We start from the raw sequence: 206265 nt of genomic DNA on the forward strand, positions 1-206265 counted from the left end.
GAGGGCCAAGCTCGACAGAGTGGACACTTGGGTTTGCTGAAGAAATGTTATGATGGACCTGGTCACACTCTGATGGACACCTTGTGATTTAGAAGTCTGACCTGTGGCTTGCTGGGGGACTGATGTGGAAAGAGGACTCTGCCTAGTGCCCTCCCCCCGTCCCCCCGTCCCCCCCCGTCCCCCCTCCCCCACAAGCCCTGACACCTGCACCACTGTCTATGGCCACCAGAGGGTGACAAGTAACTAGTTACAGCCCTGGGTGTGTGAAGGGTGGGAGAGCTCTTCCCCCACCCACGTCACCAGTATCTCTGGAAACCGGAGGCTGCCGATTCAGTGGCCTTAGCTGAGAGTCAGAACTTTCCTCATCCCCTGTTTCCTATCCCAGGCTCCTCTCTGCCACCAGCCCTCACAGGAACCTGAATAAATTACGTCTTTGCTCTTGGTTTATCTGTGACATCCGTGACCTGGAGCAATGCTGACATGCAGCAATTACTCAATAAATGCCTACTTGAAACCGGATATGGCACATGCTTGTAAATCCCAGCCCTCAGGAGGCTGAGGCAGGAGGATTGCTACAAGTTTGGAGTCATTCTGGGGCTACATAGTGAATTCAAGGCCAGCTTGGAATGCATAGTATAACTCTGTTGCAAAACACCAAACAACAAACTAACTAGAAAGATAAATAAATAAATGCCCCTATTTGCATTAGAAACCAAGTTTGAGAGTCGGGAAGTAATAGTAACCATGTAGCAACTCGGTGGCAGCTGAAACCTTCTGGGCTGGCCCCATGTGTTCCACCCACTCCTTTCTCCTCTACCTTTAAAAGTATTTTTGCCTTTGCTGGATAGAGCTGGTAGCTGTGCACCCTGGGCACAAAGTTTCTTTTGATGATAATGAAAATGTGGTGCAAGTTGTACAACTCTGCATTCACCAGAGACTACTGAGCTGTGATGCACACCCTGTGTGTGAAGATGCACACGCCCTAAACACATTAGTGCAGAGGCCCAAGGAGAATGGCGGCACTTGCTTGCAAAGCCTGATGGCCCAGGTTTGATTCCCCAGTACTCACGCAAAGCCAGATGTACAAAGTGGCATATGTGTCTCTCATTAGTTTGCAGAGGCAGGAGGTCCTGGTATACCTGTATTCTTTCTCAAAAAAATATTTTTAAAATATTTAAAAATAAGAATAGAAAAACACAAAGGGACTGGAGAGATAGCTCAACAGTTAAAGGTACTTACTTGTAAAACCTGCCAGGCTGGATTCAATTCCTCATAAATCCAGATGCACAAAGTGGAAAAATGCATTTGGAGTTCATTGCAGCATCAAGATGCCCTGGAATGCCCATGCATACACTCTCTCAGATAAAGAGAAAAATAAATTCTTAAAAATCACAGTGCTCAAGCTGGGTGTGGTGGCACATGCCTTTAATCCCAGCACTTGGGAGGCAGAGGTAGGAGGATGGCTGTGAGTTCAAGGCCACCCTGAGACTACATAGTGAATTCCAGGTCAGCCTGGGCTAGAGAGAGACTCTACCTCAAAAAACAAAAACAACAACAACAAAAATTACAGTGCTGAGCATAGCATAGTAACTCACGCCTGACATCCCAGCACTTGGGAGGTGGAGGACTGCCAAGTTTGAGGCCAACCTGGTTTATATAGGGAGGTCCAAGCTAGCTAGGGCTACATGACGAGGCTGTCTCAAATAAACAAGACTAATAGCCAATGATGGGCTCGAGAGATGGCTTAGTGGTTAAGGTGCTTACCTGCAAAGCCTGGAGACTCAGGTTCGATTCCCCAGTACTCCCATAAACCAGATGCACAAGGTGGCACATGCTTCTGGAGTTTGTTTGTGGTGGTTAGAGCCCTCTCCTTAAATAAATAAATAAGTAAAATATTTAAAAAAAAAAAACCAGTGAGAAGACATTGCAAATGGCAAAACAGTTAAAGGACAAAGCAAGAAGCAACAGTGAAAACTCCTGTGTGATATGATTGCAACTAAGTGTAACTTCTCATGGACTGTGGTGGATATTGCTGGTGATTGCCCCAGCCTATGCTGGTACTGCTCCTCTCCTTTACCCATGAAATGTTAACTTTTCCCAGACCCCCTTGAAGTTGGAGGCAGTCATATTACCACTGAAAGGTAAACGACAGCTTCTTGAGGGAAATTGGGGAAGTATTTTGCTTTCCAGATAAAAGGGATTACCATTGCTTTTGCCACCTTTACATTTTTTTTTTGTTTATTTTTATTTATTTATTTGAGAGCAACAGACAGAGAGAGAGAGAAAGAGGCAGAGAGAGAATGGGCACACCAGGGCCTCCACCCACTGCAAATGAACTCCAGATGCATGTGTCACCTTGTGCATCTGGCTTACGCTGGTCTTGGAGAACTGAGCCTTGAACCAGGGTCTTAGGCTTTACAGGCAAGCATTTAACCACTAAGCCATCTCTCTAGCCCCCACCTCCTTTAAAAAATATTTTATTTACTTATTTATTTGAGAGAGAAAGAGGGGAAGAGAGAGAGTGAGTGAGAGAGAGAGAGAGAGAGAGAGAGAGAGAGAGAATGGGTGCACCAGGGTCTCCAGCCACTCCAGGCATGTGTGCCCCCTTGTGCATCTGGCTAATGTGGGTGTTGGGGAATTGAACCTGGGTCCTTTGGCTTTGCAGGCAAACTCCTTAATTGCTAAGCCATCCCTCTAGACCTTGCCTCCATTTTTTTTCCCCTCTGCCTTGAAAGCAGATGAGATGCCTAGAGTTGCAGTAGCCCTCCTGTGACCATGAAGCACAAGCATGTTTAAAGATATCAAGGATGGTAGAGCAACAAAATTGATAGGCCACTGGTTCATGACCTCATCGACTCCCTCAACTTGAAGACCAGCTACCAAGAGGGGGATGGCACACAAGATTTGGAACCAGGCAAACTGCAGTTCAAATCTCCTTTCCTCTACTTTAGGATTGTGTGGCTTTAGGAGAGCCTCTTGTGCTTGATCAATGACATTGTTTCCCCTTGATAAATGTGGAAGTGCTTTGTTAAATGTAAAGTGATGCTCAGGGTTAGCTGCTGTATGGTGACAAAAACAACAGAGGAATTAACTAGTGTGGCCCAGGCTTGTGATTCCAGCACTCAGGAGATCAAGGAAGGAAGTGTGGAAAGTCCAGGGCCACGCTGGGCTACATACAAGTCCCTGTCTCAAGAAAAGAAGGAAAGGGGCTGGAGAGATGGCTCAGTGGTTAAGGCGCTTGCCTGCAAAGCCTAAGGACCCATGTAAGCCAGATGCACAACAGGGGCCATGAATCTGGAGTTCATTTGCAGTGGCTGAAGGCCTTGGCACTCCCATTCTCTCTGCCAGTGTCTCTTTCTCCTTGTCTCTCTCCTAAATAAGTAAATAAAATATTTTTAAGGCTGGAGAGATGGCTTAGCGGTTAAGCGCTTGCCTGTCAGGCCTAAGGACCCTGGTTCGAGGCTCGATTCCCCAGGGCCCACGTTAGCCAGATGCATAAGGGGCGCACGCGTCTGGAGTTCCTTTGCAGTGGCTAGAGGCCCTAGTGTGCCCATTCTCTATCTATCTATCTGCCTCTTTCTCTCTCTGACTGTCACTCTCAAATAAATAAATAAGTAAATGAATAACAAAAAACTCTAAAAAATATATATTTTAAAAAAGAAAAGAAGGAAAGGGGCTGACGGGTGAGGCACATGCCTTCAAAGTCAAAGGACCCAGGTTCAATTCCCCAGGACCTACGTAAGCCACATGCACAAGATGGTGCATGCATCCAGAGCTCCTTGGCAGTGGCTGAAATCCTTGGTGGGCCCATTCTCTCCCTCCCTCTCTCAAATAAATAAAATAAATTAGAAAAAAAAATTGAAAAAGAAAGAAAAGAAGGAGAGAGAGAGGAAGGGAGGGAGTGAAGGAAAAGGAAGACAGAGCAGAGGACAGGGAGCCCGGGAACCGGCTGGTGCGCGAAGGCCGCGGTGCTCCTCTCCCGGGCTGCAGGAGGCGGCAGGTGGCGCTGGTGGCTCGTGGCTGAGCCCCGTGCGCAGCTCGCGGGTCCTGGCCGCGACGGGCGCTGGGGGAGGCTCCGCCGCCGCCTCTGTGACTGGAGGTAAAAAAATAATCAGGGAAAGACAGCTGCTTCCTTGTCAGCGACCAAGAGGGAAATAAAGCTCACGTCCCCTCCAGCGAAAACCTGCTCTCCGGGTCCCCTGGCTCCTGCCACCAACTGCTCGACGGCCGCGTGCCAATCCGATGTGGACGCCTGCGAGCCGCCGGGAGAGGCCTGGTTCCAACTTCATCCCGCCGCTCGCAAAGCGCGCGGGCGGGGACGCGGGGGAGGGGCCGCCGCAGCCGCCAGCCAAGGCTGGGAAGACCCCGACCGACCGGTGTCCGGCCCAGTGTCTCCACTCTCCCCCCAGCCCCTCCTCTTAGTTGTGCCCTCTCTCAGGGTGTCCCCTGACCTGTCTTTTTTCTCCAAGCCTAGGCCTCCTCCGACTACCACTTCTCCTTCTGAGTGGAGGACCTGAGGTTCTAGAGAGTTCCTGTCCATGTTTCTAGACTCAACCCGACTCCCTGATAGATACTCTTCCATGCACGGAGACTGATCTCCGTGGGGTCGGGTAGCGTAGCACTGGGACCTCCTGCCTCCATCCTCTTTCCCACCCTTTCCAATACATACACACTTTCTCTCTCTCTTGCACACCATGTCTTGTACTGGTTCCCCAGGGGGCCCTGGGAGTCCCAGCTGGTCCCTGTTCTCCGGACACACCACGAGGCAGTGTCATCATGACAACAGACCATTCTATGTAGCGCCGAGAAGTAGACACATCCAATGACAAGGTGAGAAATGGTACTGGGTTGCAGCATGGGAGGTACCTCCAATACTCCACTCCGGGGTTGGGGACCCTGGTGTTCAGCCCACACAGTTCTGCAGTGTTGGAACATTTTGAGCAAGATTCACAGGCGTACATCAAGGCAATTTGCCCAATGATGGACTGACTGCCTGTGCCATCTTGGTCTGGCAGGATGATTCAGCTGATTAGGAAATGTGCCTATCGCCAAGGAATATGATGGCCCTGCTGTGTTCAGATCACTAAGTCCAATTGTGTCACAATTGCCCACACCATCTAGCATGCTCACATGCTATTTGATCTGTCACTTGGAACAGTTGGCTATACCACAGAGCTGAGGGGTGTAGGCTAGCCATCCAGGCTTGTGTGTATGCACTGTGATGTTCACCCAATGGCAAAATGGCCATATGACACACTTCTCAGAATGTACTGTATTTCCCTTGTTAAGTGATGCTAGGCTGCACTTGAATAGTGTAAGTAAGATTTAAACAATAAAGCTGGGCATGGTGGCACAGGTCTGTAATCCCAACAACTCCAGAGGCTTTGGTGGGAGGATCACCGATTCAAGGCTTGCCTGGACTACAGAATGAGTTCAAGGCTAGCCTGGACAACTGAGTGAGACCTTGTCTCAAAATAAAAAATAAAAAGTGGGCTGGAGAGATGGTTTAGTGGTTAAGGCATTTGCCTGCAAAGCCAAAGGACCTCGGTTCAATTCCCCATGATCCACATAAGCCAGATGCACAAGGGGGCACATGCATCTGGAGTTATTTTGCAGTGGCTGGAGGCCCTGGAGTGCCCATTCTCTCTCTCTCTCTCCCTTTTTCTCCCTCTCAAATAAATTTTAAAAAATGTATTTTAAAAAATAAAAAATAAAAAGAAGGCTGGGGGAGTATAGCTTAGTGGTAAAGTAATCGCCTAGCATGTGTGAGGCCTTGTGTTCAACCCCCAGCACTGAAAACACACACATACTTTTAAACAATAAATATTAAAGAAATAGAAATTAGGGCTGGAGAGATTGTTTAGTGGTTAATGCCCTTGCCTGTGAAGCCGAAGGACCCAGGTTTTATTCCCTAGTACTCATGTAAGCCACATGCATAATGTGATGCATGCATCTAGAGTTTGTTTGCAGTGGCTGGAGGCCCTGGTGTGCCCATTCTCTCTATCTCCCTCTTTCTCTCTCAAATAAATATAAATAAATAAAGCTGTTTGTTATTTTAAAAAATAAATAAAAAGTAAAGTCTTCTTTCCTTCTTGCCTGGCTTATACTCTCAAAGACTCCAGATCATGTCATTTGTTTTGGTCACACAGTTGTGAGACAGCTGTATCCTGGGCAGCTTTGAGCTGGGACCCAGGACATGACTATGCTTCATCTGGGAGGGAGAAGGCAGGTCTGGGGACATAGTTCCAGCGCGTAGCAAGGGACTTATTTAGCCCCCTGGTGTGACTGTGCAAGGCGGGGCTTTGCATGTTCAGTGCGGTTGAAAATCTGCAAGTTTGTCTTAGGATACATTGCCCAGGGAGAGTATCTGTAAGATCCAGGGGATGAGGTATCAGTAGGTCAAGTTCCTGTCTGGGCATGCCCTTTTGGAGCTAGGTCAATGGAGAGGACATGAGGGATTCCAAGCTGGGTAGGTGGGTGGAAGGAGAGTTGAGGCAGAAGTAAGAGAACCGAAGTGTCAGCACACAGAGAGAAAGCAACTGGCTGAAGTCTGAGCAGCTGGAGTGGTGGAGGTGGCCTTTGACTTTGGGTCTGGTTCTGAGAGTGGCTGGTGGCACTGGCTTGAGGTGTGCTCCCTGGAGTTGGCCTCAGAATATTTCACCTTTGTCCAAGTGACACACACCTGTGAACCCAGGTGGTCTTCTCTGGAAGAGGCCAGACCTCTGCCAGCAGGCCCCTGAGAGATGGCTGGGAAGCCTTTGTCCCAGATAGAGTTCCTGTCAAGTGAGCAGTTTGCTGTCCCAAATAAAACCAGGTTTCTGTTTCTGCCCCAGGCTATGTTTCTATCATATCCATGTGCAGTAGCGGGTATAACAGTTAAGAGGAGAAAACTTGGGCTGGGGAGACATGGTTAGAGGCAAATCCTGCTGACCCAGTTTCAATTCCCCAGTACTCGCATAAAGCCAAAGTGGCGCATGCATCTGAAGTTCAGTTGCAGTGGCAAGAGGTCCTGGTGCACCCATTCTGTCTGTCTGACTGTCTCCCTCTCTCCTCTCTCTTGTCTTTCTCTCTCTCAAATAAATAATTTTTTTAAAAAATTTTTATTTTTTATTTATTTGAGAGCAACAGACACAGACAGAAAGACAGATAGAGGGAGAGAGAGAGATGGGCGCGCCAGGGCTTCCAGCCTCTGCAAACGAACTCCAGACGCGTGCGCCCCCTTGTGCATCTGGCTAACGTGGGACCTGGGGAACCGAGCCTCGAACTGGGGTCCTTAGGCTTCACAGGCGAGCACTTAACCGCTAAGCCATCTCTCCAGCCCAATAATTTTTTTTTTAAAGAAGAGGGTACTCATGTGGTGGGAGACAGAGGCAGAAGAAAAACTGGAGAGGAAGGCCAAGGCAGAAATGGAAAGGAGTCACGGGCTTCCCCAGGTACCTGCACCAGGGTACTTGAACCCTGAGCCGGCTCACTCCATCTCCAGGATGCATGACCACATATCCTTTGTCCTTAAGTCATGTTGTATTTGATCTCCATCATTTGTATGTAATATGAAGAATGTGCAGCCCTCAGGCAAAGTTTTGACTTTTCCTTTTGAGAAATGGGGGTTCCACTGCTCACCAGGAGGAGCTGTGACAGGAACTGAATATGGGACAGGGACAGGTACCATCAAGGAGACCTTCCTGGCGCAGATGTGCCGAGCTAAATAGCCTATTCCTGGGGTCACTGCTGACATTTCCACTCCCTGATCGCTGCGGGCTCAAGTAGACCCTGCACCAACTGTGCCAGAGGCAGGTAGCTGGCCGGGCTGGGGAGTTTCTGAACACCTGAGTAGTGGGATGAAAAAATGAGTAAGATGAAGTAAGAGAGCAGGGTGAGGGCAGCTGGAGTGTCTCTGAATGTGGGAACCAGCTACCCTGGTGCTGCTAGCCTGGACCATGCAGCAGGAGGAAGTGGCTCAGATGGATGCTGGGACTGACAGCCTGGCATATGGGGGCTGAGCCCTGGGGATCCACTTGTAGCTAGGTCCGTAGGGAAACTACCAGCTCCCTTCCTGCTCATGGGCTCCCTGGGGTGCTGGGATGGGTTGATATCACCTGCTTATCAGAGGTGCTGTGTTGGTTTCCATTAATACTACAGAGAGTAACCACACACAGGGATGGTCTCCAGGTTTGGTAGTTTGAAGCCCAGTGTGGCTGTGCTGTGTAACCTGGGCAAACTCTGCTTTTCCTAAGGCCCCAGGGAATCTGCACACTGGCACATGTTCAGGCTGTTGGCCAGGTTGGATCGCTGGGGTAGTTGGACCAAGGTCCCTTTCTAATAGCTGGCTGTCAGCCAGAGGCTGGACCTCATCTTAGAGAAGGTATGATCTCTTCTCATGCTTTTTGTGGGAGCCTCCTGCCAATGAGCAGGCCAAGCCACTCAGACTTCCATCTTGCCAATGTCCCTTCTGGCACATCTCTACCTTTTCTTCTTGTCTCTCCAGTCACACATCCTATTTCCTGCTTCCCCTATCTTCCTTCCCTGTTTCTAGGGCCTCATGTGATTACATTAGGGCCACCTTGGTATTCCAGATAAATTTCATTTTCAAGCCAACTAGTTATTAGCTTTAATGATACCTGCAGAGTTTATAGCAGCACACACAAACAAGTCAGGGGTTCCTAGGAAGCAAAACCAACAGGGCTTATGTATGCACACATAGGTGGGTAGATGGAGACATAGATAAAGATTTCTGCTTAGATATTAGCCTAGCTGACTGGAGAAGTCTGGCAATCCAAAGTCTTCAGAGGAAGCCAGGAAAACCCAGGGAAGTCAGATGCACAAAGTGGTGCCTGTGTCTGGAGTTTGTTTGCAGTGACAGTAGGTCCTGGTATGGCCATTCCCTCTCTCTCAAATAAGTTATATATATATATACATAGACATATATATTTGAGGTAGGGTTTCACTCTAGCTCAGGCTGACCTGGAATTCATTATGTAGTCTCAGGTTGGCCTCGAACTCATGGCGATCCTCCTACCTCTATCTCCCAAGTGCTGAGATTAAAGTCATACGCCACCATGCCCAGCAAGTAAAAATATTTTTAAAAATCACAGTCATGGAAATATCTAGAATAATGCCCAACCAAATGGGCATTGTGATCAAGCTCAGTTGACACATAACATTAACGATCACATGCCAGTTTCTAGTTTGAATGAGCAACAGTGGAAGTGCTGGGGGAGGTAGAAATATGACCCAGGCTTATCCAGTGTTCCCTGTCCTGCTCTATGGAGATTCATTCTAGGATGGGCTTATGGCTTCAGCAGTTCATTGGATCATCTGCTAACATTATTGAGGAGCAATGCTTTTCAGACCTGGGTAGCCATGCTGGAGAATAGGGCCAAATCTGACATGATTTAGGGGAAAACTAAGAGGGAAAGGAACTAGGGATGGAACTCAGGCAGGAAAATGCCTGCCTAGTGTGACCTAAGCCTTGGGCTCGATCCTTAGTGCTACATGAATGGGATATGACGATGGATGCCTGAAATCCCAGCACTTGGCAGGAGGAGGCCAAAGGTCCAGAAGTTCATGGTTAGCCTTGGTTATATAGTAAGGTCAAGGCCAGCCTAGGGTCTGGGATATATGAGAAATACTGTCTCAAAACATCATCATCAACAACAAAATAGCTGAGAGGAAGAATAAATTTCTGAGGCTGCTTTGGATGCCCTGAGTGTAGTCATCTCTGAAGCCAAAGAAACCACTGATCAATTTTGCTCAAAAGTGGAGACTGAAGAGATGGCACAGTGGTTAAAGGTGCTTGCTTGAAAAGTCTGCTGGCCCAAATGCAGTTCCCCAGTGTCATGTGAAGCCAGATGCCAAAGAGGTGCAAGCATCTGGTATTTATTTGTAGTTGCAAACGACCTTGGTGCACACTCATATGCACACACACAAATAAAATGTAATTTTGGAAAAAGAAATGGCTAGGGAAACGTGGAGAAAGTAAAAATTCCTTGAAAAATATTAAAGAAGCAGGTGAACATAACTTTTTAATATTTTATTTATTTATTTATGAGACATTGAAAGAAAGAGGGAGGGAGGGAGAGAGAATGTGTGTGCCAGGGCCTCATGCCACCACAAATGAACTTCAGATGCATGTGCCAATTTGTGCATCTGGCTTTACATGAGTACTGGGGAATTGAACGCATGCCGTCAGGCTTTGCAGGCAAGCACCTTAACTGCAGAGCCATCTCTCCAGTCCCATAACTTGTTAATGTGGAAAAATGTCTAAAAACCTTTTTTGCTAAGAAAGAATTCTCCAAAAGCCAGCTCACCAAAAATCTGTGAGCAAATGATGATGTCTCTTTGGAAAATGGCAATTTTCCAAGTGGGTTAACTGTGTGTATTCAGCAAAAAGGATCTAATGTCTCATGATGTCTGTAGCCATTTGTATTGGCTAGATGGTCACAGGTGATTTCTTGCAGAATTTTAGCTTACTGGTTCTACCTCTGTAGCAGTATCTTCAGAAATGTCCAGTTTGGTATAAGCTAGGGTCTAGGGTGATCCAGTGTTATAATACATTCTCTATGAGAACCATATTGCCATGTATATCTTCATACATTTCCTGGAATCAGTCAGATCATGCTGAGTTGTGCTGCAGTAACAAGGAACCCCAAAATCTCAGTTGTGTTGAAACAAGTTGGCAAGTTGGTTTTGTGGTCTGGAGTGGTTTGCTCATGCTTCCTGCCCTTCACGGTTGGGCAGAAGTTCTTCTGTGTCACAACTGTTCTCACTAGCAAGTTTCATGGGACTATGTGGTGGCTCCGGTACTTGAACAATGTGATGCATTGATAATTACATGTGACGTGGATTTGACTGGTTTTTGTGAATTGTCTCAGAAACCTTGAGGTCAGGGTCAGGTGATACAAGGTGTATTAATTCCCTTTCTCGTTGCTGGAGCAAAACACCTGATAAAAGTCCATTTAAGGGAGGAAGGGTTTGTTCTAGCTTACAACCTGAGGTTACATATAGTCCATCATGGTGGGGAAGGCATGGAGCAGAGCTGGTCACATGGCATTCTTCGTCAGGAGGCAGAACCATGACCACTCCTGCTCAGCTAGCTCTCTCCTTCTTATTCAGTCCAGAATCCCAGCCCATGGGGATGATGCCTCTCACAGTTAAGTTGGATCTTCCAGCCTCCATTCACATAAAGACAACCCCTCACAGAAAGGTCCAGAGGCTCATTTCATAAATGATTCTAGGTTCTGTCAAGTTGAAAGTCAGTATACACCATTTCACAGGCTATCCTGTGAAAGTCAGTGTGCCTCATGGCAGTGTTTGGGAGAAATCTGTTTTCTTTGGGGACAGACGGTCAGATCAGGATGGGGCTGTAAGGATAGTTTGGCTTCCTGGGAGATGACATATGCAGCCTCAACAGGTGTGCTAGGCTAGAGTCAGGGTTCTGGCAGGACCAACCTAGGATACTGATGTGTGGTGGATGCACCTGAAAATCTTAGGCGCTGGAGACAGGGCTGGTTTTTCTGGAGATTTGAAGTGGAGAACTGGTTCTTAGAGTTGTGATGGTTAATCTGGTTTGTCAACTTGACAGGATTTAGAGTCACCATGGAAACAAGTCTCTGGGTATGTCTGTGAAGGACTTTCTAGACTTGGGTTACTTGAAGTGGGGAGACTTACCCTAACTGAGGACAGCAGCACCTCCTGGCCTGGGGTCCTGGACTGAATACAAAGGAGAAAGCAAACGGAACCTGGCACGCATTGCTCTCTGCTTCCTCACTGTGGATGAAATGTGACCAGACGCTTCTTGCTCCTGCTGCCATGCCTTCCCCACCACGATGGACTCTACCCCCTTGAACTGTGAGCCAAAACAAATCGTTTCCTGTGTAAGTTGCTTTTGTCAGGTATAGCAACAGGAAAAGTAATGGATACAAGTGTCTAGAGGTCACCTGTGTTCCCTGGCTTACGACCCCCTCCATCTTCAAAGACCTTATGCCATCTCATCTCTTCTATTCTGAACGTATGTCTTCCTGTGCTTTCCACCAGTAGGGACGCTTGCGATGGCATTCGGTGCTGGCCTTGGTCATCCAGGCTAACCTCCCTATGTCACTATTCTTTTTTTTTTTTTAACAGATTTGAAAAAAAAAAATTTTGCTTTAATTTGTGAAAGAGAGAGGGAGAAAATGGGCACTCCTGGGCATCTAGCCATTGCAAATAAACGAAAGACACATGTGCCACCATTTGTATCTGGCATTACGTGGATGCTGGGAAATCAAACCCAGGTCCTAAGATTTTGCAGGCAAGTGCCTTAACTATGCTAAGCCATATCTCCAGCCCCCCTTGTCAAGATTCTTTTTAAAAATATTTATTTATTTATTAGAGACAGAGAGAGAGGGAGAGAGAAAGAGAGAGAGAGAGAGAGAGAGAGAGAGAGAGCGGGAGAAAGTGAGCATGAGTGCGCCAGGGCATCTAGCCACTGCAAACAAACTCCAGATGCATGTGCCACCATGTGCATATGGTTTACGTGGGACCTGGAGAATTGAACCTGGGTCCTTAGGCTTTGCTGTGCCTTAATCGCTAAGCCATCACTCCAGCCCCATGTCAAGATTCTTAATCAAACCTGTGAAGTCTATTCCATCAAGACAGGTTTCATAGGTTCTTGGAATAGGAGATCATCATCCCTGGAGAGCCATTTTTCATTTGTCCGTATCTAGCAATGATGGGGACATCCATCCTTGAAATTGCTCATTCATTCACCCTATGGTGTGAAGCTTAGCCAGAGCTTGGCCGGAAGATGGTAGGAAACTGGAAGCTATGGTGGCTTGCCCCAGCCCCCACTCCTCCAGCTACAGCTTTACTCCATGCAAACTCAGGCTTGGCCACTGCCTCATTCTGGATGAGAGCACACACACAAGTCATGGTGGCTTACTCATTCCCTGCCAGAAAAGGAAATAAGTACAGTTGTACTTCTGACCTAGCCCCACCGTAGAGCATCCACCATGCATCTGACCCTTCACACGAACTTGTCAAGGGCTGAGGCTTCTTATGCCCTTGAGAAGCATCTGAACTCTAAGAGGCCAAATGACTCACCTCATACAGAGTAGGGTAGCAGATGGAAGCCAGGTCTGGGGGGTTCAGGTCCTGTGTTCTTTCTCTTCATGAAACCACAGACCGGCCCCAAGGATGATAGCCTGTGCTCTGCTCTGAGTTATTTTTTTCTAGGCCTCAAAAGTTAGAGACTTGGCTCAGTGCCCTCCGAGCCAGTAAGCTCAGCAGGAGATGGCTCATGGCCTTTAGGGACAGAAGACATTAGACTTCTCGTGCTGGGCCCCCCCTGGCCACCTGCCCCTAACTGCTGTCACCTTTTAATAGATTGCTCAGGGAATGTGTAATTTGTTCCTAGTGTGGGCTTGGCACTGGGCAGAAAGTCCCTGTAGGCCTTGAAGGTCAGTATGAAGCCATTCAAAGGCTACTGCTGGAGGAGGATGGTGGGTCAGCACTGGCCACTTAGCACGGCCATGCCGCCAATTACCACCTGGCCTGTTTCTTGCCGCAGACATGCCCAGGGCCAGGCTTTGAACCCTTGTAGGGAAGCCAGCTTCCAGTAAACAACCCAGGGCAGTGGGCAGATTGACAGCGAGGCATGGAGTAAGGGCTGGTGCTGCTATACTCTGGTTGGGAGGTGGACAGTACTGTAGCCCCCAGGGTTCCCCCTCAGCCAGGAGATGCCAGAGTGGCAGGCAGAGGCTCACTCTGGGTAGACAGCTCTTGCCATGGCCAGGGGGTGTTTCTGAGACCTGGAAGATCATTTCTGCAGGTAGTGGATGAACCTGGGCTGGGTCCCTTTCTCAGCCAGAAGCCTGGGAATGAGGTATGGGGAAGGAGGCCACAAAGGGATATCAGGGTCTGGCCACCTTCTCTGCCTACAGGAAGACATAGTCAGGTGCGCACACTGAGAGGCTGTCTATGGACTTCTGCAGAAGTCCATGTATTAGAGGTCTGGGACTTCTAGCTACCAGAAAGTTTGTTCTGGTTTACAACTAACTGCCCTATGGGGATTGACTGGGAGGGGCCCAAGATCGCCTTCTGGGGGAGGTCAGAAGGTTCTAGATCTCAGCTGGGGTGCCAAACACACATCTGCAGTTTTGTTTGCAGTGTGTGGGCCTTTCATCTGTTCATCTTCCTCATGAGTACTGCACCTGCCTCTCGATTTAAAGAGTCAGGGAAAGAGGAAAGGGACACAGAAACCCTGAGAACCTGGGCAGACAAACATACGCATGCTTCACACACAGGTGTACGTAGACATTCACATGCTGCTATGCTGTCTCATCCCCTCCCATACCCCACACTCACAAACACAACACTGACATAGCACTCATACATGCCCTTTTCATGTATGCACGCATACACACACACACACACACACACACACACTCACTCCATAATCTTTCAGGCAAGCATATATTCTTCTAAAATCAGGGCTTTCTCTCAACATTTTTCTTTCCTCAGAAAAACTGCAAAAGAATGCCATGTCTCTTCATCTTTGTACTAGAATTAATATCCTCCCGATCACAAGAAATTATTAGTGAAATGTGAAAGGAAGGTGCCCAGATAAACTGAGTTCCTGGACCTAAGCAGCTAGCTCTCGCAACTGGCTCCGTCCTTGGGATGAGGCCCTTAGCTAATGTGAGGCTGAGCAAGTCCTGCGAACACACCCTGTGTCTCCCATCTCTGCTGCTACGGTCTGCATGCATGCCTCCTCCTAGCCCCAATGGGGCCTGAGATGGGTGTCATTTCTGTGGTCCATGTGGTAATAGGATCCCAGAAATTATTCTCCTCTAATATAGGGGACAGCTGCCTGGGATAGACTGGTGAGGAGCTTTTTGAAGGGGTTCTTACTGGCCAAATCTTGGACAATTGGAGATAAAATAGTAATAAACCAATAGTGGATTAAAATATATAGGGTAGGAAAGTTAGTGTGATCTCCCTTCAGCTCCAGAAACAGAGAGAATGGTGAGCCTGGGTAGAGAGTCTGTGTGTATTTGATGAACTACTCTGAAGAAGTGGAACTGAAAACTCAGGGGAAAACAATAAGTATGCACACAATTTGAAAAAAAAATTCTAAAGGCACAAAGAGAAAAATAAGAATGACCTGAGGAATTGACATTACTCATAGGCCATTTTCAACATATCAAGGGGACAGCCACACCTACACACCCATATGCATAGTACCCATCATATATCCTTCCTCCTGCCATTAACTAGGCACTGAAAATGCAAATTTTGGGGCTGGAGAGATGGCTTAGCAGTTAAGGCACTTACTTGCAAAGCCTAAGGACCCAGGTTCCACTCCCCAGTACCCACGTATGCCAGATGCACAAGGTGGCACATGCTTCTGGAGTTTGTTTGCAGTGGCTGCAGGCCCTGGCATGCCCATTCTCTCTCTCTTTCTCTCTCTATATATACATATATCTGCCTCTCTCTCTTAAATAAATAAATAAAATATTAAAATAAAAATAAGAAGATGCAAGTTTATTTTTAAATTATGAGTGTGCATATAACTGTATAATGTTTGCTGTGATTGGGCATGTGTATGCCAAGGTACATAAGGTCTGAGGACAACCTTGGTGGTGTTTGTCCTTTTCCTCCACCCTGCTTGAGACTGCCTCTCCCTTGTTGTTATTTTGGTTGTTGCCTTGCTTCTTTGCATGTGCTGAGCTTCCTAATTCTCCTTGCTCTGCCTCCATTTCCATAGATGAGCTTTGGGCTCATGGACTCAGGTGTCACTGTGTGTCTAACTTTATGTGAGTGCTGTGTGTATAGGCCAGCAGGCTCACAAGCAAGCACCTTTAGCCACTAAGCAATCTCTCCATGCCTGAAAAAATACAAATTTTAAGTATATTTTATTTATTTATTTGAGAGAGAGAGAGAGAGAGAAGGAAAGAGGTAGACAGAGAGTGAGAGAGATAATGGGTGCACCAGGGCCTTCAGTCACTGAAAATGAACTACAGATGCATGTGCCCCCTCATGCATCTGGTTTATGTGGGTCCTGGGGAATGCAACCGGGGCCCTTTGGCTTTGCAGGCAAGCGCCTTAACTGCTAAGCAATCTTCTCCAGCCCTCCAAATTTTTAAAAAATATGTTTTATTTATTTGAGACAGAGAAAGAGGGAGAGAGAGAGAGAATGGGCATGCAGGGCCTCCATCTACTACAAAGGAACTCCAGATGCATGTGCCACTTTGTGCATCTGATTTATGTGGGCCTTGGAGAAGTGAACCAGGGTCCTTTGGCTTTGCAGGCAACTGCCTTAACTGCTATGCCATCTTCTCCAGCCCCCAGCCCTACAAATTTTAATAGTATTCTATCATAAGTTATATGGTCATTCTCCTATCATTTGATATTAAGGTCATTTCTAGATTATCATCATAATATAGCTCTATTTTACCTATAATCCATTCTAATGCCAAATATTTGATACATTATCCAACATATATTCTCAGTGTACAATCCATGACAAATTCCAACATTTTCTATTATAAATAATGCTCCAATGAACATCTTTACAAACTCACCTCTGTTTGAGACTGGATCCCTTGAAGGGGAGTTTGGAGGCCAAGTGTTCATAATTTTCCAAGGCTCTTGAGCTGTTTTGGCCAACAGCTTTCCAGAAGGCGTGCATGGCTTTGCATGCCCACTGGCAGCTAGGACAGTTCTTGCCTTGGTGCATCATTGTGAACATTGAGTATTATCATTGAAGGACAAGACTACTAGCTCTTATCATGGAACCAGGAGAGGCGAGAGGGCACCAAATCTCACAAATGAGCGTCATATCTCACGGTGTCATCTCTCTGCACTGCTGGTCTCCACCCTCTCTCTCTGCATTTCCAGGCTCCTGATCTTGGCATTGGGCCATCATTGTCTCTACTTTCCAGTCTCCTTCCAGATCTGCTCAGACTTTGGCCTTTCTGTCCATTTACCACTGCTGAGTCCAGTTACCACTGGCCTCTGTCTCTGGCCCTGAGCTCTCCTTGGTCACTTTCTGGGGCAGCTCCTTCCCACTCAGGAATCACACATCCTCCTGGCAGTTGCTGAAGAGTCCCTGTGTCTGCCTCCTGGCTTCAGGCCAGACTGGCTTTCAGTTTCAGTGTGACGTGACCCAAAGGTACTCACAGCTGGCCCCATTCAGAGGACAATGGGAACCTCTTCTCTGTCCTCATAGCCAACCTTCAACTTTGTTTTCCTTTAAAAAAAAAAAAAACTTTAAAATTTTCTTTTAATTATTTAATTAGTTGAGAGAGGGAGGGAGGAAGGGAGAAAAAGAGAGGGGGGGGCATACCAGGGACGCTAGCCATGGTAAACAAACTTCAGGTGCATGCACCACCTTGTGTATCATAGGTACTGGGAAATTGAACCTAGTTCCTTTGGCTTTGCTGGCAAGCACCTTAACCACTAAGTCATCTCTCCAGCCCTTAAAAAAAAAAAACAAAACAAAAAAACCCAAAAACCATTGGATTTATGTGTGATTCCTGGATAGATGGCTTAGCAGTTAAGGCTGCCCCGATTTTGTTTTCATTATCTGGCATTCTGCACTTGATCTTAGCCAAAAGGCCGAGAAGCGATTATCTGGCATTCTGTACAGCCTCTACAGACTGTTCCCTCCTGCTGTCCTCCCTGCCTTCACCCTGATATAGGCTTCTTTCTTCTCCTTCCTGCCTTTCCACAGCCTGTTTGTCCAGCCTTCCTTCCCACTGATACCAGAGCACACGTACTCCATGCCACTAGAATGGCCTCATCCTCAGCTTCCCATCCTGCCATGGGCAACCTGTCCCTGTGACCTTGGTCCTGCCTAAGTTCCTGGCTGCCCCTGCTCTGGAAGTCCTCCCAGTTTCTGCTCCCACCATGCTCAGCTGTCCCATGGCTCCACGGATGTCTGCTCAGACCATCCCCTTCTGCTGTGCCCTCTCTATCCTCCCTGCGGTCCAGCTAGCCACACCCTGCTCATCAACACTGCAGCTCTGTCTAAGATCCTATTCTCCTTGGAGGACTTGCTGAGGGTTTTCCTTCCCCTAGGAAATGGAATTCTTTGTGAAGCCCTTATCAGAATCTTCTGGGCTTTCCTCTTTCTCATTTATTTTTATTTTTTATTTTTTTAGGTAGTGTCTCGCTCTAGCCCAGGCTGACCTGGAATTCACTATGTAGTCTCAGGGTGGCCTTGAACTCACAATGATCCTCCTACCTCTGCTTCCAGAGTGCTGGGATTAAAGGCGTGTGACACCATGCCCGGCTTGTTTGTTTGTTTTGAGGTGAGGGTCTCCCTCTAGTCCAGACTGACCTGGAAATCACTTGGTAGCTCCAAGCTGGCCTTGAACTCCTACCTTAGCCTCCCAAGTGCTGAGGTTAAAGGTGCACCATCATGACCACCTAGAAAGGTTTTTATAGACTCCACTCAGGAGGACAAAATCAGATTGGCAAGCCCTAGGGTGCTGCAGAAGCAGGGAGGAGTGTGCTAACGACTTCATGTGGCTTTCACAAGCTGGGTTGGGAGGAAGGAAGGATGTCCATTTTTGTTCACCATCAGCTTGTGCTGGAAAACTCAGGGCCCACTTAGCCCAGGCCTTGCTCCTAGTACCTAGAATTCTGTGAGTCTCAGGTATACCCCAGGAGAGACTCAGGAGCAGGTGGAGGGAATCCACATTTGAAGGCACTATGCCCCTCCCTCAGGAACTGGGCTTCTGCTTGCCACACAGGGCTGCTTGGCACTTGGGTACTGGGCCAGGGACCCTGAAGTCTGGAGCAGCTGCACTGATTCATGCAAAGGAAGGCACACAGGTTACCCTGTCTATTTATAGCTTATTTATGAAGGAGGAAAAACAAGGGCCCAGTTGCTGTGGAAACCAGGAGCGCATCATAGACTGCTCTCCCTGCAACGGGAAGATGGCCAAGTCTGCTTGAGCCAGGCGCCCCCCCACTGTGTGTATTCTGACGGAGGCCAGAGTGGGCCTTCTCCACCTGTCCCACACAGGGTCCCCCGGGGAACTTTGTAGCTTGGATGGGGTGGGGGCTGCTGCTGGCTTAACCCTTGAACATGCTTATCCTGTATGTGTCCCTTAGGTCACTTAGCACAGTGATCTGGAACAGTACAGTGTGCAGAGCAATGCCCCTCAAGGCTGTGACTCTGTGTGGAGCTAGCATAGAGCCTGGCGTTATCAAGAGTTGAATGAACGAATGAATGAAGCACTTTACTCTTGATGGTGCACACTTTCATGCTGGGGAGGAAGTAAGGTAATACCCTCTCATTTCATAGATGAGGAAGTGGAGATTCATAGAGGTGAAGATGTGCCTAAGGTCTCAGAGCTAGTAAGCAGCTGAGCCAGGATTCAAGACCAGGAGAATGGCATCTTACTTTTTGTTCTGTCAAAGCCCAGGGGACTCAGGAGGATGGGTTCTAGTTCAGTTGCAGTTGTCAGCAGTAGAGTGAGGGTGATAAGTCTGGTCTGGGACCAGGAGAGGGCATGGTTTAATCATGACTCTTGCTATTTCTCGGTGGTATGACCTTGAGCCAATGACCTTACCTTTCTGGGCCTCAGTGACCAGTTGTTAGGAACTGTCAGCTCCTTGCAAGAAGGCATGGTGTCTGTTTCTTTTAATAAAAAATATCTTTATGGGGCTGGAGAGATGGCTTAGTGGCTAAGGCACTTGCCTGTGAAGCCTAAGAGCTCATGTTTGAATCTCCAGGTCCCATGTAAGCCAGATGCACAGTGACACAAGTGCACACTGTCACACATGCACACAAGGGGGTGCATGCATCTGGAGTTCATTTGCAGTGGCTGAAGACCCTGGCATGCCCATTCTCTCTCTGTCAAATACATAAAGCTTTTTTATGTATTTGAGAGATAGATGATAGATAGTGAGTATGGGCATGCCATTGCCTCTTGTGAACTCCCACGTGCCACTTTATGCATGTAGACATGTGTACTCGGGAATCACACTCAGGAAGACAGGCTTTGCAAGCAAGCACCTTCAACCACTGACCATCTCTCCAACCCTCTATCTGTCTCTTGATTGTCCCTCCCCTCCCCACAGTCTGGTACATTCTTGGTGCCTGGGATGATCCTGATAACCCATCTATAGGGAGATTAGGACAGAGCCTAGGACCCTGTGTGCTCACAGGATCTGCTGATTGTTACTATGTTATGTAGGTATTGAGGCACAGAGAACCTCATGATTCCTCTGTGGTCACACAGCCACACAGAACAAAAGCAGTGGCTTCACTGGTCAGTCAGGCTTGGGAACCAAGGAATAAACTGGACAGTGTCTAGGCCAAAGGAAAGGCATTCTGGACCGGGCTGAAGTTCCAGAGGGTAGAAGTTATGCTAGATAAGGAAACTGAGCAGTGCCCTCAGTGCTGGGTCTGCTGGAGGTACAGAGGATATTGCCTGACCCTGTCTGGGGGGCTGCCTCCACTTGGCTGGCCCTGGGGCTCATCACCACTCACAGAATAGTCCTAGGCCTCCTGGAGGCTCTTGGTTGCCCTCTTCTGGGCTCTGACTGCCTCTGCTAGACCAGAGGCCATTTGAGGAGGAAACTTTACATCCTCAGCTCTGCCAGGGATAAAAATGATACCAAAAACTGGGTGTGGTGGTGTACACCTTTAATCCCAGCACTCCAGAGGCAGAGGTAGAAGGATCGCCGTGAGTTCGAGGACACCCTGAGACTACTTAGTGAATTCCAGGTCAGCCTGGGCTAGAGTGAGACCCTACCTCAAAAAAAAAAAAAAAAAACCAAAAAAAAAAAAAAAGGGCTGGGGAGATGGCTTACTGGTTAAGTGCTTGCCTGTGAAGCCCAAGGACTTTGGTTTGAGGCTTGATTCCCTAGGACCCACGTAAGCCAGATGCACAAGGGGGCGCATGCGTCTGGAGTTTGTTTGCAGTGGCTGGAGGTTCTGGTGCACCCATTCTCTCTCAATCTGCCTCTCTCTCTCTCTTTCTGTCTTGCTCTGAAATAAATAAATATAAACAAACAAATAAAACAAAAGATACCAAAGGAATGAAGGTCACAAACCATATGTATACCTTCCCTGACCCTATAGCTCCCATCATAGGCATCCTGCAGCCACTGCTGTTTCTCCCTGCTGAAGTTGCAGAGGATTTTTCCCTATTTCCCAAAACTGTATCCAGAATTTGGGGTTTGGTTTTGTCTTTTCTGAGCCTATTCCTTTTGCTTTCTTACTCCATGAGCTCACACTCCTCAGAGTCCCCAAGCTTCTGTAGAAGCCCATCTCCTCCTGGGATCCCTTACCTGAGAAACCGATTCTGGGAACATTCTCTCCTCTGAGTTATGAACTCATGAGGTGTCTTGCTTTGCTAGGCTGCCGCAGTGAAGTGCTCCAAACTGGTAGGTGTACGCAAAAGAAATGTGTTGTCTCACAGTTGAGGAAGTTGGAAGTCTAAGAGCAAGGTGTTGACAGAGTGAACTTCTTCTGAGGTCTTGCAGTGAGGGAGAGTCTAGTCTAAACCTCTGGGCTTTTTTTTTTCCTTTAAAAAAATATTTTATTTATTCATTTACTTATTTTGGATTTTCAAGATAGGATCTCACTCTTGCTCAGGCTGACCTGGAATTCACTATGTAGACTCAGGGTGGCCTCGAACTCATGGTCTGTCTCCCAAGTGCTGGGATTAAAGGTGTGCACCACCATGCCTGGCTTTACTTTATTATTTTTTTAAATTTTTATTTATTTATTTGAGAGTGACAGAGAGAGAGAGAGAGAAAGAGGCAGATAGAGAGAGACAGACAATGGGTGTGCCAGGGCTTCCAGCCACTGCAAACGAACTCCAGACACGTGCGCCTCCTTGTGCATCTGGCTAACGTGGGTCCTGGGGAATTGAGCCTCAATCCAGGGTCCTTAGGCATCACATGCAAGCGCTTAACCACTAAGCCATCTCTCCAGCCCTTATTTTATTATTTTTAAGTATATAGTTTTAAACATTTTATTTATTTATTTATTTATCTATTTATTTATTTATTTATTTAAGAGACAGAGAGAGCGAGAGCGAGCAAGTGAACGCACACCAGGGCCTCCAGCCACTGCAAACAAACTCCAGAAGCATGCTCCACCTTGTGCATCTGGCTTACGTGAGTCCTGGAGAATTTAACCTGGGTCCTTTGCTTTTCAGGCAAGCACCTTAACTACTAAGCCATCCATCCAGCTTGCCTCTGGGCTTTTGATGGTGACCTTTGTGTTTACTGGCTGTGGAAACATCACAAGCCAAGGAACTGACTTTATTGTCTGTCTACAAACTTCTCTGTTTCCAAGGACTTAAGTAGGTCAGCCTGGTTAGGACCTACAGTAGTTACCTTTTTGTTGCTGTGACAAAACACCTAACCAGAAGTAGCTTTTGGAAGGAAAGAGTTTATTTCTGGCATATAGTTTCAAGAAGAAGTTTCATCATGATGGGGAAAGCATGGCAGAACAGACAGCAGACAGCCAGGTGTCACATCTTGCCACATCAGCTGGGAGGAAGAAGCAAGAGTGAGCTACTCCTCACTGGTAGTATGGCTGATTATAAAATCCCAAGGTCCACCCTCAGTGACATACCTCCTCCAGCAAAACTCCACATGCTCCAGGGATCCTCCAGCATTTGCCTGCAAAGCCAAAGGACTCAGGTTCGATTCCCTAGGAACCACATTAGCCAGATGCACAAGGGGGCACATGTGTCTAGGGTTCACTTGCAGTGGCTAGAGGCCCTGCTGCGCCCATTTTCTCTCCATCTCTATCTCTGCTTGCAAATAAATAAATAAAAATATTTTAAAAAAACCAAACTGAAAGCTGAGTGTGGTGATGCACACCTTTAATCCCAGGACTTGGGAGGAGGCAGAGATAGGAGGATCACTGTGAGTTTAAGGCCAGCCTGAGATTACATGGTGAATTCTAGGTCAGCCTAGACTAGAGTGAGACCCTACCTCAAAAAACCAAACCAACCAAACAAGCAAAAAACCCAAATTGAGTTGTAGAACAACCTCCTAGCATTGTTGACAGGATGAAATGAATGTAGAAACAATTACAGTTAATGAAAGGCTGCTGCCTGCCATGAAAAGCCATGAAGACCCATGAAGGATGTTTGCCATATGTAATGTTCAATAAAATAGCTCTTTAAAGATTGAGAGAAAATTTACACAACATAAAATTCACCATGAAAACCAATTTTAATTGTTTTTTGAAGCATATTTATACTGCTGTGGGACAGTATCACTCTCTGATCCCAGAACATTTTCGTTGCTCCTCAAAAGAATTCTGTATCCATCAAATAGTCATCCCCTCATCCATCCTCTCCAGCCTCTAGAAGCTACCATTTCGCTTTGTTTGTACAGATATATCTATTAAGGACACCTCATATAAATATAGCATGTGGCCTTTATGTGCCTGGCCTGTTACAATATTAGCATAATGCTTTCAAAGTTCATCCATCCCCTTTTTTGGCTGAACAATATTCCACTGTATGGATATACCACACTTTCTTTTATCCATTCATCAGCTGATGAACATTTGGGTTATATTTGACTATTCTGAATAACTTTACTACTCACATTTGTGTAGATGTTTTTGTGAACCTAGATTTTCAGTTTTCCTGGATATGTATCTAAGAGAGCGTTATTTTATTTTGTTTTATTTTTTTTTGAGGTAGGGTCTCGCTTTATCCCAGTCTGGCCTGGACTTCACTATGTAGTTTCAGGATGGCCTTAAACTCACAGCGATCCTCCTACTTCTGCCTCCGGAGTGCTGGGATTAAAGGTGTGTGCCACCACGACCACAAACTGGTTTTTCTAGGCAACCACCAATTGTTTGCTGGAGCAGCTGACCATTTTACATTCCCACCTACCACCTATGAAAGAAAACTTCTCTGTGACTTTTGTTTTTCTGCTTCTAGCTATCCTTGTGGGTGCATAACAGACCTCATGGAGGTTATGGACTGCATATTCCAGTTCCCAGATGGCTCATGAGCATCTTCTCAATTTTAAAATTTTTGTTGATTTATTTGAGAGAGTATGGCATGCCATGGCCTCTTGCTGCTGCATACTCCAGGCATACATGCCACTTTGTGTGTCTGTCTGAGTAATGAGGACTGGTTTTCCGCAAGCAAGCATTTTTTAACCTGTAAGCCATCTCCTATTTATTTATTTACTTGCAAACAGATAAAGATAGTGAGGGAGACAGAGGGAGAATGGGCACCCCAGGGCCTCCAGCCACTGCATACGAATTCCAGATGCATGCGCCACTTTGCGCATCTGGCTTTACTCAGGCCCTGGGGAACTGTTAGACTTTGCAGGCAAGCGCCTTAACCGCTGATCCATCTCTTCACACCGTTTATCGGCTTTTTAAGGAAGGTGTGTGTTCTAATTGACAGTGGAGAAAAACGAAAAAGGGACTGGCTCGGTGGCAGGAAGTAATGACTGGACGTGCCTATGACTTACTTGGGTGTGATTGTTTCCAAAGCGTGGCGAAGGCAATAGGAACAGGTGTGCTCTGAACAGGTGGTTGGTATAATCCATTGACCACTGCGCGTAGGTTCCTCCGCGCCACTTGAGGCGCTACACTCCAGAAGCCTCTCTAGGAACACGTACCTCCATGCTCAGTGGCTCCCGTTCCGAGTTGGCTCCGCCCTCTCCACCCAGGTTCGCCCACGGCGCCGGAAGTACTCGTCTCTTTTTGTTTGCCCCGCCCCCGGCCCGGAAATACTAAACTTGGGAAGATGGCGGCCGTGTCTGTGTTAGAGGCGCCCGTTGGAGGCTTTTCTTTTGATAACTGCCGCAGGTGTGTGCATGCGCGGCGGCGGCTGCTAAGCGAAAGTGGGGAGTGCGGTGCCGGGGTCGGAGCTGGGCTGCGGCCTGGCCGGGAAAAGGGTGAGCGGGAGGTCCATGACGGTGTCTTGCCGCCCGTGTGACTCAGGGGAATCTGGGCCGGAGCGTGGGCTTCTCCCGTGGCCGCCTCGGCCCTCCGGTTGCTGGCGCACGTGGACACCTGTTGCTCTCCGTGGCTTTCGGCGAGTTGCAGTCTCTCTCTGAGACTCCGAAAGAAATGGAGCGGTGGTGCTGACGGTGGTAGCGATTAAACATACCGGAGATCCTTGCTGGGCACAATTGTGGTCTTTGTCCTTCAACACTTTATTTCTGCACTTTGCCCTCAGGAATGCCGTTTTGGAAGCTGATTTTGCAAAGAAGGGGCTGAAGCTTCCAAAAGCCAGGAAAACGGGCACGACCATCGCGGGGGTGGTGTATAAGGTAAGCAGACACAGGCCACGAGCCGCGACCAGACTTGGACTTCATGAGCTCTCAGCTGGGTCTGGTAGGGCAGAGTGCAGCATGAAAAGGCCTTTAGAAGAAGCCGCTTTTTAAAAATGTGTTTAACCGTTTATAGGTAGTCACTTTGCAGGGTTTTTTTTTGTTGTTGTTGTTTGTTTTTGTTTTTCTGAGGTAGGGTCTCACTCTAGCTCGGTCTGACGTGGAATATGTAGTCTCAGGGTGGCCTCAAACTCACGGTGATCCTCCTACCTCCGCCTCCCAAGTGCTGGGATTAAAGGCGTGTGTGTGTCACCAAGCCCGACACTTGGCAGTTTTTGACAGGAGGACAATTTGCTTTTTCTTAAAAAAAAATTTGTTTGAAAGGCATCTCTTGATTTTATTCGTTTATTTGCAAGGAGAGAGAGAGGGAGGGAGGGAGGGAAGAAGGGAGGAAGGAAGCAGAGAAAAAAGTATGGGTACGCCAGGGTTTATTGCCATTGCAAGCGAACTCCAGACATATGCAACACTTTGTGCATCTGGCTTTACTTGGGTACTGGGAAATCAACCCTCGGCTGTCAGGTTTTGCAAGCAAGTGTCTTTAACCCCTGAGCCATCTCTCTAGCCTCCAATTTTATGTTTTTCTTAAGATACTTTAGGAAGCAGATGATGTAGTGGGAGAGTACAGAATTTATTATCTGTTACTTACTACTTTGATGTTGTATCCAGCTTTGAGCAACTTATACCTTCACAGAACTGTACCTTCTTTATCCACCAAATAGAGGGAACTTCTACCTTAAGAAGTTGCAAGGGATAATGGTTGACAGAAGTACTCGTTTTATTACAGAAGTGGTATTTTAATGGAAAGAATCTGCATCTTAGTCCATTTTCTTCTCCAAGATTAGCTCTGTGATTTGTAAGGAATTCACTGAAATTCTGGGTCTCATTTGAAATGGGAATAAATTTTAATTACCTTCTTAGAATCCAGCTATTAAGTGTTTTTGATTCTGAAAGTGTAGAACTTCTTGGTAGGAATGTTGGCTGGATTTATGGGATTGTGGAATTGTTTTCCTAACATAATGGTTGTGAGATGTATGTGCATATATAATAATAAAAATTTTGTTTTTGAAAAAAATAGGATGGCATAGTTCTTGGAGCAGATACAAGAGCAACTGAAGGGATGGTTGTGGCTGACAAGAACTGTTCAAAAATTCACTTCATCTCCCCTAATATTTAGTAAGTACTGATGAGTTTGAATAACTTAGATTTTTAAACGTCAGGACTAAAATTGGACTTCACTACACTCCACTGTTCAGCCTGTAGTTTCTGTCTTTTTTTTTTTTTTTTTTTTTTTTTTGAGGTAAGGTCTCACTCTAGCCCCAGGCTGACCCAGAATTCACTATGGAGTCTCAGGGTGGCCTCGAACTCATGGTGATCCTCCTACCTCTGCCTCCCGAGTGCTGGGATTAAAGGTGTGCGCCACCACTCCTGGCTTTTCTGTCTTTTTTAAAAGGCATTTCTGAGAGACAGAGAGAGAGAAACATGCACACATCTGGCTTTACGTGGGTACTGGGGAATCCAACCTTGGATATTAGGATTTGCAGGCAAGTACCTTAACTGCTGAGCCATCTCTCCAATCCTGTGTGCTTCTTGAATCCTTTCCTTACTATTCCTTCTGCTGAGACGTTTTCCCTCAGCTAGTCTGTTGCAGTGATTTAACTGGCATGTCTGTCTCTGGTTTCTTCACTTTACTATTGTTAATTCTTCTGCCATGTCTTTGTAAAACACTATTAATTATGTTCCTTTCCTCTTTGCAAACTTTTCAAGGGTGGAGAGGTGGCTTAGTGTAATATAAGGATAAAATTGAGACTCTGAAGCATATCACACCTTCCAAAAATCCAGCTCCTAAGAATCCTTTCCTTAATGGTCAGAGTCAATTGCTCTCTCCATTGTTTCCCATAGCATGTGTGTGTACCTATGTTATTGTCGTATGGTGTATTAGAATTTCTGTCTACCGTGTCTTCTCAATTCTAAAGTGAAGAACCAAGCCTGTGCCATATTTTCTGTACTCCCTGGTGCTTCATGGAATGAACCTGGTAGTATATATTGGTAGATATGAAATCATAAGGCTTTAGCACACTTTACTTTTTTTGTACAACTTGGATATAGTTTTAGAATTAGTAAGACATGCTAGGGGCACAGAAACTAGTGACTTAATGTTTTGAATAGAGAATATATTTACATGTAATTAGATGTGCATCTTCAATTTTATATTTACTTAAGATTGGTTAGGTAGAGCAGTTGTATTACAGATCTACTTAGATCATCTCTGTGTATTGGAGTTCTGTGGATGTTATCCAGGAGACTCCACTTGTAATTGAGCCCCCTGGTAATTGCATGTCAGCTAGATTTCTCATCATGTTTTTCAGTTGTTGTGGTGCTGGGACAGCTGCAGACACAGACATGACAACCCAGCTCATTTCTTCCAACTTGGAGCTCCATTCCCTTTCCACTGGTCGCCTTCCCAGAGTTGTGACGGCCAATCGGATGTTGAAGCAGATGCTTTTCAGGTAAGGTTCCAGGATAGGGGTTTGTTTAGAATCTTTTCTCAGATCTTAAATTTTGAGCCAAGGGGAGCCTGGAAGTGAGGGCAAAAGCATTCTGAAGTACATATTTTATTTGGGAAATCAGTTTTTAATTTTTAATTTTTGTAAAGCATCTGATAAGTCATATGAATTTTTGGAGGTTGCTTCCCTTTGAATAAATCACTTGGGGCCAGTAGAGTAATTTCTTAAAGCATAGAGTTGTTACTGGAAAAGAGAAACTTTTGCTCATATGAGAAAGTAAGAGCTTGGGAACCTTTGAGTTTGTTTTCTGAGTCCTACTCCCCCAAACACACGGGGTTCATTTTTTTTCTTTTAGGCACAAAGTAATGATGCCATGAGAAGTGCTGCTTGTAGTTGTCTGTGAGTGGGTATAATAATATTAATATACCTTTATCTCTTCATGTATTCCAGACCCTTGCAAAGTGCTTTATTCACAATCCCATCATCCTTTTGACCCTGATGAGTTAAGGGTATTACTGAAACTGACTTATAAGTGAACAAGTGAGGCTTAAAGAGGTATAGTAAGTTGCCTGATCTGACCTTCACTGTCTGCTAATTCCACACACAGTTCATACAAGGAAATTGATTTTTATTTATTTTATTTATTAGAGACAGAAGGACGGAGGGGGAGAGAGAATGGCTGTACCAAGGCCTCTAGCCACTGCAAACAAGCTTCAGATGCATGTGCCATGAGTACATCTGGCTAACATGGGATCTGGAGAATAGAACCTGGGTCTTTAAGGCAGGCAAGTGCCTTAACTGCCAACCCATCTTCTCCAGCCCATGTTTCTTTTTTCCTGTAATAATCATATCATTGTGTTTCAAATGGCAATTGTCAATTCTTGACAATTTTACAGTCTTTAGTTTCTCATTTGCTCTATGTAAGTGGGAAGCAGTATATTACAGTGAAATAGCCCAGATACCTAGTCTGATATTACTGGAGTGCTGTCTTCTCTTTTAGGGACCTGACTCATCTTTAGCAGATTCTTTCCTTTTCCTTGTATGTGATGTATATAGCATAGTACCTGTCCCTAAAGATTATTGGAAGGCCACTAACTAGTCTATAGAAGGTTATTTAGGTCACATGTCATTTCTTTAAAAATTTTTTTCCTCCCCTGAGGTAAGGTCTTGCACTAGCCCATGCTGACTTGGAATTCACTATGAGGTCTCATGGTGGCCTCGAAATCATGGTGATCCTCCTACCTCTGCCTCCTGAGTGCTGGGATTAAAGGCATGTGCTATCATGCCTGGCTAAAAATAAATTAAAAAAAATATTTTATTTGAAAGAGAGAGAGAGAGACAGACAGACAGAGAATGGGCACGTTGGGGCCTCTAGCCACTGCAAACAAACTCCAGATGTGTGTGCCATCTTCTGCATCTGGCTTATGTGGGTACTGGGGAATTGAATCTGGGGATTTAGGCTTCTCAGGCAAGTACCTTAACTGCTAAGCCATCTGTCCAGTGTCGTTGTTCTTTTTCTTTTTTTTTCTTTTGGTTTTTGGTTTTTTTGAGGTAGGATCTTAGCCCAGGCTGACCTGGAATTCACTAGGTAGTCTCAGGGTGTCCTTGAACTCATGGTGATCCTCCTACCTCTGCCTCCTGAGTGCTGGGATTAAAGGCATGTGCTACCATGCCTGGCCAGATGTTTTTTTTTTAAGTGTGAGGTGCGGGTCAGGTTGTGGCCAGGCGTGCGGGAGTGCGGGAGTGGGGCCCTCAGTGGGGCAAGCGGCTTGGCTCCCATCCAAGCAGTCTGTGCTGTCACTCTTTGGTCCCCGAGGGAGGCCCAGACCCAGGCCATGAGACACATTCTTGACATCATGAATCCTGTTTATAGCCCTGGGTCTTCTGGGGTTCCCTATGCAAATGCCCAAGGAATTGGTTATCCAGCTGGTTTCCCTGTGGGCTATGCAGCAGCAGCTCCTGCCTATTGTAACATGTACCCTAGAGCAAATCCTACCTTCCAAACAGGCACCCTGCTGACTGCTCATTCTCCAGCTCCTGTTGCCTCTCACCCAGTCACTGTGCCCACATACTGGACCCCAGGACCACCTGCCTACAGCTACGTGCCTCTTCAGCAGTGATCACCCTACAAGTTAATGTTTGAGGATGGAGCTGTGTAGACATCACTGAGTTCCACAGCTGGTGCTACAGGCCTTGTGCCTCCACCCAGGACCTCCTTTTTTTTTTTCTTTCGAGGTGGGGTCTCACTCTAGCTCAGGCTGACCTGGAATTCACTATGTAGTCCCAGGGTAGCCTTTGAACTCTCCATGATCCTCCTACATCTGCCTCCTGAGTGCTGGGATTAAAGGTGTGTGCCACCATGTCTGGCTCAGGACTTTTCTTAATGCTGCTGACACTTAGCTAAACACGATTGTGCCCTGGTCCAGCAGGTTCCAGCGCCACTAGTCTCCAACTAACTGTGGTCTTAAAGCAAGTCCTGTTTTGTGGACTGCCTGGCAATAATTTTTTCTCGGGGGGGGGGTGGGGGTTCGAGGAAAGGTCTCACTGTAGCCCAGGCTGTCCTGGATCTTACTGTGTAGTCTCAGGGTGGCCTCGAACTCTTGGTGATCCTTTTACCTCTGCCTCCCAAGTATTGGGATTGAAGGCATGTGTCACCATACCCGGCTTCTGCCTGGCAATTTTTTTAGCTAACTGTAAAGATGAAAAGGGAGTGTTAAATCTATTCTGGATCATATATAGTTGAATGCATGTTTAAAAATAAAACACAAAAACCAAGCTTGCTCAGTCTACCTGCAGTGACTGATGTAAATCCACAGGAATGGAACTGTGTTTTACAACTTATATCACTAATGCACTGTTGTATATGCAGAGTCTTAAAGTCAGTGTTCAAGTACAAAACAAAACAAAACATTAGTTATGCAGCCAGGCGTGGTGGCGCAGGCTTTTAATCCCAACAGGCCTTTAATCCCAGCACTCCAGCGGCAGAGGTAGGAAGATCACTGAGTTCAGGGCCACCATGAGACTACATAGTGAATTCCAGGTCAGCCTGGGCTAGAGTGAGACCCTATTTCAAAGAACCAAAACAGACAAACAAAAAAAACCCAAACCACTAGTTATACAAGTGTGATGACCAAAATTCAGACTCTCAGAACCCATGTGAAGCTGGGTGCAGTAGTGCATTCATATATAGTCCCTGATCACCTGTTGGCAAGAAGGGAAATGGAGGGCTGGGATTCAAGTGGTTAAGGATGTTTGATACAAAAAGTGGTGCATGTGTCTAGTGTTTGTTTCAGAGGCAAGAAACCTTAGTATACCCATGGTATTACACACACAAATACAAATAAATATTTTTTCAAAAGAAGGGAAATGGAACCAGGAGAACTCCAGAAGTGTGTAGACCATCTAGCCTGGTGAATGCAGTGATGAATAGCAAAGAGACCCTATCTAAAACCAAGTAGGAGGTAGCAGCAGACTCTCGGAAGTTTCCCTTTCCCTTGATCTCCATGTGTGTGGTGGCACATGTGTCCTGTATACAAACACATACACTATATATACAAACACATGCATGCATATGTGGTGGCCGATAATTACAAATAGGGAGATTTGAATTTAAAAACTGAATTTGTCTCCTTTTGCAAAAGTTAAGAAAGGTGGTGGAATAATACATGGCAGTAATTTTCTGGAATTGAGTGATAGATGTCACCTTAGGAGTGTACTCCCATCTGTTGCAGTCCCTGCCCAAGTCTGTATTCTGTTGTCCATGTGGCCATTGCCTTCCTGAGAATTTACAGATCACCTATAAGTGCACTGGGTTCTCAGTATATGTAGCAAGACTAATGATATAGTTCCCATTTTACAGATGAGAAAACCAAGGCTTAGAGCCAAGTGAGCAGGAAAACTAGCCTACCCAGTTCCTCCTCTGGATTTATTAAGCCCTTTGTGTATAAAATGCAGTGCAATTACTGCCACCAAAAACATTCTTCCAGTACAGTGTGAGATGATCTCATTATTAAGATATACTTAATAGAGATTTTTGAAGACATTTGTGGAAATTAATTGTAAATACAAAGCTCCCTCTGGTGGCTTATGTGGTGTATTACATATAAAGCTATTTTTACACTTAAATTACCACAAATAAGATACAGTATTTCAGAATTCTTTTTTTTTTCCCCCAAGGTAGGGTCTCACTATAGCCCATGTTGACCTGGAATCCACTATGTTGTCTCAAGGTGGCCTCAAACTCACAGTGATCCTTCTACCTGTGCCTTCCAAGTGCTGGGTTTAAAGTCTTGTGCCATCATGCCCGGTCAAAATTCTTTTTTTTTTTTAATTTTATGAGAGAAATGGCATACCAGGTTTTCCAGCCACTGCATTTGAAGTCCAGACACGTGCACCATCTTGTGTGCATGTGGGACCTTGCATGCTTGTATCACCTTGTGCATCTGTTTTATGTGGTTGTGTAGGCTATATTCTAGAATAAATTAAACTGCAACAAACCTAATTCATGCTGGCATATTGAACATTTGGCTATGTAGTACTCTCTAGAACCAGGAGTTGATACTAAGTTGCGCTTCATATCAGTTGACATGAGAAAAAGTAACATGATTTCTAGAGTTTGTGCAGTGTTCTCTTACATAGCTGTATCAGCTTGTTTAACCATTTTTTTCAAGTGTTTTTCAAACCATTATGAATAGTTTCTGTAAACACATTTCTTTGTACTTGTCTGATGTGTCCTTACCTAGAGTCCTAAAAGTAGAATTCCTGCACCATGCTTTTTGGTTGTTGCATTACTGGTGGTCAAACCCAGGCCCTTGAACATGCAGTGCAAGTGCTTTGCCACAGAGCTATAGTACATCTATACTGGACTGGTTTTAAGGAATTGAACCATTTGACAAAACATCTTAGGTTCTCCAGCAGCATCAGGCAGTTTGTATTTTAGCTTTGAATTGACTTTATTTAATAAATGACCTTTAGGCATTGGAGGAGGCCCAGCACTGGTGAGGGCAGTGGACTTGGCCTTCTCTGCACAGTGTCCTCTAGGTTTCACCCTGCTGCTAACACATGGCTTTGGATTAGATGTTTCTATCATGTGGGCTTCTGGTCCTCTATGGGCTGCTTCTAAAGTCCTTTCCTAATATTTCCTGTAGTCTCAGGGTGTCCTTGAACTCACAGTGGTCCTCCTACCTCTGCTTCCCAAGTGCTGGGACTAAAGGTGTGCACCACCATGCCCTTCAGGGAGATTGTGAAATAACAGTTTGGTAATCAAGTGTCAGGGGAAGTACTGGACTTGTTTTCTGAGAGTTTCTTTTTTTTTTTTTTTTTTTTGGTTTTTCAAAGTAGTGTTTCACTCTAGCCCAGGCTGACCTGGAATTCATTCTGTAGTCTCAGGGTGGTCTTAAACTCACGGTGATCCTCCTACCTCTGCCTCCCAAGTGCTGGGATTAAAAGCGTGTGCCACCATGCCCAGTTTACTGAGAGTGCTTCTTGATATGTTTTTCAGTCTAAAATTATGACTTTGGCTTTTGTGTTTTATGTTTTTGTATTTCAATGCTTATATAGCTAGTTCAATGTGTGTTGGTTCATTTTTCTTCTAAAGGTTGAGTTGGGAGATGGATCTATGGATAAAGTACTTGGTGCTCAAACCAAGTACTGAGTTCCATCTACAGTTGCTATGGAGGAAAGCTATGGCAGGTTTCTGTGGTCTCACTGAAATAGGAGGCAGAGATAAGAGAATTTCCCAAAAGCTCAGAAGCTTGTGACATGTGCAGCAGTCAGCATGACAAGAGAGTGATTAAGAGTAGAAAATTTTAAATCCAGTATGCTAGCATAGTAGTCCTACTGGTGAAAAATTGAGTCAAATATAGGGAAAGCAGTCTGTAGAACTGGTAAACCAATCAGGTAGGCCAACAATTGGGCAACAACTGTACACAATTATATAGAAGTGGGGTGGGTGGCAAATGTATTCTTGTTGATGTTCCTGATGAGGAATAGCTTTATCATGTGGATGGAGGTAGGGTGGCATAAGTCACAGAAGAGTTAATATACACGTCTCTGTGTGATATGTTCCCATCTCACTTAATATCTGATTATCATTTTGGTGGATATATGCAATTGGAAGAGGTATTTTGACATGAGTCAGTTTTCTGTTGAGGCTGATTATTAGAATAGCTTCTTGCTGTTAATGCTCGTGAAGGTAGCTTATCTACTCATCACAGAGAGCTGTAATAGGGACAATGCAGGTAGTCTTTGGAATAAGCCAGACTTGTCTCAGGGGTACCTAGCAATGTCTGTGGGTTAGTCTTTCCTCTAAAATGAGAATGATTCCTCTTTTGGAGGAAGTCGTGAGGCTGAGGTGTACCTTACGTGGTGTACCTCACATGATTTATGGGTTTTAGTGGATGATTATAGATGTTCATTTGATGTTAGTTCCTTTCCCCTTTTGTTTCTTACTAAAATGATAACTTCTTAATGAAACCATGTAAGAAAAACATTTTTTTGTTGTCTGACTTCTCATGCAGCTTTTGGTTAAGCTTGCAGTGATGCTATGTAGACTTATTTTTTCTTGTGCATACTCTGATCACCAGGTATCAAGGCTACATTGGTGCGGCCCTAGTTTTAGGGGGAGTAGATGTTACTGGACCTCATCTCTACAGCATCTATCCTCATGGATCAACTGATAAATTGCCTTATGTCACCATGGGTGAGTGTCATGTTTTCTCAATGTTTCAGACTTCTTTTGAAGGGCTGCTCCCTTCTCTACAGTGCTTTGATTCACTCTGCAAGTGTTTATTGAATGCCTTCCATGGATTGCACTTAGCATATAGCAATGAACAAATTTTAGCTAGAGCTTTTTGCTTGTAAGTTTTTTTAGTAGATAGACAGGTAGTAAACAACCATAAACCCATGTCAATATAATATGTTAGACGAAAGTGATAAATACTCAAAAGACAGTACAGGTGGCACTGTACTAAAGTTACACAAGGTGTTAATCTTGGCCAGATTTGAGTCAAGACTATGTAGGGATTCTGCTATTTCTTATGTCTGTATGAGAATTTGCAGTAATGTTCAAAGAGAAAGTTAAGAATATCCATGTAGGCTAAACGGACTTGGGAGTGGTGGGCAGGCAGGAACTAATGAGAGTTAAGAAGAATGGTTGGGTAGGCCTCAGGATAAGCTGAGGTTTAAAGTGAAGAGCCCTCCAGGCAGATTCCTGGTGTCTGCAGAGAAATTCTTGTTTTGAAGCTGAGTGATTTGGAGTCCTCTTTAACACCTAACTTGTAAAGAATAACAGTTTCCTACCTGAGGTTTTGTCAGTAGCACCTGGGCACAAAGTTGTGATTAGTTGCAGCAGGGAGTCTCTGTTCCAGTGTCTGCTATGTAAACAGTAGCTGATCTTTCCCAGTAGATTTTTGTGTTTATGGTTTGGCATTAACTGCTAGATAAGATTTAAAAGAACCCTAAACACCATTTTCCTTTTGAAAGTGACAAAATTGTATTTGGAAGAATTGAGATGTTTCTGATTCTAAAGTTGATGTTATATATATATATATAAAATATATTTCAATTTTCTGAGGTAGGGTCTCAATTCTAGCTCAGGCTGACCTGGAATTCACTATATAGTCTCGGGGTGGCCATGAACTCCTACCTCTTGCCTCCTGAGTGCTGGGATTAAAGGCATGCGCCACCACAGTTGGCTTGGTTTCAAAATTTTTTATTTGTAATATTTCAAATTTGGGGCTGGAGAGAAGGCTTAGCGGTTAAGCACTTGCCTGTGAAGCCTGAGGACCCCGGTTCGAGGCTCGGTTCCCCAGGTCCCACGTTAGCCAGATGCACAAGGGGGCGCACGCGTCTGGAGTTCGTTTGCAGAGGCTGGAAGCCCTGGCGCGCCCATTCTCTCTCTCTCCCTCTATCTGTCTTTCTCTCTGTGTCTGTTGCTTTCAAATAAATAAATAACAAAAAATATTTAAAAAAAAATTTCAAATTTGTAGAAAAGTAACTGTACAAAGCAGTAGTGTTCTTTGCTCAGCTTTGTCAGTTGACATTTGCTGTGTCTCTCATGTATGTTATTGTTATTACCATTATATGTGCATGTGGTACCATCTGAAAATAGACATCACAGTCCCTCACTAGTCTTTCATGCTGCTTTCTTTATTTCCTATCACTGCAATAAAGTCATTAAGTTCAGGAAATTTAACATTGATACAAAGCAGTTTCATGTCTAAAATGGGAAAATAAGGGGTTGGGAAGATGGCTTAGTGGGTAAAGTGCTTACCACACAAGCATGAGGACCAGAGTTTGACAACCCAGCACTGGTAAAAAGCTGGGTATGGCAGAATGTTTCTGTTTTCAGCACGGGGGAGGTAGAGGCAGGAGGACCCCTGTGGTATGCTGGCTAGCTGGTCTAGCTGAATCTTTGAGCTGTAGGTTCATTGTGTAAGACCCTCTTTCAAAAAATAAGGTGGAAAGGTTGAGGAGATTGCACAGGGGTTAGAAGTGGTTGCTTACAAACCCTACTGCCCTGGGTTTAATTCTCCAGACATCGACATAAAGCCAGATGGGTGTTCATTTGCAGCAGCAAGAACTTTTGGCACACACATGTGCATATGCACCCAAATATATGTACTTATGTGTAAATAAATGCATATTTAAAAAATCCCATGACGAGTGAATGAGGATGACACACAGTGTCAACCTCTGGCCTACCTATATGTATCACACATAAAAATGCATGAAAAAAAAGTAAAATAAAATGGGATAGTTGATAGGTCTATAGCTCTGAGTTTATAGAATGCTTCTCTCTTTTTTTTTTTTTTTTTTTTCCCTCTGAGGTAGGGTCTTGCTGTAGCCCAGATTGAACTGGAGTTCACTATGTAGTTTCTGGGTGGCCTTGAACTCACAGCAATCCTCCTACTTCTGCCTCCCGAGTACTAGGATTAAAGGTGTGCGCCACTATGCCTAGCTCAAATGCTTTTTTTTTCTTTCTTTCCCTGAGGTAGGGTTTCTGTCTAGTCCAGGCTGACCTCGAACTCACAGTGATCCTTCTACCTCTGCCTCCCAAGTGCTGGGATTAAAGGCGTGAGCCACCATGCCTGGCTCTCAAATGCTTTTTTTTTTTTAAATTTTTTAAAATTATTTATTTATTTATTTGAGAGCAACAGATACAGAGAGAAAGACAGATAGAGGGAGAGAGAGAGAATGGGCGCGCCAGGGCTTCCAGCCTCTACAAACGAACTCCAGACGCGTGTGCCCCCTTGTGCATCTGGCTAACGTGGGACCTGGGGAACCGAGCCTCGAACTGCAGTCCTTAGGTTTCACAGGCAAGCGCTTAACCGCTAAGCCATCTCTCCAGCCCTCAAATGCTTTTTTAAACTACTTATTCACGCAGTCTGCACATGCTGTCCTAGAAGACCAAATTAAGAATGAGCCATTAGTAACATCTGATGTAATGTGCAAATAAGTTGTTGCTTTGAGATTGTGTTTGTTCATCTGTTCATTTGTTTACCAACTATTTATTGAGTACCTTCTGTGTGAAGACACTGGAGCAGAGGGAGCACAGAGATGCATGGGAGAGTTTTGCCCCTCAAAATAGGCAGTCTTAGCTGGGAAACAGGGATGTCAACAAAGTACAAAAAGGTCATGGGAGCATCTGGGAGAAAGGGTCACATCTAAGCTAGGGAAGGCCAGCAAAAACTTAGAAGAGAAAAATATTTACAACTCTGAGAGAACACACGTGCTAAGTTGAGAATAGTAATAAAGAGTAGTAGGAAGGAGTATGTGGATGATGGTGTTTGGGAAGTCCTTTCTGAGTATGTGACATTAAAAAACATTGTGTCATGAAAGTCATTTATAAACATGACATCACTCAAGAGGGCCAAACTACTACATGAAAAGTAAGTCCAGTCTCTCCTTAAAAAAATAAAAAGTTTATTTATTTATTTACAAGGAGAATGGGGAGGGAGAAAGAGAAAGAAGGGCTGGAGAGATAGCTTATTAGTTAAGGCACCTGCCTGTGAAGCCTAAGGACCCAGGTTCAATTTCCCAGTATCCACATAAGCCAGATGCACAAGGTGGTGCATGCACCTGGAGTTCGTTTGCAGTGGCTGGAGGCCCTGGTACGCCATTGTCTCTCTCAAATAATAAATGAATAAAATAAAAATATTAAAAAAAATAGGGAGGGAGAGAGAGCAAGCAAGCGAGCGAGCTAAAGAGAATGGGTGTGCCAGGGCTTCTAGCTGCTGCAAATGAGCTCCAGATGCATGTGCCACTTTGTGCATCCAGCTTTACGTAGGTGCTGGGTAATCAAACTCAGGATGTTTGCCTTTGTAGGCAAGCACCTTAACCACTGAGCCATCTCTCCAACCCCTATTTGTCGTTTTTTTTTAAAGGTTCTAAGTAACTTTTTATTTATTTATTTATTTATTTGAGAGAGAGACAGAGAGAGAGGGAGAGACAACGGAGAGAAAGAGAATGGGGTGCACCAGGGCCTTTAGCTACTGTAAATGAACTCCAGACACATGTGTCCCCCTTGTGCATCTGGCTTACATGGGTTCTGAGGAATTGAACCCTAGTCCTTAGGCTTAGAAGGCCTTAACTGCTGAGCCATTTCCCCAGCCCCTATTTGTCATTTTTAAAAACCATATAATGGTGGCACACACCTTTAATCTCAGCACTTGGGAGGCAGAGGTAGGAGGATCACTGAGTTTGAGGCACCCTGAGGCCTACATAGTGAATTCCAGGTCAGCCTGAGCTAGAATGAGACCTTGAAAAACAAAAACAAAAAAACTAAAACCAAAACAAAACAAAACCCTACATGTAATGAAGTTGTGTTATTGCATGATACTTCTCCCTTACTGTCATTTTTCCCTTCCCTCCCTCCCTTCTTCCCTGTGCTGGAGAACAAACCCAGGCCCTTGTGCATATTAGACAAGTGCTCCATCACTGAGCCATATCTTCAGCTCTCTTACTTTGTTTTGAATAGGTTTTGTATCAGTGTATCTGTATCATTTCAGAATTAGTTGTGTATAATTGCTTTATATGGCTATACTATGACCAAGTCTTATTAAATGATTTCCAATTTTGCAACAAATCTGTTTTTATCTATGTGTATAAATACATAAACTAGATATATTTCTAGTGAGGAAATTTCTGGATTAAGATACTCAAATTTGTCAGAATTCTGTCACAAGCAGTAGAATGATTTATGATTTAAGGAAAGAAGGGCTCTTTTTTTTTTTTTTTTTTTTAATAGTAGGTGGTTCTCAACTAGGAGGGCAGGAACAGAGTTTGGGGTCAAGAACAGTGTAAAAATACTACACTAAAGAATAGACTGTGGCAGGCAAATGCAAGATGTGTCTGCCTGGCTACCACATCTGTGGCCCTGATGGCCTCTGATTTGATTCTGCAGTCCTGTTCACCAGAGAGACCCATTCAGTAAAGGGTAGGCACTTCTGAAGGGTGATGCACAGCCTCTGTGAGTGTGGAGGTGGAGTTCCTCAGATAGAGGAAGGAAGTACAGCTGCTGGGCATGCAGCCCCCAGAAGTGACAGATGGCAAGCCATACAGTGTATTTTACCTTTTGAGAGCTATTGCCAAATTGCCTTCCAAAAAGATGGCACTATTTTACTTTCCCACTATGAACGTGAAGTGTGCCTTTCTCATGCTGCCTTTCCAACACAGGGTGCATTTGTCAGTGATAAGGGCAAAAGTTGGAAGAAGTAACTCTTTGGCTGATCCCTGATAGATGAGTAGGAATTAGCTGTGGCACTCTATGCCCAAGGGAAAGACTCTTCAGGCTTTGAGTGATTTGTGGGAACATGAACGACAGCTTCCCTGAAGTACAGGAGTAGTGGCTGGGGTTGGGGGAAGGATTATACCTAGGGGGCATAGCAGAAGCAAAAATGGGCAGGAATGAAAATGAATGGATGTTGGGTGGATGGGGTAGAAGCAAGGCTGAAAGCAGGCCTGACAAGGTCCAGATGCTGGAGGCTGAGCTGTTTTGATTTGTCCTGGAGGTTCCCAGCTGATGTTTCCTGGCCAGGCAGTGATAGGATTAGATTTGCTTTGGGGGTGGGAGCCAGTTTTACAGCTTAAGGGAACATTGGCATGAGGGAGGCTGTGGCAGGAAAGGCCAGACATGTGGATGCTATAGAGACAGTAGAGATGGCCCTGCCATTGTGAAGATCACTCAGAGACCAGCCAACCCACCGGCTGGATTTTGGGCACCTGGTGTGGTTCTATTTTTTCTTTCTTGGTGCCAGCACATGCTAACTGTTGGCTGAAATGTGGCAATAACTCTTCCACCTAGACCAGCTCCCATTCTTGTTCCACTTCCATGTGGCAAAAGTCCCCTTGTCCTGAATAATTGGCTCCCCTCTTCCTTTGCCACCAAGCTGCTTTGGCAGGGTGGCTTTGTGCCCAGAGTATCCTTCTCATCACCAGAGTCCAGCCTGAAGCCATTCCCATTTCCTCCTGGCAGCCAGGCTGAAGTGGCAAGTCCTACTTCCAGTACTGTAGTCTTGGCCAAATTCCCCTTTCCCTGATTTTGTCCCTCTTGTGCTTGTCCCTCCTGCCCCTGCCAAACTGATTTGTAAGAGTGGAATCTGTCTTTTTCCCAGATCCTCCTAGAGTCTTGGGAATTTTTGATGATGAATTTATTTCTTGCTTCTCTAACTTATGTGCCAATGAATGTCTGAAACTTAGTAAATTTAGCTGCTATTCATTGGTATTCACTGTGAGCCAACAGTTCATAGTACTGGGGTAGAGTTAGTATTTATATTATGTTGTTTGTGTGGGTCTAGTTTAGCTTAGAATAGCACAAAGCATTGGGTAGGTAGGCCCTTTTTGGTTGTTGTTGAAGGTGATAGTATTTAAATTTAAAGCTTATTTATGCTGTGTCTCTATGCCAGAGTCTACTGGGTGCTATCACATTATTTTCAGTTAAAATTCCATGCAAATGATTCTGTTGTTGCTATTGTATTGATGAGAAACCTGAAGCTTAGTGAGGTTTAGCAATTTAGCTATTACCATTCAGCCTGTAAGTGGCAAAGCTGGGATTTGAACTTTTGTCTTCCATCTCAAGCAGTCCCCAGTATGTTGTAGCTGCTGTGATCTCTCCCCCTCCCCCAGGTAGGGTCTCTCTCTAGCCCTGGAATTCACTATGTAGTTTAGGTTGGCCTCAAACTCACTGCAAGCTTCCCACCCCAGCCTCCCGCATGCTGGGATTTAAGGCTAGCTACTGTGATTTTAATTATCTCACAGATGTTGTTTCATTAAGTTATTAAGCCTTTCCTCTGAGTATTAAAAATATTGGTCAAAATTCCCAAGGGCATGTATTTGTTCTTTGTGGTCCCCCTTCCCCCTCCTCCCCCCTCCCCCCAACCCCTGGGTTTCACTCTAGTCCAATCTGACCTAGAATTCACTATGTAGTCTCAGGGTAGCCTCTAACTCACTGCCATCCTCCTCCTACTGTCTCCCAAGTGCTCGGATTAAAGACATGCGCCACCACACCTGGCCTTGTGTTTTTGAATGCTCTATGTAGATTTTTTTAATTTGATTTTTTGAGGTAGGGTCTTGTTATAGCCCACACTGACCTGGAATTCACTATGTAATGTCAAGGTGGCCTTGAACTCACAGTGATACTCTTACCTTTGCCTCCCGTGCACTGGGATTAATGGCATGTGCTACCATGCCCAGCTAGATTTTTTTTTTTTAAATTATATTTGAGACAGAGAGATAGTGAATATTGGTGTGCTGCAAACAAACTCCAGTCACGTTACTTCTGGCTTTATGCAGGTACTGTGGAATCAAACCCAGATCATCAGGCTTTGCAAATGTCTTTAACCACTGAACAATCTCTCCAGCCCCCTGTGTAGTTTTTCTGTCCTGAATGTTAAAAAAAAAAAAAAGACAAAACAGTATTTATTGAAACAGGTCTGTAGTATCAAGGAAAATTCAAGTGTCCATAATTCTATAACCCTAAGACAACATGATTTTTCTTTCCTGTCCCAGTGCATTGTGATGAGGAAGGATTTGCAGAGAATGTAGAAATGTATATTTAAGTGTCCTGGGCATTGTTTCTGTTGCTCTTTAGGTTTTTTTAGCCATTGTTCTTTGATAGGAGCTGTGCAGGGTTGCCTTCCTTCCTAATTTGGCTTAGATTTATGTGGCTTTGTCTTGTCTTTTCCTTCTGTTGCGTCCCTTTCCTCCTCTTTCCGTCCTTATGAGGGCATGGGAACTGGCTGTTGAGAAAGAACTCCAATATTGCCAGTTTGGTGAGTTTCACTTCAATTCATGTTATTTATTTTGGGTGAGCTATAAACCACGCCTCAAATTACAGAATCAAACAAAACAAAACACTGTTATACTCCATAAAGCCTCAGGGTCCACCGTGGAGTTGAGGTGTTGTGCAAGGATAGCTTAAGGGAAAAAATGAATATTTCATCTGAATTCTCATGATTCACTTGAATTATAAGTTTTTTTAAATTATGTGAGTTAAAAGCAAAATTTTGTAATTAATTTTTAATTTTTTTATTTTTTGGTTTTAATGATTTAACAGTAAGGGCTAGCAGTTAGAAATTACTCATAAGGGCTGGAGAGATGGCTTAGCTGTTAAGGCTCTTGCCTGCAAAGCCCAAGAACCCTGGTACTATTCCCTAGTACCTGCATAAGCCAGATGCATAAGGTGGCACATACATCTAGAGTTTGTTTGAAGTAGCTGGAGGCCCTGGAGCACCCATTTTCGCTATCTTCCTCTCTCTTTCCTTTCTTCAATAAATAAGTAAATTATTTAAAAAAATAGAAATTACCCCGAAGAAAGGTTGTCTTGAATTTATTTACCCATGGGCCTGTGTGGGCAACTAGCTAGATAATCTGAAGGCTTCTCTTCAGATGTTACTGGTTTTGTTTCATGCTCATTTTGACCTTTGACACAAGTGATCTTGCTTCAAACATCTGGTCTGAGAGTCTCCTCTCTGAGGACTGGCCTTCCAGAGGACCTACTGAGAAGATGAGGCAACTTGTGACCAGGCCCTATCCTGATGCCTGTTTCATGGACAGAAAGTTGACCAATGACAGTAGCATTTTCCTGCTGCAGCACCAGCAATGTTGGCAGGTGCTTTATTGCTCCTTTCTTTGCCCTATAGATGAAGAAACTGAGGCTCCTAGAAGTTTCTTGCCAAGGTCACTCAGAAAAGAAGTACACAAGTAGTTATAGGAACCCTAAGGTTTCAATTATTTCCCTTTTAGGAGAATTTGGAAGAGATTGCTGATATGATTGTTGGAAGCTGGGCAAGATTCTCTGACTTTTCTTTATTAAGACAGGTCTTAGTCATTTTTTACTAGACAAAAAACGTGGGTTCTTTTAATTCTCAGATTAATTAGCTTATTCATTGAACTTGCCAGCTTTTCCCTATTAGGCAAACTGAAGTAGTGTCAGAAGAAGCTTGGGGACCATCTCTTGCTATTAGTTTGGCAGTGTTCCTTGTAGTAGCATTGGCAAGGTATATAAAAGTTTCATTTTTGCTTGCTTATCCACACAGAGAATTAACATGAATAAAATTTCAAGCATGACATTCTTGGAAATGAGGCCCTTGGACAATTTAGGAATACTAACTTGAGGAATAAATATTGGTATGCACCATTAGGGAAGACTTGGGGTCACTTCCAGGGCCCTCTAGGTAAGAGTCTATCTGCAGATAAGCTGGATATACACTTTCCTAATTACTGGAATGCAGTTCTTAGTCCCAGTTTACAGGGCTTTTTTTGTTTTGTTTTGTTTTGTTTATTCAAGGTAGGGTCTCACTCTAGGCCAGGCTGACGTGGAATTCACTATGTAGTCTCAGGGTGGCCTTGAACTCATGGCAACCCTCCTACCTCTGCCTGCAGAGTGCTGGGATTAAAGGCGTGCACCACCACACCCAGCTTTTACAGGGCTTTTGACAGAGGTGGAAACGAACCAGGGTGCCTCACCTTGTGGCCAGAAGAATACTAGAATTAAGTTGGAACATAGATAGGAAGTTCATGCCTATCATTTTCTCTATGTTTTATAGAAAACATCCTTTATGTACACATTTCTCTTTTTAAAAAAAATATTTATTTATTTGAGAGAGGAGAGAAAAAAAAGGAAGAGAAGGAGGTGGGGGGGGGGAGAGAGAGAGAGAGAGAGAGGGAGGGAGGGAGAGAGAGAGAATGGGCATGCCAGAGCCTTTAGCTTTTGCAAACAAACTCCATATGCATGTACCACCTTGTACATATGACTTATGTGGGTTCTGGAGAATTGAACCTGGGTTCTTTGGATTTGTAGGCAAGTGCCTTAAACTGCTAGACCATCATCTCTCTAGCCCCTTTTCTTTCTGTTTTTTTAAAGAGGGTCATCATATGTAACCCAAGCTGGCTGATTTCGTGCTTTAGCCTCCTGAGTGTTGGTATGACAGACAAGTGTCACCACACCCACTGTGCACACTTGATATTTCCATATAAACTTGATTATTACTATTATTTGTGGTTTAGGTTTTCGAGGTAGGGTCTCACTCTTGCCCAGGCTGACCTGGAATTCACTATGTATTCTCAGGCTGGCCTTGAACTCACAGCTATCATCCTACCTCTGCCTCCAGAGTGTTGGGATTAAAGGCGTGCACCACCACGACTGGCCATAAACTTGATTTTGACAGTTACCGGTGTTGGATTAAATTAGCATGCCTGAGGATGGCAAAATAATTTTTTCTGTTCTGTTACATGAAGTTAGATGGAACTGTGGTTAGTTCATCACCTTCATACATACCTTTTCATGGTACAGGTATATGGTCTTTTTTTTTTTTTTTCCTGTTTTGGTTTGTCGAGGTAGGGTCTCACTCTAGCCCAGGCTGACCTGGAATTCACTATGTAATCTCAGGGTGGCCTTGAAACTCATGGAGGTCCACATACCTCTGCCTCCCAAGTGCTGGGATTAAAGGCATGCGCCACCACGCCCAGCCTAGGTGTATTGGTTTTATAGCTGAAAACCTCTGGAAGTTCTTTTTCCTGAACTGGGGCTCCCAGAAGTATTTTGCCATAGATGCTAGATTGTGTCTGGGCCCTGTACCCTGCCAGGGAGGATCTGTGCTGGCCCAGGAAATCTCATTCTTAGAGGCCAGTGGCCACTTTGAAGGGCCTCTTCTATGCCCAAGGTATAACTTAGAACCTGAAAGAACCATGGAAATCTTTGCTTTCATATCTCTGCTTGGAAGTAACCTCTTGGAACTGCTGGTTCATTATTTAGAAAACGAAGTTGATATAGTTTTTGTGGTAGTAGTGGTAGTGATAGCAGTGGTGTCATTTTAATTTTTGTCAGGGCTGGGAATCTTGGAATGGTCAAGGTTACCAGGGTGCTGAGATGTCATGTGCATGTGAACATACTCTGGAAAGCTTTGTTTACTTCTACATGTATGTGTTGCACTTGGTGCCATTTTTTGAGGTAGTGTGGTTTAGGAAAAGTTGATCTTTGGAATCATGTTGCTTCAGTGCATGGATTTTTTTTTTTTTTTTGAGGTAGGGTCTCACTTGGTCCAGCAATAATGGATTTTTAAAAATATAATTTATTTATTTATCTATTTTAAAAGGGAGTAGAAGAGAGAGAGAAGAGAGAGGGAAAGAGGCAGATAGAGAATGGGCACGCCAGGGCCTTCAGCCACTGCAAATGAACTGCAGACGCCTGTGCTCCCTTGGGCATCTGGCTTACGTGGGTACTGGGGAACCGAACCTGGGTCCTTAGGCTTTGCTGGCAAATGCCTTTTATAGCTCAGAATGGAGTATAGCTCCATTTTATAGCTCCAATGAAGTACCAGAAAGAAAACCACTGGGAACCAGAAGTTCATGAAGGTATGTGTCTTGGTTTCTAGTTGCTGCAAAGGTGGTATTAAGTCCATAGGTGGTACCAGTATGTTAGAAGTGAGAAAACATTTTCAAATTCAGGATATTGTTACCGAGAATGTAATTTAGTCAGCCCTTGCCAGTTATTAATTTATTCTAGTCAGAGTGGACTTAATCCTTGGTTCTGTGAGGGAAAAAAATAAAAGAAGAGAAAAAGGCTGGGCATAGTGACACACACCCTTAGTTCCAGCACTTGGGAGACACAGGTAGGAGGACTGCTGTGAGTTTGAGACCAGCCTGAGATGTCATAGTGAGTTCCAGGTTGGCCTGGGCTAGAACGCAACCCTTCCCCCCCCCCCAAGTCCCTTTCCCAGAAGTACTTTTAAATCAGCTAAATGAAATGCTCACAGGTTTCAGGTCTTTGTTTTAAACCCTATTTCAGAGAGAGAAGCTTACTAATCCTTCTTTACCTTTTTTTCTCAGAATATGAGTCTTTATATTCACAACCTAGCATTTGCTGGTCTTTTTTAGGTCAAACTAAGTGGAAAGTCACTTTATGCTTCACTAGGCAGTTCATAGAATGAGGGCTATGCTACCACCAAGATCTGGGGTCAGGTACCCATTCTACCATTTGCTAGCTGTGTGACTTGTAGGTTACTTTACCTCTCTGAATTTAGGCTGCTTCCATCTTTGAAAAGGAGATAGTACTATATCTTACACATGAGTTAAATAAAAAATATGCATAACTGTCCATTTTTTTTTTAGTAAGAAGTGTTTCTTATTTGCACATATGCTTACTATTAAAACTAAGCATGCCTTATGAATTACTAAAACCTCTGTTCCCTTTGTTCTCGAGGGTTTTGAGAGACATGAAAAACTGGATAAGGCTTGTGAAGCAGACTAACCTGCAGTTTGCAAGGTATTTGGAAATGTGGTCCAGAGTGAAGGGTGCCTTTGAGAGACTTGTCCTCTGAGCTAGCTCCCTGCATTTTTCTCCTGCTGCAGGGGAGTGCAGTGTGTGGCCCATTCAGTTTGTAGTGTGAGACTTCCTGTTCTGGTGCTTGCCTATAGATGACCAAGTGGACAAGCACATCTCTAGGTGATTGTCACTTCTGTCTTCGCCTATAAACATGGGGTTAGATCATGCCTCTGTTTTAAAAGAATAGCTTCCTCTATACCTTGTGGCATTTCAACAAAACGCATGAACAAAACCTCTACATTTGAGGTCTAGATACCCTTGATTGTTAAAGTTTTGTCTTAGGAATAGTACTTATAGCCTTTCATGTCCAAGAGGCCTTAATGGTTGTAATTATAAGGAAAATCCTGCTCCATTCAAGAGGTGTATTAAATTATTTACTTATAGTGAAATTGTTAGACTATATTTATTACATTTAAAGAAGGAACCACATTATTTGAGAAATTAGTTTTTCAGTAAAAAATGTTGGATGATTAAGGATATATGAATTTTAAGCATATTAAATGGAATATGTTTTTAAAAAATTCATTGAGAATTAAAGGTAGACTGATGTTGAAGTACATTTGCTGATAAAAAGGAAGCATTTTTCCTCTCACGAGGGTTTAAATGTAATACTCAGTGCTTACTCAGGAGTGAAAACATCAAATTAAACTGTTTATGCTGACAAAGGACAAATCTGGATTTCAGCAAGCCATGCAAGATTGTCTGATTGCTTGGCCTGCGAGCCTCATCGGAAGCTTTTGGCCAAGGTTTATAATGAAATGCATGCATACAATTAAAGCTTTTAAAGTCTGGTTCAGTCTTCTGAGCTTGGAGAAGTGCTCCACTGCTCTCTAGTGGCTGAGTGCCGTCCCCCGGCACCAGCATTGTTTTTTATTCATAAATCAGTTCTTCACACGCTGACATTGTTGGCATCTACAGTAAGCACCAGTACCAGAAGACGAGGCCTTGTAGGCAGGAATGGAGTGAAAAATGACCCCCATCCATAGGTCTATGGAAAGCACCAAATTTTCCTCAGAAAAAGTGGCCAGTTGACTAACAATGAGCAAGTGTGAGTAAGCACTCTGTCAAGGGAGTCGACACTGATGGATTAGAAGTGCTGCGGGGACTCCTTTATCGCTGCATACATCTTCCACCTTGGCAGGCACAGTGGCAAACAGGTCCTTGGGTGCTTAAAGTGGACTGCTCCTTAGCAGAAGGAGCTTTTTTTTTTTTTTTTTTTTTTTTCCCCTGTGAAGATCTGATTAAATTGATTTGGGGAAAAGAGTGAGAATCCATTTCCTGTTACCTCTCAGAACTTTATGACTTTGAGAAAAGAAATTTTCAACACCTTAGTTCCCATTAAAGCTGCCATTCCAAGGTCTTGTTGAGAATGAATGCATCAGGTCACTTTTGGAGGATGGGGAGCTTGTCCTAGAGTCATTACAATAACTATCTGTATTCAGCACTGACTATGGTCCCCAGTCTTCAGCTTTGCGTGTAGCATCTTGTTCTGTCCTTACGCAGTTACTGATTGAAGAAGATACAAGCTGTTGTCACCCTGTTTGTTTGGGGACAAGAAGCCAGGGCAGTTGCTGCACTGAACACCTCAGTTGGTGAGGCAGTGGTACCTTCTGCTGGAAGAGAGGTTGCCTTCTGGAGCATCATGACAGCCTGTGGTGTCAAGAGCTATGTGCCCAGAGAAACTAGCAAGGAACCCACAGCTGTACCCCTTCAGGCAGCTGTGTGTTCCCAGAGCCTGGCCAGTTTGGCATGTCCCAAGTTGCTTCTGAGTAGTGCTTGGGCTTCCCAGTCTCTGGACTTCGGTTTGTTCCTCCTCTCCTCCCCTCCCCTTTCTTTTTTTTTTTTTTGAGGTAGGGTTTCATTCTGGTCCAGACTGTCCTAAAATATGTATTCTCAGGGTAGCCTCAAACTCAGGGTGATCCTCCTACCTCTGCCTCTCAAGTGCTGGGATTAAAGGCATGTGCCACCACGCTTGGCCATTTCTTTTTCTTTTAATTAGCTAATTAATTAATTTATTAGAGAGAATGTATGGGCACACCAGAGCCTCTTGCTGCTTCACACTCCAGGTGGATGGGACACTTTGTGCATCTAGCTTTAGGTATTACTGGGAAATTGAACTGTGGCCCTACAGGCTTTGCTAACTGCTAAGCCATTTCCAGCCCAATCTTCCCACCATTTCTTACCACTTGTTTTCAAGGTAGAGTCTTACTCTTGCCCAGGCTGGAATTCACTCTGTAGTCTCAGGCTGGCCTTGAACTCAAAGTGATCCTCCTGCCTCTACCTACTGAGTGCTGGGATCAAAAGGCATATGCCACCATGCCCAGCCAAGCTTCAGTTTTTCTAGTGTGTAAAGCGAGGAACTGTCTCCATCATTTGATTTTAGGATCTGGGACCTCAGTAAGTATTTCCCCCTTCCCCAGTGTGAAAGTTTATGAGCAGAGGTCTTATTAGAAGAAGAAATTTTCATTTTCTAGAGTTTTTAATATCCTTCCTGGAGTTTGGGCAGTAGGTTTTAGAAGAGTATTTCAAAAGTATTTAGCATATCTGATAACAGATTGTAGCATTGCTGTTTGATTTACTATTTCAGTGAAAATTGATATTTAGAAAGAATGCGTTTAAACAAACAACCTGGACCATATTAATGTACATGTTTATAAACAAATAGAGCAAGTTAAAACAATATCTTGATTATTTTCATGTTGCATTTTAAATATTGTCCTGGATTGTTCCTTCAGAAAATGTTGGTTCAAATTGAACTATGAGCATCCCTAGTCTGAAATCTGAAATGCTCTGTATTCTGAAACTTGTGCTTTAGCATGACTCTGCAGCTAGGCATTTCCACACCTGACCTCATGTGACAGGTCGTAGTCAGAACTCAGGCACACTGAAAATGCTGTATAAAATTACCTTCAGGCTATGTGTATGGAGCGCATATGAAACAAATGAATTTCATGTTTAGGCTTGGGCCCCATCCCAAGATATCTCATTATGGCTATATATATGCATATATTCCCACATCCGAAATTCAAAATACTTATGGTACCAAGCATTCTGGATAAAGAATATTCAACCTGTTCTAATGCTGGTAAGTCCTTTCTGACATTTTAGAAAATGAAGATTAATTTTGCTTTTTTAAAAAAGTGGATATATTATTATAAATGCTGTTATAATGGATACTTGAGTGGCATTGTTAAACAATGCATGGCAAATGTTTAATCATTTAAAACATTTAACTAAAGTTCAAGTCTCATTTTAATTTCCAAGCAAAACCACAGATTATATCCATGTGTGTAGTAATTTTATTGCTGAAATCTGGGAAAAAAGAAAAAAGTAAGCTTGGAAGCATGATTCTTGGGTGGTAGGAAGTTGTTGGAGTCAGGTTCACATTGCTTGCAGAAATCACCTGACCAACAGTAGCTGTTGGGAATAAAAGGGGTTTATTTTGGTTTACAGACTGGAGGGGAAGCTCCATGATGGCAGGGAAAATGATGGCATGAGCAGAGGGTGGATATCACCTCCTTGCCAACATTAGGTGGACAAAAGTAGCAGGAGAATGTGCCAAACACTGGCAAGGGGAAACTGGCTATAATACCCATAAGCCTGCCCCCAACAGTATACTGCCTCCAGGAGGCGTTAATTCCCAAATCTCTATTATCTGGGAACCTCACATTCAGAACACCTAAGTTTAAGGGGCCACTGGAGTCAAACCACCACAGAAGTTAAGCTTTTTCCAGGCTTTTCTGACCTTGACTTCAAGTATTTGGTGGAAGGGAAAGAACATCACACACTTAGGCCCTGGGTGCCACCCCAGTACCATGAATTTGATAAAAAGCGTGATAGGAGGAGCAAGGAAGCATGCATAGGGAAAAAGCCTGATATAGTAGCATACACTTGGAATCTCAGCATTTGGGAGGTTGATGTAGGAGGATCTCAGTGGGTTTCACACCACCTAGGGCTACATAGGAAGACCTTGTTACAAACAAACCCAAAAAAGAAAAAGATTAAAAGAAAGATCTGGTTTTGAAATCTTTGATTTATATCCATGGGATCAGGTAAGTTCCTTCCCTCTGAGCTTCAATCTTCTCTTCACTATAGAGTCTCAGGGTGGCCTTGTACTCATGGTGATTCTCCTACCTCTGCCTCCCAAGTGCTGGGATTAAAGGCATGCACTAGCATGCCAGCTTTTTTTTTGGTTTTCTGTAAATTTAAATCTTAAAATTGCTCGTGGCCAGGCTTTGTGGCACATACCTTTAATCCTAGCACTTGGGAAGCTGAGGTAGAAAGATCACCATGAGTTTGAGGCCAGACTATGCTACAGAGTGAATTCCAGGTCAGCCTGGGCTAAAGTGAGACCCTGCTTCAAAAAAAAAAAAAAATTGTAAGTTATGCATGCTCTTTGGATAAAAATTTAAAAATACAAGTGCAAAAGGAAAATAACACTACTCGGAAATAAGCATAATATTTGATTCATATTCTTCCAGGTGTATCATGTGTATTACATAAGCACATCTGTTGATATTATTTGTAGAATGCTTTTATCCCACTAAAGACTTCGTTATGGACACCTTTTAATTTAATTAATGCAGATAAAAATGCTTTGTCATGTTTAATTGACTTGTATACATAGTGTCTTGCTTTTTAAAAGAAACTATCTACAAAGAGGAGGAAAGAAAGAGCGAGAATGGGTGTGCCAGGGCCTCTAGCCACTGTACACAAACTTCAGATGAGTGCACCTCCTTATGCATCTGGCTAACGTGGGTCCTAGGGAATCGAACCTGGGTCTTTTGGCTTTGCAGGCAAATACTTTAACCACTAAGCCATCCCTCCAGCCCATGTCTTGCTTTTTTATTTTCTCTCTTGATTATTGGACCTTTGAATCTGTGGTGGTACTTTGCTAACCTAAGCAGTTACCTTTTTTGGGGGGGGGGTTTCGAGGTAGGTCCTCACTCTAGCCCAGGCTGACCTGGAATTCACTGTGAAGTCTCAGGGTGGCCTTGAACTCACTGCAGTCCTCCTACCTCTGCCTTCTTAGTGCTGGGATTAAAGGTGTGCACTGCCATGCCCGGCTCAGTTACCTTTTTTGAAATGCATGACTTGGGTATTTGTCAATTCATTTCTTTAGAGTAACTTCCTAGCAGTAGAATGCAGATTGTGGGTATGTGCAGCTTTTGATTTCCTGTTGATGTTTCTAAGTTCCCATCGGAAAAGTTCCTTCTCTTTTACCTCTCCCAGTGTTTTGGTGTCTGTTTATCAGCTTTGTCAGCTCTGGCTATTATTCCTTTTTATTAAAAGAAAAAATATTTATTTATTTAAGAGAGAGGCAGAGAGAGAGGGAGGGAGAGAATGTGTACTCCAGGGCCTCCAGCTGCTACAAACAAACTCCAGATGCATGTGCCACTTTGTCCATCTGACTTACATTGCTAGTGGGCAATCGAACCTGGCTTTGCAGACAAATGCCTTAACCGCTAAGCCATTTCTCCAGCCCCCCTCCTTTTTTTGTTTTTACATTGACTTATGACTCCCAAGAACAGATTCTGCATTTACAAACTTGGCTGGAGGTGTGGCCCTTGGGCATAGGCGCTTGGGCCTCCTCTTTGTCTCCCTCCCCCACCTGAGGTAGGGTTTTACTCTAGCTCAGGCTGACCTAGATTTCACTATGTAGTCTCAAGGTGGCCTTGAACTCATGGTGAACATATCTCTGCCTCCCGAGTGTTGGGATTAAAGGCGTGCGCCACCATGCCCAGCTTGGGCCTCTTCTTTGAACGCCAGTGTCACCTCAAAGGTTGTGGGTGAGTCTGGTTGGGACAGTAGTGGGGGGAGGCCATGGCTTCCTAAGATTCTATAGGGTGTCAGTTACAAGAAGAGTCTTTAGGGAAGCTGAGGTAGGGCGGTATCCACTGAGTGGCTGCCACAGATTTCTGGTGTTGCTGGTGCCTGAACAGTATATTTTCCCCCATCCTGGTCTCTCCAGCTGGGTTCCTCAGTGGGTGAGGAGCCAGCAGAGATGGAATGAGTGTACATGGGGGAGGACAGTGAGTCTGGGAGGCAAGACAGAGAGTGAGTAGGAGTCATTCTGGGGACTTGCAGGAGCATCTTTCTTTTTTAAAAAATGTTTTATTTATTTATTTGAGAGAGAGGGGGCAGATAGAGAGAATGAGTGCAATAGGACCTTTAGCCACTGCAAATGAACTCCAGATGTATGCACCCCCTTGTGCTTTAGCTTACATGGGTTCTGGGGAATCAAACCAGGGTCCTTAGGCTTCACAGGCAAATGTCTTAACCACTAAGCCATTTCACCAGCCTACAGGAGCATCTTTCTAATGATGGTCATTGAAGGACACCTTGTTTTTCTCTTTTAAAGAGCTTTGTTCTGAAAGCAACACTGGTAACTGGGTGGGCTGAAAAAGGCAGGCTTGTGGAGGTTGCTAAGGAGCAATTACAGAATTCCTGATGAGATAGAGTTTTGCTAGTAGATTGCAGAAATTCAAGAAGGGTAGTTCACTCTTCTGATAAGGGAGAACTTTGGGCCAGGCTAGGACAGAGATTAAGGTGATTAGGGAATAGGATATGGTTTTGTTGCTTTAAAGCATCTTTAGTAAATAGAACTTGCTTTACATTTAAGTTTGTCTTTTATTCAGCCTGGTGTGGTGAATAGGGTGTTGGCCCATGAATGTTTTTTGTTTGTATTGGTTTTTCGAGGTAGGATTTCACTTTAGCCCAGGCTAACCTGGAATTCACTATGTAGTCTCAGAGTGGCCTCAAACTCATGGCGATCCTCCTACCTCTGCCTCCTAAGTGCTGGGATTAAAGGCGTGTACCACCATACCTGGCTGTGAATGTTCTTTTATACTTTATAAAGGCATTGATTGCTGTCTTCACTCCTTCAGGGCCATCTCATATCCTCCTGTTCTTCCACTGGACCAACTGTACTCACTCTTCATCCAACACATATCTGCTTGTATTTGTTGAGTGTCAGCTAGGTGTGGGGCTATACTGTACCTATGAGCAGATGGACAGGTCATAAGAATGAGTGGTAAACTCTTGTAGGGTGGGGGGTGATCAAGGATGGGTCCTAAAAAGAAGCCGGAGTTTAAAGATGACTAGGAGTGCTGTGTACTCTCAAGAGGTCAAGGGACTAACCAAGGTGTGAAGGTGAGAAGGCTCAATGGCATGAGCTTTTGGGGCATGGTAATGAGGTACTGGTGGAGGATCAAGTCTCTTTGTGTATTGGGGGGAGGGGCCGGGAGCTGAGGGGACCAGGCCATGCTCATAGGAAGCATTGTATACCCTTTCTGAACTGTCTTGTAGCACATAGAACTTTCTCTATGAGAGAGACACATGTGGTCACAGCTGAGGTGGGAGTTCTGCCCCTGTGCTTGCTATCCTGTAATCTAGATGGTTATCATCGCAGTGGATTGCTATAATGATGACTGCATGACATAAACTATGATGTGGGGCATGATGGAGCTCAGCACTGCCCTGATTGCTTTCTCAGGTGCCCCCTCTTTCCTACTGGGGTGGAAGATGGAGGAGTGCAGGCTGCAAATCCTGTGTTCACAGAGCTCAGCCTTCATGTGTAGAAAGCGTCTGTCTGCATAACTGGACACACATATGGAACTCAGTCCCTAGTACTGGGCATACTGTCCTGATTTTCTATACATTTGTTCCTTAATGGGAAACCAGATAGTTCTAAACTTGAAGATGTGCTTGTTTTTGGATTAGAAAAATCAATAAATGATCTTTCTAAAGAGCTTGTTCTAGTTTTCTGTGTGATAATGTCAGGTTAGGTACATTGAAATACTGGATGGCTCAGGGTATTATAATAGTTTAGAAGGAAAGTGAATTTTTTGGTAGGGCACATGGCCGCTGTATTAATATGGCATATGTCTGATGATTTTTCCTGTATTGATTTGGGCATTGGACAGAAATCTAGAAAACTTGAATAACATATTTGAGAATACCATTCTTTTTGAGTTTGCCTTTAAAAAAGATGACAAGCTCCTTTTTCCTTGTGTCTCCATTGCACCAACTTAAAATTTTGTGAGGATAAATTCTATGAGTATTCTCTTCCTGGTCTCCTGGTTCTGGGCAGTTATCATCCTATGAGAATTCTCAGCCCAATTTGCTACTTAGTGGATGCATTCAGAGTTACCTAGAAACCTGTTGACTAGTGTGTGCCATCTCCTGACACTTCTCTGTACTTCTGAAAAGGGGGCGCCAGAGTCCTCTCCTGAAAAGCTGGGACTAGGAAGTAATTTGGAAGTGATTTAGAAATGATCTTGACTTGAAATTCCCTTTCTTCTTAGCTTTATTTTGGGGCTGCCTTATCTTTGATTTCAGGGGAATTAGGAAACTTTTCAGAACATTTCTCAACACTGTGTGTTGGGTAGATGTATAATCAGAGAAGGCAACAGACTCCTATGTCATTCCTGTGTTCACCTGCCAGCTCTTGAAAACCACCTCTTTACTGTAGAGTGCTCCCCACATTCTGTTGCAAGAAGTTGGGTGTTGTAGTCTGGCACTTCCATTTAGAGAAATTGTGTCCATAGTATTGCTGACAAGCAGAAAAAAAAAATTCTGTTAAAGGAAAAATTATTCTAACATAGTGAATGCAGCTGAGCAGGCGCAAATATATGCCTAGGAGAAAGGAGTAAAAGTGTTACTGTGAACATGCCAAAGACAGGAGGGCCCAGCAGAAAACATGGCCAGGGTTTGTTTTGTTTTTAAATACCTTTAAGGTAAGCTTGTTTTTCTGTTTAACAATAATCCATTAGTATCCTCACAAGATTGTTAGCTTTTAGGTGAATCCCCCTGCCTTCTTGTGTCCTTTTTAAATGTGGGTCTCCAGCCTGTCAGTCCATATACCCTTGGGTTCTTCCCTAGGATAGATAATCTTGGACACAATGGCAAGGCATGCCTGCCTTTGGCCATGATGCAGAATATTTTGTATTTAGAAGTTTTTTTTTTTTTTTTTTTGCTCTGAGAGTTCCTCATTTACAATTTTCGTATTTCTTCCTGACAGCTACCCTTTGTTTTCCACACAAAACCAGCTCATCATTTATTAGGGAGACCGAAGACTGGTTCTCACCTGTGCCTTAAAGCAGAAACTTAGGTTACTTAGGGTGAGCTGGTGATTCACAAAGCCATTGGTAGAATTTGATTCTATTTCCATATTTTTCAAGGACATGTTTATTTTGAAATTCAGAAGTTTGGTTTGGTGAAATTATCCCTCCATGTTATGTTGGGGTTTTGGGGAGTGTGCTGGTTTTATATATGTTTAATTTTTGTCTCCTTTCCTGAGGGCTTTTAGTGTTTAGTTTTTTTTTTTTTTAAGGGAGGAGGAGGCAAGAGGGGAAATGGGGTTGCCTTTTGCTCCCAGAGCCTAAATGAATAGTCATTGCTTGTAATGCTGGTCTACACTTGACGCTTCCCACTGCTTTAGATGTGATGTATCCAGTGCTGTGAAGGTAATGATCCTCAACTGCAGCAATATTCCCTAACAGGAGTATCTGTCATATTCATTGGGATTACCATGTTCATTGATTTGTGTCTATAAATCTGCCGTTTCTACCCTTTAAATTTGATCTATAATTGGACCTCCTTAAATGGTTCAGAGAAGGTAGTCTGTATTTCCTCCGTGCAGCGCTGCTGTCAGCTTCTCCTTTTTCATTATACATTCAGCAGACTTGATAAAATCAGCAGGACACCTCATTTGAAACTGTTTAATCGCTGCCTTTTCCTTTGCTAAACCATTGAGGTGGTCAAGCGATGTACACAAATCATTTTAAATAGAAAATATGGTTTTCTCTGTGACCCAGCTAAATAGATAGTGTTATGCAAAACAAGTTAAAAAGTAATAAATGCCAAAAAATCTTCTAATTGGAGTAAAAAATGTGGGCAACTGTATCCTTTCTCCAAAAGTGGAGTATCCTGAAATATTGCCAGAACTCTGTACAGATAGGATGACAATTTTCTGAAGATTCTCTGGTTTCTGAACAAAGCAAGTTTAAATGTTCACATAGTGCTGAGCTGCCTTTTGCATCCGTTCAAAGGGGCCCAGTCTTGTTGGTAATGCCTTTGCATTCTACTTTGGTCTGGATAAATTTGCTCTCCTAATATCTGCAGCATAACCTTTCAACCATTTGCTATTGTAATAATAAATTTTTGTGTCTTTGTCATTTTGACTATTCAGCTGTTACTTTTCAAAGTACAAACTAAAAATAATAGCTCCAAATAAATGCCATGTAACAAAGTATTTTACAGTTGTAGCTGGGATAACCTGGTGGCCGTGGCTTGCAGTCCTATTACCATTACTGGTATGGTAGTTTCTTCCCTGTGTGTCAAGGTGACTCCACCAGGGCCAGCTCATTAAAGCAATGTATTCTTTTTAACACATTTGGTATTTAGTGCTGTGCCCAGCAGCCGCCAAAGCACAATATGGAGTACAAGCCTTACAGCACAGGACAAATGAAATTATGTAGCATTCACTTTTTGAAAAGAAATCCAAATTCTCCATAACCTCATTTTCATGCTTTAGCATTTCATTGTGAATGGTGTATAATTAAATCTGCCAGCAGTAGAAGCAGGGTCAGTGGCAGATTTACCTGAGCTAATGTATGCATCCAGGCTTTGGGAAGCATTGCCTTTCCCCTTGTTGATTTGGCCTCTAGGATTGATATTTACCTTGTACTTGAATGTGACATTGGGCATATTTGGCTGTTTTTATTGCCTTGAGGTAGACTTGAGATGGAGAAGTTGGGAGGTGGTAAAGTGTACTAAAAGTGCATCTTGTTCTTACAGGTTCCGGTTCCTTGGCAGCTATGGCTGTGTTTGAAGATAAGTTTAGGCCAGATATGGAGGTATGTAAGTTCCTGAAGTTTTCTTCTGTCAGCTCTTTTTCCAGTTGTATGCCAGACATTTACAAATTGATTCCTTCTTCAAAGCTTATACAGTATCATAGTTATTTGGAATGTTCTTTGGCACATATGTTTGCCTAGGAGACTTGCTACTTGAGAAAGCGTCCTTTATGGTAGCCCTGTTGTATTTTCCCTCGGCCTTGAGGAACCAGAATATTTCAGGTTTTTGCTCTGGCTGTGGGCTGTCAAGAACTCTTCTTGGCTATAAATGCTGTTGTAGCATGAGTTATTTTCTTGTATACTAAGATTTCTGTATCAGCAAATATCAGAACAACCTGTTTTTATGTTCACTAAGAATAGAGCAATTATGTATGTCTTAAATGATAAACAGACCTTATTTATAAAAAATGGGATCAATTTTTAAAACTCCCTATAAGATCTTTCAGCATTTAACAAAAGAAGGGACAGTAGTCTTCGCAGGGTGTAATGGATCTAATGTCTCAAATATTTTATATGAGATTCTTTTATTATAATTCTTACACAAAATGTCTTGTGAAAGACATTGTCCCTGTCTGCTTTAATTACAGATATGTCTTCTATAAAGCACCCCTCCCCAAAAAAGAGTCATCCATCCACTGACAAATGTGCTCATCTCCTGTTGCTGTTTCTGAAGCGTGTTAAGCATACTTGGGTGCTTATGGTACCACGTTACTCCTCTACTGCAGTGCATCTGTACCATATTGGCACATAACTCTTCAGGGCAGCCTTCATTGTTTGCGCTTGGGAGTTTCAATGGCTAATTTTTTGATAGGGAATGTCAACTTTTCAGTAATTTGTAGGCAGTTTAGGAGTGTTTTACCTCATTTCTTGATAAATAGGTTTTTGTCCTTTCTGACTTTGCAACATTTTGTTTCAATACTAGAGGATATTGGTGGGAATTATTATTTTTTTTTTACAGTGTCTTATGCCTAATCATCTTTGGAGAGAGAAGAAAAATTAAGTTAAATTTTAACAACAAATGAGTAATTAAACAAAATTAAAGATACTTTATTCTTCCATGATCTCATTGTCATTGGAACATTAAGGGCCCTTGGAGCTCTGAAGGTCTCTGTCCTTTAGGTTTGGGTCAAGTGCTGTAAAAGCCAGATTACCTATGGTTGGGGATTCTGGTCAGCCAGGACAGATTTCTGTCAGAAACTATTGTGATTTTTGGTAATATGGTCAGTAAAATTGGTTTCCTCTCATTTTTAGCTGCAATAATTAAAATGTATAGAATCTAGATAGATATTTTCTACTAAAAATGATAGTGACATTCTCCAATTAAGAATACATATGCCTAATTATAAAAGTATAAATTAAATTAGGATTCTTTTCTCATTTCTCAGTGTAAAAATTTATTCCCATATCAGCATTTTCTGTTTGGGGTTCTTAAATACACAGAGAAAATATAATAGGTACAGGTTACTTAAAAAGAAAAATAAAGCCAAGTTCTCTCATTTCCTAAGTATAGAGGAATTTTAATGTCAAGGTCTTCTTTAAACCACATTAATCTTTTCAAATTTTTGTGAAAGTTTTGTTTATTTCGAATTGATTGGAACCTCCATGTGATAAAGAAAAATGGGAGTTGCAGAAAAAGTTGAAAGTATGAAGCATATTAAAAGTGACTTAATACTGCTAAAGTAATTTTATACTGTTTCAAGTCTGACCCTTGGAATGGTTCAGAGGCTGATAATTTAATCTAGATGTGATTTTGGGGAGAAAAGGGAAATGTCAGCCTCCCTCCAATAAAACTTGTGCTATCAATCTGAAGAATGTGAGTTTTAGATTGATCACATCTGTAACTTGGAGGACTTGATGTTTTGTAACCTATGAAACCTGAAATAGATTCATTCAAGTCCAGTTTAGGTTGATTATGTACATTTATCATGTTAGGATTTTTTTTTACTTATTAAAAAACTTGACACTGATAGTGAAAATCAATATTAAGTGAAGGCAGAATCTTTTTTTTTTAATATAGAATCTGTTTTAACTGTGAATGTGAGGCAAATAATTGTCTAATACCTGTCTGGATAATATTTTAAAAACCTACCTTCTAAATAGATACTTAAAAATATCTTGGCAGCACTCGGGAGGCAGAGGTAGGAGGATCGCTGTGAGTTCGAGGCCACCCTGAGACTACATAGTGAATTCCAGGTCAGCCTGAGCTAGAGTGAAACCCTACCTCGAAAACCAAAAAAAAAAAAAAAAAAAAAAAAAAATCTTGGGAGTTGGGAGTATGCCTCAGTGGTAGAGAACTTGCCTGTCATACATGAGGCCCTGGCTCTGATCATCAGTGCATACACATATACATACAAATTATATGGATCTCATGTTGAAATGGGACTTATAAAAATATTTTACTTATTTATTTGAGGGAGTGAGAGCGTGAGCGAGTGAGCACGAGCATACCAGGGCCTCCAGCCACTGCAAGCCAACTCCAGATGCATGCATGCCCTTGTGTGTCTGGTTTACTTGGGTCCTGGGGAATCGAACCTGGGTCCTTCGGCTTTCCAGGCAAGTGCCTTCACTGTTAAGCCATCTCTCTAGCCCTGAAATAGGATTTTTAAAAATGTATTTGTTAAATAAAAGCAGTGGTAAAGTTACACAAAAGTGATACATTTTCATTAATAGCACACACCCATTTTCCTTATCTTGGAGAACACTATAATGAGCACCCTAACACTCAGAACTTTGTAGAAAGACTATACTTAAAAAGAGGAAGGAACTGACTGGAAAGAGGTTAAAAGCAAAGAAAACAGAGTTACATTCTTTTTAATAGTCACATTTTAAGTAGAACAAGTGAAATTAACTTTACTACTGCTTTTTGAAATTTGAAAAATGAAGGTGGAGCTTTGATATTGTAAATAGGAAAATATCAAGTCTGTATGTTCTTTTGTTTTGTTTTTATTTATTTATTTGAGAGTGACAGAGAGAGAAAGAGGCAGATAGAAAGAGAGAAAGAATGGGCGTGCCAGGGCCTCCAGCCATTGAAAACAAACTCCAGATGCGTGTGCCCCCTTGTGCATCTGGCTAATGTGAGTCCTGAGAATCGAGCCTCAAACCAGGGTTCTTAGGCTTCACAGGCAAGTGCTTAACCTCTAAGCCACCTCTCCAGCCTTTTTTTTTTGGGGGGGGTGGTTGTTGTAAGGTAGGGTCTCAATCTAGCTGTGGCTGACCTAGAATTCACTATGTAGTCTCAGAGTGGCCTCCAACTCTCGGCGATCCTACCTGTGCCTCGCAAGTGCTCATTTAAACGCCTGTATTATGCATTAAGCAACACTTTTTTGAACTTCTCCAATATGCTAGGTGTGGAGATAGGTGCTGAATCTTTAAAACAGCAGTACACCCCATGAAGTTTCCAGGTGAAAAAAGATGGAGCACAGAGCAGAAGCTTATTGGGGAAGGGTAGACCAGAACAGCATCCCAGTTAGGATTCCTCTGCTGTTTCAGATCATTTGGGCCAGTGACTTGCCTTGAGTGAAATTCTTGTTTGAATGAATTTTTTTTTTTTTTTTGGTTTTTCAAGGTAGGGTCTCACTCTAGCCCAGGCTGGCCTGGAATTCACTGTGGAGTCTCAGGGTGGCCTCGAACTCATTGTGATCCTCCTACCTCTGCCTCCCGAGTGCTGGGACTAAAAGCATGCGCCACCATGCCCTGCAAAATTCTTGTTCATAGTTTCAGAGAAATTGCCAAGTAAATGGTGGGTTTAAGACACAAAACAGTTTTTAAAAATATTGACTTATTTGTTTTTTTTGGGGGGGGAGAAAGAAAGAGAGAGGCACTTAGAGAATGGGTATGCCAGGGCCTCCAGCCACTGCAAACAAACTCCAGACCCATGTGCCACCTTTTGCATCTGGCTTACATGGGTTGTGGGGAATCACAGCTGTGTCCTTTGGCTTTGCAGGCAAGTTCCTTAACTGCTAAGCCATCTCTCCAGCCCACATAAAAATTCTCAGCTAGTTGTGGCCTGAGTATTGACTGCAGTGGTCTCATAATGTTTAGTTTCTTTCTTTTTTCTTTTTAATCCTTGCTACCAAGCTTCCAAGTGTATTTGCATAGTCAACGAGTAACTTGCCTTGTGCTAGTCAAGCTGACCCGTGAGCTTCTGGACTCTCCTTAGTTCTGCCTCCTATTGACTTAGGTATATTGGGGATCATGGGTGTGTGCGCGCCACCTTGTATCTAGCTTTATGTGGATGCTGGGGAATTGAACTTGGGCTGCCAGGCTTATAAGCAAGTGCCTGTAACTGCTGAGCCATCTTCCTAGTACCTAAAAGTTTGTTTGTTTCTTTCTTTCTTCCTCCCTCCCTCCCTCCCTCCCTCCCTCCCTCCCTCCCTCCCTCCCTCCCTCCCTCCCTCCCTCCCTCTCTCTCTCTCTTTCTTTCTTTCTTTCTTTCTTTTTCTTTGTTTCTGAGGTAGGGTTTTGCTCTAGCCCAGGCTGACCTGAAACTCACTATGTAGTCTCAGGGTGGTCTAGAACTTGTGGCATTCCTCCTACCTCTGCCTCCTAAGTTCTAGGATTAAAGGCATGCACCACTGTGTCCAGCTCCTAAAAGTGTATTTCTTATTGGTGAAAAGTCTCATGCTTTATTATTTTTTTAATAAACAAAGGTGCTTATTCAGATTTTGTATTTGAATAGTGGGTTTTAAAATGTGGTGAGTTGACTTAATGACAGGGGTGTTGAGAAATGATTTTGGTGATGGTAAATTATAGTTTTATAGTTTTTTCTTCTTCATTGAGGCTGTTCTAAGAATTAAGTCCTTGGTGGTGGTTACCCATAGGCTAGTTGGATGGTAGTGCTAATGCTTATCACACTGTGGTGGTCTCTTCAGGTAATTTTGAGGAATGTGACCATAGTAATTGGGAATATGGTGTTATTTGTATCTTGAAAATCACAGGAATTGCTAACCAAAAGTACAGTTTTATCTTGGGTGGGAGGGAATTAAGAAATTAAATAGATAACTTAGGTTAGTTTTTCTTCCATTTTATTTTTTTGTAAGAAGGAATAGTTTATTTAGCCTAGTGAGAAATTTAAACTCTTGAAGATTATAATTCATTAAAATAGGTAGAAGATTAATATTTAGTCTGTCAAGATCAATACTGTCCTCTCTTTGCACTAATTGTCAGAATACCATGCAAAGGCTGCCGAAGGGTAGTGGTGTGCGGCAGGACCCTCACATCACAGAGAGATGATTCAAAGGCAAACTGTCTTGCACCCTCTGGTATCGACTTGCAAATTAGCATCTGGAATCTAATTAAACAAGCTTAATGAAAGTAGCAGCTGAATGCTGCTGGAAAAGACAATCAGCTTTTCCCTCTCTGATACATATTCTGTACTATTGAAGTTGCTCACCAAACACATCGTGTGAGTACAGTTAAAAAATTAGCATTTTTTTGAAGAATAGAAACTGTTTTTCATTCTGTTGTGCATTTGGCATGCTCTGGTGTCCCCCGAGAGCCATGCCACAGCAGATAGTGCACAATATTTATAAATCCATGACAGGCAATAATAGCAACTTGAAAAATTCTTTTGCTAGAATCTCAAGTTGAGAGCTGCCAAAAGCTGAGAGGATCAGATCTGCAGTGGCAGCTGCTGTGCCCTACAGTTAGAATTCTAGACTTTGAAGATGCTCAACTTAAAGCAATGAAGACTGCAGGCTTAGCCAATTTTTGCAGGTTTCTAGAGCTCTGGCTCCCTGCCTTTTGAAGATGACTTGCTGAAGCCTCTACCATTGCCTGAGGCATGCTAACACCAGTAGGATTCTCTCCCCCAACCCCCACACACCCCAGTCTTAGTGTGGCTGCAGTTTTAAGTAGCACATGGTTAGTCAGTGCCTACTATGATGGTCCTTTTTCTGGCTGCAGTACCCAGTGATGAGCTCTTACCTTGTGCCCTTCAGAAAGAAGGTATCTTGAAGATAGATGGTGAAGTGTACAAGTGCTACTTCAGCTGTCTGATTTATGGAGTCGTACTTCATTACTTTGCCAGTGCTGTCCTCTAGAGAAGCTCTTGTAGATTGCTAAAGATGTGGGTAGCCATTACACTAAAGGCTTGTGGTTACCTGGCATATGTGATGCCAAACACCTAGGTACCAAGAAAACAGAATCTGTTATTGCAGGCAGCTATAGATATGCTTTAAATAATGAAAGACGTTGTACCAGTATGGTATTCTTACAGAAAAATCTTAGTGATGATATGTTTGTATCATCTAATAACAGGCACTAAAGCTGCAGATGGACAGTAGTGTCAGAAATCTGCATGATTTTGCTTTTTTTTAAAATTTTTTTGTTCATTTTTATTTAGTTGAGAGTGACACAGAGAGAGAGATTGAGAGAGAGAGGGGAAGAAAGAATGGGCACGCCAGGGCTTCCAGCCACTGCAAATGAATTCCAGATGCGTGTGCCCCCTTATACATCTGGCTGACATGGGTCCTGGGGAATCGAGCCTGAACCGGGGTCCTTAGGCTTCACAGGCAAGTGCTTAACTGCTAAGCCATCTCTCCAGCCCTGATTTTGCTTTTTAAGAACTCTTCAGTTTGGCACAAAAGGATGGTCTCAGAAGAGGATAGTATGAGGTCAGTATGGCCAGCAGAAAGGGGTATGCGGCTGCTGGTTTGTTTGCATTATATTCATAGTTTGGTTCTGAGCATGTGGGGGTACTTGTCTGTGGGCTAGCATTCAGATATGTACCTGTTCGGTGCTGAGAGAATTAGATGTGGTCAGTGTAATTCCTATGGTGATGCACACAAAATTGATTAAAATATTGTGGTTGCTTTTTTCTATACTACATAGTAGAATGGAAATGTCACATAGCAACAATTATTGTGATTATTTGGCCATCCAAAAGCTTAATATGAAAGACAGACCCATGTAGTGGGGCCATGATGACAGCAGATAAAGTCTGGAATATATAGTGCAGACCATGAAAGTATTTGCTGCTTTAGTATGGGGTAGAGAGTGAAAACAGCGACCATCATAATGGATGTTTATAATGTGCCAGGCCCCCTTCTGAAAGCATTTTCTTTATTTTCTCATTCACTTTTCAGTAATTTTGCAAGTCAGTACTTTGTTACCCTAATTTTGAAGAAAGGAAAATTGGTATGGGGAGGTCATCCAGTGTGCCTGAGGTTACATAGTTGGTCACTGGTGCAGTTGGGATTTGAACTCTCATGAGTTGTAGTTTAGAGTTGATAAAATTTGTTGCTCTCCTGTTCTGCTTCTTTGTGGGACCTGTAATTCCATAACAAAGTTAAGACAGCATCTTACTCCAGGTCAGTAGAGGTGCCAGTGTTTTGGGCTGCTCCTCTTCTCTGGTGAGGTTTTGTGAAGACAGCAGAAAGCCACGTGTGTCAGAGGAGGAGAATCAGCTTCAGCATCCTTTGTGTAAGCTTGGTAATAGGAGTCCAGAACAGAAATGTGTAAAGAAATGAGAAGCTGTGGGGAAGAGAGGAGGTGGTAATTTGGTTTTGGGTATGCCTTTTCTCTTAAGTTCTAGTTTTTTTTTGTTTGTTTGTTTTGCTTTTTCGGGATAGGGTCTCACTCTAACCCAGGCTGACCTGGAATTCACTAGGTCGTCTCAGGCTGGCCTTGAACTCATAGCAATCCACCTACTTCTGCCTCCTGAGTGCTGGGAATTCAGGCATGCAATCATCACACCTGGTTCCAGTGTTGTTTTTTTTTTTTTCCATCTTTGAGTGTCTTCCACCCTAAATATGTTGTTTTTAATTTTTCCCCAAATCTTTCTAATGTTATTTGTAAAGGAGTTGTTTTGGGCTGGTTTAGTGGTGAAGGTGCTTGCCTGTGAAGCTTAAGGACTGAGGTTGTTTCCTCAAACCCACGTAAGCCAGATGCACAGGCATTTGGAGTATATTTGCAGTGGCTAAAGGCTCTGGCACACATTCTCATTCTCTTTCTTAAATATGCTTTTAAAAAGAGTTGTTTTTCTTTAGCCTATTTACAAATGTGTAGACTTAGTAATAAGACCAAGACATCTTTACTGGTGAATGACATTTGTCCATTGAGGCATGGCATGAATAACTTAAAAAAAATAAGACTATCATTTGAATAATGAGTTCTGCTCCTTTTTTCCAACTGCCAAAAACTTTTTAATCTTTGTCAACAATTGTTCTGTCCTCCATCTTATTTAGGTTGCATCTGTGGACTCAGAGCTTAGGAGCCCTGACAAGTGGCATATGAATTCTGTATTCATTAGTGATCTTGATCCAAGTGTTTCTGTCCCTGCCATGGGGGCTCAGGTGTGGAAGCTGCTGGCTCATCCCACCAGCTGACATTGAGAGGTTTAATGACTCCTTGGGAAGGTGACCACTTGCTGGGAGGTTTGCTGGCAGAAACCACACAGCAGACAATGGAGATCAAGGAAGACTACCAGTGTTTAGCCGAAGCACCTTCCTGTGTAACTTGAGCCCCATTGGCATCAAATACGGTTTTAAGTAAATGCAAAATTTAAAGAAAACTCTGACCTTTGACAAATACAGCAAACAGTGGTTTTCTTACGTGTCTTGGTGGTGCTTAAGACTGTTTTTCTTGTGGCACTTTAATAGATGCTAGCTTAATGAGCTGAACTTGTCTTCGTTTTCCAGATTGTAGATTTTAAGGTTATGTTTGTATAATACTACATCTTTTTAGGGTATCTTGTATGGCTGAGGGAAAAATGTACAGTTCAAATCAGAACTCTCTTTATTTATTGTGGGTTATGCTTTTCAGTTACTAGAATGTGGATTTGTTGATTTGTGACATCTTTTAAATTTTTTAGCTCATTTATTGTAGAAATTTGGGTGTCTGGTTATTATTTAGTAACAGCTTCATTGATATATAATTCACATCCATAGAGTTCACCTAGTTTAAGTATATAGTGATTTTTAGTAGATTGATACCAGCTGTGGCAAGTCTCTCCCCAGTCAATTTTAGGACATTTCCCTTACTCTACCTCTTCCAAAAAAGGTTGCTTGTTTTCTGTCACCCCACTTACTCTAGACATTTTACACCAATGCTGTTATATAATACATGGCCTTATGGCAGACTTTCTGTAATAGTCCATGCATGTGTGGCATGTGTCAGTGCTCAGCTCTGTTTTATGATTGCAATATTATTCCATTGTATGGATGTACTGCATTTTATGTGTCCACCCAGATGTTGGATAAGTTGGATTGTTTCTACTTTTTGGCTGTAATATGCTGTGAATGTTCATTTCTTTGTGGACTTACGTTGTGGTTTCTCTTGGGTATATACCTAGAAGCAGAATTGTTGGGTGGGTCACATGGTAAGTCTGTGGGAACTTTTTGTGACACTGCCAGACCTTTCTATAGTGTCTGTGCATTTAGCTGTGCAGGGAGATTTTGTGTTCCACATCTTCTCCAACACTTAACATCTGCTAAATGGATGTGAATGGTGCTCACTGTGGACCCTTTACTGATTAGTGTAACCTGGAAATGTTTAGATAGAACAAACAGATTAGAGCATTGGACATGCTTTTGTTTTTTAAAATTTATTTATTTATTTTTGTTTTTGAGGTAGGGTCTCAATTTAGCCCAGGCTGACCTGAAATTCACTTTGTAGTCTCCAGGTTTCCTGGAACTCAGTGATCCTCCTACCTCCAGGACTGGGATTAGGGTATGTGCCATCACACCCAGCCTAGACATGTTTCTTATATACACTGGATTTGGGCAGTGTTGATTGCATGTTTGTTTATATATTGAAAGATCCCTTTTGGATAATCTCCCTGAGACTGTTTTCATTTGCTTTTTTTTTTTTATAATTTTTTAATTTATTTATTTGAGAGCGACAGACACAGAAAGACAGATAGAGGGAGAGAGAGAATGGGCGTGCCAGGGCTTCCAGCCTCTGCAAACGAACTCCAGACACGTGCGCCCCCTTGTGCATCTGGCTAACGTGGGACCTGGGGAACCGAGCCTCGAACCGGGGTCCTTAGGCTTCACAGGCAAGCGCTTAACCGCTAAGCCATCTCTCCAGCCCCCCCCCCTTTTCTTTTTGAGGTAGGGTTTCACTCTAGCCCAGTCTGACCTGGAATTCAGTATGTAGTCCCAGGCTGCCCTAGAACTCACAGCTATCCTCCTACCTCCACGACTAAAGGCATGTACCACCATGCCCAGCTTGTTTTCATTTGCCTTTCATAATTTCTCCTCACTGATTGTCCAGAAGCATTATATGTAGTAAAATTGTATCTCTCTTGGTTGGCCAAAGTATTAATTTACCTCAAAAATTTTCTTTCTGGCTTTACTTAACTTAAAGCATTAGGTCTTAGAGGTATTAGAACCTTGAGATGAAGCCCCTATAGAGCTATCTGTAGTAGTGAGTTAAGTGGCATTAATTAATTAATCTTAGCAATGAATAGGCATTTATAGGTACAGGAGTTGATTTGGGAGGGGAATTTTCCCATTAAATCTCTGAATAGATGATAGTGGGAAACACTGTTGATGGGGAAAGCCTCTTTTGCCAGCATCAGATACCTTAAACTATCCCTTCCCCTTTAGATTATAAATCAAAGTTGTAGTTTATTAAGAAAGCTTATTTTTTTTAATATTTTTTGTTCATTATTTATTTATTTATTTGAGAGCGACAGACACAGAGAGAAAGACAGAGGGAGAGAGAGAGAATGGGCGCGCCAGGGCTTCCAGCCACTGCAAACGAACTCCAGACGCGTGCACCCCCTTGTGCATCTGGCTAACGTGGGACCTGGGGAACCGAGCCTTGAACCAGGGTCTTTAGGCTTCACAGGCGAGTGCTTAACCGCTAAGCCATCTCTCCAGCCCAAGAAAGCTTATTTTGATAAAGATTTAAGCATGGGCTTTAAATGAAGGGGAGAAAGATAGGTAAGAGAAAAGGGCTGTAATCTAACCATAAAAAGAGGCATAGGGAGAAAAAGAAAGAGGAAGAGGAAGAGACTGGGACTTGATATGTTGTTTCTCTTCTTTTAAAAAAAGTAAGATTTCTGTATTGAATTACAACTTGCCAGCAATTCACTTTAGAGAGGCAGAAAGGGACTCTTGGGTCTGTCTCCCTGTTAACATTTGAATTTTGTGGGACTTAGAGGACATTTTCTTTGGTTTTCTGCCTGATGATTCAAGAGTAGGACTTCTGCCACAATAGCATTTGGTTTTAAAAGTGATTGTTTTTCTCCCTTTGGTTCTCTGGGATAGTTTTAACTTAGAAGTGGCCACTTTGATGTTCATTTCTCTGACCTAGTTGGTGTCTTTCTTGTCTGTCTCCAGAGCTTCAGTTAATGGTGGGGCTAGTTTTCATTTCACTCTTGCTGCTAGGTTGCAAATAGGATATTTTAGGGAAGTGGTAAAGAAAGTTTTGAAATGACAGTTCTAGATAGGTGGCCAAGAGGAAAGGTAATTTACTTAAATCTTCATGAGGTGGGAATCTATTCCTTTTGGGCCAAATCTCAAATTCAAGATTGAATCTTTGAGGAGTAACAAAAGGATATTTGCAAGTAACATTCTGGCAACTATTGATTCTTAAAAAAAATTCTGCCAAACATATTCCTGTGCTTAGTTTCATATTTTTTCATAACCAGTAGATTCTCATTGTATCTAGGAGTAATTTTGGTAAAGGCTTTTCCGAATGGTGGTGAAAAATTCCTACACAGTTATTACAAAAGCAGATTGAAAAGAAGGGATTATTTTACTATGTAGTATATAGGTAATTATTTATGATGCATTTTTTTGGAGCAGGTGTTCCTTTGGAAACTTTTTTCTTTACATTTATCCTGTAACTGAAATGTGGGGAGAAGTAGACCACCATATAAGAGAAATATTTCACTAAGTATGTTGCTTTCTGCACCTGAGGCAGAAATCCAGGAAGCAATGTGACTTTTTTTATGACCAGGGACTGCTGAGAGGGAGGCAAAGGTAGACTCGGGAATAGTGTTGAATGGGATGTCTAGTATCTTCCAAATGTGGTAGGTAGAGTTAAAGGGAAGAGATCACTGACCAAATGTTAGGCATTGTGTATCAAAAAGAAAATAGACTTCTTCCCTCTTACCTCATTGAGTCACTTTTATCAACTTGGGTCTCAGGTACATAATTGAAGGCACTTAAAATGCTCCTTTTAGTTGGGTTGTCTTTCTGGCACTCAGCCCAAGCCAAGTTTGAATTACCAGGATTCCTTGGAAGAAGAAATAAAAGAAATTGCCCTTCTTGTTTCTTTCTATTCTAGACATCTATTTTATTTAAAAAAAAAAAAAACAAACCCTGCAAATTATAACTGTTCCTGAATAGCAGTTTCCAGAGGGGTAGGGAACCCTGTGAATTTTATTGTCAGGTTGGTGGTTGAGGTTGTCTTACAAATCCAAGATGTTGTCTATGGTTTAAGGCCCACGAGCTCTTGAACAATGGATTTCTACTTTTCTTACATATTGGTTAGAGAAATAACAAGAAATGAAATATAAGACCGAATGTTCCTGGATGGTAGCTTAGAATCTTATAAGTTTTGTCTTGGCAGGTAATTTGGCATAAATTGTTAATGTAAATCTGGGTTAGTGGTGAAGACATTATTTTCGTAAAAAAGATAAACTGCTGATTAATTCAGCATAGAACTCAATTACAAATTGAAAGTGTCTCTGCGGGACTCCCAGGCCCTAAAGACAGCAGATGTTGAATTGATACTCCAGCATATTTCACAGTGGTATGAAATATTAACATGGTTTATTATACTTGTGTGGTGCGTGATATCAGTAAGGGGGAGGTGGTGGGCATGTGAGTGTGCAAGCAGCCCGACATTACATATCCACTAATACACACTGAAGTGTGATTAGGAATTTTAGGAAAGTTTCATTCTTTTAAAAAAATAAAGTGGCTCTGTGGAAAAATTAAGTTTAGATTAACATTTGGCGCTAAATATTTAAATGTGGTTCCTGTTGTAGGTTTACGTTCTACGTGCAAGTTAACATTTAACAAAAAAGGTAAACATCATAGCAGGCATTTATGCATTCAGCGGGGCCACTACCCTCAAGAGTTGGGCCTGGTGGGCTTGAGCTAAGCTTCACTGAATCACTGGGCTGGAAAGCTTTAAATTGCTTCTCTGCTGTTTTTAACCTTCTGATCTGAAACATGGTAATTTTTAAAATACTCCTGTATTTTACACAGTCAGAGATACTTCATTTCTAGCCAAAAGTAGGGAGGAAGGGAAGAAGGAAGGATGGACTAACGGGATGGACGGACGGACAAACCAACTTCACAGTTTTCATATATATAAAATAAATCAACTCAAGGAAGAAAAGTCAGCAAAATTCTTTTATCAAAAAGATCTGGGGGCTGGAGAGATGGCTTAGCGGTTAAGCGCTTGCCTGTGAAGCCTAAGGACCCCGGTTCGAGGCTCGGTTCCCCAGGTCCCACGTTAGCCAGATGCACAAGGGGGCGCACGCATCTGGAGTTCGTTTGCAGAGGCTGGAAGCCCTGACGCGCCCATTCTCTCTCTCCCTCTATCTGTCTTTCTCTCTGTGTCTGTCGCTCTCAAATAAATAAATAAGAAGTTTTAAAAAAATTTTAAAAAACGTTCTGGAAGCCGGGAACAGTGTCGTACGCCTTTAATCCCACCACTCAGGAGGCAGAGGTAGGAGGATCACTGAGTTTGAGGTCACCCTGAGACTACATAGTTAAATTTAGGTCAGTCTGGACTAGAGCGAGAAGATTCTACCTGAAAAAAAAAAAAAAAAAAAAGATCTGAATAAACAAAACTACCAATATTTGAAGGGGCTGGCAATTCTTAAAATGGAGAGGGATGAGAATAAAGTTGATTTAGATGAGATATTTCAAAGCCATTACTATTGTGACAGTTTTTTGTTTCTGTTTTTTTTCTTCAAGGTAGGGTTTCACTCTAGCTCAGGCTGACCTGGAATTCACTATGTAGTCTCAGGGTGACCTTGAACTCACGGTGATCCTCCTACCTGTGCCTCCCAAGTAATGGGATTAAAGGCCTGCACCACCACACCTGGCTTTATTTTATTTATTTGAGAGAGAGAGAAAGAGAATGAGTGCACCAAAGCTCTAGTCTAGCCACTTAAATGGGTACTGGAGAATTGAACTTGAGTCCTTAGGCTTCACAGACAAGTGTCTTAACTGCTAAACCCTTTCCCCTCTTTTTAATTAAATGCACATGACTGCTTATACCAAGTGCTGGTTTTTTGCTAGCTGAAGTAAAAATAGCTTAAAAAAAAACCAACTACCCAAATGATTATGGCAACTGCTGATTATTGCTAGTTGAAGTAAAAGTAATTCCTAAAATAGTCAAATGATTATGTTAAGAGTGGATGTACCCTGGATATCTTCTACTTTTGAGGAAACTTACAGAAGGTGACTCTTCTCTGAAACTCCTTAGGCACTGCAAATGGCACAGGCAGGGCCAGCAGGCTGCTATTCTTTGGTGCCTGTAGCACCTGAAGAATGGCTTAATGGAGTGAGCCTGGTGGCTTATACCTTTAATCCCAGCACTCAGAAGGCTGAGGTAGGAGGATCGTTCAAGACCAGCCTGGAGCGAGTTCCAGGTCATCCTGGGCTAGAGTGAGACCTTACCTCAGAAACAAATAACAAAAACACAATTGAGTAGGTGAGTGGCTTTTGGGGTCACTGTTAAGGTCTCTGAGCTTTTGACAAGGGTTGATCCTTCCAGACATGTACAAGGTAGGCTCATGTTCAGCCAAGGTTTGTTGATGAAGCTCTGTGACTCTTTGTAACAGTTACAACCCATTGGTGTTACAGGCACACAAAGAACTACTCAAAGTATGATTCAAAAAGGATGAGAAAAACCACTTGCAAAGGGGAGGGGGTTGTAGAGAGAAGGCAGAGGGGAACTGAAGAAATCCTCCCAGGAGACTTTCAGGCAGTCTCAAAGGGCATGTGGCTTGTCACTAGAGTTGCTTGTCCTGGTGTCTAAGGAAGGATGGGACTGGAGCCTGAAAAGATCATTTCATACAAAGGCATTTGGTATGGGCCAAGTGTGTAACTCTAGAAGTTTGGACAGCAGAACACATTTGGAAATAGGAAAACAGATCTCAATTGTATCTAAAGTTGTCTGAGGGGTCATTTTTTTGAGGCATTATGGCCTTTTAATTAGCATCGGCTCATCATCCAAGAGTTAGGGCTAGAGCTTAGCAGCCCTGTCCCTATGTGTGAATATTTAGTTTAGAAAGCTGCCACGTTCCATTAGAGGTGGCTGTGCTTCAGCAGTGGGTGCAGAAGCTGTGTAGACTTTTCACATATCCTTTGAGATTATGCAGCATGTAATTGGGAGATGCTGGTACTTAAGTGTGTTGTGCATGGTGGAATGTGAGATTACTGGCTATAATGAGACCCCAGCAGCGTACCTCAGGAAAGTAGTTACAGTTTTAACCTTCATAGATAATGTTATTTGTGGGTTTCCATAAGGCAATTTATACTACTCTCTCCTAACCCTGAAACTGCAGAAACAAATAGCACAAAAAGATATGAAGTTGTTCTAGGCTGGAGAGTTGGCTTAGCAGTTAAGATGCTTGCCTGAAAGCCTAAGGACCCTTGTTTGACTCTCCGGATCCCACATAAACAAGACATACAAGGTGATGCAAGCGCACAAGCACACAAGGTGGTGCATGCATCTGGAGTTCAATTGCAGTGGCTGGAGGTCCTGGTGCACCAATTCATTCTCTTTCTCTCTCTAATTAAAAAAAAGCCTGGCGTGATGATATAGGTCTTTAATCCCAGCGCTTGTGATACAGAGGTAGGCTCACAGTGAGTTCCAGGCCAACTTGAGACTACATAGTGAATTCCAGGTCAGCCTGGGCTAGAGTGAGACCCTACCTTAAAAAAAAAAGATAATGAAGTTGTTCTAAATAGATTATTTATTTATTTTCGAGGTAGAGTCTCACTCTAGCTCAGGCTGACCTGGAATTCATGGTGTAGTCTTAGGGTGGCTTTGAACTCATGGCAATCCTCCTACCTCTGCCTCCCAAGTGTTGGAATTAAAGGCGTGTGCCACCATGCCCAGCCTAAACAGATATTTTTGTTTAATATTACTTCCTAGAATAGGTTTTTGAAAATACTGTGTTTATAGAGTGCAGCTGTTTCTGATAGTCATCACATTGGAATATAGTTCTTCTAAAATTGAAACTGATAACAGAAAATGAAAAGATTAAAAAGTATAAGGGCTGGGTGTGGTGGTGCACACCTTTACTCCTAGCACCTGGGAGGCAGAAGTAAGATCACTGTGAGTTTGAGGCCAAGCCTGGGCTAGAGTGAGACCCTACCTCAGAAACAAGCAGAAAAGGTATAAAGGTCTATTGACTTTGATTCCTTGACAAGTATATTGGTAAAAATCAGATGAAATCCAGGTATGGTGGCACATGCTTATCATTGTAGCACTTAGGAGACTGAGGTAGAAGGATTGCCTCAAATTCAAAGACAGCCTGCAATACAGTAAAACACTTTGAAAAATAATTTTTTTTCTTGAACCTTTATGTTTTCTTTTACCACATCCGTCTCTTTAGTAACTCAAATCTACCTCCTTGCTTGACAGTAAACTTTCTCTTGAGTTTGGGTTTCTTGCATGCATGTATATGTATACACACACACACACACACATGTAATGTAATGTGTGTGTGTGTATGTATATAATGTATATGTATATTAGATCAGCTGAGAAGAGTTGGGGTGAAGATAATTGGAGCTAGCATGAACGGAAGTACTTGGGCTTCAAAGAGGTTTGGCTCTGGCCCTGAGCTTTTGGCTCTTGTGCTATGTGCCCCATGAATAAAGCATCACATTTACTCCTAATGTGGGCTGAAGCTAGTCATGTCAGGTGTATCAAAGTCTCTTCTCTGTCCTCTTGATTGCCTCTCCCTGCAGTAAACTTGTAAAGAAAATGTCAATGCTCTTGGCTTTGTCTTAGTTTTAGTTAAAATTTATAATCAACAAATTGCCTGGTGGGAAAACTAAGTTAAATGGTGGCTTTTCTATTGACATATAGGGTTGTCAGAAGACAATTTGACTCATTTTGTTTTCTGAAGGTGTATCTGTACTTTAGGAAAATGTAAACATTTTGAAGTATTATTGATAGGAATTTCACAGGCTTTCTCTTTGAGATTTGATGAGTATAGAGTCAAAATGATGGAGATATTCTCAGTTTGATCAAATCTAACCTTGAAGGTGTAATGTTAAGAGTGGTACTCTTAAAGCTGCGTGTGTGCAGCTGTGAAATAGTTTTATAGGAAAAGTACCATAAATGATTGAACTAGTTTGCTAGTTTTGGATACTGTTAAGAGGTTCTGTTTTCATGGGTGAAAAACCAACAGAGAGAGAATGTGAATGAATATGGGTGCCTTCAGCCATTGCAAATGAACTTCAGATGCATACGTCACTTTATGCATCTGGTTTTACATGGGTACAAGGGAATTGAACCTGGGTCATTAGACTTTGCAGTCAAGTGCCTTAACTGCTGAACTCTGTCTTCCAGCCCTAAATGGTGGTTTTGAAGAGAAAGTTGGATAACCCGTTGGCCTAGAGCTTGCCTGCAATAGGTATAAATTTTCTTGCCTCCTAGTACTCTACAGAGATGAGTGAAAATGTGCTCCTTAGTCCACTTCCTGTGAAGGGGCCATGCCCTGGAGAGCTAAGCTTTTATGTCTGTTGAATTTCATTTATGATACAATGGTTACTTTGGTAATTGATGTGCTGTGAACTGGGAGTTGAATAGTTGCTTGTCGCATTAGAAATTCTGGAAGAGTGGGGCTTTGCCTTCTAGTTTTTCTGTGAACATTAGGGAAAGGGAGAGTCACGTCAGGGATTCCCTGCATCCAAGACTCTGTATACAGTTTATTTTGTGCTCTAGTATTTTGTCTAGTTAGCATCTGCTCAGGACAGAGAGGAACTGAAAGGCTGCGTGCTAGATTAGGCCTTCTTTTGTAGATGAGGAAATTGGGACCTAAAAATGCTGACTGATGAAACTAGTAAGGTCATGCAGCTAGTCATTAATTGAACTGAATTTTTATCTGGAACTTTATTCTCTTAAATTTTCCCTCCCTCTATTATGCCACAGTTAATACACTGAATATCTCCATCAGACCTAGATTCTGTAAATTGCCTTGTGTACTTTTGTTGAGAGAAGTTCCTGCTTTACGGTCCTGACTGGCTTGACACTTGAGGTAATCCTCCTCCTTCTGCCTCAGGAGTTCTGGGATTACAGGAAAAGACCACCAAAACCCAGCTTCATTGTGCCCTTTTTGGAAGTACACCTGCCTCCCACCCCTTTAAGAAATTGTAAGTTTAGCTGGGCGTGGTGGCACATGCCTTTAATCCCAATAGGAGGCAGAGGTAGGAGGATCACAGTGAGTTGAGGCCATGTAGGAGACTACATAGTGAATGCCAGGTTAGCCTGAGCTAGAGCAAGATCCTACCTCAAAAAACCAAAATAAATAAATAAAAGATAAAATATATTTTAAAAAGAAAATGTTTATCTAAGACTATGGCCTAGGAAAAGTTGATCACCCAGGGCTTGTATGGAAGAGGTCTGAATTACTAGCTCCTTGTGGTTGTCTTGTTCCCCTGCCATACTTTGGACCAGCCACTTCTTATAATTTGACCTTTCCCAGGGCCAGCTTCCTCATGCCTATGATTATCCCTTAGAGTTTCTTTCTACATGTTTATAGCTCTTGCATTCTTAGTTAACTAGTCCCATGTGGTTGTTCTGCTGTATGCTAAAGGCCTGGCAGAGTATGTTAGAAAAAAAAAATATTTTTTTTTTTTTTTGAGCTACGGTCTTGCTCTATCCTGGGCTGACCTGGCATTCACTATGTAGTCTCAGGGTGGCCTTGAACTCACCACAATCTTCCTACCTCTGCCTCCTGAGTGCTGGGATTAAAGGCACGTGTCACCACGTCCGGCAGAAAATATTTTCATTTATTTGCATGCGAGAGGGGAGGATATTACATCAAGGCTTCTTGCTGCTACAAATGAACACCAGATGCTTATATCACTTTTTGCATGTAGCTTTATGTGGGTGCTGGGGAATTGAACCTGGCCCAGTAGGCTTTGCAAGCAAGTGCCTTTAACTGCTGAACCATCTTCTCTGTCCCCAGAGAGATATTTTTGAGTCCTGCCACCCATGAAATGGGAAACAGCATTTATATATTGACTCTTAACATGTTTGTCCCTCTCATCCCAAATAACTTACATAGGCTTACAGTGGCTCTAACTTTATCTTGACCCTTTCCTGTAGGGATATATTATTGTAGTACCATTGTCTAGAAAATACATTAATTCCTATTATTAATTAGAGAGAAAGAGAACCCTGACAGGAATCAGTACCCTCCTGTGATCACTTACGTAGCCCAACCATTGGTAGGGAAGTCCTCTACTACTGAGTTCCTTCCCTACCCATTTTCAAGTGATAAGCCCTTGCCAGCTCTCTTGGAATCTATTACCGCAATCACTGCCATATTGTTTCCCCAGAGGGAGAGGAGAGGAGGGAGGGAGGCAAAAGAGAAAGAAAAAGACAGTAAGATCTTATTCCTGGGCCAGCCTCGTTTTCTTTTTTTTTTTTTTCTTTCTCTTTTTTCTCTCTTTCTCCCTCCTTCCCTCCTCCTTCTCCCATCCTATCCCCTGCCCTCCCTTCCCTTCCCTTCTTCCCTCCTTCCTTGTTATTTTGAGTTATGGTCTTGCCCTAGTCCAGGCTGACCTGGAATTCTCTATGTAGTCTTAGGCTGGCCTCAAACTCACAGTGCTTCTCCTACCTTTGCCTCCCAAGTGCCACCATGCCCAGCTTAATTTTTATTTTATTTTATTTAAATTATTTTATTTGAGACAGGATCTCATATAACCTTGACTATCCTGGAACTTGCTGTGTAGCCGAGGAGGACCTTGAATTCCTCATCCTCCTGCCTCCACCTGCTGAGTGCTGGGATCACAAGTGCCCATTCCCATGGCTGGTTTATGCAGAGATATAGACTGAACCCAGGGCTTTCTGCACACTAGGCTAACATGTACCCGTAAGGCTAAATTCTAAACCCCTCTCACTTAAAAAAACAAAACAAAACAAAACAAAAACCTAGTCTTTCTTGCAATTTTCTTTTTCTTTTTTTTTTTTTCAATTAGTGCAGCCTTGGAAATGTACATTTGTGTATACTTTGCTGTGAACACTGATTTCTTCTCCTTGTGGAGTGCAATATGTTCTTGTCTCTTTTGGTCTTTTTCTCTCTGGAAACTTAGGTATTTTTCCTTCCATTCGCCATTGCAGATTCTAGCAAAACTACTTGCTCGTCACCATTTCTCCTAATGATGAGGTAGGGAACTAGGCTTTGGTGGTGCCAGGCACAGTTGGCACTAGTCCCTGGCACTCACATAGCTGAGTGTCTTTGGGTGCATCAGCCTGCTGTGCCTCACCTGTGTGAGCACATGAGGGTGGGGTAAAGGGGTAGGGATAGGACTCAGAGCTAGGACTGTAGGATGACTCAGTGTTAGCTCTTTCTCATGCTTGTCTTTTTTCTTTTACCCCAGAACTTGCTAACAGATGTGTGAAACCTGTGTGCCCAAGACATTCCTATTTTGTTTTTATCCCCCCTCATAGACCGTGAACAGAAACAGTGTTCCATTCCATTCTTGTAAATTAAGACCTGTGGTTCAGAAAGCTCTTGACAGCTGTTTTCCTGAGTGACCCAGCCCTCCAGAGCTTTTCTCTTGCTGGCCTTTTCTAGACCACCTTAACTGTACAGCCTTTGATTATCTTCATTCCTGGCCTCTAGTTGTACTCAGGCATTTCGTCCTTTGGTGATCTGGGACAGCTGAGTCTCCCTGGCAGCACGCTTGCACCCACAGTATGTGTTTTCTTTATTTCCTGCATTGCCTGCATCCTGGTGGCTGTGTGCACACTGAGCTTGTCCATGGAGAAACTGGCACCACCACCACCACCACCTTGAAGGCACATTCCACTTTTTTTTTTTTTAAAACAGTGTTTTGCTGTGTAGCTCAGGTTAGCCTTGTGGATCTTTCTGCCTCTGCCTCGGCTTCCCAAGTGCTTGGCTTACGGGTGTGCTGATGCACTTGTTCACAGTTGACTTTAAAGGCACAGTGATTCCCAGGCAGAATTACTTACCCAAAGAGATTGGGTCCAGAGTTTGGATGCCTTTGCTTTTATCACACAGCCCAGTTTGGGAACAAACAAACAAACAAACAAACAAATTAGCTTTTCCACTGTAAAAGATGTGGCCACACATGAGACATACAGATTTGTACAGGATGCCTGCTGCTGGGAGCTCTTTAAATTTTATTCAACCGTCATCCATTAATTACTCCTTCAGGCTACATCAGTGGCATAGTTAGAACCTCAACATATCAACAGGCCACTCAAAATGTCATGTGCAGGCTTCTTTTTCCCCACTGCTAATTGTCTTTGATTGACTGATGTAATTTTGGAATTGCCCATTTGGTTTTGATCTGTCTTGTGGCTTTATCTTTGAGTTTGGCAAGGCTGTGCATGCATTGAAATTAAGGTGCTTTGTTCATTGGTTGATACTCAGGTTGTGTACTGTGTTGAGTACCCAGGACACAGGAGAAAATGTGAGGTGCACTGCTGAGCTGCAGACGCTTGGTTCCATTTTTTGGAGTCCAAATTTGTATCACACTTAAACTTACCTACTCTGCTGCAGATCAACAGAACAATAAAACTTGCTAGTGTGCATGCATGCATGCTTGTGCATGTTTGAGGGCATAGTGCTCCATTTGGAAACCAGGGCTTCCATATAATAGGCAAGCACTCTTAACACTGAACCATACTTCAAACTTAGAGCAGTTTCCAATCAAAGTAACATAAGACAAACTTGGACTGCTTCAGGTTTTTTAATTAGCTAAACTTTGATTGACAAAAATACATCCAACATGATGCTTAGAATTTCATGTCTTGGAATGATAAAATCAAGCTGACTGACATGTATTGCCTCACCTATGTATTTTTTAATCTGGTTAAAAACATATAAAACCTACTCTTACTCTCAGTTCTCAAGAGTGCTGTCCATTGTTACCTGTAGTCATTGTGTTACACAGTAGATCTCCTGAACCCATCCCTTCCAAGTGAATTTTTGTATCCTTTCTCCAACATCTTCCTAGCCCTCTCATGCTTGGGTTGGTAAGGAGTTAAATCTATGTTGTCAATAAAGAAGTAAATTGTTATGAAATAAATGAGACTAAATATGGATTCGGTCGCAAATAGGGAAGTGGATAGAATAGCATAGAAGCTTATGAGTTGAGCTACCATGCCATCCACATTCTTGTTCCCCTAGGGGAATAAAAGTAGGTAAGCCAACTGTACCCAGTTCCTGCTGTGGAGGGGATAGAAGGCAAAGGTGCCTCTGTGGTGTGAAAAAAACATTGGAGCCTGAGGAGCCTGTCCTTCATGACAGCAGGCTGACAAACCCCCTTACATCTAGCTGCAGGCCAGAAGACATTCTAGCAAATAACCAATTCTACTTCTTTTCAAGTTCTTTAAAAATTTTTAGTTACAAATGTATTGTTTCAAATGACTGGCCATATGTGTATTTTCACATTCCAAATATATCTAAATGGTATGTTAGGATTTTAGTCAAATACATATTTAATATTTTGCTGGCTCCCAATGTAAGTAAAGCACTGTTCAGTATGCATAGCAAAACTGTCAAATTGTGGAGGCTTTATTTAAAGAGGATTAATTTGAAGCTGAGCTGTGCAGTGTGCCCTTTGGCTGGCATACCTACATTTCACTCTGAGATTGCCAATCTGAAAATTACTTTAGTGAGAAGAAAAATTGAATTGCAGCTATAGACAAGATGTAATGTGGAAAAGTTTCTTTGCAGTACTATTTTGGACCCACACTGTAGTGGATGCCGAGGTAATCTATCAGTTTGTGAGTGTCTACAAAATGCAACTCTCTAGATAACAGGTTTAAAGTAAAGATTTAATACAGTCTCCATCTCCTATGATGTTGCAGTGACAGTTTAAAACTCATTCTCTAAATCTCAGCAGACTTTATAGCTAGCAGTGGGCCAATATAAAGTTTAATAGCATTACAACACATAAATCATCTTTTAAAGATGCTACTAGTAGCTCCAATATTAAATGCAGACAATCGCCTGTGGTATAAATAATTTATCAAACACCATTTCAGATTAGCCTTCCATGCTGAGTTATTTATTTTCGCCTTTTCTGTACGATTCCTAAGGCACTTTTTGAAAGATCCATTACTGGTCAGTTTAATGAACTTGGGGGTCTGTTTTGTCCCCTCAAGCACTTGGGTACAGCTGTGGTGACCATTACGTGGCCGATGTGGCCCTCTTTGTGCCTTTTACAAGTGCTGCCCATTTGTCATGTAGCGGTAAATGGAGCTGCACATTGGAGTCCAGGGACACATTGTGCGATGCGGTGATGGAGACAAACAGATAGCTCTATAAAGTGCTGCTTGTCACAGCTGACTTGTCCTACAGTACATCACTCTTATTGTAATCTCATTTAAGAAGCAGTTGTGGCCCGTGGGACTGATATTCCCAGTTAGTTTGGTCTTTGTAGCCATAAAGCAGGAAGTGTTCCTTTTATATTCTTGGAACTTTTAGGGAGCATGTGTTGCCTGGAGTAATTACACAGGAACTTCTTGGCGGCACCACGTGCAGGTTTGTCAGCAGGTTTGTGTGAACCTTCTCCTAGTTTAGAGTTGGTACAGGCAGCTGCTGCTTAGAGGTAAGCTTCCTCTTTAAGAGCTCATTAACTAACTTATCAGTCATTAGGATCTGCTGTAGAGTAGGTGCTTTTTGTGCTGGATTTCTAGTTTTTGCAGCAACCCTGTGAGGTAGGGTACTATAATGTCTGCAGAAGAGGATGAGCTCGGAGAGGTGAAGTTACTTGTTCAAGTTTGCACAGCATTAAGTAGAAGGCAGTAAAGATGCAGTCCTATCTACTTACCTCTACATTTTCCAGGTGACCTTGAACCTAAGTCCCTCCATTGTCACTGAATCACTAGGGTTGTGGTAGTCTTTTCCTTGAGCACTATTCTTGTCTTGGAGGGCCATTTTTGTATTAGCTTGGATGTGTCCTGCTGGTCCAACACACTGAGTCTCCTGTGTTCCCTTGGAACAAGCCCTGTAAATCCATGAACTGCTGATTGGGGGAGGTATAGTGGCCAGTTAGGAGGACAAGGTAGCACTAGGGCCTAGCTAGCTGGGGGGCACAGGCTCTGCAGGTCCTGGATCAGAGCCCCTCTGTAGCAGCTGTCCCCAGATGGCAGGATCCAGATTGCTGTAGCTTCCAGAAAAGGGTGGTGCAGGTTTCTAGGGAGAAGAGAGCCTAGAGAAAGAGACAGATAAAAGTGTAGTGTTTTACCTATCTTTTGCCTTTAGTTTGTGGTTTCTTGATAGTTTTCTTAAATATTTGGTAGGACAGGTTAAGAACAAAAAAGTTGTTTAATTGTAAAATTTCACTGTAAAGATAATACACCATCAGTATGCCCAGTAGCGTATTTACATGTATGCTTAGAATTCTGTGTATGGGGCTGGAGAGATGGCTTAGCGGTTAAGCGCTTGCCTGTGAAGCCTCAGGACCCTGGTTCAAGGCTCAATTCCCCAGGACCCACATTAGCCAGATGCACAAGGGGGCACATGCGTCTGGAGTTTGCTTGCTGTGGCTGGAAGCCCTCGCGCACCCATTCTCTCTCTCTCTGTCTTCCTCTTTCTCTGTCTGTCACTCTCAAGTAAATAATAAACAAAAAAATTAAAAAAAAGAATTCTGTGTATGAAGTGCCATAGTCAAAGCTCATATTCAACATTAAAGCAGTTCCTGAAATGCAGCAGGTCTCTGGGAATGCTATTGAAGTTACTTTGTAAGGAACAGAATGGGTAGACAATAGAGCATCAGTCATTTTCAACCTTGTGTTTTGGTGATGAGGGGAGGAATGTGAAATAAGACCTTTGATGCTGACATTGATCTCTGATGTGACGTTGTAGGAGTGGTGGAGAGTAGAGAGGCCTTTCGTGGGCCTTTTTTTTTTTTTTTTTTTTTAAAACAGAAGGTTCCTTACTCTGTCCTGGAAGTGACTTTCAGGAGAGCTGCTAGTTGCCCAAAGAGAAATTGGTACCCACTGTTACGTTCTTGGTGATGGAGGATGACACTGGCATGGTACTGTGACTGGTGGCTGTGGAATCTCAGAGGCATGTTTCACTATTTGCTAGTTGTGTGGCCTTGGGCTCCTGCTATGGTTTCTGATTAGTGTCAGCCTCTGAAGTTGAGAAGGGAGAGAAAGAAACAGGATAAGGTCATCAAAATGCTAACTCAGTATTTGACACATTCAAAGGTTTTCAGTAAGTGTGTAAAGTTCATTCCATTTTATAACGTCTCCAGTCCTATGTGTACATGGGCAGGGGGTTATGAGATTTTCTTCTTTAAAAAATTTCCCCCTCCCCTCAAAAGGGATTGTCTTCCCTAGAATTGGTGGTGAGAAAAGAAACTTAAATATTTTTCCAATTTTTAAAAACCTTTACACTTAACAGCACAAATGATTTAAAGTAAACCATTTGGTACAGTAAGCTCTGCAGCAACTAAGTGCTTGCTTGCCTGCAGTAATCACTGTGCCTTGCTCAGGGGAACAGCAGCAGAGATGAGACAACACAAAGGAAGGAAAGGGTTAAATGGCAGAGAAGGGGGAGAGGATTGGAGCAAGCAAGAGGCTCAGAGTGTAAGTATGCATGCATGCATATATATACGTGTGTGTGTGTGTGTGTGTGTGTGTGTGTGTGTGTGTGTGTGTATGCTTGGTCAATAAGCAAAGTGAGTTGGAACAAAGTTGGATTTGTTAAGTGGTGGTTGGCTGGCTGTGTGGGAGTGGCTACCACCTCCTGTACCATCTTCCCTTGTTTCTGCTACAGTTTTTGTGGGAATGTTAATACTCCCAGGAGACAGTTCTTGATGAACTGTTGGGTGAATTCTTATAGAATTGTGCATGTACAGAGAATAACTAGCTTCACTGGCCTTTCCATGGTGCCACTGAGAAAGTGAGAAAACCTGGGGGCTAAATGTTGAAACAACCCTTAGTCTTAATTGCTGGTTTGCTGAAGGTCCCATTTTTGCAGATGCTTCTCTATCCTTCTGAATCTGTAGAGGGCACTCCTGTCACTGGTATGTATTCCAGGTTGGCTTGGGGCAGGCAGAGGAGGACTAGCCCTGAGTGGGTTCAGATTTTCTCACCACTTAAAGCCAGTGAATCTGTCCATTGAGGTCCGTTTCTGGAAAAGTATTAGTGGGATGAGTGCCTTCCTTCAGCTACCCTTTATCTGTGCTCTTGTGCTCTGTTTGGGGAAGTGGCTGCAGCACAGGCTAGATGAAATTGGCACATTTCTATGCTTGTTTTATAAAGGACTGAAGCTCTCTGGTCCCCAGTCTGGTTGCCTGCATTCCACTGGTGTCCTTGGTGCCTTTTCATTGCCTGCCTTCAGTCTTGGACTTTGCTCAGCCAGCCATTGTTCCACAACCCCTACTTGGTCTGTAGCCCTTGTCACACCTTGCTGCAGTTACATGGGTCTGATGCCCTAGTGGACTCTTTTTTTTTTTTTTAATTAAAAAAAAATTATTTGCAAGCAGAGAGAAAGAGACAGAGAGGGAAAAGATGGCTTCTAGCCACTGCAAGTAAACTCCAGTTGCATGTGCCAGCCACTTTGTGCATCAAGATTTACGTGGGTACTGGGGAATCAAACCCAGGTGGTTAGACTTCACAGCAAGTACCTTAACTGCTGAGCCATCTCTCCAGTCCCTCAGCGGAGTCTTAAGTCCCAAGAGGGTAGGGGACTCGGGGGCCTCCATCTCTGCAGCCCTCGCTCCTAGAACAGACCTTAGCACATGATGGCCTTCTTGAATAAGAAGGAATTAATCCACTTGCTTACCAGTAACTGTTGGGAACCCAGATTTGCTGCTTCTGGGCAGAGCAAAGGAGAGTGATTCAAAGAAGTGAGTCACTTCAGTAAACTTGTAGGCTCATTAGTAGGTTGTTAGTCTGTCTCTAGCTTTCAATGCTGTCTTTCTCCATATGTTAACAGGAAGTAGTTTTCAGCCATTGTTGAATGGTTTTTTCCCCCTTCCTTTCTTTCTCCCTCCCTCCCTCCCTCCCTCCCTCCCTTCCTTCCTTTCTTTCTTCCTCCCCTCCCCCCCCTTTCTTTCTTTCTTTCGGTTTTCTGAGGAAGGGTCTCACTCTAGCTCAGGCTGTAGTCTCAGGGTGGCTTCACACTCACAGCAGTCTTCCTACCTCTGCCTCCCAAGTGCTGGTTTGATAAAAGGCATGCACCACCATGCCGGCTTATTGCTGAAAATTTTTAACCATTAAAAAATTTTTGTTTATTTATGTGTATGTATGTATGCATGCTATGGTACACTGTGAAGGTCAGAGGACAACTTGAAATGTCTTTGCTCCAACTTCTTTGAGGTGGTCTCTTGCTACTGTAAACAAACTGCCAGAGTGCAAAAGAATGTCAGATTAGCGGGCCTTCTGGGTTCAGATTCTTTCTGTTCCAGCTCCTATTGTCATAGGCATGTTGGGATCACAGATGCATGCACCACTTTGCATCTGCATTCAGTTTCATGTGGATATTGGGGAATTGAATCTGTGCCAATAGGCTTTGTAAGCAAGTGCCTTTACATCTGTGCCAATAGGCTTTGTAAGCAAGTGCCTTTAACCACTGAGCCATTTCCCCAGCCACTATGAAATATTTTTGGTCTCTTAGCAAATTAGGCCCATGATTCAAGTCCAGCCTAACACCTGGAGTTTGTTTGCAGTGGCTAGAAGCTCTTGCATACCCATTCTCTCTTCGTATCTCTGTCTCATTCTCTCTGCTTGGAAATGAAAAGGTGTTAGGGTTTTTTAAATTTAATTAAATTAATTAATTTATTTATTTGAGAGCGACAGACACAGAGAGAAAGACAGATAGAGGGAGGGAGAGAATGGGCGCACCAGGGCTTCCAGCCTCTGCAAACGAACTCCAGCTGCGTGCGCCCCCCTGTGCATCTGGCTAACATGGGACCTGGGGAACCGAGCCTCGAACCGGGGTCCTTAGGCTTCACAGGCAAGCGCTTAACCGCTAAGCCATCTCTCCAGCCCAGGTGTTAGGTTTTATTGGGACACAATAATTCCTTTTGTTTATGCATTGTCTGAGGTTATATTATGCCACAAGTGGTTGGGTTGAGTAGTTGTGACGAATACTTAGTATGCTCACAAAACCTAAAATATTTACCGTCTGGCCTCATACAAGGAGTTTGCTGATTTCTGCTTTAGATGATATGCCATCAGCCTTGTGATGGGAAATGATGTACTGAAGGAGGGTACATGCATGAACAGTGTGGCCTTCCCACTTATCAGTTGAGGAACTTGAGGCAAGCCATTGAGCTTCTTTAAGAACTTCTTTAAAAGTTGGTATTGAAAACATTGCACAGCTCCTGGGAGATTTTGCACATCACTGTTAAAAGCATCCTGTGGACTTATGAGCAGGCTGTGATTTTCTGTGGACATAGCAAACCATGGCTTGTTGGGCCCTGAAAGGCCCAGGCGTGAGGCCTAGTGGAACTTCCTGAGCCTAGCTGAAGTTTGGCGACCTGTCTCTGGTCCTGTGGACATAGCAAACCATGGCTGTTTCTTGTTTTCTTAGGAGGAAGAGGCTAAGCAGCTGGTGAGTGAAGCCATCTCAGCTGGCATCTTGAATGACCTGGGGTCTGGAAGCAACATTGATTTGTGTGTCATCAGTAAGAGCAAGCTGGACTTTCTTCGCCCGTACTCAGTGCCAAACAAGAAGGGGACCAGGTGAGTGAAAGAGATAACATTTTTCCCATGTTTCATGTCCTTATGGTATCTCCATGGCCTGGATTAGGCTTTCTGGATTCTTTGCCACATAGAGGAAAGCCAGCATTCCCAAAGCAGTCTTAAACAATAGAGGACTTTGAGCCAAGGCTGCTTTGTGACCGCAGGCTGCTATAGGTATGGAGAGGTGACTTAATCTAGCAAGCCTTGGTAGAAGAGGTAGAGCAGCCCATGAGAGCCTTGGGTTGCAAGTTGGGATGGAGAGGCTTCACTCTGTCTTTTTCAGCATCAATAACAGCCCCTGAATTCTAGGAGGAATTTCGTGAGCAGGTGCAGATTTCAAGGCTGCTAGCCCATCGCTTTTTCCCAGGATAGTCCCAGACATCCTAAAGTTCCTAAACCAGTGGCTAGGGGTCTCCAGAGACTGGCTTTGGCAGCCATTGGTGTTTGTCATGCTGGAGGAAGGAGTAGTCATGCTACTGAACCTGTGGTCTGCTACATGGGTGCCTCGTCTCAGTGATACAGGACAGGCCCCAGGCAGTGGGGTGAAGTTGTAATTGAGTTACTCAGTAGACCCTGGTAGTTGGTATCTTCTTGGGTGTCCAGATGCTTGGGCTCTTCTGCTCCTGAGCTCTGCTTCCAGCCATACTCAGCCGAACAAAGTGCAGGAGCATCTGTGACCTTGGTGGTCTCTGTCCTGTCCTGTAGGTAGGCCAGGGTGCTGGCATGTAACACAGACCTCTTGCTTCCATCTCCACTGTGATCCCTACTTCCAATCAGGAATGTTTTTTGAGGAACCACCGGTGGGCCGTCAGTGCCAGCAGGGCTTGACTACAGGTTGCACTCAGTGTTGTGGAAGCCTAGTGTTAGAGAACTGAGGTAGATGGTGGGGAGTATAGCCTCGGGTCTCTCCAAAGAGTGTGGCCAGGTGGGAATGTTTCACAAAAGTAAAGGCTGGCTCTTCTGCTGCAGCTACTCACTTTGATTCAGAACTGGATATGTCCTGTCTGATCTTGTTTTCTCTTGGAGCCCAAGTGCCTATTTGAAAGGACAAATATTCCAGAAGCATGTGGTCATGGCACAGCATGGCACTGGTCCATGCCAGGTTGATAGACATAATTGTCCTAGCTAGAGATAAACCAGAGGAACAGTGGCTTGGGACTGCCATTTGGCAGTCTCTAGATTCTGGGTTATGTGAGAGTTAGGAGTTCTCATACAGGTTAGGTGGAGTGCCTCGTGCTCCAAGAATCTTGTCACATGTGTTCAAGGAGGCTAGTGTTGGGTGTGTCCTGGTGGCAGTCCACCATACCCCCACAGGGTATAGCCATCTTGAGTCTTGAGTGTGATCTAAAGGGATATATCTGGAGTTGGGCCATTAGGACCATATTTATATGATCGTAGAATAGAAGGCTATAGCTGTGTCATCCATGTTGCTGTTCAGAAGTTTCCTAAGAGGGAAGGGTTAGCCTGAAGTCACATAGTAAGTGACATCCAGCCTGTACTGGAGATAATGGGGTGGGGAAGGAAAATTGAATGCCTGCCAAGCATTGGCCTGTTCTCTGTTCTCAAGTCATGTATGTCCCCATCTTTGCAGCACTTGGAAGTGAAGGAAAGGGAGCCTGGGGGAAGTTGATACCCCAAGACCACAAGGGTGTAGTTGACAGAGCCAGGACTGTAGTCCAACCTGTCTCCTGCCTATTCAGAATGCCTGGCTCCCTTCTGGTCTGCCTGGCAGAATCCTAACTGTCCTTTTGTTTTCTCATTAGGTTTGGCCGTTACAGATGTGAGAAAGGGACCACAGCTGTCCTCACTGAGAAAGTCACCACGTTGGAGATTGAGGTGCTTGAGGAGACTGTCCAGACAATGGATACTTCATGAATGGTACTAGGAGTGTCTGCTTACTGTTCTAGAAGACTGGAGGCCCCAGAGGGCCCCCTCCCCCATAAGACATGTATTTGGCTTGTGTTCTCTGAGTGAAAACTCAATAAAAGAACAGAAAAAAAGCATAGTGTGTAGCTCTAGTATGGGGACTGTGGATTTGGGGCTCCACCCACCTGGTTACCCTTCCAAGCAGTGAATACTCCTCCCATGAGTGCCAGTTTGGGTTCCAGAGAGTGTTGGCAGTGTGGCCTTCTGAAGACAGACTAGGCCTCTTTGAAGCCTTACTGGATTACTTGGGTTATTCAAGTGAACATCAATTACCCACCAATTCTGGCTTACTTCCCCTTTGCTGGGGTAGCCCCACCTGTGTGTCCTAACAAGGTATATAGGTACAGCACAGTCTGTGCCCCAGAAGTCACATAGAAAGCAGTGTCAAAGAGTAGATAGGCTGGGGTGGTGCATGGCTTACTTAGTGTGCACGAGATGCTGAGTTCTATCCCAACCACCATACACCCCCTTGGGTTGTGAATGGTGGAAATGATGAGCCTCTAGAAGCTCCTGTTCTATTAGGCACCTGGTTCTCATGGTGTGGAAAATGGATGGAGTATAGCAAGCAGGTTCATTGGTGTGCTGGGGCTGATTGTGCCAAGGGCAGATGCAGCAGGAGCTCTGGGAGCTGAAGCAGTGTTTGCAAAAGAAGAGGTTGGTGCTGGGCAGAAGACAGGGACTTTGATCCTCTCCAGAGAGAACATTGTAGGGCCAGCCACTTGAGGTCAGCTTGTGAAGACTGCTGGAGCAGGCTTAGGAGAGGACAGTAGTTAGTTGAGGGCAGGAGCTTAGCTGATGATTATCAGAATTATGTGAGGAGCTTTCATTTGGATGTCTGGGGCCTGATAACTGTTTCTAAAGGCACCCCAAGAAAACTGTGCTGCAAGCCGACTATGGTGTTGCACACCTCTGATCCCAGCACTCGGGAGGCAGAGGAAGGAGGATCACTGAGTTCGAGGCCAGCCTGACACTACACAGTGAATTCCAGGTCACCCTGGGCTACAGTGAGACCCTACCTTGAAACCGTCCCCCCCCCCACCACCAAAACAAAAATAGATTATGCTGCTGTCAGTTCCAGTTGAGGAAATGCTGATGTTGTGTTACAGCCATCCTTGAACTATTTATTCATCACAGAAGTAGTTCCTCTCCCCATTTTATTTCAAACATGGAGAATACCAACCGAGTAGTGGCCACACGTAGAACACAGGCTCAGCGCAAAGATGGCATTGACCAGTTGGGGCCTTATCCTGGGGAGGTCTGGACATCAGGAGGCATGGGGACAAGATACTAGGGACAGTGACCTGTCACCAAGTCGATACCCTTTGAGAATTGAGTATAGAAACAAAATTCAAACTTATCTCCTACAGAGCTTGAGTTTCCTTAAATTCACATTTATAAATAGTCTTCACAGTTAATCCTATTTGGGAACAAGAAATAAATGAACATATTTCTGCTTTTCCTACACATAGCACAGTTGAATTTTAATTCTTGACTTGCACGGTCCATGGATTTGAATTTTCTGGAAGGTGACTGGACATACTTTTGGATCACCTGCCATGTGCTAGCCAACTTGTACCATGGCTGTTTTATTTTTTTGAGACAGGATTTCATGTAGCTGAGGGTGAACTTCTGATCCTTCCCGCCTCTAGGATTATAGGCATGTGCTACCAAGCCCTTGCATCTTTTATTTCCAATTGCGCCACCCACCTGGGAAGTCAATACTAGATTAGTCCCATTTTGCACAGGAGGAAACTAAGGCTCAGGAAAACTAATAACCTTGCCCAAGGTCATACTAAGAAGTTGCAAAGCCAGAATTTGTAAAGAGTAGCCTCAGGGCAAAGCCCTTAGATCTTTCTTGTGGGCCCCTGCCTCTTAATGGAGGAAAATACTTAACACTGATCACTGAAGGAGCCTCAGCATTACAGCTGGTGACAGTGCCCAGTAGGCAGCAGGGGTTCAGAAAATGGTGAGCAAATAGAGCTCTCTTGGCTTTCCTGAATGCCATTTGCTTCTCAAAGCTTCATGCACAATGCCACGTTCTTGTCACTCATCAAGTTATAAAACAAAACATCAGTGAAATCTCTATAAACAATTATTTCTACTTTATCCCTTTACAACAGATAAAGCACAACCTGGTTGGAAAGATGCTAAGAACTTTGAAGTGAACTGGCTGCTAACCATTTTTCAAAGGCTCACCACATCAGTCACCCTGTTCCTGCAAATCTTCTGTGAGTGTAGACCTGGACAGGCCTTGGAAGGAACTAGCCAGAGATTCACATTGCAGTCAGTACAAGGGGCTTCAGGGACTGCAGAGCCACCTGCCCTCGCCAACAGCCCAGATCAGATTGTCCACAACATTGTGTTCAAAGGAAGTGATCATTGCCCAGCCACTCTGCATTGAGCTCAGTAGCAGGGGGTCCGGCTGCCCTTGGGGGTCTGCTGAACCCCCCTGGCCTTGGCTGTATAGGGCTCCAGGTGCCACTTGGGGAGAGGACTCAAGTAAGGCAAAGTGGTGTTGGCTATGACCAGGCATTGCAAATTGTATTCAGGTGCTGGATGTCCAGACGTGCATCTGTCTGGCAACCTGGTGCACATATCCGATGTCTGGTCTCTGGTCTGGGTCGGGGTAGATGCACATACTGACCAGTTCCCGGAGCTGTGAGGAAAGAATGGTTCCAGTTAGTCTTTAATGAACCATTGAGGGGCTGGAGAGATGGTTCAAGTGGTTAAGGTGCTTGTCTGCAAAGCCTAAGGACCCAAGTTTGATTCCCCAGTATCTATGATGTTATAAAGTAAGGCATTTGTCTGGAGATAGTTTGCAGTGCCTAGAGGCCCTGGAGCATCCATTCTTTCTCTTTCTATCTGCCCTCCCCCTCAAAAAAAAAAAAAAAAAAAAATATATATATATATATATATATATATTTTAAAAAGAACTATTGAGCACTTTTGTCTGTATCAGCACCCTCAGGATGGTACTGTTGTCCCCACTGGAGGTAATGAATGCTTTGTCAGAGGTAAGGTACATGGTCACACAGCTCCCAGAACCATGCCGAGGTCTGTCTGGTTCCAAAGGATATGCTTTGAGAACCTGAGAGAGGTTCCTTCCAAATAACCTTGTACTTTCATGTTTACACACCTTTGTGCAAATAGGTGGGTGTGGGTAGTGTGTGTGTGTGTGTGTGTGTGTGTGTCTGTCTGTCTGTCTGCTGTCAGTCATGCAAAGCCCAAACCAGAGGACGAAACTGGAGGAAAGGGCTTATTGATCATAATAAATGCATTAACATGCAGCAGGGCTGCAGTCTGCACACCCCCTGGCCTCTTCATTGTGTTCATGAAAGACGACGCTTTTAATTATACAGACATTGAAGGCTTTGCCCTCCCAGGGTGGGGGAGGTGCGCCTTGAGCCTATGATCACCTCACATTCTGATAGCCTGAGTGCCAATTATTTTAATGGTAATTAAAATAATGACCTTAAAAAGCTTGTGTCTTAACTTTAGTGTTGCTGGGCTGGCTTCTATGTTTTCCACTTAAACACCTGCTGCTAGAGGGGCTAATGGTCACCAGAAGCAGAAAGATGGGAGGCCTTGGACAAGAGAGCTCTAGTAGTAGTAGCCATTCTGGGGAAGGCTCAAATGATGCTCAAAGACCTGGGGGCTGCTACCCACTCTCCAGGCTGAGAGTCCAGGACCTTCTAGCAGATGGGGGTCCCTCCACACTGGGCGGGCCTAGCTGACCTGTAGAGACATTTTGGGATCCTACTGTTTGATCAACATTGGGAAGCCCTGAGCAGATGACAGGAACCTGTAGCCTGCTTGGACACCCTTGGAATTCAAGGTTACTGACAGATGAGATAGTGATTTTTTTCTGGTACATTACTCAGGACACTTGAGGCTGACCCTGTCAGGCAAAAATAAAACTAGGTCATGGTGAAGTCTGTGACCTGAAGTCATTTATGAGCAGCTCACAGTTATCACTAAGTGCATATTTGAAATTTGAGTAATGAAGTAAAACAAAAAATAATGAGGAGGTAGAGAGATGACTCAGTGGTTAGGTGGGCTTCCTGCATAAGCATGAGGGACTGAGGGGCCCTGGGACTGCCTGAATTCAAATATCCACATAGAAGAGCACAACTTCCCCAACCCCAGCTCTCTGCACTCAGGGGCAGCAGTCGGCATAGGCTGCAGGTAAGGGACAGTGGGCCTGGAGACTGGCTTGGAACCCATGTGGTCTGCCTGCCCAGTCCTCACCCCTACACACGAGGTACTCCTTGTAAAGTCTCAGCATCACTGGACGATGAACTGAATAGAGGACGGCATGGTGCCTATGTCTGAGTCATCTAGGTCAAGATCCTGCCTTCCCACTTACAAGGCAGGTCATTGTGGGTAAGTTCCTTCACCTTAGTGCGAAGATGGTAAAAGAAAACCCCACACAGCAAGTCTAAATATGAGATTATTATTATCATGGGACAATGGTGTGGGTTATGGTAAGGTGGGCCTGAGAAGGCCTTAGACTCCTACCTACAGCTTCAACAGATGACAGCAGTGTTTAGTGTGTATTTACACAGGGCCAGGCCCTATTCACTTCCAGTAGCTACCTTTTAGATGCTGGCCTGGTGTTGGAGTGAGCATGTCACAATCCTTATAATGAGTCAGTGCAGGAGATTGTAGCTTTGTCTCCATTTTACCATTAAGGAACCTAGATGTTCACTCAAGGGCAGTGAATGAAGTATAAGTCTGCCTATACCTTGAGCCTTTACTGGGCTGTGAAACCTGTCAGTTACCCATCACAGTTTACAGATGAAGGAGATATATTTTAGCCCTGTCTACAAAATCATGGGTCTCAAGAGAATGACATTCACATTATAACTGGCATGGCCTGATGCCAGGCATGTCAATCTGTCCAGAGCTGTCCTCATGATAAAATGTGAAAATAAAAATCTAGGGGGTGGTGACTCCTCATTGGTTAAAGGAACTTGTTTGCTAAAGCCTGATAGGCCCAGGTTCAATACTTTGGTAGCCACATAAAGCCAGACGCACAAAGAGGCACATGTGTCTGGAGTTCATTTGCACTAACAAGGCCCTGATGCACTCCCCCCTCCCCCCACATACACACACATAAGTAAAAATAAAAAATCCAAGAGGTGGGGCTGGAGAGGTGGCTTGGCAGTTATGATGCTTGTCTGGGAAACCTAAGGACTCAGGTTCAATTCCCCAGTTCCCATATAAGCCAGATGCACAATGTGCGCATGAATCTGGAGTTTGTTTGCAATGGCTAGAGGTCCCTGTGTGCCCATTCTCCCTCTTTCTCTCCTCAAAATAAAAAACAAAAAAAAAACCCTTGCCAGGCGTGGTGGCGCATGCCTTTAATCCCAGCACTCGGGAGGCAGAGGTAGGAGGATCGCCATGAGTTCGAGGCCACCCTGAGATTCCATTGTGAATTCCAGGTCAGCCTGGACTAGAGTGAGACCCTACCTCGAAAAACAAAACAAAAAAAAACCCCAAAACCCAAAGGGTGACTTAGGTCTATTACAATAAGCAGAAGACAATCCGTCCACTGGCTGCAGTTTCCGGCCTTGGGAGCGGAGCTGCCACCATGGTGGCCTTGGGGAGCCACAGCCCAGTCACCTCTCACCTCTAGATCTGTACCACATGGAGCCTGGCCTTGGGCCTGTGACAAGCCTCACACTTGAACACTGAGATGAGAGCACAGCAGTGTACCTGCTACTGTGTCTGCCCAGCCCCAGCCCAGCCAGGCACTTCAGAAGTGCCACTCCCAGGTGGGCGCCATGCTGGCACCCGGGGCTCATGAGACCCGGCCTCCAGCTTCTACTCTCACCTTCTCAGAGTAGTGCTCCCCTGGGAGAGGAGGGTAGTCACACTGCTCGATCTTCTGGCACAAGGAGAAGAGGTTCATTTTATCTCCATAGAAGGGACTCTGGAGAGCTGCCATCTGCAAGAAGGGACAACAGGGATCAGCCTGAGCCTTGAGGCCCAGGACTCCAAAGGCCAGGGGAGCCATTCTAGGTTGGCCGTCACCATGGCAGCCACTGTTAATGAAGATCTCTTTCTGGAGCCCAAGGAAGCTGCAGTTGTATAAACACACAGGCACGGTGATTTCTGCATTAACAATGAGGAAGGGGCGGCTGATCCCTCAAAGCACATCTCATCTCACTTAGGCTCCACCTCCCAAGCCCGGCTGCTGGGGACTGGATGGAGCTGGATGGAGGCTCTGCTCACCAGGAGCTGCCCTGGGCCTGGCAGGTTCTCTTAAAATGCCATCATACCTGTTCTTTTTTTTTAAGTTAATTTTTTTTTGTTGTTTTTGAGACAGGGTCTCACTCTAGCTTGGGCTGGCTTGGAACTCACTGTCTAGCCCAGACTGGTCTCAAACTTATGGCAATCCTCCTGCCTCCATCTCTGGAGTGTTGGGATAATAGGCGAGTGCCACTACTTTTGGCTTCACCTGATCTAAAAAGCAACCACAAAGCCACCAGTGGAAGCACGTCTGCCTGACTGATGCCTGCAGGGAACATCACAACCTCAGGACTAACACTTCTGGGGTGGAGGAGGAAGTGGAGGCACTGTGGCTATTCTGCGAGCCCACGCAGGGATGCTGTCTGCAAACCGGTCCCTCTGCTTCACTGAAACTCTGGAGTGCAGAAGCCCTGCTCTGCAGCCAGCCACAGCTCTCTCTGTGCTGTCTGGCCTTTGGTTCCTGATCTATAAAGGTGGTGGTCCCAGCCTACAGGGTGTGGTGAGGTTCAAATACCACTAGCTGAGGTCTTCAGCACTCACTGCACCTTGAACACAGGCTGACTGTGAACAGTGGGGAGTGACAGGTCTGTTGGGCTATGGCAACTGGTTCTCACCCCATGGGGGAACTTCCTGGAAGGTGCACAGGTTTCCCCATCCAAGAGTTAAGGCATTTGCCTGCAAAGCCAAAGGACCCAGGTTCAATTCCCCAGGACCCACATAAGCCAGATACACAAGGGGAGTATGTGTCTTGAGTTCGTTTGCAGTGGCTAGAGGCTCTGGCGCACCCATTCTCTCTCTGTCTCTTATCTCTCTCTCTCTGCTTGCAAATAAATAGATAAAATTAGATAATAAAAATATTTTTTTTTTAAAAAAAGGGTCCAGGGAGACAACAGAACCTGGATTTGCATGATTTGGGATGACACATTGGGGGTTTCCTCAGACCCAAGTGCAGAAGTGTACCTAGAACCTGACCAAGCACCTTCAGATGGATATGCAGGGCAGCAGCTAACCAGGGCTTATATTCCTGGGATTCAACTAGCCCATGAACCCCAACCTTTCAGTAAGGCTGGGGTGACCCTGCCCTCAGCAGTGGTGGGGAAGTATGCAGAGGCCTCAAACCACTAGATTCCTCCAACCTGCCCAGGAGCTGGCCTTGCTATAGAGTCCATAAAACAGTGTGACTAGGCGGATGCAGCTCCCAGAGTTAGAATGAACGCCTTGCTGCCGAGGGTTAACTTGGGCAGTTACAAAATGACATGTTATTGCAATGAAGAGCAGCTGAAGCTCCCGGGTGGTCACTGGGAGTGACCTGGTATCCTTCACGTCATCCAGATACATCTCTACAGACCTTTCTGTTCTTGGTAGACAGGTTGTTGAATGTCAGCCTCACTAACACTAGTGCTGGTGTTTCATGTGTGGATCTGGGAGAGGGACTGATTGCCCTTCAACATGCCAATCTGATCTGATTGTCACAAGCCTGGCCCCTTGGGATTCTGAAATGGCCCAGAGATGGGGAGAGGGGATGAACCCTCCTTTCACACTATTCCTCTGTTTTCTCTAGCTTTTCATATATTGTTTCAGATGGCCTTTCAGAATAAGGTCCACAGAGGGCGGCAGGGGCCCCCTTGGCCTTCCCTGCTGATGGAGCTTCTCAAGCCCAGGCTGTAGGTTCTAGTGGAAGCTGCGTCTCTGCCACCCTGCTTCTAGCTGCCAGCCCTGGGCCTTCTACCCAGATCAGGGCAGCAGGCTGTGAAGGAACCTGTGGGGCTGCCAGCAACACTGGGCATAGGATCATCATCAGCTGAGATGGCTGAGCCCCTTGGGCCAATGGCTAGCCAGCTTCTGGCAGGTCTGAGCACAGGACTTGCTATTGGGGAAGAGATACTGGCTGCCTGTCAGGACTACTAGGTCCATGGCTATCTGCCTTTGCCTCTTATGTTGATTTTTCTCTCTCTGGGGTTTTTGGGTGTGACACATGGCCCAGGAAATGGAGATGGGGGAGCTCAGAGAATCGACGATATGATTGGAGATGTCAGAGGGAGAAGGGGACCCAACTTCAGCGAGCAGAGTGACTGGATCGTATTCCAGCCTGTCAGGGCCCTTAGATATCCATGTTATCTGACACCCAGTATCCCCTAAGCACAGAACGAAGTGAAGGGTGACCCAGAGGCGACCTGCTACACAGTCTGTGGCCCTGTTCCCTGAGGGAGGGCTTTCTAAGCCATCCTGCTGTTCAAGCCAGAATGTCAGATTAGCACTCATACTGCTGAACTTCCCCCAAGCCAGCTCTCTTGCTGGCTTGTCCTAAAAGGGCCCCTTGAGGAGGCTGCCACTGAGGGGCCTGGCATTGAGGGAGGCAATTCTTTCAGTCCTGTCCTCTGAGCTGAGCTCCAACGTAAAATTCTGCAAAACCCAAGTAGGCCACTGGGCACCTCTGTGGGACATTCTGGATAATGAAAACAAAGCTCCTGGCTTACTGAGATAGTCAAGTTCAGGCATTCATACCTAGGGCTCTCTCTGCAGACTGAGTGGGGCATGTGGCTACCTGCCCTGCTGCAGGCTTCCCTGCAGTCTAGTGGTGGAGATTCCTACGGCTCCCCCAGTGGCCAGTGCAGCATTGCTGAGCCATTTGACACCTTTCTTGTAAAGCTAGCTTTTTCCAGACAGACTTTACACAGTACACACCCTTGAGGCCACAGGTAGGTATGCAGTGCTGCAGAACCTTACTACTCTGGGACGACATGAGCCTCTGCAAGTGATCTCAGAAGGGGCTTGGTGGTATCTGGATGCAAGGAATATGGCTCAACAGTGGTCTCTTCAAAGGCATCCACAGCCAGATCCCCGGAGCCAGTGAATATCTCTTATGTGGCCGAAGGGATTCCACAGATGGTATGAAACTTCAGATTCTGAAGTGGGGACAATTATTATGAATCACAAGCATCACAATAAGGGGGCAGAGGAAGGTCAAGAAGATGTGCTGGTGGAGGCAAGAGGCTGGAGTGATGAGAGGGCCAAGGCATGTACAATGGCCTTTCCAGACAGATCTGCCCCAGAGCCTCTAGGAGAAGCCAGGCATGGGAAGCCCAGAACTGTGGGGAATAAATTCATGTGTCTTGAAATCATCAGCTTTGTGGTCACTGGGTAAATCCACCATAGGACACTTCATAGGTGCTTCTGAGCTTCAGTCTGTTCCAGGGCTCAGGAAGGGAGGGATATGGACGTAGGGTCTCTGACCGTGTATACTTTGGCCTCCATATACATGATGCACGGTGATCTGGCACGTGCTCTACCAGGACCACTTGAATCCTCAGTAGTGGTCTGAGGCGGGTGTGGTGGTGGGGGGAGGACTTTGGCCCAGCTCCTCCAGCTGACACTCTGAGACGACACCACAGGCAGCTTGGGGGAGGTGGCAGCCGTGACTACGGGATGTCTTCAGACAATTATTACTAGTGCTGGGCCCAGACAGCCCCTCCCTGTCTGCTGGGAAAATATTCACTTATTCCCCTGTTGCACTGCAGGGGTGCAGAGGGGTGCCAGCTTGGGCAGAGCCCGCTTTGTCACCTTTGAGGGCAAGGCCACAAGCAGCCATGACCGACCACCATGCTTGTCTTCTTCTAGGGGACTGGGCTAGGTTTACATTAGCACCCTGTCCTCTCCCCAAGGACACAATTCCCACAGGGCTTGATCAATTTCATCGGTTTCCCACTGCCACTTTTGCCACGTATGGCTGTAAGACGCGGCAGCCCCCGCGTAACCAACGACTAAATCAACCCAGCGGTGCTGAGTGCCGCGGCAGTGTCGGCAGCCACCAAGAAGGAACATCAGACATGTGTTTAGCAAGGTGCCCAAGTCAGGACTTGGAACGGGCCTGCCCGACTGGGAATCCATCAAGGCTGTGGCAGTGGGCCTGGTGTGGACAGGGACCAGGCTGCATCTGCCTCTGAGGAGCTGGGACAAAGGCTCAGGCAGGGAACAGGGCTTGCTCTGCAGCTAAGCAGAAGCCCTGGCAGGAGCAGAGAGAGCCAGCTGTCATCCTGGCCCCTCCTCCCAGCCTGGCTGGCTTATGTTTGTTTACATTTAGAGACCCTCCCGCTCTTAGGGGGCAGGAAGCAGCTTCTGAAAATACACAACACAGAATGGAAAAAGAAAAGGAGAAGCCATCTGGACTGGGGACAATATACATAAGGATAGGAGGACAAAGGGGAGTCCTTTATGAGGACAGAAGCTGAGCCGCTGAAGCTCCCTGTTGGCCAAAGCCAAAAAAGAGAAATGTGGCAAGCCGCAGGGTCTCGCCTTCAGAGACGGGCAGCAAGTGCCAGCTGCTTGGCTCACACCTGGTCAGTGGGCTCTTGGACAGGCCTGGTGCCTGCTCTGAGCTGGGCTCCTCACTCACACCTCCATAACAAGACAGGTGGTGATCTCCTTCCCACACACAGGGGGACTAGAGTTGACGGGACAGGGGCTGTCTTGCTCCTTTAGTGGGCAAGTGCTGGGTGGCACGGAGACTTGGAGTTCATATGACAAACATGAAGTCCAAATCACAGGCCCTCAGTGCCCGCACTAGAAGTTTGTCTGCGCGGCAGGAGTCTCATTCCAGCTGTCCCTCTAGGGATCTGACATGTATGCATGACACCCTTTTGGAGGAGGTTCTGAATCCCTTCCCCCAGAGCCCAGGCACCAGCCAGGTGCTTCTCATTAAAAGAATTCCTGCAACTCATGCCCTATGGTCCTCTGAACAGGATAGGACCTGCTCCATTTGTAGACTGTCCTTCCTTGATTTGCCCACAAACCTAGGAAATGACACTCATCTGCTGAGCCCTAGGAGAAGGGGACCCAGGCAACCCTGGCGATAACAAGGGCCACATCTTTGGCCAAGCTCAAAGTGCATCATCTTGGGCTGGGGTACTGTTTAGTGGCAGTGCCTCCCTAGAATGTATGAGGCCCTATTTCCACCCCCAGTGCCACAGAAAAGTTTATGAGGAAGGAGAGATGGCTCAGTGATTAAGGCGCTTGCCTGCAAAGCCTAACAGGGGTTTGATGCCCCAGTATCCATGTAAAGTCACATGCACAAAGTGGCGCATGCATCTAGAGTTCATTTGCAGTGGCTGGAGGGGAGGCCCTGGCATGCCCATTCTCTCATTTCTCTCTGTTTGCAAATAAATTTTAAAAAATAAGATATACATACACACACACACACACACACACACACACACACACACACACACATATATGTAATTTATTTATTTATTTTGGCTTTTTGAGGTAGGGCCTCACTCTAGCCCAGGCTGACCTGGAATTCACTATGGAGTCTCAGGGTGGCCTTGGACTCCTGGCTATCCTCCTACCTCTGCCTCCCAAGTGCTGGGATGCTGGGATTAAAGGTGTGCACCACCATGCCCGATGTAATTTTTTTTTTTAAAAGAAGCTTATGAATCACAAGCTGGATCAAAAAGAAAGATCCTATAAAGTCTGTACCTTGCAGAGGAGTCAAAGTTTTGACCTCAGGCAGTCCATTTGAAATGCAGAAGTTGGAAATTCTACTGCCAAAGGAACCCAGCCACCAGACCTGCCACAGGCCCCACATGGCCCAGCAGCTGGCATATCCTGTACCTTACACACCTCGACAGAGGGACTGCCCAGGAAGCAAAGGAAAGAGTCCCTTTGGATGCAGCTCTTGGACACTTTTCTGAGCATCCTTGCTACAAAACTGTCCCCAGACCCATCAGCTTAAAAGCAGGAGACAAAGTTCTAATCCTCTTCTGTGCATCACCCCATGTATCAGCTCCATTGAAGCAGGCAGGTGACAACGACCCCACTTCATGAATGGAAAGTCTCACCACGGCTCTGTGGAGGGACTCCTGGAGCATCCAGCAGGAATGGGCTGCCACCAACGTGGAGATATCAGCGGGCCCAGGTTTCACTTTTGCTGGTAGTTCCAGTAGATTCCTGGCCAAGAATGGCTCCCTCAGCCCCTTTCCCAGCACCCTAATGGCTGGCTGAGTTGGGCGAGACTTCTGTTTACTTCTGGTGCCTCATGTGTGAACCCACAAAGACTCAACTGTCCTGTGCATTGGTCCCAGCTGCCTGCCAGTTCTGGAAACAGCCATGGATGGCTAGATTTCACAGCTCAAGGGAAGGACAAAGTGAGTCTAGAAGAATGAGGATACCACTCTGGGAGCCATGGAGAGCTATGAGCTAGGCCAGACTCCTGAGGCTGTATGGGGTCTGATCTATCCATGAGTAATGCACAAATATAGTTACGAAGGGAATGGGGTGGAGCCATGAGTATCTGAGCACCGTGGTCTAGGTGGTTGGATCCTCTGCAAGTACTTCTCATACATATTCCCCTTCTCAAAGCCAAGCAACCCAAGTCTGCCACCTCCCACACTCTCCAGTAACCTCTCACTAGACCACACCAGCTAAGGGGGTAAGGACAGTTACCCAAGGTTCCCCCTGAGTTGGTAGGGTGCACTTGCCCCAACTGTGCCCCCCATTAATGCCCTCACAAGCCAGAGGCTCACCTCATACAGCAGACAGCCCAGGGACCAGATATCCGACTTGAAGTTGTAGCCATTCTCGTGGATCCTCTCAGGTGACATGTAGTAAGGTGTTCCAACTGAAACACAGTGGGGGTAGGGAGGCTCAGGCTGGGCAGGAACAAGGGCTCAGGGTTGGAGGCAGGCCCTGTCTCCTCCTCTGTCAGTTGAGCTAAGTGCCCAGACTGGAGGTGCCCATGTCAGTAGGGTGTGAACTGCACCTGGACCCTGACACCTTTAGTGGCTTTTAGGAACCCTGTAGACTTCAAAATCAGTCCAGGGTGAGCAGCAAGGGTGCAGTGTAACTGCCAGTTGCAGGGATAGGAAACAAGTGACCAAATGTCTTTTGATATGATAGTGTGCATCCAGAAGATTCCAGAGCAGGCATTCAACAGGGAAAATAATGATTGTCAACATTGACCAAGATGTTCACAGGCTCTCATCCATATTCTCACAGCCCCATGAAGAGGCTTCCTCATTTTACAAATGGGGAAACTGAGGCTCAGGCAGGTGAAAAGGCAGCAGAACTATGCCCCAGAAACTGAGCAGTTTGCCACCCTCTATAGCCAGCCCTGGCCCAGACTTGGGGTTGGTGGCTATTTCTTCAACAGGATAGAAATGCTACTAACCAGTAAAGGGCAGAGTCCATTAAAGTAACAGACTTCATTCCAATGAGGGTCAGTTGGAGGCTGGGGAGATTGCTTAGTGGCTAAAGGTGCTTGCCTGCAAAGCATGCTGCTCTGGGTTCAATTCCTCATCACCCACGTAAAGACAGATGCACAAAGTGGGACATGCATCTGGAGTTTGCAAGAGGGCCTGGTGTGCCCATTCTCACTCTCTCTGTACTAGCAAATAAATAAATAAATAAATATTTTTTTAATGCCAAACCCCAATGGCACTTGAATGCTAAAGGGCAGACCGGAGTGTTACTCTGTTTGTGACATGGCTTGATAAGCAGTGTGGGTCTGAAATGTCCCCAAAGGCCACGCGCTCAAGACTTGGTCACCAGCTGAAGGCATCTTTGGAAGCTGGTGAGATCTTTAGGAGGTAGGGCCTACGTAGGGGAAGTAGGTCCTGGAGCATGCCTTGGAAGGAGGTGTCGTCTCTGCCTCTCTGTTTCCTGATAGCTATGAGACGGAGCAGCTCTGCTCACCAGGCATGCCTACCACAATGCTCCTACCATAGATCCAAAGCAATGGGCCCAAGTGACCATAGACCAAAACCTCTGAAACTATGTTTTCCAAAATCATGGGCTTTCTGGAGCCATAAAGCTTTCCCCTTTTATACTGACTTTTCTCATTTTTTTTTAAATCACTGTCAGAAAGCAAGCACATATAGAATTTCTGCAGTTATAGGACAGAACTCAGGGCATCATGCATTGTCAGCACAGAAAAAATACTCCCAGGTCCTAGAATGAATGAATGAATGAATAAATAAATAATAAATATGTATGCCTGTGTTTTTCTTTTCTTTCCCAGATAGTATCTCACTGTATAGCCCAGATTTGGCCTTGAACTCATGATTCCCCCTGCCTTAGCCTTTTTTCCCCCAAATTTTTATTAACTTCCAGGATTATAAAAAATATCCTATGGCAATACCCTCCCTCCCCCCATGCCTTTGCTTTTTTAAAAAAATATTTGGGGCTGGAGAGAGGGCTTAGCGGTTAAGCGCTTGCCTGTGAAGCCTAAGGACCCCGGTTCAAGGCTTGGTTCCCCAGGTCCCACATTAGCCAGATGCACAAGGGGGCGCACGCGTCTGGAGTTCGTTTGCAGAGGCTGGAAGCCCTGGTGCGCCCATTCTCTCTCTTTCCCTCTATCTGTCTTTCTCTCTGTCTGTCACTCTCAAATAAATAAATTTAAAAAAATTTAAAAAAATATTTGTTTTGAGGTAGGGATTCATGCTAGCCCAGGATTACCTGGAATTCTACTCTGTAGTTCTAGGCTGGCCTTGAACTCAGTGATCCTCCTACCTCTGCCTCCTGAATGCTGGGATCAAAGGTAGGTATTTTATATTTATTTATGAGCATGTGTGTGTGTGTGTGTGTGTGTGTGTGTGTGTGTGTATGCACACACACACATGAGGAAGAGAATGAGTGTGAGTTGCCATGGTCTCCTGCCACTGCAAATGAGCTCCAGATGCATGCACCACTTTGAACATCTGGCTTTACATGGATACTGGAGAACTGAACCCCAGGCTGACAAGTACCTTTAGCCATTAGGCTATCTCGCCAGCGTCTGTTTCAGACTTTTGAGTGCTAGGATTACATTTATATGTCACCATGCCCAGCTCCCCAGAGCATGTTTTAATTAATTAATTAATTAATTTTGGTTTTTCGAGGTAGGGTCTCACTCTAGCCCAGGCTGACCTGGAATTCACTCTGTATTCTCAGGGTGGCCTCGAACTCATGGTGATCCTCCTACCTCTGCCTCCCAAGTGCTGGGATTAAGGTGTGCACCACCATGCCTGTCTTTATTTTTGAATTTTTAATATTTCTTTACTTATTTGCAAGGAGAGAGAGAGATGGAGGAGATAGACAGAGAATGGGAATGCCAGGGCCTCTAGACATTGCAAACAAACTTCAGAAGCATGTGCCACTATGTGCATCTAGCTTATGTGGGATCTGTGGCGTTGAACATTGGTCCTTAGGCTTCGCAGGCAAGTGCCTTAACCATTAAGCCATCCCTCCAGCCCCAGAATATATTTTTATATTTCTATCTAGCAGTAAGTAAAAGACAAAGAACAATCCCTCAAGTGAGCAAGAAGACCCACACAGATGGCAGACATGAGAATGATGCCATTTTTTCTCACTGCTCGTGAGGAAAGCACAAGATGGAAACACGGTGAGGCTTGATAAGGGTTCAAGACACAACCACAAAGTGGAACAAGGAAGGCAGGCCGTGTGAAAAACAACCGGGCCTGACAGGGCTGTGTTTCCCAGGATGCAGCATCCTGTGCAGGACAGCTCAGGGTGACTGTTCATGAGTACTCACTCCATGGATCCAGGTGCCATGGGTGCACTGCATCGATGTTGACAATTCTTCCTTGGAGCCCAATCTTCCACTTATTTACCTGGCAGCTGCCCACGAGCCATGGTTTATAGGAACTCACTGCTTAACTGGGCCATTGAGAACCTGCTGACCTGTCTGCATGCCAGTTGGCTGGAATCAGTGACTATTGGCTCCCCATCAGGAAAATGTTCCAGTGAATATGTGCATTTGTGGGTGAGCCTCTTGAGAATGTCAAGTCCAACCTCCAGGAGCAACATCTTGCACATTCTGGTCACAAGGGCATAAAGCTAAACCAATGACCAGGTGTGACATGACTAAAATAACATAGCCAAATCACAGGATGGAAATCAAGCAGATCTTGGTTCGTAGTAGGAAGCTGGGGACAAGTGTTAGTGGATTCTAGCACCTGATGCTGCAGATGGATGGACCTACAGGGACACCACAAAAGGGGGCGGTGATGTGGGCTGATTGGGGAGATGGAGGTCATAGATCATACCCCAGTGCAGCGGCACGATGCCCTACCAACCCCTCTGGCTGACCTTATGGCTCCTCCCACTCACCTGAGGCTGTTTTTACATCAGCTGTGCCTCAGGATGAGAGATCCTGGGGTAAGATGGTAAGAGTTAGCCTGTTTGAGGGTGAGGGTTTCAAGTGTCTGACCCTGGCCCAATTCCTCCTCCCAAACCCAACTCCAGTTGCTGTCAAGTTACCTATGTGCTCTGCCCCACTAGCCTTGTGCCCCAGAGAGCTCCATTCATCAAGACCCCTGTCCTCACTAAGTACCTGCCACCATTCCGTCCCTCTAATGGGCTCTGAGGTAGGTCCTGGCCACAAATTGCAGTGAAAGCCAGGGGAGTATAGGGAGTGGAAAATGAGGGATCACCAGTCCTTCCCCACCTCCTTGCTGTTCTCAGGCCTCACTCGTGTTAATCTGGAACTTTCTGGTTTTATGTCCCCTACCCCCTTTCTCTTTTCTTTTGTTGCAGTGCTGGAGTTGGAAGCAGGCCCTTGTGCATGCCACTCCCATGCTCTTTCATTCCCAGCCTTTGTTGGTGTGTGTGTACATTTGTGTTTGTGAGTGCAGGCGCATGTGTGCCACAGCTTCCACCTTGTTTGAGGCAGGATCTCCTGCTCACTGATGCGTATGTGAGGCCAGCTGGCCCACGAGCTTCTCCTGTCTCCTCTCCCATTTTGCTGCGATCACAGATGCACGCCACCATGTCCAGCTTTATGCAGGTCCTGGGGATCTGAACTCAGGTACTCACACTTGCACAGCAAGTGCTTTATCTACTGAGCCATCTACCCAGCCAGCTCTTGATTTTGTTTTGAAACAGTGTCTTGCTAGGTAGTGCAAGCTGGCCTTGAACTTGTGATGCTCCTACCTCTGCCTCCCCAGTGCTAGGACTGCAGGTGTGTACCACCATGCCCAGTGAGGAACTTTCTTCTAAGTATTGTAAGTTGCCTCCCACTCATCATCCATCCATCTGTCCTTATCAATCCACTCATCACTGCCCACTAGCATATGTTCACCCATCTGTCAGTTCATCCACCTAGCCACCCACCCACCTCCACCCAGTGCCAGTAGAGCCCTGACACTGTGCTGGAGTGTGCCCTTTGGAGGGAAGTGTTGACTATCACAGGTGTCCAGCAGGAACCAGCTGTGAATCAAGACAAGCCTGCACTGAGCAGAGGTCATGACCATGGCTACCAGCAAGGGCTTGTTAAAAGTCTGGCTCTCCAGCCTTGTGTCAGGCCTATGAGGTCAGAATCTCCAAGGATGGAGCTTGGCCACCTACCCTTCTCAAAAGCTCCTGGGAGCATGTCAGGAGTGCTACAGTCTGAAGGGAGCTGCTAAGTCTCATTCACCTGCCTCTTTGGTCTTTCAGATGCTCAGTCAAAGAACAAAACCAAATGAGGGTGGTTTGGCCCATCCTGCGTGGGGCTTTGGGCCCTGTGATACCCCAACCAGAGAAGGGACTGCTTCCCCAGTCTATGCCTCTTAGAGGTGGGGTTCTATGTTCCCCTGGGGGGGTCCATGGTTTGTGCCAGGGGACTGTGAAGCTATGGGAGTGAACCCAGCACCTCTTCTTGGTATGTCAGTTTATCTTGGAGTGTGTCATGCAACACCTGGATTTTTCTATCGACAACAAAAATGGAGGTGTGACAGAATACAATGCACGACTTGCATATTAAGAGAGACTTCAAAGAAACTCAAGCTTACAGTGGGCCACTGAAGAATGTGTCCCCAGACTTCAGGGAGCAATGATCCAGGGTAACATGAGGAAAAGGCAGAAGGAGGTGTTTCTCTGCCAACAGTGGCCCTGTCCCAGGAGACATAGCTCACCTTGTGCCACCTGGTCTCATAGCAAGAGCAGAAGCAATAGCAGAGCTGGCCCTGCCCAGGTCTCAGTACGCTTTGCAGCACCTCTGGGTCCCTACTGCACAGTAGGGGACGGGGCTATGTGTGGAGCCCACCTACCCCTGACTTTCCCAAGTCTTTACCTAGAACTGGGGATTTCAAGCCCCGCAGAAATCAGAGGAGAATGTAGACCTCAAAGGAGGAGGCTGATTAAAGAGCCGGCTTCCCTGAGATGCGCCACTCCTGTCAAAACAAACTTGGCCATGTTTTGAAATGCTCACTGCGTTTGAAACATGTGCTTTAGATATGAAAAAGACAGATCTCACATGAAGGAGAGGCTGCCGTCTGCAAGCTGCCCTCCCCAGGCAGCGCTGCTACAAATGCTTGGGGAAATGAGCTGTTTGAATTATCCCCCTCCTGGGTGCAGCCGAAGCCACCAAGTCTGGATGGCAAAGCTGTGTGCAAACCGCATGGACTTGGAGCTGGATTCACCGTAGCAGCGTGGCCCACTCGCCACTCTCTAGCTGAGGGCCGGAACTCTCCTGCAGCCTCTGTTTCCCCATTGCCAAGAGTGTTCCCCACTCTGCCCTCTGCTCCTTGTTTCCTTCTCTGGGCAACAGAAAGTGTGGCTCAGAACAGCATTTGGCCCATGATGAATTCTTACAGATTGAGCAAATGTCCCCAGGGTTCTCTGATCACCATACAGACCACATATTGCTGTCACCGCCCAGCATGGTCACACACAATGCCACATGACTGTGCTGGCACATGACAAGGAGGGGAGCACTGCACTGCCCTGCCATGTCCTTGTCCATACTTGGTGTTGGGCTCCTCACCCCCTTTCTTGATGCTTTTTCTGGGCACCCACCACTTGAGCTCACCTCCTGCCATGCTGTGGACTGGCACGCCATTGAAGACCATTGGACATGGGATAGCTCTTTGGGGGGCTTACTTGCCAGATGACCGCAGGGATATGGCCTCACTTCTCCTATCCTCAGTTTCTGCTTCCATACAAATGGCGATAAAAGACCTAGGTGTGATGTTTTACCAAAAAAGCAAAATGGGGGCTGGAGAGATGGCTTAGCGGTTAGGTGCTTGCTTGTGAAGCCTAAGGACTCTGGTTCAAGGCTCGATTCCCCAAAACCCATGTTAGCCAGATGTACAAGGGGGCACATGCATCTGGAGTTCGTTTGCAGTGGCTGGAGGAGATCCTGGCACACCCATTTTCTCTCTCTCTCTCTCTCTCTGCCTCTTTCTCTGTCTGTTGCTCTCAAATAAATAAAAAAAAATGAACAAAAAAATTAATTTAAAAAAAGCAAAATGGGGCCGGGCATGGTGGCACACATCTTTAGTCCCAGCACTTGGGAGGCAGAGGTGGGAGGATTGCTGTGAGTTCAAGGCCACCCTGAGACTACATAGAGAATTATGGGTCAGCCTGAGCTAGAGTGAGAGACCTTACTTTGAAAGATCAAAACCAAAACCAAAACAAAAAAAACAGCCAAATGCTGTGAGGTGCATGGATGTATACAAGTGCATGTGTGGATGTGTTCGAGATGTGCAGAGGCTAGAGGAGAAGGCTGGGTGCCATTCCTCTATCGTTCACCCTCATATTCTCTTTAGAGGAAGTCCCTCTCAACTGGTAGCTTCCTTTGGCTTTCACAAACCCCAGTGATTCTCTGGTCTCTGCTCCCTACAGGACTGGGGTTACAGATGTGTGTGGCCATACTCAGCTCTTCACATGGGTGCAGGGAAATTGAACTCAGGCGGTCTCAGGCCCTCTCATATCCTCTTGTTTACAGCAAGTGCTCTTACCTGGTGAGCCATCTCCTCAGCTTCCTGTTTTTTGTTTTTTTTTTAAGCTTCATCTTTGATGACTTGCCTGATCAATAAATTGGGTGATTAAACACTGAAGTACAGGTTGCCTTTGGTGAGGAGGGGTTGAGATGGTTACAGATTCTAGGAGACCCTGAGTGACCCTGGCTCCTCAGTCTAGTTTAGACTCACATAACCCAGCACCTGTCCGCATGCAGTGGGCCTTCTGGGAAGGGCTCCACTTGTTCCCTTAACCAGGCCACCTGGGGCTGACTGTGTCCATCCCTCTGCCAAGCTGGGGCTCCTCTGAAGGCAGAGAAGGCTGAGGAATCACATTTCCCGGCGCCTAGCCCAGGCTGGAGAAATGGCTCAGGGATGGAGAACGGTGTGTAAGCCCGTGGCTAGGCCAGGCCCCAGGAGGGGCAGTGCATATTGACGGCTTGTCCGTGATGGGGTCGTCCACAACTGGCCCTGCTCCTTCAGCACCAGCAAGGCCAGACAGGCCTACACAGGTCCTGGATGTGAGTGGCCTCCGTGCCGGCCCCTTGCGGCCCCAGCCCGCGGCGCCCTGTCACCACGGCCGAGCGGCAGGGCCTCCGCTCCTGCTCTCCAGCCCCACCATTTGTCTTGCAGCTGCTGCCGTGGCTCGGAGCGAGACACTTGCTTGTAGCTTGTGAGCTGTGTATAGGCAAATCTTTCATTTTTCTTTCATTATGCCGGCGTGTACTGTCACTTAATTTTTATGTATGCAATCCTTCCTGACAAATATGATCTGCTGCCTGGTAATTCGTCTGACGCTCATTCTGTTCTGCGCTCTAATTACAGCTCCTATTCCTGACACCGAGGCAGCCACTCTGCCACCGCTGGGTACCGCACCTGTCAGCCCGACCATGGCACTGACTAATGCCCTTTCATGCCAGCCTTGTGTTAGCAAATACAGGCACAGGGAGGGGCCCAGAAGGGGAGGTGGAGGAGATCGGATTTGCATAAGCCTGGCTCCCGGGTCAGCAGCCTCAGGAGATGAGGTAGGTGGTTGCCCGGGTAACGCGGCTGCCGCCACAGCATCCCACATAGTAGGTGTACATTAGACATTGGTGGATGCATAATTCATACCCACACATGGGGTATGAAGGGCCCCTGCGTCCTTTCTATGTCACAGTGTGATGGCAATTAGTTCAATCTCTTGCCCAACTATCTCTCTCTCTTTCTTTGTGTGTGTGTGTGTGTGTGTGTGTGTGTGTAGTTAGCTGTGTGCAGACCCTTGTGCTGGAAGGGTGCTATCTCCTGGTTCTTGGAGACTTTCAGTCCTGGGCTTTAGCTCTGTGCTGTCACCTTCCAGAGTCAGGTGAGGACAGAGGAAGTTCCAGTAGCTACTTCAACAAATAGGGTCTTATAGAACACCCATGCCAGCCTCAATTCAACTGTGACTCTGAGCACACAGCCTGGAGTGGAAACAGGCCCGAGAGGTCTCCTCCACCCATCATGTGCGCAGTCTGTGCTCAGAGGCCTCAGGAGCCATCCAGCTTGTGAGGACAGGCTCTTCTGAGTCCCAATTCTTTCTCATTAATATAATAAGTGCAGCAGTCTGAGTGGATAAAATCACTATGTCGGGGGAGAAGGGTTGCTGCCGTCCCTAACGAGGCGATTCTAACCGGCTCTGACGAGCGCTACGTCTTCTCTGCAGCAGGACAGAGTGAGACTCGGGCCTGACTGACGGGCCCAGGAGGCAGTGCTTTAGCTCTTCTCTGACAGTTGTCTTCTGTGTTCTGGCCTTTTTGAAGCTCTTAAGTCAGACAGGGGTTGGGGTGCAGCTCAGGAGTGGAACACTTGTCTAGCGTGTGGGGAGACTGGGTTCCATCCTAGCACCACAAAGAGAAAGCACTAGGTACAATACAGGCCAAAGAGGACCAGGGGAGAGGTAGGGCTTCCTTCTAGACACAAAAGCTAGCAGCTGCAGTCCCAGTTGGTGGCCACAAACCCTGACCTTCTGGGAGCACGGGCTTCAGCCACAGAGGGACATCACTGTGACCTCAGAGGAGTTACTCAAGTGCCCTGCACTTCAGATTCCGTGATCCTGCAGAACCTGAAAACCACTGGAGGCATGTAGAAGCATTCTTAGCTCCCCAGGATAGTCCCCGCACAGCCCTCCCTTAGGAGCCCAGGGAAACATTGGACGAGGTGTCCCCAGGGTTTGGATGAGGACATATCCCTCTTTACACTCATATTAGTGCTCGTGCAAGTCTCCTGAGTCGCAGCCACCGGAACCTAAATGGATAGCGACAGCTTCCATAGGAAAGTGTCTTCCACAAAGCACCTCAACGGCCACTAGAAGTTGCTGTGGGCATGTGGCTGACTGTGGGCACTAGGGTGTTGGGACCAGGAGACACCTGGGCTTGAGCTGTGTGGAATGGAGTGAAAATGAGTGGAAGCAGACCGTAGCTCCCTCCTGTTATTCCACAGATGTAGCTGCCTAGGGGTTGCTGGCAACTGGCTTCAGGGAGAGAAGTAAGGGGTTTCTAACCCCACAGCCCTCTGGGAACAGCCCCCTGGGCAGATGGGTAAAGGCCCGCTGGGTGTGGCTCGGGCGTACAGGCTCCCTGTCTCTGCGGCAGCTCCGGGCTGTGCTGGATTCCGAGCTCTCAGTAAAGGCATCAGGCTCCATTGCCGTTGCTCAAGCTTCACCCTCACTCACATGGCAGGCATATGGGCTCAAAAGCCGGCCACAGCTCTATTCCATCCAAAGCACATCTGACAGAGCTTCCTACCCCTCAGTGGCCTGGGATCGCTCCAGCCTTCCAGTGGCATTCAGAGCCTGAAGCTATACCCAGCCACCCACTCAGTCTCACAAGAGACCCCCAGTCCCCTCGCCCAGATGTGGCTCTCTTCCTATCTGCCCACCTGTTCCTTCTCCCTTTTGAGGTCCAGCAACCTAGCCCCACACTTTCAAAACTGCATCTTTACAACCTCAAACAGAGACAGTGCACAGGTCCACCCAGGGAACAGGCCATGGGTCCAGCGGGGCACAACAAAGGAACCGCAAAGCAATGCAGCAGGTCACCAGACACAGCCCACCTCACAAAGCAGGCTCTGCCCACCTTCCAGAAAGGGCCTGTAGGAGACATGAGGGTGCAGGGAAGCTTCCAATGGCTCCCCTGAGCCTCAGTTTCCTCTTTCCTTGGTCTGTCCTAAAGCAATGAGTAAACTCTAAGACTCAAAGGCATTTTACCACACTGAGAAAATGCTCCCAGGAGAAAGCCTGCTCCTCCAGCTGGGTCACCCAGGTCTGTTGCACTGGCAAGGGGCACAGGCCTCTTACCTAGTGAGTGGGCTGCGGTGGTCTCAGAGCTGAAGAAGCGGCCCAGGCCGAGGTCACCAAGCTTCACAATGCCTGTGGCTGTGATGAACACATTGGCGGGCTTGATGTCTGCAGGGCAAGAACATGGACATGGGGTTGGTGTGGGGAGAACAGGCCTGGGAGGGACATGTGGGTCAGGCAGGAGGTCTGGAAGAAGCCAGGAAGGGCCTTTTAGTTACGGGCAGCTAACTCTTACTAAGCTATCAAAGCCCATAGGGAAGTTCCCTTTTTCGGGAAGCCTTCTTGCCTCTGCTTACCACTATCTGTGGGTCCTTGGACATTTACTCCCTATGCCTTATTTTCTTCACGTGTAAAATGGGTCTAACCTCACCCACTGCACAGGGTGGCTATGAGCTCGGGGGAAGGATTTCTGTGCTATTGTTTCATTTTGTAAGGCTGTAGCTCCTGCATCTGAACAATGGCCCAGCCCACACGGCAGGCACTTTTGTGACAATCTGTGCAACAACACAGAACTCAGCAAAAGAAGCTGTGCCATACTCCAGCAATTAGAGGTCCACCGATATACAGGGCAATGGCCAGAGACACTAGAGAAGGCAGCTTTGCAGTGGACTCCTTCCTCATAACTTAGGACGTCTGCTGGAAACAGTCCTGTGTAAGTGCCTCACCGCCTTTGCTCTACCAACTCCTAAGATGTCAAAGCCCACAGAAAATTCCCCTGCCCTGCCCTGGACAGAGCTGGCAGCATCACTGGAACTGGCCATACCTGGGATATCTCTGCAGGCTCTGGAATGGTGTTGGGGACACTGGAGACAGTGTGCTGGGGTGGCCCCAGTCCCTGAAACTTATGTAACTATCTGGCACCAGGGGCTCCCCTGCCCCCATGTGCAGCTGCTGGACTCCTCCAGTGTGGGGAACACAAAGTGGCCTAACTTGCACAGAGGAGCCAGGGAAGCTTGGTGCTGGGGTCCCAGGGCCGGCAGGGCGCACCTCGGTGCATCACGCGGCGGGAATGCATGTGCTCCACGGCACTGCACAGCTGCACGAAGTACTTCCACACGGTCCTCTCGGGGATGAGCCGCTTCTGCTTCTTAAAGTACTGTGGGGGAAGCAGACAGACAGGCAACAGGCTGGGTGAGCAACTTCCAGGAGGGGCAGCAGGGTGCTTGCTGCAGGAGGCATGGGGCTGGAGCCGTGGTCAGATACCATGTAGGCTCTGGGTGCTATACCCGGCTGGTGTGCACATCCACAGGCTTCGGCCCAAGTGAGGTCAGCACTGTGTGGGTTCAGCCTGGCTCAGTGTGGTCCTGAGGAAGGTAATGGTCCAGATCTGTGCACAGGGAACTCCAGTGTCCCTGTCCCCAGCCTCCCCTTGTGTGGTAAGGGGGCACCCAACCTGCAGGAAATAGGCTTGATGTTCTCAAATGGACCTTTGGCTTGAGCAGTTACTAATCTGCCCCTTTCCTGGAAAATCACGTTCAGTACTGGAGGGGCAGGGTGGGGAAGCAAAACCAAAACTAGGATATATTGAGAGAGCTTTAAGAAATAGAAAAGTTCTGGAAGGATGATGCAGAAGCATATCCTGAGGCAGTTTGGATATTAGCATGTGGGCCAGGTGTGTGGGGAGGTGCTGGGTGCCAGGTGGCACCTATTACCAGGGCAGCAGGCTGTGTGGCTTATGCCTTGGCCAACAGAGAAGCTGTTTCCCCAAAGCAGCCAGTGGTGGCGCTGTGGCCTACTGCCAGGAAGCTATTGTGATGCAGGAAGTTAACAGGATACTTTCCCTGACTGGGATAGGGGCTCAGGTGGAAAGAAGGACCCATACTGACATTGCCAAGCACATGCCATGTCGGCCATGGCACTGGGCCCACAGAGGGGCAGATGAGGAACTGAAGGCCATTCAGGGGAGATCGGTCTGGCCTGAGTTCTTCAAAGCTTCCAATGGTGCAGGGAAGCCTGTGAGAGGGACTGCTCAAGAGAGACTCTGCCTGTACCCAACACTGACCAGGGGAACTGGGAGCTGGGACCCAGAACTGGGCATGTCCAGAGAAGAGACAGTTGCCGGCTTGGAAATAAAGCCCCCTGAGGCTCTTCCAAGGCTCCTTCTAGGAGACAGACCTCGTGGGCAAGCTGACTTAGGCTCTCAGCAGCCCCCACCCCCCGCCACCGCCCTGAGCCACCCCCAGGCCTCTGTAGTGGGCCAGGTGGGCTGTTATTTACACGGTGATGTTATTTGGTTGTCATTACAGTGTTTATGTGGGGATGTGCGCAGCCGAAAGCAGTGATTTTTCTAAATGTCATGTTCTATAAGCACTGGCTGACATTTAGTAGGAAAGCACAGAGTCTCTGGTGAGTTCTGGGTAGCGGCAGCTATGGGCTTCACCAGTCCATAAATAATACCAGGGAACTCAGGACCTGCTGGCCAGCAACCCCTAAGGGCAGTGGGACAACCATGGTGTGGACCTAGGTTGGGCCTGGAAAGGCCAAGTTCCTCTGGAACCCCAGAGATAGCTAGAAAGTGGGAAGGAAAAGCAATCAAGAATTGGGCCGGGTATGTGGAAACAGACACGGGGTCACTCCTCAGGCAGGTGTCAGAGCAGGCCAGGTCTCTGAAGTACCTGGCATATTCTGCCTCCCCTGCTGGCTGGGGCTACAGCAAGCTGGACCCTGCTGAGTGAAGATCCTTGAGGACAGAGGCAGGTGAAAAGCAGGGCTAGACACTAGCCAGGGGGAATGGACGCCAAGGCAGCAGAAGTTACCCCAGACAGCTCAGCCATGCTGGAAGTCTGAGTCACTCGGAGCCTAAGATGGCCGAGGGAAGTGGCACCGGAGGGAGGATGGCTGTGAAGCAGAGCTACTGGTGACTCCTCCCGCTCCTTTAGCTTGAAGGAGTGGATGCCAGCCTGCAGGCAGGATGGACACTGGGACTCAGGGAGGGGACCATCTGCCTCTAGCCCCACTCCACAGTCTGACAGGCCATGCAAGGGCCTGGTGTCCATGAGCTGCAGGGTGCACACAGGACAAGCGGTTCTCTAGTTCTCTGCTCCTACTCTGTTTCCACCTCCTCCTCCTCTGCTTTGGTAACCAGTTTCCAGAACACAAGGCTGACTATGTTTGTTCACACCAGGTGTCTTAGGAAGCTCCTGTGACCTCAAGGGTAGTCACAAATCCTCAGCTTGGATGAGAGGCCCCATATGACCTTACAGCAGCAGTTCCCATTGCGTCTAGTGTTCTCACTAGACCAAAGTGCATTCTACCCCCTTGGGTACTTGCCTAGCTGTGCCTGTCTCTGCAGTCTTTGTTCCAGGATATTGGCTTAGGGGTTACCTCCTCTAGGAAGCCTCCCCTGATTTCCACAGGCTCTGACCTTGGCTTGCAATGGCAGCACTGAGATCTTAGCAGGGGCTGCACATGGTGGACTGGAGTGTGTGTGTGTGTGTGGGGGGTGTTGTATGTTCAGGGGAGGATACAAGTGAAGGAGAAACTAGTGAAGGGGGGCCTAAGACATGATATAGCACGTCTGTTCCCACCAGGGATCGGCGTTGAGATTAACATCCCTGCAAATGCATTAATATGTCAACGGAAATATAAAAGCAGGTGATAACGGCTCAGTAATGCCGCTTCCCAGCGACACTGTATTCCTAGGGGCCGAATTTCAGAAGAGCAAGTGCTGAACAATTGCTCAGTCCCCGGTGCCTGCTGGGAAGGCAGCTCCATGTCTATCTCATTTCCAAATGTGGTGGTAGCCCAGTGGGGGCTTGAAAATGGCCTGCTCTCACTCAGGGCAGATGGACTGGCTCACAGGAGGGAGGTGCCGGGAGTCCATCCTAAGTGAGAGGACCTCGAGGGAAGAGCAAGGAGCAGGTCCCTCTGTGTGCGTGCTGCGCTACCTTATACAGGAGACTAACCTCTCCAAGCCTTGTTGGTGAGATTGCGGGCTCAGTGGGGTGCATAAGCATGCTGGGCATGCCTGTGGCTCACAATAGCAACCACCAGTGGAGTTGCCACATCCCTGATGCCAAACTCATGGTGGACCTGCTCTTGGGCCTTGGGAGGGGACCATGGTGGCTGGGGAGGTCATCTTGGGGACCATGCTTACTGAACAGTCCCAGGCCATGGTTGACAGAGACCTGGGTGAGTGTCCACATCCTGGGTATGCTCAGGCAAGACAACCTCTCTGGATTCTAGTTTCCCTTTCTGTAGAACAAAGCAGTTGGGGCTGCTCGACATGGCCCTCTATTCCCTGGGCTGGGGTCTGACCTTCAGGGATACGGCCCATCCATGCCTGTTTGTACTGCAGGGAGAAATGCCCATGTGTTCTAGGGCGGGCTGGGGCAGCACAGTTGGCCCTTGTTTATCCACCAGCCTAAGTGTCATTCTGCTTTGCTTTGTGTACCTGAAAGAAGACAAGGGTACCCCAAACAGTGCTGGGGATGGGCTGAGGCTGGAGTGGTGAGGGATGTGTGGGCTGAAGGAAGGCTGTCAGCCTAACCCCAGGTCCCTGACCTTGATCATCTGGGAGAGGTCGCCTGCGTCGGCCAGCTCCAGCACAATGTTCAGCTCGTTGTCCTCAATGAATGAGTCCAAGTACTTGATGATGTTCGGGTGGTTCAGTTGCTGCACCAAAGGGGGAGAGAGAGGGGAGGGTCACACCAGTGATGGGCAGCATAGCCCCTGCGCCTGCTGGGGGGCTTCACGTTTGATAGAGAGGCAGGACGAGAGCAAAGGTCTGTACTTGGGGTCAAGAGAACCAGGGTGATGCAGCATCCCTGAACCTCTGTGTCCTCACCTGCCCATTAGGCAGGATGCTCTGAAGAGGAGCTATGAGGGTGAGGCTAGGATCCTGAAAGCAGCTGCCCAGGGCTAAGTGGGACTCAAGGGGCACCAAGGAAATGATCCCCTGTCCCCAGCCGGTCTTCCTCCAGAGCAGAGCTGTGCCAGCCTCTGTGAAGGGGTGACACAACCTGTGGGGCCCGCATCACTACTACTCTTTCTGCTCTCTCAGGACCTCATCTACCCCAAGGAAACCTTAACCATTCCCAACCTAAGTGCTGCTCACTGATTCTCTTGGGATGGAGAACCCGCTCTGGTCTCCACACTGAAGCCTGCATTTGCTGAGGTATGTGGAGGCCAAGCAAGGAGGTGCCCCGCTGCTGGAAGCCAGCCCCTGCCAAGCAGATAGAACCCTTGGTGGCACTATACCTACAAGTTCTGGGGCAATGGGGAAGCAGAGGGAACTTCAACGTCCTGCCACAGTGTGGCCGACAGCCAGGAGCGATTGACAGCATATTTCCTAAGAGGCCTGGAAGTCTCTGAGCCCAGGTTGCCTAAGGAACAGCTGATCTGTCTGGTCTGTCAGGAAGAGTAAGGTCAATGCCACAGACCCTTCCTGAGAGAGGACACTCACTGTAGGTGGACAATAATGAGTGGGAGGACTGGACCAGGGAAAGGGCTACTGACTCACCCAAGCCCTGTGGCCCACATTGTATGCTAAACTCCCTGCTCTGGTCAGTGAGGGCCAGGCACAGGGAGAAGGAACTATGAAACTTATAATTAGGAGGGGACAGTTGGTTAAGTTTACACAAAACTGGGAGGGCCCATGCTGACAGAATCCACTGAGATGCAAGACAGAGTGGATATCAAGGAAAACCTCCTAGAGGTAAACTTTGAACTGCTCTCTGAAGATCAACAGAATTATTGCATCTAGGAGTTTTGAGGGGATGGTTTGTGCAAAGGCCCTGTGTAGGAGGAAAAGGACATATCTCAGGGGCTAAATAGAGGTCAGCATGCTAGGGGGAGGTTGAAAGCCAAGGGTAGTGCATATGGGACAAGGTAGGGGAATACCATATTGAGTCTTAAAGGTTCCCTGGATACGCCATCTCCTGACAGAACAATGAGGAGCTTTGAAAATTCATAAGGGGTCATACCAGGTATTTTTCTTATTATTTGTAAGAATATATATGCATAGATCTATCAGATACAGTACCACTAGTATTGTTTCCCATTTGTGACTTGAACTTTCAGCTTTGAATGGTGGCTATGATAAGCATGAATGATTCCTTCTGGTAATGTCGAGTCAATACTTCTTTCTTTTATGGCTAGTGCTGTATCCTGAGACACCTCTGTTTATCCTCCAGTTATGAAGAGTCCCCTCATTTTCTTCCACAAGCTTTGAATTATGCCCCTTAGCTGGTACTTACTCTGTAGTCCAGGCTGATTGCAACCTCATGACAATCCCCCTTCCTCAAACTTGCATGCTGGGATCACATGTGTGTGCTGTGTATACGTTAGCCTTGGATTTTATATTTACTCACATACTATAGAAATGATCCCTGAAGACACAGTATGAGCTCTAACATTTCCTTGAATAAATTTTGCATCCACCTATGTGCTGGGAGACAAGGGTTGTAGCCCTCTCCCATCAGCAGGTCCAGTTTCCCCAGCTCTCTGGGTTCAAAGTCTTTCCTTGCTTTGGTGGTTGTGTCAAAAACTACCCGTGCCAGGTTTTGCTTTCAGGAGGTGGTGTGCTAACATGGGCCACTGCATCAGCTTCTTTCAGCAAGCCTCAGTACTGTGCTGTATCTTCCACTGATAAAGGGGATCAAGGCAATTAGCAGCCAGGAGAATGAGCTTTAAAATCTGTACAGGGCAGCCAAATGTGGTGGCACATACCTGTAATCCCAGCACTCAGAAGACTAAGGCAGGAGGATTGCTGTAAGTTAAAGGCCAGCCTGCTCTGCGTAGCAAGACCTTGTCTCAAAACAATCTATATCTAGGAGCTACAGAGATGGTTCAGTGGGTAAAGGCACTTGTTTGAAAAGCCTGATGGCCCAGATTCAATTTCCCAATACCCATGTAAGATGCAAAAAGAAGTCTACTTGTCTGGAGTTTGTTTGCAGTGGCAAGAGGCCCCTGTGTGTCCATTCTTTCTGAGAACTCTGCTTGCAAATAAATAAAATATTTTAAAATCTGTATCTAATATTAATATATCTATCTGTTTATCATCTATCTACCTATCATCTATCTATCTGTATTAACTACTAAGTCTATCAGTGCTAAGGTGAACTGCTATTCCTTGGCTCCTCTTGAACTTGGCCATGTTACTTCTTGGTGCTCCCTCAAATTACCCAGGCATTAATTTCTCAAACAACTTGCAAAGGTTAGGCTTAGAGGATTAAAGCTTTGGTCAAGGAGGTACTGGCTCCTATTCCTGTGAGGGGCAGATCTGAAGCCAGGCTATTTAGCCACCCCCCCCAACACCCTACCAATCCACCAAGGCTCAGGCCAAAAGGGGCCCTCAAGGTCAACTGGGCCAAACCTCTGAAGACCACCAGAGAGGGGAAAAGATTAGCCATAGGTACACAGCAAGCTGGGCCCATGCAAAGTCTAGAACCTTGTCTACAAAGTTCACTTTCTCCTGTAGCCCAGGAGGTAGGTCTTAGGTGAGGGACAAGAAAGTGCTACAAAAATGTGACACAGGTGGGTTTTGTTTGGCTTTGGATGGAGGACGGATGGGAGAGGGGGGAAGGAAGGGTGAGCTGGGGGCGAAAGGGCCATCCACAGAATGCCCCCTCTTCGTTGCTTTCTCAGGGTCATGACCTTCTAGAAGTGATGTGGACTGCTTGGGGCCTGTGTGCCATACTAGGCTGCACCCCCTGTCTGTAGCACTCGATAATGCTCAATCCCCACACTGAACAGAGACTAGTCCCACACAGACGGCTGCTCATCAGCCAGTAAAGTGGAATTTGGAGCTTGGGGTCTCGGCCTGAGTGATAAAAACCATGGCACTGGGGAAAGGGGGGCTCGTGAGCACTGCATTTCCTATTGTTGTATAGCACAGCCTGCTCACTTCCCACGGAAGCCAGGGACTGAAAGATCCAACTAGTACCTGCCTTCTCCGTGACCTGAGACTCCCAAAGGCAGGACCCAGGACTGAGAGCAAGGGGCCATGACTGGCAGATGCACTAAGTGTCTAGGATTCTGCACTGCCTTTGGTGAGTATCGCTTAGAGCTCTGATTTGCTGGGAGCTGCCAAGCTGTTTGTGGGGAGGGGGGATAGGGAGGAGGCTGTCTAGCGCTGCCTGACTTCCAGGCACTCCCCTGGTTTTAGTTATGTAATCCTTGCAATCTCCTGAGGCAGGAGTTCCCTGCCTAGGAGGAGATAGGCTAATGAAGGCTCAGGGAAGTTACGTTGCTTGTTTAAACAGGTCACATGGCTTGGAAATAAAGGTGAAAGTAGGATTGGAACTCAGGCTCCCAGGCTACTGAAGCCAGGGCCTTTGTTCCTCTCTGGGCTGCTTCTGGCCCCCACTGGAGTTCCCCCAAGATTCCAGATTCTTTGAGATCCTCAAGTCTTGGGTAGAGTAGAATCTCCAAGTCTAGTCCACACAGTTCTTCTCTCTGGCTCTGAAAAGACCAATAAAGAAGCCTGCAGAAAAAAGGTGGTAACCCCAAAGCACACTACCCTGAATGGACTCTGGCGCGATACACCCCACACAGCTGGCTCAGTGAGGACCTACCTGGCTCAGGCCACTCACCTTCAAGAGACCAATTTCCTTGACACAATCCTGCCTGGCCTTGGCATCCATCATCTCAAAGATCTTGGGCAAGAGAAAGCAAGAAATGGAGTAGTTAAAACCAACTCCACACAGTATTCAAGTCCCACTCTCCCTCCTCCTTACTGAGAAAAAGCTAGAGTCTATTCACTGAGCATTCACATGAAACAGGTCCCAGGACCACACTGTGGGGCAGGAGTCACTGTGTCCAACTCAGGGCAAGGGCCAAGGCTCAGAGGCTCTGTGGCTTGCTGAGGCCATGCCCTGTTATGTACCCTGTCCTCACACTCCCAGCTCCTCGTCAGAGACCTGCAGAATAGGACTTGCAGGTGCAGACCAAAGGTGACCACTGCTGCTGTCCCAGCACAGCATACAGATGGCAGGCAGGAGAGTGGTGCAGCACTGGGTACAGTGGTAGCACAGCTGCCTTCCATAAGGCAGGAAAGAGAGAGGCAAGCCAGCCCGTAGCAGCCTCTGGGCGGAAGCCGACAGCTTCTTGGTCAAGGGACTTGCCGCCCCAGTGTCTTTGAGTACATGAGGGTCACAGGTCAACATCATTCAGCCAGAGGCTTCTACACCCTTTGGTGCCTTCCTGGATGGGCTGCCCTCTCCCACTGGGACCTATAGGGGGTCACCTGGCCCAGGCTGCCCACCTTGCTCAGCAGGACAAATAGGATTCAATGCTCATGTACTTCCCAGCTTAAGACTTGGAGGGTAGGATAGGCCCTCAGAATCAGGCTCAGTCTGGATCTTTCTCCCTGTGGCCTGGGAATGTCACGTCTTTTTCTGTTTTCCTCATCTGAAAAATGGGACAATAATCCTTGGCCATAGGCTGCTGTCAAGGTTCCATGCTTTCTGAGCATGTCCTTGTATACAGCAGGTACTCAATGCATGCACAGCTTTCTTTTGTTTTATGGTTCATAGTGAGCTTTCCTAAGCTTGAGTTCCCCTGGTTCTGCCAAGGAAGTGGGGTCAAGGGGGCAAGGGGGGGGAGGCTGGGGCCACGACTACTGCGTTCAGGGGCTCAGCAGCTCCTGGGACGCAGTGTGGACTCATGGCATTGGCTCACCTGCACCTTCTTCAGAGCCACTGTCTTCCTGTCCAGCAGGCAGGTGGCTTTGTACACCTCACTGAATTGTCCTCGGCCAATCTTCTTCTCAATCTGGAAGTCGGCCAGTGAGCAGCGAAAAGACAGAGTGTTGGAGTGCCTCTGTGGGGGTGGGGTGGACATAGGGCATCGGTGCCTAGGCAGGCTAGAGTAGGGGGCCTGGGACTAGACAGCTATGGCTTCTAGGACCCCACACCCTAAGAGCTCCTCTTAAGGTGAACAGGGACTATATTTACCATTTCCAATACCAGAGCTTCCCCTGTACTCCCTAGGGGCTTTCTATCCTGGACCCTATCTGCTTCCACAGCAACTCCATGGTGGTGAGGAGCCCAGACCGCTCAAGTTCCCACTGTGTTTCTCACATCCTTCTTGTCATCCCAGAGACTATCTCTGTGGCCCCACCCTACTCATTCCCAAATCTGCACTGCCTAGGTCTGGGCCTGACAAGCAGTGCAAATGTTTGAATAAGAGGTGCATGATAGCCGGTTGTGGTGGCGCACACGGGTAGGAAATTGCTGAAGAGACAGAGGCAGGAGGATCAGGAGTTTGAGGCCAGGCTGGGCTACACATTTGGGCTGGAGATATGGCTTAGCAGTTAAGGTGCTTGCCTGCAAAACCTAAGGACCTAGGTTTGATTCCCCAGTACCCATGTAAGCCAGATGCACATGGTGGCGCAAGTGTCTGGAATGCGTTTGCGGTTGGCTGGAGGCCCCGGCATGCCCATTCTCTCCTTTCTCTCAAATAAATACAATAAAAAATTTTAAACAGAGGTGCATGACCCCTCTCAACTCTTGAAAGTCACTGTCAGCAATGGCAAGTTCACCTGCATCAGAGAGGGGACATCGAGCTTAAAATGTACAGTCTTATAGTATGAGCTCCTTTTTGGGACAAACGGCCCCTTTTAAAGTGTCAAAAAAAAACCAGATGTCATGGTGACTCTTCAGGGCCAAGACTGAAGCCTAAGGTGGAGCTGCAGGGCCTGTCCAGGGCTGGAGCTACCAGGGAGACCACAGTGGTCAGTGGCCATTCCATGGTACAAGTATGTGCTTGGGAGGTAGGCAGAGGTGGGTCCTGGGGAAGAGGGACAGAAATAGCAAGAAGAGCAAGGCTGCTGCCACACCTCTGATCTGCCCCAAGTTGGTCTGCCATGATGACTCTATTGTGTCTCCATCTGACTGATAAAGAAACTGAGGCTCAGAGAGGCCAGCCCTCCCAATAGCCTTCCCAACCACCCTCCTGCCACAGCGCCACCATGAGACATAGGCACTAACATGGAGCTCAGTGGGGACTGAGGGCAGGGACTGGGTCTTAGTGGTGGCTGGCACACAAAAGGGCACAGAAATGCCTACTGAGCTTAGTCCAGGGGTCTGGGTAGAGCTAGAAGCACTGAAAGTCCCTCCTGAGCAGGATGAGCAGCTGGACTTCTAAACTGAAAATGCCTCATCCACATTAGGCTGACCCCATTCAAGAGAGTGAAGAATCCAGACACTGTGTTGTGTGGGTTCTCGAATTCACCCCACCTGGGATACAGACATTGAGACCAATTGCCTGGAGGGAGTCTCTGGTGTGACTAAGCATCAATGGGGCTAGGCGAGCTGGATCCCAGCCCTGGTTCACCCACTCAGTGATCTCAAGCAGTTACACACTCTGTGCCTCAGTTTGCAAGAGGAGACAACAGAAGTGTCCATGTTTTAGAGGCACTGAGAGGATCATCACATGAGGTAGCCATATGTCATTTCTTTGAGCCTAGCACATAGTGGGTGTGCATAACTGTTGTCATGGCTACTGAAAGGTCTCACAGCTATGGATGGGCCAGATGGAAGGAGCTTGAGACCCAGTTGCTACTCTTGTTCCCACTGCCAGACTTTCTGCCACACTATATGACCCAGTCATGCCAGAGGAACTATGGACATCCTACTGGCAGGAGGGTGTGTTGGAAGCCCCAGCCCAGCAGCCCTCCTCATGCAGGAAGGCAAGTTGGGCCAACCTTGACTCTGAAGTCCTGAGGCATGATGACCTCCTGTGGTGGTTGGTTTGGAGACATCTTGCCTGGAAGTGTGGGCAGAGGGAAGACAATGTCTGTTGGGTAAATCCTTCAGGAATGGCAATTACTTGATCAACCTGCTGAACTCCTATCTAAGAGGATAAGCTTTATGGGGAACCTGCCTCTATGCTGCCCTCAGAGTGACCCTGAGTGACCCTGCTCCCCCATTTCAGGAACTGAGTGATGGTGTTCATTCTTCACAAAGGATAGCAGGGCTAGGACTGGACCAGAACCGTGGGCTGCAGAGTGGAGCCCAAGCCATTCGCTCTCTGCAGGGCCACCTCCAAGCTCCCATTCTCCTCTGCTTTTCCTCCAAGGCCCCATGAGGAGCCATGCATGGTACTTTTCTTTTGCCCCCTAAGCCCCTTCCAGTGCCAGATCATGGGCTTCTCCAGGATGGGGTCCCTCTATGTCCCTTAAACTAACACTGAGTGCTCTGGGCACATTCACTGCATGACACAGTGGACTGAGTGCTAAACAACCTGGCACATAGTAGGACTCTGTGACTTTGTCATCTGCAGGAGTGCAACTGAAATCACATACCCTCATAAAGTGCCAAAGACTGCTCCTGAGCCTGTGGAAGGACACGAATTCACAGAAGTGACAATAGGCTGCTACACATTAGGCACCTACTATGTGCAGCTGTCAGCTGCTTTGAGCCATAGCCTCTTTGACAGCCCTGAAGCAAGGGTTCCTTGCCCTACACTCAGGCTGGTCAGTGGAGCTGGACTTGAACTCACAATCTGATCCAGGGCTAGCTATACTACTGGGGGACATGGGTCTCTTCCCCCTAGCATAATGATGGGTATGGATGGGGTGATGCCCAAGGGTCCTTGTTATAGGAACATTGGGATTTTATCCCAGGGAGGTGTGGAAGGTTGGCTGAAGTCCCCAGTGACACTCTGCCCAGCCCAAGAGGCTGCGTTGCCCAATTCTGCAGTAGCCCAAAGCTCCCTGGATGTGAGCTGGATGGGTGAAGACATCCTGGCTAAGGCTGAGGTTCCAGCTGTACATATACATATGGATGACCTAGATTTGCATTTTCTGTCACAACCCCTTCACCCTAATTAGAGCACCAGTTTTCATGGTGTAGCTCAGGCAGCACCATGCATCGGGGGCACGTCCAATGACTCTGTGGTCCATCACTGCCTGCAAAGGGCTAGGCTGGGTCTTGCCCCCAAGGTGACCTCTGCACAGGTGTGGGACACCTTGGGATACAGGGCTCCTGAGCAGCAGAATGCTGACCCTGATTTAATTGCAAGGAAGGAGGGAAGGCTAAAATGCTTTCTAGCCCTAACAACCAGCCCTCAATGCAGTCCCCTCAGAGGCCTGCTTCCCTTCTTGAGTCACCCCCAGAATGTTTCACTGCTGCTCCTGCAGTCCAGTGACTCTGGGCTGGTCATCCACTTATAGGGACAGGAACAGAGCCCCTTAGGTTTCTCGGGGGGGGGGGGGGCGGTCCCAGGAGATGACACAGGTGATAAGAATGCATGGGGCTTTAATTTCCCTGAAAATGATCCAGGTCCCAGAACATTTTCTGCATTGGTGAGATCTAGCTGTAAACTAGTGGCCTCCTGATGGCCTTTCAGGTGGACACCTACTGCTTACTATTCCCTGCCCTGACATGCTAACACTTTGTTGGCTTCCAGGGAAACAATACCCTCCCTCCAGACACAGGATGGCAAAGGGGGAATAACCACCCCCAGGTCCTTGGGTGCTGGGGCCTAGGTTGTGGTTTAAATCTTGACTTGGCCACTCCTTGGCCCCTTCATCTGTATCACTGAGGTAAACTGAGGTGTCCTCTTCACATGAATGCTGAAGGTGAGACAAGGAAACAAACAGAAGCACTTGGAGATGGCCAGGCACACAGGAAATGGAAGAGGTTATCATTACTGGTATTTCTCTGTCTATAGAATAGGCTAATGGCAGCACCTACTTCCCAGGGGCAAATGAGGCAAGGCTGTCTCTGGACCAGTGGACAAGTCCAGGGGACTCTGAGCTGTGGTGATAATCATTATCCAGAACTCAAAGAGAGTTTGCTGACCTCAAGGACCAGTGACCTTGGGGACTTGCAGGTAAGGGACATAGCCTTGAGACTTCATGGTCCCTATCCGAGACTATTGCTGAAAGGACTCTACTATACAATGGCTTTCCCACACTCCCTTCCAGGGCTGCTGAATGGGATGATACCTTGGGGGGCATTCCTGACTTCTCAGGTGCCTGCCCCAAGATGTGGTGCCCTTGGCGCTCCCTCAAAGGTAGAGGAGGACAGAAAGCTGGGCCAAGCATTATAAGGGATCAGGCTGGTGACCCTGCAGCATGTTCCCCCTGCTCTGTGGCCCATCACGTGGGCCCTGAATGAGGGCCCTTGCCACAGGTGAAGGAAGGTCTAGATCCAAGCTTGAGAAGGAGGCTGGAGCAGCCTTTGTGAGCGGCAAACTCAGACAGGAGCCAAGGGGACAGCTGAGGTCCTTGGCAGCTGCCCCCAACAGCATCTCCTCCAGAAATGCCACCAGCTTTCTGAGGTCCAGTGTGTGGGGGGGACACCCAGGACCTCCACCTACCCTAGAAAACTCTGAGAAACCCAGGTTCTCTTTTCTAAGTCAGATCAAATTAGGCCACAAACACCAACCCCCCCCCCCACACCCTTCACTAATTTGAGTTTAAAATGTTTGAACCACAATATGCCTCAGCCATCGACCAATCCTCCCCAGCCCAAAACAGGAACATAAAATTACATGTTAAAAGAATGAAAATGCATTCGCCCAATTAATTTTCTGAAATCTCATTAAAAAATTTAGCCTGACTAAGTCAGACTTCTGACCTGAATTTTAATCATCTTTACACTGGATGGGTCTTTTCTCCCTGATATTTGCAATGGATCATTAATTCTACGGCAACTGTTTCTGTGATTTTAAAAAGCACATTTCATCAGAATGACATTTCCTGTAAACGAACTTCACCTTTAAAGACATCTGACACTGTATATAAGGAACTTCTAGTGGATTCGGTTTCTGTGGGTAAAGCAGTATGTTTTAAGTCTGTGTTGCATAAAAGGGCACAATTTACAAAGAGTCCACATTGTCAGAATCCTTCTGAGGCCAACCCCGCTTGGCTCCTCACAGTGCGGCTAATTTCAAACCAAAAGCCACTCTTTGCTGTCAAAGACCTGACAGTGTAAAGATGCTCTCAGGCCTACAGGGAACCTGGGCTCAATCCTGACTCTGCCCCTTGTGAACAAGACAGCAGGACACTTCCCTGCAACCTGGAGCACTGAATAGAGGTCTTCCTCCTCTGAGCTGGAAGAACTCAGTAAGATGTACCAAGCAACAAACTGTTAGTTCGACTGCTATTGTCATTGTCCCATCTTGGAAGCATATACCGGGCTCTGTGGGCCGTCAGCTTAGCAAATACTGAGCAGCTGCCTGTAGCATGGGCAACATGACGACAGGCCCCAGACCACTCGAACTGCAGCAGCTCCCACACTGGTAACCCAGCTTGAAGACAGCTGAGCTCAAACATGGGTCAGAGAATCTGGGGCTAACTTGGAGTACCACCAGGCAAGGCCACAGCGCAAAGGCAGAGAGATGGGTCCCTGACACAGAGGCTGATCAATCCCCATCCCAATCCCATGTGGTCAGCACTTCCCCGGGGAAAGTCTCTCCTTGGGCAGCACCTCCTCGCTGTCCCATTTCACCCTATTTAAGCCTCAGTCCCCCAGGAATCTCTCTAAAACCCAACTTGCCTTTGTCAACCTAAGACCCACAATGAGCTTAACTTTGGCTATGGGTTCAATTTCAAATGACAGCGCACAGACTTGAGATCTTACCTAAATGCCCAAATGCCACTGTTCTTTACCCTTGTGTAACACACAGGGGTTTGAATGCCTCTCTAACCTGCCTAGCTCATTGCAGGTCTAAAGCCTGTAATATGCTCTTTGGTCTTTCTGGAATATTCCCCTCTGTATCCTGCCCTAACTCTGGCCATCCACTGAGCAGCCCCATCTCTGCACTGCCAAGGCCTCTAGTGCCCTCCTCTTTGTTTACACAAGGACTTTCCAGTAGGCTACAAACCTCCCACCACAGGCCAGATACCAGGTAAGGCCCTTTGGAGAAAGAAAACAAATGCTTCCTGAATTTACAATTGGTAGCCAACACTCTTGGGTTTGAACTATTAATATGTGGTTATTAGACCTTACCTATGCACCATCATTTCTTTGGGAAACTTCACAAATATTTTGGTCTATAAAACTCATACCTAGGGCTGGAGAGGTGGCTTAGTGGTTAAACACTTGCTTGTGAAGCCTAAGGACCCGGTTCGAGGCCCGATTCCCCAGGACCCACATAAGCCAGATGCACAAGGTGGCACATGCATCTGGAGTTCATTTGCAGTGGCTGGAGGCACTGGTGCATCCATCCTCCCTCCCTCCCTCCCTCCCTCTCTCTCTCTCTCTCTCTGCCTCTTTCTCTCTATGTCTGTCTTCGTTCTCAAATAAATAAACAAATAAAATAAAATAAAATAAAATAAAAAACCCCATACCTACAGAGAACTTCCCCAGCTCCCTGTGAAGTATACACATGTCTGTCTCCACATGGAATGGGTGTTTCCCTCCCTGAAAATCCATGTGGTTTGTCATGGGTTGGCCAAGCCTTGTCTGTCAGCCCAGAGGAACATGCTTAGCACAGGGGGTGAGGTGGTCGCAGCATCCTGCGTTCATTCATTAGGAACCTCAGTTAAAGCACACCTGGCCTTCCTAGGTGTATATGGATTGCACAGCTGACTCCATTAGGCTCAGCAAATAGATTTCTGTGCACTGATGGCTCACCTGGTTAAGAAGCTCCTGGAAAGTCACTAGCTTGGCTAGAAAGGTGTCAGAAACTGCAGGTGAACTATTTGTAGTTTCTGATCTATCCTGGGGGTACTAACCCAGTTGTAGGGGCTTTAACTGTGAAAACCTCAATAGTTTTTAAAATATAAAAATAAAGTCCATGGGGCTGGGGAGATTGCTCAGTGGTTAGATTCGTCAGTGGTTAGGCTTGCTTATAAAGCCTGCTGGCCTGGGGTTTGGTTCCCTAGTACCCACATAAAGCCAGATGCCCAAAGTGGCACATGTGTCTGGAGTTCATGTCAGTGGCAAAAGGCCCTAGTCATATCTATTCTCTCTCTAAGATATGAACATATTTAAAGCCCGTGGTACATTGCTTCCTCAATATTCATCAGGTTGGGTGTTTGAAATACATTCTGTGCTTGAGTTTTTACATCTGTCTCATGAGTCATTACTATCAAAGTATCATTACTATCTCCATTTTACAGATGCAGAAACTGAGGACCAGAGAGGTCCCGTAGCCAATGTCACCTAGCTGGCAAGGGATGAAGGTGGCAGGGAACCTAGTCTAGCCCATATTGGAGCAGGTGGGGCCTGGCTCTAAGGGCAGCTTCTGGTAAACAATACTCTGGATGTTGGTTCCACGTGATTCTGTGTGCTGAAACGGGTAACATTCAGCTGTGATGTCTCCCCAGATGGGGCTGAGACCTTACTGGTGCTTCATGAAATGAGACAGAATGTGCCTGGCTGGCCTGCATTCCTGCTCCAGCCTAGGGCTGGTGTGGCACACTCTGCTGTGAGCCCTAGGACTGCAAGGCCAGCCAGGTGCAGGGGGAGCTGGGGCATCCTTGCCTGAATGATCGTATCTGATTACACTTAACTATGTCATTACCCACTCCAACATGTGCGATGAGCTGCTGAGGACATCCCTGCCACTGCGGCCCACTGCCTCTTCGCCTTGTGTGAGAAATAATTACAGGCCTCTCTCCTCTGCCAAATGAGGCTGTAATTAACCCTAATTACTCGAAATGCAACTGGCTAATTCCAGGAGATTAATCAAGGGGGATTCGATTGTTAGTGAATGACTTAATATGACAAATGGCTACATTACCCAAGCAGGCCCCAGTGCCCCAGTCACCAACCAACACCAGGTCCTGTAGGCTCTGGACCAACAGTGTTCTGGGGCTTCTCAGCTCTGGGGCTTTGCCTCCCCAAATTCTACCTGGAAGAAGGTCCTTGCATGCCAGCCAGTAGCGGACACAGAGTACAAGCAACATAGATGTCCAGTGCCCACTAGCTCATTGGGGCTTCTGAGTGAATCTACAGCAGTACCCTCTCTGAGGCTGAGGCCGAACTATACCACAGAACATAACCGTGAGAGCGCAAGCACAGAATATAACTTGTACAACTCAAACGCATAAGTCTTCCAATGGGAACTAGGAAGTTAGAAGCTGTGACAAGACTTCCATGGCTCAGGAATATGGCTGTCTTGAATCTCGCCTTGATCACATCTCACGGGATAAGAAGCCAATCCTGGACAAGAACTCTGCATCATTCCAGGCTGTCCACAGGACCCCTAGGATCCTTGCCCAGTCAAGCTCTTTGCCCTTGAGGCCTTTGCCAGCCTTCTTCTTCTTCTTCTTTTTTTTTTTTTTTTTTGAGGTAGGGTTTCACTTTAGCTCAGGCTGACCTGGAATTCACTATGGAGTCTCAGGATAGCCTCGAACACACGGTGATCCTCCTACCTCTGCCTCCCAAGTGCTAGGATTAAAGGTGTGTACCATCATGCCCAACCAGCCTTCTTCCTTTTTTAAAAAGTATTATTTATTTGCAAGGACAAAGAGAGAGAGAGATAGAGAGAGAGAACAAGACAGAGAGAGAGGAACAGAGACAGTGAGCATGGTGTGCCAGGTCCTTTTACTACTGCAAATGAACTCCAGATGTATGTGTCACTTTGTGCATCTGGCTTTATGTGGGAACTGGAGAATTGAACCTTAGGCAGCAAGTTTTGCATAAGCAAACACCTCTAACCACTGAGCCATCTCCCCTGCTTTCTTCCTTGAAGAATCCTCTCTGCCTAGTTGCATCTGGTGTCCTGCTGAGGCTAGGGTCTCTTGAGTTTCTTCTTTATTTCTTACCTTTTTCTCCCAGGATGCTGTATGCTCACTGAGAGTGGACCAGGGTCTGCCTCACACCGCCACGTTCTGGGTAGTGCAATGCACATTTATGTGCACTGCACTGATTAAGTGGTACAGAGGGCTCCTGGCAAAACCTCACTCTAGAGGGGTCCTCTGTCTAAGGAGGAGGAAGACCTGGGGCTAGCCTTCCTCTTCCCTCTCCACTACAGGAGTGTAGATGGCACAGCCCAGGTGCATGCACACAGGTAACGGTAGAAGCACAGGGATAGGGGCTTACTGCCTCCCCAAAGTAGTGGCCTTTGGACCAAGACTTGGAGGAAGACTAAGGAAGGTATTCCAGGCCAGGGAACAGCACTGGTGTGCAAGGCAGCCAGCATCCAAAGCCACATTCAAAACAGCTCCACGGGCAGCCTGCCCTCCAAGGTGTCTATAGCTAGGGCAAGGTGGATATAAGGAGCCTTTTCCCCAGAGCCTGCTGGTCTAGATCATAGGCTGAAGAGGACCAGACACTGCTCAAACCCAAACATAGACTGATACTGGCTCAGGGTAAGGAAGAACTTATTTGCATGTTCCTGAGTCCCTCTCTCTCTCCTCATGTGCTGAGCCACTGAAATGAAGCTATTCCTCTCATGTGGAAACCCACAGGGCAGGTTCAGGGTGCGGTATCCCACTTCTCAGAGTGCAGCTGAGCTAAATGAAGATGGGTCATTAGTACAGGTACTGAGTGCTCCAACACTTGAAGGATCTAGTGAGATGTTCTGTCTGGGAGTGCTAAGGAGTTTCCTCCAGGGATGAAGGCACCTCAGTGTTCTTAGGAGACAAGGAAAAGGGCTTACCTGTGACTCTGGAGGGTGTGCAGGCCCCGGCGTGTGGCACAGGTTGTTTGGGCTCCCGCCATGGGGCATGTGGCTGGGCTGTCCTGCCATCCTGCATGCCAGCCTCACGAGGTCAAGAGCTGCGACAGGAAATGAGAGCCTGGTCACTTTCCCCTGTGGATGTCACTTGCCCCATGGATACAGCAGTTACCAACTCATTATCACCAAACTCAGAAGTGATAAGGCTAGGACTCAACACCCCAGGAGACACTTTCCCTCCATGATGCTATCCTAGCTCTTTTGCTAGGATCCTTCTATTGGGAGGGGAAACTGAGGTTCTGGCAGGGAAAAATTAACCATTCTGGGCCATCAAGCAGGTTCCAGATTCAATCCTGCATCACCAGATTCCAAGCTTTCTTCTTCCCACAGACTCTATCTATCTATCTATCTATCTATCTATCTATCTATCTATCTATCTATTCATTTATTTCCAAGCACAGCAAAATAGAAGAGAGAGAGAATGGGTGTGCCAGGGCCTCCAGCTGCTGCAAATGGACTCCAGATACATGCACCACTTTGTGCATCTGGCTTCATCTGAGTACTGGGGAATCAAACTCAGGTCATTAGACTTTGCAAGCAAGCACCTTAATCACTTAGCCATCTCTTCAGCCCCCACAAACTTTGGAGGTACAACTTTCTGCCCACCTGAGCCCATCATCACATCCACATAAATTCAAGTTGGAAGACTGGATGGCCAGGAAAGAGGACAGAGCCAGACTTGACGGCATCTGCAAGAAGGACCCCCACCCACAATATTCCTGTTCCTAGTACTCTGGTGCACCAGACCCCACAACACAGAAGGGCCAAGCTCCTGCCTGAACCTCCTGGCAGAGACAGGATCTCTGCTTAGGGGAGCAGCTCTATCTCCAGGGCTGAGGATATCCTGTGTGTTAGGAATGCTGGCCATCAGTGACCACAGTAATCACAGCTAACCTGATCAAACCCACACTATACCCATACCCTGTCTTTCCCAACAGCATTACTCTTGACATCAGCGGCAGAGGCTTCTCTGTCTGCCAAGCCCCTCCAGTGCAGTGAACAGCTGACATGCATGGAAGCTGTCTGGCTGAGGGAGAGCTGGTACCACCCTGTGAAAAGTCCTGCATCTACCCCACAGCATCTTCCATGGGTCAGGCCCAAGCTCACTCTCACAGGGCATGAAGAGGAACCTATGTAGCTCAAGTAAGGAGTGAATCCTTGAAGTTGACTTGGCTACTCTACAGGCCTGCTCTGCATGTCCCAATTCTATTCTGAACATAAAGGGAACTGGCCCAGGCTACTGACCAGTGCCACTATACTCCCTTGAGAACCATTAGTCCCTACAAATGATGACCACCCTCCCCCCCCAGGGGCACCTAAGAGTGGGTAACTTTATATAAAGAAAAGTTTGCTGGGCATGGTGGCACATGCCTTTAATCCCAGCATTTGGGAGGCAGAGGTAGGAGGATTACCATGAGTTTGAGGCCACTCTGAGACTACGTAGTGAATTCCAGGTTAGCTTGGGGTAGAGTGAAACCCTACCTTGAAAAGATAAACAAGAAAGAAAAGAAAAGAAAAGTTTTATCAAGCTCACATTCTGAAAGTTCATGGACATGCATGGTGCCAATGTCAGATCAGCTGCAGTGGGAATCTCTTAATGGATAATATCACAGTGTGGGGACACATATGAGATGGGAGATCACACAGATAGGAAGCAAAAGAGCCATTTGAAGGTGCAACTTGGGCTTTTATAACAACTCATTCTCTTGAAAAGTAATTCAGCTGGGGAGTTGGCTTAGCAGTCAAAGGCGCTTTCTTGTACGATGCCTGCTAGCCAGGGTTCAATTGCGTAGCACCCACAGAAACCACATGCACAAAGTGGCTCATGCATCTGGAGTTTGTTTGCAGCAACAAGAGGCCTATAACTGCTGAGGCGTCTCTTCAGCCCTCTACCAAGTCTTGATTGCCCACCGAGTTTGAACTTCAGCGTCCTTGAGGGTACCCAGAGTCCTACGGTGTGGATGTGCCCTGGCCCCCAGCACCGCTCTTTCTGAGTCTTCTGGCAAGCTCTTCTTCATTGCTCTTGTGGTGGTAAAACTACTCTCTGGCACATAAGAAAGACAGCAGAAAAGAAGGCCCCAAAGTAACAGATGCAGAGTGCAAAAGGCACCCCGTTGGGGGTGGGCCCTCATTGTCTGAGGGTCTCTGCACTGTGAGTGTGAGGGCTATTCCAGGCCAGCACAGTTCACATGGCCTCCTGCCTGCAACACTGTCCACTTTTGATGTGGATCCACAGGCAGACCGCCCCCCTTCATGCACACAGGATTGGCCTCGCCTCACCTCCCACCTCCACTGTAGGTCTCCCCAGAATGTAGAAGGGACCAGGTGCCCCCAGCATCTTCACACCACCTGGTTGAGTTCCCTGCTGAAGCTGTACTCCCCCCCCCCCCAGGGTGACACAGTGGAGGAGCTGGGTACAAAAAGCCCCAGGATAAACAGATAAACACGAGCATCTTCCTCAGGCACCACTGTTACTCAGGGGGAAAAGCAGGCTACAACAGATATGAGAAGGAGTCGGATGTAAAATGCGCATGAATTTGAAGATGAAACCAGAGGCTCCCGCGGGCTCTGCAGCTGCTACGGCAGCACCCCTATACCCCTCAGGGTGACATGTTCACCGTCCTCTGCCCTTAGGGAGACCTCCAGGGAAAAGTTGGAGAAGTATCTTCAGGAGAAGATTCTGTCTTTATCTCAGAAAGCTCTAGAATGGACCCACAGGCTGCCCTGCCCTGGCAATGCACACACATGCTGTCCTACCCACTGCCCCGGCTCCTTGTAGATGGAAAACCAGAAGCCAAACAGTGCCTGCACCTTGTCTTTGGATTTGCCTTCCCTCATCCTGCCTTGCCTGGCCTCAACCCCACAGGCTTTGGGGCCAGAGGCCCTGAGTTTGAATCTTGAACCTGTCACTCACCAGCTAAGACTCTGCGAATCTTACTGGGCAGGCACCTGGCAAGTGTTTGCAAAGGTCTACACCTTGACAAGAGCATCTATCAGCTTTGTGAACCCCACTCAAGACTCCAGAACTATTACCACCACCTCAGCCCCTCAAAAGTAACAATGACAGTGAAGGTGATATTTAGTAATTGCTGGCCCTTCCTATGCTGGACCCTGTTCCATGCCCTTCACCTCATGAAACTGTCGACACAAAAGACACAGGTCTTACTTCAAAGAGAAATAAGAGGTAGTTTATTCTGGAGACAAATATGAGTGACCATGGCCAGGGAGCAGAGATTTAGGTTACCCCAAACTCTACGTTCCAATGTGTTTGCAGTTTCAGGAAGTTTTTATAGTGACAGAACAAAAGAAAGTCATAGACTAAGACACTTTCCAATACACTGGCTGAAGCATCCACAGGTGGGTCTCAGCGAGGCAGGCTACTGGCTTCCACCACAGGCCTTGGATGCTATCTGATGACACTCTTAGCCCTTGGGTTGGTGGAAGCAAGGATCACACCTGATCAACTGATGTTAGGTCAGACACTGAGGTGGGCAATAAATGGCTATTAAGGGGCTAAAGGTAGCCCAAGGTAATTTGGCTCTGATCTGGGAATATTCCATTTCTACAGGTGATCTATCAGTCGACTGGCAATCTACCAGTCTATTGGCAATCTATCATCCATTCAGGCAGATGCAGCACTTTCCCAGACCTTCCTGTTCACAGACCTTAGCACAACTCCACAAGATAGGGTCTCTGTATTATCCCATTTTGCACTTGAGGCATAAGGAGGTTGAAAGGTTAACTGAAGACTTAGACCTATGGTGGCTTTCCAGTGGTATCCCACAGCCCAAGTCCTATTTCCACCTAAGAGCAAGGCAAGGTGACACATGGGGGTGATCATAGGGCTGATGACCTAGGCAGTCCTCCACAGAGGCCTCTGAGAAGGGGACTCCCAGACACCACACCCACCTAACGTCCACATTACCCTTCTGTACGTCCCTCCCTGGTTTGGCAAAGCACTGTCACTTGGAGCAATACAGTGGAACCTCCTACACAGGGTTTCCCAGGGGATGGAGGAAGTCAGCCAGAGGGGGCTCCAATTGAGGAGAGGAGGGAAGGAGGGAAGGAGGGAGGGAGAGAGAGCGAAGAAGGATGAGGCAGAAGAAGAGGAAGAGGAGAAGAAGAAGGAAAGCTTCAACTGAATAGGCTAGGTCTTTCCTGCTAATCGTCAGGGCTATTGAGAAGCCCATTTTACAGGCGGGGAAACTGAGGCACAGAGAGGTAAGGCTCAGCATTGTTTAGCTAGTAAGAAATAGGTATAGATTCAGATGCAGACAAAGCCAAAGCCCCCTCCCCACCTCTCCGGGGAGCCTGCAGGGTGCAAGGAATTTAAGATTCTGTTTGTTACACCCCAGTGGAAACTCAAGCCCACCATGAGCTGCTTCTTTCAGGGTTCAGATGCAGGAGGATCACGACAAAGGGCACCTGGGGAGTAGAGAACAGACCTGAGGCATAAGCTGGGGGGGGGGGATAACATGGGAGTCGCCTGTCCCTGGGATCCCGCAGCCCCTGCCAAGATGCAGAACAATGAGGCAGCAGCTGCCAAACCTAAGTCAAGGGCCAAATATGTGTGGAATGCAACCCAGAGCCACAGGCTGCCCGAGCCACTTCACAGAGGGCCTTTATTCTCCAGCTAGCAAGCACCCCTGCTCCAAGGCACACCATGGTCTTCCATCCAGGCTACTGGCTTCCATGGGAACAGCAACAAAAAGCTCCCATGCTGGGTATCTACCAGGCAGTCAGGGACAGGCCAGGAGTAGCTTTGGGCCTAAGAGGGGCTGGCTTGGAAGCTGGACTGCAGAGTTCAGGTACTGACCAGGTTTACTGCAACCACAGTGTAAATTTCCTCATATGGAATATGGGTAACCGGGAAGGTCAACCTCTGAGGGTGTCTGGGAGGATTACACATTTTAACAGATGTAAACTGAGAACAGAGCCCAACACATGGAAAGCCCCGGAAGCTCCGGCCACTCTAAACCCTGTCAATCCTCACTAGGCAATAGGGAAGTGTCTTCAGGTGACAGCCTTGGGGACTGTGGCTCAAAGAGGAGCAGATAATGGCCTTTGCTCACACAGCAGGAAGTACCACCAAATAGAGGCTACAACTCTAGATGGCAACTCTGCACACTGCCCTGCACACAGTCGTCACTCTTGCAAAGCCTTCTCCACTCTTCCCCTGCCTAGCCTCGGACAAAGCTCTCATGGGGTCAAGGCTGGGCCAGCTTCATCAACAGCTGATATACCATATACCACCTTTTGAGATGTCTTAGAGGACGAGGAAGCTGAGGCTTCAAGGAGAACCACACAAAAGGACGAGAGTGCCATCTGACCTGTTTCTCAGATGGGAAAAAAAAAAAAACCAAAAAACTCAACTGGCCTTCAAGGCCCAACACAAGGCCAGGGGCAGACAGATGGCTACCTCGTGGCCTGGCTGGTGGTGAACTTGATGATAGTATTCATGCTATTGTGTATGATAGGCCACAGCTAGACTCTACAAGGAGAAGAGGAAATGCCAGTTCAGACAAGTTAAATGATAGCCCAAGGTCACACAGCCAGCAATAGGCACAAATGACATTTGAAACCAAGCCTGCTCGGGTCTATCCACACTGCCTTTGAAGAGGGCATGCATGCATGCGTGACACAGCTCTGCCCTTCCCCCACCCAGTGCCCTTTCTTGGCTGCTCTTGGGCTAAGTACAGTTTATCACTTAACAGGAAACAGCCGGAGCGCAGGCCAGAGTTGTGGGGGCCTGTTGAGCTGGAAGGGACGAGTCACAGATGGTGTCTAGCTTCCGGACTGGTCCTATATCACTCACTCACTCTCCCTCCCCACCCCACAAAGCCACACACACAGCTCAGATTCGGTGGCTCCCTGGCCAGCGGAAGCCTGACTTCCTGGAGGTTCCTAACCGGTCCCCAGGCAGTGGGGCCTTCTCAAGGGTGAGCCTTCTCACTCCTTCCTCCACCCTGACACCCTTGACTGTCTGGACCTCCGGCTCAGCTCTCCTCATTCACTATAAACCCATTATCTTTCTTTCAGCCTGGGGTCCCTATGGGGCACTCCAGAGCTCATCCTGAACCACGGGCACGGGCACCGTAGACATGCAGTGCCCAAATCAGAGCAGCAACCTGCCCTTCCTGGGTCTCAGCCTTGGGGATCTTCTCTCTACCCAGTAGCCTAGCAGGAATTAGGCTCCACCCTGTGCCTCACCTTCCCTCAAAGCCCCGTTTTGCTGATTCTATCTCTAAGGTTTCTACCCTCCCAGCCTCAACCCTTCCCAGAGGGATCCCTCTGACCCCATGTCCAGCCCACCCCTGAATGGTTCTCTCAATGCACACATCTGAACTCACTGCATCCCACCCAAAGGCCCCAGGCCACAGTCAGGCGTCCCAAGCTCTGCTCTGGCACTGGCCTGCCAGCTGTGATCACCCAAACCTCCAAGGCCTCTGCTCCGCCTCCCCCTGATGGCACCCTAGTCCTTTTGGACTTCTCCAGACTGAGCCATGACCTCTTAATTGGCAAGGTCACACTCACCCACCAGAGACCTTGGGCCTGCCTCTGGTTTGATACTTGTTGTGGGATGGTGCCATATCCTCCCTGAGTTCAATGTCCTCATCCTTAGAGAGAAGGGACAGCCAGAACTCCCAGAGTGGCTAGGACTCTGATGGCACACAATGGACAATGAGGTGGCACCAAGTCCCCCTTCCTTCTGTCCCATTTGATTGTGTCCACAAGTTTCTACCTAAAGTTGGGTAGACTCTTTGTCATCATACCAGCTTCCAATGCTGGCCTTCAAGAGCCGGGACTAAGTGTAGCTCTTCCCTCTAAGCTGTGAGGGTTTGCTCAGGTCTGACACAAAAAAGGACCACGTAAGAGCTGGTCAGATAAATGCTACCCAGCAGGTATGGGGATCCTCCCAACTTCAGAATCCTCATGGTTATGAAATCGACAAAAGTCACCATGCAGTTAGTCTAAACTATTCCCAATAAACCTCAAGGCACACAGTGGAGTTCCCAGGGCCTTTTAAAATCAAGGAGGCTCCTGGCCACATTTCACTTCCTCCTTCTTGGAGGAACATAGGGGCTATGATGATCTCACGTCTCCCTTGAAGGCGCAGCAAGGCACTGAGGTTCTGCTGAGGAGGCTTGAGGCTTAGGAACCTGGTCAAGATAAAGCTGAGTTCTGCTGAGCACTCCTCTACACATCCCTCTCGTGACCTCTTACAGATTAGGAAACTGAGGCACAGTAAAGTTAAGTGACTTGTCAAGCTGGTGAGCAGGACTCCTACCTTCCCAGGAAATGAATGTGCTCTCCCCTTAAGATCTTACAGGCTCTGTCCTCCACCCCCTTGCCCACTGCCCTGTCTATAGTGAACAGCTTTCTGGCAAACCTCACTCCTCCTTCAGTGCCTAACCAGGCCATCTCTTCTAGGCAGAGTTCCTGAACTCTTCTCCACAGTGGATCACCAGAGGCTCCTCACTCCTGGTCTCTTGTGCATGTCTTCCTTTCCCCTCAGGGCACAGATCAAGCCATTTACCTCCAGAAGGCAGTGTGTACAGAGAAGGGTTGCCAGAGGATGTGAGGGAGAAGCCTGGAACCCCAGGGCTAGTAAAGAGAGCCAGAGGCCTAAGGGAAGGATGTTTCAAGGCAGAAATTCTTGCCAGCAGAAATTCTTCTACTCCTATCTCCTTCCTCATGACTCTACCCCTTCAGCAATGGACAGCTCAACAAAGGTGAAATCAGCTTGCCTGGAGGGCAAACCCCTTCACTGGAGTGGCATAGAGAGAGGACTGGAGGCTTCAGGGGTTTGTCCCAAGCTGGCCTTGATCCCAGATGGGTATTGGTCATCACTCAGTGGCCCCCTGACCACTCCTAGTATATCCTCCTTCTATAGGAAGGAGCCTGGCAGTCAGAACTCACGCCAGCGAGAACTGCTCCTCCTAGCCCCATCTCCACCCCAGGGGTTCTACAGAAGCCTTGGGATCTCTTAACATGAACCCAGCTGGCAGCATCTACTCTGTGCCGGGGTGGTGGCAAAGGTCCCCCAGGCTGACAGTACTGCTAGCCTTGCTGGCAGGTGGTCAAGTGAGCAGCAGGTGGCAGAGGTGCGCCAGGTGTGGGGCCATGGGGAGGGCATAAATCAGATCAGGAGGTCTCTGGAGTCTGGCTCTGGGTCACTTTCTGGGCACATACCCAGGGGCACAGGCAGCAGCAAGAAAGGGCAAGAGATGCCTCGCAGTGGGAGGCTGACAGAACTTTCTACCTTTCCATGTGGCTTCTGAGCAGCTCTGGGAAGGTCTGCTGTGCTCAGGACTGAGGGCCAGTGTGTGATGCCTGGAGACTCCAAGGATCCAAATGGCCTCTCTGTGCCAAGGCAGGTGAGGGACTAGAGCCCCTGCTCTGTGCTTGGGACTTCCCCTTCCCAAGACTCCCATCCCCAGATGTCACCAAAAGGAACTCTCTCATCACGCACTGCTCCAAAAATAGCTCTGGCTGCCACCTCCACAGTAAATGGGACTTGTCACAGCCCCCACAGAGCCTATTGCTCACCAGAGAATACAAGATGATGACAGAGAGTGTTGGGTGGTATGGGAGTTAGCATGGCTTGAAACACCATTAGAGTCCACTCTGAGATGGCCTGGTCCAGTAAGAAACTAATGCAGGAGCGACAAGAGGTCACCTGTGCTATGAGCACTGCAGGGTCAGCGCCTGCCTGGAGACTCAAACACGTTAGCTGATACCACCCCCTGTGCCAGCCCAGTGAAGAGGGTTTGCCCTCTAGGCTGTCATCCCTAACCTCATCACCTGCACCTAGAGAGTGGACTCTAAAAGTCAGAGTCTCTGATTCTTATGAACTGTCCCCACACAGCCCTGCAGGGACTAGTAAATGCTGAGAAGCACAAAAATCTTGCCTTGCTGGGCGTGGTGGTGCACGATGCCGTTAATCCCAGCACTTGGGAGGCTGAGGTAGGAAGAATGGCTGTAAGTTTGAGACCAGTCCGGACTACATAGAGAATTCCAGGTCAGCCTGGCCTAGAGTGAGACCTTACCTCAAAAACCAGAAAAGTAAATAAGTGAAAAATAAATAACAATCTTTACTGTTCTTCGACAGCTTACCCCTTTCTAGCTCCTCCCCTGTTTAGTGGGTCACACTGGCCTGCTTCCTGGGAGAATTTTGCAGACAGCAATCCTTGGTTCAAGTCTCACTCTGCCACATTCCCTCACTATAATCCCTGGTTTTGTCATAAGTTAAATGGAGACGAAGATAGCATCTACTATCCTGGACAGCTGGAGGGTTATATTACATTAAGAAGGTCCACAGGCCTGGCCCTTAACAGATAGATACTCAAATAGTGGGTCCTTGTTTCATTTTCATTCAGTTTTACTCCAGCCTTGAGCTTTGCCTTAGGTTCAGGAATTCAGATTTAAGTGTGTTCCCACCCTTCCTTTTCCTTTTCTCCCTCTGTCCCTCCCTGTCATTTGGGCTGCCTCCACTGTACAGAGCCTGTGTTAATGAGTGCACACTGCTCTTATAGGGTCCTTGGACCAGAAGTCAGTGATGGTGCCTCACGAAGAGGCAGGGTGAGCTGTGTATAGCTTCTCACCTCCCAGGTCTTCGTGCTGGACTGGCCCTAGGGGAAGGGAGTTCCTGGCAGAGGAGGCTATGAGCTCAGAGGCACAGTGATGGGCTGGGTTCAAGTTCCAGCTCTGCCACATCCCCCTCTCTGGGCTCTGTTGTGCTTAGACATCAAACAAGGACATGGGCAGCATCTATCATCCGCAGGCCAGCCCCAGTCCTCAGTGCCTGAGAAGAGTGCTGCTGCGTGGCAGCTCCTGCTGCCTTCTCCTGAACGAGAGCCACCTCCAGCTCCTGCCCCATCTGCAGCTCTACTGCCGCCGGGTCTGACGCATGCATATGGCAGTGGAGGCTCCAGAAGCCACGCTGTGCCAGACTCTGGCACCAGGACTCGGCCACCTGCCAGTACACCTTCCCACTGGCCAGGCCCAACTGTCATACATATGCCAGGTGCCTGCCCCTTCGGCAGCAATGGCTGAGCCCAGACCAGTCAGTCTAGGGCCCACAGAGGCTGGGACTCCCAGCCCAGGCCCTGAGGTGTAAGATTTGCCCCAGGAATAGGAAGACACAGACCTGTGTCTCCCATGGCCCCAGCTTGAATCACAGAGAAGATTCTACACATGTGAATCAAGGGCCTCCTAATCATTAAAGAAAGCCCCCAGCATAGTCTCCATACAGCTGAGCACAGTCTACTGTGTCTGGCAACAATGTCTCCTCCATCCAGTTCTGTCACCCATGCGGTCACATAGTCACAGGTTCTGTGGCCACTTCCCAAGCCTCTCTTTTGACCAAGATACTTATTGGACTTGACTTGGATCAGGGACCATGTGGCCACTTTTAACTCCACACAAGTCACGTTTGCTCAGAGCAGAGATGGCATGGTGAACCCAAAATTCACATAGCTTGGTCCCTCACGGGCTACCTGGTTGTAGGAAAGCCTGTTTCTGGCATTAGTTTCCTTACCTATAATATGGGTGGCAGGGCTCCCCAGTCTGGAATGGCTCGTCTTGTGTAATGTGACAAGGCTGACGGGAGTGGGTAACATACTAGGATGCCCTGACGCTGAGCTGGGGGTGCAGTATCCAACCATGTGCTTGTTTCTTCTGAGTCTTAAAATGCTGAGGGGATGTGTTCTCTGAGAACTTCCTGAGCCTTCTAGCTACATTCATAACCATATAGAACTATAGGTCCCATGCCGATGGGGCACCCAGGTACAGTGATGTGTGTGCACAGGGGGTGTCAAGCATGCACAATGCTCCCCTAAGTGCTCTGAGCCAGACCCCTAGAGGGTAGTGGCAGTAGGTGGGTTCACAAAGCAGCCATGCAGGGCAGACTGTACACCGACTTGACAGATGAGGAGACAGTGTTGCTGGTCATATACAGCTGGAGCCGGAGTATAGCTGGGAACACAGTCTTGCGGGGTTTACCCTTGTGCTTCAGGAAGACGCAGAGTGGGTAGACGGACAAACCAAGGCGATTCACTGTAGTGCTTGGGGTATAACCATGGGCTTCCAGGAGGCAGCTTAATCTAGGCTCTGGAGTCTAACAGTGTTGGGTTCATATCCTGTCCTACCTTTGTTCAGGGACCTAAGCATTAGCCAATCCCACAGCCACCCCTGCAGTTCCTTCCTCTAAAAAGAGGGGTCTTGGCAGTACCCACCCTGTGGAGCTGTGGACAGATTGAGTGAGCACATGCAGGTAAAATGCCTGCCCAGGACTGACAGCGCTTACTTCACACAGGAGCTCAAAGGGTGTGGCTACTGCCACTCTGTGATTATTGCTGTCACACACAAGCAGTGCTCATTCAAGAGCAGATCCCCACAGTACCCCACTCTGCAACCAACTGTTCACAATAAACCATCTCCTATATTGGGGATCTGAGACACACATACCACCAGGGCTTTGGGCCTGTGGAAGTAGCAGGCAGCGCCTGCAGTGGACCTCATCCACAGCATTTCTGGGGGCGGGGAGGGACAGGAAAGGCCACCTAGCTCCTGCTTCATTCTCCTGAAGCTAGGAAGAAAAAGGGATGGCAAAACATTTCACAAGTTATCGGGCTGACTCAGGTCCTCCCCCTGCCGCCTCAATAAGATAAATCTTCGTTGGCAACAGACAAGAGATCCTATATATTTGCGTGACGACTGTGCCTCATGATCACAGGGCTCGTGGCTCTGTCAGGCAGCGTGTGGCAGGGATGACAGTGGTCCTAGGAGAGTCACTATTTTCCAGCGACTTTTATTGCCATTATATCCCAGCGTTTACAGGGCCCGGCTCCAGGCCTGGCAGGAATATGGCACACTGCGGAGCTGGCGGGCCTGCAGATTCCAGTCATGAGATCACAGACCTGTCCTTGAGGCTCATCTCTTCACCCTGGTCTTTGTGTGATATGGAGATGCTGGGAAGCTCCAGGGCCTTGGTGAGGGAGGCCTAGTGCATCTAGAAGCAGGTATCTCTGAGCCAAGGTCTGCTCCTGGCTCTGTGGCCCTCCTAGAACATGAAGGATATGACAAGGGTGGGGCACAGGAGCACTGAGATATCCCCTACCTGCTTGAGGGGGCTGCTTGGGATGTTTTCAGGGACTCTGTGAGGCAGCTGGACTGAACCAAGGGAAATAAGCAAATGCTATAAATTAGGCGTCTGGACAGCGGCATCCCACCAAAAACTCTTGTTAAACATCCTCTGGCATTCTCTAGGCAAAGGGTTCCCCATGGACCATCAGGAGCACTTGGAAGGATGTGTAGTTTGAAAAGTCAAGTGTGACTCCTTGATGTGCAATCTTGAGTATGTGATTTCCCTTTCTGAGCCCCAACTTCCTTATCTGTAAAATGGTCACACACTTAAAACTTCTGGGTTATTTAAGAGAATCAGAGTACCTTATAGAAAATTCCCTGGTGATTCTTGGCATGTGATAGGTGCTAAATAAGCAGTCACTCGGTGCTCAATACTCATCAAGCATCTACTTCATATTGGACACTAACAAGGACATAAAAATGTCCCAGGGCGACAGGTGATAAATTCATGTCTGGACCATTCTCAGTGGTCTGCAGAGAGAGTTCTGCCCACACCATTCTATGGAAGCTCATAACAACCCTGGAACACAGGCAGAACATGATTGGGACCCATGTCTGAGAGGAGCAAATGGGGCCTGAGATGGTTTGAATGAAATGTCCCCCATAGGCTCATGTGTTTTGAATATTTGGTCCTTGGCTGGTAGCCATTTGGAAAAGATGTGGGATCTTTGGCAGGTGGAGCTTTGCTGGAGAAGGTGGGTCACTGGGGGTGGGCCTTGGGCCCCAGTGAGTGCACTCTTGCTGCTTCCACCCAGCTGATGTGACATTTTGTGATGCCCAGCCTCTGCTAATGCCATGCTTTCCCCACCAGAATGAAATAAACCCTTTTCTTTTATCAGCTGCTTCTAAGGTTGGGTGCTTTATCCTAACAAGAAGGTAACTGTTCCAAGGCCCAAGGAGACTGAGGCAGACAAAAGGCTCCTAATGAGGCAGTAAGATGTTCTGTCCCCCCTCAATCCTCTCCTGATCTGGTCCCATTGTGGCTCTCTCCTAAGAATTTCCAGGCAGCCCACTATGCCGGTCTGGAGTCCTGGGCTCCAGATCTTTTCCCTTTGATCCTTGGGGATGCACGTTTGATGTGATGTAGAAGGTCTCCTGGCACGGACAAATGTCATCAGTTCTCCACAAACAGCTTATCAACATTATCAACACTTGTGGCCCAGAGGGATCTCAGATGAGCCAAGGCCTCTCAGGCAGGAAGAAAGTGTGGCAAGCAGGGCAAGGCCTCCATAACACTGGGCTGGGTTTTCTATTCATCCACTTCACAGATGAGGAAACTATAGCTCCGAGTAGGAAGTCCCTATGTCAAAAGCCAGATTTACATCCTAGGCTGGAGTCAGCAGTAAGTGGCTGAGTGCTCAGCAGAAATCAGCAAGCTATAGGGCTGAAGAGATGGCTTAGTGGTTAAAATGCTTGCCTACAAAGCCAAAGGACCCAGGTTCGATTCCCCAGGACCCACGTAAGCCAGATGCACAAGGTGGTACATGTGTCTGGAGTTCATTTGCAATGGCTAGAGGCTCTGGTGTACCTCCCTCCACTCCTCTCCCTCTTTCTCTCTCTCTCTCTCAAATAAATAAAATAAAGAAATCAGGAAGCTCTGCAGTCCCTGATCCTGACACCCTGGAGGCCCACAGAGGGGACATCATAGCCACCTAGCCTCACCTATTTATTTTTATATATTTTCAAGAGATAGAGATAGAGATAGAGATAGAGATAGAGATAGATAGATAGAGAGAGAGAGACAGAATATGAATATAAATGTATATGCCATTTTGTGCATCTGGCTTTTCATGAGGACTGGAGAATTGACTCTGGGCCTGGAGGCTTTGCAACCAAGTGCCTTAATCTGATGAGCCATCTCCCTAGTCCCCAGCCTCACTTTAGTGGCTGCTGAGCACTTCAGTGGTCCAGGAGAGTGGGGAAAGAGTGGGCAGTGCCCATTACCCAGATAACCTTTTATGCTGCAAGGCAGCAGAAGTGAGTGACATTTTATGGGTCTGTGCACCTCATTTTCTAGAGGAATGTGTCACCACTTTTGTTACATCAGCATTTACTCTGACCATCCACAACCATTTCTGTTAGTACCACTCAGCTGACCTAGCTCTGTGATCAGAGACTGTCAGGTGGGGCTACCATCCTGTCACCAGGTGCTACCTCATTCCAAAGCGAGGGTGGCATTCTGGGAGGGGGGGCTGATTCAGGGACACACGGCAAGGACTTAAGGCTTCAAACTTGTTTGCAAAGATGTTGATTTTTCTTTACTTTTTCTTTTTCTTTTATTTGTTGTGGGGGGGGGAATGGGTGCACCAGGGCCTGTAGCCATTGCAAATGAACTCCAGATGCATGTGCCACCATGTGCATTTGGCTTACATGGGTTCTGGGGAATTGAACCTGGGTCCTTAGATTTGCAGGCAAGCACCTTTACTGCTAAACCATCTCTCCAGCCCAAGATGCCGATTTTTCTAATTGTGGGAACAGGAGAGAAAGAAAGGGACAAAGAAATACCAACCAAACAGCAGCAAGGCCCCAGCCAGCCCCAAGAAGCTCCAGACACTCAGCTGCTGGAACTCCTCTGGCCAAAGGGTCATGTGACTTCCTCTGCAGAAGACATGGTTGAGAAAGTCTGATTGAGCGAGAGAAGGGACGGAGATGGTCAGGAGACACAAAATCATTCGTTTCAGCCTTGGCTGTCCCACAGACTAGCTGAGTGACCACAGATGAGCAGATTACTACTCCTGTTTATTCACTTTGCACTAAGCATTATTCCACGTGCTTCAGTGATATGAACTTAATCTCCACAGCAGCACTATGAATAGATACACTATATCTCCATTTTATAGAAGGGGGAAACTGGGAGTTGGAAAGATAGCTCAGCAGCTGAGGGCACTTGCTTGCAAAGCCTGCCAGCCCCAGTTCAAGTCCCAAGCTACTTACATAAGATGGACACAAAAAAGTGGTGCAAGCATTCAGTGTCTGTTCGGAAAGGCAAGAGTTCCCAACATATGTGTGCATATGCGCGCGCACACACACACGTTTTTCAAAGAGGAGCTGGGGAAATAGCTCACTTAGTAAACTGCTTGCCTCACATGCATGAAGACCTCAGTTCAATCCCAGAACTCACATAATTTTTTTTTTTTAAAGCTGAGCATGGAGGTTCACACCTTTAATCCCAGCACTGGAGAGGCTGGGGTAGGAGGATTGCCATGAGTTCAAGGCTAATGTGGGTTAAAAGGTGGGGGAGGGGCTGGAGAGGTGGCGCAGTGGTTAAGGTGCTTTCCCATAAAGCCTAATAACCTGAATTTGATTTCCTCAGTACCCACATAAAGTCAGATGCACAAGGTGATGCATGCCTCTGGAGTTCATTTGCAGAGGCTCGAGGCCCTGGTGTGCCCATTCTCTCTTTGCTGGGCATGGTGGCACACACCTTTAATTCCAGCACTCAGAAAGCCAAGGTAGGAGGATTGTTGTCAGTTTGAGGACAGTCTGACACTATATAGTGAATTCCAGATCAGCCTAGAGAGACCCTACTTCAAAAAACCAAAAAAAAGCAGGGGGGCTGGAGAGATGGCTTAGTGGTTAAGGTGCTTGCCTGAAAAGCCAGAGGACCCAGGTTTGATTCCCCAGTACCCACATAAAGAAAGATGCACAAGGTGGCACATGTGTCTGTAGTGGCTAGAGGTCCTGGCATGCCCATTCTCTTTATATATCTGCTCTCTCTCTCTGTGTGTCTCTCAAGTAAATAAATAAACAAAATATTAGAAAAAAATTAAAAATTTAAAAAAAATAAAAAGGGGGCTGTAGAGATGGCTTAGCAGTGAAAGGTACTTGCTTGTAAAGTTTGAAGGCCTGAGTTCAATTCCTCAGTACCCACATAAAACTAGATGTACAGGTTGATGCATGTGTCTGGAGTTTGTTTGCAGTGGCAGGATGCCCTACCATGCCCATTCTCTCTCCACCCCCCTCCTTGCAAATGAGTAATAAAATACTTACTAGAAATAAAACTTAGAAAAGGGGAAAACTGAGGTAAAAAGGCAGACTGTCTGGTGCAGGTGGAGGAATTGAACTTAGAATCTAGGTTCAAGAATGTGCTACCTGGCAGCTCTGCCCTCCAGCCTGCAGTAGGTACTGTCTGGCCCCTGGCATCCTTCCCAGCAGCCCACGTTTGGAGGCGCTGAGCTGTCCTCAATCTCAGCTACTGTTCTGACCTGCTATCTTTCCAGTGAAATCTGATCTCTTCACTACACTCAGCAACCTTTATAGATCGTGGCCCACGAGCCCCTCAGGAGGCCCCCTGAGTCGCAGCGGCCATCGACCTCTCTTTGATCCTAGCTGAGAGCCACCCATCCAAGCAGGAATGGACAACCCCACTGTGATGTCCGTTTTGGAGTTTTACACTCAAGTTGGCCTTGGGGACTGCAGGAGGGAGACTGCCATTCAGGCGTCCAAGAAAGGGAGGAAAAAACATCTATTCATAGCCAGACAGAGCCGCTCTGTGGAAACAACATTCCTAACGTGACAAGCAGCCCCGCTGTGCGAGGGATTCCCAAAGAGCATGACCTCTGGGCATCCACGTGGAAGGCTCAAAGGCTTGGGTGGTCACCAACCTTTTCAAAGATCCTCGGATGCTCAACTGTGCAATTCCAAAGGGGGCATAGCTCTGACCTGAATCCTGGGCTTGTCTTCCCAAACAAAATCCTTCCAACAATGTACTTTTTTTTTTTTTTTGGCTTAAACAAACAGCCAATCTGTGTTTCATTGGATTCCCTGGCATAAGGAATACTTGTGTTAAGAAGAATCAGCCATGAAATCACATGCTCCTACTCCGCACCATGCATTTGGACACAATGATTTGCCCGAGAGTGGGGCAGTTCTCTCTCCATTTTGCAAGTAAGGAAACTAAGGCTTAGAGACCTGCAAACTCACACAGCTGGAAGGGTTTAACATCTGGGGTCTCAGCATGGGATGGATCCCAGCAGAACCTGCTGTCTCTGAAATTAAGAGGTGCCCTCACCAGACATGGAAACACAGGGAAAGTTATATGTGGCAGTGTGAGGAAGTTTGGGGCCCTAAGTGTACACACACATGCTCCCTTCACTGGCATCAGGATTCCTGAAGCACAGCAAGGCCAGGACAGTCACACAGGTGCCTACTGTTAGAATGAGTACGTCGGGACACCTGGGTCCTGCTTCCTCAGACACTAGAATATACAAATAGGGAGTTCTGTGCTGAGCTCTCAGGAAACTCCTCTGGCTTCGTTTATAGTTTCATCAATATTGGGTCATCATTAAGAGAGCCCTAGAGCTTTCCACCACCAACTTCCCCCTCCTCTCAGGAGCAGGGAAGACCCTAGGTTCACTCACTTGAGGCCCCGTGTCTCATCAGACACTATAGAAAGGCCCCTGCAGAGGCCACCAACTCATATCCTACACTTTAAAGGACAGGACGCTGAGGCACAGAGCAGAGATGTGATATATTTTGCTCACTCAGCCTGCAAAACACAAACAGGGCATCTACTTTGTGGCAAAAAGGCTGGGACCAGGCTCCATCCTTGATGGGCTTCTTTGTTTAGAGTAAACCAAGAAGAGCAACCCCCTGCGAGCAATGCTTTGTGCACCCACTGGAGAGAGGAATATGGAGGAAGGTGCATGCTGTCGGCCTCGGGCTGTGGAGTCTTTTCCCTGGAACAGGAAGCAGCTGTGAGTGGACAGCAGGCATGCTCCAGTCAGAAGGCACAGCACAAGCAAAGGCCTAGAGGTTGGGTGGCCCAGCTGTGCACAGTGGGACAGAGGCCTTGTTGCACTGGGTCTGCATATCTGAAGGAGACTCGGAGTCAGAGCCATAGGGTCTTGTGACCACCTGCACATAGCTGTGGGGGTGCAGATGGAGCCAAGGTTAGAACTCAGCTCCTAGACTCTCCATCCAGTGCTCTTTACCACATCACTTGGCACCTACAGCACGAAGCACAGGTGTGTGTCACTCAACGGGTCATGCACACAACTGAAGCTTCCAGCGCCTTTCTTACGCCCAATGCTAACATGCATACGTTTGACCTCCACTCATGTGTCCATTCATCAAGATCTGATGATCACGTGTCTTCTACCAATGCTAACATGCACACGTTTGACCTCCACTCATGTATCCCTGAGACAATGGTAAGGAAAAACCTAGGGGATCAATCCCCTTCTTAGGGGACCTGCTGGCAGGACCACAGGAGTGGCATGATGTTTACGCTGCCATTCCAAGAGTCTCTTATCCAGTGACTTTATTAAGCACCTGCTATGAGAGTGCTCCTGTGCAAGGCATAGGGATGATTTACAAAAGGCTGTCACATACTCAAACTCATCTCACTGTCCCTAGTCCTGACTTGGGCAAGACCAGAATGTTATTTCTGTTTCCCAGGAGGGAAGAAGTGAGGTCCAGAGAGGCTGGGGATGTGCGTTTGTTCAAGACTGCTCTGCTGGGAGGTGTCAGAATTGGGGCATTCACCAGGAAATATCTGACCACAGAACCTTTGCCAAGAGAGATAAGAACCTCTGGGGAACAAAAGAGCTTGGATTCCCTCCCTCCTGCCAAAGACTGTCCATATCCACAAGTGGAAGCCTCTCGTGCGGGGAATGGTGGAGCTCTGTCATTACGGGAACGGGGGGGGGGGGGTTCTCTTACTCCAAGTGGCAGGGCCAGGGCTGGTGCTTGTACCAAGCTTCCAGAAGCCTTCAATTAATTATTCAAGCTGATGTCATCAAAGGACTAAAGTGATGGCCATGTTAAAACTATGCTGAGCCGGGCATGGTGGTGTACACCTTTAATCCCAGTACTCAGGAGTCAGAGATAGGAAATTGCTGTGAATTCAAGGCCAACCTGTGACTATAGAGTGAGTTCTGAGTCAGCTTGGACTATATTGAAACCCTACCTGAAAACAAACAAACAACAACAAAAACAACCAAAACCATGCTGAGCACGATTCCCCTGGCAAGCTTGACCTGGGTGCCTGTCCTGAGGCTTGTAAACAAGCCCTTGATGTGCAGGCTACAGAGGTGAATGTTGCTTTCTCGAGCCTCATAGGAGAGGTGTGACATGTCACTCCAGCTCAGTCTGGCCCTCACTGTGTAACTTCTGACTCCTTTCTTCCTTCCCTCCCTCTTTCCTTGTGTGCAGGTCCCTATAGAAGTATATAGCAGGCTCCCAAGACCCTTTTCCTCCCAGACATCCTTTGAACTGGTCAAATGGTGTCCTCAAAAATCCCATATCTGTGGTGGCGCATGCCTTTAATCCCAGCACTTGGGAGGCAGAGATAGGAGGATCGCTGAGTTCAAGGCTACCCTGAGAACTACACAGTGAATGCCAGGTCAGCTTGGGCTAGAGTGAGACCCTACCTCGAAAAAAAACAAAACAAAACAAAACAAAAAAATCTCATGTTTATGTGAAAATGTAACCACTGAAAGTAAAAGTGTCCCTACTTATGATGATTCAACTTTATAATGGTGAAAACCAGATAAGCACCCTGCAGGAATCTTACTTTTTAAATTTTTGACGTATGGCTGGCTAACCACAGGTGGTAGGAGGGTGTCAGGAGGCTGGGGAGCTGTAGCTCAGACAGCATAATGACTGTGGATGGAAACTACTGAGGGTCTGCAGGGGGAGATGTGGATAAGCAAGGATGGGTGAATTGGATGCAGTTTTGAATAGATGCTGGATTGTAAGCCAAGGCACAGTTATGACCAAGTAAAACTGAAGCTGTTCAGGATTCGAGTGAACCATAATCCAATGACTAGGGTCTTAATAAGAAGGAAATTTGGACACACAGGCACACACACACACACACACACACACACACACACAGAGTCAAGGCCACATGCCAACACACACATACACACACAGTGCTGTGACAGGCTTACAGCTCATAGAACACCAGGGTTGCTGCCAGAAGCAAGGCATGGACTAGACTCCCCTTCCTTCAGGAAGCCAATACCATGATACCTCACTTCCGGACACTAGGCTTCCTAAACAGTGAACACATGAGTCCTTTTTGTCCTAAGCTGCTCAGTTTGTGGTCATCTGCTAAGACAGCCCTAGGAAACCCAGGGCAAAGCACCATTCACATATGACCGTGACTTGCTGCAAGGTGAAGGCCTCAGAGCCTACCTCAGGTTCGCTACTGTCCCTACACAGAGGAAGCGTACCAGTGGCTCCCAGGTCTGGGGATTTCACCACCTTGAAAAGCTTTCCCCAGATTTTGAAAATAGACATAACCTGTTCTGTCATGCAAAATAAAATTTCCACTTGTTATCACCATTGTTCAGAAGAAAGGACACTTGACATCAGAAGGAAGCTATTGCAGCCCGGTTGCATTGCTGGTAGAAATCACCCAACCAAGAGCAGCTTCTGGGAAAAAGAGGTTTATTTGGCTTACAGGCTCGAGGGGAAGCTCCACGATGGCAGGGGAAAATGATGGCATGAGCAGAGGGTGGACATCACCCCTGGCCAACATAAGGTCAACAACAGGAACAGGAGAGTGTGCCAAACACTGGCATGGGGAAACTGGCTATAAAGCCCTTAAGCCCACCCCCAACAATACACTCCCTCCAGGAGGCATTAATTCCCAAATATCCATCAGCTGGGGAGCTAGCATTCACAACACCTAAATTTATGGGGGACACCTGAATCAAACCACCACAGAAGCTAATGCCAGGCTTGTCTATATGTTCTATCATTTCTCTGGGGATGTCACACAGCTCTGGATTTGGAACCCAGAGAACTAGATCACTGGGCCAGGATTCCCTTCAAGCTCCTCTGTCTTACCATGAGTTCATGAAGGTGTGCTCCCACTTAGGAATCTGTAGCAATTTCAGAGAAGGCCCTCAACACACAGGCAGTCTCAGCCCAAGGTAGGAAGCAGCTCTTGGGTCAAGGAGAAGAGAAAATATAAAAGAAAAGCTGAGGAAGAGGGAGAAGCACTGGCCCTTCTCATGAAAAGAGAAGCAAATGGTGAAATTATGCAATGAGCAGATGTGACAGGCCATTGTCTCCAGTTCCTTTCAAAGTCACCTCATAAACCCGGGCCTGGCCGCTGTGAAACGGGAGGCCAGAGGTCTGGTGCTTTGGGGAAAGCTTTGGAAACATATGGCCTGATGAACCAGTGGACAAGGGTCACCCTGTGCTCTGAGAATGATGTATCTATGTCCTCCCCACAGTAACCATCCAGGAGTGCTAGAATGTAAGAAGACATGTGTTGTTCCCCTTGTAACTCAAGAGTACAGCTCCCATCCCAGGACCCTCTCATGTGGGGACACACTCCCCAGCCAGGACTACTCAGCACAGGGCAGTGAACAGCTTTTGATGATAAGGTTTGACAGAGTGCTACCTTCCAGGGCCTTAGCCCATCTGCCCTCCCTCCATTCTGTGTGCCCCAAATGGGGCAGGGTGGGCCCCCTTCTCAGGAAGCCAGGAAACACTCTTTTCTGGGCTAAATGCCCAGATTCCTAGAGCAGTCACAGGACACACTTCTTTTGAGCAGAAATAAAGCCACAGGCGTGGACTGGAAGTTTCTTCAGGCAGTGGGAACCTGCAGGGACACAGGCAGGCACGCCTGGGATTCCAGACGCAAAGCTGGCCAGGAGACAGGCCCAGCTCACAGTGAACAAGCAAAGGCTCTGAACCTATTCTGCGGGCAGGGCTGAGGGACTGACCTGACCTCCAAAGGGTCCCAGTGCTCTTTTTGAGAAAGTGGGGGTTTAACTCATCCTGCAAAGCATTTCTTGAAAGACTCACTGAATGGCTGGGTGGGACAGGGGGGACTGAGGCAGAGTGGACTCTGCTCTCCTGGAGGGAGACAGACATGGATGCCAACAGATGTTATCATTCAGACAGCAGTGTGCCAAGAGGAAGCCAGGGACTGTGTCAGATGGTACAAATAAAGGAAACTAGCTAAACAGCATCACTAGGGCATAATCAGCCTTTACCAGAGAAATGGGGTCCCCAGCAGAATGACTCAACCAAAGGCAGGAAGAGGGAAGCTGGGGTGGGCTGGTTTGGGGCCACATAAATCCCAGTGCCTGGTCTTCGCTGACCCCAAGAAGGCTCTCAGCTTGCTGGTAGAAAAGCTATCCTTCTGTCAGCATGCCCCAGGCTGGCCCACAGAACAGGGCACATGAATCTCTCCTCTCTCAAGGATTCAGTCACCCATTCTCCCACCAGTAGGACTCTTCTCATAGGTGAGTGCCCACCCTGCCACACTTCCCCACACCCAATGTGATCCTGTGAACCCCTGGGATTGTCCAGGACACTCTGGACCAGTTGGAAGAATCTATGACCCCAACCCCTGCACCAGTATGTGCCCACTCCAGCATGTACAACATGCCACCATGGCTATTAAATCCTGGAGTGGCTAATCTCAGGGCGTCACTTCTGACTTCTCTAGAACCAAACTGTAAGTAAATGCAGGAGACTGTAACTCAGGCACTGACCATGCAGTGTGCACTCCAGGAAGCACAACGGACCCCAGCAGGGCTTGCAGGGTGCAGAGATAGCCTGGACAGCAGGGGAATGAATGATTGGTGGCAGGTAGCCCATACGACCCCGAGCAGGCCTTGGCTGATGCACTCTCTCGTTAGCTTTGGCTTTTCTCATCCTAGGAATCAAAACAGCTTCTCTGACAGCAGGGGGAAAAAATGACACACAGAAATCTGGATTTAGGGAAAATAACACATCCGTGGCACTTTTTTCCCCTTCACTGGGAGCTTTACATATTTTATCAGTTATTCTCACATTGTCCCCAGCAAGTTGGGAGTTGTAGGCCTTGTTTTTCACAGGAAAGCTGTGAGTAAGGCTGAGGGTGCCATGGTGAGGGGCCTCCCACCCAACACCCAGAGGAGGGGCCAGTGGCTTCCAGAGGGTGGACGCAGCCTCAGATATGGGGAGGCTTTGGGCATGAGCTGCATCTACATCAGGACCTTCTCACTAGCCTCCAGTCCTGAGCTACTTCTGAAAGCTCCTATCTGGCCACATGCCCCTTCCTCACCAACTATTAAGGCTTCCTGATGAAGTGGCTCTTGAACTCAGCACCTAAGACCTCTGTACCTAACCAATCCCAGGTAACCCTTGCTACCCATAATATCATCCCACAAAGCTTCTTACAGTTTCCTACAGCTGTTGTGTCACTAGCTGACACCTGCTAATCCTAGAAGGGAGCAGCTCAGGGCTTCCAGAGGAGACAGATGTGGGCTCTGATTATTGCTGTGTGACCCTGGGACACTTGCTTCATCACCTCTCTTGGCTATGGGTTCATTCAAAAATGGAGCCGGGCTTGGTGGTACACACCTTTAATTCCAGCACCCAGGATGTAGAAGTAGGAGGATCGCCATGAGTTTGAGGCCAGCCTGAGACTACATAGTGAAGTCCAGGTCATCCTGGGCTAGAGTGAGACCCTATCTTAAAAAACCAAAAAGAAAAGAAAAAAAATGAGTGAAACTGAATGTGCTGTTGTATGTGGTGTACGTCTGTAATCCCAGTATTCAGGAGAATAAGGCAGGAGGAATACTGCAAGTTTGCGGCCAGCCTGAGGTACAAAGTGAATGCCAGACCAGCTTGGGTTACATAGCAAGATCCTATCTCAAAAGAAAGAAAACTAAGTAAATAAAAACAGAGCTGTTTAAAAGTGAAGACTGATAAATAGTACATGTAAACCTCCGATGAAAAAGTAACAATATCAGTGAAAGGAGATGTTGTTTACAGGTGGCTAATATTTACATATTAATAAAATAACATCTAGCAAGCTGAGAGAATTGACATGTATGTAGGAGGTGGTGCCTTCTGGACATTCTCCAGGCACACAAACATGGGGCTGCTCACTGTTGCCGGGGCCTCTCAGCGCACTGACTTGCCAAACAAATTTGTTATCAAGCCATTATTTTTCCACTCCCTGTGGCTCCCATGGGCATCCAACCCATTCTACCCCAAATCCAGGGACCAGGACAAAGAGAATTATAAGACAAGAGTACACTGCCCCTCCTTTACTGTCTACACACACCTGTAACCTCAGGGCTGATGGAGAATGGAGACATGATAATCGCTGCTGCCCATTGGTCAGTCAGTCCAATTGAAAAAGAAAATGGCAGCTCCAGACTCCATGAGAGATTCCGTCTTGAGGAAGGTTACATACTTCTCTGCGTGCATGCGTGAACACACACACACACACACATAGGCACCATACACACCTTATGTATGCATACACACAACAACACCACCACCACAAAGCAGTGCATAACTCAGGGGCGTCTGACTTGCAGCATTTCTGCCACAGGGCCAGGCTCCTGTCTGCCCCAAGAGGCTTAGTCTTTAGATATGAGGTCCAAGCTACCACAGCTCAGCTACCCTGTGGGAACCAGGCCAGGGGAACAAGCAGAATTCCCTCCCCACCATTTCTCCCCAGGGACTGGCACCAAAAACTATGCCAGGCCAGGGTCAGGACCACATAGCAAATGGGCTTATTTATACCTACCCTTAAGGGGCTCCTGGTCTAGGAAATGAACTAGTCTTTAGACCTGAGGGGACGGGGACTGTGTGAGTGAGGCAGCAAGTGTGCAGGAGGCCATAAGCTCAGAACTGGGCAGCCTAAGTTGTATTCTAGAGTCAGAAAAGGCTCCTAGTCAGGAGTTGTACCTCAGAAGCAAGAAGGCCAGTGTAGGAGACAGGGAACCAGGCACAGCATCTTAGAGGGCAGGGCAGAGAGGTGCATGGGAGAAGGAAGCTGACCTGTCTAAATGCCAACCTGCCACTGGTGGGTTTTGAGCTCCATGCACTTCATCTCCTTCGCCACCCTCACTATGGGTGAAAAATGACCTTGACTTCAAAGATGAGGAAACAAAGGCTCAGAGAGGTGAAGTTACCTACTCAAAGGCATATGGCAAATCAATAGCACAGTTGTGAGAGGCTGGGTTTAAATATGAGTACCTAAATATTATCCCTAGGAGTTCAAAGATGCTTTTAAAAACACCTACTATAGAAGAATTCCAACTGTCAGCTCTCAGAGACTGTGGAGTCTTCATCATGCTTCCTTCTGGCAGCCACAGACTTCCTTCCATCTTCTCCTGGAGTTAACAGTGTGTGAGGTACACCATGACCAAGCACAATCCAGTGCCCTGAGGTCAGAGCATAAGAAGTGCATTCACTTAGCTCTGGCCCTTGCCTCCTCATGCTCACAACAGACACTGCCAATCAAATCCCAGTCTCCCATATACCTCAACAAGGAGGGGCCAATGGGGAGGGGGTAGGTCATGGATGAGCCTAATAATGGTACCAAACTGCTTATATTTGCTGAGTACAAAACTAATAAAAAAAAGATATACCTACAAAAAAAAAAAAAAATCCCAGTCTCCAAAGTCACCTCAGCTAAGCATCTTGGGCAGCCACGATCAATCCACCAGAGCTGCAGTCAATGGGCACACAGGATGCATTAGGAGTCCTTTACTCTTTCCTCATGCTTAGGGTCCTGAATTCTGAAACCCCCTTGGGTTTGCAGACAGACGGTTAACATGGGCCTGAGTTAGCATTCTGACAGAACAGCAATAACCCCTGGATGTTGGCTCCCTTGCACTTCTCCGCTACTTCCTGGAGCATCCAGGAAGGGGATCCATAAATGGATGGAGTAGGGTTCATACCCCAGAGTCTCTGCTTTGGAGGTAAGTGATCCAAAGCAAGTTTCTGGACTCTCTGAGCCTCTGCTATTCATCAGAAAATGAACCAAAAGATTCCCACTCCTCAGGGCACACCCATAAATGCTGGGCGCCTTCCTTTCCCCTCTCTGTACTCACCAGGGTCACAGTGCACGGTGGGGTGAGCCTTGCACAATCTAGCCATCACATGCCTTGTCAGAGTGTGGCTCCCAAGGAGTGTGTGTAGACAGGGTAACCTGATGCTCCCCCCTTTCTCCATGACCTGGAACCCTTAACATCCAAGGAGTCAACCATTTGTAGTTTTCTTTCACAGGTTTGCTCTTCTTCTCTTTCCCTCCCCCTCTAAGCAAAACTGCTTGGCGACCAATCCTGCCTCTGTCCCCAAAGCAGTTCCAATGGGCCCATCTTGTCCTGCAGAAGTGATGGCGGTAATTCCGCTAATGGGAAGCAAGACGAATGGTACCCTGTGCCCAAAGTGTATGAAGCAAGACAGAATGGGGGGAGACTGGGGGCAGAGGAGGGGGAGGAAAGTGCTGCTGGAACTCACCCTCCTTTGGGGCCTTATTAGGTCTTGAAAGAGCCACTGCACGCGCTAAAACCTGCTTTTGCCAGCAGAAGCCTCATTTTACAAATATACAACAACAAAAAAAGCCTGTAAATGGGAAGAAAACCCTGAAGACTGGGCTCCCCCGCCACCACGGCAGCAGCAACAGCAGCAGCGAGGTGGTGAGCTGCTTGGAGCTGTAGTCTTTAGTCTGCGGCTTTAAATAAATGGGCCTAAATGCCAGCTCCCCATTTTGTGACTAAGGAACAAGGCTTCCTGGGCTATTTAAAATCGTTTGCCAGTGGTGGGATGGGACAACTCTAGAGACGTTTTAAAAGACTAGTCTGTTCCAGATGCTATAAAACCCCATTGCCCTGGTGACAGTCCCAGGAGAGGCCTGTTTAGACCCTCCCTATCACACACACACACACAGAGACTGCTATCATTTCTTTTCTGCCCTGACAATCCGTGGAATTTCAATGGCGTTTTCACAGTGGCATGGGTGTCCTTTTCCACAACTATACAAAGGAATCACTCCACAGACATGCTGGCTCATTTGGGGATCAAGCTGCTGAGGTGTTTGTCAGGCCTCAGCGACCCAGACAGAAATTGAGTGTAGCAGCAGAAGTTGGTACTTGGATACTGTGGTTGACAGGCTACAAGTGGACCTAGAGTCAGGCCATCTGAGGCTATGTGACCTCAGCAATGTGTGAAACTTCTCTGGGCCACGGCCTCCTCATCCTAGCATGAGACTTATTCTACCCTCCAACAACCCGAACAAGGAGTCAGTGCGCTCCTGGCTCAGGCAGGCATTGTATTTTTCCAGCCACTTTGAGCACCAAGGTCAGTCCCTAGTCTTCTTGGCCACACTTTCTTATGTCACTCTGCATCCCTGACACCCAGCGGTTACTCGTGAGCAATCCCCTGGATTACAAAGAGCCTGAGGCTTCCTGATGCCTGCAGTAATGAGGCCACCTACCAGCACCAGAGAGAGGAGCTGAGAGAGGGAGCTCTGCATCGCAAGACCTGTATTCAAATCCTAACTCTGTCGCAGACCTACCGTGTGCCACTGAATAAACAACTTTGCCTTGTTCAGCCTCCCTTTCTTGTGTGCAAGATGGAACTAATAGGATCTGCTTCATAAGATCATCACCAGGACCTGGTGTAATTGCATGCGGCCAGCCCAGCCCAGGGTGAGTGGATGTTAGATGAGCAACTATGAGTCTTGGAAGAATGTGACACTGAGGGCATGCTATTCTAATGTGCACCAGTGGCCCTCATACAATACCACAACCCTGCCCACACCCATCCTAAACAGAACCATTGTCCCCTTCAACACCTCCTTAGCACCTTCAGGCAGAAACCTAACTCATCCCCTGTACAGGAGCCAAAATGCCAGCTCCTCGGAAGCCTGTGGCTCATGACGGTGTCCTTAAACATGGAAGAGTGCGTGGCTCATTCAGATAAGGAAATAGCTAAATGAACTGAGAGAGGGTGAGTCCCAAAGGGAGGCAGTCTGGGGCTGAGTGACCTTTCACATATCCTAGTGCTGCAAGGTGCTGCCGTCGAGTCTCACAGCTGCTACCTAGCTCTAGTCCTCACCCGTGTAGTGCCACTGACTGTCAGCACTGTAAGTCACAAGACTGCTCTGTGCCTAGCATGGTCATGTCCATTTAACCATACTGGGTCACAAAAATTCTCCTGGACACTGATATGAGCACTGGCTCTACAAATAAGCAAACAGAGGCTCCTGAGAGGAGGTGACCAGCCTAGGGAGGCACAGTGGGCAAAGGGTAGAGGTGTGACTTGCACTAGCCTTGTCTGACCCCACTGTTCGCCTTCTCTTTTTCCTTCCTCTCTGGGCAGGGAACTGCCTCTGAGCCGGCTGGGTCTTGCAGGGATCTGTTCTCTGACAGGAATAAGGCCACTGCTCAGAGGCAGGAGCCAACAGGCAAAAGCACTGAGGTCTGGCCTGCATCTCACACTCCCTTGCACACAGCAGACTGTAAAGGCGGGAGGCCCACTGGGCAGGGATTGGAGCCATCAGGCCAGGCTTGCACCATGTAGGTGTACAGAAAGCACCTGCCATGGCAAGCTTATGGCTCTGGGCTAGGGTATCCTTCTCGGTCTTGGATGTCCTCATCTGAAAGATGGGGCCGGCTCAGAGTGGTCATGAGGAGTGATGAATAAAAACAAAACACACAAAATGCACAGCTTGGTCCTAGGCATGCAGTCTCATAGCCTGTACTAAGGAAACTTTGGTTCCATCCCCAGACCCTCTCATGCACTTTTTCAGTGGCCAAACATTCACTTCCCTGGCTGCCTGACCCCTACTTCCCTGATTTGGGTACTGGGAACAATGTGCCCAGTTGGGCAGGAACATCAGCGCTACCCACTTGCTCTCCTGGGTATCTAGGGCACCACCTGCTTAGGATTCTTCCCAAACAAGTGGGTCAGCCATCTGATCATTTGATGTTTGACCCTTGTCATTCAAAGACAGGAACTCTGATAGGACAAATCTGTTGATGTAATAATAAACACACACGATGTGACAGGCTTAGCCCATGGTGTGTCTTTGGAGATAAGGAAAGAGACTTGCAGGCTAAGTGATGGGCCAGTGGTCTGCACACAGTGCTGGGCAGCAGAACTATTCCTCCAGATAAGACCTGAGAAATGACAATGGGATGCTGCTCTGCTGGACGCATAAAGGTAGGGGTCCTCACTGGGCTCTACTGGCAGAAGAGAGCCAAGCATGACACATTCCTTGGGTTCACTTTCAACATCCTTTGATATGTATCTTTTGAATGATATCAGTTGGCTTCTCAGTGCACACTGGTTCTGCCACCCCAGGATCAACACAGGTATTCAGCTCTGTCCCAGCATCAGCCATCCATGCCAGAGGCCCAGGTACAGGTGTGAGAGGGTTAAGGCCATGAGCACCCCACATTTAATGACAGACAGGGTGTAGGGCCCAGGGATCTTTGAGGGTTTACATTTGCCCTGAGAGTACCTGTGCCCTGTGCCTAAGAAGCACACAATGAATAAACATGATAGCCAGGGAGAGTAAATGCAAAAGAAAGACAAGTCAGTTTCATGTTCCTTGCTATATTTGTTTGTTTGTTTTGTTTTGTTTTTGAGGTAGGGTCTCACTCTAGCCTAAGTTGACCTGGAATTCACTATGTAGTCTCAGGGTGGCCTTGAACTCATGGTGATCCTCCTACCTCTGCCTCCTGAGTGCTGGGATTAAAGGCGTGCGCCACCATGCTCAGCTTCTTTTTAATTTTTAAAATATTTTTATTCAAGAGCTGGAGGGAAGGCTTAGCGGTTAAGGCATTTGCCTGCAAAGCCAAAAAACCCAGGTTCGATTCCTCAGGACCCATATTAGCCAGATACACAAGGGGACACATGTATTTAGAATTCACGTGCAGTGATTGAAGGCCCTGGCATACCCATTTCCTCTCTCTCTCCCTCTTTCTCTGTCAAATCAATAAATAAAAATAAAGGGCATGGTGGTGCACACTTTTAATCCCAGTTCTTGAGAGGCAGAGGTAGGAGGATCACTGTGAGTTCAAGGCCACCCTGAAACTACATAGTGAATTCCAGAGCAACCTGGGCTAGAGAGAAACCCTACCTCAAAAAACCAAAACATATATATATATTCATTGGGCTAGAGAGATGGCTTAATGGTTAAGTCTTCTCTGCAAAGCCTAAGAACACTGGGTCGATTCCCCAGTACCCACATAATGCCAGATGCAAAAGGTGGCACAAGCATCTGGAGTTTGTTTGCAGTGGTTAGAATTGCATGTTCTCTCTCTCTGCCTCTCTCACTAAAATAAATTAAAAAAATATTTTTTAAATACTAAAAATACTTTTAAAATATTTTCATTCATTTAAAAGCACGGGGTGGGGGGAGGAGAGGAGAGGAGAAGAGAGAAGAGGAGAGGAGAAGAGCAGAGAAGAGATGAGCAGAGTAGACTAGAGCACACCAGGGCCTCTTGCTACTGCAAATGAACTCCAGATGCATGTGCTTCTTTGTGCATCTGACTTTCCATGGGTACTAGGGAACTGAATTCAGGCTGTCAGCCTTCACAAGCAAAGGCCTTTAACCAGTGAGCCATCTCTCCAGCCCTGAGTCTTACTTGTTGAACCTCCTCAGTTGGCTGTTTATTGTGACAAAATGCCCTATATTGGGGGTGCAACTTTCTGAGGTTTGTGCCTTGGGGAGCTTCTTGGGTGCCAAATGATTCAAGAACATAGAAAGGACTGACAGAGCCAACTCAGGACAGGATGCTTATCAGTGCAGCCAACAGGTAACAGTAGGGAGTGGTTGTGCTAGCTGAATGCAGGAATGCTGGAATTGGCTCTTGGCGGTCACTGGGCTCTGTCCTGTGTAAAGGGGAGACCTGGTAACTTTACTCACTTGGATGCAGTGAGTTGGTAAGCTCAAGAACACACAGGGAAGAGTCTGAAGTGAATCTTTAATGACTGCAGAACCAAAAACAAAAAGAGGGGGCTAGAGAGATGGCTTAGCGGTTAAGCGCTTGCCTGTGAAGACTAAGGACCACGGGTTCGAGGCTCGATTCCCCAGGACCCACATTAGCCAGGTGCACAAGTGGGTGCATGCGTCAGGAGTTTGTTTGCAGTGGCTGGAGGCCCTGGCACGCCCATCCCCTCTATCTGCCTCTTTCTCTCTCAAATAAACAAATAATAAAACATTAAAAAAAAAAAAACAACAAAGAGAAAAGTGAAAAAGTGAGGTGCAGTATGTTCTGAGGACCTACGATGTACTGGGCACCCAGGTCTAGGTGACAAATCACTGCCTCACCCCTGTAGTCACAGATCATTGCACGATATCCCCTCTGGGGTTGGATGCTGATTTCTTGTGGTTTTGATTCCTGCCTGTCACTTTATAGACACTTCCATGCCCTCCTGTGATTTAGAAAGTCCAACAAGTATGCAGCAAGGTATATCCCAGAGCAGGGGAGATGGGGCCTTTCTAATGTGACCCATCACCCACATAGAGAATGACAGTGGGTGGGGGGAGAGGCTAGGGATGACTCAGCAGGTACAACATGCTTTCCATACTAGGGACGGAGAGACAAGAGAGCTCCAGGACAAACTGGCTAGCTAGACTAGCTGAATCAATGAGCTGTGGGTTCAACAGAGAGGGCCTGCCTCAGAAAATAAGGTGGAGAATGACTGGGAAAGACACTCCATGTCAACCTCTGGCCCTCATGCTCACATGCATGCACATCACACACACACATGCAAAAACAAACAAACAAAAGAATGGCACAGCACAAAATTTAGATGACAGAGCTCAACCTGAGCTTGCTCCTGGGCTACTCTAGCTGCGGAGCCTGGGTTTCCCATCTGAACTTGGCATTACAAAGGCGGGAGGGGGACTGTGATGATTAAATAAAATGAACTCAGTGATGGGTCTGGCACACAGCAACTGCTCAGGAACTGTCAGCTGCTGCTATTGCCCTGAAACCCCAGTGCCACTTGATGGGGTGATGTGGCTGAGGATCGTGAGATCTGCTCCCTCCTTTCTAGCATCTGCTGCCACTCTGTTCCCAGACGCCCCTCTTCCCTCATTGTTACGTCGCATTGGTCCATAAATATTTAAACAACATGTCATCAGATTATTATAACATATGATCTATAGCACTGATGTGTAGCAGTTCTGTGCATTTGGGCTGCGTTTTCAGAATATCGAGACATAAAATATTTATGTATTTAGCCAACCACGAGATCTCACATTCTGTCTCAAAATGCTGGGTGGTGGCAAGATGCTGAACTGAGATGTGATGTGTGAAGGGGTGCCTTGTTCTCACATCGGTTCCTGGGGCATCTGGATTGTTTCTGGATCATTCCGGGGAAGTTATCACGTGGCCTATGAACAGTGGCTGACTGGGTTTATCATGGTAAATAGAAGACCAGGCCTCTGAAAAAACATCAAACCAATACATGTATGTGGGGTGATTTTCATGCCTGCATCTCCATGAATCTATGCATACTGGGAACTGCACGTTTCCCAGAGTATTCATCAGGTCATGAACAAATTCACCTGTGGCCCATAGCATCCCCTGAGGGGCTAGCTAGCACACAGTAAGGATCTGAGGGCTTTAATCCCATTTCATTCTATCCCCAGGACCCAGAACCAGGCCAGGTGTAAGTGGGGCTTGGCAAATGTGGCTGGATGAACGGCAGTTAGAGGACGTGCCCGATAAATTTGCAACAAGATCAAAATAGGTAATAAATTTATGTGGGACAATGACCACCTGCCCCCCCCATCTGCAGGTCCAAATTATACTGTGCACATCCCTTATCCTGAGAAATACAGGCTCTCCAGTGACCCACAGTGAGTAGGAAAGGTTTCCCCCCACCGTGTAATTAAATATCTCGATTGCTAACATTAGCACATCACAGTGACCATATGTGCTGGAATTTTCAGCAATGTGTAATTTCAAAGACTTTGCCCCATAAGCAATTTGAGCATCCAAGCCAGAACTTCTCACACAAAAGCGGCCAAACGACATCGTCGAAACTGTCTCGCCTATCCCCAGACAGCGCTAAAACACTTTGGCAGACCACTGCCCTTTGGGGGACTGGGAAAGTGGTGTCATCTTGTGCCTAACCTACAGATGATTGGTGTCTGAGAGGATACCAGAAACAGATGTGCAAGGACACTCATCAGCTTGGAGCATAAGCGTTTCCTTTACACGTTTCTTGGGAAGGGGGGGGGCAGAGCCCTCATCTGGTCTCTAGTAGTCTGAGTCCTAGTATTTCCCCCCGCGGCCAAGATCTGCCCAGGCGGAATAGTACCGTGAACTTGCGTGAGCTTTATGCCTGTCAGTGACTGGTGTCAAGCCCAGAGGTGAGAGAGCACTCACTGCCCATCACCCGTTTGCAGAAAACCACGGGTTTCCCAAGTGTATGCTAATACCACCAGACCAGCTCCAAAAGCAGCTGTCAACACCCCTGTCTCTAGCCTCTGCACAAACATCCAACCCTCATTTTTCTCATGGGCTAGCTGAAGAAGCTGGCATTTAAAATAAACACAAAAGGCCACTGAAATTCCTGGAGAACATGAACAAAGGATGTGCACACTGAGTCACACGCGCATAGCAAGCACACGTTGTGTATACTTGGAAGTCCTGGGTAACTGAGTTCAGGGGACCCATCTGTCCCACTATGGCCTTGGGGTGGGTTTCCTGCTTCCATGCCCTATCTGTTGCCATGGAGGTGCCCACCGAGGCCATTCCAGCAGAGAAGTCACTTCCTCCTTATTGCTGGCTTTGCTGCTTGCTGGGTTGGGAAGATTTGGGGGTCATGCTCATTTGTTGAATAGCAACGTCTGTGCTTGAGAGGACTTAGCTCCTTCTGCTTTCCCAAGTAACTGCTCTGAACAACTTAGCTTGCTTGACAGAAAACACAGCTGCATGGCTGGGCATGTAGCTAAGACATAGAGTATGTAGGATGTCATGGGTTCAATCCCCAACACCTCCCAAAATTAAAAAAAAAAAAAAAAAAAAGATTAAAAGGGCAGCTTTGAGAACTGATCCTGCCCACCTTGGCCACCGAAGTCTTCCTGTACAGACTCTTGAAAGTTATCTCTATAGGTTGAGAATACCTTATCTGGAACACTTGGACCAGGAGGGTCTCCTGCTTGGGAATATTCATGTAGATTTTACAGCTAAGCAGCTTTAACCTGAAAATCTGAAATTCTCCAAAGCATTTGAAGCTTTTGAGCTTCATATCATCATGTTGGGGCTCAGAAAGTTTCAATTATGCCTCAACTGTGTGTCAGGCTCAGTGCTGGGAACTGAAGACACAATTATGACCAGACACCAAGCCATATGGAGCCTACATTCCCACGTGGAGTCAGGGAACAAACAAATGACATTCTGTGCCCTCAGCACAGAACCATAGTGCATGCTGTTTCTTCTAGCAGCTTGAGAGTCTGGGACCTGGCCATCCTTTCCCAGTCCACACAGTGGCACTTCCAGAGGGCAGCATCAGTCCCCAGAATCACAGCATTCATGCTGACAATAATATGGATTAGCTATCCTGACTGTGTTTCTTCATCTATAACATGGGCAAATTGATATTCACACCATAGAATTGTTGGAAGGATAAAGTAAGTTCATAATGTTAAAATTTAAAAAAGGTAAATTAAGGATATGACACACAGCAAGCACCTGGCACAGAACAGCCTCTGAAAGGATGGACAGCAGATGCAGGAGGTTCCTAGATTTTTCCCTGTCCCAGAACCCACCGTACAGCCCCTGGGTTCCATTTTCCCTGGCCCCAGCCCTTGGAGGCTTCTGCAGAGTGTCATGTCTTGCCACAGGCTATCTGCAGTGTAGTGCTATCCCTGCTGGATGGTGAGGAGCCAAGGGGTGCGGCCCTGAAGGAACCTCTGCACCTGCCTGACCCGGAACTCGGGGGTGCACTTTCTGAATGAGAGTGCCACAGATATGCCACATGCTGGCTGACCTGGCCTCTCTGGTTCAGAGAACAGAGTCCACTCAGCCTATTCTACAGTGGACACTGCTTCAGCCCCAGCCTAGGCCCAGCATCATGATACATGGCCTGAAAGCCAGGGAAGCCAAAGGATTAAAGCCACAGGGTAGCCACAGCCGTGGGATCTTAGGCTGGCCATGCGCTGTCTCGCTGCCTTCATGCCCTATAAATGGGAAGCTTTAGAGCTTTTATTATTTTTTAAAAATATATTTATTTATTTGAAAGAGTGCATATGAGTGCACCAGGGCCTCTAATCGCTGCAGATGAACTCTAGACACATATGCCATTTTGTGCTTCTGGCTTTACATGGGTACTGGGGAATCAAACAAAGACAGTCAGGCTTTATAAGCAAGTGCCTTTAACCACTGAGCCATCTCTCCAAGCTGTTTTTCAAAAATATTTATATGAGAAGTGGAGGGAGGGTCATGCTGGGCCTCGGGCTACTGTAAACAAACTCTAGACACATGCACCACTTTGTGCATCTGGCTTTATGTGGGTAGGAGAACATCAAACCCTGGGCTGTCAAGCTTTGCAAGCAAGTGCCTTTAATCCCTGAGTCATCTCCTTAGCCCCTCTTTTGTTTTAAGCATCAGAATTTCCTTTTTTTTTTTTTCAAAATAACAAAATGTGTGTGTGTGTGTTACTAGAGATTCAATTTGGGCCTCACACATGCTAGGCAATTGTTCTATTATTGAACAATTGTCCAAAATGAACAATTTAAAAATGGTATTTGGTAGATTCATAATTCAGTACAGTCATTACCTCTACCTAGTTCCAAAATTACATTTTTATTATCTCAAAAGGTAACCCTGTACTAAGCACTCACTTGCCCCGTGACACCAATCTGTTTCTGCCTCTACCAGATTCTCTAGCCTGACTATTCCCTTTCTGTCTCTATGCTTTTCTCTTGTCTGGATGTTCCTTGTAAGCACCTCTTCTGAAAAGTACTCCTTGGCAAAGCCTCCCTGTGTGTAAACAGGTGACCAAAAGGCAGGGAAAGTTTGCCCTTCCCCTCATCCTTAGTGGGCTTTCATGAACAATTCTGATCCCAGACCCCTGTCTTTTCACAGTTTGAATCCTTACAATGGATTTCTGAGGGAAATCACTCCAATGGGGCATAACACTTGAGGGACACTGTCTGGTATCACCGGGCCACTTCCCCTGAAGCTTGAACAAGAGGACTCGGTCAGGAGAGGTTCTCCACAGGGCCCTCTCCTCCTCACAAGCCTAGTGGGCCTCTTATGTGAAAAGCTGGGCAAATTCCTTTAGAAGTTGTCTGAGGAGGGGTAGCCAGAGGACAGTGTCTCCTGTACCTCAGGGAGAACCAATATGAGGAAGTCTCAAATGGCTCAGGAAGTTGCCCACAACACACGTGGCCTTGCAGCCTTTCATGAGGACTCTGGTCCTGCTGGGGTCTGTGACAGCCGCTCCTGTCAGCACAGGCCTGCTGGGCCACACTGTGTAAATAATTAACAAAACATCTGCTTCACTTCATAATGCACTGTAGTTCACATAGCTCTTGGGCATCGAGAGACTTTCCAACTCCACACTAAAAAACTGAGAGGGCTCACTTGCCTCACCCTGGGGGGGGAGGGGGAGGGCGTGTAAGAAAGCAAATACAGAGTTCTTTGAGATGCCACAGGGCCAGCATGGCACTTACATGTTACCTCTTTCCAATTTGCTACTGTGTCCTTCCCCTTTATTTTAGGGTTCATGATCACAGAAAAGTGCCTACCGTGGAGGTACCTGGAAACCATACCTGGCATCTCCCATCAGTCATGTTTTGACCTCAATGCAGGGTCCCAAAGATCCTTTTAACCAAGACCTGGCATTCCTGGCTGTGTGTCTCTAGTCAGGTCCTTAGGAATTAAATACTGTCCAGATCACACTTGCATGAGATGATGTACACTTTGTATGTTTTGTTTCATGGAGTTATAATATTGTCCTTGCTTCCCAGACTAAGGAAACCAAGGCTGAGAACTGTGAATGATTTGCTCACCAGTGGGGCAGGTTTAAGTGGGACTCAAACACACTCTACTTGGTGCCTATGCTCAAGCTCTGTTTTTTTTTTTATGTGTGTGTGTGGTGTGCATGCACTTCTACACATTCATATGTGTAGGCACACATCTGTGTGCAAGTCCATGTGTACATGTATGTGCATACATGCGGAGGTTCGAGTATGACACTAGTCACCCTAGTCAGTCACTTTCCATCTTACTTTTTCAGTCAGGGTCTCTCATTGAATCTATAGATCACTAGTTCTGCTCGACTAGCTAGCAAGTGAGCTCCATGGATTCCCTGCCGCCCCCTCTCCACACAGAGATTACAGGCATGAACTACCACACTTAACACTTGTACATGGGTACTGGGGACCCAAACTCAGGTCATCATGCTTGTGGGCACACACTTTAACCACACGGAGCCATCTCTCCAGTCCCAAAGCTCAAAATCACCGTTTTTTGTTTTTTGTTTTTTTTTTGAGGTAGGGTCTCACTCTAGCCCAAGCTGACCTGGAATTCACTCTGTAGTCTCAGGGTGGCTTTGAACTCATGGTGATCCTCCTATCTCTGCCTCCTGCGTGCTAGGATTAAAGGCATGCACCACCATTTTTAAAAAACTATTTTTATTTATTTGCAAGGAGAGAGAAAGTATTGGTGTACCTCAGCCTTTTGCCACTGCAAACAAACTCCAGATACAAGCACCACCTTGTACATCTGGCTTTACATGGGTACTGGAAAATCAAATCCAGGCCAGCAGGCTTTGCAAGAAAGTACTTTAAACACACTGAGCCATCTCCCCAGCCTCCAAAGCTCAAATTCTTAATGTGATTGTAAGTGCTTCCCTCTCTCAGGGCCTCAGTTTCCCTTATAATTCCTTGATAATTGAGGTAGATGGCTTCCAAATCCAAAGCCCACCACAAGTAGCCCCCAGTCTTCACCCCATGCTCTATTGAGATGTTCTTCATGGAATTTTGAGCCAGTGAATCTCTTGCTATAGCCTGACCAGAGCAGGTCATTGGTAAAGTAACTGTCCTCATACAGGTCTCTTTCCAGAAATCCCAGCTTAAAGGTTTTGAGGACAAGGAACAGAGAGGGTATGTATAGAAAAAAAGAGGTCATGGACAATTCCAACTGTCACCCACCTGCAACACGGTGTGAGGAAGGAACAAATCCCAGTAGCGTCTAGGACACCTGGGGACGAGGGAACACTTCCCCTTAAACAGACCATTCCTGATTTTGAAATGCGAGGGTTAAACAATATGGGGAAAATGTAGGCGCTGCAGGCTCTCTACAGCAATTTCCCACCCCCTTCCTCCAGTCAGCATTCCTTCACACTCTATGGAATTCCTACACAAAGCCCCCTTTTTCTTTTCTATGAGGTCACCATCACGCAGATGTCTAAGAGAAAAAGAACCGCCCCATGTGTGGATCAAGGCAGTTGGAAATGAATGCATTTCAGACCCTGGTGGCCCCACCTGCAATCCAATGGCCCCCTCACAGTGCCCAGCTCCAGGAGCAGTGGCCAAGGGCTTAAGGAGTGTTTGATCCTGCCCAGTGCAGGCCAAGATGCCTGCCTAGAAGAATAGCACCTCTGCCACTAGATCACACGAGAAGTCACCTGTGGAAAAATCCAGAATTAGAGATAATAGTGCAGCCTGTCTATGTGAGTCTGTTTTCATATAAGCAACTCTGTTGGAGGGACAGATGTCAAAATGCTATATCACACTCCCAAGTTCAAGTTCCCAATAACGTCACAGGAAATTGTGCCACTAACTGACAAATCCCAATGTTGCTTCTGTCTGAACACTGGGTTTGAAAAGGTCATGGTTTCATTCAGGTTTGGCCTGAGGATGGGACTGTGTGTATATTACCCAATTCAGACAGGAATGGAGGAAATTGGTGGCTTGGGTTTTTTTTTTTTTTTTTTTTTTCTTTTTCTTTTTTAAGTAACATCTTCCAAAAAATGTTACCTTGTTATTACCTGGGAGTCAAAAATGAGAAGATGGTCAAATGCCAAAAACCCACAGAGGCCCTGAACAATCAGCTGCTGGTCTGGCCATAAATTCAAGCCCACTCACTTCAAAACCCTTTACAGACGCCCAGACCACCCCAGATGACCCTTGACTAGGGAGCATCCTGCTCCCCAGAGCCCTGAGTTCCAGGTCTAGTAAACCTCCATGGCACACACACTTCTTATGATGACATCAGCAGAAATTTTTTTTAAAAATATATAAAAATGTAGAAACAAGGCCTATTTTTACCTCTCCAAATCACAGGCCAGACGGGAAAGAAATCCACCAATGCCAGAAATGTGGCTGAGCCTTCACACAAGATCTATTATTTCACACCTTAAATTAACGCATCTCAAAGCAATTTGCAAATGTTCATCAATTTGCAGGCGTTCTCGGGAGGGGTAAAATACCTTTTCTTTTAACAGTAGGGAACATGTGAGGGACAGCACACAGCCCAAACCATGCAGATCCTCACACAGCTCTGCTCTCAAACACCAGGATATAGTCAGGCCAGAAATGGAAGTGAAGAAGGCAAAGGGGCATGCCTGAGACTGAATCCAAGTGTAAAGAAGCCTTTGTAGAATTGATCACGTCAGGTAATCAGAACAGAGAGTGAGGGCCTATGTAGGTTACTCTCCATCCCTCAGGGTCAGAATGCTGGACTCTTCCTGGGGCAAAGTTCACCTTTGTACCCACAATGAGCCTGGAGGTACCAACCTGCATCTATGGAATGTAGTTATTTTGAGGATTTTTGTTTTGTTTTGATTCTTTTGAAGACAGGGTCTTGCTATGAAAGCCTGGATAGCCCCATATTGCTATAAGTCCAGCCGGGCCTAGAACTCAATACAATTGTCCTGTCTCAGCCTTCCAAGTGCTGGGACTAGAGGCATGAGCCACCACGCCTGGATTCCAACCTATATCTAATCTTGGATGAGTCACCAGGGTCTCCGCCCTGTCCCTCCTCCTCCCTCCTTGGTCTAACCTGAGAAGAGGAAGGAAATATTACTCTCCTTTTGACAATTGTTTTGACATTTCCCTTAAGAAACTGGTGCCTGGCACTTAAGACAAACCAGGGACTGCAGCGCCTTTCCATTGGTGGCTCTGGCCCTGAGCACTGGTCTTTTGGACAGAAGTACAAGAGTAGACAAGGAAGGCCAGTGGCTATCTCCCAGAAGGCTAGAGCCCAGCAAGCTCTGCAGAATCCACTCAGTTTTGCAATATGCCAGAGGCAGCCTGATGTGTCTCAAGGTTTAAGAACTTCAGCCCTGGAACTACAGACAGGTTTGAATTCTGACTTTGCCATTTACCAGCTTAGGACCCTGTTTGAGTTACATGATATGTCGAGTTTCCAAGTTCAGGTGGAAGACTATGGGCTCTGCCCAGACAAGCCTGAGTTCAAATCCCAGGGTGACTGTATTATTAGCACATGATCTTTGGCACACTAAATAGCCTCTGTGTGCCCTAGTTTCTTCATCTATAAAATGGGCACCATGATAGTTCCCATCTCAAAGTGTTGGTGAGTAGATGGTAGGAAATAAGACCCTATACCCAGCTCAAGGAAGACTGAACCATAGGGCTACTTTGACAAAACTACACAAGCCAGTTCTTTTGCCCTCAGTTTTCTTATCTGTAAAATGGAGATAATAACTATTAACTTACAGTGAGCCCTAATTGAGTATATGTGTATTGAAGACCTCAGTGGCTAGGCTGTGCACCTTATGAAGCCAAACAAATGTCAAGTCCTGGGCTCAGTGGAAAGAGGAAGGGTTGAGAAGACAGGCAGGTGACTCAGGATTCACCCTCTCTGTTGTCCTAGGATATATGCTTGACCTCTCTGCCCTTGTTTCCTTGTGCATAAAACCAAAAGCCACTTTCTGAGACAGCAGAGTACCCTGAGAGTTAAGGACCCCTAGAATCCTTTAAGGCACATAGCAAGCACTCAGTAAGTGATTCCTTCTTGTCCTCTGTCCCTCCTCCCTCCTTGCTCAACACCACCTGGACAGGCCAGGATCTCTATTTCTGGAAACCTGAACAGCTCTAAATCTAGACCAACCTGGCTGCTGCTTGCGTCTGAGACTTGACTTGGTGGAGATAGCAAAATGACATTTTTAGTCATTTCTGAAGCAGACGAGAGGCAGAGGCTGACAAACCACAGGGACCATTTTATTTTAAATCCCAGGCCTTTTCTTCTGGGAAGTTAGGCAAGAACCTTCCCAAATGTTTGCCGTGGGGCCCTCTGCCAGGGAGTGACTCACTCCATAGCTCCCCACAGGCATATTTTATTTGGGGGTGGGGGGATCCAGGGAAGGCCTGGCCCTGTTGGGGGAGGGGAGTAGTTCTAGCAAACCCAGAAGGTGGGGATTCTTTTTTTTTCTTTTTCATTTTTCAGGACAAAAAGGAAAAAAAGAATGTGGGTCTTTTTTGTTTCCTTCCAGGTTTTGTTTGCTGAAAGCCCTATGTCCAAAGTTCACTCACAAGCTCCCTGTGTTGGGAGCTTGCCCTTAACAGCCACTCCACCTCCCTTTCAATGAAATTCTTCTCCCATTAGCGACACGTTTTAAACGTGCCCCTTTACACACACCAGACTCCTAAGACGACATTTTCCCCTCAGAAAGGCAAGCTGAAATTTGCAAAAGCAGGGTTAGCTCAACTATTCTGAAGTTTGCCTTAAAGCACTAGGACTTTCAAATGCAAAGATTTTCAACACACACAAAAACACACACACAAACTGTCAGTCAAAACTGCCAGGACAGCCTTGAGAAGACGTACTGTGACCCAGTTGTTATTGTCTGGGGGGCTCACACTTGGAGCTCTGTTCAGCACAAACAAATTAGGCCAACAGTATCCACTTAGCAGGACAGTCAGAGAGGGCAAGTGTCTGGGGTCCCTAATTTCCTTAGGACCTGACCCCCAAGCCTGGGAACCAGGTCAAAATCTGGCCTAGTTGGAGACAGCCACCAACAAAGCCAGAGAACCCAGAGGTATTCAGGAAAACTGAAGGAAAAGTTCTCTAGAGATGAGGTGAGCGCCATAGCCCCTAGCCTAGCTTGTGTGGCCGTGCATGGTCCTGCCAAGGCCCGCTCCAAGGCTTCTATCAATGCCAGGCCCTGCCAGGCTCCGAGGTCTGCCCACCCATCCCTGGTTCACCAAATCAAGCCCAGCACCCACACCTCCACCCTCCCCCCCCCACCCCGCCACGGCAGAGTCGGTGAGCACATCCCACACACTGGCCTGCGATTGTGTGTGTGTGTGTGTGTGTGTGTGTGTGTGTGTGGTGTGCTCGGCTTCCACAACTCACACTCGTACGGATTTGCACACTTTTGCCCTCACGAGCTCGCACGTGGGCACACAATCTCAGACACGTGGGCACACATACTCACTGGCCGACCCGCACTTGGTTCTGCGCTTTAACATACTCCTGGGCACCTCTCCCCCCGCCCCCCGCCGCGGTCAACACTCGAGAAAAACGGATAACCGGGAGCGGTCTCCTCACATTCCTCCACCCCAAACTCCCAGCCGGGGCCCCGGGTGTGCACACGCACGCACTCCCGCGCACACGCACCGCGGGGCCGCACCGCCGCGGACACCTCGGCCTCCCGCGGGCGCCCCCGGGCACGCGCGAGTGCGCGCACGCGCCCCCTCCCCGGCCCGCGCCCCTCGCCCGGCCCCCACCCCGCTCCGGCCACTCACCGGCGCGCGGCGGGCTCCCTCGGCTGCGGCTGCGGCTGCGGCTGCGGCTGCGGGGCCGGCGGGCGGGCGGCGCGCGGGTCCCACACGAGTTGGCGGCGCCGCGGCCGCACGCTCGTCCGCCGGGTTCCGCCGCCGCCGCCTGCGCGCGCCTCCCGCCCCTCCCCGCCCCCTGCGCTCGTGCGCGCGCGGCCGCCACGCAGGCTGGGGGGGCGCGCAAAGCTGCGCGCTCCCTCGCCGCGACCCCTCCCACGGCCCCTCCTCATTTCGAAACTGGGGAAACTGAGGCCAAGACTGCTAACCTGGGCCGCCAAGCCCGGCCGCTCGGGGGCTCGAGACCCTAGGGATGCAGGTGTGCAGTCAGCCAAGCCACCCGTGGACCCCCTTCCACGAGTCCCTGGGGTCCTCATCAGCTGACGCTGCTCCCATCGCAGCCCTCGCAGACCAGACCGAAAGCGACTCAACAGGCGCTTACTGTGCGCCGGCTGAATGCAGACGCAGAAGTAGGCTCCAGGGCTATCCCCATGCCGCTGCCCTCAAAGCCCCAGAGTATTCTCTTGTGGCACTCCTCGTTTCCTGTGGACCGCGAGCCAGCAAGGGACCGGTATACAGAGGTTTATGGAAGGAGTAAAAGACTCCATTAAAGTGGATGCTTAACACCCCGTCTAGGAAACCCTGCCTTCACTGAGAGGCTTTACTTTCTGAGGAGACACCTACCTGTTCCCTAAAAGGGATGCTTCTGTCTTGGACTATACTGTTTTCACCCTTATTGCTTCTGTCCCTCAAGAAGGAGTGGCTGGGCTGGGCACAGTGGCTGTGTGCTGGAGGCTTGTGCCTCAGCTAAGTCCATGCCAACCAGTTATAACCTGTGTATTTGTGTGTGTGTGTGTGTGTGTGTGTGTGTGTGTACACACGCCAGACTCCTGTTGTCTGCTCTGTCTGATGGGGGTTCAGTCTATGAAGGAGGCATTATGCTGTAGCCATGCCCATGCCCATTTTACAGATGGTGTCAATGAGGCTTGAAAAATAACACTGGCATCCAAAGTCCCCAAGGTGGTGAGTGGTTAGGTTGGAAGTTGATCACAGATGTCTGATTCCAGTGCCTGGTCACCAGGCTGCCCTGGTCTGGGATGCTAGTGTAAGAAGGGAATGGCAGTCTGTGGCCCACAACAGTGAGGTTGGCCACTGCCCTTATTAATGAAAATGCAGGTGTTACACACCAACCAGGGAGGGGGAGAGGATGGGCCATCTTGCAGATTGTTTAATGGAAGGCCTGTTTATGCCCTGACCTCACATGATACAGACCACAATAAATGTCACATAGACTGAAAAGTTAAACATGTAAAAAACACCACAAACAATAACAGAAAGGAAGGAAGTGTTGAGACAGTGTGGCGTGGGGTGACTAGGGTATCAGTGATATGAGCCTTACTTGTGCCACATGCCATGCATTCATTCACCCACTGTGTATCTAGGAGCATCTGTCAGGTGCCAGGTCCTAGTGCAGGCACTGGAAACAGCTATGAAGGATTCAGTGTAGGGGGAGAGAGGCAGGGTAAGAGGAAGACATTGGACATTGGAAATGTTAATCATTAAAGGACAGTACATTGGGTGGAAAAAAATTAATCAGGAAAGAGGTAGGTGGCCCAAGGATGTTTTCTCATAAGGATCAAGAAGAGGTGAAGACTTCTCTGTTGAGGGGACATTTGGACAGAGGTCTATGTGAGGGAGTAGGGATATGGCTAGAGGCCTGCTATGTGCTGGCTAGGTCCCATGAAGAGGGAGGAGTTAGGGAGCAGGGCCCATCCACAGAAAAGGGCACTAGTACCTCCCACTTTTACAGAGGTCTCTAGCCTCTCTGAGCTCTTAGAACAAATACTTATAATGTCCTCGTTTCCAGGATGGGAAACTGAGGTTCAGAGAGGTCAACCAATATGCCTCAGTTCATAGAGCCAGTGGTATGTCTGGCTGTAGGTGAGTTATATGTGGTTGAGTATTAGAATAAAGAGGCCCTTCTCACTTCCTTCCCATTCCCAGTGCCTATAATTCAGGAACAGAGAAGGCCGATGGCTCACCTCGGGCTTCCATAATCAGAAGAATATGGAACTTGAAGGGGTCCTTCCCCCTTCTCATCTCCACTTTCTTCTCTCTAGCTTCGGTCCAGTGTAGATGGTCCCAACCCCTGTTGATATGCTGGGAGGAAAATCAGGTTCAATCTGAACAGAGACACTCCAATTCCTCATGATACCCTCATCCCACCAGCTTGGGGGTGGAGGGAAGATGCAAGGCAACCCACACCCTCCACACTTAAAAAAATATTTTATTTCTTTAAGAGAAAGGGAGAAAGAGGCAGGCAGAAAGAGAGTGAGTATGGGCACACCAGGGTCTCCTGCCACTGCAAGCAAACTCCAGACACACACACCACTTTGTGCATCTGGCTTTAGGGGGGTCCTGGGGAATCAAACCCAATGATCAGGTTTTCAGGCTTGGTAAGCAAGCAAGCACCTTTAACTGCTGAGCCATCTCTCCACCACCACCCCCCACACCACCACTTTTGTTTTTAACTCAAAAAAAAAAAAAACTTTTCAGAAGTCCCCAAATGAGTCACCTCTAAGAGGTACTTACAAAATGTCTCCAAAAATTAGAATGGCCACCTCCCTGTGCACCAGGCCTGCCCGCTCCTCCCACAGCCAGCCACAGCTGAGAATGTGGTCTGGGGGTGGGGGCAGGCTCTGTGCCCACCTTAGAGACTTTCAGGATGAGGCTGTGTTGTTTTGCTATTGCTGTGCACCAGGGGAAGAGAAACGGCAGCTCACTGTGCACCTTCCCTGGGAAGCAGTGAGGACTCTCCCCCGGCCAGCCTTGGTGTCACCTAGCCTGTGACCTCTGTACAGGACGTTTATTTTGTTGGCATCTTTAGGTTGGGGTGGTGACTCACGAGCTATAGATCAAATGCACTGAGATCTAGAGAAGGAAGGAAGTGTGAACCTGGGTAGGGTTTGGTAGGCTTTACCTGAAGTCTTTGCTGGCATTTGCAGGCGAGGAATTTTAAATTTATCTATTTACCTATCTATCTCATTTATTTATTTGTTTTTGAGATTGGGGTAGATCTCACAATGTAGCCCAGGCTGGCTTCAAACTCCCAGGCTCTAACAATGCTCAGCCTCCCAACAAGTTGTGACTGCTGGGCATGATGGCACACGTCTTTAATCCTAGTACTCGAGAGGCAGAGGCAGGAGGAGCTCTGTGAGTTCAAGGATAGCCTAGGACTACATAGTGAATTTCAGGTCAACCTGGGCTAGAGTGAGACCCTACCTCAAAAATAAAAATAAAAAAAAAGTTAGGACTCTGGACTTGCCAGCTGGCCATCTCCATTGGTGGCAAGAGTCCCCTTGGACCCAGCAGGTCACATTTGCTTTTGCCAGCTGGGTGTGGTTATTTACAGCTACCCCTTTCTCTATGAATGTGCTTTGGTCTGGAAGATCAACAAGAGTTCAGGAGTCCCTGGTTGTTTGCAAAGGCCACTCACTCACTGCATCAGTGGACTTGTCACTAACAGTATATCAAGTGCACAGCAGGTGAGGGTGACTCTGGGCTGCTGGTCCTCACTGTACTGCCTGACATCTGTGTGTTCAGTGAAGTCACAGTTTCAGGAGCAGCAAACCCCACTGGGCAAGGAAACCATCACGACTCTCTCCTGCTGACTCTGCCATCACTCCCTGAGTGACCCTTACCAGTGCCCACTTGGTGAAATTGACCTTGGCCTTCTAGGGTTACCTGTTTCCCAGATCACATTGGGAAATTTTGGAAATGATTAGAATGTAGGACATAAAACCTCACACATACATACATACCATCATATGGCCCATTTTTTAAAGTAGCAAGCCTATCTTGAGCTTTTTTTTTTTTTTTTTTTTTTTTTTTTTTTTTTTCCTGAGGCAGGGTCTTACTGTAACCCAGGCTGACCTGAAACTCACTCTATAGCCCCAGGCTGGCCTTGAACTCACAGCAATCTTCCTACCTGAGCTTCTGGAGTGAGGGAATTAAACGTGTATACCACCAAGCTGGGCTTTTAGTTATTTTAACCTTTATATATATATATTTTTCAAGACAGGGGCTCACTATATAGGCTCACCTGAAACTCACTGTGTAGCCCCAAGTTGGCTTTGAACTCAGCTTAGTGGCATTAAAAGTATGAGCCACCATGCCTGGCATTTTTTTTTAATAGGTAACATTTGTCCATAGTTCAAAATTAAAAGGCACAATGGAGTTAAAAGCGCTTTTCTATCCCTGCCCCTTGACCACTTCATCCTCATTCATGAAAACAAATGTTGCCTAAGCATTCTGTATCCCTATAGAGTGTGTTTCGGGGGTGTATGTGCATGTGTTTGGGCATGTATATGAATGAATATACATGTTTATACATAAATTTATTTCTTGTAATTTTTTTGCATGCAAAATAGCATATAATCCACACTCACACCTTGTGTTTTCCTCATTTCTTATTACTCCTTAAAGAGCTACTTAGTTTTTGTGACTACATGGTATTCTAAAAATCTGTCAAATCTACAGTGACTAACTCCCTGTTCTATGAGAAATAACAGAAATTTCAGCTGAGACTCTTGCCCTCAAAAATACATGGTCTAGTTGGGGTACGAGAAAAACTGAATGTTGGACTGGAGAGATGGTTCAGGCAGTTAATGGTGCCTACTGGCTGGGGTTCGATTTCCCAGTACTCACATAAAGCCAGATGCACAAAGTGGTACATGTGTCTGGAGTTTGCTTGCAGTGTCCAAAGGCCCGTGTATGCCCATACTCACTCTCTCTCTCTCCCTCTCAAATAAGTAAGTAAAAACATTTTTTAGAAACCTAAATATTGGAGGGGCAAAGATAAGAGGAGCAATCATTCTACAGGTCTCCTTGATTACTTGTGAGGTTTGGCTTTGGGGCTAATACAATTTTATTCTCTGCTCCTGCCATCTGTTGAAAGAGCTGTTGAAAGAGCCCAGACATGAGTTCTTTTGAAACCTGGAAGCTTACCTGCCACTTTGTTGTACAAGTTCCAGCAGTCCACCTTTCCATTCTGGACCTCAACTTTTCTCATCTGTGAATGGGAGCAGTCATCCTGTCTTGGGACCGGAATGGTCACATGAGGTTTTATTACAAACAACAACAACAAATGCTTTGGGAAGCTGGCTGTGCTCTGGGGAAATGGGGGTGGCACTGGGAAGGCTCCAAGGAATGTCACATTAAGTGCTAGTATGGCCTCTTCCTGTCCTGAGGGAAGCATTTTGTAAGCCCCGCATGCTTGGCTGATCCTGTGATAGGCCTGATAAACTATTATCTCCTCTGCCTACTTGGTCCTTGCTTCACATTGCTGAACACCCTGGAGGCCACTGGAATGCAGAAAGAACCCAAGTCCCAAGTTAACCTCTTAAATCAAGGCAGAACAGGCTCACGGGGATCATCAAGTTCAGCCCTTGCTTTACAGAGATGGGACTTGGTGGAGGTCATGCCCTCAGCAAGAAGCTGAAATGCACCTGGCTATGTCCCCAACCTCCCCAGGTCTCCCTCCCGGCTCCTCCCTGCACTCATCCCAATCCATACTGGTTCAGCTAACCCATAATGAGCAACTAGAACTGAGCCTTTCTTGAACATTCCTTTTTTTTTTTTTCCCCAAAATACTTAATTTAATTTATTTATTTGTGTGAGAGAGAAAGAAGCAAGGCGGGGGGGGGGGGGACCAGATAAAGAGAGAATGGCGCGTCAGGGCCTCCAGCCACTGCAAAACGAATTCCAGACACGTGCGCCACCTTGTACACTTGGCTTACATGGGTCCTGGGGAATAGAACCTAGGTCTTTTGCTTTTGCAGGCAAGTGCCTTAACTGCCAAGCCATGTCTCCAGACCTTGAACATGTCTTGATTGGTCTCCTCAACTTCGCTTAAAGGATATGATCACTGGCCATTTTAGGTGGGCAGACCCAGCACCTGTGAGCACCAACAAAAGTTGTTAACACCTAAGGAGCCTATGTTACATCACCCATAGGAATCCTCAAATCCTCTGGGCTTCCAGGCAAGAGCAGATATTTGTAGCTGTTGGGAGGTCACAGATATGGTGCAGGGGCTGAAGGAGTCATTTTTGGCCTCAAGTATTTTAAGTTCAGGCTGTTGGTTAGGATACCAGGCTTCTCCTGATGTTGGCCAGAATGACACCCAGATTCAAAGCTTGGCCTTTCTCCTGCTCTGGGGTTAGGGTCTAAGAGGGGTTTGCTTTGCCTCCTTTATCTCCTTGGAAGCCCCAAGACTCACAGTGTGACCAAAGGTATCTACATATCCAGGATGCACCTGGTGTTGTCTACTGTCTGGCATAATTAGGCTGTGCTGCCTTCCACACTCCAGTGTCCTTGGTTGGATAGTAAATGACACTGCCACCTTTTTTTTTGCATATTTGTATGTGTATGATATGCATGTGTGTGTGCATGTGTGTATGGACACACATGCATATGTGTGCACATGCATGTAGAAGCTGGAGGTCAGCATCAGGTGTCTTCTTCTGTCTCTCTTCATAGAGCTCACTGATTTGGCTAGACCAGCTAGTCAGCAGGGCCTAGGGATCCTCCTGCCTCTCCTTCCCCAGAGCAGGGGTTTCAGGTGCTTATCACCTTGCCTGGCTTTTATGTGGGCTCTGGGGTCCTGAGCCATCTTCCCAGCCCAACATGGCCACCTTAGCTGGCCAGGTGAATAAATATAGGAATTGTGGATCATCTCAGACTGGCACCAAGTTCTCATGATGTGGGCATCTGGGCCCAGATGAGGAAGTTCACAGGTGAGAAAATTGACACTTGGTGGGTAGACCAATTTGCCTAACACACGTTGTATAATGGGACAACTGGGTGGACCAATTTGCCTAACACATATTTTATAATGGGGGGGGGATTGTTGACTTGAAATCTGTTTACTTCATCACTTTGCATTGCCATGTATGAAGGGGTGATAAATGAATGAAATAATGGGGCACCCTGTTTTACTCTGACCCTGTTTCTCCCTCAGTATCCAGCATCCACTTGGCTTTGGGTGCGAGTGAGCCCAGGTGGCCTTTCTACAAGTTCTGAAGAGTGTGACCCAGGGGGAGTGTCTTTTCAGGGCTCAAGGTCTCCTTTCACAGCCAGAAGCCTGAGGGCTAGGGTTCGTGTAGTATTTGCTGTTTATGGGTGACTCCCTTGAGAGGGGGCAGTGGTAGATAAGCACCCTGGGGGAGAGGTGGTAGGTCCAAAGCCCCTAAAGAAAGAGGCTCAAAGTTGCAGACTCTGTGCTTGGCAGACCCCCATGATAGGCAACTGTTTGATCCTCACAGGTTCTGCCTGAGGCCTGTGGCAGAAGACCGTAACTGGTACTCTGAGTCTACTTACTTCATCACACAGGCTCATAGCAGACCCCCCCCCCCACCCAAAAGCAGGACACAAGTTAGCAAGGGAACAGGACAGGACAGCAACTTTAAAAAGCAATTTATTCATTTATTTATGAGCAAGAGAGAGAGAAGGAGAGGGAGAGAGAAAGAGAGAGAGAATGAGAATGGACAGCCAGAGCCTCTAGCCACTGCCAACCAACTCCAGACACATGCACCACCTTGTGCATCTGGCTTTACATGGGCACTGGGGAATCAAACCCAGGTCCTTAGGCTTTGCAGGCAAGTGCCTTAACCACTGAGTCATCTCTCCAGCCCCAGTAACATTTTATTTTTTTGAGGCCAGGTCTCACCGTAGTTTGTCTAGCAAACAAAACCATTAGCCCTAGGAATTTCTGGCCTCTGCCTCCCCAGTGCTGGGATTACAGGCATAAGCCATCATGCTTAGCATTTTATATGAGAACTAGAGATCTGAACAGATGTTGTCATGCTTGAGTGGCAAGTATTTTACCCACTGAGTCATATTCCTAGTTCAATATTATTTTTCAATCCCTTATTTGTAGTGTTTGTTGGTTGCCATGTTGTGACTCCTTCCACTTGACTGAGATCAAGCCATCAAGTATTGCCTTACAATTGCCAGGTATTTACCAAGCAAGTTTAGGTTTCTCCACTTTTTATTTATTTATTTATTTATTTATTTGTGTACATGTGTGTGGGCACCACGACACATGCATGGAGGACAATTTTTGGGTTAGTCCTTGCCTGTCGCCTCCCTTTGAAGCAGTTTCTCTCTCTGAATTCTCCCTCTGCTTTTTTTCTTTTCTTTCTTTCTTTCCTTCTTTCTTTCTTTCTTTCTTTCTTTCTTTTTCTTTTTCTTTTCTTTTTTTTTTTTGCTGCACTAGCCACAAGTTTCTGGGAAATTCTCCTGTCTCTACCTCTCATCTTATGGTCAGCATGGTGGGTTGACAGAGGCCTTCCAGAGCTTCAGGCTTCGTATGTGGGGTCTGGAGATGGAACTGGAGTATTCCAGCTTCAGTGACAAGTGCCTTATCCACTGTGCCATCTCTCCAACACACATCTGGGTTTAGTGGGGAAATCCCTGGGAACTGAACCTGGAGCCTTGCACATGCTAGGCAACACTGAGCTCCAGCCTTGGCCTCACAAACAGCTCTCAGTTAACAACCAGAACTTACCAGCCCGTACACCCTGGCACCAGAGCATTCTTGAGCCTATCTGTGCCCCTCCTCAGGCTCTGTAAAGGGGTCGCTCTGTTCTCAGAACCTTAAAATTCAATTCTTTTGTTGGGAGCTCAGACGCAACATTCCACAGTACAGCTCTGAACATTCTCTCTCTGTCTGCCTCTCTCTCTCTTCCCCCTTTCTCTCTTTCTCTTTTTCAAATAAATAAATAAGCAGAATTTTTTTTTTAATTCAAAAGTCTTCAGGTGGCCAGAGTGGCAGGACCCCAGATGGACCATGTCTCAGCGGGCTCTACAGAGGTGCTGGGAAGTGTAGAGTTTGAAATTCTGTAAAGGATTATCCATGGTCTACACAGCAGCTGTTTAAACGAGGCCAGAGGTGAATCTGCAGGCCAGACCTTCCAAAAGTCAGGTTCTTTGAGCTGGTTATAATGGTACATAACCGTAATCCCAGCCCTTGGGAGGCAGAGGCAAATTCAAGATCAGCCTAATATATGCAGTGAGTTCCAGGCTAGCCTGGGCAAAAGTCTGGATTTTCAAATTATTATATTAAGTCAAATAGTCCAGACTCAAAATGACAAATGCCAAATATTTTTTAAAAAAATATTTTATTTATTTATTTGAGAGAAAGAAGCAGATAGAGAGAGATAGAAAGAATGAGCCCACCAGGGCTTTTAGCCACTGCCAATGAACTCCAGATGCACACACCACCTTGCACATCTCTTACTTGTGGGTACTGAGGTGTCAAACCTGGGTCCTTAGGCTTCACAGGCAAATAACTACTAAGCCATCTTTCTAGCCCCACATATTTTTTCTCATATGTGGATTCTAGATTTCAACTTTTATATATGTGTATATGTGTGTGAACATGGATGGATAGAGATCATGAAACTAGAAATGTAACCAGGAGAGGGGGAGAAATACATCCTAAAGGAAAGGGGAAAGAAACAAAGAAAGTAATACAATGTATGTGACGTGAAAGTGGAATGGGGCCTACTGGGAGGAGGAAGTAGGCCAGTGAGGTGGGCTGCAGAGAGATGGGGGAAAGGAATGGAAAAGAAGCATCAATAAATACACACACACACACACACACACACACACACACACACACACACACATGTATATATATATATGTGTCATAATAAAAATAATTATATTGTATGCTAATTTGAAAAAGCAAATTAACAATAAAAGTCAGGATTTCTTGTTGTTTTCTTCTTTTTAAAAAATATTTATTGGGGGCTGGAGAGATGGCTCAGTGATTAAGGCACTTGCCTGCCAAGCCTAGTGACCTGGGTTCAGTTCCCAGTACCCAGTATTCATGAAAAACCAGATTCGCAAAGTGGTGTGTGCATCTGGAGTTCATTTGCAGCAGCTAGAGGCCCTGGTGCATCCATTCTCTCTTTCTCTCCTTGCAAATAAATGAATAAATACTTTTTTAAAGTTTTAAAAATATTTACTTGTGTGTGTGTATGTGTGTGTGTGTGTGTGCGCGCACGCATGCGTGTGTGTACATGAACCAGGGTCTCCTGAGACCGCAACCAAATGTCTGTTCAGCTTTATGTGCGAACCCTGGCTGACAGGCTTTGCAAGCGTCTTTAACCATTGAGTATCCTCCTAGGGCCCATTGTTTTCTTTTTAAAAATGTTGCTACTATTTTTTGTTGTTTTTTCGAGGTAGGGTCTCACTCTAGCCCAGGCTGACCTGGAATTCACTATGTAGTCTCAGGGTGGCCTTAAACTCATGGTGATCCATCTACCTATGCCTCCCGAGTGCTGGGATTAAAGGCATGTGCCACCACACCAGCAACAAAACTACCTAGGTTTCTTTATGGCATTTTCATACACACTTCATTTTGGTTGGCTCCCTGCATCTCTTCGTCTCTCCTATCCCCCTACCTCCTAAGGTGCTGGCTTAAACCCTTCTTCCTCCATATCCCCTCCCCACTTTCAATCACATGTGTTCTATTACCCTCCCACCCATCTTCCTTAAGCCTCTTTTCCCTCCTCGTCTGGGTTCCCTTTCTAGTGTCCCGGCCCTTTTATATACCTCAAATAAATACCAACACATAAAATTTAAAAATTTGAAACTAGAATCCATGGATGAGAGAGAACATGTGGTGTTTGTTTTCCTGAGCCTGAGTTACCTCACTTAATAGGATATTTTCCAGTTTTACCCATTTTCCTGAAGATTTCCGAAAACTCATTTTCCTTTATAGATGAATATAACTCCATTGTGAGGCTGGAGGTATATCTTAGCAGTTAAGGTGCTTGCCAGCAAAAGACCCAGGTTCAATTCCCCAGTACCCACGTAAAGCTGGATACACAAGGTGGTGCAATATGTCTGGAGTTCCTTTGCAGTGGCTCGAGGCCCTGACATGCCCATTTTCTCTCCCTCTTTCCAATAAATATATTTTTTAAAACCTCCCTTGTGTAGATGGACCACATCCTAGTCATCTATTGATGAACATTTAAGCTGGTTCCATTTCCTAGCTATCGTGAGTAGAGCAGCAATGAACATGAATGTGCAAGTACCTCTGTGGTAGAATATAGAGTTCTATGTGCATATGCTCAGGAATGGTACAGCTGAGTCATATGGTAGTTCTAATTTAGTTTTTTGAGAATCCTCCTCTCTGATTTCCATAGTGGCTGTACTAGTTTATATATCTGCTAGCAATGAATGAGGGGTTCTTCTTTCCTCACATCCTCACCAGCATTGGTTGTCATTTGTTTTCTTGATCATAGCCACTCTTGGCTAAGGGAATGCCAGAATTTTCCTACATTGGATTTGCAGCCCTTGCCAGCTCTGCCAAGTGTAAGCCCAAACCCCATGGAGGTGGAGGTTCAAGACACAGCTTCTCTGGGTTTTTGGCACAAAGGCTTTCTCCAAGGCACAAATCTCATCTCACCTAGCCCAGGGCCTCCCTCATGGGTTGGGTGGGGGAATAGGAAGAGAAAGGACCAGCAGGGAAGGAAAAGAGGGATTTTCTCCAGAGGGATGGGATGACCTTGATGCTGATATAGTCCCTGTTTGTGGGGGGGGAGGTGTATCAACCCTGAGTGAGCAAGGCTCCCAAGATATTATCCCACTTTATTTTATTTCCCAACAATTCATTTGACTTACAGAGGAAAAGTCGAAAGGCAAAGTATCTTGTCAAGGTCACAGGCAAGTTAAACTTTAGATCCAGCTCTCCTGACTCGGGCATGGGGATGGCTCCAACTGAAGGCCTCCTGAGGGAAACTATGAGTGGATGGCATCTGGACCAGACAGGACATTCTCAGAAATCAGTGCCAGTGTGACACAGTGGGAGGGACATTTGTGTCTCATTTTGGTTTATTTTGGAAAGGCCCTCATCTTCTGCAGAGCTGCTTCCTATGATCCTTGCTGAAGTTTATACCAAAGGCAGCCTGAGACAGAGACTGACTTAGCAACCTGAAGGAAGAGGCCCAGCTAAAGATCAATCCGATCTGTGTGACCCTCAACAGGCCACTGCAAAGGGGTGGTGTCAATCTATGTTCAGTTCCCCATCTTGAAACCCCCCTCCTTGGCTATCCTGTGCAGGGTTTATAGGCTTGGGGGAGTCTGCTGAGTTCAGACTGCTCCTACCCAAACACGGCTGGCCAGGATTCAGGGTGAGGAGAGGGGCCAGGCTGCAGAAGTTAATGCCCGGTCAACTCTTGATTCTTCTCTTACTTGCTCTGTGACCCTGGCCAGCTTCCGCCTCCTGTCTGTCAGGACAGATATGCATCAGAGAAAAGGGGAGAGCTGACATGAGAGTTCTAAGGGCTGTGTCTGATAGGAAGCACTGCCCACCAGGGCATGGGAACTGGTTTGAGGGTCCTCAGCATTCTCCCATCTTATAGAAGAAACCATGTGCAGAGTACCAGAACTGTGGCCTAGGTGCTGGCTTGGCCTGGGGAGATGCCACCATGGAGCACCTATGGTCCATGCCCTTTGGAGCTCAGTGCCCACCAAACCAGAAAGCAGTAGCAGCAGCAGTATGTAGCATGGGACTGTAGATGAGGGACCCCAAAAGAGGGAGGGACAGTGTTGCCTAGCTTCAGGAAAGGCTTCATAGAGACACAGGCTTGTTTGTCAAACCACTGACCAATCAGAAAAGACATTGGCTGAAAACCATCTGGAGGAGCCTTCAGTGTCTGTCTGCTGACCATGAATACTTTGGGAAGGGGCATTTGATTTTAGTCCTGATGGATGAATAAGTGCTCATCTAATAGGTGAGGAGAAAGGACACTCCAGGGAGAAGAAACAGCATGTATTAAAGGCTGACAACTAGAGAAATCCTGGCACATTTCTATATTCTGGCCAGCAGAAAGGGGACAACTCTTTTCTCTGATGTCATAAATACTCACAGCCAACAGCCCTATAGCAAAAGACTGATTAACAGACAAAAAGCAGAAAAAAATTATTTGATTATGGTGTTACACAACACGCAGGAGCCTTGAGACTGAACACCCAAGACCCAGAGGGAACAATTAGGGTGGGTGAACATGGACAGGTATGCACAAATGTGATTGGGCCAAAAGAGAACGAGCTTCGGGAATGGACTGTGTTCCCCACTAAGTCCAACCCAAGTGAGGTCTGTCCTCTCTGCTTCTTTTTGGTCCCTTAGCTGGCCCGTTTTGTTCCTCCTGGGAGTGGGACAGAACCCTTTCTGCCATGGGTGTCCTAGAGCCTACTACCAAGCATGATGAGAGAATCTCCCTGTAGCCAGTATGTCCAGGGAAAAGCAGGGGAGACGGAGGAACATTTCGAGTTTTAGTTCTAGTCTCTATGAACCACCTTGGCATAGAGGAATTCTAGTTTGTCTTTCCTCGGGCAAGGAGGACAGTGAGAGACAGGAAGTTGGAGGAGATACCAGAGAAACTTTGCTCCTGAGCCTTTCCCCTTAGGGTATCATTTTTCTGCGCCCCAATTGGGATAGTATGTCTGGAGTGTTATGTGACAGGGAGGGGCGGGAGATGAGAACAGGAAGGTCTTGAATGGCACTGAGTTTAGGCAACACATCTCTCATGTGTCATTTGGTATAAGTGGCCCAGATGAGCAGGTACCACTCTGGAAGCTTCCAGAGTCTGAAAACCACTCCTGTCCTAGTCCCATGACATCTGCCTGAGGCAGAGCAGTGACTAGGGTCTGGGCCTAAGCTCTACTCTTTTGGTAGAGGGCTGGCAAGGGTGATCCAGAAAGATGGTTATCAATCAAGGGGCTTTAGAGAGATGCCAGGAGACTAGGGCAGGTGCTTGGATACACAGCAGGACCCATACAGTGGGAGGTGGAGACCTGAGTGACTGGTTTCCAGTCTGTACCAACTCCTCATCCTCTGGAGTAGCACTAAGGCTTCCTGTCAGGTCAGGAAAATCTCAGGGACCTTCGAGAACAAGGTGCCTGGATCCAGACAAACTGCTTGCAGCTTACATGCTGTGTGACTATTAGTCAGGCACAAACTCTCTCTGGGCCTCAGGGTCCCCACCTGCAGCAGCAGGAAGCCTAATGAGTTCTCTCTTGGAAGTAAAGAAAGCCCCACACTGACCACCTTCTCCTAGCCACTCTGGCCTGGCACCAGCTTAAGCAGAGCTGTGTGAGAACTCCAGCTTGGGACACACTGGATGCTTAACTTTGCCCAAGTGCTCAGTGCTGGCTCATCTGGTCCCCACCTGCAGAACGGAGACCTGACTGGTGAGGTTGAAGTACTCAGGCTAAAGGAGAAACAAGATAACAATGGTGTAGCAGGGTATCACACTTCCTCCATTCCTTCCAGGCTGCACACTTATGAAGTTGGAGATCTGTGGTTGTGAGGAGGGACGATGTCAATGATGGTTCTCCAGTGGGGCACAATGATTAAGTCATAAGCAAGTATAAATCTAGCTGTCCTGGAGAAGCCACAATGTATGACCTCCAGTGACTATTAGAAATTCAGGGATGGAGATGGAGAGACAGAGATGAGGACACAGCTGTGAAGAGACATAAGTAGGTATGGCCTTTGGCAAGAGGGTATTGTGTACCCAGCCTGCTTTCAGAAGTCTTTTTTTGTAGGATATGCCAGCTGGCAGGCTCCTGTGTCCTGTGTCCCCAGGGAACTGTGGTTAAGTGTGGCTGGCCTGTATAGCTGCTACACTGGGAACGACCTCTTATGATCACATGACTCCACTTGTGTTGGGTAGCCCCATCCTTTTTCCAGAGATGAGACTTCCTGCTGGAAGACCTCATTATAGTTGAGTTACTAACTCAAGAGACTTTTACTGTTACTCAATACATTTCTGACTCCTTCACTGATTAGTACCTGTCCTAGGAACTGGGTCCATGGTTGTCTGAACTCCCAAACCAACCATCTCTTTCCTACTGCTGGTGTGGTCTAAGCCCTCTAGGCTCCCTGCCCTCCACATGCATGAACTCTCGGCTTTCAGGAATACAGGGAGGCCTGTGAGCCTGCGGAGTAGCTTTCCTTTCCTGCTTCCTTCCTCCGCCTCTCCAGAGGGACTGCAGTGAGGCTGACTGGGGTTGGAGGGATTTTTCCAGACTGCTTCTCTGCAAGACCCCCTCAATACTGTCATAGGCAAGGCCTGCATTCCTCCACCCTTAATGGCTCCTCCGGGAATACAGAGAAACCTGAGCTAGCTGGCCAGCTATGGCTGCAGACCAGAGGAGGTGGGCCTAAGTTGGGGAGAGGGGCTCCATTCCTGCCTTCCCTGTACACAAAAAGCGAAAGCCTTCCTCCCCAGCTGCTGGTGCTTCAAGGCCAGGGGAGCCAAGGGTTGGCTTTTGCTAAACCCACCTAGGAAGAGGTGCTGGAAGGAAGGGATTGTGACTCTTTGGGAAGGTACAGGGACTTGTTTTCCCTTCTTACCAGGCACAAAGGTCCTATCACTCGGGTCCCTTTCCAGCCCCTTTAGGTGTTCAGACAACAGGGCAGAGTGCTAACAAGACCCAAACCGACCAGAGGTGTGAGGTTACTAGCCTGGTGTCACAAAGCCTAAAAGAGAAAGGGCTGGGGTTACAGTCAAAGTTGATCCCACAACACCCCCAAGACCTACCTCAAAGTCAATTCTCCCCCTTCCCACACACCTCTCCCTGATTAGGATGTGAAATTGTTCCCATTGGAATTTGTTCCGTCCATTAATATTAAGCTCACACCCCACTACACGCCTGGAGTCTGACAATACTGGTTCGTTAGAGGCTAGGAGTGTAGCTCCGTGGTAAAGTGTTTTCCTAGTATGTGCAAGGCCCTGGCTTCTATCTTCAGCACTACAATACATACATATATACATACATATATACATACTTACATACTTACATATGTGGCTTGTTAGACCTGAAAGGATAGTTGGAATTCATTTACCCAACTCCTTTACAGATAGGAAAAGTGAGGCTCTGACAGGCCATAACTTACTTATGACTGACTCCAACGTCTAAGACTGAGTGCGCTCCAGGCAGCCTGGGCTTGAGTCCTGACATACCATTGACTTTCAGGGTGACTTTGACCAAAAGACATCATAGTTTGAGCCTCAGCTTCCCCAACTTTATTTTTGTATTTTTTTTTATGAGAGAGCGAGAGAGAGAATTAGCACTCCAGGGCCTCCAGCCACTGTAATCAAACGCCAGACTCTTGCACCCATCTTATGCGCTTGTGTCACCTTGTGTGTCTGGCTTACGTGGGATCTGCGGAGTCCAACATGAGTCCTTAGGCTTTGCAGGCAAGCACTTTAACCACTAAGACATCTCTCCAGCACATTCCCCAACTTTGTTATTATTATTTTTTTTTTAGAGAGGGAGAGAAAGAATTGACATTTCAGGACTTCAGCCTACTGGGTATATATGACCTTGAGCTTACCTCACCCTTATGCATATGTGGAATCTGGAGAGTTGAACATAGGTACTTAGGCTTCACAGGCAAGTGTCTTAGCCGCTAAGCCGTCTCTCCAGCCCTCAACTTTTTAATGAAAATAGTAATGCCTTCTTGGAAGAGCTGTGGAGATTGAGGGAGGCAGGTTGGTTGACAGCCACACAGCCTGGCCCTGGGGGTTCGGGGGTGGGGGGTTGGCCTATTGCCTTCCTCAGATGCTTTTCTCCTCCTCTTCGTAAGGATCACGGTTAACCCCCATGCTATGACAGACAGATTTTAAAAAGACAGTGAAACACATTTATACAAGCATGTTTTTATGGGTCACCAGAGCCTGCAGGGTAAAGACCCAAAGAGACCCAGGGGAAAATGTTTTATGGTTAGATTTGATAAAGCATGGAATTCCTTGCAGAAATCTGATTGGACAAAAAGGTATGGTCTAACTGGGTATGGTGGTGCATACCTATAATCCCAACACTCAGGAGTCTGAGGCAGGAAGATCATGAGTTCTAGGTCAGCCTTGGCTATGTAGCCACACTCTATCTCCAAAAAACTAAAGTAAAATAAAATAAAGTTTGTGGACTGATGGTAACAGCTTGGAGGGGAACGCAGCAATGCTGGTCTGTTCAGACTCGCCACCTCCCTCCATAGCATTCCTGCCTCCTGTGTGTGACAGGACACCTTTGGAATGAGGATCCCATGACCTGAGGTCTCACCAGACAGGTCAGGAAACCTCGGTGTATCAGAGAGTAGGAAAGTCAGTGAAATTTTTACGCTTTATGTCTGTTGTGGAAAGAAGGGGTTCTGATTTCTATGGCTTGCCTTGGAGAGGAGGAATACTAGCTTCACTGGCTTGCCTCCAGGAGAAGATAAGGGCAAGGGCAAGAGGGCAGTGGGTCAGAGTGGCTGCTTTTTAGTCTACTTCCATGGCCTTCCAGTGTCGTTAGGTTCAGCGTATATCTGGCTTACGTGGGTCCTGGGGAATTGAACCTAGGTCCTTAGGTTTTGCAGGTAAGTCCCTTAACCACTAAACCATCTCTCCCCCACTGAAGGCATTTTATTATTTATTTATTTATTTATTTATTTATTTATTATTTACTTATTTATTGGTTTTCAAGGTAGGGTCTCACTCTAGCTCAGGCTGACCTGGAATTCACTATGTTGTCTCAGGGTGGCCTTGAACTCATGGTGCTCCTCCTACCTCTGCCTTCTGAGTGCTGGGATTAAAGGCGTGCCCCACCATGCCCAGCTCTCCCTGAAGGCATTTTAAATGGAAGCTTCTATCCTGGGATTCATAGATCACACACCACAGATTCACCCAGAATCTCATCCATGTCTGACTAGAGAAATGCATTATTCTTATTTTCCTGTCTAAGAAACTGAGGGCCCACAGGGTGAAACTGGCCACCTCCGCTGTCGCCTAGAGTTTGGACAACTGGCTATAGAGTGAGTTCTCCTGGGATCTCTTCGTTGATGGGTGGTGAGACTTTATGCTGGGAGCCCAGGGTTGGGACCCAGTTGGCTTAGGGGAGTATCAGACTGCTAAAAGCCCAAGGTACACAATAAACCTGTTTTAGTCAAGATTCTCCCTCCTGCTCAGCCCCTGACAGCTACTGTGTACTTTTTTTTTTTTTTGTCCCTTGGGGTTTAACTGCTCTGAGCATTATATATTCATAGAATTGTACAATATAATGTGTTCTGTTATTGGCTTCTCTCTCTCTCTCCCTCCCTCTCTCTCTCTCTCTCTGTCTCTCTCTCTCTCTCTCTCTCTCTGTGTGTGTGTGTGTGTGTATGTTGCAGTCCGGGTCACATTCCTGGTAGAAATCACCCAACCAAGAGCAGCTTCTGGGAAAAAGAGGTTTATTTTGGCTTACAGGCTCGATGGGAAGCTTCACAATGGCAGGGGAAAACGGTGGCATGAGCAGAGGGTGGACATCACCCCCTGGCCAACATAAGATGGACCACAGCAACAGAAGGGTGTGCCAAACACTGGCATGAGAAACTGGCTATAAAGCCCATAAGCCCGCCCCCAACAATACACTCCCTCCAGGAGGCGTTAATTCCCAAATATCCATCAGCTGGGGAGCTAGCATTCACAACACCTAAGTTTATGGGGGACACCTGAATCAAACCACCACAGTGTATGTCAGAGAACAACCTTAGTTGTTACTCAGGAATGCTGTCCACCTGTTTTGGAAAAAAAATTATTTTTATTTATTTACTTAGGAAGAGAGAGAGAGGAGGAGGAGGAGGAGGAGAAGGGAGGGAAAATATGGGCATGCCAGGGTCTCTTGTCACTACAAAGGAACTCCAGACACATGCGTCTGTGCATTTGGGTTTATGTGGGTACTGGGGAATCAAACTCCAGCAGCAGGTTTGCAAGCGCTGAGCTATTTCCACAGTCACCTGTTAGTCTTTTATTTTTTTAAATTATGTGTGTGTGTGTGTGTGTGTGTGTGTGTGTGCGCGCATTCATGCCAGAGTCTCTTACCACTGCAAAATAATTCCAGATGCATGCTCCACCTTGCATATGGATTTATGTGGATGCTGAAGATTGAACCTGGGCTGACAGTTTTTCAAGCAAATGTCTTTAACACTGAGTAATCTCCCCAGCCCCTGTCTGCCTTTATTCTGAGATAGGATCTTTCATTGGCTTGGAGCTCACTTGTAGGCTAGACAGAGTGACCAGTGAGCCCCAAGAATCCTCTTGTCACCTTCTCCCCAGCACTGGGATAACAAACCAGCACAACCACACTCCATTTTTTTAAAGTTTTTTTTTTTAAAAATATTTTTTGTTTATTTATTTATTTGAGAGCGACAGACACAGAGAGAAAGACAGATAGAGGGAGAGAGAGAATGGGCACGCCAGGGCTTCCAGCCTCTGCAAACGAACTCCAGACGCGTGCGCCCCCTTGTGCATCTGGCTAACGTGGGACCTGGGGAACCGAGCCTCGAACCGGGATCCTTAGGCTTCACAGGCGAGCGCTTAACCGCTAAGCCATCACTCCAGCGCCCCCCTTTTTTTAATGTGGATTCTGGAGATCAAACTCAGAGCTTCACACTGGCAAGGTAAGCCTTTTTATGGCCCAGCCATCTCCCTAGCCCCTGTGATTAGCTTTTCAAAATATTACATAGTGAATTGGTATCGAACCCAGCAAGTCTCCTCAGGCATACACCCAAAGTAACTGAAAATACATGTCCAGAACAAATCCAAAAAACTTATCCACAGCTGTTTAGAGCAGCATTATTCATAATAGACAAAAAAATGGAAAAATTAAAACGTTTATCAACAAGTGAATAGATAAACAAAATGTGGCATATCCATACAATGGAATATTATTCAGCCACAAAAAGGCATGAAGTACTGATGGGCACAGTATGCTGAGAAAAGCTCATCACAGAACGCATTGTTCTGTGTGTGATTCCAAGAGAGACAGAAAGTACACAGTAGCAGCCAGGGCTGGCTGAGGGAGGGGGACAAAAGGGGTGACTGCTAACAGGTCCCGGGATTCCTTTGTGGATGAAGGGGATATTTTGGAACTAGACCGTTGTGGTGCTTCCTCCACAGAATTGCAAGTGGATTAAAAATCTATTGGATTAGGTACTTGAAAACAGATCAACTGGTCAGTTTTATCATGTGCATTTTGCCACAAGAGGTTCTGGCTTCCATTCCTAGGACTATCAAACAAAAGAAATATGTGAATAACCCACCCTCAGGAGCCAAGCTCCCTCAAGCCCCTCCATGTATTTTGTGTCCTGAGTACTTCACCTAATCCAGGCCCTGGTGTCCACCTTGGGGACAAAGGGAACTCTGACTTGGCCTTTTAGTCTGCTCCCACCATGCTCCAAGAGAATCCTTTCTTTGGTCACCAAAGCTCATACACTAAAGGAGTATTTTCTATACTTTCTGAATGTTTAAATATTTAAAATTTAAAGAAAAGCAGCGTTAGAGGAGAGACTACTATGGTAATGGGCTGCCTTTTTCTTTTCTTTTCTTTTTTTTTTTTTTACATATTTTTGTTCATTACTTATTTATTTATCTGAGAGCGACAGACACAGAGAAAGGCAGAGAGAGAAAGAAAGAAAGAGAGAGAGAGAGAGAGAGAGAGAGAGAATGGGTGCACCAGGGCCTCCAGCCACTGCAAATGATCTCCAGACTCGTGTGACCCCTTGTGCATCTGGCTAATGTGGGTCCTGGGGAAAGGAGCCATGAACCCGGGCCTTAGGCTTCACAGGCAAGTGCTTAACCACTAAACCATATCTCCAGCCCATAGTCTGCCTTTTTCTTTGCCTGAAGTCATTCTCCGCCTTACCCTTTGGGCTTGGGAAGGGGATTGGGGGGTGGGAGGGAAGTGGTCTGGCTGGTTCTTCGGCCCAATCATCATCTCAGGAGCTCCTCACCCTCCTTCTTCACACCACCTGGTTACATCCCACATTTCCTTGTTTGGCTCATGTACCTCTTCCCTTTGGAAAGGAAATTTCCGGGGTCGGAGACTTCACTGTAATAACCTCAGGGTTTAGAATAAGGCATGATGCACAGAAGCCACTGAAACCCATTTATTAAATAAATATATACAGAGATTGTTTCTGCCACCCATCTCTGCTGGGGGGAACTCTCCCAGCTCCACATTCCTTCCCTCTTGTAGGACACAATAGAGCCCATGACGCTGGAAGCAGCTTGCTCTTTACTTAGAATTTCAGCTGTAAATTCCAGAACCTGTTTCTCTGTGTACCAGCATGCATGCACATGCCTATCTGTGTATCTGTGGGGGACAGAGGAGCACTGAAGACTGTGTGTCTCATTTCCCCTTCTCCCTCTACTATATGCCCTGTGCAGGTGGAGGCTGGTCAATAGTACCCAGAAGGTCCTGACCAGATTACACCCTGCTGAGAGACCTCTTTGCAGAGCCAGTGAGGGCTTTGAGATCACCTCTTCCCTGCAGATGTGGGGAACAGGTGACCAGGACTCTCCAGTACCCTCTGCCCACCTCCTTGGCCAGAGGAACTCCCCAGCCACCTGACATGGAGACACTCTGGCTCCACAGCCCACGCAGGGACCTGAATGAACATAATTAGAGATAATGGCACATGGCTGGAGCTCTACAATATAAGCTCTGATGACACACTCACCCATCTGCCCATTAGAGGGGCCAGCAAGGCTGTAATTAGGTCAGGTGCCGTGGGTGAGAGTTCCTGGGAGCCAGGGAGCAAGAAGAGTACTGAGGAGTAGAGTTGTCAAGCCAGCACCAAGTCCACTTCAGTTAGGTTTTTGGGGAGCCATAAAGCTTGACCAAACCTTCATTCTCTCACCTATAAAATGGGTTGTAAACTCACATCACTGAAGGCAGCTGCAAGAACACAGGTGCTCTTCTCTAGGGAGGCAGTGGGGTGGAATGGGGTCGCTCTGGGGGAGAAAGGCTTGCATGGCCCCAAAGCCAGGGCCCAGGCCTCTAAAGATAAATTTGACCAAAGGTAGTTCTCCAAAAGCCCACTGAAAGCCCCATGTGAACAAATTGATCAATTTCCCAAAAGCTTAAAAATCAGTCTCAGGGCTAGAAAGATGGCTCAGTGGGTAAGGTCACTTGCCATATAGGCATAAGGGCCTAAGAGGCCTTGATTAGTCCTGAGTTCAATTCCCCAGCACCTATGTAAACACCTGGATGTGACCACACAGGCTGGAAGTACTATAGGGAGTAAAGACTGGAGAATTGCTGCGGCTTACTGGTCAACCAGACGGACTGAATTTCAATGAGAGACACTGTCTTAAGGAAACAATGTGAAAAAGATCATCCAACATTCTCTGGTCTCAGCACACACATGGGGTGCAGGCACACATGCATACACACACCACACCACACCTACTATGTACACATGCAAGAAAAAAGAAGGAATTTTCTTTTGTTATCCTTATTTAAGTCTTACAATAGTTGTATTTCCTTCTTAGGAGCATTTTGCAGATTATTCAAAGCTAGAGGGAAGAAGGCACAGGGTCCACTAGTACATTTCTTTCTTAAAAAAAAATTATTTGGGAAGCCTAAGGACCCAGAGTTGAGTCTCCAGTACCCATGTAAGCCAGATGCACAAAGTGGCACATGTGTATGGAGTTTGTTTGCAGTGGCAGGAGGCCCTAGCATGCCCATTCTCCGCCCCCCATCTCTAATAAATAAATAAATAATTAAAAAAATATTTTTTTTGTGTGTATATGTGCACATATGTGCATGTCAGGGCCTCTTACTGCTGCAAATGAACACCAATCACTTTGAATCCCTTTTTGGCTATACAAGGGTAGTTTGGGAATTGAACCCTGACTGGCAGGCTTTACGCAAGGGCCTTTAACCACTGGGAAATCTTCCTAGGCCTTTTGTCTGAAATAGAAGGCCATGCTTGTCATAGTATTAAATAGGAAGTTTCCATTTTAGATGGATACTTGAAACATTCTGGAAAAATGCATTTTTCTGTTTTAGCAGCATTTATTTAACCAAAATGTCAGGGCTCTTTTGTAGACTGTGTTACATAGTCAACTAATTGTCCAGATTTACTACTCAGCTCAGCTTGTATTTCTTTTAATTATATCCTGAGACATTGATTTTTACCTTCATTAAGGTTTCACTTGTATTTTGTTTTCCAAGACTTAGAGTGAAAAACAGCTACCTCCCATTTACTCTATCTTTCCCTTGATTCCCAGCCTCCAGGGACAATTGCTTTAGATTTTACTTTTTTTTCCCCAAGTCTTGTTATTCTCAGACTGACCTCAAACTCAAAATCCTCCTGCCTCAACCTCTGCAGTGCTGAGATTGCAAATGTACATCTCGGCATCTGATTGATTTTCAACTACTCTTTTTTTTTTTTAGATTTTTTATTTATTTATTTGAGAGCGACAGACACAGAGAGAAAGACAGATAGAGGGAGAGAGAGAGAATGGGCGCGCCAGGGCTTCCAGCCTCTGCAAACGAACTCCAGACGCGTGCGCCCCCTTGTGCATCTGGCTAACGTGGGACCTGGGGAACCGAGCCTCGAACCGGGGTCCTTGGGCTTCACAGGCAAGCGCTTAACCGCTAAGCCATCTCTCCAGCCCACAACTACTCTTTTTTTAAAAATATTTTTTGTTTATTTTATTTATTTATTTGAGAGCGACAGACAGAGAGAGAAAGAGGCAGAGAGAGAATGGGTGCTCCAGGGCTTCCAGCCACTGCCAATGAACTCCAGATGCATGCACCTCCCTATGCATCTGGCTAATGTGGGTCCTGGGGAATCGAGCCTCGAACCAGGGTCCTTAGGCTTCACAGGCAAGCACTTAACTGCTAAGCCATCTCTCCAGCCCTCAACTACTCTTTAACAAGAATTAAAATTAGTTTTGGCCTACCTGCTTTTAAATAGCATATTTATACATTTATTTCAGTTTTAGATGTAACCTATTGTCTTCTGACTTTACAAACAAAACAATGTTTTTCCCCATATAGCACCATCCCTGCCTCTCTTGTCATTTGACTTTATCATAATTTTTGATCCAGTGGCATTTGGGGCTTCATTTTCATTTCATTGTTATTATTATTATTTTGAGGTAAGGTCTCACTCTAGCCCAGGCTGATGTAGAATTCACCATGTAGTCTCAGGGTGGCCTCGAACTCACGGTGATCCTCCTACCTCTGCCTCCCAAGTGCTGGGATTAAAGGCGTGCGTCACTACACCCGGCTTTCATTTCATTATTTTGAGGCTGAGTCTTGGACATGCTACCCAGGTGGGCAGGAATATTTGGATTTCCTTTTGTGATAGTAGAATGTTGACATGGCAGTCACGTTGTAGAATGTTCTCTTGAGATTATGCCAGGATTCTGGTTCTGGCAGGATCATCAAGGGATGCTTGTCCTTATTGGATCCTATGAGGGCCTTAATATGTTTATGCTGGTAGTGTTGACTCGGAGCTTTTGCTCAGCTCCTTCCCTTGCCAAAGTAGTTCACTACTTTTGTAGATAGTGAGTACCTAAATGGAAATACTTTAGTCCTGGGAAAATGTCCCATGGTATTGTTGCTTTCAGCACTCATACATGTTTCTTACCTGAAAAAAAAAATGATCATAATAGTTGTGAAAAGGTGGGGCTGGGGGGCTGGAGAGATGGCTTAGCGGTTAAGCGCTTGCCTGTGAAGCCTAAGGACCCCGGTTCGAGGCTCGGTTCCCCAGGTCCCACGTTAGCCAGATGCACAAGGGGGCGCACGCGTCTGGAGTTCGTTTGCAGAGGCTGGAAGCCCTGGCGCGCCCATTCTCTCTCTCTCCCTCTATCTTTCTCCCCGTGTCTATTACTCTCAAATAAATAAATAAAATTAAAAAAAAAAAAAGGTGGGGCTGGGGAATGATTCAGGGGATGAGGTGCTTTCCATGCAAGGGTAAGGACTACTAGAGTTTGGATCCCCAGCACCCATGAAAATGCTGGATGGTCCTGGCGACCCGCCTGTAACCCCAGGACTCCATAGTCAGAGACAGGAGATCCCCAGGCAAGCTGGGCTGGTTAGACTAGCTGGGTCAGTGAGTGAGCGCTGGATTCAAGTGAGTGACCCTCTCTCCCCATGGAGTGGAGAGCGATTGAAGGAGATATCCAACATCAACCCCTGGTCTCCATGTGTAGTTGCACAAACGTGTGTCCACATGCATATGAACATGAATACACACACACACACTTACCAAAAGACAGTTTTTCTTTTAATTTTTGTTTGCTTATTTATTTGCATGTCCTTGAGTGTGTGTTTGTGTGCACCAGGGTCTCTTGCTACTGCAAATAAGTACCAGACACTTGCATCACTTTTTGCATCTGGCTTTGTGTGGATGGCTGGGAAATTGAACCCAAGCTGGAAGGCTTTGCAAGCAAGCACCTTTAATGGTTGAGCCATCTTCCTATCCCCAGCTTTTTTTTTTTTTTTTAATGAGACAGAGAAAGAGAGAGAGGGAGGGAGAGAGAATTAGTGTGCCAGGGCGCCCAGCCACTGCAATTGAATTCCAGACACGTGGCCACCTTGTGTGCATGTGTGACCTTGCGTGCTTGCATCACTTTGTTTGTCTGGCTTATGTGGGACCTGGAGAGTCAAACAAGGGTCTTTAGGTTTTACAGGCAAGTGCCTTAACTGCTAAGCCATCTCTCCAGCCCCAGCTTTTCTTTTTTTTTTTTAATTTTTTTGTTTATTTTTATTTATTTATTTGAGAGTGACAGAGAGAGAAAGAGGCAGTTAGAGAGGGAGTGAGAATGGGCACACCAGGACATCCAGCCACTGCAAATGAACTCCAGATGCATGCACCCCCTTGTGCATCTGGCTAACGTGGGTCCTGAGGAATTTAGCCTCAAACCAGGATCCTTAGGCTTCACAGGCAAGTGCTTAACTACTAAACCATCTCTCCAGCCCCAGCTTCTCTTTTTTATTGCATACTTTTCTGTGAGGAACATTCTACTTTCTTTACAGAAGTCCACTTAGCTATTGGGATTTACCTTGTTATTTAACAAGTTAAATCACATTGCTTTTATCATTATCTTGATGTTTAAATTATAGTACACTTGGGTGAAAGACGTTTTTTGCAGGTAGCTCTTAGGTCTCTCTGACATGGCCCTGTCATTCATACACACACACACACACACACACACACACACACACACACGTATTTTCACTGATAGTCTCAAGTTGAACTCAACACCAGAAGGATCTTTTTTTTCTTTTTTCTGTTTTGGTTTGTCCAGGTAGGATCTCACTCTAGCCCAGGCTGACCTGGAACTCACTATGTAGTCTCATGGTGGCCTCAAACTCACAGGGATCCTCTTACCTCTGCCTCCCAAGTGCTGGGGTTAAAGCCGTGCGCCACCATGGCCAGCAGAAGGGTCTTTCTTTAGTTTCCTCTTCTCCACATCTGATCTTTCTTCCTTGTCAGAAAGAATCCCATGTCCTTTAGCCATGATAGCCTTTCTCTCTGCTGCACCCCCTGCAAACAGCCATCTCTGACCCAGCAGCCTACCACCTGACCACTCAAACCTCAACTGCTTAGATGCCACCATGATGACCTTCTGGACCCTATCTAGAAGAATTGAGGAAGGGAAGGAGAGAGGGAGGGAAGAAAGAGAAAAAAAGACAGCGAGGAAAAGGCAGGCAGCAGGCAGGGGTGGTTATTAATAGCTTTAAAAGATTTCTTGGAATTTCTGGAATGTTCTGTTTGTCTCCACTCTACCTCTTTAACATTGCTGCTAGAAGGGAGCAGAAAAGAAAGACCCTGAGGGGAGCTGGCACAGCCTGGTCCTGACATGGCCCTCACACACCTTGCCCACTCACCTCATGCATCATTGAGGATCACACAAACTGAAAAAAGGAAAAACAAAACTGAAGTCAGGATCAATTTTGTAAGCTCAGTGACTAGGTGACATGTCAACATGGTCTTTGGAGTCCACTCAGCCATGATGAGTGTATGCAGGGCCTCACACTTGGCGTCACCCTCTACTCAGAGTGGCTCTGCTCAGTGACATTCGAACTGTCAATCTTCTGCATGATCTTTTGGTGGAGATTTGGGGAAGAAAGTCAAATTCTACTGAACCTGTGGATCATGGGGTGAGCTGGGCAAGCTCTTGGTCGAGCCAGGCCTTTGTTTCCTTGGCTGAGATGGGGAGGCTGGGCTCTGAGGGAGGCCTGTGTGTGTCACAGGCCAGCACAGTGCAAGGGAGGGAGGAACACCTGCTTTCTTCACTCTCTCCCTGAGAAACAGGTCACTGGGCTGGTGAGACCTGGGCTTGCAGCCAAGGGGAAGTGGGAGACAATGAGCCAGCCCTTGGCTGGCTGGGGGCTAGTTGTGTAACTTCCTTTAGGCACCTACAAACAGGACTTTGGCTCTGGGACTTTGAGCCCTGGGCAGCCCTCCCCTGTCTCCCATGGCCTGCCCCTCCCCCCGGGTCAAGAGGGTAGCAATGGGGATGAGGGGTGGGGTGAACAGGTTGCTCCCTCAGTCCCAAGGGAAGCTAGTTGACTCCAGGTTCCTTGAGGAGGCTCTCACCAAGGAGTTAGAGCACACAACTATGGGGGACCATAGAGGAGGCCACTTTGCCAGCATTCAGGAAGGTGAGGCAGGGGGATTTTGAAGGTGAGTTTGAGACCAGCCTAGGACTCAAAAACAAAACAAAAAGGCAAGGGGAACACACACACACATACACACACTCTCTCTCTCTCTCTGTGTGTATGTGTGTGTGTGTGTGTGTGCGCGCGCGCGTGCTAAACCTACACATGGACAGAGCCACATGTACTGAGTGGTGATTGTGGGGGCCAGCACATGTGGAAGTGGCACCAGAAGGCTGTCTGGGCTGTGCTCTGTACACACACTGTGGCAAACATGAGCCTGGGGGTGTGTGTGGCATGTGTCCTTCTGTGTGAGGATCATTAGTGAACTCTTAGGTGTCTGTGTTTGCTGTTTGCGTGGATGCATGCATGAGACACATCACAGAGCGCGTGTACGTGAGATTGTGCACACACCTGTGGGTCTATAGGGACACAGGTAGTCATGTCACTGTGGGTGAATGCTTATGAGTGTGCATAGGGGTATGAGTCCATGTCTCTGTGCACACTGGTGGAGTGGGCATGTGTACTACTAGAGTACACACATGTGTACATTTATGTATATGGAGCTCTGGGTGCTGCCTCTGATATCTCCATAATGGCTTGTAAACATGTGTGACCCCTTTGGTACCCATGAGCGTACATGATGCATGCATGTCCATGCAAATGCTCATGTGGGACACATGTCCCTGGGACTCTGGTATACACGAGCATACATGATGCATGCACATTCATGCAAGTGCACTGCTGAAACTGCTGCTTCTCCAGCAGTGGAGGAACAAGAGGAGGTGTGGACTGCTTCGGGACAGTTTGTGCTAATGCTGGCAAGAATCACCTCGGGACCTGGAGCCACACATGAGTAGGTAGCTCTGTAGGATCTGTGGTCATGAGCAGACAGCTTTGGAAAGTACACCCCTACCCCTTCCCTAAGGAGAGTGGAAGGGAGGGAGGGAGGGAGGAAGGAAGGGGAGAGAAGAGAGAGAGTCAGAGATAGGTAGAAGACAAATGGATGGGAATCTGGCTTGTTGATTCCCTCCCTCCTCTCCCTGCAGTCTCCTTCCATTGGCCCGACATTGCAAAGCACTGTACAGCAAAGAAGGCTGGGAAAAGCAGTTTGCAGGAAAAGAGCAATCTTTTGCTAGCAAACAGGCAGCACCTTGCACACTTGCCCATGAAGCGCTCCACAAAGGCTAAGAACTTTCTAGAAAAGCAAAATATAAAATAAAATAAAATAAAATAAAATAAAATAAAATAAAATAAAATAAAATAAAATAAAATAAAAAAGTGCTTAGCAGCACTCCAAAACCCAGGGTATATAGGTCACTTCCTATAAGAGCTCAGTGAGCTGAGCCCCCCTCTTTACACAGCATCCCTGAGTGGGGCATTGTGGTGGCTTGAGAGTAAACTATCCCTACAGACTCACGTGCTTGTGATTACGTTTCCTGCTTAGTCCTCAGCCTGGAGAGTCTGGGAGGTGGGGCCTGCTGGAGGAAGTGTGTCCCCCAGGGCAGACCTGGAGGTGGAAGTTCAAAGTCAGCTTATGCTTGCTGGTGCTGTCTGTTCTCTCTCTCTGTTATGGACGTATGATGAAGCAAGCCAGCTTCTTCTGCCATGATGAGGCTTCCCCTGAAATCTATAACCCTGGAATCAACCCTTTCCTCCCATGAGCCCCTCTGGTCAGCTGCTTCTGCTGTAGGCATCAAGTGTCCCCACCACAGTCCAGCAAACAGGAAAAGGCTCCCTCTTCCTGCTGTACTTGAGGAAACTGGGGCAACAGGTAGTTTGAATGTATGTCCCCCAATAGACTCAGGTGCCTAAGTAAAACTGGGATTTCCAGCCATCTGGCTGGAAGAGGTGTCACTGGGAGGTGGATCCTGGGGTCCAGCCCAAAGGTGTTCCTGGGGACAGATCTGTTTTCAGCCTAAAGGTATGCAGAGCCCTGGAGTTCTGAGTCCCTGCAGTTCGCTGAGGTTTTGTGCTTGTTTGTGGTGCTGGCTGGCTGGTGGTGGTTGTCTCGCTTCTTGGATCTGTGAAAGGGAGGCCAGCCTCTTGTGCCATTATGAAACTTCCCCTGCATCTGTAAGCTTCAATAAATCCCTTCCTTGCATAAACTGTGTCTGGTTTGGAAGTTCCTCCCAGTGGTGTGGAGCTGACTACAACACTTCACTCAGCCCCACAGCTACGAGATGACAGAGGAAGGGCTCATAGCCAGGTGGGTGTGACTCATGGGCCCAAGGCCTGTGTCAGAATGCATGTGGAGGAGGCCAGAGCATAAGCTCAACATTGTTCCTCAGATGCCATCCACCTTTTTAAATACATGCTCTCTCACTGGCCCAGAATCCATCAAGTAGGCTAGACTGGCTGGTGAGTGAGCCATGGGGGTCCTCCTGCCTCTGCCTTCCCAGATTACAATAGCATTCTATGCAACTTTATAGATAGATAGATAGATAGATAGATTCTGGAGATCGAACTCAGGTCCTCATACCCGCAAAACACGTGTTTTACTGACAGCCGTCTCCCAACCTGCTGCTCAGCAGTTTTATTATGTCTGTCACAAGCCCCTGTATTAAATGCCCCATGTTTGAAACCTAGAACATTTTGACTCTTCCAGATGAGACCTTGCTGATGCAATCACCATCAATCGTTATGGGTTCCTTTAGCCCAAGCACTCCACTATGCACTTGCATATGGTCATGCATTTAATTCTGTTGTTTATCTTAGTCCCTTTTGTGTTGCCAAAACAATATATCCGAGGCTGGATAATTGATAAACAAAGAGGTTTGTTCGCAGTTTTGGAAACTGAAAGTCCAAGATTGGACAGGCGCAGCTGCTGAAGGTTTCAGTGTTGTGTCACAACATGGTGAATGGCATCACGTGGTGGATGTGTGTGACACACACACACAGGGAGAGAGGTCATGTGGTGAGAGAGGAAGCAAGAGCATGAGCTGAAGAAGGCAAACTTGCTCTATAACAGCCAACTAGAGGTAACCAACCCACCTCAGGAGGGAAACGTTGAACTCTTAGGACCCCAAGCGCCTCTCAAAGGCCCCACCCCCTTAATACTAGGGAGTTAAGCCTGAATACAGGTTTTGGCCAGGAGGACAAGCCACATTCAAACCACAGCACTCACCGAGCAGGCTCCCCCTGCTCAAAGAGGAAAGAAGAGGGCCTGAGGAGCAGAAGTCGAGCATGAGCCTGGGATTCTGCAGCTGGAAAGGGGAAAAGCTGAGTTTCTACAACAGGACGTTCTAGTCCTGAACACATCCCTGACCATTGCCAAAAGCAGCTTTGCCTGTCATTAGCTGTCGTTACTGCCAGCTGGGTCCTGCATCAGAACCCTGTGTCCTGGCAAGCAGGTGGCCTCCAAGGCCTCCCCCTGTGGCTCCCTCTGTTCCCCCCTGCAGACCATGTCTAGTTGTTTCTACCTTCACAATGTCCCCTCAGAGACACAAAACACTGTGCATTCTCCTCTCCAAGCAGAAGATCCCAGTGTGTGGGGAAGGCTACAGGTGGCTTCAGGCTTCCTGGTCCCTCTACCCCGTCTCTTTCTACTCAGCCATTGATGGCACCAGTCTCTTTCCAGTGGCCCTTCATGACTCAGCCCAACAGCACTTTCACCTCCCACACCACAGGAGGTTTTTGACTTGCTGCAACTGCCAAGTTACCCTCAAGGGCTTCGAAGGCCTGGGGGCAGCTGGAGACCCTGCTACAGGAGGGAGGCCCAGGCCGGGGCACTAGAGCACTCACTCCTCTGCGCGGCACCCCAGGAGGGCTCCTTCTCCTCTTGCTTCTTCTCTCACCACGTGACCTCACACACGCTCCCACCATGGCACGCCATGCACTGTGCTGCAGACGGTACGGATCCCTCATCAGCCGGGGCAGTCCAACTTTGGACTCAGCCTCCAAAACTGTGAATAAGAGTGGACACTGGGTGTGCCAAACCCTGTCCACATGGCCACTGATCCTCAACACTTAGGCATGCTGAGCCACAGGGAGCAGGAGCTGTTTTCTTGTTGTCTTATTTTTTATTTTTGAGACAAGGTCTCACTTTAGCCCAAGCTAACCTGGAACTCATTCTATAGCCCAGGCAGGCCTCAAACTCACAGTGATCCTCCTACCTCAGTCTCCTTCCAGTGCTGGGATTAAAACTGTGTGCCACCATGTCTGACTAGGAGCTAGAGTTGTTTCTTTTTTTTTAAATTTATTTGTAAGTAGAAAGAGATAGAGAAGAGAGAGATAGAGAGAGAGAGAGACAAACAGAATGGGCTTCCATTTACTGCAAACACACTCCAGGAGTGTGGCGGTTTGATTCAAGTGTCCCCCAGAAACTAAGGTGTCCTGAATGCTAGGTTCCCAGATGATGGAGATTTGGGAACTAACTCCTCCCAGAGGCAGTGTGTTGTTGAGGGCAGGCTTATGGGTGTTATAGCCAGTATCCCCTTACCAGTGTTTGGCATACTCTCCTGTGGCTATTGTCCACCTGATGTTGGCCATGGGGTGATGTCCACCCTCTGCTCATGCCATTGTTTTCTCCTGCCATGATGGAGCTTCCCCTAGAGCCTATAAGCCAAAATAAACCCTTTTTTCCCAAAAGCTGCTCTTGGTCAGGTGATTCTTGCCAGCAATGTGAACCTGACTGCAACAAGATGTATGAGCCACTTTGTGCATCTAGTTTTGTATAAGTATTGGGGAATTGAACCCAGATCATTAGGTTTTGCAGGCAGGCATCTTAACCACTGAGCAATCTCTCCATCCAGGAGCTAGAGTTTTAATGCTGGAGTTGAAGGGACCCATCTGCATTAATTCATTCATTCATTTTCTCATTTAACAAATCTCTCCTGGGTTTGCTCTGTGTCTGCAAGGGGCTCACAGTCTAGGTAGGGTGAGAGAAATTGGGGTTAGAAGGCAGATCCATAAGCAGGAGAAAGTGGAGCATGGAGTGCAGTGGGTCGCCTCAGAATGTTACCATGTCACACCTAGGGCTTAGGGAGCTTAAAGCTCCTCAATGCT

At 46.8% G+C, this 206265-nt stretch overlaps 2 protein-coding genes across 3 annotated transcripts; one reads left to right on the forward strand and one right to left on the reverse strand.

The window, feature by feature from the left end:
- The first annotated feature begins 24668 nt into the window (after positions 1–24668).
- Positions 24669–88348, forward strand: Psmb7 (proteasome 20S subunit beta 7). The gene is made up of 8 exons (XM_045141615.1): positions 24669–24796; positions 25170–25263; positions 26399–26496; positions 27690–27830; positions 34412–34527; positions 57451–57509; positions 86194–86345; positions 88109–88348. The coding sequence occupies exons 1-8, from the start codon at positions 24735–24737 to the stop codon at positions 88218–88220; spliced, it is 834 nt and encodes a 277-aa protein (XP_044997550.1). The 5' UTR covers positions 24669–24734; the 3' UTR covers positions 88221–88348.
- Positions 88349–89408: 1060 nt separating this feature from the next.
- On the reverse strand, positions 89409–174046 carry Nek6 (NIMA related kinase 6). Of its 2 annotated transcripts, none has more exons than XM_045141701.1 (10): positions 174030–174046; positions 131061–131179; positions 121179–121271; positions 120092–120154; positions 116061–116171; positions 112545–112653; positions 111558–111665; positions 101048–101142; positions 94108–94221; positions 89409–90927 (listed from the first exon to the last, which is right to left on the reverse strand). In XM_045141701.1, the coding sequence occupies exons 2-10, from the start codon at positions 131148–131150 to the stop codon at positions 90817–90819; spliced, it is 894 nt and encodes a 297-aa protein (XP_044997636.1). In that variant the 5' UTR covers positions 131151–131179; positions 174030–174046; the 3' UTR covers positions 89409–90816. The 2 variants fall into 2 exon arrangements, with proteins under 2 accessions (XP_044997636.1, XP_044997635.1); XM_045141700.1 differs by lacking the exon at positions 174030–174046 and adding an exon at positions 173731–173754 and having other exon boundaries at positions 121179–121319.
- Positions 174047–206265: the final 32219 nt, after the last annotated feature.

Source organism: Jaculus jaculus, chromosome 1 (assembly GCF_020740685.1).
Source record: "Jaculus jaculus isolate mJacJac1 chromosome 1, mJacJac1.mat.Y.cur, whole genome shotgun sequence".
Classification (NCBI taxonomy): Eukaryota; Metazoa; Chordata; class Mammalia; order Rodentia; family Dipodidae; genus Jaculus; species Jaculus jaculus.

Bases quoted from the DNA above. Each gene is read 5' to 3' on its own strand.
- Psmb7 (XM_045141615.1), top strand. From the start codon at position 24,735: ATGGCGGCCGTGTCTGTGTTAGAGGCGCCCGTTGGAGGCTTTTCTTTT. The intron at 24,797-25,169 runs GTGTGTGCATGC...CTTTGCCCTCAG, and splicing joins TCTTTTGATAACTGCCGCAG to GAATGCCGTTTTGGAAGCTG. The intron at 25,264-26,398 runs GTAAGCAGACAC...TGAAAAAAATAG, and splicing joins TCGCGGGGGTGGTGTATAAG to GATGGCATAGTTCTTGGAGC.
- Nek6 (XM_045141700.1), bottom strand. From the start codon at position 131,150: ATGGCAGGACAGCCCAGCCACATGCCCCATGGCGGGAGCCCAAACAAC. The intron at 120,155-121,178 runs GTGAGCCAATGC...CTCTTGCCCAAG, and splicing joins TGGCTCTGAAGAAGGTGCAG to ATCTTTGAGATGATGGATGC. The intron at 112,654-116,060 runs GTCAGGGACCTG...CTTCCCCCACAG, and splicing joins ACCTCTCCCAGATGATCAAG to TACTTTAAGAAGCAGAAGCG.